General features: G+C 44.6%; 1 protein-coding gene across 1 annotated transcript; it reads left to right on the top strand.

Moving 5' to 3' along the window:
* Positions 1-44204: 44204 nt before the first annotated feature.
* Positions 44205-225891, top strand: CDH6 (cadherin 6). The gene is made up of 12 exons (XM_081206328.1): positions 44205-44702; positions 137777-138135; positions 175415-175709; positions 178657-178776; positions 182719-182886; positions 185592-185779; positions 189950-190203; positions 201575-201711; positions 207422-207543; positions 209177-209294; positions 209384-209635; positions 216937-225891. Exons 2-12 carry the CDS (start codon positions 137908-137910, stop codon positions 217425-217427), a joined length of 2373 nt encoding a protein of 790 aa, XP_081062454.1. The 5' UTR covers positions 44205-44702; positions 137777-137907; the 3' UTR covers positions 217428-225891.
* The last annotated feature ends 17902 nt before the right edge of the window (positions 225892-243793 follow it).

The following is a 243793-nucleotide window of genomic DNA, read 5'->3' on the forward strand; positions in this document are numbered from 1 at the left end:
TACTTGAGCTCCTCAGAGAAAAAGATGGAAAATAAATGCAATGCATAAACACATAAAAATGGGTTGTAATTCTGCTTCGCATGCAAGCGGCAAGACAGATTCCCTGTTCAGACAAAAATGGAAAGTTGGTTTGACACCCTGACTGCATATACAGTGGTCCCTCGGGTTAAGAACTTAATTCATTCTGGAGGTCCGTTCTTAACCTGAAATTGTTCTTAACCTGAGGTACTACTTTAGCTAATGGGGCTTCCCGCTGCTGTTGCGCCGCCACCACGCAATTTCTGTTCTCATCCTGAAGCAAAGTTATTAACCCAAGGTAATATTTCTGGGTTAGCGGAGTCTGTAACCTGAAGCATCTGTAACCCGAGGTACTACTGTACCTGCCAGTTTAAAGTGGATTTGATACATCCCATGTGCAAACGTTTTGTGTCATGCACACAATATTGCCCTCACCCAAGCCCACACTTCCCCTTATTTGATGTGGATTTGCTTAACCTGCAGATAATGTGCAAAGAATGTAACCCAACTGTGGACATACTGGGGGCAGCAGGTAAGGGTGTGTTTTTACATGTGTGGTGATGTTTTGCTGACTGCTGTCTATCACCGCACAACCCACTCCTCATTGGGATGCTGATGGGGCTGGATGTGACACGCTTAAAAACAAAAAAACAAAAACCCAACTCACTGTTGTGGGGGTCTGGTGTATCAGAAAACTGGAATCGTGGAACTACCGTTTTAAAAACTGGCTGCACACATGGTGAGCAATGCTTGCCCACAATCATCTCCAGGTTTCTGGGAGTTTGGGCCACTGGTGGTGGCACCACAGTTTTGTTCAAATCTGCTATATCGGAAAAGTGCAATCCAAAAGAAAAGGTTTGCGGGCATAGGTAAACAAAGACCTGCTCAAATGCCCAAATGGGCCTTGGCTTTCCAGAACTCAGGGAGGGTGGTGGAGCATTAACTTAGGGGAGCGGACGACACCACACAATCCAAATACATCCCATCAAACACTCTCTCACTCCAGCGACACTGATGTTGTCCATTGTTGCCATGTACATTCCCCCCTTCAAATATAGAGTTTCTCGATCCTTGGGAAGTCCAATAAGGCCAGGAGTGAATGCATATAACCCATTCAATGAGGGAAATGTGTGTGATAACACTGGGATGGGGGCCACATTTTGCTCTGGTGTGGGCAAACCCTAAGACCAGGGGCCCATTTATAAACTGTCAAGATCATCACCACATACACATTACAAAGAAGCACAGGCCACAGCCTCTTCTATCAGCTACAACAGAGTGCTTCTTTTAAGGCTAATTTTAGTGGGTGCAGGGAGGGACAATCTGGGTGCAGGGAAGGCCTCTGTGGGCTTATGTCTACCTGTGGGCCCAGTGTACCTGAAGGAGCATCTCCACCCCCATCGTTGTGCTGGGACGCTGAGGTCCAGCTCCGAGGGCCTTCTTGGTGGTTCCCTCACTGTGAGAAGTGAGGTTGCAGGGAACCAGGCAGAGGGCCTTCTCGGTAGTGGTGCCTGCCCTGTGGAACGCCCTCCCATCAGATGTCAAGGAAATAAACAACTATCTGACTTTTAGAAGACATCTGAAGGCAACCCTCTTTTGGGAAATTGTTAATGTCTAATGTTTTGCCATTTTTTATTGCTGTAAGCTGCCCAGAGTGGCTGGGGAAATCCAGCCAGATGGGCGGGACATAAATAATAAAATAATTTATTATTTGTTGTTGTTGTTTAGTCGTTTAGTCATGTCTGACTCTTCGTGACCCCATGGACCAGAGCACTCCAGGCACTCCTGTCTTCCACTGCCTCCCACAGTTTGGTCAAACTCATGCTGGTAGCTTCGAGAACACTGTCCAACCATCTCGTCCTCTGTCGTCCCCTTCTCCTTGTGCCCTCCATCTTTCCCAACATCAGGGTCTTTTCCAGGGAGTCTTCTCATGAGGTGGCCAAAGTATCATTATTATTATTGTTGCTATTGTTATTATTATTATTATTATTATTATCACCCGTAGGCACCATGTCAGCAACTCCTACCCTCGGAGAACATGCAGCTTTCCTATCCCGCAGCCTACAGACAGGTGTGACCTGTATTGCTAGCTCTAGAAGCATCAGCTAATCGTCTGTTACCATTAGAAGGCAAAGATGTATAAAAGATAATAATCTATGCACTTGATGCAGCACAGCAACATTCCCATAACAACAGGCTCAGTGGCAGGGACTGCTGCATCAGTACATTTGAAGCAGGACAATATTTCTTTCAAATGAGATTGCAAGAATTGCTAATATAGCATCGTAGGAAGCAACTTGCAACAATTGCTAATATGGGAGTGACAGTGGACTTGAAACAATTGCTAATATGGGAGGTAGGGTGGACTTGCAACAATGGGCAACATAGTATGTTAGGATAGACTTGCACATATCATTGACCTAAAGGTAAAGGTAAAGGGACCCCTGACCATTAGGTCCAGTCGCGGACGACTCTGGGGTTGCGGTGCTCATCTCGCTTTTCTAGCCAAGGGAGCTTCTGGGTCATGTGGCCAGCATGACTAAGCCGCTTCTGGTGAACCAGAGCAGTGCGCAGAAATGCCATTTACCTTCCCACTGGAGCAGTACCTATTTGTCTACTTGCACTTTGACGTGCTTTCGAACTGCTAGGTTGGCAGGAGCAGGGACTGAGCAATGGAAGCTCACCCCGTCACGGGGATTCGAACCGCCGATCTTCTGATCGGCAAGCCCTAGGCTCTGCGGTTTAACCCACAGTGCCACCCGCATCCTAGAGACACACAAATACAGAATACATGTAGCCATAGGGATGCATACAATACATCATTTCAAAACACAATGAGCATTTGTTCTGGATTCAAGTTCTTGACAGCAGAGCTAGAAATTATTCGTGGCACAATACTGAAAATCATGTTCCTGTGTTCAGTTACGTGAGCTGATGTGTTGCACCCCCGTGTGTGAGGGGCTGCTCACTTGTAGAGACTTCAGACAGCCACACCCAATTACCCAGATGCTACGATGAGCCTGGCCAGACTGGCCTCAGCCACTGCAGCCTCGTTCGCACGTTACGCCGAATGCAGCTACAAGTTGCATTTGCGCACGGGCATGTGTTTGTGCGCTTGCTGACTTGTACACCTCGGCTATCGTGGGAGCGGTCAGCAATGCTGGATCCGAGGCTGCTTGGAGGTTTGTAAAGACAAGCCATTATTTTCACTGAATTTTAAGGAAGATGCTCCAGCACAATCATTCCAGCTTCTTTGATAGAGTTGACTGGCCCCCCCAAAATTGCCACGATCCGGATTTCTCCCAACTGTCCAATTCTGTGAGAGGTATTTGAGAGGGAATGTGCACATCTATGGCTCCTTTGCACCCTCTTATCCCCACTTCTCTCTTTTAAGTTTTCTCTCCAGTTCTCTCAACATATGTAAATAAGAGTTAAAAACAAGGAAGGACGAGCCCTGGCTATCCTATTCAAAATTTATTGCTCTCCAGTTTCTTTTTCTTTTTGGAAAAAAAACCACACTCTTGCTTTTCTCCATCTTCCCCTTCCTTCGCATTTCAGCTGCCTGGAGCGAAGGACTTGATGCTTAAAAAAAAATGTTCAGAAAGCGCTGAGTCGTCATCCCTGGATGTTTGTTGTGTTTCAGTCATGCTACCCCTTTGATCTTCGCTGTGTTGCAGTGCTTCGCTCACTTACATCAATACTGATGGCTGTTGACAGCCAAATTGTTGCTTATGCTCCTATTAATTAAAAATTTATGCTGCTGATAATTTGGTAACCGGGACAATATTGCACATGTTATTAATTACATTTGCCTTCCCGTATTCTGCCCTGTCTGCCAGCATTAATATCTAAAACAGGGCACTGTTTCTTTTTTTAAAAAAAAGCAAACATACCCAAAGACATTGATGGCCCTGATCCTATGCATTGTTAAATGCACTCAATCCCATGGTATCCTTCTCTGAAGCGGACATTGCGGGGACACGAGTCGCAACCGACTTGATCCCTCGGCAAATGGAGAAGCTCTTACTCGGCACAATGGCCTTGTTACCCATTAACAATTACGCCCTCCAACAATGTCACCACCATGTCACCCATTCAATTCAATCCTTCGTTTTCTGAGAAAATCAAGCATGCTACCCGTGTCGCCAGGATCTGCCGGGGCTTCGAAACAGCCTGCCTTACAAAAGGCTTCATTCAACCAAAGTTTAGCTCTTTGTTTAACATGAATCACAATGGCATATGTCAGGGCCCACTGATGTCCTCCACACTTCCATTAACATTTATGGGAGTTACGCATATTAAGGCACAACAAACCAAAGGGGCTCTGTTCATGTTACAGCAAATTCTTTTCTCCCAGAGATGCTAACAGCTGTAATAAAAGTCCTGGGCAACTGGTTGGGCAAGGTCTTTCTTTGATTTAAGAAGGGATCTTTTTAAAGCCATGGTTTTTGAGTTTTGTTTCGGGCGACCTTCAAGACCTCACTTGGGGCTTCTTGATGAGATGTTGAGTAATGGTGGAGTCTGGATCAAGACTTATCTCAGCCCTGCATGTTTCCTCATGCAGACTGGAACAAGCCATTTCTCCACCTGAGTCAAAAGATACAATGGTACCTCTCCCTCCATGGACCTCCATTTATAAAAGCCGACAAGACTGACAGTTCTGTTGTACTTCAATACTGTAAATAGGGTAGTTACTGAAGGGAGCAAGCTGCCTGCCACACACAGCTCTGTCCCCCAACACCTCACATAGCTCCCTGCCCCTCAGCACCAACCACCTGAGGCAACTGACTGTGACGTTAACATATGAGAGTGCTGGAGGGGAAATAGTTAAACAGGTTACCCAATCAGAACCCAGGGGGTGAAGTCAGAGGGACTATAAAACCAGCTCAGGGGGGGGCAAAGGGGGGAGTTCATTGGAAGTTGGGTGGTTGGTTGGAGTGGGAGTGAATTGGGATAGAGTTTGTGGGTAGGTTGAGTTAGTGTAGCGAAATAAGCTGAGTCAGGAATAGTTAGGGGCTAGAAAGACAAGTAAATATCTGAGAGGTGGTTTAGTGAGTGAGAGCAGGTAGTGGAAGTTATAGGCACCCCATGATTGTAATTGACCGATACTGTTTATGAAACCACACGCTTGTTAAACTGCAATAAATAAACAAAAACTTATGTTCCAATTTAACCCTGACTGGACTCAGTATTGTACCAGGTAGGGCCTGGGTGGTGGCACAGGGATCAATAGATGGTGAAAGGTCCGGGCATACAATTTGGACAAGAAAATTGGCTTCCAGGTGGAAAAATCAAAGTTAGAAACAGAATTGTTAGAACCCAAAACTAAGACTTTGTCAAGGATGTATAACTTGCTGTTGAAATGGAATACACAGGATGAAACGGTGAAATCTGCTATGATTAAATGGGCACAAGATGCTGGACATAACATTATGTTTGCTGACTGGGAACAGTTGTGGACCACAGGTATGAAATTCACGGCATGTAATGCCTTAAGAGAGAATATTGTGGTTCGAGGACCCGACCCCCGTGTGGTGAAATAAAGACACAAGGACACGTGATATATGGTTAATGGGCAAGAAAAGGCCACAACTTTATTGGTTACAGCAATGGAAAAGGTATTGGCTTAGGCATTGGACGATGGGTTATTCAACCAGTAGGTGGAGCCTGTCGATGCTGATCCGACTCTAGGCTCACCCCTGTTGTCACCGAGGGTCGTGCCAAGGCCTCCCGCCAAGCAGGCATCGGACGGATACACGACCCCCAGATTCCTTTAACGGAATACCCCTAAAAAATTGAAGGCATAGGCGATGGCCACACCTAGCACTTCGACACACCACAACACATTATTCCAATGCCTAACCGCCACCCGAGCCAAAGGCTCGCCGCCAATACCCTCACTGCTGCAACCAATCCCAGATGCTTTTGCTGACACTAGCTAGCCAAATGTCGCTCCCCAAGTCCGATAAGTGGACACCATCATTCCGGTATAGCGCTTGGTCGCTAATACGAATATGATCATGCCGGATGACACGGCCAGACATAAAGCGCACCCAACGGGCTACCGCCCGATTTACGAGTTTCCTGGTTCTTTCAATGGCCAAACAATTTTGCGCTCCGCACCACTCGAGTCTTTTCATGCCGGATGACACGGCCAGACATAAAGCGCACCCAACGGGCTACCGCCCGATTTACGAGTTTCCTGGTTCTTTCAATGGCCAAACAATTTTGCGCTCCGCGCCACTCGAGTCTTTTCAGGAAGGAGGACCAGAACACCATCGTTCTGGGGCACAAGGCTGCCAAAGTATTCAAGTCTCTTTTAATGCTCCCCAATAAGTCCACACTCTTTCTGCTGGTTAGGTCATTACGATGGCGTCGGGAGGGCCACAATTGGCTACTTTCTCCCGGAGCAAGGGCATCAGCTCCTCCCATCGCATGCCTCTTCTCGCAAACCAGGAAACTCATTTGGGAGGCCAAGGTTAGGTGCCAGGCCGCAACTTGCTGCACGTACGCGGGCCCAATGAACAATACTGTGGCCGCAGATCCACACATTTCTTCTGAGCAACACTAGGAGTAAAGACAGAAAGACGGCAGGTGAGTGGGGCCCAGCGACTGGAGGCGTACTAGCGAATGTAAGACTTATAAGCATTTGATCTCCAACGGCCCATTTCTTTGATCCTATCCGCCGGTAGCCCTAAGTGCGCAGCCGTGGTTGCGGCACCAATCCTAAAAGAGTGAGCAGCGTACTCCTGGGCAGATAGCCCACAGGCCTCAATCGCCTTGCGCAGCACCCTGGTGAATTGGTATCTCGACATGGGCGACCCATCCTCATGAATCAAAAACGGACCTGGGCCAGGTGGCCTAAGGTCGAGATACCGCCTAGTGTCCTTTACCGGACATGGGCCCTGCTGTGTTGACGCTGAGAGTTTGACCAGGACACCCTTGCCAGCCTGATCGGTCTTGGACTGTCGTATGAGCACTGACACAGAAGAGCTAGACAGCTGCACATCCTCGCACTGGAGTCCGCGGTTTGAACCCCGTGCACTAACTTCAAACACAACCTCCCCAACCCTTAGTGCGCCGAAAAAGGCGATAGAATATGCCGCAGAAAAAAGGCGTGCTTTGAACCTGGACCAGCAAATCAACCTGAGTTTTTTGCGAATTTGGGACAACAACCCGTAGGAAATCGGCTTACGGCCTTCGTCCCTGGGAGGCTGTAACCTGCTCCAACCCTCGATAGCCCTACGTATCATGAAGTCGCTACACGGGTCATGAGAAAATGTAGCTTTTGAAAAGAAACTGATAGCTGCTACATGAATCTTTAAAGTTTTTGGGGCACGTCCCAAGTCGTCGAGATGCGAGAGATACTGTAAAACGTCGTCTGTGGTGGGAGGCACATTATATGAGAGCCCGGATAACCTAAACCTGAAACCCATGAAATCACTCCAGGCCTTCTTGTATGACCTGAGCGTAGAAGGTGCTACGGACGCTAATACTCCCTGTATCACTTCGCGTCTCCAACGTTCCACAGGTACTCCGGAAAGGGTTCGGGCAACCGTTGTGCTCCAGGTGCAAGCGACCGGAAGCGAGGAATCTGGAATCGAGACAAGGCATCGGCTATATCATTATTGGCTCCAGGTACAAATTTGGCTGAAAATATTATATTGTACTCAATGCAACGGAGGACGAAGGCCCGCAAAAGGGAGGAAACCCTCTCAGACCGAGATGACTGCCTGGCAAGAATGTTCACCACCGCCAGGTTGTCGGTCCTGAAGCACACACGGTGGTCCCGGAACTCCTCCGTCCAAATGTGAACGGCCACCACTATAGGAAAGAACTCAAGAAAGGTGAGATCCCGTGTGATGGCCTGGCCTAACCAAGCCGTCGGCCAACGCTGAGCACACCAACGCCCCTTGAAGTACAGGCCGAAGCCTATGGATCCGGCCGCGTCCGATTGTACCTGGAAGTCTGAGGACAGATTTAAAACGTCCTGCCATAGAGATACCCCATTGTAATTTTCTAGGAAGGCCAGGAAGTCACTGCATGGATCGGAGAACGTGACCGTAGCAAAGAAGCTAATGGCGGCTACATGTATTTTTAATGTTTTAGGTGTGCGCCCTAGGTCATCAAGGTGTGAAAGGTATTGCAAAAACGTCATTGGTGGTGGGAGGTGCGCTAGCAGAAAGCCCCGAAGATCCAAACCTGAAGCCCAAGAAATCGCACCAGGCCTTCTTGTAAGACCTGAGGGTGGAGGGTGCGACAGACGCTAATACTCCCTTAATCACCAGCGTCCCCTAAAGAATAAACTGAAGCCCAAGGACCCAGCGGCATCAGTGAACCTGGCAATTTGAGGACAGGTTGAGGATTTCCTGCCATAAGGAGACTACATTGAAGCGTTGCAGAAACGTGATCCAGATCTCAAGGTCTGTCTTAACTGATTTTGGGAGTCTTACCCTGTGGTGCGGTTTGTTTGTTTGTTTTTGTTATTTTATTTTATTTTTAAGGTTAGATATGCACATAGGCCCCAAGCCTCATTTTGTATCATGACTTTTAAACTTCTGATTTGTTTCTGAGTCACTTGGTGCTCTCTGTGCTGAATCTGAAGGGGGCTGACACACAGACTAGTTGAATGTGGATGTCCATTATGCACTGTATCATAGTATAGTACAGTGATTATAGAATATCTGCTTGAGTATATGTTTTCATCATGTGTAAAACTCATAATGAATAAACAAATAGTTCTATATTGTGATCAAGTAACTCCTAGAACAAAATTGTAAGTTTTAGCTTCAGAAAACCAGTTGCTTCTATCCAACATCCTGTTGCCAATGTAGCTAAAATTTTAGCACTTTTGATTGTTAGCTGATAACACGGTTGTTAGTATGACAAGAGATTGGTGGGATGCTCTCCTACAGATTTCCCAAAACTGTTGTACTACAGACACAGCCAGGACATTCCAGAACACTTCTATCTGGTACTGTAAATGTCAGGTTTGAGTTACACTCAAGCTAGAAAAAACTGCTACATATGCAACATGTTCTAGAAGATTGCCAAAGGTGAGCTCTTGGCCAAAGCGTTATCCACTTCAGTGAAGTGTTATTTCTCACCAAACTAGCAATTTGTTTACTAACTATACATGTTCCCTAATATAGTTAAAGCATTGAAATTATGTGATTTCGCCTGTTGGGCTTAAAGGCTTACTAGATTATAGGACTAAGGACTAAATCATTATTGTACTTCTTTGCAATTTTGCCCACAGCTGCCCTGCTAATTGGGAGAACAGGAAATGGATCTGGAACACTTCAAAGCAGTATCATTGCTCCCATGTGTCTTCCTGTTTGGGCTGTCATTTTGTTAAAGCTGTGGTCTTGCTCTTGTAGTTGATCTGGGAGAAAAAGGCAGGTTACCCAGGAAAATAAATAAATAAATAAATAAATAATTCCTGTATGAGGTGTTATGGAATGATACATTTTGTAGCCGCCCGTTGGGTGAGGCGAGCGTCCTTCCCCTTACTGACTTCTGATTAGGAGAGTCCTTCGCGGTTAAGGAGCCACTACTGGGATTCTGCAACCCTCTGAGAAACCCTTCCAAAGATAGGATGCTGCACTTCCGTCCGGATGGATAGACAAAAGGTTGAGGAGAGGAGAAAGCTGAATTGAAGAAAATGCTAGACCCAGAAGGACTTTATCGATGGTTCCCTGCTGTGGGGGCTCGTCTGGAACTAGAGTGGTGGAAGCCCTGACCTCCCCAAAAGGGCCGCTTCCCTTTGTAACACGCTGTGGCTGGGTGAGCCCCCACACATCTCTCACACTAATGCGGGTACTTACAAGACTGCCTTTGGCATTGCCCTTTATTGAATTACCAGCACACCTTACGTTTTAAATCCTTTCTAAGGCCCAGCTTTCCAGTGCGATACACCTCTGATGGCTTCTTCTCGACATACGGGCTAACTGCCAGATGCTAATAGCGGCGGCCTCCCCAGAAAGGGCGTAAGCCATTCTGACTCATCATCACTGGCTGATGAGGTGCCTGATTCTGGAAGCTGGACCCTGGGCTGCTTATTCTGCAAAGAACTAGAAGAACTGGAAGCAACCGGGTTATTGATACGGGCCGGCAGTCTCCATGCAGGCGCCCTGGTGCAGTTCTCAAAGTCGGCGAGCAAGCCTGAGACCTAGTTTGCACAGCCGCCGTTCCTGTCTGAGGGCTTGGGCCTGCACCTGGGTAGTTTAAAGGCTGGCCACTGGTTTGCAAAACAAGGAAGTAAGAAACGCAAGGCAAATTGAACTAAAGAATAGCTAAGAGAAAGCGCTATTCATAGTCAACAATGAATGATCTGAAGGCATTAAGGAACTGCGAAATGGGTTTGGGTTTATTATTATGACGGTTGACAACTGCAGTGTGTGCTGGTACTGCACCCGTGCCTGCTCTGTGCACTAGAAAAATGTGCCTACTATTTATTTTGTCACTTATTATTATTATTATTATTATTATTATTATTATTATTATTATTATTTTATTTAATTTTTTATTCATTTATTTATATTTTAATATTAATTATTATTATTTTATTTATTATTTATAATTATAATTATTTATTTATTGTTATTATTAATTATTAATTATTTATATTTTGAATTTATTTTATTTTATTACTTTATTTTATTATTGTTGTTATTTTTTAATTAGTATTAATATCATCACTCGATTAATAACTTAACTGTAATTAAATGCTAGTATACAATTATTGTGCATCAATAAAGTTCAGAGCACTGTTGAGGGATTAATTATTAATCGATAGTATCTCAATTAATAGCCAATGGATTTATAGCTATGAGTAGGAATTACTATTATCAGTTGCTCTGCGTAACTGCTGACAAAATGAACAAGCTATACGTCACTTAACTGCACTGCAGCAGCGCTCAACTACATATTAGCACCTGGCTCCAAGGAACAATACCATACACAGAGCAACCCCAACTCCAGTCAGCCAGAATTAGAAGATAGTTGCCTATAATAAGAGTTGCCCCTTTTAAATGATAGGCAAATCTAGGCACAAAGCATTGCCAAGTAATCAAACAGAATTGAAAATAACTGCTTACAAGGAGATGCTCAGAAGCTGCAGCCAAATTAAGAGAAAAGGAAATCAATAAGATTCCAGGCCCACACCAGCGGCCCTCAGAAAAGGAGGGGTGGGGTTGCTCTTAATATCCCACTGCTGGGGAAACTTCTTTGAAACAAAGGAAACTTTGCCAAACAAAGAAAAATAAATCTTTGCCCACAAGGTCGGCTCAATACCAGTTGATTGAAATAAGGGTACTTAAACAGACAAAAGACTGCAATTGGTCAAACTGCTGGATAGTTAAACTGACAATGCAACTAGAGCTGCTGAAAGAGCAGAGAGTTGAAAAACCTGTCTGGCAACTGTGATGACTCTGGCAAGAAGCAAAGGGAACTCCCAAGACCCCGATGTATCTCCTGAAAGGGTGGGGGGGAGGGAGGGAGGATGGGTGGAGGGAGGAGGAAAGCGTGGGGGGGGAGTTGGGAGGGGTGAGGGGTGGGGGGAGTAAAATGAACATGCTGGGCAAGGAAGTTTTTGAAGAAAAGGAAAATAGCTGTCCTTTACAGTGAGCCAAAAAGAAATGGAAATATAAACCGTGGGTTAACCTGGACTTTTCAGTAAGGTACTATAAGCCGAAAACTTTTGTTGTTGTTGTTGTTGTTGTGTAAAAGTGGTTTTCTTTAGGGAGCCTGTACTGGCAAGTGAAGCCAATGACAAGAACCAGGCAAAGGCACACCCTCAAAGGTTTTAAACGTATAGACATGGAGTGCTGAGGAATGGTTCCCTGATCAGAAACCCTGAGTTGTCTACCCCAAGCCCTGCCCTATTTCTTCCCCCAAACATCAAGCAAAGGGGGGGTGGCTTAGAGAAACCAAGACGGGTGAGGTTTAAGCGCACAGTCTATTCCAAGCCCCGGCAGCCTTTAAAATTTTACAGGGGGCTCCCGCTTCAAGTGCTACCAATGGAAGGGATGGCAGGGTAAATTAAACCCACACTAGAAGAGTAATAAATAAATAAACGGCAGGCACAATAAACAGCAAGCACAAACACACGCTGCAAGCACACACACACACACACACACACACACACAACTTAAAATTAGAGAGGAAGAGGAAAGGGAACCCTGAGGATCATCTAGTCCAACCCAAGCAATGCAGAAATATTCAGCTGTCCCAAACAGGGATCGAACTTGCAACCTAGGCATTGTCAGTGCCATGCTCTAACCAACTGAGCTATCCAGGCTCTCAAGGACAATGGAGAGGGAAAACGCGCCAGCACACTGGCCAACAAATTAAAATGTAAGGCAAACCCACTCAGTCACCCAGACCAGCCATGCAATTGGACAGGTAAGGGCAATAGAGGGGAAAACGTACAAGCACCCTGGCCAAAAATTAAATAAAAACGCACTGCCACCAAGGCAGAGGCAGGGTAAGGAAAGCGAGGAGACGAGGGAGAAAGAAAGATGGAGCCACACTCACACTCAGACCTCGCTGGGGGCATGTGCTGGGCAAGGGAACAAGCTGCAGCTTAAGAAAGGTTAATTCGCACTCAGGCTGCACAAACAAATCAGGCACCAGGAGTGGGGGGGGGAAATAGAAGGTTAAATGTAGGTTTTTACCCGGAAAAGAAGACACAGCAAGGCAAACCTGGCTGCCTGGGTTTTTAAAGTTAAAAGGCAAGCCAGGAACCAGGCAGCCTCCACACACACAGACCCCTCCCCCGACTCCAAACCTCATGGCTCTTCCCTGTGATAACTGAGATGACTCCTAGCTGATGACTTGCTGAGGGACTTCCCGAAGAGGCGACGACGGAGAATGAGGCCAGGGAAAGGCTGTCGCTGCAGCAAAAGCTGCTGAACACGCCCCCTCAGTGGCACCTGGTTGGGTGGCCCTCCGAGGGGGCGTGAGCGCCAGCCAGGTGAGCTGAAGGCAGGGGGCTACGCCCCCTGCTAGGCGGGGCTCAGGCTCCCGACCACAACCCCTCCCCTCTCTTTCAGGGAGGAGAGTCTTTATGAAAATGATATACAGGTGGTACATGACACCAGTCAAGCTTGCAAAAATCTATCATTTGCCCAACAATAAATGTTGGAAATGTAAAGAAACTGAAGGTACATTCTTTCACCTTTGGTGGACGTGCCCAAAGATTAAGGCTTTCTGGGAGATGATTTATAATGAAATGAAAAGGGTATTTAAATATACCTTTCTGAAGAAACCAGAGGCCTTTCTCCTGGGCATGGTCGGCCAAATTGTGCCAAAGAAGGACAGAACTTTCTTTATGTATGCCACAACAGCAGCAAGAATACTTATCGCAAAGTATTGGAAGACACAAGATCTACCCACTCTGGAATAATGGCAGATGAAGGTGATGGACTACATGGAATTGGCGGAAATGACTGGCAGAATCCGAGACCAGGGGGAAGAGTCGGTGGAAGAAGATTGGAAGAAATTTAAAGACTATTTAAGACAAAAACAAAGAGGGAAAGGAATTGCTGAATTAACCAATTGAACCAGAATACAAAAAAGGGAGGTGAGAGGAGGTCAGGAAAGTAAGGAAATGAAATGTAAGATATGGAAGGATAAATTTGTTTCTAAGTGTGTTTTCTATTTTTTTTTCTATACTTTGTATTTTGTATGTTTTTTTCCTTTTTTCTATATATTTTTCATTGTCTTTTATGTAATTTTTTGTTTTTGAAATCTCAATAAATATTATTTTAAAAAAAGAAAGAAAGGTCCGGGGACCCTGTGTGATCACCACACTGACCTCTCTACCTAATGTCAGAGTCGGGCAAGCTCTGGTGGATATTCTCTGAAACACATGGTGCCTACCATGCTATTTTCTGCAGCCACAGAGAGAGGGTTTTGTATCTTGGGGTACACTCTCTGTTCATTTGGAGCAGTGCCGAGGCTCAATTATTTATGCTGAAAGCACCCCCTCCCCAAAAGACAATTCTATGGCAAATGGACAGAGCTTCGTTCAGGAAACAAAGTACGTGAGAAAGTTTCCTTGAGTGCGGAAAGTTTGAAAACCACTATTTTTGCAAATTATTATTAGTCTGGAGCACAGGAGTGAACGCTAATTCCCCGTGAATATTAAGCTCTGTTTTGAGTTAGCAATTGTAACTGAGCCAAAATCACTTTCGGTGTAAAATCTTCCGTGACTCAATTGATTCCCTTTCCCCCTGCCACTTTAATTATTATTGTTGAATTTGATCCAAATTGCACCAGTTGGGAGTCTGGATCGAGACTTATCTCGGGCCTGCATGTTTTCTCGCGCAGACACGTGCTCTTTGGTGGGCGGTTTTAACTCGCCACACACCTAAATTCCGCACACAGTGACTTTAACCGAAAGTGCTGATAGAGGGTATTCCCAGACGAGGAGAGCAGATATCCATGCGAAAGGGGGAAAGGACTTCTGAGCTTGCCTTTATTCTTCAAAGCCTTTATTAGGCTGACGCACATTGTTTTGATTCATTTTTAAAGATATGCGCCTCTCTAGAGCCTGGAAAGCTGCAAATGCTCCTTATAGTGGTGTGCTGCTTCTTACCCACACCAAAGCAGAACAATCTGGGCGAGCAAACGCTGAGACGGTTCAACCCTTTGAAAAGGGGACCAACCCATACACTTTTAAGAACTGCATTAACACATAAGAAGAACCCTGCTGGATCAGACCAAAGGACGATCTAATCCTGTTTCCCACAGGAGCCAATCAAAGGCCCCCAGGGAAAGAGGCAAGCAGGGCATGAAGACACACCAAGCACAAGTCAAAGTGTTGGCGCAGACCTTTAAAGCCATAAATGGCCTCAGTCCAGTATACCTGAAGGAGCGTCTCCACCCCCATCATTCAACCCAGACACTGAGGTCCAGTTCTGAAGGCCTTCTGGCGATTCCCTCCCTGCGAGAAGTGAGGTGATAGGGAACCAGGCAGAGGGCCTTCTAGGTAGCGGCGCCCGCCCTGTGGAATGTCCTCCCATCAGATGTCAAGGAAATAAACAACTACAGTGGTACCTCGGGTTACATACGCTTCAGGTTACATACGCTTCAGGTTACAGACTCCGCTAACCCAGAAATAGTGCTTCAGGTTAAGAACTTTGCTTCAGGATGAGAACAGAAATCGTGCTCTGGTGGTGCAGCGGCAGCAGGAGGCCCCATTAGCTAAAGTGGTGCTTCAGGTTAGAACAGTTTCAGATTAAGAACGGACCTCTGGAACGAATTAAGTACTTAACCCGAGGTACCACTGTACCTAACTTTTAGAAGACATCTGAAGTCAGCCCTGTTTTTAATATTCTGTTGGGAGCCGCCCAGAGTGGCTGGGGAAACCCAACCAGATGGGTGTGGTATAAATAATAAATAAAATAAAATAATTATAATTATTACTAATTGTTCTGCCTTAGCAGTTGGTATCCAGTGGGATCACAGCTCCATACAACCATAATCACTTCCATGGATTTATCTAATCCTCTTCTAAAGACACCTGAAGTCCTATGCATTTAAGGCAGCATTATACCACTTCAATCCAAGGAACTGTCTCACAGCACCCTCAACAAGCTACACTTCCCAGGATTCTCCATGACTTGGTAAAGCTAGTAGTCATCACCGCATCACAGTGGTGATGACCTTGACCATTCATTATCTGCTACGTGGAATAGTTTTCTTTTTGTTCCAAACCTCCTGCCCACCAACTCCATTGGATGCTCTGACGTTTATCAGATACATCATTCCACAACATGAATCATTTCATACATACATTGTTCCAGAAAAGAAACTTATGAAAGCCACTCTGTGCTTCTGGAGATGAGTTAGGCACTTCTCTGATCTTGCTTAACATCTTGAGATTCAAGGCCAGTGTGGTGTACTGGTTAAGAGTGGTAGACTCGTAATCTGGTGAACCGGGTTCGCGTCTCCGCTCCTCCACATGCAGCTGCTGGGTGACCTTGGGCTAGTCACACTTCTTTGAAGTCTCTCAGCCCCACTCACCTCACAGAGTGTTTGTTGTGGGGGAGGAAGGGAAAGGAGAATGTTAGCCACTTTGAGACTCCTTCAGGTAGTGATAAAGTGGGACATCAAATCCAAACTCTTCTTCTTCTATCCGGCTGTGTAGCACCCAGGTCCATCTGATGTCTCCCCCATGAAGATCACACATCAGACTGAGATGTAACTATAAACAAGGCTTTATTTGGAGGTGGACTTTGGTCTTTCCAATTTCGGTGACGCCCTGTGCAAGGCCAAAATTTGGTGCCCCCACCTCTCGCCTTCCTTTCTGCTCAATTCACTATGTCATAGTTGTGATACCCACTGCTGTAGTCATGTTGCTCTAAATCTGCCTCGGCTTTATTTTCTGTATTTATTCTCTGTATTTGCTCTTGGAAAATCTGAGGGGGTTTTTTGCACCATAGAGGCTAAAATACTCTGCTGTGCCTCACTCTGGACACCTACTTGTCCCATATGCAAATGATAAACCTTATGCTGAGTGAATGTCACTGCCTTGCATATCTAGGATCCTGATCTCCGTAGCTCCATCCCTATTTGTAGTGACTATGGGAGTTAAGAATCTGTTCTTATGATGGGCTGGATCAAAACTCCTTTCTGAAATGCTGAACTGCCCTAAGGGATTTCACCGCCTGAGACAAAGAACAAGATTGTACCCCCTCTCAGTTGTGCGTTCAGAAGTCAGTTGGATTGGCAGCTGAAACTCATTTCAACACTGGGAGCTGAGAGTCCTCCTCCACAGAATCCAAGGGTGGCAGGTTAGCTTAGGTAGTGATGGGTGGCACACAGTGCTCTGTCCTCCAGAACTTGTCCTCCAACATCTCACCACCGCTCCTTGCCCACCTCCCAGAATCTGCTTCTACACTCTACCTAATGATAGAACTGTGGTAAATGCTAAAGCATGGGAGGCGCTGTGGTCTAAACCACTGAGCCCTTCGGGCTTCTCGATTGGAAGGTCAGCGGTTCAAATCCCCATGATGGGGTGAGCTCCCGTTGCTCTGTCCCAGCTTCAGCAAATCTAGCAGTTCAAAAGCATACCAGAGCAAGTAGATAAATAGGTACTGCTGCAGCAGGAAGGTAAACAGCATTTCCATGCGCTCTGGTTTCCATCACGGTGTCCTGTTGCACCAGAAGCAGTTTAGTCATGCTGGCCACATAACCCAGAAAGCTGTCTGTGGACAAATGCTGGCTTCCTTGGCCTGAAAAGCAAGATGAGCGATGCACCCCATGGTCGCCTTTGACTGGACTTAACCATCCAGGGGTCCTTTACCTTCTTTTTTAAAAAAAATAATATTTATTAGTTTTTCAACAAATTAAACACAACACTACAAAACACCAAAAAAGAAAAAAAATATAATACAATACAAAGAAAAAACAAACAAACAAAACAAAACAAGAACCATTTAAAACACAATCCAATTTCAACATCTTATCTTTCTTTCCCTTATTTCCTCGACCTCCTCACACCTCCCCTTTTATATTCCACTTCTGTTAATTGTTTCAGCAATTCCTTTCCATCTTCCTCTGTTTTCTATCCTATAATTGTCTTGCCACATCTAACCATGTTTTTCTCTTTAAAGCTCTATTAATCTATTTATACTTAATTCCTTGTAACATTTCTACTAAAGCCATATAGTTTCATTCCAACATTTTTCTAACATTCATTAATTTTACAGTATTTCTCTAAATAGTCTTTAAACTTTTTCCAGTCTTCTTCCACCGACTCTTCCCCCTGGTCTCGGATTCTGCCAGTCATTTCCGCCAATTCCATGTAGTCCATCAACTTCATCTGTCATTCATCCCTGGTGGGTAAATCTTGTGTCTTCCAATATTTCGCGATGAGTATTCTTGCTGCTGTTGCTGCATACATAAAGAAAGTTCTATCCTTCTTTAACACCAATTGGCCGACCATGCCCAGGAGAAAGGCCTCTGGTTTCTTAAGGAATGTATATTTAAATACCTTTTTCATTTCATTATATATCATCTCCCAGAATGTCTTAATCCTTGGGCACGTCCACCAAAGGTGAAAGAATGTACCTTCAGTCTCATTACATTTCCAACATTTATTGTCGGGCAAATGGTAAATTTTTGCAAGCTTGACTGGTGTCATGTACCACCTGTAAATCATTTTCATTAAATTTTCTCTTAGGGCATTACATGCCGTAAATTTCATACCTGTGGTCCATAACCGTTCCCAGTCAACCATCATTATGTTATGTCCAACATCTTGTGCCCATTTAATCATAGCTGATTTCACCGTTTCATCCTGAGTGTTCCATTTCAACAGCAAGTTATACATTCTTGACAAATTCTTGGTTTTTGGATGTAACAATTCTGTTTCCAATTTTGATTTTTCCACCTGGAAACCAACTTTTTTGTCCAATTTGTATGCCTCCATTATTTGATAATAATGGAGCCAATCTCGCACTTTGTTTTTCAACTTTTCAAAGCTCTGCAATTTTATTCTCTCTCAGGGGTCCTTTACCTTCTACACTCTACCTAATTGTAGGGCCAGTCATGCTTCGTCTTTCTTCTCCAATTCCTTTCCCTTTCCATGCAGAGTTATCCCAGCAAGGAACAGCTAGTTTTGTTAGCCTACAGGTAAACTAAGCAGAAATGTTCTTGCAAAGAATCCGTGTTCTGGTGTTGAGTGCGGTTGTTCATTGTTCATTGTCAAAACTTTTATTTGCAAGGGTGGGGTATGGAGGCTCCCCCAAACCTTCAAATGTTTACCCTTTTGTGTGTGCAGGACTCCATGGTGTGACAGACTCAGAGAATTATAGAGCTGTAGAGTTGGAAGGGACCCCCAGGGCCAGATAGTCATGGTGATATAATTCAAGGAGAACTTGTGCTGCAACCCTATGCATGCTTACCTGAGAGGAAGCCCTCTTGAATATTGCGGCACTCAGATTCCAAGCCAACATCTCAGGATTGTGCCATTAAACTCTCAGCGCTTCAGTATAGCTGAGCTCCAGCATGATCGTTCCCACCTGCACTGCTCTCTAATTAGAAGCCAGCTGGAACTCTGGTTTTGTAACGCTGTTTTCATGTCAACACTTTATTGCCCTTCATAACTGTGTTCCCATAAGTGCATTCTGGGAAGTTGCTGAATATTTTCCCTCAGCGGCATCTGCTGCTGCTTGCAAGGAGGACTATGCGTGCTGTCAAGTTCTCAAAAGCTCTCACAAATAGGGAGGGCTGAGGGGATGCTTTCTACCCAAGGTGGAATCTTCTATTGCAACAGTTTTGTGGCGTGTCTTTTCCTGCTCCTAAATAGGACGACTCAGGTACAGCAAGGAGATTGATAACCAGGTGAGCTAGAAGCAGTGGCGGACAAACATTTGGGGGGGGGGGCCCTGATGCTTGAACTGCCATGGTGGCCTATTTGCAACCAGCAACAAGGCCTGGGTAACCACTGTAATCTTCTTCAATGGGGTTGTTTACAACAACCTTTACAGTGGTACCTCGGGTTACATACACTTCAGGTTACATACGCTTCAGGTTACAGACTCCGCTAACCCAGAAATATTACCTCGGGTTAAGAACTTTGCTTCAGGATGAGAACAGAAATTGTGCTCCAGCGGCACGGCGGCAGCTGGAGGCCCCATTAGCTAAAGTGGTGCTTCAGGTTAAGAACAATTTCAGGTTAAGAACGGACCTCCAGAACGAATTAAGTACTTAACCTGAGGTATCACTGTACCATATCTGTGTTGTTGACCAAGGGTGCCAACTTGAATAAAATATTGGGGGGGGGGGTCCCAGGCGAGCTGATCATATGATGAGACACACATACACCCTTTGAATGGCAATGTCCTTCAACTTGGGGTGGCGTGCCCCTCCAACATTGGAGGAGCTAAAGGGACCTTGGCTCCAAGGAGTTGGCTAAACAACAAAAAATTAAGCAATTTGAGCCGTGCTGATGCTCACCATGAAGCTGTTACATTCAGTGCCACAGTTTTAACATGGGGGGAGGTAGTAGTACTGTGTACCTTTGAGTACTCCCAGAAAAAAAGCACTGGTTCTACTAGACCCATTTTTTTAAAAAAAATAACATTGTGGACTAAAGTTACTCCTGGCCCCCCTCTGGAATTAGGGGCTTAAGATTAAGCCTCATAGTAGATCTGCCCCTGGTTAGAAATGCCTGTGCAATGGTGAAAGTCCTTTAGACCCACCTGGAATTCTTCCAGGCCCAAATATTCCCACCTGGGATGTGTTTCCACTGGCTGTTTTCCAGTACATACCATTAATTGCCCTGGCTGCCATAATTAGCTTCTGTTGTTCATACAGTAACATGTTGCATGTTGTGTCTTGATTACCTGTTTCCAGTCCCCACCCCACCCCTGCCCTGTGATCTAAAGGATCTTCACTAGCTCCCAGTATGTTTCTGAGCACAATTCAAAGTGTTGGTGCCGACCTTTAAAACCCTAAATGGCCTCAGCCCAGTACAGTGGTACCTCGGGTTAAGTACTTAATTCGTTCCAGAGGTCCGTTCTTAACCTGAAACTGTTCTTAACCTGAAGTACTGCTTTAGCTAATGGGGCCTCCTGCTGCTGCTGCTGCGCCGCCGGAGCACGATTTCTGTTCTCATCCTGAAACAAAGTCCTTAACCTGAAGCACTATTTCTGGGTTAGCGGAGTCTGTAACCTGAAGTGTATGTAACCTGAAGCGTATGTAACCCGAAGTACCACTGTAAAGAAAGAGGGAGGAAGGGAAGGAGACTACACCTGCAAATTTTGAGAGGCATACACCTTTTTCTGATTAGTGAATGTCTCCTCCCTTCCCGTTGAAATTTTGTAACTCTTTGCGCCACAATTGTAGTGGGGGTGTTTGCCTTTTTGTCCCACTTTCGTTGTGCTATAGTACAAGAATGTCCCTCCAGATGGCCATAATGTGGCAACATTGGGAAGGCATTGCAGAACTACTAATATAGGGGAATGAGGTGTAGACGGACCAGTATAAATTCATCACTAATACTAATGACTATTGTTGCATCAATGATATGTAGCAGAATAATCCCACACAAATACACTGGTGTGTGTGGTGGGGGGGGGGGGAAGATATCTTAGCAATCACCTGGAGAGATACAGATGGAAACAAGGAAGAGTTAGGAGTATGAATGCACACACTACTTGTGGCCAAAGCCAATAATTGCTGCTTTCTTTTCAATGAACAGACTTCCTTCGCTTAAGTGGAATTAGAATCACAGCCTTAATTAGACCCAGAACAGAGAGGTAACATCAGAAGTGAATTACCTTCAAATAGATAGATGATCAACAGATAGTCTGCCCCTTTTGTTTTTATCATTATTGGCAGTGCATTTGAAATTAATCCATCAGTCTGTAAATCCTCTACATTTTCAGAGCCAGGAGCCTGTATCTCTAAAAGGCAAATTTCCCTTTGCTGAATTTCCCTTTTTTTTCTAAAAAAAAAAAAAAAAGGCAACCACCACAAACAGCCTCAGTATACCCTAAAAGTAACATCCGAGAGAGGCTGTGAAAAATCTAGTTCAGAATAAATTGGCTGTGCTGAAACATTTGTAATTAAGCATGATAACCAATTACAGAAATACCTGGCGAAGCTCAGCGATTCACTTCTCTCACATCAGAGGCTTCCTAATCAATTTGGAATAAACCAGGCGCTGCTCGAGAAAATAAGCAAGATCACAGCGTTTGCTAATGAGTCTCAAAAATGGATTTCACCGCATGAAAATGTTCATTGTCAGGTGAAAGGCAGCATTCCTGAAATCTTCAGGGTCATTTCCATTTGCATGCGACTGGAGCAAAGCGCCCTTTGTTCTTTTTGTTTCTTTTCTTTCTCCCCCACCTTCCCACATCCCCCTGCCACAAGGCTGCTTTTCCTCCAGTGATTTAACATTATGGAATCAATGTGGCCTACTAACTTCTAAAAATATACCCAAACAAGAGTGTTTTGTGCTGAAGCAGCAAGTATCCATTTTCAATTATTACTTAATTTGACTCCGCAGCACCGCGTTCCTCGAATTCAAATGTGCAGATGTATGACATTTGGGAGAATTGTTTGACAGAAGGCGCAGTGGCACAGCTCTGAAGCGCATGCCAGAGGAGTGTATTATGACATGAATGACACCAGTTAATACATTTGTAAAATGTAAAGCTCCTATGCACTGCTTCCCACAGGAACATGAGCTACGAGCAGGCTGTTCCGAGATCGCGCCTTTTGAAGGTAGCAAGAAATGTTTACAACCAACAAGGCCTCCAGGGGAGGTGGATCACTTGCTTGATTCCTTTTCACCATGAGAAGAGAGATTTCAAATTTAAGCATCTCGCCTTCCCTGTTTTATCCAGGACATGGGCCATGGGGAAATTTGTGCCTGCCTGCACATGCATCTGGTTATGTTTCACTTCAAGCACTGAGTGTGTTGGTCCATTAACACGTTACCAAACAAGATGGGGAAAATGAGCCCATTGTAATACAGTGGTACCTCGGCTAAAGAACTTAATTCGTTCTGGAGGTCTGTTCTTAACCTGAAACTGTTCTTAACCTGAGGTACCACTTTAGCTAATGGGGCCTCCCGCTGCTGCCACGTGATTTCTGTTCTCATCCTGAAGCAAAGTTCTTAACCCGAGGTACTACTTCTGGGTTAGAGGAGTCTGTAACCTGAAGCATCTGTAACCTGAAGTGTCTGTAACCCGAGGAACCACAGTAATGACATCCGGTAGCTGATTTACAAGACTAGCAGCAAAAACTTGAACCAAAGCTTTCCTATATCCCAAGCTTTTGAGTCATGGTCGTATTTTAGTGTACAGTCATATCTTGGATCCCGAACGCCTTGCGACTCGAACGTTTTGGCTCCTGAACACTGCAAACCCGGAAGTGAGTGTTCCGGTTTGTGAACGTTCTTTGGAACCCGAACATCTGACACGGCTTACACAGCTTCCAATGGAGTGCAGGAAGCTCCTGCAGCCAATCAGAAGCCACGCCTTGGTTGTTGAATGTTTTCGGAAGTTGAACGGACTTCCGGAATGGATTCTGTTCAACAACCAAGGTACAACTGTATGTTCATCATCTAAATGCACCTTGGGAAGAATGTATGCTTAGTGCAATGCTCTTTTTCTGCCCCTGCACATCAAGACATTAAGCATCAGGCTTAGAGGATTAAAGATGTGAAGTTATCATTTTTAAAAATTACTAATGGAATAACACATAACTGGCTATTTTTTTAAGCGTTTATTCAAAATTACAAATTACAATACAGCTTTGTCCGCTGCCATAAAATCACTGAGCGATCACTCCAGTCCTCAATCCCACAATTTGCTATTTTGTGCCCTCCTTGAACTGAGCAACACTGAGTAACATTCCGTGAGTACAATGCCCTGAACTGTATTGTTGTTGCAAAGAAAATTGAAAATCGTTTTCTAAGGCAACACTCCAATGAGTCATGTCACGTCCTTGTTACTCTAAATGTCCAAAATTTGGTGAATGTTGACATTCACTGGTAAGATTTTAAGTTGCTCAGCAGGAAATCTTGTTTTAGGGTGGCTTGTTTTTGACATTCACACCCATAAATGATTGAGATGAAGTGGATGCTGAAATCAACAGACCAAATTAGTTGCTTTAAATGGCACTTAGTCAAATTTAACTTTGACTGCATCAAGGCCAATATCTTTTAAACATTCATGGCTTTGCCCTATATACTATCAGGAAATATCTTAGTTTTAAAAAAGTGATTAGTTTTAAAAAAGTCATTAAAAAAAGTTTCCTTCACTTAGGTCGCTCATGAATTCATTAAGGGAACATGAGTCACACATAGCAGGTATGAAAGAGGTGCTCAAGGCTTTTCTCAGGCACTAAATATTATCAGGGTGAGCAAAGGCAGAAATGCCTTGAGAAAGGTTAACAGGCATTCTCCAGAAAGCAGAATACTGTACAAAAGATTCCCAGCTCACTGCAATCTGCCTTGAGAGTTGCCACAGATTTCTAAAAATATCTGGAATTTGGCAGCGAATTCTGAGATCTGCCCTTGTGGATATGGAGGAGGACTCTTGAGAGGAACTGGATTGGATTCATTTTAGGACTGGAGAAACACTGGAATGCTTATTTCCCATTCTGGGCTCTCAAACCTTGCACCAAGTTTTGGGGTTGATAACCCTGCAATAATACAACAGCCCTGGGCCTAATATGCCCCAATGTGCCAGACCGTTCAGTCTCTAGGATAACAGTTATCTAATGTACACGAGGAGGGGACCCAGCAAGTCAAAGCAATTTCTGCATCAAGTCTATTTTTATGGAGAACTTGATTCTTCAAGAATATTTCCTGCACCTTTTAGTTCCCCTATGAAGGAGGCTCTGCAGCTAAGAGGGTTTTGCATGCAGAAGGTCCTTGATACCCCTAGATAGGGCTGAGAATAACTCATCAGAGCCACAGTCAGTGTAATCAATGCTGAGCTACATAGACCACCTTTCCATCTAGAGCAGCTATCCCAGGTTCTTAAATGCATCCATTTGTGAATGAGAATTAGCACCCATTTCTAAACTGGTTTCACAATATAATAGGGCGAAGACCTACCATCTAATTCATGCAGTGCCATTTTCAATGGTCTTCATATTTGCAAACTGGGAAACGGTCAAGGAAGGGGAAAACTTTGCAGTTCTTTTTAAAGCAGATTAATCTCGATGAATTATCAAAGCAAATGTGTAGGGTTATTTAGCCCGATCACTAACCCGAACTTTTCTGTCAGGTAGAAAGTGAAGGCAAAACAAAGAATCCTGATGGCAATGAGGCAATGAGACTAATATTTTGAGATGTATAGCAAATTGTAATGATGTTCTATGCAGATGTTGGCATGTGTTTTAATCTGGTTTTAGCTTATCATCCATTCTGAATATTTTTAAAGTGTTTTAAATAGCTGTTTCCAACTGGTTTTACTGATAATCTTATTGTTTTATTCTTTTTGTTAACTGCTTTGAGGTTTGTATTTTTTACAACCAAGCAGCATATGAATTTTATGGGGGGGGGAAGGAAATAAAATGTTTTATTTGTTTCTCTCCCTAAACAAATGGATCCCCCATCTCTGCCCCTGCCAAATGGCATCCAAGGCAATGTGTAATGCAAAGCACACAGGGCACAATGCCATCCATATTTTATGTTTTGTAAATGTATACAGTGTAAACTTCTTTCTTCTGCCCCAGCTTTTGACTGGTTATAGCCTATGGAGGAAGGAAAAAAGAACATCCCCTTCAAAGGATATCCAACAATGGTGGGTGATCAGAGCAAGCAGAGACTGCTGCATTTTTATTTTTATTTTGTTATTACTTGCAGCTAGTGTCTTTCAGCTCTGAGCATCTGATTCGCAGACTGTCTGTCCCTAAGCCAGAGGCATGAGAGAAGGAATCCACAGCAGGGAGTAATGTAATGCCATCTTCACTATTTCTCCTCTAACAAAACACACAGAGAGATTACTTTGATGGTAGGAGATCTGCCTGCAAACATGCTCAGTTTAAATGGGTAGCCAGTAGGAATTTGGGACAGGCAGATTTGTATTGCTGGTATGGAACGGCTTCAAAGACATCAACACAGCTTTGTGTTGCGCCACCTTTCAGACCGGCACACTTCTTAATACAATAGTACCTTTGAATCAGTTTACAGATGCATTGTTCAGCACGTGGTAAATTCACTGTCAAGCATAGGAGGCAATTCCTAGGGGTCGAGGTCCCTTCAGCCCCTCAACAAAATATCTGAGAGGCCTGCCGCCCGCCAAGTTGTTGGGCATTGCCATTCCAGTGGTGTGCATGTGCCACATCATGTGATTATGTGGGGCAGGGCTTACCTTCCCCCCACCCCCATATTTTATTCACTCCTGACGTCAGGTGATCATCTGCATCTGCAAGTGAAAATTGTTGGGTTTTGTATTTTGGTTAAAGGGGAAATCGATACAGTAAAATAAAAGGAGACCTCCCAGGATGCCTAGGTTAAGCAAATCAGTCTCTTACGCTTAAGCCAAGAAAGAGTATTCTCTATAAGATTGAATATCAACTTTGTGATTAGACCACTGAAGAAGCCCAGAAAACTATCTTGGGAGTGTGCTACCTACAAGCCCCAGTTAAAGGGCCCCATAGGGGGTGAACAGTGGCCTTTTGATTACTTGGACTGCCAGAGCGGTGCAGAGCGGTGCAGAGCGGAAACAGGTGCAAAACGCCGGCATCCTGTCATCTACAACTTCGTTGTCAACAACTTTATTACCATCTATCTACAACTCTACTAGCATCTCTAGGTATTGTGAATATCACCAAACTTACCTTTTGTTGGTATCTTCATGAACTTATCTAAAAGACTGAGCTAAGCATTTGAAAAATCTATTGAAACTAGACATTGTAAGTTCATTTGAGGCTGGGTAGTTCGCAAGTCTTTGTGGCTTTGTTTAATGTTTTGTATTTTTCTCAGAAGGTTGATTAAGTATATATAATTATTGTTCTGTGTATATTAATTGCCAACGTGTTGCATGAGTCACACTACTTCTATCAGCCGCACAAGTTACATTTTTCTAGCATAGGTACAGGTTTCGGGCAAGTATTTTGTGTGTGAGTGTGTGAGAGAGTGCCCCAGTAGAGATTTAAAATCACAAAACATACAGCAAACTAAAGCAGGGAAATATAGGCTGCTAGACCTTTAACATACCCCCTTCTAAGTCACTTCCAAAATTTCCTACTTCCCCTTAGCATAGAAATAAACCACCCATTTCTTCAGTTAAAAATGGTTTACTTACAAACTCTTCAAAGGTCAGATTCATGTGTTTTCCCATACAGCAGCAAGAAAAGACAGGCAGTGTGGTTTCGTTTCAAAACTGGGGAAATGTTTCTAAATTATCTGTCTAGAAGAAGCACAAAAAACGGCTTGCTAAAGCCATGTGGTCTAAGCTTGAAGTCATTGAAGACCTTTCCCTTTCTTCCTTTTTTTTTTTTAATCCACAAGGTGCAAGAGTGAGGGCAAGAAGCTCTGCCCTGGCTCTGATTTGGCTTCAGATATCACCATGTAGTCAAATCACATTGGCTACATTGCTTTGCCATTAAGCCAAACCAGAGGGAAGACAACACCTCGTCCTCAGTCCGGTACCTAGTAGGTATAAAAATATGGCATCAAACAGGAGCAGGGAGCAATTGCCAGCGGTGGTGAATGGAGCCAACACCCCCTTAAAAATAAGTCACAAAATGGTGTTCTTGGTTCAGAACTTGAAAACAGGATGCCAAAGCAGAGGGGGCTATTCCACCTCAACCTTTCTTTTGATACCCATCTCTGGCAAAGGATTCACTGTGATTATTAACTGCAGATGCGACACATGTGTCTGCATGGAAACAGACTGAAAGAGCACACCAGAAAGATGAAAAAATCATAGTTGAAACCTGACCACTAGCAGGAGCTGATTATCATTGGCAATAGATGTGTTTCTCAGATTAGATGCTGTGATTTGGGAAATAAGTCCTGGCTGGGATGTCTTTTTGAGGATATCCCTGAGGAATATCCACATCGTTACTATTCCTCTGAAATCAAAGGAGGGGAACATCTTTTAAAAGGTGGGGGGAGAGTGAAGGCACAACTGTCCCAGATTTCTTTTCTTTCCCCACAAACTATAGCTGGGAGATCATGAGGTGGGGGAGAGGGGAAATGAAGTTGTGTGTGTGAACTTTTCATCAATTTGGCCTCTGTTTGCCTCCGAGCCCTGTATCTTCCAAGTTTACCCTTGTCAGAAGCTTCAGCCACTATAGTTTCGCAGCCTTTCAAGAAGGAGATAATTGCTTTCCTTGAGTCACATGCTTAGTTATGTGGAACTCCCTCCCCCTTCATTTTTTACCTTGTTCTCCCTCGCATGTGGCTGAAGAACCACCTCGCTCAAAATAATTTAAGATGCTGCACTGGAGATGCTAATGTGCCTTCGAAAGCTGATCGAACGCAGAAGCTCTGACAAGTTCACATTTTGAAGTCCTCTTTGAACTCTGAATCTCTCTCTCTCTCTCTCTCTCTCTGCATTACAAACAGCGGATGATTATAAAATAGAGCAATAGAGGAGTCTTTTGATACTCTTTCTCAGCAGTAACCATCAACGCACAACTTGCTAGGGAGTGAATTTCTGGGTTTTGCCAGGTTCCCTATCAGCAGATGTCTGAGTCAAAGACGGTGAGTGTTTTCTGTGGCATGCAGTTTATCAGAGACTGAGCTACCAGGCAGAGAAACCCCAAAGAGGGAGTGTTTATGATGAAAGCAAAGAAACGCGGCCTCCCAAATATTATTTTGTCAAAGTCAAAACAGTATGTGAAGGCTGCTTTTGCTTCAGGGTGCCAAGTGAAATAACATGCAGAGACTTAACAGTGCAGTCCTCAATGTTTCTTCTCAGAAGTAAGCATCTTTGAGTTCAGCGGGACTAACTTTTAGGCAAGTGAGTATAGGATTTCAGCAGAAGGCCTCATCCACACTGAAGTGAAATGTAGATTTGAAGATTCTTAACAGTTGTTCATATGGCATCCTTGTCACCCATGCTGCTGTCCCAAACTTGAAGCATTCTGTACTCTTCCAATCCCTGGATCGCCCAAAAAGATGGATTTCGAACTGCTTTTATGAAGAGGTTGCTGGTTCCGATGCTACTGTTTGGATCACATCGCTTGGTAGGACTGGTTCATCATGGAAGTACATACTAAATCCACTGTCTATGCCTCCCTGATCTATTATCTCCCCTTTTCATCTTGGGTTGGGGCACACACCATTCTACTTCCATTTGCTGGCGATTGCTGCTGCATTGTGGCTTAAAATTTTTAAAACCTGCCCTTACCTTGCAGAAGGGACACAGGTGGCGCTGTGGGTTAAACCACAGAGCCTAGGACTTGCCAATCAGAAGGTTGGCGGTTTGAATCCCCGCAACGGGGTGAGCTCCCATTGCTTAGTCCCAGCTCCTGCCAACCTAGCAGTTCGAAAGCACGTCAAAGTGCAAGTAGATAAATAGGTACCGATCTGGCGAGAAGGTAAACGCCGTTTCCGTGCACTGCTCTGGTTCGCCAGAAACAGCTTAGTCTTGCTGGCCACATAACCCGGAAGCTGTACGCCGGCTCCCTTGGCCAATAAAGCGAGATGAGCGCCGCAACCCCAGAGTCGGTCACGACTGGACCTAATGGTCAAGGGTCCCTTTACCTTGCAGAAACCAGGATTGAGCTCGGTGTTCCCTAGCTGCAGGCGTGCCAACTCTAGGGAGCAGAGAAGTCATCAGCCCCCTCAATATTCCTTAGCAGGGAGCTCAGCCTCCCCCCCCCCCATACTGAGGGGGCAGAGGAGGCTGAACTGCTGGGCCGAGCAGGGTGCAGAGTTAAAGGCAGGCTCCTTCTGAACACAAGAGAGGAGGAGCCAGAGCCATTGAAGCTGCAAGGTTCCGGGCAAGGCCTCCTCCTGACAACGCATGCACATTGCGCATTGTATGTGTGACGTCACAGGTGTTCAATGCCACCTGCAACACTCATTGCTCACCCCCCAATCTTTGGTCCATGGTGGCGCCGCTGCCTAGCTGATGGGCAGAGAGCTCAATTTTGCTTGATTTAGTTGTGCCACATCTTTCCCTGAGTTCAGCCCTGATGGGTCGGTATCCACACACAGATCTACTTTCACGGGTGGGCAGGATCACCCACCTGTCAATCACTGAACAAAAATGTCCACCACCCCTGCAGCACATGCTCAGTTTCTGTATTGTCATTCATTGTATATTATTGTTCTGCAGAAGCTGGCAAGGTATTTGTATGGCTATAATAATCACTTACACGCTTTGACATTTTTTGGGTGCACACTTAATACACATATCAAAATGATCAGACAACAGTAAAGGTTGCTAGATTTATAGAGGGTGCAATGAGATTAAGGGCCACTATCTGAACAATAATCTTGGTCATTTGATTGCCCTTTTTACCCATACAGTGGTACCTCGGGTTACATACACTTCAGGTTACATACGCTTCAGGTTACAGACTCCGCTAACCCAGAAATAGTACCTCGGGTTAAGAACTTTGCTTCAGGATGAGAACAGAAATCGTGCTCCGGCGGTGCGGCAGCAGCAGGAGGCCCCATTAGCTAAAGTGGTGCTTCAGGTTAAGAACAGTTTCAGGTGTAAGAACGGACCTCCGGAACGAATTAAGTATTTAACCTGAGGTACCACTGTAGTTGTCTTTTTATTTGTATATATTGCTTGTTTTATGTTGCCATGGCCGTTGGCTAATGTGAATAAAGTTTGTCTTATCTATCACCACTGGTGGAGGAAGAGGGGTGTGGGGGGAGCACACCGCCCCGGCAGCACAATCCCAGTGGGGTGCCATTGCGGATTCCCCCCCCCCTGCTGGGCACCACACACCTCAGGCAGCACACCACGCCCCCGGGACGCATGCCACACCCCTGTGGTTGGTGCGCCACACCCCCAGGACACGCACCACGCCCCCGGGGTGTGTGCCAGCCATGCCCCCGCCTGCTTTCCACCCCACCTCCCGCCAGAACTTGAAGCTCTGCCACTGTATATCACACATTTTATATTTCATTGGTTCAGATTTTTCCCTCTCTCCTTCTTTCTCCCCTGCCACCCCTCTGTGTGAGTTTAGGATTCTCTTCTGCATCGGTTTGGGGGGGGGGTTACCAAGTACAAGCTGCTCTTGCATGTCAGCCATCAAATAAATGCTAAATGCCATTGCATAACCGCCACCAAATGCTGCCAAACATATACCGTTGTCAGTGTCGTCTGAAATCAAGTATCAGATTGTGATGTTTAATGTAGAAAATTCAGGATGTTCTTGAATTATTCAACATTTAACATTTGCAGAGGACTGGGCTGAGGAAGGGCTTCCTGATTTTCACAATGAGCAGCTTCGAGTATTTAAACAGCTTTGTATTCATCACCAGGCTGCCCCCTTCTGCTCCCTGAATCATGTTCTGCTTACATGACCTGCAGCTTAAAACTTCGTGTTTCTGTTATTTGTACCAGCTTTCTCTGGAGTCCTAATGAGTGATCTACTGCTGCAATGATGAGTGAGTTAAGGCATGTCTAGAGACTGGTGTTTTTTGTAGTATGTTCCAGGGAACAGTAAGTCCCTTTCCCCGCAGGGTCACTGCCATGCTCATCATAGGAAGCAAGCTGCGAGGGCTCATCCTGCAGGAGTCCTTATCCGTTCAGATTGGTGGAGCTTCGGTGTGTGCCAAAGCACTTATGCATCTGAATTGCAGAAATCAGAAACACTATACCTCATCCATGAAATTACAGCTCTCTGAACATGGTGTTTTTTTGTTTGTTTGCTTGAAATGAGAAAGAGGGAGCCTGTCTGCCAAGGTGGTGATGGACAGAGTCGTGTTGATGAATTCGTAAGGCCAGACGAGAATAACTTATAAGCAGAGGCCCATCCAGACTTGGTTCCCCAAATGGCAGGCCTGTCGTGATGAAAAACAAAAGAGGTAGGCCAACTTGTGCCACTGTCCCATCGCTTATTTTTAGGAGTCCAGGTTCCCAACTTGATAACATAGTAAGCGTAGGTAATTAAAAGGGAGGATTTATTACAAAAACAAACAGATAGCTCCGGATGGCTCTGGCAAAGCCTCCAGCATCATTACTCAAGATGACCCTTCTGAAGATTCCTTCCTATGTTGACAGAACTTTTGCCCCTTACGTCTTTTGTTTTGCTTTCTATCTAGAAGCCCTCCCATTCGTCGACTCCTCCGACTGATTGGCTTAGCTCCCTCCTCTTCTTGCTCTGATAAACTGTCTCCTTTCCTGATTGCACCTGTCGGAAACTCCTGAAAGCTTTGGCTGGGTTCCATCCCACTCTCAGTTGTTCCCTCTGCAACCTGAATTCCAAGGGGCTGGGGAGTTGCATTGTGCACTGACCGCTGTTCAGCCTGTGTCAGACCTAACACTCTCTCTTCTGCAGAAGGCTGTAAAGTTACACTAGCAGCTGGCTCATTCCTGACACTCATTTTATAACTCTCTTTTTTTTTTCCTGACATGGGACACACTGTTTAGTCATGCAAACTTATAAAATTATTATTTTGTATGGCTTTATGGTTGTAGGCCTCTGATGGCAAGTGGCTACTCTAGAAGGATGGCATTGGGACGATGCACCCCAGCTGCTTAAATTAAACATGTTTTATAAGTGGAAGAGAGAAAAAGGAGGTTGGCTGAGCTTTTTGCAGCTGAGTTGCAAAAAGCTGCCGGGGGGGGGGGGATCTGTAAGGTCATGCTGTTCTTCTGCAGGGGCTAATGTTGTTTCAAGACTAGCAATGCTGCCTGCAAATTTTACATTTGTAGATCAACATGTATCTTATTTTCAGGCACTTTTAAATGCTGAGCTCTGAGGAAGTAACGGGGGGGGGGGACGTGATACAATAACCAAACATATATACTACACAGTGAAAAGTCAACGGTAGCTGCTTTTGGCAGAACTGTATCTTGTACTCAACAGACCTGAGGCCACCAATATGTTTTCGGCCAATTAATGAATGAAGTGATGGAGGATGGATTCCAGGAAGAAGTCCCTCCCCCAACTTCTTGCTCCACTCTCATTCCAGAAGATGAGGACAGCAAAAGGTCTTGTAGCTTTTGAGCTGGCTACAATTAAGATTGCACGGACAGTGAAATTTCAAATTTTAGAAAAACCCAAATTCAAAATTGGGCCATGGAGGTTTGAGGAAAACAACCACAGTTGTACAAGTGGCACGCCTATATCCAGCAAAATCCCTGCTTAACGTGAACGAGGTTTAATCCAGCTTCTTGCAGTTCTTAAAATAGACAGAGGGAGGAAAGGCAGTGAAATGACAGAAATATGAGTGCTAATTCTCCACGGAGTTAGCCTCATGCAGGTTGCTATTAATTATGAAAATAATTTTAAACGGGCTTCTAATAACCTTTATTGCTGTCCTGTGTGCCCCCCCCCCCGAAACACTTCTATTACTCAGATTGTGTGTGTGTGTTTCAGATTTCAAACAGCAAAACAACATTAGCCGCTGTCTCTGCTTTTATCTTTAGTGTGAACTGACGACTGTGGAAAACTGCCTGCCTCTCCCTTAGGACCGTTTCATGAGTCACATTGTGTCACACCATCTTTTATTTTCTCTAATACAGTAGGAAAGAGAATAATCACCAGTTTAGAGGGAATATAAATCTCGGTTGCTAAACACAAACTCTTTGAGGAAAAGGTGCTACAGACTATCCTACCAATGGTCCATATAAAGTTGAACACAGTTTATATTACCCCAGGATATTTTTGCAGGCCACCTGAAATCATTTGGCAAGGAGGGGGTCACAACAAGCAGTTCAGCATCAGAACTGATGGGAAGTTAGTTTGCTTATTTTAAAAAATAAATAAATAAATTCATTGCTTAAAAAAAATCTGTCAACTGATATTATTATTATTGTTGTTGTTGTTGTTGTTGTTGTTGTTGTTGTTGTTATTTATACCCCGCCCATCTGGCTGGGTTTCCCCAGCCACTCTGGGCGGCTTAAAACAAAATATTAAAAATACACTAAAACATCAGTCATTAAAAACTGCCGTAAACAGGGCTGCCTTCAGATGTCTTCTAAAAGTCAGATGGTTGTTTATTTCTTTGACAGCTGGTGGGAGGGTGTTCCACAGGACAGGGGCCAATACCGAGAAAGCCCTCTGCCTGGTTCCCTGTAACCTCACTTCTCGCAGTGACGGAACCGCCAGAAGGCCCTTGGCGTTGGACCTCAGTGTCTGGATTGAAAGATGAGGGTGGAGTTCTAAACTTTAGGTATACTGGGTCTTTGAGGCCGTTTAGGGCTTTCAAGGTCAGCACCAACACTTTGAATTGTGCTCGGAAACATACTGGGAGCCAGTGTAGGTCTTTTCAAGACTGGTGTTATGTGGTCTCGGCGGCTGCTCCCAGCCACATCTAGCTGCCGCGTTCTGGATTAGCTGTAGTTTCCAGGTCACCTTCAAAGGTAGCCCCATGTACAGCGTGTTGCAGTAGTCCAAACGGGAGATAACTAGAGCACACACCACTCTGGTAGTGCGCTGGTTGATTGTTTGGATACAAGTCCAATGTCATGCCAAACCTATTCTTCTGTAATCAACAGAGTTGTGGCCTCATTTCAATCATCAAAGGTTGTCTCATCTTTTTATTCGCTTCTGCTCCCTACCAGTGGCATGCAGTGATTTTGTTGTTGTTGTAGGGGAACAGTTAGGACCAGAGGTGCCAGCTGTGAGAGCCAGTGTGGTGTAGTGGTTAAGAGCGGTGGACTCGTAATCTGATGAACCAGGTTCACTTCCCTGCTCCTCTACATGCAGCTGCTGGGTGACCTTGGGCTAGTCACACTTCTCTGAAGTCTCTCAGCCTCACTCACCTCACAGAGTGTTCGTTGTTGGGGAGGAAGGGAAAGGAGATTGCTAGCCGCTTTGAGACTCCTTAGGGTAGTGATAAAGTGGGATGTCAAACCCAAACTCTTCTTCTGCTGCTGCTTGTGAAGAGCAATTGGGGGGCTGATATCGTGCATGTGACTTCGTAACATCCCGCTGTCACATGTGTGAGCATCATGCCTTCTTCTCTAAGCAGGGTAGAAGCTTCCTGGGTTTTGGGATGGAGGCACTAGGCCTCTGACAGAATGCTGAAGCCATGCTGCCTCCTTCTCAAAGCCCACCCGGCAGGAAGATATCACGCCTCCCTCCCTAAACCGGGCAGAAGTTTCCCGGGCTTTGGGAAGGAGGCGCCAGGGAAGGAGGCGTTTTAATACTTTAACACTCTAATTTACCGGGAACATTTAGGGGACTACGTAGCCTAGACCCGTCTACTGACTGCACACCACTGCTCCCTAACCAGTGGGAGCCATAATCAAATTAAACTCCTTATGTGGAACTAGAGGAGCTGCTTGATCTCTTCCCAGGATGCCACATAGAAATAACTGCCTTATAAAATATAGGCTTAGTTTTAAAAGGGAGCGAGATCAAACGAGAGGATCAAAATGCCCAGCAAAACTGGGTTAGAGCAGGTGGGCTTGCCATGAAAGTAAGGAAGGTGGAGTAGAATAGATTCACTGTTCAGGGGCAAGACCCTTTTTCCTTAGAAGCAAAGGAGATGCAAATGTTAACAGCTTTGTGGGAATCTGATTAAAGTCATTATAGTTTCATTGACCTGTGTTGGCAGTTTAAACAAACACACAAAAAACTCCTATGCTTTTGCACTCCTGGTTTTCTGCACTCCCGTTCACATGTGTGAAAGAGGAAAAACTTACCAATGCGCCATGGAAGGCTTTGAAGACGCATCAGTCGGGAAGTCATTACACTGCCGAAGTGGATCTTTACATTGCAATTTTCATATCATATAAAATATCAGAGAGGACTGGGTTCAAGAGGTTCTAATTAAAAGTTTCAGTCCAGGTGGATCAAAGCAGGCGGAAGCTCCCAACTTTATTAAATGCCATAGCTTAGTTGCAGAGAGCATGTTCAGAGTCTGGTTAAAATAAACTCCTGTACAACAGCAAGGTAAAATCTCCGCTGGCAGTCTTGCAGAGCTACTTCCAGTCAGAGCAAGCAGCAGTTGGTTATAGGTACAGTGGTACCTCAGGTTACAGACGCTTCAGGTTACAAACACTTCAGGTTACAGACTCCGCTAACCCAGAAATAGTACCTCGGGTTAAGAACTTTGCTTCAGGATGAGAACAGAAATCGCGCGGCGGCAGCGGGAGGCCCCATTAGCTAAAGTGGTGCTTCAGGTTAAGAACAATTTCATGTTAAGAACAGACCTCCAGAACGAATTAAGTTCTTAAACCGAGGTACCACTGTATAGGCCATTCTTTATCTCTTTAGTCTGGTGTCCTGTTGCTTGCATTTGACACTCTTTTCTATGAAATTTTGATGATATATATATATATTTCCAGAACAAAGGATTTTTTATCAGCCTGTGACCTTAACAATTCTCCAGTTGGCCTGTGCTTGGTCAGGTATTGCTAAAAGCGTCTTGGAAATCCAGAAGGCTGCATTCGGTATGACACACACAATACGGCAAATCTCTGCTTTCATTTTTAAAACTTATCCAGGGGCTGCAAAGAAAAGCCAGAAAATGTGGGCAGATACAAGAAAGCATAGTTCCTTACTGGTTAAGGAAGTGGGAAAGCGATCGCAGAAACAAATCTTGTGTTTTGGTGCAGAGCTAAAGCAATGGGTAGGGTTAATTCCAGGTGTGTTGATCATGCTGCTAGAAAAAGTATTAAAGAACAAATGGACTTACTTCAAAAATCTACTTTCAGAGTGTTTTTAATGAATTGTACTGAGAAAAATATGAGAGCCAACAACAATTAATTTTAGCAGTTTTCATGTGTCCAATGAGCCAGGGGCAAGAAAAAAGTAGCAGTCCACATGTGGTTGGACTACAAATTCCATCAACTGATTGTTGGCCATGCTGGCTGTGAAATTATGGTAGCTGGAATCCAGCAACATCTAGAGGGCTGGAGGGCACCACTTTGGCTAACCTACCTGCAATAGACAATTTGCCACTTAATGTCTTTTGGTCACAGCAGGCTTCCTGTATGGTCAGGATCTTGCAGAGTTGAATGCGTCTGCAGATGGCTCCTCCCTGGGAGACGGAACCTCACAAAGCAGTTCCCATCAGTCATTGATGATTCCCTGGAATCACACATGCATAAACTCCTGAATGGAGTTTAGGAGGGCTAAATGAAGATAGCCTGGCTAAGGTGGGATCTTTCTCTCCTACACTCCTGAAGAACTACAGGCTTCAAAAAAATTGATTTTTTTGTGCATTTGCATCTGTGTCTCATAAACACTCCAATTTTGCTTTTGCTTTTTTTCCAATATGCTCCCCAAAAGGGCAAGCTAACTTGCGATCAAATACTGAAGTAGTCCACTAACGTTACCACTATATGAGTGGAGAAAAATGGTAAGTCTAGTCCAATGCAGTATTGGGTCTCACTACTTACCACAAAATAAAATACCTCACAGCTGAACCTGTAATTCCTTGGAAAAAAACAATGCATTTGAGATGAGGTGATATGAAAGTTATAATGTGGTGTTGTTATCATCAAGGTATTAGCACGAATGTGCAAACTCACTTTGTCCAAAAGGCAGAAGGGAAAAATAGAGAACAACAACAGGAATTGTGAATTTTCTGAGTAGGTTTCACATGTAACCCAAACCATGATTATGCAAAGAATTTATTCCACATACAATACAAAGTGACTTCTCAAGAATACATGGACAAGTGCTGTTAGAATATTAAGCTTTAAAAGACCGTACAGCACTCTTCTGGGAAGAAGAAACCAAGAGAAGTTTTTGACCTGAGAATCTAAGAATATCCATGAAACCTAACAGAGGGAAGCTGGTCCTCCAAGTACTGTGACAGCCTGCCCCACAGAAGAGAAAGACCCTCTGATTGGCCTGACCCCACAAGGCGAGAACAACAAGGCACTCTTTGAATGTACAAGGCAGTACATGTAAAACAAAGCAAAGGGAAATATTTATGCTATGTATAACCCACCTGTGGAACTCATTACTGCAGAAGGTCAAGGAGTCAAACAGTGCATCTGGATTTTCAAAGATCTGGAGAGAGCTGTGGTCATCAATAACATCAGTAGCTATCCAGGCAAAGATAATATTATTCTAGCCTCATAATTCATGGTGTCAGTTGATCGTTCACAGAGGTTGGTCGGGAAACTTTTGCCTCTTCGGCATGGCATTGCACAAGCTGGCCTGATGTTTGCTGCCTCCTCTGAATAATTGGAGAAATTATTACCAGGAATGCAGCTTATTGGATCACCAAAGCTGCACAATCTCATTAAATGTAGTATGCATTAAGATACATTAGTCTGGGCTGTAAACTGTGTTCTTGTCAGTGCATCGAAGCAGTGGTGGACCTTGGCACCTCAAATTTCAGTGGCATCCTGTGTGATGCCAAAATCTGGCTTGGATGTCATAGCTGCGGTGCCCCCCCCCCCCCGGTGCCCCAGAAGCTCTGTGTCTGGTGCAACCACACCAGTCACACTCTTATAGATCTGCCTTTGCTTGAAGGTTCAAATCAAGAACCTCACAAGCCCATATGCTGCTGTGGACTGTGTTTGCTCAGAAGTTTGTTGAAGCAGGGAGCACCCACACACCTTATAGTAATTGGCAGTCAGCATCAAGTCTTTGGATTGGCCAAATTCAGGAGCTGAGTCTTTTGTTTTACTGCTAGCTGCTGGGAATGTTGTCCTTGTCTGGTCAACGCAATAATACATGCCTGCTTGCGACAACTCCAGCAACAAAGCTCAATTGCCCTACTCTAAACTTGGATTGAGTTTTTCCCATACCCAAGTGGCTCTGACAAATGTTTTCAGGTCTCTCAGTCACCATAAAAAAAGATTATCATTGCAGTTCCAGATTTTTAAAGATGCTCTTTAAATCATACTACCTGCAAAACTATTTCTCCAGCAACTGGTAACCGAAGATATCATGCACCCCATCATAATTTGTAGAAATTCATAGGTTTTCCTCCATGAACTTGACTAAACCCTGAATCGTCATTGCTAAGTTCTTATCTATTTAATATAAAGCAAGGTTACTCAGTTCGTAGGCGCAGAACACTAGGCTGCTTATGGATAAACAGTATCTGCAACATGAAAGTAACCACAAGAACAAGCTAAAGGGTGGAGAATTAGCTCTAGCTCATAATAACTAGATACAATATTATTCTCTATAATTCCAAACTACACTTCCGTTGTCTGGGTGCACTGGTATCTGCACTCCTACAAGTGTTAATCATGAGTGCTGAATCTGACCCAGTATTTGCTGCTTCCTTTTCCAGTTTATTCTCATTTCTGCTTCCCCCTTTCCAAATCCCAATGAAAATATTCCAAGCACCATCTTAACCCTCCTCCTCCCACCATTCCATTCCAAGCCAAGTACAGCACATTTGGTCATGCAAACCCCACTATGTCCTACAACAAACAGTTTTCATCTTCCCACTCAGGCTCACCACGGACTTTACCAGCTTTTAATTTAATATGTTGATCCGTGGAGGACTGTCAGCCATTGTTAGTTAGGCAAAAGGAAATGTCATCAATTCAACCAAAGCAATGGATTACAGCTTTGATTCTAAGTGGTGCTTAAGTCTTTGTAGTATCCGTGATTCAAGGAACCTTGGAATGATCAATTCCAAGGTTAAGTTGTTCTCTGGATTGTAACAAACCAGCCTCTCCAGCATTCCACATATGAAAATAGGAACATGCCAAGGCTAACCACTTGAAATCTCTACTCCTTTGCTTTTTCTGCCTATTGTACACTGCACTAATTTTCTCTGTATTTCCTGTTTTTTTCAGCTTTTGAGGCAACTGCATATGCAAACTTGTAGTACAGTGCTACCTTGGGTTAAGAACTTAATTCATTCTGGAGGTCCGTTCTTAACCTGAAACTGTTCTTAACCTGAGGTAATAGGGCCTTCCGCTGCCGCCACGCCAACACAGCGCAATTTCTGTTCTCATCCTGAAGCAAAGTTCTTAACCCGAGGTACTATTTCTGGGTTAGCGGAGTCTGTAACCTGAAGCGTCTGTAACCTGAAGCATCTGTAACCTGAGGTAGCACTGTAATTGGGAGTTATAGATCTAAATATTGTCTTCCAACTCACATTGTTTAACAGCTAAGAAAGAAAGTTCTGAACCAAGCTCAAATTGCATCTCTGCCCATCACTCACTAGGTAGCCTTAGGTCACCACAACTCCTGGGCAGGCCCTATCTGCAAACTCTGACTAATTGTGCTAGCCATTACAAATGTGTTTTAAGGATTCCTGCAATAATGCACGGAATGCTCTTGGAACACTCCAAAGCTGCAACCCTAAACATAGCTACTGGTTATGACATAGCATGGGGGGGGGGGGTGTACAGCCAACGGGACGGTTGCTCCGGGCACACAATTGTTAGGGGCGCAAAATGTCAACACCCGGTACTGCCTCCATACAGCTGTGCACTTCTGTCACTGGGCTCCATTGAAAATGGCTTCTCCATGCAAACCAGGAAGCAACCTCTCCAGACAACGAAATGACACTTCTTATCTCTGCGGCTGCAATCTCCTGGGAGACACGGACACTGTTAGGCAGCTGAATGTGCATGCATCTGTTTCCCGGGTGCTGGCAACCCATGCTACACCACTTGCTACTGTGGAATAAGCCCCAATGAGGCTTACTTCTGAGTAAAGATATATAGGATTGCAGTGTAAAGCACCATATATACACTATGCATTATGACTAACTGAATTAACAACACATAGTAACCTTGTTAGTCAAACTGCAACAGTACGAAAAAGAGTTATTGCTATACTAAAAGGAGCCAGCATGCTTACAGGGAAGGATGTGTTCGGGATGCCACCAATGCACCAGCGGAGTCAATCTGACACTCCTGTCAATGTGTTTGCACAGCGTTGCCTTCCCCAGCACATATCCCCTCTCCCGCCCGATATGGCAAGCAGTAACTCACCTGACAGAAGTTCAGGTGAGCGCCTCCACCCCGCTGTGGCACCCACTACAGCTTATAGGAAATATAACAACAGCCATCGTTGTTGCTGGAAATTACGGGAGCAATGGTCAAGAATTTGATTCATTCATTTATTCAAAGAAGTTATCATATGCTGCCTTTGAGAATAAACGCTTTCAAGGCTGCTTTCAAGAGAACACAAAAATACAATAGAAAAATACACACGGGGGGGGGGGCTGCCACTCATTCCCGCATTGCTAGCCAACCTCACTTACCTGTCAGACTTCCAGCTCGTTGCCAGCCCTGTTCCTTTACACCTCACCCAAATTCCCGTCCCCTCACAGCTCTTCCAAAGCCACCCACTCCCAGATCTTGCCCTCCCAAAAAACCTTACCCCATACCTTGCACACTTCCCTGTTATTGCTGCCACTGGTTGGGGGGGAGGCGGAGGGAAAAGCAGGAAAGAAAAGATGTATTTCTCTTCACACACACGCCCCTGCTGCCCGCATTTGCAGGCTTCCTGCCTGCAGCAGCAGGGTGAGGGAAGATTCCCCTCCATTCCCCTCACTCCTGCCAGTAGTGGTGAAAGAGGAAGCATAGCAAGACCTGCCTGGGCTGCACCAACTGCGCTCTCTGCCAGTCATATCGCCTGCCTGGACCAGAGGCCTGCTTTCGATGGCAGCAGCGAGAATGTGAGAATGCCTGCCTGGGGCTCCTGCCTGCCTGCTCACTTGCTTCACCGTGAACGTTCATCAGCATGACAACGGACAAGTGCAAATATAGTATAGAACAAAATAATATACTAGGAGACCAGCAACACAAACACAAACAAACATATGGCAGCCCACCTGAAAGGACTAAAATGCAATCGAAAAGCCAACAAACAAGCAAATAAACAAACAGGAACAAGAAGGCATGAATGCTGTCTTTTTCCTGGCTGCCAAATGCCTTCTAGTTTTCACCTTTAAAGTTGTTGTTGTTGTTTAGTCATTTAGTCGTGTCCGACTCTTCGTGACCCCATGGACCAGAGCACGCCAGGCACTCCTGTCTTCCACTGCCTCCCGCAGTTTGGTCAAACTCATGCTGGTAGCTTCGAGAACACTATCCAACCATCTCGTCCTCTGTCATCCCCTTCTCCTTGTGCCCTCCATCTTTCCCAACATCAAGGTCTTTTCCAGGGAGTCTGCTCTTCTCATGAGGTGGCCAAAGTACTGGAGCCTCAGCTTCACGATCTGTCCTTCCAGTGAGCACTCAGGGCTGATTTCCTTCAGAATGGATACGCTTGATCTTCTTGCAGTCCATAGACTCTCAAGGGTCTCCTCCAGCACCATAATTCAAAAGCATCAATTCTTCGGCGATCAGCCTTCTTTATGGTCCAGCTTTCACTTCCATACATCACTACTGGGAAAGCCATAGCTTTTACTATACAGACCTTTAAAGTACGGGACCACAATACCTAACAGACCATCTTTCCCTGCCCTGAGATCATTATCTGTGGTCTTCTGTGTGCCATCCACAGGACAGAAGCAAGGGAAGGGATCTTTTCTGTGGTAGTTCCCCTACCCCCAACATATGGAAGGCTCTCTCCAGGGAGGACTACCTGTCTCCAACCTTGTTATCATTTTGGTGCCAGGCAGACGTTCCTGTTTTCCTGGTCATTTGGGAGGCATCCTTTATAGCGTTAAATTTCTTTTTGATAATGCTTATGTGGTTTTATTATTGTTTTTTACTTGGTTGTAAATCACTTGGCGATTTATTTTTTTTAAAAAAAGTGGAAAGTGATGTAAAATTTAATAAACCATAAACCAAAACCAATAATAAGAACCTTTCAAGGAAAAGCCAATGGGGAAAATGTGAGTCATAAGGCCTTTCCAAAAGGTATACATTGTTGTGGTCTGGCACAACCCAAAGGGGAATGAAATCCCAAGCCTTGGAGAATGCCCTCTGCCTTGTTCCCAACGGCTGAACGGCTCCTGGCAGGAGGCAAATGAGAAAAGCCTCAGTTGTTGACATCAGATGGTGGGCAGCCTGGTGAAAGTGATCTGCTCTGTGAACTTTGGATAAAGGGCACTAGATAAACTTAATGATAAATAAGTGTAGCAGGCCTTCAAATAACCTGGATCCAAACTGCTTTGTGGCTTTAAAAGTCATAGCCAACACTTAAAATTGGGCTCAGAAGTGCTCCAGAAGCAGCTGATATGGGCATCACATGATATGGATAGCTCAGTTGGTTAGAGTGTGTTGCTGATATCTCCAAGGTCGCAGGTTCAATCCCCCTAAGGGACAGCTGCCTATTCCCTGCATTGCAGCGGGTGAGACTAGATGTTCCTCAGGGTCCCTTCCAACTCGACAGTTCTATGATATGACCACCTGGGTCCCATCATTGCTTGAGCAACAGCATTCTGAGTCCAAGGTTGGCCCAACACACATTACTTCCTGCAGCAGGGCAGCAAATGGCCCCATGCTCTCAGCCTCAAAGTTAAGTAGGTGCATGATATACAAGGCCAGCCAAGTTCTTTAGGCACCTGAGGCAGAAAATCCAAGGAACAGCTCCCTCCCTGACAGCAAAAAAACCATAACCACCTGCTGCCTTTTCCTGACACCCAAAATCTCCTGCTCGAAGCAGCAGCATCATGCCACCTAATGGTAGGGCCGGCCTTATCTGGACCAGCAGAACCATTTTGAAGCCGAGCACAGTCGATGAACAGAACAGAGGGAGCTGCTTTATACCAGGGGTGCCGACTTCAATAAAATATTTCTTGGGGGAAGGGACAAGCATGACGCCATGCACACTCACCATTAGAATGGCAATGCCCATCGACATGGGAGGGGCAGCTCCCTCAAAAATTTTATGGGGGGGTTCAAAGCCCCCCTCAGCCCCTAGGAGTTGGCTCCTATTCTTTATACTGAGCCACATTAGTCCCATGCTGATGGGCTTCTATTAAGCTACACCATTGGTCCACCTACGTCAGAACAGCCCGCAGCGATTGGCTTATACTGGGCCACACCATTGGTTCATCCGATGGGCTTCTAAAGAGCCATGCCATTGGTCCATCTGGTGGGCTTCTACTGAGCCATGCCATTGGTCCATCTGATGGGCTTCTACTGAGCCACGCCATTGGTCCATCTGATGGGCTTCTACAGAGCCATGCCATTGGTCCATCTGATGGGCTTCTACTGAGCCACGCCATTGGTCCATCTGATGGGCTTCTACTGAGCCACGCCATTGGTCCATCTGATGGGCTTCTACTGAGCCACACCCTTGGTCCATCTGATGGGCTTCTACTATGCCATGCCATTGGTCCATATGATGGGCTTCTACCAAGCCACACCACTGGTGCGTCTGCTTCAGCACAGCCAGCACTGACTGGGCAGCATCTGCTATCCTCGGTCTCAGGCAGGGCCCTTGTCCACCCCCTTTCACCTGGAGACCCCACCTTCTGCAAGAGTGGGGTCCCGCATTAGAGATTCACCCTCCCCCTTGCAGGTCATGAAACTACCTCACCCCACCGTCTCACCCCCTCACCGGCCTTTCAATCCTCAAACTCCTGAGGGCTTGGCCGCAAGACTTCCCAAGAAGAGCGCGCTTTTCTCTGCCACGCGAGGAGGCGGCGGCGGCGGCAAAGGAGGGGAGGCGGGCGTCTTCCAGAAAGGCCTCCTCCTTCTCCTCCTCGCACCTCCCACCCCATTCACTCGCGAATCGCTGGATGCCTGCAAGAGGCGCCTTCGCTGCTCCTCAGCCCTTCACCTCCCCGTCCGCAGAGCTGCGGCTCCGGCTCCCGAGGCGCCGCATTAAGAGCAGGGCGCACCGTTGGCGTGCGCGCGTGTGTGTTCTGTGAGGTTAAAAGAAAAAAAGCCGGCAGGGCTGTGTGTGTGTTTTTTTGTGTTGTGTGTGTTTCTGTTTTTACATCTTTCGTGGCGAGTTTCCATTCCCTCCAAGGACTCCGGGACGCTGCCTTAGGGACCGAGTCCGCCGAGGGAGAGCTGCCCTCCGGCTGCCTCGCCTTCCTCCACGCCGGAGTTTGGAAGTGATGAGAGGGAGCTTCGGTGCCGCGCAAGTAGCTTCGGCGGCGGAAGGCGGACGGAGAAGCGGCGCCGTGGCCCCCGAAGCCGCCCGCTGCGTCGCTTCCCGACTCGACTCGGCGCCGGCGAACAACTTGGCGCATCCCTTTCGCCTTCTCTACTGAGCCGGTAAGGTACCGATGGTTTCTTCTTCTGTCTTCTTCTTCCTCTTCTTCCGTCGCCGGTTCGGGAGAGCTCAGAGCGTGAGACTCTTCAGGGTCGAGGGTTCGAGTCCCGCGCGGGGGCCAAAGGTACTGCGGGGAGGGTTAGACTAGATGATCCTTCCGACTCTACGTTCTAGGCAAGCGGTGCCAACTTGAATAAAACATCGCGGGGGGGGGGGCGGGGAAGGTAAGCCCTTACTGCATAATCGATCACAAGATGGGGCAACCATCTTTTTGCCCAACTTTGGGGGGGCGGCTGGGGGGTCAAATATTTTATTGAAAGGACCTCGGCTCCTAGGAGTTGGCTTCTACGCTTCCCGTGTTTTTCTTGGTTCGGTGGGTCGGTTGGTTTGCCGCTTCTCTCCTCCCCCCCCCCCCCAAAATACCCCTCCACCTCTCTTCTTGTTTGGTCTGCTGCAAATGCTAATGAAACCCTGTTATTTGCACACACACACACACACACACAAACGAAAAGTTGGCAGGTCCGTTACTATGGGAGCACCATGCCAGTGTGGCGGCACATGGACGGCGATGCGCTCTTTTAAGCTGGGGATGGGAGTTCTTGTCATTTCTCTTCCTCTTTTTTGCGCATGGATGGGATGCTAAGTGGATGCGAGCAATTGAAGTGCTTGATAGGAGCAGCATCTTTGCTGCTCGTTTAGGCAAGGTAAAGAATGGGGCGCCTTCTGTTGATGCCACTAGGAAGCCCTTTGGACACCATGAAACACCTCCCCCCGACACACACAAAATCACACGCGAAGCAGAGAAATCCCAAGAATAATAATGATAGCCTTCTCTTTGGATTTGATATGGATCTCATAAGGCAGAAGGAAAGCCTCGAGGAGAGGGAGGGGGGTCGGAATACTGATCTAGAGAACGTACACAGTTGGAACGAGGTCTTTCCTTGAGGAAAAGTCGGGAGAGCAGGGAGAGTTGCTGGAGATGGCACAGAAACCTGGTAAAGCATGGAATGCTTTGCGCCTGAAGAAGAGGCAGTGTGCAAGGTGAATGAACGTGGGATGCTGAAGTTGAGCACCTATAGAAAATTCAATCACAGGGTGAAACACGTTTCTGGCAAAACTATATGTATTGAAACACGTTGCATGTATGCATTGTGCATGTGCGTGTGTGTGTGTGTGCATAACCTCACCCCAAGCATTCCTGCGTATAGCGTTTTTGATTTAAAGGTTTGCATCTGGGCATAGAGGTCAGCGGTTGTGGAATGAGGTCTTGACAGTGCTGCAATAAAATCCATATTTTATGGAGAGTTAAATGCAGTGCTTTGTAAGTGCAACTGGATGTTCATCTATATGGTCCCCCCTGGTGACATTCAGGGATCAAGAAGTTTAATGGCTTAAATTGCACTCATCCCAGCAGCACATCTGTTACTTTAACCAGAAAGGGAACAGGAGATGTCTCTTTATGACACCTATGATTTAAAGTTTTCTTATCACAAGATCTTAACGGAGCACGGGGCGGGGGGGGGGCGTGCTCTTCAGCCTGATCCAAGAGAGTAAGGGCATTTCATTTGTTTGAGGGGGGGAAGTCTTCGTGCAGTTCTTGTGCGAATAGCGCACCCTTAACAGAAACTGCTATGCGTGTGTGCTCCATTCACTGCGTACTCAGACGAAACTGTGCACATGAGTAACTATGGCGTTCATGATTACTGCTTTGGAAGTTGTGTGCAGAGCTGTGTGTTCAGCTTTTATACGGAGATCTTGTGTGCGCACAAGGGATGCCAGATGTTGATGCAGGACCACATTAGGGATACTCTCATAGTTAAGTATTTATGCGCTGTGTGTGTGTGTGTGTGTGTGTGTGTGTACATACGGAGTCTTGGCATTGCTTCTGCTTTTTTTTCTTAGAGGCATATGAGACAATGTGTACCGGGAAAGGATTGGCTGGAATGTACATTTCTGGGTTCACCAGAGACATATATGCATATTCTTCCTCCGGTCATGACAAAGGCTTGATTCGTGGGATAGAATTTCAACAGCGTACATGGTTTCTGCCAGAAAGTGTTTGCATGGAACTTTAAGGGCTCCATACATTCGACTAGCAGCCCCTCCCTAAAGAGTGATGTTTTACAGATCACTCTTTCTCTCCCCCCCCCCTTTCTTAAGGGGGGACGGGGTTGAATGAGTCGATAACGTTCAGTTGGGAAGGAGGGTGCGTCTGGTGGGATGAGATCAAACAGATTCCTTCACCCCGATACAAACATAGATTTCCATCGGGCTGCCACAGTGAGAGCATCTGATTGAATTGGCTCGTATAAGCAACTCCAGTCCAGTGTCCTAATAAATAACTGCAGGACCAAGTCTCTTTATTCTGATATCATCAGACAGGCTCTAGCACTTATCTGCTTCTTGGTTTTAAATTGCACTGAGAGTCTTTTGGCCCAAATTTCAAGTGATTTGCGACCCCAAACTAACTGGTTACTCAGAAATAACAGTCAGAGGCAGTGGGGAAAGAATGTCTTAAAGGCAAGTGGAAGTGATTCAGTCTGATGGTGGCTCCCTGCAGTTATCCTGTGCAGCCATTCGAGGCTCTTGAAAGCTGGTGCCCCCTCTAGGGACTTGCTAGTTTTTTTCGTTAAAGCGGTTTTCACACCAGTTTCCTGTTATCTCGTATCTCAAGGCTAGCCATCAAAGATTATATCTATAGCTTGCCATTAAAAAGTGAGAGCAATGGAGAAGTTTAAACCCGCATCATTCTCTGTTAAAAATCTGCACTTCTCAGCATCCACCTCCTCACTCCTATGTCAGATTCCCAGTGAAAGTCGTCACCAGTGAAAAAGATGTTTAGTATTTCTGCAGGCTTTGACAATAAAGCATAATGCATTTGGTAACTTGCATTGAATAAAATGGTTCTCTCTCTCTCCATCTCCCTCTGCTGAACATTAGTAAACTACTTTTCGAAACTTGCTGGAAGCTTTTCACAGACAAGTTCTGTTAACCAGATTGTATTTCTACTTCTCATAATGTCTCAGTGAGATTAGTGATTCCCCTTCAAAGTGTTTCCTTCTTTTGAGACATGTGTTTTGCTTCATCATATTCTTTTATATATATATATATTTGAGTGGAAACTGTTTTCAGGGAAGATTCTCTTCCTCGCCACCCGCACTCCAGTTAACTTGTTTGATCTGGGATTTGAAAAGATAATAAAGTCCAGCTCTCTATGTGGCATGATAAATGGGCCGCTTTTATGTGTGGAGAACTTGTACAGTTGTTACATTTAACTATTGTGATTCATCCTTTGCTGGAATATTTTACTCTTTTGCTATTTGAATGACCGTCTGACATTGATACATTGTGCTTTTTTTGGGGGGACCCAACTCCCAAATTAAAGATTATTATGAGTACAGCATTATTTCTGCATTTCAGCTAGAAATGTGTGAAATTAACAAAACTGAAAACATTTCTAATGCCCATGGCATCATGTTAACACTGCAAGCCCATTTGTAATACACAAATTTCATGCATTTTCATTCCACCTTCCAGTAAGTCTTTAGAGAGGGGCAGTATAAATCAAGTTGGTGCTATATAGAGAAATGGTATCAGGCCCAGCTATGGATCTTCTTCACATTGCATAAGGATTGCTGTAATTCCTATATTGATCTCCTGAAATTATATATAGTACAACAAGAGGGAAGCACTCAATAAACACAGGTCAAGAAGGAGTACCTCCAGGATGAAAGCATAAATTTATGAATTCATCCAAACTATGGGTTCAGTTGCTTAATTTATGTTTGCGTCAGTAATGCAGTTTACTCCTTGGCCTGCTCTGAAATTGTGCAAGAAGAAAAAATGCTAATTTTCTTTGCATGTTGTCTTATGGTTCCTGTTAGTTTACAGAAGTTTTCTCCATGTGCCTTTTTAAGCTGCTGTGCTTCTCCTGATGTTTCTAAACGATTTTGGTTTCAATAATCATTTGGTCAGAATGCTCCAGAATTGGACATACAGTTTTGGATGGGATTGTAATTCCTTTTGCTGTAGCTACCATTCCTATCGCTTATCCGTCACCATGTATACGTTGAGTGTGCATATCAATTCACCCGACTCATTTCATAAACTATGTCCTAGCAAATCAGTCTTTTCTGCTGAGTGAGTGTGGTAGTTGTCTTTCATGTTATAAACATTGGTTATCAACTTTGGATGGTATTTGGGGGGGCGGGGGGGAGAAGGAAAATTGGCATAAGCAATGTTCCTTGCATCATTGGTTTTGGCCCTGGTATCCCAATCTGAATGAAGTCGGGGTATGGTCCCGAAGGACAGAGAAGTGACTCACTCTGAAATGTATGGTTGTTTCAAAAATACAGTTTTTAATTCAGCGGCTGTCTACCTCATTTACCTAACAAATAGGTTTAAGCAGATTACCAGTGCATTTTAGAAACCCCTTCCCCTTTGAATACTGAATAGTACACTGGAAAGTATCATAATTGTGATTCAAATAAGCAGACTGGAGGGAAAGAAATGTACATTGTTATTTGGTAAATTACAGTAATGCTTGGTTTTTAAAAGCTTTTTTATCAAGGCATTCCCTCGCTCTCATTGTGTGTGTATTTCTGTACTGTACCTGTCAAGAAGGGAAGTAAAAGTTGGGCTTTTAATTTGAAACTGGACATCTGGGTGGCAATCATTTGATCTTGGCATAGTCTTCCTATATGGCTCTGGCCAAGGTATTTAGCCTCGCTTCCCTAAAAAACATTCGGACTTCCCCCTCCTCCATCACACACACACACACACACACACACACACGGGTATTCTTCAGAGAGAAAATGTTTATCAGGTCAGCTCCTGTAACGTCACATTTGATCGTATAGGACAGCAAGTTTCATAACTCCTAAAAAGGCTGCAATAAAATTGTAAGCATTGGTCATTTTGATTTGTTGTTGATTTAATCAAGCACAGTTCAGGAAATGTTAAGAATATAGTATTCAATGGAAAAATCGGTGAGACTTAACGGTGGTTTGAATTCTGCTGAATCATGGCCTTTTTCTAGTCTACATATTTCTGGCAACCCCCTCCCCCAATAACACCCCCACCCCCATGAATTTTTGACTGAAATACTACATATTAGCCAATCTGAAATCAGTTTTGTTTGCCAGTGTACTTTTTAAAATTGAGACACACAGAGAATGTGGGGAAAAACGTTGTGCACTGATAGACAATATTGAATGGTGTGACCATGAGGTCATGCTGGAGGTTGATAAAACTTCGCTTTCAATATAGCCGCCCCACCTACTCCTCAGGCACCATGCCTTGCTGTAGACAATGACAGCGTTCACAGATTCTTTTATATTTATTCGGTTCCCTAGAATAAGGGAACATTGAATCTATAGCATCACAACTCCTGGAAAGTAGCAAAAACTATTCCAGCAGTTTCTTAACACTCCATAGATAGTGATGCTGTCTTGCTATCGCTCCACCTGGCAAAATGAGGACACCCTGGGTCTTCCTTGCATCAGTAGAGCAAAACGATGAGGACACCAAAAGGACATTTATCATGACTTGTGGCAGCTACATAGTCACATCATCCTAGTTGTTCAATGCAGGTTTGGAAGATTAGTCAGCTCATCGTTTCCCTACACAGCAATTTTAGTTATTCAGAAATTATTATTTGTCTACGCAGCAATTTCAGTCTTCAGGAGTGCGTATAACATAATGCATTGCATTTCCACAAAACAACTTATCCTTATTAGGATAAAGAGTTTTCCCTCTGTCTCTCTTGTTTGGAGTTGACACTTGGTTAAAGAATGCGTAACTTTCCGATTATATGCATTTTTAGTTGATCAAATTTGCACGAATTTTCTGATGAGTAAGGTGCTTTTTAAAACAAAAAACGATGTTTCATGTTGTGCATCGACAACCAGCTTAGAGGAGACACATCCTCCTATGGGTGTTGCTTGCCTTCTGTAATGTTCATAAGTGTTGCTATTAAAAATAATAATTACTATTATTTTATAATGTTGCCGAATTAATCAGGGGCAACTTGTATGTCAAATAAAAGTTTTTTTAAAAAAAATTGATTGATCTAACCAATTAATTGACTAAGTATGGAAATGCAGTTTTAATATAAAGTATACTTGTTTGCAGAGGAAGACTTCCAAAACACAGTAATAAGCCACTGTCAGGGGTTTGTTTGTTGGTTGGTTGGTTTGATTGTTTTTGCAATCAAGTGCTGCAGAAATTTTAATTAAATAAATAAATAAAATAAGCATGACTGCTTGTTGATCCCAGAAGTGTTTTTTCTTCATCGAGCATAATAGGACAAGATTCTGCCAAAATTAAACTGCTTTATTATTTATTTTCAGCAAGCTTACCAGGCTGCATAATTCAGTTATCCAATATTTGTTTTTAAAGGTTTTACTGATTTTTATCTGCATTGATAATTATGCAGGTATATTTTAACAGTTTTGTGGATTTGAGCTGTGTTTTATTGGTGATTTTATTTCATATACGCCTTAGAGAGTCTTGTGATTAAGCAGTCCATTCATTTGTAAAATACAAATTACGGAGCTTTTCTCTGACCCAGGGGTTTCAGCAGCGAAAGTAAGCGAACACATCAGAGTAAAAACACTAGGAGTTAAAAGTAGCTGGATAGTGCACTTAAAAACAAACAAACTGGGTTGATAAAAGTTTGTCTGGACGATTTTATTTTTACAAATATATATGGACAAACTCAGTTCATAATTCCTCTACCTGAAATGTGAATAAAAATTACGAAGAGGTAGCAATCTAAGGTAGTACACAGTAGTCAGATTGTTCCATGTTTTTGAGCTTCCATATAGCAGCCCTTCCATTGTGACCCTATCAATTCCCACTCCAGAAAACTCTTTGAGTTCAGGTGACGGAATCTTAACATAGAGTGACATAACACAAAAGACAGGCACTTCCTGCTCACTTGACTACTGGTTATTAAAATCACCTATGTCCAGTAATGCATTGCTTTGACCTTTCTAAGCAGTAGGTATTAAAAACAAACAAAAAACACCTGCCCAAATGCTATTTTAGATAGCATTTTTGCTTCATGGCAAATAGATTAATACAGGTGTTCTTTCATATAGCCATACTGGCTGACTGCATCTCAGTGTGCTTTGCTGCAGATTCCTTTTTGTGCCTAAGATCATCCTACACAACTGATTTTCTCCTCCTCCAGAGAGCTTCCCTTGGAAACTATTTTTGTTTCCTGCCTGAAGAAGGAATCGTTTCCTTCTTCTCTTTCAGGAGATCCTCAGGCCCGCAGGAGCAAGAAGGAATTACCATGAAGTACAATTTGACCAGTACTTCTCTAGTCACAACTTCCCCCAACTTTGGAGCATGGCATACTATAGGGATGATGTTAAGTTGTGGGTGAACATATCAGACGACACAGCGATTCTCCAAACAGCTCTTGTTTATTCACAGGTCAGAACAGAACTGAACTGAAGGGTTCAGCCTACCACGGGAATGTCGTTTCCCTGGTAGTCTCTCAGGTGTACGCGGTGAGAGTCGAGTTGTCTTTTAGACACTCGGGGTACCAGTCTTTTGATGGTGCTCCAAGACACGATGGACAGGGCAGACCAGAACTGAACTGAAGGGTTCAGCCAGCCTGCTTATATAGAGCTCCAGTACAACGTAACTGTAACAACTTTCTGTAACTATCCAATCACTGAACGTCACGTTCGATCCCTTATTTGCATATGTGGACCTGAACTATCTACAGTGTCCCCCTGCTGGCCCAGGGTGAGAACTTCAGTACATAACAGATGATCTCTTAAGAATAAAATGAAAGGTATGAGTGTGTGGTGTATCGGGCCTTCACTGCAAACACTCCAATGTTCCTTCTACGGAATAATTAGTTGGATTTTCTGAGAGTTGAAGGTTGATTTGAAAGAGGCATGGTGTACCATAATGGTCCACATGGTGTGCACTCTCATCCCATTATCACCTCTGATTTTTCCCATAGGCTTTGTAGCACACAGTGATTGCAGCAGATATGGAGAATGATTTGTTCAGGATATCAACTTCCCAATCTGAAACCCCTACCCTCTGAAGCATTAAGCTAAGCATCCATCAAACCTCCTGATGTTGGCTCATAATGGCTCAGTGACAGCCCTCTGCACTGTCAGCACAGCCTGCTTTAAAAGTTCCCTTCTCAAGCCCCCAAACTAGCTGGCAAGACTGGGAATGGGTGGGAGAGAGCAAGCATCAGAGATGACCTCTGAAAGCCCAGGGTTCTTATCTGCAATGAAGACTTCTGCACCAGCTCAGAACCTGCAATGTCAAAGGGAGCCCCAGAGCTTTATTTCTTCCAAGAAATTTTCTCCTCGCGGTCTTGCCAATTACCATATTTAAATCAAAGTCCTTGGGAGGATTCCTCTGAATGATTAAAGCCTCCGTTGCTGATATGGACGGTGGGAATTTAAGATGAGACCTCAGCTCTCATGAGTCCTTTCTGCTGCCAATTTCCTCCCTCCACTTTCCCAAATGTACCAAGTTGCAAGGATCTGGAAATACACCCACAGTGTTCCCAGGAGGCCTAGCTGGGTCTTTCTAAGTTTAGGAGAAATCACAAATGTTCTCTAAAAGTTCTTCAAGGAAGCTTGGAAAGGATGATCCAGTTACGAATCAGAGTGGGGAATTTAACCTGTAACTGGTAGCCTTTTAAACCTCTGCCAAACTTGTTTGACTAAGGTGCCCATGGGACAACACACATGGATTTTACAAGTCCTTGTGGTCACTTAGAGACTTACACTTGGAGCCTGGAAGGACGAATGCTCAGCATCTAGTACACATCTGTTATTACATTTGAGCATACTTTAAAGGTACCCCTGCCTGTACGGGCCAGTCTTGACAGACTCTAGGGTTGTGCGCCCATCTCACTTAAGAGGCCAGGAGCCAGCGCTGTCCGCAGACACTTCTGGGTCACGTGGCCAGCGTGACAAGCTGCATTTGGCAAGCCAGCGCAGCACACAGAATGCCATTTACCTTCCCGCTGGTAAGCGGTCCCTATTTATCTACTTGCACCCGGGGGTGCTTTCGAACTGCTAGGTTGGCAGGTGCTGGGACCGAACGACGGGAGCGCACCCCGCCGCGGGGATTCGAACCGCCGACCATGCGATCAGCAAGTCCTAGGTGCTGAGGTTTTACCCACAGCGCCACCCGCGTCCCTTTATAAACACCAAATTAATTTGGATATCTCTTTGGACATTTGGATGGCATATATGAATCTGTATGTGTAAATTAAATGGATGTTTTGGTGTTGATTGTATTGTTAACGTGAGCCGATAGGTTTGTTGCTTCTTTTTTCTTTTCCTTTTTCCTTTTCTCTAATAAATTTGCAATGGGAAAAAAAAACATTTAAAAATCAAACAATAAGCACAGAACAAGAGAAATAAGTGTGTACATGATGGGGAATCAGATAACCTGTTTGAGAACTGTTGTCTGACTCCAGCTGTTCATAAATGAGAATGCTACCCCAAACATCAGTGTGAAAGATGCAACAATACCACACTGACTGTCTCATGCAGACTGCTGTCCGATCCCCAAAAACACTGATAGCATATACATCTTCCATCTGTTCAAGCTCAGAAGTTTGCCAGCCTTGCTATGTTTCAAAACAATCCATTTCATAATGTCTTTGCCTTGGCAATGCGGGGAGGAATTTTGTGGATTAATTAGACTTCATTGCCAGAATCTGTGTGTGCAAGAGAGAGAGAGAGATGAAGAAATATTTAATTATAGTCAGAAAGTGGCTATTAGATTTCATTTGCAATATAAAATATGTGCTGTATCTTTTCCAATGTTCCTTTATGCCGTGTAGTGCACGCGCGCGCACACACACACACACACACACATTCAGACTTTCTGAATAAGCTATCACTGCACCTGTTTTGATACCTTAAATTTCTCTCTGTTAAAACTGACTCCTTGTGTTGGAGGCTGCAAATTAAAACTCTCCACCCACTTTTTTTAATAGGTGCTATAGAATGAGTTGTGTCCAGTGGTAGCTTTTGCCTGGTGGAAAGGACTTGTAGGGGAGATGAACCTCAAAGTTGTTGAGCTTTGGGGGGGAATGAACCTGAAAGTTGTTCAGCTTCCTGGTCCTGTTGACAAAAACCCAGACATTTTGCCGATTTTGTCATTCGAATCCTGGACATGTCCTGGAAATTCCAGACTTATGCCAACCCTATCCACTTGCTCACTTGTGGCGCCTGCAAGTTGTGGAATCTGATTCCCCCCCCCCCATTCCTTTCAAGCTCTCGCACCTCTTAAGCTCCTCCCCTTTTTCCTTAAAAGCTGCTCCTGACCTTGGGGGAACAGAACGGGATATGCTATGAAGCAGAAAGGAGAATGAGTAAAAAACACGTTCTTTCCACTATGCTAAAGCCATCATTGGATACAATCATCCCACCCTTCTCCATCCCACATGTGTGAGAGGCCAAGTGAGGGCTGCTAACTCCCCTTGGCCCTCCAGGTGTTTTTGACCTACAACTCCCATGATCCCTAGCTAGCAGGACCAGTGGTCAATGATGATGGGAATTGTAGTCTGGAGGAGGGCCAAGGTTGAGGAAGCCTGGTATAATGGTTTGGGAAGGGAAACTCCAGGATACAGATTTGCTATTGACAAACAACAACAAAAGCACTGTCTTTCACTTGGCAATTCCAAGCACAGCCCGGAATAAAAATCTGCTTGGTATTAAAGCAAAAAGTTGGTGGTGGTTATGTTCCGCATGCTGCGCTCTGATCAAGATGATGCCAGCTGGGATTCATAGATGATCGCCCTGCACCGCAGAGCAGCAATACCCAGAGAAGGATATTCTGTTGTTGCTTAGCTCTTCAAAAGAATCAGGGCATCTTTCCATCATGTCTCAATGTCTTCTATGATGGAATGAGGAAGGCAATTTGCAGTTCTAGCCAAAGCAGTGGAAGAAAGTCGTACTGAGCCTGTAATTCGAAGCACCCTTACTGGGAAACAGACACCACTGAACTCAGTGGGACTTACTTTTTGAATAAACATGCGTATGTTTAGGCTTCAAGAAGTTATTTTTTTGCAAACTGCCATCGTACTTGTTACCCCTGATCCAAGCTGAAAATGAAAACAAAACAGCTAGGCTGGATATTTTCATGTTTACATGCAATTAAATCACAACTTTGCATGTTTCCTAAAGGTGAAAATAGTAGTGCTTCTTTTGTAACTTAATTTCCCCCACTAAGGTTTTGTTTTGTTTTTAATTAAAAAACCCTCTATACATTTTTATATATTTCAAGAAACAACAGCCCAGAATCATCAAGCAGCACAAATTGTAACCTCCAATTGTAAATGTCCAATCTAGAGAAAACTAATTTACAGCAAAACATAAAGCACGTGTTATACATGCTTACTCAGACGTAAATGCACTGTAATCAGGCCCCGATCCTTGATGGGAGAAAAGGTGGTGGTACAAAGTACACAACAGTGCCCCTGTTTTCATCTGAAACATGCCAACAGCTTTGCTTACTCAGAAGTAAATGGCACACAGTTCAACGGGATTCACTCTAAAGCAAGTGCACATGAGCTTGCAGCCTTAGCTACCAGAATTAAAACAGAAATCTCCATCTGGAATAAGCAGGTAAATCACTGCAATCCACTGTTTGATGTTAATTGGTAGATCCCGATCATCTAGCTAGCATCTGTAATGTGCACAAACTCAGAGTGGGAAATTTTTTTTGACACTCAAGGCTTACCTCCCTACTTGAATGCTGAATTGGGTGATGACTTGAGGAAGGCAATTTTTTACCTCACTTATCAATCCTAATCCTGGTTGAGCTCTTGCAAATCTTAGCTGATTACAATTAACTTGCGGGGAGATCGTCTTTGATGGCACAGCTCAGCTCTCTTGCAGAGTTGACCGTGCTCTTGTTTCCGACAGCATTGCAGAAGAAGACCCAGTGAAGAAGAAATAACACTTTATAATGCTTCCAATTAACCAGGTCAGGAACAAACTGCAAGGCTGCAGATAATGGTTAACAAGCTGTGTGGATGTCTTCCTACCAGTACTCTGCTTTTTAAGAGAAGAAACTTCAGTTGTGGCGTGAAAGTCGTATTCAACTGAAGCATTAACAAAAAGTTTTCAGAAATAAGAGGCAGCCCTTTGCTGAAACTGTTCACTAAAGGCAGAAGGGAATACAGGGGAGAGCTCAGTTGGTAGAGCATGAGACGCTTAACCTCAAGGTCGTGGGTACGAGCCCCACGTTGAGCAAAATATTCCTGCATTGCAGGGGGTTGGTCTAGATGACCCTTGTGGTCCCTTCCAATTGTACAATTCAGCAGATGTGAATTAGATTTTTGGAGACTCCTAATTCAAAGTATAGATGCATGCAGGGCAGGAGAAACGTCTTTGTGAACTTCTTTCCCATAGAGCCATTCAAAAGGCAAGAGTGAATGGTTGTTTTTACGGGTGGTTTGAGGCTACAATCCTGTGCATTTCTCACTTTCTTAGTGACCATGCACAGGATTGAACCATTTAAGTCCCAAAGTATAAATAGGGTGAAAGTGTACCAGCTTCAGGCACAACCAGGACGCAAGTGCAAAACGGACTGCAAACACTATATGTATTTATGATTACAATAATGTTAAATATGTTTGCTTTTTAGTTTGTAACTGTAATAATTAGGCACACCTTCAAGATAATTGCAACATAGAAAACCAGGCTTCTGGAAGACGTAACAGGGGCAGGAGTCCAGGCAAGGAGGCATATTTAGCATGTTACGTTTTGCGAGGAAAAAAGAATTAGAAATGCGGCTGGGATCAGGTACTGCTTTTTGAACATCAGCTGCCAGCTGGTTTTCCATACCACAGCCTTTGAGCTGATTTTCTATAAAGCATCAAGCAGCAAGAGTAGTTAACCTAAACTGTGTGACCTTGGGATTTTAACTGCAGTAGCATTGAAGTTCTGCAACCATCTTTTGAAACTCTGGATTTTACTACAGTGGTACCTCGGGTTAAGAACTTAATTTGTTCTGGAGGTCCGTTCTTAACCTGAAACTGTTCTTAACCTGAAGCACCACTTTAGCTAATGGAGCCTCCTGCTGCTGCCACGCCGCTGCTGCGCAATTTCTGTTCTCATCCTGAAGCAAAGTTCTTAATCCGAGGTACTATTTCTGGGTTAGTGGAGTCTGCAACCTGAAGCGTATGTAACCTGAAGCGTATGTAATCCGAGGTACCACTGTATTTGCTTCCAAACACAGCATCCATTTGTTCCAAGAACAGGCCTTCAAAATTTGCTGAAAATCTCTCTCTCTCTCTCTCTCTCTCTCTCTCTCTCTCTCTCTCTCTCTCTCTTCCTTTCCCAGAAATCTCTTCCTCCTTCCCCTTACTGAAATCTGAAATGCAACCCTGCCCCACAGGACTGGAAGCATTTTTTTTAATGCTGGCCTCATAACATGAGGTGTGCTGAATTGATAAATGCACTATCGTTTATTAATCTGTTCCAGATTATTGCAAGTTTCCAAACTTCACGAGGCCTACAGCGCAGGAACAAAATACAATAAGGCTTGCAGCAGATTGTAAGCAACTCTAGCTGATCCCTTGAAAGATATCTTTTTACCCACTCTTTCGGGGCCTTTCTCATTTTGCATCGTGACATTCTCTCCTTTCCGCTGCCCAGAGGAATACATTTCCAGTCGCGTTGTGCTCTGTTCCCCTGCAATGCTTCTCCTTGCAAGCAACTTGCTTTTCTCTGGTGCTTAATTTGTAAAAAAGAAAAGAAAAGCTAGAGAGATGCTGGAGCACAACCTTGCTTGGTAGCCACAGGCTCAGAAGCCCTTGCCTGCTGTATCCCACATCATATTTTCAGAATTCCAGCCTGTTTTCATGTAGAGATAAGCATGTCTCCCCTAAGCCCCATGAAATTGGTAGTGCATTTAATTTTCCACAGGATCTGTTATCTGAAGTCGCACGATATGGTTCCAGTATACGCTTAATTAATGTTTCACAAGCAGAAGACCATTTTGCAAACGACTCTCACCTCCCATCACTGTGCCGTTCTTTGATCAGAAAGTAAAACACTTGCTTTTGATTCCTGGAAGTGACCTGTATTATATAAAAGGTCCTATGTGGTGACGAGATTCTCAGCTGCTCCCTGTACATGCCATAACCACCCATTACCACACACTGACCCAACATTTGGAACGACACTGAAAAACCACACCAAAAAAATAAAATAAAAAAGCAACAATTAATAATAATGCAACCTGAATTTTCTCGTTTTTTAATTATTATTAAATTTATATTCCTCCTTTTATCCAAAGGGAGGAACACATATTTCTCTCCCTCCCTCCATTTTATCCTCACAATAACCCTGTGAGGTCGGTTAGGCAGGTCACCCAGTGAGCTCTGTGGTCAAGTGGGAACTAGAACCCTCTATCTCCCAGTTATTAGTCTAGCAGTCTAACCGCTATACTGGCTCTCCAGCAAGAGATACAACTGAGTAAAAGTGAGGTGTGGGTAACAAGGGATGGAATGTGAGTCTGTAGTTTCCAGGGGACCTTTAGGTGCTTCCCTCACTGCAAGAAGTGAAGTTACAGGGAACAAGGCAGATGGCCTTCTTGGTAGTGGCACCCTCCCTGTGGAACGCCCTCCCATCAGATGTCAAGGAGAGAAAGACAACTTTTCAAAGACATCTGAAGGCAGCCCTGTTATTGGGAAGTTTTTATTGCTTGATGTTATACAGTGGTACCTCGGGTTAAGTACTTAATTCGTTCTGGAGGTCCGTACTTAACCTGAAACTGTTCTTAACCTGAAGCACCACTTTAGCTAATGGGGCCTCCTGCTGCTGCCGCGCCACTGGAGCACGGTTTCTGTTCTCATCCTGAAGCAAACTTCTTAACCTGAAGCACTATTTCTGGGTTAGCGGAGTCTGTAACCTGAAGCGTATGTAACCTGAAGCGTATGTAACCTGAGGTACCACTGTATTATGTTTTTGTATGTGTTAGAAGCAATCCAACCAGATGGGTGGGGTATATAAAAGTTGTTGTTGTTGTTGTTATACAAAAACCTAGTTTATACATCACAAGGGCATACTATCTGCATGCAATGTAAGCAGTGACAAAAGCAAGGAATAGGAACAGCAGTCTCTGCTCAACTTATCTTCTTGTGGATTGGGCCCAGAGGGAGAGGTTGAGTCAACTGGCAAGCAGTGATAGAGAGGGTCTCACCTTCACCCCTGCCCAAGAGCTCCACAAAAGCTTGAGCTGGCACTGCCAAATTTGTTAGAAATGTTTGCCATGTTGCATACACTTTAAGGATATCAAAGATTCTCACACACACCCTGCCTGCCTCCCCCTGGTTGTAATTTCATCAGTCTGGTTACCACGAGGTCACTGTTGGTGTGCCGACTGTCACAAACAAGTAGAGTTAAAGTACAGCCTTCACCCTAATTTCCTGGTGATCTATTACCCTGAACTTTTCACCAAACGCATTTAATACACAACGGGTGTTATTCATAATGACAGCTCATTTATTGTTGACAACTCAGGGAAGCGTGTAGGTTGTAGCGAATTTATATTTAACAGGACTGCTGGGGGAGTATTCAGATTTAGCAAGGCAAACTTGGGCGCGTTTGGTATTTCAAGCTATGTGTCGTCTTTCCTACCCTCATCTCCAACCCCACCTGCAAAGGCTTTAGCGCACCTCCTTTTTGGCCAGAACAGAAATGATCCACTTAATCTGTGGTGCCACCTAGGGAGCAGAAACAGCTAACAGGCTGCAGGTTGCATGAAGGGATTTCTGTGCCGCAATATTATTTCAAAACAGCCTCCCCTGAGTTTCAGCTCATAAATGTAGAGCACTTAATGTACATCCCTGTCAGGAGCCGCTGCTTCAGAAAGGGCAGCAGGAAACACGGCGTAGCTGGGAGTCTGGCCATTATGGTTCAACAGACTATTTGGAATTGATGACCTAGTGGGACTTTTACATCTCAGGCGTCTCTGAATGGAGCACAGCATTTCTCCTGAGCTAACGAAGGTGGTATAAAAAGAAACGCAGGCTACTAACTCAGAGAGCAGTGTTTCAGACTTCTTCCTAGATTTTCAGTGACTGTATTTCTTCATATACTGCCTTGGTAGCTTCACCTCCATGCATATCTTCCTTTTGTATAAGTTAGGGGTTCTTTATACTTGCCCCAGAAGGTGCTTCTGTGCCTTTGGGTATCTTCAAGTTTGGCACATAGAAAAATGCAGGAAGAGGGTCTGCTCTCCTCACTGTTGCCCTATGACTGAAGGCACCATACTCAGCAAATTCCTCTCTGCTAGGCACATAGGCCTTGGCACACCTTTTGGCTGTGTTCAGGTGTTAGGACTAAGCTATAGTTTAGCCAAATGGGCAGGAGCCTAGCCTCCAGAAGGCAAGACTCAAAATCACAAGAAAGAAGATTCCAACTAAACACCAGGAAGAACTTTCTGTTTGGCAGCGGAATTGATTACTTTGGAAGATGATGGACTCTCCTTCAATGGAGGTTTTTAATCAGAGGTCAGGAATTATTTTGCTGTGATCCCTACATTACAGGTTGTTGGGACTAGATGACCTCTGTGGTGCCTTCCAACTGTAAAATTCTATAATATAAACCACAGTTGCTTGGTGCAGATGACACGACAAACCGTGGTTAACCAAATGTCTCCACATTCCTTGTGGCTGTGGGGGGGGGAGCATGTGAGCTAAGAAGGTGGCTATGCTCATTCATGTCTCACTAAGTCACAGTATATATATATATATGTGTATATGCAGGTTTTGGTGTCTTCGGGTATCTTCCCGTGTAAGAGTTGGGGTGTCTAGGCGACGTTTCGACGAGGTCTCACTCGTCATCTTCAGGCTGGTGCTTTCGGCTTCTTGTTACTAGAACAGAGCAGGATCTCAGTGTTTGAGTTCCTATAAATACTGTTGAGGGGGTGTGGTGTATAGCCTCCAACGTTCTGGGCAGAGAGGAAGTTCCCAGGTTATTGTGCCTTTTCTTCTTTTGTTCATTAATTACTTGAGGGATATCTTGAGTGATTTCTTGAGTGATATTCTGAGTACCACTTAGGAGGGTCATTAGGTGTGGATTAGTTGCTAAAGCTTTCGTGTCTTGACCTCTTGAGCTTGTGAAAAGTTTTTCTGAGAAGATGGCTGTACTGCACTTAGTTGTGCTCTGGCTTGGCTTCGTGTATAGGGGCGAGCTGTGGTTTTGTGCCCTGTGCCAGCCAGATCTGTGTAGGGATTGCAGGGGGGTGCAGCATCCGGAGGTGCCACTATGGTTTGGCTACTGGATGGTGTCTGTAATTTATCTGTGGAGAGGGTCTGGGTTTGGGTCTGGTGTGGTTGATTGGAGATGGCGTTCTGTGTGCCTCTGGTTCTGGTGTCGGTTTTTGTGGGGAGGGCTAATTTCCAGATGTCTGGCAGGCGGGACGTGTCGTCACGCTTGTTCATGTTGTGAGGGTGTTTCTCTATCTCGATGGCTTCCATGATTATTCTCTTGTGGTGATGTTCCATGTTAAAGAGCAATTTGGAATCTGCAAAATTAATTTCGTGTCCTGTTTCTTTCATGTGTTGGTAAAGAGAGGAAGTTTTTTCTTCTTTTTTGACGGCATTCTTGTGTTCTGCGATACGTGCATTTATTCGTCTGTTTGTTTGTCCAATGTACGTGGCTGGGCAGACTTTGCAGGGTATTTCATAGACCCCTTGGTTTTCTAACTGGATTTTATCTTTTGGGTTTCTGAGGATATTGGCTATTTTTTGGTTGGTGCAAAAGGCTGTTTTGATATTGTGTTTATGGAGGATTTTGCTAATTTTATCTGTAGTGCCCTTGATATAAGGAAGGAGGGCCATGCCATTGTTTTCTTCTGTGTCTTGGTTTTTGGGGGGTGTTTCTTTTTGGATTAGCTTCGTAACCCTGTTTTGCTGGTATCCGTTGGCGATTAACACATTTGAGAGATTCTGTAACTCAGTTGTTAAGTGGTCTTTGTCAGCCAGGCGTTTGGTTCTGGAGATGAGAGTCTTGGCTACGGAGTTTATTTGTGCAGGGTGGTGGTGTGATTGTGCATGTAAGTAGCGGTTGGTGTGTGTTTTTTTCCGGTAGATAGTGTGTCCTAGGGAGCCATCAGGTTTTTTGTAGATTAGGACGTCAAGGAAGGGAAGTTGGTTGTTGGCTTCTATTTCCATAGTGAATTGTATTTTGGGGTGTAGGCTGTTGAGATGTGTGAGGAAGCTATCTAGTTTTTCCTTCCCGTGTGGCCAAATTACAAAGGTGTCGTCAACATATCTGAGCCAAAGTTTGGGTTTGTGTTCTGACTTGTCTAAAGCATTGGTTTCAAAGTGTTCCATGTACAGATTTGCGATGACCGGTGAGAGGGGTGATCCCATAGGTGCTCCTTCTATCTGTTTGTATCTTTGTCCATTGTGGATGAAGTACGTGTTGGTTAGGCAGTGGTTGGTCAGGTCCAGGATGTATTCGGGGGGATTGTATTTGTTTTGAATGGCTGTCAAGGCTTCATTAATGGGCACTTGTGTGAAGAGAGATACAACATCGAAGCTCACAAGTAGGTCATCGGGATGTAGGTTTTGCTTCTTTATTGTTTCTATGAACTGGAAGGAGTTTGTAACGTGTGAAGCGATAGATTCTGCATAGGGCTGAAGTTGCTTAGCGAGAAATTTAGCGAGATTTTGTAGAGGTGAGCCTATGGAGCTGACTATTGGTCTGAGTGGTGTTCCTTCTTTGTGTATCTTGGGGAGACCGTAGAGTTTGGGGCATCTGGATGATTTTTCTCTGGGGATGATTCTTAGCTGGATTTCTTCACTGATAGGAGAGGCTTTTATTTTGGATTTGGTGGTTTTTTCCAGATAGGTGGTGGGATCTGTTTTTATAGGTTGGTAGGTAGGGTCTTGGAGTAGATTTGATAGTTTTGCTTGGTAGTCCGATGTGTTCATCACAACAGTGGCATTACCTTTGTCTGCTGGGAGAATGATTATGTTGTTGTCTTTCCTCAGGTTGGTGAGTGCTTTCTGTTCTTCTTTGTGTAAATTGCTTCTGGGTGGTTTGCTGGAGCAGAGGATGTTGGTGACTTCGAGTCTGATTTTATTGGCTTCATCTGGGTTGATTTTGGTTAGGCTAGCTTCGACTCCGCATATGATGTTTTCCGTGGGGATGCGTCTCGGGGCGACTGCAAAGTTGAAACCTTTGGAGAGTACTTTGGTTTCAGTTGAGGTGAGGATCCTGTCTGATATGTTATGTACTGTTTGTTTCATGGGTTGTTGTGGAGGGTGGCTGGGCTTCTGGCGTTTCTCTAGTTTGTGGAGTTTGTTGGTGTGTGTGTCTGTCTTATGTGAGGACTCTGTTTCAGCTCTCCAAACGGCTAGTTGTTTGCATTTGTCCCAGAGTGCAGGGTGGATTTTGTTGCAGAGTTTGAGGTGAAGAGTGAGCAGATCTTTGTTGGTTTGGTTTAGTAGGTATCTTTTCTTATGTAGTTCGTTTCTGATTAGGGATAGTTCAGTTCGTTTCAGGATCCTTTCGGTAGCTGGGGTTTTAGAGTGGAATTTAAGTTGGAAGCATGTGGGAATTAAGTTGTTGTCTCGGCAGTTGCGTAGGAACAAGAGATCACATAAGATGGTGGCTCTTCGGATTTCTAGTTTCTCGTAGGTTCTTGTCAGCTGGAAGGTTTCCTCCCCGTAGAGGTGAGATATTTGCTTTCGTAGATTTTCACGGGTACAGGAATGCAGGTTTTGGTGTCTTCGGGTATCTTCCCGTGTAAGAGTTGGGGTGTCTAGGCGACGTTTCGACGAGGTCTCACTCGTCATCTTCAGGCTGGTGCTATGATCACCCCTCTCACCGGTCATCGCAAATCTGTACATGGAACACTTTGAAACCAATGCTTTAGACAAGTCAGAACACAAACCCAAACTTTGGCTCAGATATGTTGACGACACCTTTGTAATTTGGCCACACGGGAAGGAAAAACTAGATAGCTTCCTCACACATCTCAACAGCCTACACCCCAAAATACAATTCACTATGGAAATAGAAGCCAACAACCAACTTCCCTTCCTTGACGTCCTAATCTACAAAAAACCTGATGGCTCCCTAGGACACACTATCTACCGGAAAAAAACACACACCAACCGCTACTTACATGCACAATCACACCACCACCCTGCACAAATAAACTCCGTAGCCAAGACTCTCATCTCCAGAACCAAACGCCTGGCTGACAAAGACCACTTAACAACTGAGTTACAGAATCTCTCAAATGTGTTAATCGCCAACGGATACCAGCAAAACAGGGTTACGAAGCTAATCCAAAAAGAAACACCCCCCAAAAACCAAGACACAGAAGAAAACAATGGCATGGCCCTCCTTCCTTATATCAAGGGCACTACAGATAAAATTAGCAAAATCCTCCATAAACACAATATCAAAACAGCCTTTTGCACCAACCAAAAAATAGCCAATATCCTCAGAAACCCAAAAGATAAAATCCAGTTAGAAAACCAAGGGGTCTATGAAATACCCTGCAAAGTCTGCCCAGCCACGTACATTGGACAAACAAACAGACGAATAAATGCACGTATCGCAGAACACAAGAATGCCGTCAAAAAAGAAGAAAAAACTTCCTCTCTTTACCAACACATGAAAGAAACAGGACACGAAATTAATTTTGCAGATTCCAAATTGCTCTTTAACATGGAACATCACCACAAGAGAATAATCATGGAAGCCATCGAGATAGAGAAACACCCTCACAACATGAACAAGCGTGATGACACGTCCCGCCTGCCAGACATCTGGAAATTAGCCCTCCCCACAAAAACCGACACCAGAACCAGAGGCACACAGAACGCCATCTCCAATCAACCACACCAGACCCAAACCCAGACCCTCTCCACAGATAAATTACAGACACCATCCAGTAGCCAAACCATAGTGGCACCTCCGGATGCTGCACCCCCCTGCAATCCCTACACAGATCTGGCTGGCACAGGGCACAAAACCACAGCTCGCCCCTATACACGAAGCCAAGCCAGAGCACAACTAAGTGCAGTACAGCCATCTTCTCAGAAAAACTTTTCACAAGCTCAAGAGGTCAAGACACGAAAGCTTTAGCAACTAATCCACACCTAATGACCCTCCTAAGTGGTACTCAGAATATCACTCAAGAAATCACTCAAGATATCCCTCAAGTAATTAATGAACAAAAGAAGAAAAGGCACAATAACCTGGGAACTTCCTCTCTGCCCAGAACGTTGGAGGCTATACACCACACCCCCTCAACAGTATTTATAGGAACTCAAACACTGAGATCCTGCTCTGTTCTAGTAACAAGAAGCCGAAAGCACCAGCCTGAAGATGACGAGTGAGACCTCGTCGAAACGTCGCCTAGACACCCCAACTCTTACACGGGAAGATACCCGAAGACACCAAAACCTGCATTCCTGTACCCGTGAAAATCTACGAAAGCAAATATGTGTATATATATATATATATAAAGGTAAAGGGACCCCTGACCATTAGGTCCAGTCATGACCGAATCTGGGGTTACGGCGCTCATCTCGCTTTATTGGCCGAGGGACCCGGCGTACAGCTTCCGGGTCATGTGGCCAGCATGACTAAGCACACTGTTTGCCTTCCCGCCAGAGCGGTACCTATTTATATACTTGCACTTTGACGTGCTTTCGAACTGCTAGGTTGGCAGGAGTAGGGACCGAGCAATGGGAGCTCACCCCGTGGCAGGGATTTGAACTGCCAACCTGCTGATCGGCAAGCCCTAGGCTTTATGGTTTAACCCACAGCGCCACCCGCGTCCCCGGCATACATATTATGATGCCCCTAATAACTGAGTGTGCAGGTGCATGCATGTTGTTGTTGTTGTTGTTGATAACAATAATAATAGCAATATCAGTGTGCATGGCTCTTAACAGAATATAAGAGGCCAGGACTCTGCTCTAAGGAGTTTATAGAGTGTTTGTAGAGATTTCCATATGATATAGTGAAAGTAGAGCACTAGAGTAGGTCTGGGGGAGAGAAGCAATAAGAAGCAGGGAACATGCAAGACATGAGGGAGAAAGAACAGGAAGATAAGGGATGTAACCTCTTTAGCTAAGCAAAAATTATCCATTTGATCCTAGCTCCTCAGCCTAACATTTTCCATTTTCCCCTGGAAAACTTGGTTTGGTTCCAAAGGTGTCCTTCAGTGAACAGAAAGGGTCCTTCCATTCATGAAAGGGTGATTTTGATCCAGCAATCTTTCATCTGAGAGATTTCTCTCAATACCGACTCCCCCCCCCCACCCTGGAGCTCGCCATATCACCTCCCACACTGTTGCAGAAAGGCCCCTAACCCTCTGAATCTGTTTGCCACCCACCAGTCTGTTTGCAAAAGCTAAGAGCAAGAACTTCACCCATAGATTTCTTCAATCCAGCCTATGAGAAGACATTTCAGGTTCAGCTTTTAAGTCCTGGGAAATGGCTATATAAATTACCCCCCCTTACTCTCTGCTCCCCACCACAAAAGTGCAATGAGTCAGTTTCTGCCGCCTATTAATATTTAAATCCAGTGCTCCCCCCCCCTAAAAAAATGTTTAGGGTTACTCTCATTTCCCTACTCATATTGAAATACTGCCCTTCAGTGAGGCCAAACTTAGATTCACAAAATATTTAGGGGTATACGTACCTCTGCACCACTCCAGAAAAAAAACCCAGCAATGGTTAAACCTATTTAGTTGTTTGCTAATCCACATATCCCTGAGGTTTGTGGCCGTTACCATGGGCTCCTTCTTCCCAACCACTAAAAGAGGGGGAAGGGGAAGGAGAGAAAGAGAAAACTAATGAAACGAGCAGAATATAAAATACTCTTACTGTATCAAAGTGACCTCATGCAAGCTTTCTCGTAATCACTGAATAGCAGGTCAAAGAAGGAAGGCTTCCATCACTGTAGGTCAATTGACTGAAGGCGCTGCTGCTCCCAGACAGCAACACAAATGGAAAGCGTTTCTGACAATGTTAGACTCGTGCTAACCCTGATTTGCACACATGGATAGCATACAATCAGGGGAGTGGGGGTGGAATAGATGCTGATGCTGCCTCTGTCCACGCAAGAGCCCCAAAGCAATGGGGCAGAATATTTCTAGGGAAGCTGTTGGTTTGCTTGCCCTTTGTAGCTAAAGGCAGATTCTCCTCCCCACCACCACAAAAAAGGGCACACATTTCTGCACTGAAGCAAGGTGAAAGAACAGTATCTGTATTATATTTCAAAGGAAAACAACATAAAAACTAGGGGTGTTGCGGGTGATGGATATGCAGCTCATCATTAGTAACATTGCAAAGGTAAAGGGACCCCTGACCATTAGGTCCAGTCGTGGCTGACTCTGGGGTTGCGGCGCTCATCTCGCTTTATTGGCCGAGGGAGCCAGTGTACAGCTTCCAAGTCATGTGGCCAGCATGACTAAGCCACTTCTGGTTAACCAGAGCAACACACAGAAATGCCGTTTACCTTCCCACCAGAGCGGTACCTATTTATCTACTTGCACTTTGACGTGCTTTCGAACTGCTAGGTTGGCAGGAGCAGGGACCGAGCAGTGGGAGCTCACCCCATCACGGGATTCAAATCGCCGACCTTCTGATCAGCAAGTCCTAGGCTCTGTAGTTTAACCCACAGTGCCACCCGCGTCCCAGTGACATTGTAAGGATCAGCTTAAAAGATGCCCTTGCTCTTACTGAAGAAGGCAGGATCTGCCCTGCCTGAAACATAAGCACAACTGCAGGGAGAAAGTCGCATTTCCCAAGCAACTAAATACTGCAGCTTTCTGCTTGCAAAAACAAGCCCTCTGCAAGAACAGAGGCACTCTTATTTAAACTGTCTGGACTCCTCGTAATAACTTAGCGACAACCGTGCTTGCCAACATATGCTCATCTGGAAGGTAGCCCGAGTGAATGAATGAATGAGTCACGACTTGACTCCGAAGCCAGGGCTCGATGAGTTATAACAAACAGCAGAGCCCCAGCCCGACATCAGTTTCCGAAGCAAGCTAGATTAACTCGGTGCGGAGCTTGTGGCGAGATATTACAGGAGATAAGCGAGTGATTGAAAACTTTTTTCCCCGTTTTCACGGGAAACATGACTGATTAATTAGGCGGAAGCAAAATAGCTTTGCCTCACACTGACTTGCCTTGCTATTTTAACACAAACTGGAGCTCCCATTTGTTATTAAATGTAAAACAAAAAACCTTAAAAATGTCCATTCTCTCTCCCCCCCTTCCCCCCCTCTTCTTTTTTAAAAAAGCTTATCTGCTTCTGTGCGGCAAAATGATTATCTTGACTGGCTTGAGAAAGCCCCATCACAGCCACTGTAAGAAGAGCTGGTGGAAGGGGTGGGGGTGGGGAAAAAGGAGATTGTTCTGTTTTAGAATTAAGGAAAATATGCTAATACCCATGACATCATGAATAAGTACTTCAAAGCAAATGAGCAGGCTTTGTCTTGCATATTAAACTGCACAATTAACACGCTAACTAGCCGTTCTAGGCAGACAGCAATAAGACATTGTACTTGAGAGAAATTGTATCCCTTCAGTTTTTTTAAAAAAATAAGAATAATAAGAATAAGAATAATACAAAGATCACCTGACTGACAAGTATTATTAAGGAATAAAAGAGAAGTGACACCCTACCCCCCTTCAATATTCAGAAGAGCTCTCTTCTTCCCACCCCTCCATAAATAATGCACATGATTTTTGTCACATGATGAAACTTCCCTTTTGTCCCCACTGAAATATCTGATAGAACTGAGAGAGTGTGTTTGCATGATAGGGGAGTCACATGCAACAATGGGAGGGTAACCTTGTAGTGGCATTGCTTTTTGAAGTTTCAATGATGACAGGAATGATTCTGTGTAATTTATTGCTGGATAGTTCGACAGTAGCAATTTGTCACACATTGTGATGTAATACAGTGGGTTCATTTCTTAAAATGAATTATGGATTATGGATTACCACTTTTATATCAACAGTGCAGCTGTAGCTTTTCATATCAATAATTTCCCTTCCGTTCTCCCCCTTATTGTTCCCATCATTTTTTTCCTTTGTCTAAATACAACTCAATCTCTCTCTCTCTCTCTCTCTCTCTCTCTCTCTCTCTCTCTCTCTCTTTACTCCCCCAAGCTAATCTTTTCCCTAATAAGGTGTTTAATAATTTAAGAATAGCTTCAAAATGAGCACATTTCAAAGGGGTGGATATCAATGGCAGCCCAAGAGCCCCCCGGCTATGAAGATGTGAATGGGGCAACCAAACTTTTAAGAGACAGAATCCCAACTGTCTTTTGGCTCTAGGCAACAATTTTTATTAAAGTTGGTATTAAACCACAGCGCATGGGATGTGATTAACAATTTATGGCTGCATAAGAAGGAAGATTAGCAGAAGTCTATCATTTTGATATTCAAATCTTAATTTGCATTTGGGAGGGTGCTCTTAAAAGAAACCCGAGGTCTTAATCAAAGATTATCGTTGTTTTATTTTTTTAGGGGAGGGCTTTTTGAAATAGTGAGCTGTATGGATATTTCAAGCACAGGTCAAACAAAGGCCATGGCAGCCAAATGAAACCTCCATCCTGTGAAGCACTATATCTCTGCTTACCAGGTGTTGGGGGAAATCAACAGGGGATAGACCTTTCAAGTTCAGAGCAGCATGGCACAACACAAGCAAGAGCAATTAAACATTAATCCCCATCGAAGATACTTGGATACACAGTAGACTGTAAAATAGGTAGTTGGCTTTTCATTTTTGATGTTTTATTATGTTCGTTATTGTTAGTCCTATTGTTTAAATAACATTTTCTTGATATCAGGGTTTGGGATGTAACCCACTGGAGCACTCAAATGCAACATTCCTTATTTCCCTAGAGTGGACACAGGCAGGGGGACATCCAGTCAGTGTAACTTCCTGTTCCACGGGTCTGGAGCTTCCTGTCCTTGCATGTGACCTGAGAGATGGGCATGGTTCTGGCTGATTCCATAAAAGAGCCGAGTCATACAGCCATTTTCTCAGTCTAGTTTTGACTTCTCGTTGTCTTGTCTTGTTGTTCTTTTGCTGCCATGCTGCTCTCCTGCAGCCATTTTGTTCTATTAATGTAATTTTGCTGTCTGCTGGCTCTCAGCCAGCAGCACAGGAGTTCAGTCTCCGTGTGAGATTAACTCACACTTTGTTTAGGTAACTACCAAGCAAAGTCTGCCTTTCAGGGATCATATTGTGAACTGAAATGTGAGTAAACTTTTTGTTACTTAGAAAGACTCTTGTGTCTTTATTCTTCATTTAAGAGGGATTAAAGGGGACACCAGGAAATAATCTTAACTAAGAGATTCAGACGAATCTGCAAACTAGCTTCTAAGGAAATCTGCTCTGCTACATCACTTGTTAGCATGGGTGAAGGAAGGATAATACTTACTCAATACAGTGGTACCTCGGGTTACATACGCTTCAGGTTACAGACTCCGCTAACCCAGAAATAGTACCTCGGGTTAAGAACTTTGCTTCAGGATGAGAACAGAAATCGTGCTCCGGCGGCACAGTGGCAGCAGGAGGCCCCATTAGCTAAAGTGGTGCTTCAGGTTAAGAACAGTTTCAGGTTAAGAACGAACCTCCGGAACGAATTAAGTACTTAACCCGAGGTACCTCTGTATATCCTTTCCTACTATCCTTAACATTCCCACACAGTGGTAGGCAATGCTATCTTTCTAGAAAAAGAGATGTTGGAACTCACCATGAATGCAGCCCTCATTCTCTTGGAATGGTGCCCACTTGAGAGGTGCCCAAACTGAGTTTCAGTGAGTTCTGGCTGAAAAAAAGCCCTGGGGGTGGAGAGCTTGTACACCCCAGTGTGACATTCCTGTCTGCACAACCTCCCAAGGGCCACACGGCCACAGTGACAAAACTGGGCGGAGCCAATGAATGTAAATTTTCACCTTTGTACAGTAGGGTGGTTTCTGCGCATGAACATACCCTGCTGACATCTCTCCTTCTTTCATCTAGAGGCATGATCAGTGTTCAAGGACACATTTCAGTGAGGCAAAGCCACTTGGGGTGTAAATCAGGGCCAGTGACTGATGTGGTCCAGCATCTCTTCATTAAAGTGAGCCTTTAGGTTTTTCCTATTTTCCTTTCCCCCCTTATTTGAATGAGGCTAATAAAACTGGAATGAATTAACCTTGTTTCTAATTCCCGCAATGCCCACTGGAACCAATAGGTTTTAATGTTTCCTGTTGTTTTAGTATTATTCAGTAAAGGGTAAAAGACCCCTGGATGGTTAAGTCCAGTCAAAGGCAACTATGTGGTGTGGAGCTCATCTTGTTTTCAGGCCAAGGGAGCCAGTGTTTGTCCACAGACAGCTTTCTGGGTCATGTGGCCAGAATGACTAAACCGCTTCTGGTGCAACAAAACACTGTGATGAATGCTAGAGCACACCGAAACACAGTTTACCTTCCTGCTGCAGTGGTACCTGTTTACCTACTTGCACTGGTGTGCTTTCTAACTGCTAGGTTGACAGAAGCTGGGACAGAGCAATGGGAACGCACCCCGTCAAGTGGATTTAAATCGCCTTCCAATCAGCAAGCCCAAGAGGCTCAGTGGTTTAGACGACGGTGTCACCTGCTCCTTTTTAGTAGTAGTAGTAGTAGTAGTAGTAGTAGTAGTAGTAGTAGTAGTAATTTATTATTATTTATATGCCACCCATCTGACTAGGTTGCCCCAGCCGCTCTGGGTGGCTTCCAAAACATTAAAAGAGGAAGACATCAAGCATGAAAAACTTTCCTATACAGAGCTGTCTTCAGATGTCTTCTAAAAGTCAGATAATTCTTTATTTCCTTGACATCTGATGGGAGGGCATTGCACAGGGCGGGCGCCACTACCAAGAAGGCCCTCTGCCTGGTTCCCTGTAACCTCGCAGTGAGGGAGCTTCCAGAAGGCCCTCAGAGCTGAATATCAGTGTCCGGACTGAATAATGGGGGTGGAGATGCTCTTTCAGGTACGCAGGTCCAAAGCTGTTTAGGGCTTTAAAGGTCAACACCAAAACTTTGAAACACCCTGGGAGTCAGTGTAGATCCTTTAGTGTTATATGGTCCTGTCACTGGCAGAGGAAGGCAGGTGCGGGGGGTGCCATGTGCAATGTGTGTCAGCCGTGAGGGTGGGTGACATCACCATGCCAGCCCCCCGCTCGCTGCGTGGGTGGCGCCCCCAGACACCGGCTGCGCTGGCAGCGGGCCGCTAGGGATAATGCTGCCACGGGCAGCTAGCAACACCCCCCAACACTCGTCACGCGGGTGGCTAGCGGCACCCCTCCCGATGCTCGCTCAGCGGGCAGCTAGGCACGCTCGCCACACGGGAGGCTACCCCCACCCCCGCTCCGGGTGCCGGGGCAGGTAGCTCCTCCCCTGGGTCCTGGTGGCCACTCCCAGTCAGCAGTCTGGCAGCAACCATGAGCAAGCTAGCCCATCAATAAGGATTTATGTCCATCACACCACTGCGCCTCTTACTCACCAATGTAACTTTAGATGAAGAAGAAACAGGACTCAGAGAACGATCTCCATGTATGGGAGTCCTGGGAAGGGGCCATGTGGGAGGAAATGCTCCATAATGCCTCCAGGGCCAAATGCATTTTAGGGTTTTGAGAACAAAACCTTGAATTGTGCATGGAAATGAAGCGGGGTCTGCTGTAAGATTTTTAAATATATGCTATATACAATGGTGTTGTATGTAGTCCCATCACTTCAACCTCCAATAAACAGGCTGCGGCACTTCAGATGAATAGAACTTCCCCAACAATCTTGAAAGGTAGCCCCGGTGCATTGCAATACAGTGGTACCTTGGGTTAAGAACTTAATTCGTTCTGGAGGTCTGTTCTTAACCTGAAACTGTTCTTAACCCGAGGTATCACTTTAGCTAATGGGGCCTCCTGCTGCCGCCGCACGATTTCTGTTCTCATTCTGAAGCAAAGTTTGTAACCCGAGGTACTGTGTCTGTAACCTGAAGCATCTGTAACCTGAACCATCTGTAACCCGAGGTACCACTGTAGTCCACTTTGGAGGCTACCAACCCATGGCGATCAACACGGGAAACTAGTTCAAACTTTCAAAGATATTTCCAGGTTTGCATTCATTGCAAAAGGCAATTCTTTCCCCAGATATGAAATTACTTGTTAAATATCAGCCGATATATGCATCCTGCACTTTTCTCACATTTTAATATAATATTCAGAGGATCCAGTGTTTATTTTAAGGGTTACAATGGATGGCTATACCCTAAAGTGATAAGGGGACGTGCTTTCTAGCTAGGGTTGGTTTTCAGTTCAAAATATTTCTTTCTTTTCCTTTTTGTCCTCTGGGGTCTCACTATCTTTAGTAAGTAAAACACACACGTCGGAAAAAAATATCAAAGGATATGCCGATATTTAAGTGCTGGCATTTCTTTCTGTGGCCCTGCTTGAACTCTTAACTTTTTGATTTCACTCCGTGGCTTCCCTTTTAATCAACAGCTTACCATTGTCATGAGCTTGAGGGCTTTACATTTTAAACGCTAGATCCATGCCCTATGAGTGGCTGAGCTGTCTTCAAAGCAGGAAGGAAGAAACACACATCTAGAAGTGTGTGTGTGAGAATCTCATAATTTAAAGTTGGGCATGTTTTAGCTCCTTCTCCTGCTTTGGGGTTAGCCTCTTCCCTCACCTGAAGAGGTTATCAGAATCACCTCTGTCCCTTTTTAGTGACCAGTTTTACAGGACGGCCAATACAGGAACAGATGGAGGACCAAACCATTGTGGTTTTCTGAATGGCACTATGCTAGAGTTAACTATTCTCCAGCAAGCATTTCCAGTGTGCGAAAAGGGTGCAGAGACGAGAGGTGGGGGGTATCCCTAAATAGCTCCCAAAATGCTTACCCTTTTCACCAGTTTAATGCTGAACTTTCATGGAGCTCTGCATGGAAGTTGGGTGGGATTGAATAAGGGAGGGCTGAATTTAGTTGCCCCAAACCATGCAGTATTTTGCTGTCTCAGGTACCCACAACACCCTAGGGCAGGGGTCAGGATCCCAATGCGCTTGCATAGCCTGCCAATGCTGAAGTCTGCCGAAGGCCTCCTGTGTCAGCAGCAGAGCCATGGCATACCATTCCTGGAGGACTGTGGGGAAATCTAAAGGGAATTTTCCCAGCTGAAGCCATGAGGGCCACTGGCATATGGAGGGGGGCGGGTATCAGGCAGGACTTTGCTGAGGACCTGTTCAAACCTAGGACCAACTCTTTATCCAACTCTTCTGGGTAAACATATGACTGGTGCTGACTACCTGACTTGGGTATAGTGATGGTTTGTGTGTGTGTCTTTAATGTTATACCTGAAGGAGTGCCTCCACCCCCATCGTTTTTCCTGGATACTGAGGTCCAGCTCTGAGGGTCTTCTGGCGGTTCCCTCACTGCGAAAAGTGAGGTTATAGGGAAGCAGGCAGAGGGCCTTCTCAGTAGTGGTGCCCACCCTGTGGAACACCCTCCCTGGATCAGATGTCACGGAAATAAACAACTGTCTGACTTTTAGAAGACAGCTGAAGGCAGCTGTGTTTTTAATATTCTGTTGGAAGCCGCCCAGAGTGGCTGGGAAACCCAGACAGATGGGCGGGTAATATTATTATTATTATTATTATTATTATTATTATTATTATTATTATTACTGCTCATAGTTGAAAAAAGGAAAGGCATCATCAGAAAAGTGAACAGAAGAGTTGCATAGAATATACATATGCTACTATATGTAAATTTAGAAACAGTAGTTACTTATTAGTAATTTACATGTATAGATGCAGATTTAGAAATAATAGCAATAATTTAAAGAGAAACACTATACAACCTCACCACACTGGAGGATAGGACTGTAAGCAGGTTCCTGCTGTAACCTAGATCTCCCCTGCTCTCCCTTCTTAGAGTTACTGTATTTATCTTTAAGCCAAACTTAAACCGTACACCCTTTTCAAAAAGAGGGTTGCTCCCCACATGGCTGCTCTAAGGGCACAGTCCACTTTTCTTTTGCACCCACCCAAGGGCTGTACAAGGGCTGCCCAAGGAAGAAAGGCAGTTTCCTGCCATTTCCGTCTCACAAAAATGCATCCCGGTTTGGCTCGTGGAATGAAAGCCAAACCCCGAATTTGCAAAGAGAAGCAAACGGAATTAGAGAGAGCAAGAGCAAAGCAGCCACATAAAAAGAGCCTTGGGGAAAGAGTGTGGAGGTCAAGAATTGTGCCTGAAGGTGTCTTCGGGCTAAATTCTGCCCTCAGCTGCACATGTACGATCCCATTTTCTTCATAGGATTGCATGGATGGAACGGAGGGCAGAAACTGGGTCGTTGTCTCCAAATCCACAAGGCTCCAGAGCGTTTGGTGCTGCGCTGCAATTTTCTCTCACTGCAGTACATTCTGAACTGGACAGTAAGCTGCACAAATTCAGCTCCCTTGGCATTCCACCACTCTCGCCGTACAGTCTGCAGCAAGGCTAAAGACAATTTGGGGACCATTTTCCCCCTACCCTGCATTTGACATATCCCCCCCCCCCGCCACAGTTGAGTCCCATCATCTCTCCCTTGCAGAATCAAAACCAGCTAGTTTGAGAAATGAGAAGAGTTTTGCTTTTGTCAGACCTTTTATGCCCTGGGATTTGAAATATACCATGCGACTGAATCTGTCCAAATTCTCTAGCCATGGTTTTATAAACAAGGTATAAAGGTAAAGGGTCATGTGGCCAGCTTTACCTTCCGCTTCTGGCAAACCAGAGCAGCGCACGGAAACGCTGTTTACCTTCCCACAGGAGCGGTACCTATTTATCTACTTGCACTTTGATGTGCTTTCGAACTGCTAGGTTGGTAGGAGCAGGGACTGAGCAACGGGAGCTCACCCCGTCGCAGGGATTCGAACCGCCGACCTTCTGATCCGCAAGCCCTAGGCTCTGTGGTTTAACCCACAGCGCCACCCACGTCCCAAACAAGGTATGTGCCATTTTAAATCCAGTTTTAAGTGAAATAATGCATTCAAGGAATCTTAGAATTCCCCACATGCATAAAAGGTAAAGGACCCCTGACAGTTAAGTCCAGCCGCAAATGATTCGGGTTGCGGAGCTCATCTCGCTTTACAGGCCGAGTGTTTGTCTACTCCGCAGACAGTTTTTCCAGGTAACGTGGCCAGCATGACTAAGCCGCTTCTTGTGCAATGGAACACAGACACCAGAGCAGCACACGGAAACTCCATTTACCTTCCCGCCAGAGCAGTACTTATTAATCTACTTGCACTTTTTTTTTGGCGTGCTTTCAAACTGCTAGGTTGGCAGGAGCTGGGACTGAGCAACGGGAGCTCACCCGATCGCAGGGATTTGAACAACCGACCTTTTGATCGGCAAGCCCAAGAGGCCCAGTGCTTTAGACCACAGCGACACCTGCGTCCCCTCCAGCATTTCTCAGATGAAAGTAGGGATTCCCCATTCCTTTTGGAATTTTTGGTTAGGTTGTCTCATAAATGCATCTGTCATTTTTGCCAACTCAAGATATTCAAATAGCTTATCCTGCTATTCCTTTTTTGTTGGTACTATTTCACTTTTCCACTTCTTAGCTATTCATATTCTAGCTCCCGTTGGGGTGTATAAAAATATGCACTTTTTCCGTTAGGTATATCCAAGTCTAAGATCCCAACAATAAAGTTTCTGGGTTTTGGGGTATTTTTAACAAACATTTTCTTCAACTGCTCGTATATAATATCCCAAAAATTCTTAATTTTTTTGCAACCCCACCACATGTGAAACACTGTCCTTTCTGCCTGTTTACACCTCCAGCAAGTGTTAGATCTCAATTTATACATTTTAGATAATTTGCTGGGAGTTATATACCACCTATATAACCCATGCACACATTTAAGTTTGCTTGGCTAGGCTGCAATCCTGCAAATAAGCTTAGTGTTTAGGTTGGCACTTTAAGATAGCCTTTCTGTTGTTCCAATAATTTTAATGCATATATATATATATATATATATATATATATATATATATATATATGCAGGTTTTGGTGTCTTCGGGTGTCTTCCCGTGTAAGAGTTGGGGTGTCTAGGCGACGTTTCGACGAGGTCTCACTCGTCATCTTCAGGCTGGTGCTTTCGGCTTCTTGTTACTAGAACAGAGCAGGGTCTCAGTGTTTGAGTTCCTATAAATACTGTTGAGGGGGTGTGGTGTATAGCCTCCAACGTTCTGGGCAGAGAGGAAGTTCCCAGGTTAATGTGCCTTTTCTTCTTTTGTTCATTAATTACTTGAGGGATATCTTGAGTGATTACTTGAGTGATATTCTGAGTACCACTTAGGAGGGTCATTAGGTGTGGATTAGTTGCTAAAGCTTTCGTGTCTTGACCTCTTGAGCTTGTGAAAAGTTTTTCTGAGAAGATGGCTGTACTGCACTTAGTTGTGCTCTGGCTTGGCTTCGTGTATAGGGGCGAGCTGTGGTTTTGTGTCCTGTGCCAGCCAGATCTGTGTAGGGATTGCAGGGGGGTGCAGCATCCGGAGGTGCCACTATGGTTTGGCTACTGGATGGTGTCTGTAATTTATCTGTGGAGAGGGTCTGGGTTTGGTTCTGGTGTGGTTGATTGGAGATGGCGTTCTGTGTGCCTCTGGTTCTGGTGTCGGTTTTTGTGGGGAGGGCTAATTTCCAGATGTCTGGCAGGCGGGACGTGTCGTCACGCTTGTTCATGTTGTGAGGGTGTTTCTCTATCTCGATGGCTTCCATGATTATTCTCTTGTGGTGATGTTCCATGTTAAAGAGCAATTTGGAATCTGCAAAATTAATTTCGTGTCCTGTTTCTTTCATGTGTTGGTAAAGAGAGGAAGTTTTTTCTTCTTTTTTGACGGCATTCTTGTGTTCTGCGATACGTGCATTTATTCGTCTGTTTGTTTGTCCAATGTACGTGGCTGGGCAGACTTTGCAGGGTCAAATGCAAACAACTAGCCGTTTGGAGAGCTGAAACAGAGTCCTCACATAAGACAGACATACACACCAACAAACTCCACAAACTAGAGAAACGCCAGAAGCCCAGCCACCCTCCACAACAACCCATGAAACAAACAGTACATAACATATCAGACAGGATCCTCACCTCAACTGAAACCAAAGTACTCTCCAAAGGTTTCAACTTTACAGTCGCCCCGAGACGCATCCCCACGGAAAACATCATATGCGGAGTCGAAGCTAGCCTAATCAAAATCAACCCAGATGAAGCCAATAAAATCAGACTTGAAGTCACCAACATCCTCTGCTCCAGCAAACCACCCAGAAGCAATTTACACAAAGAAGAACAGAAAGCACTCACCAACCTGAGGAAAGACAACAACATAATCATTCTCCCAGCAGACAAAGGTAATGCCACTGTTGTGATGAACACATCGGACTACCAAGCAAAACTATCAAATCTACTCCAAGACCCTACCTACCAACCTATAAAAACAGATCCCACCACCTATCTGGAAAAAACCACCAAATCCAAAATAAAAGCCTCTCCTATCAGTGAAGAAATCCAGCTAAGAATCATCCCCAGAGAAAAATCATCCAGATGCCCCAAACTCTACGGTCTCCCCAAGATACACAAAGAAGGAACACCACTCAGACCAATAGTCAGCTCCATAGGCTCACCTCTACAAAATCTCGCTAAATTTCTCGCTAAGCAACTTCAGCCCTATGCAGAATCTATTGCTTCACACGTTACAAACTCCTTCCAGTTCATAGAAACAATAAAGAAGCAAAACCTACATCCCGATGACCTACTTGTGAGCTTCGATGTTGTATCTCTCTTCACACAAGTGCCCATTAATGAAGCCTTGACAGCCATTCAAAACAAATACAATCCCCCCGAATACATCCTGGACCTGACCAACCACTGCCTAACCAACACGTACTTCATCCACAATGGACAAAGATACAAACAGATAGAAGGAGCACCTATGGGATCACCCCTCTCACCGGTCATCGCAAATCTGTACATGGAACACTTTGAAACCAATGCTTTAGACAAGTCAGAACACAAACCCAAACTTTGGCTCAGATATGTTGACGACACCTTTGTAATTTGGCCACACGGGAAGGAAAAACTAGATAGCTTCCTCACACATCTCAACAGCCTACACCCCAAAATACAATTCACTATGGAAATAGAAGCCAACAACCAACTTCCCTTCCTTGACGTCCTAATCTACAAAAAACCTGATGGCTCCCTAGGACACACTATCTACCGGAAAAAAACACACACCAACCGCTACTTACATGCACAATCACACCACCACCCTGCACAAATAAACTCCGTAGCCAAGACTCTCATCTCCAGAACCAAACGCCTGGCTGACAAAGACCACTTGACAACTGAGTTACAGAATCTCTCAAATGTGTTAATCGCCAACGGATACCAGCAAAACAGGGTTACGAAGCTAATCCAAAAAGAAACACCCCCCAAAAACCAAGACACAGAAGAAAACAATGGCATGGCCCTCCTTCCTTATATCAAGGGCACTACAGATAAAATTAGCAAAATCCTCCATAAACACAATATCAAAACAGCCTTTTGCACCAACCAAAAAATAGCCAATATCCTCAGAAACCCAAAAGATAAAATCCAGTTAGAAAACCAAGGGGTCTATGAAATACCCTGCAAAGTCTGCCCAGCCACGTACATTGGACAAACAAACAGACGAATAAATGCACGTATCGCAGAACACAAGAATGCCGTCAAAAAAGAAGAAAAAACTTCCTCTCTTTACCAACACATGAAAGAAACAGGACACGAAATTAATTTTGCAGATTCCAAATTGCTCTTTAACATGGAACATCACCACAAGAGAATAATCATGGAAGCCATCGAGATAGAGAAACACCCTCACAACATGAACAAGCGTGACGACACGTCCCGCCTGCCAGACATCTGGAAATTAGCCCTCCCCACAAAAACCGACACCAGAACCAGAGGCACACAGAACGCCATCTCCAATCAACCACACCAGAACCAAACCCAGACCCTCTCCACAGATAAATTACAGACACCATCCAGTAGCCAAACCATAGTGGCACCTCCGGATGCTGCACCCCCCTGCAATCCCTACACAGATCTGGCTGGCACAGGACACAAAACCACAGCTCGCCCCTATACACGAAGCCAAGCCAGAGCACAACTAAGTGCAGTACAGCCATCTTCTCAGAAAAACTTTTCACAAGCTCAAGAGGTCAAGACACGAAAGCTTTAGCAACTAATCCACACCTAATGACCCTCCTAAGTGGTACTCAGAATATCACTCAAGTAATCACTCAAGATATCCCTCAAGTAATTAATGAACAAAAGAAGAAAAGGCACATTAACCTGGGAACTTCCTCTCTGCCCAGAACGTTGGAGGCTATACACCACACCCCCTCAACAGTATTTATAGGAACTCAAACACTGAGACCCTGCTCTGTTCTAGTAACAAGAAGCCGAAAGCACCAGCCTGAAGATGACGAGTGAGACCTCGTCGAAACGTCGCCTAGACACCCCAACTCTTACACGGGAAGACACCCGAAGACACCAAAACCTGCATTCCTGTACCCGTGAAAATCTACGAAAGCAAATATATATATATATATATATATATATATATATATATATATATATATATATATATATATATATATAACGTGACTTCAATTTGACCAGTATTTGACCAGTCACCCCCACAAAAAGACAATTTGGTCAGTTGACATGTCAAATCCCCAATCAACCCTACATCATTCTGAGCCCTTTGAGGGAAAGGTGGGAGGCAAATATGTCAAGGTAAAAATGCTATTCTTCTTAACTTTATAGCCTAGGCGGAGGCTAGCTGAGGAGTAAACTGCTCAGCCAAGGAGTAAACTGTTTAAGATGGTTTATGAAGAATGTTATATATCTTTTTTAATAGCCTCTAAAATCTTCTTTTGAAAGGTTTTTAGAAAGCGCCTCCTGCATTCCCCACAGAGCTGTCAGTTGGAAGCTGCCTCTGGTAGAGGGAAAGAAGGACTATTACTTTTTAAAAGTCTCTTTAACAACGCTGTTAAGAATTACAGCAGCGTTTTTTAAAATGCCGTTTAAATAGTATTTCTTGGGGGACTTACCCCATACTGTTCTCCTCGCTCACATATGCAACTGTGCCCATCTCCCCCTCCCCACCTTTTTGTACCCTTCTGCAGCTGAAAACACCTGCTAAGTTGGCTGGCATTTACAACATTAAAAGCAACTGAGGCCACCTTGGCTCGTGTAGCTAAAGGGGCTGGTTGCAGCATACCCAGTTTTATTTATTTATCCCCACCCCCACCCTCCACTTTCAAGTGAGTGTTTCCATCCACTGGTGTAGAGCCAGCTTTGCTTTGCTTCACTTTGTTTCTAAAATGCCACAGTATTTTCATGGAAACACAGACCACTGGGTTCACGCCAAGCTGAAACGGTCTTGGATTTTTACATAGCATCATTTTGTTACTGCTGGGAAATGAAGGCCTGCTAATTATGTGAGTGCTCCAGCCTAGGTGTGAAACCACATTGCATGATTTAATCATATAACCGTATTTTTCGCTCTATAAGACGCACCAGACCACAAGACTCACCTAGTTTTTGGAGGAGGAAAACAAGAAAAAAAATATTCTGAATATCAGAAGCCAGAACAAAAAGAGGGATTGCTGCGCAGCGAAAGCAGCGATCCCTCTTGCTGTTCTGGCTTCTGAGATAGCTGCGCAGCCTGCATTCGCTCCATAAGACGCACACACATTTCCCCTTACTTTTTAGGAGGGAAAAAGTGAATCTTATAGAGCAAAAAATACGGTGTATATATGATTCTTCCACAGTTGCAGCAGGAGTGGCAGGCTGTTGCAAGTCCAGTTTCTGCGCACCTGGGTAGCTCAGTTAGAGCTTGGTGCTGATAATACCAAGGTTCGGTCCTTGTATGGGACAGCTGCCTATTCCTGCACTGCAGGGGGTTGGACTAAGATCACCCTCAGGGTCCCTTCCAACGCTACAGTTCTTTGATTTTGTGACTTGGCTGTGTGGAGCTGCCTCTGAGGATGCTGAACGAGACACCTCTCTGGGATCAAATGCAGAGAATTCTCTCGGGGATAGTTCCAGGGGGAAGAAGGTAGAAAGGTTACATCAACCACCTCTTTGAAATCTTCACTAGGTACACAGAGTCTTCCTCTGGTGTTTGATTCATAGGAGGAAGAAAGGAGACTCCGAGGGAATCAAAGCAAAATCTTGATACTAAAACATAGTGCTTGTCCCGAGTTCTCAGAATGTCATCATATCCATTGTCTTACCTCAGTTCTACAAGGTGTACCAATAATGATGATCATGATGATGATCATTTTTACCTTGCCACTCTGGGCAGCTTACAGCATTATCTAGAAACATAATAAAAACGTCAAGTGTTTTAAAACCTCCCGATACAGGGCTGCCTTCAGATGACTTCTAAACATTATATACCGTATTTTTTGCTCTATAAAACTCACTTTTTCCCTCCTAAAAAGTAAGGGGAAATGTGTGTGCGTCATATGGAGCGAATGCAGGCTGCACAGCTATCCCAGTAGCCAGAACAGCAAGAGGGATTGCTGCTTTCACTGCACAGCGATCCCTCTTGCTGTTCTGGCTTCTGAGATTCAGAATATTTTTTTTCTTGTTTTCCTCCTCCAAAAACTAGTCTTGTGGTCTGGTGTGTCTTATAGAGCGAAAAATACGGTAGTTCTTTATTGCCTTGACATCTGAAGGGAGGGTTTCCTCAGGGAGGGCGCCACTACCGAGAAGTCCCTCTGCCTGGTTCCGGGAGCATTTCTTTACAGTGGTACCTCGGGTTAAGTACTTAACTCGTTCCGGAGGTCCGTTCTTAACCTGAAACTGTTCTTAACCTGAAGCACCACTTTAGCTAATGGGACCTCCTGCTGCTGCCACGCCGCCGGAGCACGATTTCTGTTCTCTCCCTGAAGCAAAGTTCTTAACCCAAGGTACTATTTCTGGGTTAGCAGAGTCTGTAACCTGAAGCGTATGTAACCTGAAGCATGTGTAACCCAAGGTACCACTGTATTATATTTCTGTCCCCTGTGTCTGTGATCTTTTGCTAGCTGCCTGACTCTTCTTTGACACCAGAAGCAGGTCTGGTTGTATCTAAATTCATAAAAGCAATTTAGGCTGTGATCCCAATATCCGACTTGATAGCCAAAGAAGAAAAGCGGAGGTGCGACTGATATTGTATCCAGCCAAGTCTCTGATCGCAGGACACAGCCAGAGCAAAGCTGGCAGTTCACCCAATCATTCGGTGAAGTTACTCCCTGCCAACGTCTGGCAATCACAGGTTAGGGACACCTTGATAAACAAGAATGCATTTACAGACCAAGTAACTTAATAGACCTTCATGGGCCAATCCTTCTTTAATCTGTTTTTAACGTTCAGTCTGGTGTGCTGGCAAGAGTCCTCATTCACATATAAACGATGGCATTTTGAGGGTCAGACTGCACTTAATATTGTGCGAAATATGTGTAGCTGTAATTCACAGAGCAAAGTGACATAACATTAATTAACATCTTCCAGTTATGGGTGAATAGACTGAGTATTACAAGCGGGATATTAGTTTTTTGATACTAAAAGCAGGATGACACCCTTCCTTCCTTCCTTCCTTCCTTCCTTCCTTGGGATCAGTGTTGAAAGGACCTTCTTCTGAGCTGACTCTACTACTTTTGAAAGTGCTCAAGGTGGCATCCACAAATACTTAAGAGCCTTCCGTGTTCGGATTCCTTTTAAAATTATTTTGTTTTGAATGTATTAGAATACATAGGATGCCACATGATCCTGGCTGTTAAGAGCAGAAAGGAAAGCCCTCTGTTAAAGTGATGGGGTCATTTGGTGAGGGTTAGGAGCCAGATCTTTTGCATTACTGCCCTAGCTTAAAGAATTCTCATTGCCACCAGTGCATTGTCCCAATAGGATTAAAGAAGACAAGTTCTTTCTGTTTCATGTTTAAACTGGTGATGGACATTTAAAAAACAAAGGGTATGATTCTTCCCCTTCCATCCTGCTAGTGGGACATCCTGTAACTGTGCGTTAGAACACCTTGCCTGCCAAGCCACCTAGGTGTTCATGGCTCGCTGTACTGCCAGGTGATTTGCCATGTGCCAAGAACTCTAGTGGGCCACTCTACAGCTAGTGGGCCACTCATTTGTAAGCCGCTGCATGGACTGCTTACAACAGGAAAATGAAGTACTTGTGAGCTGAGGACCTGGAGATGAGCAAACACTGCATGCAGTGAGCAAGGCGCAGGGGGAACGTCCCTCCTTTGTGAACGGCCTGGGATCACAGTAGTGATGTGTGCAATTGTCATGCATACGATAGGACAATATGAATAGTGAATAATATAAAATAACAAAGCATCAGTAACATTAATCATAACAATTACCGTATTTTTTGCACCATAACACTCACTTTTTTCCTCCTAGAAAGTAAGGGGAAATGTCTGTGCGTGTTATGGAGCTAATGCCTGCGGGTGGCGGGGGGGGGGGATCTGCTGTAGTCGTGAGCAGAGGATCCATGGTTCCCCTTCCTTACCTCCTCCGTGGTTACAAAGCATGGATCCACATGGATCCTCAGGATTTTTGCATTGGGCTACTCCAAACTCACTGTCAGATCACATGTCTGTGGCCATAGCATGAACCACAAAAATCATATATCCACTATTTCGTTTAGAATATTTTTTTTCTTGTTTTCCTCCTCTAAAAACTATGTGCGTGTTATGGTCTGGTGCGTGTTATAGAGCGAAAAATACGGTAATTTGTTAGCACAAAATGCAAAGAGAGGAGCAAGGGTCATCAGCTGATCCTTGTCTTTTTGACCTTGGGAGGTTTGGAGGTTGTATTGTTCTAGCCCTGGAAAGATGTGCAATGAAAAGTGCTTGAACACCTCCTTTGTAGCATGTGTTCTCCTCTCTCTCTCCCCCCCCCTCTCTCTCTTCCCCTCCCTCTTCTGCAACACTAGAAAAATGAGAAGAAGCAGGAGGTGTTTACGTCCACAATGCAGAACTGTGGCAATACACTGAATCCAAAATAGAAAACCCAAAGATAAAGGAAACGGAAGAACAAAATATGCTGTTCGACATGGGAAGGATGAAAAAAAAAATCTGTGATCAAAAAACCATCTGCATGCTAATATGAACATTTTCAAGTAGAACAAGTGTAAGGGAAGGGAAGGAGAGGGTGGAAACCTGCGCTGAAAAGAAAACACAAGCTGAGAACCAAAATAATTACGAGCAGAAAAACACTGACAAGTTAGAAATGAGTAAGGAACAGATTGGACTGACGTGCTTTTCTTCACAACACTGGAAGTATATATTCAGCAGTGTGACTACTATAATTGGGACATATACCAAATCAAGCCAAATTTTTGAACCTGCCTTTTAACAAGCAGATAAACTGTTAAAGTTCTGACAGTATAACGGGGGTGTAAGGTAGCAGGGAACACACGCGTGGCTTCTTTTCCCAACCTTTTCAATTGTGTTAGACCTTTACTCTTGGATGTCAGTAGACTACTGGCACAAGGGACTCACAAGGAGAGCAGGCTAGCTTTGTGATCCACCATGCACTGTGTGGGCTTAGGCCTCAGACTCAATTTAAATGGGATTCAGACGTTCAAGATGCATTTACTTGGTGTCTTGCTTAAATTGCATCCTCAAGCACTCTGCACTCTGCACGCTACACTTTTCAGCACGTCAAGAATCATTAGCGTGGACAGACATTGTACTACTGTATTTATTTATTTCATAAAATAAATAAAAACATTTGCTTGATTATAAAAAAGAAAAGAAAAGAAAACAAGCTCAGAGCAGTTGACAAAGATGTTAGCACTAGTGTGCTCACATGGTGCGCATTGTAGCAGCTGAGGGACAAAGTTAAACAAAATACTGGGGCTGGATCTACACTGATCTGGAAAACACTGTTTTTTAATTTAAAAATCTCTCTCTCTCTCTCTCTCTCTCTCTCTCTCTCGATATATATATCTAGCTCCCAATGCAATTTCCCATTGCCGCTCTACAGTGCCCTCTGATGTCACATTTTTATAATGCATTTTTAATGTTATAACTCACCGGTGTAGATTAATCCTGGGTGCATGCAGACCATAGCTGTCAACCGTCCCTTATTTGGCAGGAAACTCCCTTATCCCAGTGCTGTGTCCTGCTGCTGTCCTTATTGATGATGTCCCTTAAATTTCCCGGGTTTCATGCTCGCCCGGCTTGGGAGGGAAGCAGCGGCTCAGGGTCCTCCGCCGCGAGAGCGCGCGCTGGCGCCGTCGTCCTGGCGCGAGGAGTTCCATCGGCCCTTCCTCACCCAAGAGGGGGGGAGGGAGAGAGACTCTTACCCACGCCGCCCTCGAGCCCGGAGGCGGCAGCGGTAGTGGCAGCTAGGGAGGCAGCCTTAGGGAGGAGGAAGAGGAGGGGATGGGGAGGGACGCAGAAGAGCGGCGCTTCAGCAGCCGCCACGGCGCCACAACCACCTCATGCCGGATTGACAGCATCTGTCAATCCTACCAATGTGTGTAACTCTTTGCAATAGCAAAATCCCTTATTTTGGCTGCTGATCCCTAATTTTCGAGGCTCCTGGTCCCTTATTTTCAAATCTGTAAGTTGACAGCTAAGATGCAGACCTGTGTAGTTAAGTTCTTCTTGCCTGTCCAAACCATGCTTTAGCCTGAAAGCCCTCTTCAGGCATAGAAGGGAAGAGGGACTCAGTAGCTGGCAAGGATCATGACTCCTCTGGATTGGCCAGATCTCATATAAACATCAAGAGACTTGCTGTTTGCTTTTGCCTGGTCAACAGAGTAATGCCTCCAGCTTCCTATGCATTTTAATTCCCCCCCCCAGCATTTTGTCTACCCCTCAATTACAGTTGCCTCTAAGGAGACCCAATGATATAAGACGGAACATGACTTAAAACTGTAAACTGAGTTAAGAAGCCCACTGGAGGTTTATATATAGTTCAACAGGAAGGGGTTCTGTCTAACTGGCAGGGACTGCATCAACTGGCAGGGAGTTCTGCAAAATTGGACTGTAGTACTGAACTCATGGTTCCTTGTGGATATGAGTCATGCATCTGAGCAAGGCGGACCACTAACAGTGACTCCCCCATCAACTTCAGTCATATAAGGGTGGTCCCTGATGTATAATGGACCCAAGTTGCTAAGGGACTTGTAAATTAATTCAAGAACCTTGGATCTGGCCGAATAGTGCATGAGCAGCCTGTGAAAGTTTTTGAGCACCTGAAACATGTCCCTGTCCCCATCAATAGTCTAACCACAGTGCTTAGCACAAGCTGAATTTCTGGAAGCTCTACATCAAGTGCATGGCAATAATCAAGACTTGAGGTTACCAATGCAGGAATCACCATGGCCAGACTATCCTTGTTGAAGAACAGCTGTAGTTGATGTACCAGCTGTAGCTGGTAAAAAGGCACTCCTAGCCACTGAGGCTGCCTGAGCGGCAAAGATGGATCCAGCATAACCCACATACTCTGAGCCTGTTCTTTCAGAAGGAATGCAACTCCATCCAGAACACAGGCAACTGGCCTTTCTCCCAGGCACAGGAACCACTAATCCAAAGTACCTTTTTTCCTTTTCTAAATGTGCAAGCACAGCTTATTAGCCCTCATCCACACCACTTGTGCTCCCAGGCAGCAGTTCCTATCATGCACAGCCTCAGTGCTGGATTTACGGATAAACTAAACAAGCTATAGCTTGGGGCCCCACCGAAAAAAATTAAACAAAAAACCACCTGAATGTACATTTCCAAAATATAAGATAAAAACTAATAAAATAAAACCTACATAGAGCAACAGTGTTTTGTGTTGTGTAGGCTCCTATGATGTAAGTAATGGACCCCGCCTGCTCCCTAAAATATCACTGGTTTGCTCATTTCTATATATAGGGGGTGTTATGTACTGAGTTGAATAGGATCCAAAATGCAGCAGTCTGATTGGTCCTAGAACAATAGGATCCAAAATGCAGCAGTCTGATCGGTCCTAGAACAATAGGATTCAGAATGCAGCAGTCTGATTGGTCCTAGAACAATGCAGCAGTATGATTGGTCCGCAGGAGCCACCCAATCCAGCTCCAGGTGGAAGTGAATCCGCAACCTGATTGGCCTACAGGAGAATCCCGGAATTAGCCAATCACGTGCAGCCCATTGTGTAAATAATGTATATAAAGCAGATATTGTGGGGGAACTTCCATTCCTCCTCACCACTATGAGCTGAATAAAGAGCATGAAATCCACTCTCGACTCTGAGTATATTTCAGGGTGCCTACATTCTGCATGTGCAAATGGCTTCAGATACCTATTAGGTCCATAAATTACTATATAGCATATATGCAACACAAAAAACAGTGACAATTTGTTGCTGACAAAGGACAGCTGGACATATAAAGGGCCCCATCAGTAGCTTAGGGCCTCATCAAACCTAAATCCAGCCCTGCACAGCCTCTCCTGACTCAGATGTTGTAGAGAGAGCTACATGTCATCAGTATCCTTTGACCCAAACGCCAAAAGACCAAGACTTTAAACAGCATTGGGGACAAGCCTCCAGCTCAAGCCACTCATACACCTCCCAGGCTTGGAGTTGGACATGGCTGTCCAAGGAACCGGTTTCTTTGTATAGTGGTACCTTGGGTTACATATGCTTCAGGTTACATACACTTCAGGTTACATACACTTCAGGTTACAGACTCCGCTAACCCAGAAATAGTACCTCGGGTTAAGAACTTTGCTTCAGGATGAGAACAGAAATCGTGCTCCACCGGTGCGGCAGCATTAGCTAAAGTGGTGCGGCAGCATTAGCTAAAGTGGTGCTTCAGGTTAAGAACAGTTTCAGGTTAAGAACTGACCTCCAGAACGAATTAAGTTCTTAACCCGAGGTACCACTGTATAGCAGTGTAACAAGGGGCAACGTTGGATTTCAGCAACAGATACCGGGTTCTTGTTTTGCAGCCCAGCGAAAAAGGACGTGTTTTTGTTGTTGCCCTTTCATTCTCACCTTGTTAGTTCCTGTGTGTATGTGATATATAATCTCACAGTTACTTCATGCACTTTATGATGAAGTGAGCTCATCGCACACGCTTGATTTCTAAGGTGTTATAGCAGTCCGTCCTTGTTGCTCCTGCAGCCTTAGGAATGGTATACACATTCCAGCAACCGTGTGAGAACCATTTTTTCCATACCTCTTCCTACACAGCACCAGTAATGTGCTGTGAAGAAACCACATCGGTATAACCGATTATTTGGAAGGGTCATGCGTAAAGAAACCATATCATTGAGCCTATCCATGTGTGATCTGTGACATGCATATGGTACTAGAATGTAATAATAATAATAATAATAATAATAATAATAATAATAATAATTATTATTATTATTATTATTATTATTATTATTATTTATTTGTACCCTGCCCAGCTGGCTCTGGGCGGCTTCCAACAAAATATTAAAATACAGTAATGCATCAAACATTAAAAGCTTCCCTAAACAGGGCTGCCTTCTAATAATAATAATTTCTTCTAGACAGCATGTAGTTGTGGGTTAGCTGTAGCTGCTTTTCCAGAATATAGAGTAATTTCATATCTAAATTTCAGGGGGTTTTTTTTAATTGAATAATGAATAATAATCCACTGATCCTTTTCCAGAGTTTACTTATGCAGCTACACTGATGTCAGAAGTTCTGTGGATATATATGTTAACTACTGAAATGTCCACATTCCTGAGGAATATGTTGACTTTAGAGCTTTCGGAGCTACTGTTGAAAGTCTTATGCAAATGATTTGGACACTGTTAGTCATGAAATCAGTACAGTGGTATCTCAGTTTACAAACACCTCGAGTTACAAACACTTCTGGTTACAGACTCCGCTAACCCGGATATAGTACCTCGGGTTAAGAACTTTGCCCCAGGATGAGAAAAGAAATTGTGCGGTGGCGGCAGGAGGCCCCATTAGCTAAAATGGTACCTCAGGTTAAGAACAGTTTCAGGTTAAGAACGGACCTCTGAACGAATTAAGTTCATAACCAGAGGTACCACTGTACCAGAAAGCACTTTATTTTCTCCAGCTTGACTTGAGAGTTGTTTGATCAGCTGAGACAGGTGATTGCCATTCTGGCAATAATTCTTTTAACGGGGATTCAGCGAATGCAGCATTTTTGACCTCTGAGGAAAGGTTAAGCAGGGTATGCTTTCAAATTGGATGGGGGACCATGTGTTGAGATTCCTACTTTGCAGGAGGGTAGGCTAGATGCCCCCCAGGATCCCTTCCAACGCTACAATTCTATGAAAGCAACATTTTGGAAATCCTTTGTGAAACTTTTCTGACTACTGCACCCTGTGGTGAGCCAGTGTGGTGTAGTGGTTAAGAGTGGTAGGCTTGTAATCTGGTGAACCGGGTTCGCTTCCCTGCTCCTCCACATGCAGCTGCTGGGTGACCTTGGGCTAGTCATACTTCTCTGAAGTCTCTCAGCTCCACTCACCTCACAGAATGTTTGTTGTGGGGGAGGAAGGGAAAGGAGAATGTTAGCCACTTTGAGACTCCTTAGGGTAGTGATAAAGTGGAATATCAAATCCAAACTCTCTTCTATGAAACATGGCTTATTATTCACACCTTGGGAGCTCCCACCCCATAATGAAAAGCTACAAAACACCTGTTTTCTTGTGAAAAATGTTCAAGGGTGTATTTATCCCACCTTCAGAATGGACTGGGTACATATGCCTAGAGATTTATTCAAACTTGCCCATTGGTCCTTAATGCTGAACACCTGGTGAGAAAGCTAAGGCAGGTACAGCTAATACAGCTGTGTTGTATTTTGCATGACCTTAAGTTTGATCAGGCTGCGATATTGCAGGCTCGTTTGTTAACAGATGTGTTTCCAGAGCGTGAAATAAACATATGCAGCCACTGATTCACCTTGTCCACTACTGTCTCCTCTAACTGCTAGCAGCTTTCCAGGGTCTCAAGCAAAGATCTCTTCTAGCCCTGCTACCTGAAATCTCCTTTAACCGGGGATGTTGAGGAATGAACCTTGAGGTCTTCTGCTCACAAAGCGTATTCTCTAACACTGAACCTTGGCCGTTCCCTGGGGCTATGTCTAAAACAGGAGGGAAATGTGCAGCAGAGAAGGCATCTGCTGCACACCGTTTATATAAATGGATTGTGCTCGTAGGATTTCCGGCAAATATAATCAACTCGAGTTAGAGTTTACAGGTCAACATTTCATAACAGAGGAACACAAGAGGACAACCCAATTGAGTTCTGGAGTCAGTAATGATGTTAAACCATATCATTATTATTGACCTGTGTGTCCAATTAAACCCAAAGTTCTTAAACTATGAGGCATGCAGCCTCTGTAAATTAAAGAGCAAAGATCAAAACCATTCAAGCCTAAATATAACCAAGGGCTTTTCTGGCTGATTGATTCCTTTTTTTTCTTTTTCATGCAATAAATGTGCAATTGCTGCTTATTTATTCTGGGAGATGCAGCCGTGGCTTTGCATGTTACATAGCGATGGTGAGAGAGGAAATGTGAGAGATTCTCACTTCGCTTTCCACTTCACGAAATGGATGGGTTGTTGAAGTGGGGAATGTGCATTCTCCTGATGCAGAGACAGGACAATCTTCCCCCTATAAAATAAATTCATATTCCCACACCAACTCCCCACTTCAGTCAAATCTCTTAATTCCTCTGTGGGGCAAAGCTCCCCAACCTACTCCACTCCAGGAAGTTGATGGCTCCTGCGTCAAGGATATCCCTCTGAACAAAGACTATCCCCTTCCATTACAAGCGTTGGAACCCATTTTGTGCTTGCCTGTTTGTTATTATTATCTGGAAAAACCTTGAGCCCAAACAAAAGGAGTTCATAGAATCACAGAACTGTTCTATGGGATCATCTACTTCAACCCCTGCAATGCCAGCCAAAGCATCCATGACAGATGACCATCCATCCTCAGTGACGCCAGGCCAGAGCTGGTGTGGTATTTTGACACCTGTTTTTGTTAACAGTCTGGCTGCTGTGCTCTGCGCTAACTGAAGTTTCTGCCTTCAAAGACAGCCCTTGGCGGGAAAAAAAACATTGCAGCAATCCACCCAAGAGGTCATTTCAACCTGTAGATGACTGAATGAAAGCCTAGCCCTGTCCAGATAAGGTTGAAGTTGGTGGAAAGTTTATCTTCTTTGTTGATCACTCGTAGCCGAGTAAGATTATCTTCCATGAACATGGTCTTAACAGTGAGTCCGTAAGTGAGTGTGGAGGCCAATTCTGGATCCACACGTCCTTCCACAGTGGGGACATTGGTTTCTGGGTGGGTTCTGATCATGGTGAGGATTTGCCAAATGTGCCTTCCTCTTAGCACGTTTCTTCCTTTCGTGCTGAGTTCGAGCATCTTCAAAGTCCACGACGCCAAAGGAAAGTTTATCACAACACAACATAATGCAATATACTCTGTTACATAAATATATACACTGAGACTTTCCTAAAACCTGGAGAAATTTCCATCTTTCAAGGACATTTGAATTAGTCCCCCTTTCTCCTGCGAGAAGTGCAAACTCCAATTTCTCCCTTAACCAACTATCACAAAAAGGTGCCAAAGTCAAAGCTTTTTATTTAAAAAACCAACACAGAGACAAAACCAAGACTAAGCAAACAGGGAACTGTATTAATCCAGTCTTACGACTGCATTGTAAAATCTTATGAACATTGACAAACTGCAAAACAGACTGCTTTTGATTTCCCTGTTTCCCTGTGTCTTATAACTGAAGCTGACAATTTCAGCACTCTCTGGTTAGCACATGCCTTTTGAGGGCACGGTAGCGTTAGTCGTGTTTTTCTCTTGAAATTACCTGCCTCTTTACGAAAAGGCCAACCTTTCTGCATTCAGAAAGCAGACATTATGATTCAACAGCTATTTCTAGATGCGTGAGATTGGTTTTGAGCTTGTTTAATTGGAAATGGTTAATTGGCCTTGGTGTCCTATGGCAGGAAAATGACGCAAACTTAAGCGGGATGAAACTCCATAAATATTTCATTCCGTACTAATTTTCACGCTTCCAGCTGAGTTGTCTGAAGTCTTTTTTTAAAATAAAAAAGCACTTTCGTATGCCATTAAATATCTAATCAGAAACCACAAAAGTGCTATCCATTTGCATTAGATGTCACAGTTTGTGGGGGCACGTGGGAGGGGGGCGCTGCCGACAAATAAAAACCAAACAGCAATAATCAAATGGGATTCCTGACTGTTAAGGCTGGCTCTTGTTTCACTTTCACCGTGAAATTATTTGTGAAACCAAAGTGTATCTTTTAGTCCCTGGATTTTGAAAAGCCAATAGACAGATTGCCGGCGGTTTATCTTAAGTATATAAAACAGCTTGGAAAGTCTGGAGCTCCCTCAAGTGGATACTTTTCCCTGCTAGTGGAAAGTGGCATGTATCCCCTTTACTGTAAGTCGAGTCACTTATTTACTCTGCAAGTAAATCTGCAGCGTAGAAGACTTGGAGAACTATGGCATATAGCTTAAAAACCTGCACTATCACTTTATTTTTAAAAGTATCCTATGATATAAAGCACCTTCATTTCCCTCTTCCTCGACATTTGCATGCCGTTTTTGGTTGAATGAAGCAAAACCAGTGCGGAACTGTTTCCTTTGCCTGTGGAATGCCCTTGAATGTTAAACAGCTGTTTACTGTTGATTTTTACATATTTCATGTCTAACGGCTTATGCGTCTAATAAAGTAAAGATAAACGTACCCCTGACCGTAAGGTCCAGTCTCGGACAACTCTGGGGTTGTGAGGCTCATCTCACTCTATAGGCCGAGGGAGCCGGCGTTTGTCCACAGACAGCTTCCGGGTCATGTGGCCAGCATGACTAAGCCGCTTCTGGCGAAACCAGAGCAGCACATGGAAATGCCATTTGCCTTCCCGCTGGAGTGGTACCTATTTATCTACTTGCACTTTTGGGCTTGCTTTTGAACTACTAGGTGGGCAGGAGCTGGGAGCTCACCCCGTCATGGAGATTTGAACCGCCAACCTTCCGATCGGCAAGCCCTAGGCTCTGTGGTTTAGACCACAGCGCCACCTGAGTCCCATGGGGACTGGGAAAGAAAGTGTTAAAGCTCCTCTCCCAGACCTAATGGAAATTCACCCTGCCCAGAAACTGATGAACTATGCTGAGATGGCAAGACTAACAGGCAAAATTCGGAACCAACAGGACCAGACTTTCCTAAAGGAATGGAAGAAGTTTTCGATATATCTGGAAAGCAATAGCAATCAATTGACATCACTTGTAGGGTTAAAATAAGTTTTGTAAGGAGTAATTTATAAATTATTGTGAAAAGAATTAATAATAGATGTACTGGAAATTTGAGTTTATAGCAATAATAGTAACAAAGCACATAATTAGAAAGACTTTAGAAAACCATCAGTCGAGGTTAAAGGAAGTCCTAGGCTGTGATAGCCAAAAATTTCAAAATGATGTTTAAAAGGATGTTATGCTGAAAAATATGTGTAAAAACTAATTTAAAAATTTTTTATTTTTAAAAAAAGGAAATTTACCCTGCCCACCTAGGATTACATTAAAAAAAATGCATGGCGTAAAGGCATATTATTGTGTCATGTAGTTAGTTCCTCAGATTTAAGGTACCCAGTGTGGTGGTGTTAACTAGGACAGGGGAGACTTGGGTTCACATTCCAACTCAATTTGCCATAAAACTCAGTGAATGGCTTTCAGCCAGTCACTAACTCTCAGCCTAACTGTACTTACAGCTCACAGAGACTGTCAGCTAACAGGAGTCTGTGACAGTAGCTCTGGTTTTAGGGCTGTGTGGGTGGTTCCTCTGCAAAGAGTGCTAAGCCGAAGGAGTGAATCACCATCACCATCATCATCATCACCATCACCATCCCATATTTGTATGGGTACCTGCTGAGAAGATCCATAAACAGCAACCGCACCAAAAGGAATTATTGTGAAAAGAATAAATACTGGGGTTGCGGGGGGAATTTTCCTCACACAGGGTGCCATGTTACCAAAGTCCACCCCTGGTGATGATGATGGTGATGATAGGGAATAGCTCAGATGGTAGAGCAGAAGATGTTTAATCTCAAGGTCGTGGTTTGGGGTCCCAAGTTGGGCTAAATGTTTCCTGCATTGCAGGGGATTGGACTTTCAGGGGTGCCAACTTCAATAAAATATTTGGGGTGCTTAGGTAAGCCTGCCCTGCATCATCAACCACAAAACGCAATGTGTGCACACCATTTAAATGACAATGCCCGTCAACTCAATTTTTTTATTGGGCGGACGAAGGGACCTCATCCCCTAGGAGTTGGCTCCCCTGTTTGTGGTCCATTCCAGCTCTACAATTCTGTGATTCTGTGAAGGCTCGTGGCACCTACTGAATATGAGAGATGAGCAACAGGGGCAAGCCCTCTCTCCCATGGTGAATTAGACAGCACCTTCACTAGGGGAGCACTTTTCTAAATACAGTGGTACTTCAGGTTAAGTACTTAATTCGTTCCGGAGGTCCGTACTTAACCTGAAACTGTTCTTAACCTGAAGCACCACTTTAGCTAATTGGTCCTCCTGCTGCTGCCGCGCCGCTGGAGCATGATTTCTGTTCTCAACCTGAAGCAAAGTACTTAACCTGAGGTAATATTTCTGGGTTAGCGGAGTCTGTAACCTGAAGTGTATGTAACCTGAAGCTTATGTAACCTATGGTACCACTGTAATAAAACTGTGTGGCCAGGGACTGTATTCACCAAAGAATGACTTGCAGCCAAGAAAACTTCTAATGGCCGAATGCAGTGTCGGAGTCCCAGCCTCATGGAACCAAACGTGTTTCAATGGGATTGTACTCCCCACTAAGAGGGCAGCACATTCTTTGATTTTAAAAATTAAGTGTCCTTTGAAACATAAGGACCTAAGGATTTCATGTTCCTTAACTCCCAATTTTATTAAGTGCCTAAAGGAAAACTGTTTTTTCCTGAAGGTGTTATGAAGATAGTTCAGGCAGTGTAACACATGGAAGTATTGTTCATGGTACATTCTTGTACATGCCTACTCAACAGTAAGCCCCACTGAGTTCAACAGGATTTACTCCCAGATAAGCAAGTTTAGGATCTTCATCATAGCAGCAGCAAGTTTCTCCCCAGTCTGCATCTGTATTGGAATTTTAAAATGTTTGCATTTTTCTATCACATGCTGGGATCCTTAGAGAGGATGGGAGAGATGGAAATTTAATCATTCAATCTCATTCTTCTCTCAATAATTAACTGATGCAAATATTAAAACTGCAGCATTTCCCCCCTTGCAATTGCTGTGCTGTTCCTTTATTCCAGGAGCTGCATTCTTTTAGGGATCTGTATTTGAATCCTAATATAGCTTTATACCTTTTTAATTAAGAACACATTTACTGATTTTTCAGAACCTGCCTGCCAATCTTGCTGACCTTAATGATAGCAAAACTGTGTAGAACCTCTCTGTGTGTAAACTGCAGGGCACGCTCTAAGGTTCCCTCAAATCAGGTTTATTGATTTAAAGCTATAAAACCAACTGGCACCCTGGACAAGTGTGATTCTTCTTGCATTGTAGACATAATTCAGCTGACAATTGCCCCTTACACTGTGGCTAAGTGGACAGAGATGGTCTCACTGGCTGTAGTCCAGAAAGGAAAGCATTATAAGAGGCACACAGAATCATAGAATCATGAGCATCTGTAGGAAATTGGATAGAGAATCTTTGTTGGCACCAGCCTTGCTATGTTGCAGGCAGTCTGGACTCCCTCGCTTAATAACAAAAGCAATTTCTTCTTGGCTGCCCATAGAGTAGGTGTGGTTGATTCCTTGATATCCTGCTGGCACCATTTCAAAGCCATTTTTTTTCGTAAGTTGAAACATTACCATGTTTCCTTTATGCTCTTTCTTTTGAAGAAAGCAACCACCCCTCTGTAGTTGAGGTTTAGGTATTTTTATTCACTTGATTCCCATAGTTCTGTGCAGTCAACTATGCATCCATACTCTCCAACGTTTCTCCAGTGGAAATAAGGGCATCCTAAGGAAAAGTGAAGAGGACATGGGTGGCGCTGTGGATTAAACCACAGAGCCTAGGACTTGCCCATCAGAAGGTCGGCGGTTCGAATCCCTGCGACGGGGTGAGCTCCCGTTGCTCGGTCCCACCTCCTGCCAACCTAGCAGTTTGAAAGCACGTCAAAGTGCAAGTAGATAAATAGGTACCGCTCTGGCAGGAAGGTAAACGGCGTTTCCATGTGCTGCTCTGGTTCGCCAGAAGTGGCTTAGTCATGCTGGCCACATGACCCAGAAGCTGTATGCCGGCTCCCTTGGCCAATAAAGCGAGATGAGCGCTGCAACCCCAGAGTTGGTCATGACTGGACCTAATGGTCAGGGGTCCCTTTACCTTTAAGGAAAAGTCGGACATTCAGAAACCAGGACATCTTCTGTAAATCCAGGACTGCCCCTGGAAAATAGGGACACTTGGAGGGTCTGTGTACCTTGTATAAATGGTGTACACACAAGTGGGCAGGGACCATGTGTATGCATGTTGGGTGGGGAACACAGCAGTTTGTGGATCAAAAGATTGGAGCCCATGCATCAGAGTATACAGCATATGCCTTATGGATCCTGGAATCTGTGGAGGTTGGTCACTGTGGAAATTGTGTGGCATGGTCAAAACGTCCCATATATGCACATGCATCCTTTCCGTGCGCACAAAACAGGACTTGTGATGCATCAAAATTGACAAAATGCTTAACCCCAATTGCTTATAAACACTCTACATATTAATCCAGACTGTGCATTTCAACAGATGCAGTTCAAACATTCAACTAGCAGCCATCAAATGTGTAAGGAAGCAAGGGTGGTGCTGTGGTCTAAACCACTGAGGCTCTTCAGCTTGCAGATCGGAATGTCAGCGGTTCGAATACCCACGGCGGGGTGAGCTCCTGTTGCTCTGTCCCACCTCCTGCCAACCTAGCAGTTCGAAAGCACGCCAGTGCAAGTAGATAAATAGGTACCGCTGTGGTGGGAAGGTAAACGGTGTTTCTGTGTGCTTTGGCGCTCATCACAGTCCTCTGTGCGCCAGTAGCAGTTTAGTCCTGCTGGCCACATGACCTGGAAAGCTGTCTGTGGACAAACCCTGACTCCCTTGGCCTGAAAGCAAGACCCCATAGTCGCCTTTGACTGGACTTAACCATCCAGGGCTCCTTTACCTTTACCTACCTTTTAATGCTATTGCTCGCTGTGCTGATACTATATTTTGCCTATTGTAAAAACACATATTGCATTCAAATAGTGTAAGCACCACACTTTGTAAGGAAGTGTATCTGAGCTGCTCCTTGCCATGTGAAGTTTCCGTTAGGATTGGTCCGTGTGCATTTGCTGCCCTGATTAAGTTGTCATCCCCTCTTGTGTCTTATCCTAGGCATAAACAGCGTTAACAAGAGCAGTTGATTAGAGTACTGCTTGCATTGTCTTACTTTCATTTTTAATATAAATCACTTTACTTTCTCCCCTTTAAAACTGGGTCTATGCGCTGCAGAGTTGATGAAGATCCATCTTTATCATATCCCCTGGAAGTGGGAGGTATTAATCCAGTCAATGAGCTGTTAAGCTGTCTCTGTTTACTTCCTCTGCAAAGGGCCAAGCAGTAGTGCTTTCTCCAAGATATTTACATAGCTGAGTCAGGAGCCTTGAGACATTTGACATCCCAGACAGTTGCCTAAAGCTAGGATTGCCATATTTCAAAAAGTAAAATTCCTGACAGTAAAATTGTTGAGATTCTTTTTTGGAGCTGTTTCTGCTGCTTTTCCCATCACGTTGCCATGCATCTGTCTTTTCCCTGACATTTTGCCGATTCAGCAAAATTCTCTCCCCCCCCCCCCGGACGCCATTTTTACATCCGAAAATCGGGACATGTCAGGAGTTTTCCTGATGTATGGCAAGCCTACCTAAAGCCAATACTGGTTTTAGGCTGGGAAGCATAGCTTCATCCTTCGGTTTCAGTAGGTCTAGGGCAACTTGGTCCAGAAGTGGAATGTGTTTGGGAGCTTCTTCCACAGATAACTTAAAATGATGTACTTTGTCCTCAACTGAGAATTGCTTCTGTTCTACTTAGATGTAGATGGCAGTAATGCTAGCTGGAGCCTTTACTCCCTTTTACTTTCCACCCCTTCATGCTAGGGTGTGCTTTTGCACATTTGTGAACATTATACAGGTGACATAAAAGTGTGTGTGTTTGTGTGTGAAGCCAAAAGGTCAAACTTCCACAAAACTCATGGTCAGTTTTCTTTTCGACACATCTCCTTGACAGCAGATGTGTAGCTGCCTTTGTGGAACTAAATGTATCGACTAGAAATCGGGATCGTACAGCTCAAATCACTCTTCCGGACCTCTTTTCCATTGTTTTTAACTCAAGGAAGCCACAAAGCTGCATTAGTCAAAGAAAAGCTTCGCCCCACCCCTTCTCAGTGTTTTCTTTTTAACCCATTCCCTGGTGGCCTCGTTTTCTGTTGGTGTCCTATTATAGTGGTACCTCTGGATGCGAACGGGATTCGCTGCTTCTGCACATGCGTGTAAGCTCATTTTGAGCATCTGCACATGCATGAGCGGCAAAACCCGGAAGTAATGCGTTCCATTACTTCCAGGTCGCCACGGAGCGCAACCTGAAAACGCTCAACCAGAATCAACTTTAACCCAAGGTATGACTGTATAGAGGGACGTGGGTAGTGCTGTGGGTTAAACCACAGAGCCTAGGGCTTGCCGATCAGAAAGTCGGCGGTTTGAATCCCCACAACGGGGTGAGCTCCTGTTGCTCGGTCCCTGCTCCTGCCAACCTAGCAGTTCGAAAGCACGCCAAAGTGCAAGTAGATAAATAGGTACCACTCCGGTGGGAAGGTAAACGGCGTTTCCACACACTGCTCTGGTTTGCCAGAAGCGGCTTAGTCATGCTGGCCACATGACCCAGAAGCTGTACACCGGCTCCCTCGGCCAATAAAGCGAGATGAGCGCTGCAACCCCAGAGTTGGCCACGACTGGATCTAATGGTCAGGGGTACCTCTACCTGTACCTGTATGAATGTATATGCAATCTCATTTGTGTGTCTTCAAGTCTTTCTGGACTTCTCTTTGTTAACCCTCCCCCCAAGAGTGCCTTCTCTTTTGCTTAGCAGGGGTACCAGCTGAGCTCAGTACACTGTATGCGGATTTGGCCTTCTGCTGCATGTGCAAAAGACACACAGATGTAATCATGCACAAACTTATAACTTCTTTTGGAAGTGCAGGTGAAAGACCCCTCCCTTCCAAAAAAATGCAGGACCACACACAAGTAGTAAGATGCTGTACAGACAGAAGGTCAACAGGCCAGTTCCCCTTTTCTGTTTCCCTACCTGGAGTCTCTCCTATCCATATCAGGAATTCCCTGATTTCTGGAAAGGGTGATGTGGACACATTAAAAGCATCTCAGTCTCAGCTAACCTAAAGCAGACATAGCCTAAGTGCTACACCTCAGTGGCTCACTCCCCAGCTTAACACAACAAGAAGGTCTTAGACAATCTTATGAAAGAGTAGGAAAGGACCCAAACTGGGCATTTGAAATTTCAGTACATAGTCAGGGCAGGGACTTCATTGAGTAGACTTGCTCTAAACAAATGCCACTCCATAAACCTAGGGAGAATACATAACTGATGAACTAATAAGCCTGGGTAGAACACTTACATAATGTTCTATATTCTGTGCCACATTATGTTGCATAATCCATGCTTTAGCGCAACATTACTAAGTGGCTATTAGCTCCTCATTTTGGTTGACCGGGAGACATTTACCAAAGTGTAACTGGGGCTTTCTTGCAAGTTCATACGGTGAGAGAACACAAGTTTTTAATACCTAAATCATTATTACAGTAAAATACATGCATTCTTTACAGTGTTTAAGCGTGCTCTCTAGTGAATGTCTCAAAGTGCAGCAAATTGACTTTTTTTTCTAAAAGGAAGGGAATGGCAGCCATTTAGCTAGAGGAAAGGAAGTATTGTTTGTTATTATTATACATTTATTTATAACCTGCTTTTTGCCTTATTATTATTATTGTTGTTGTTGTTGTTTTTATTATTCCCACTGAAAACACAGAACCCCCCCCCCCATCATTAAGAAACATTAAATGCCCACCTCCAAATTTCAGTTCTGCAATTTCTTAGTCCAGGGCCTCTTTGGGTAGGTCATAGATAGAGCATCCAGCATTAATGACCAGATCAAGCTACTTCTACTGTGTTGTTGTTGTTTAGTCAGTTAGTCATGTCCGACTCTTCGTGACCCCATGGACCAGAGCACGCCAGGCACTCCTGTCTTCCACTGCCTCTTGCAGTTTGGTCAGACTCATGTTGGTAGCTTCGAGAACACTGTCCAACCATCTCATCCTCTGTTGTCCCCTTCTTCTTGTGCCCTCCATCTTTCCCAACATCAGGTTCTTTTCCAGGGAGTCTTCTCTTCTCATGCGGCAGCCAAAGTATTGGAGCCTCAGCTTCAGGATCTGTCCTTCCAGTGAGCACTCAGGGCTGATTTCCTTAAGAATGGATCGGTTTGATCTTCTTGCAGTCCATGGAATTCTCAAGAGTCTCCTCCAGCACTATAATTCAAAGGATCAATTCTTTGGCAATCAGCCTTCTTTATGGTCCAGCTCTCACTTCCATACATCACTACTGGGAGAAACACAGCTTTAACTATGCGGGCCTTTGTCAGCAAGGTGATGTCTCTCCTTTTTAAGATGCTGTCTAGGTTTGTCATTGCTTTTCTCCCAAGAAGCAGGCATCTTTTAATTTCGTGACCTCTGTCACGATCTGCAGTGATCATGGAGCCCAAAAAAGTAAAATCTCTCACTGCCTCCATTTCTTCCCCTTCTATTTGCCAGGAGGTGATGGGACCAGTGGCCATGATCTTAGTGATTGAAATAGTTGTCTGAGCCCAGACAACTATTTGACAGTCAAAAGGAACTATTACACAGTGGATTCACTACCCACAAGATGTCATGATTGCCACCAGCTTAGGTGGTGTAGAAAGGAAGATTCATGGAGGAAAGGTCTATTAGTTGGTGGTTGGCCACTGTTGGAAATGGAATGGCAGGCAAGATGGACTCTTGGCCTATTCCACAAGGTGTCTCCTTAAGCCCTGAACCCATCATGCCATGTCATAAAGCTTAAAAGAGATCATTTGAAGAGGGTGACTTTTGCAAAGCTACAAAGGGCAATTTCAAGTGCCATTCCCTGTTCTCAGACATCCAGCGTTTGCCCTGAGGGTGTTAGTGTAATGCTCCTATGCACTTGAAGAATGCAATTCCTCCTCATCCAAGCACATCTCTGTCTCTTGTGCTGCATAATTGCACCCTTCCTCACTTCTGGATTTAAAAAAAATAAAAATAGCCTGTTTTTGAGACTTGAACAAATAGGAAAATTAGCAGCAGAACAGGAGCACGCCACACATGCAAACATACACTGCAAAATAGCCTTCCTAAGTATTTATGCCCCCTTGGCTCCAATTAACCTAAGTATTCTTTATAGGCTGCAGCCAGCTGCAATCAGTCATGTTTTCCTTGGTTAGAATAATAATAATAAAAATCCACCGTTATTGCAACTTCACACAGACATATACATTATTCCCCCGCCCCCTTCCTCTTGAAGTATCATAATCCTTCATTTACCAAAGAGGAGTTGTGAAGAGATGCAGCTCAATTTTTCTCCACATCTACTTGATTCTTTGGTATAATCAGCACTGTGTGCGCCAGGCAAGGTCGCGAACTGCAGCAATGTTCATCGCCGCATGCCGTCTCCTAGTTCTAGTGCCATTAAGTACTCAGCAACTTCTCTCCTCTCCATCCCACTGTTTTTAATCTGCTGGAGCACTTAAAAAAAAGGGAAGGGAGATCACTGCTTGCGGACATCCTTCGGAGATTACTGTCACAGTAGACCATACTTCCTGAGAGGCAGCCGGCCGAAAGCCATCATTCCGTTTGTTTCAGTGGAATAAAGTATTGTTGTTTTTATTTTATTTTATTTTTTTCAATTTTTTTTTTTGGGGGGGGGAGAGGAATGCACAGCAGGATTTAATTTCAGGTTTATTGCCCAAACACCTGCATCAAAGAAGAAGCCAGGATGCAATCTAGGAAACAGCATTGCCTTTGGTAAACTTTCTTGTTGTAGCTCTATGGGGTTTCTCATAGCCTGAAGGGTAGTATAAATCAAGCATGAAAAGGGGCTAAAAGAGTGGGTTACACTCTCTTCCCCAAAGAACTGTGAAATGGCTTATTGTTGCAGGTATAGCATATAAATATGCATCCTAGAAGTACACAAGGCCAGTTGCTCTTCCTGAGCCCCCAGCTAGTACCCTCTGAAGGAAGATAGAACTGTATACGCCATACACAGCCTGCCTTGCTGTGCCCTCTAAGCTAGTTGGCTGCCCTGGTGGGCAGTTGCTATCCTGTTACCAGCCTCAAAGTAAGATTCAGCTTCCAGTTCAGTTGGCTTCTGTATGAGGAATGAGAGGGGAGCACAATCTTGTCCTACAACTTAAAAATAAAATAAAAATCCTGCATGCTGTCTTTTGCCTTTGGTCCGTGCCCCTCAGAACAATTGGCGAGGACAAGCCTAATGCTGAAAGCTGGTTCTCACCCGTCCGTAGTGCTCTCAGCGGCTTGCAGCTGAACAGGTGAACTACCTGAATTGAAAGGCTATTGTCTGCAATGTGATGGGAGGTGAAATGTGAGTTATGAATGCCTCCATCATACCTCTTCTGGTCTGGGAGACCAGGGGTGGGGAGGGAAGCTGGTCACAGCAGGAGAGGAAGACCTCCTGGCTTCTTCAGCAGCCTGCTTCAGCTCTGCCTCTCGGGGCCCCTCCTCTCTAGTCCCTTCTTCTGCCTCCAATTCTGGACTGCTCTCTGCCACAGACTGTTCCTGCTCACAAAAACCTGTTGCCTCTTCAGCTTCTGGTACCTCCTCCTCTTTTCAGTCTGCTCCATCTTCTCCTTCTGACTACTCATTGTCATCCCACCTCCAAACCCCTGGCTCTGAGCCTTCCTCCCTTGGGAGTTCCCCAGCTGGTGCCTCCCATCACTCCTTTGCATCCAGCCAGTCCATGGCCCCCACCCTGGGATCTTAGGGTGAAGGATTGGTTATTATTATTACTTAATATGAATATTAGTGACATGCCAAAGAGCAGAGTGGCAAGGGTGCCCTGCTGGTGGTGGCACTGCACTTTATCTGGTGGACTACTGCAGTGCACTCTACGTGGGGCTACCTTTGAAGGTGACTCGGAAACTACAACTAATCCAGAATGTGGCAGCTAGATTGGTGACTGGGGGCGGCCGCCGAGACCATATAACACCGGTCTTGAAAGACCTACATTGGCTCCCAGTACGTTTTCGAGCACAATTCAAAGTGTTGGTGCTGACCTTTAAAGCCCTAAACGGCCTCGGTCCAGTATACCTGAAGGAGCGTCTCCTCCCCCATCATTCTGCCCGGACGCTGAGGTCCAGCGCCGAGGGCCTTCTGGCGGTTCCCTCATTGCGAGAAGCAAAGCTACAGGGAACCAGGCAGAGGGCCTTCTCGGTAGTGGCACCCACCCTGTGGAACGCCCTTCCAGCAGATGTCAAAGTGATAAACAACTACCTGACATTCAGAAGACATCTTAAGGCAGCCCTGTTCAGGGAAGTTTTTAATGTGTGATATTTTACTGTATTTTTGGTTTCTATGGAAGCCGCCCAGAGTGGCTGGGGGGACCCAGCCAGATGGGCGGGGTATAAATAATAAATTATTATTATTATTATTATTATTATTATTATTATTATTATTATTATTATTATCAGGATGGATATGGACAAAGTCAGAGGAGCTCTGGGCTGGCAGAGTTAGCATCCTGCAGGTGGGCACACACCTTTCGGTTGATGCCAATAACAGCCTGGCATTCCCTTGCCCTTGCCATCGTCTTACCCTCATGCCTGTCCTGTCCTCGTGCATTGCTGCTATGGAATAGGATTTTTAAAGCATTTTGGAAACGATTATGTTTGTTAATGGTGTGGTATGGTCTTGTTAGTTCGAACTAACAAGACCATAGCACACCATTCACAAACATAAATAAGAGTTTATAAGAGTAAGGAATGACCAAATGATTTTTAAATGGCTCATCTCTTTTTGAAACAAGAGCATGTGCTGTGCAAGGTTTTGAGTTCCTCGGGGATTATTATCTGGCAGAAGGAGAGGGGAAAAACCCAGAGAAATGCAACTAGCAGTGCTTTTTGGCTCAGGCACTGGCGAAAACAAGGAGGTGCAAAAGGTGCATTGGGAAAGGGGATCACAGCCATGTCTGCAATATCCTGTGTCAGTCAGTATTCTACCACCTGACTATGCCTTTGGTTTTGTGTCAATGCACCGAGCAAGTAGACGAGTGTCTTTCAGAGCCGTTGACTCCGGTATTGAATGATTTCTCTCCCCGCCTTTGCTGCTATAGAAGTGCCTGAGTGAAACAAGCAGCTTTATTCTAATTGTACGCTGCAGAGAGCCATGGCACACTCAATAGCTCTCAATGTGTAATCTCTAGTCACAGAGTGCAGAAGCTGTGCTTTGGGCGGCAATAGAAACACACAAAGCAAGCGATTCGCCGCCTCGGAAGAAAGGTTATTCAGCGCTGCCTGCAGGTTCAGGATTTTTCACCTCCAAGCCTCATCGTTGGCTGGGCTGTTTGGATTTAAAAGAGTGGGCACTTCATGGCCAGATCGAGCGCTGCTGCAGCTAAAGGGCAGTTATGGGTACAAATAAATATTGATACCTGCGGGATGCTGGAGTGAGTTAATATATGCACAGGGAGTCAATGTGGTATGGTGTTTAGAATGTCAGACTGGAACCAGGAAGGCTCCCAGCTTGCCATGAACCTGACTGGGTGACCATATTTATGACTTTACAGAGGACAGTCTACTTTCTGAAGGGCTTACACAGGCTAAGTCCAGTCCTGGACAATCACTTAATAAACTTTTTTTGTCACTGCAAATCAAAGTGCAAACATGACTCATCTTTTAATAACCACAGACTTACCTTACTTCATGCAACGGGTTCACCTGTGAAGGACGCTCTGTGAAGTTCGGAGTCACATTTATCAGCTTTTGACTCTGGTCACATACAGCATTCATCCTGCTTCTGCTTTTAGACTTGAGGGCCCTGGTCAAAATGGCCTTGCTTTCCATCTTCAAGGAGGGAAGAATCAAGTGCAGAATCAAGCATAGATATTCTTGATAGGTTGCACGATATTATGTAGACTACTTGAATGGAGTAGTCCACAGCCACTCTGGGCGGCTCCCAATTGAGTGTTAAAAACAATACAGCATTAAATATTTAAAACTGCCCTAAACAGGGCTGCCTTCAGATGTCTTTTAAAAATAGGATAGGTGCTTATTTCCTTGACATCTGATGGGAGGGCGTTCCACAGGGCAGGTGCCACTACTGAGAAGGCCCTCTGTGTGGTTCCCTGGAACCGCCAGAAGGCCCTCAGGGCTGAATCTCAGTGTCCGGGTAGAATGATGGGGATGGAGTGCTCGCATCACTGAAATTTCCCTGTTGCAAAACTGAAAGCCTATCCTAGGCATCCACTTATTGAGGAGGGGAATCTCTCCACCTTCATGAGACTTAATCCCCAGATTCTGAGCTTTCATTTCATACACACAAATAGGAAGTCTCTTGAACTTATTACTGGTATATAACCTGCACACACAGACACTGAAGATTGCCTGTGAGGTTATGCGGCCTTCACATCGAAAAATTCCTGCTTTAGAATTACATAGAGAACCCACAACAGAAAAGAGCAGGTTAAAAGAAAAGTGAAGTGTCTGAGGAATTTACAGTACGTAAAAGAACGCCTCCATCTTGCATTAACTGTAAACAGATTAAGAATAGGTTGGTCAATTAAGTGACTTTTAAAAATAGATTAATCAAACAGTGAACTGAGAAAAATAAATATTATAGCTTCTTAATGCATGATGCATTATGAGGTAACACTTAGTCTTAATTAATATATGCAACAAATCATTTCTGCAGAAAACCTCTGTGAAAACATTATCTCGGAGCCTTGTATCTTCGACAAACAATATGAACATAATGTGTAATGGATGCAGGCCAACTTGTTTGCTGTAATGTCTCTGTGTTAGTGGATATTGTTCGGAAGGCGTTTATGGACCTATAGACAGTGTTAGAAACTGAGATACGAAAGCTAGGCGCTAAATGCACCTGAAACCTAGTTTATGGACGCAAACAATGGAATGTCTAGGCACACTTTTTTAGAACAAGAATACAAAGCTGAAAATGAATGAACTGCAGCTAAAATATTATGTTCATTTTTCACATGGTTTGGTCTTTCCGCTGCCCACCCCCCTAATATTCTTAAGAGGGTCTCTTCTCCCATCTTCAAAAAGTAGCTGGAAGTGGGGAGGCAGAAAAAGGTACGACTTTATATATTTTTATTTGACTTTCTTCAGTAATATTTTATTCTTGATTGTTGATTTGATGTCTTAATGTGTTGCAAACAGCCTTGGAATAATTTTTTTTCTTAAAAACAGAAAGCAGTACAGAAATGAAACGAAAAGCAATCTGTGTTTAAATTCTCTTTCAGGGTTATCTTGTAGAATTGAGAAGCCCTCTTGCTGCCTGCAATTCTTCTTTCTTTTACTATTCATTTGGAATGAAATCTGCCTCCCACTGCATTACATAATTGTATCAGATACATAATGCAATACATAATACAAATACATTACATAATTGTATCAAATGCTGTCGATAACAATAGTGAGTTTGAGGTTAATATCTATTCCGAGCTGAAATGTCTGTCTTTTATCTAGTCACGTGAAATACAGTTAATTGAATGAGAATCCATGAGTCACCTTTTCACATTCCTGTAGTCCATAAAGTGGAGCCTAATATGTGGTGCCCTCCAGATGCTATAGACTACAACTCCCATTAGCTCTAGCCAAGAACACTCATGGGGCCGATAGGAGTTGTAGTCCAAAATGAGTTGTAGTCTGGAGGGCATCAGGGTTATCACTTTTATTTTTGATTTATTTAAACCAAACTTCAACACAAAGGTCTCCAGAATGGTGTACAAAATAATATTCGAATAGTCGATACTCAGCGCAACAAAGCTGCAGCAAATTACAGCAGAACACAATTGCTACAATAGACAGCTGAGCTCTAAGCTTATCTCCTGTGAATGACAGAAGGAGCAGCTATGCCTTCCCCTGGTGTCAGAAGGCTGAGGAAGACTGTACAATAATGTTAAGTTGTATCGCACTAGAGTTCTGCTATGTCTTAGCTCATTTCCTACGTAACTCAGGATAACTCATGTCTTTGCACACAGCTGGCTACATCATAAGCATGTTCTCAAGGCATCTTTTCCTCCAGAGCTTGGATTGATTTCTGGGTGTTTTCGAGATTTGTTTCCATGTATTTGCCTTTTTCTTTTTTACAATGATTGCAATGGTGGGAAAAACATCACACCAGACAGCTGCTGTGTATATAATTTTTTTAAAAAATTATTTTGTTACTACATCTGTTGAAACTTCATAGTTTGATTCAATTTATTATAAATAGTCAGCAAGTTTGATCTGTTATGCGATTTGATTGGTTATTAATTTATCCTTGAGTTGTTTTATTTATTTTAATGGCTGTATTTTATTTGATTGTTGTGTTGACGTGCAAACAGTGTATTTAACCATATGGTTGATATGCAATGCTTTCATAGGGGAAAGGAATAAATAAAATGTTAAACAAAATCCTTTGGATTATTCAGTGCAGGCCTAACTGCTGGCCTTTCCCATTGGCTAAATTGGCATGAGTATGACTCGCAAGAGTGCGTCTGTGGTGTCAGACTGCAAGCCACTCTGAGATGGTTGGTTTGTAACGCTCACCATGCAAAAGTGAGCTTTGGTCTAGTTAATACAGTCTTAAAAGGTAAAGGGCCCCTGACAGTTAAGTCCAGTCGCAAATGACTCTGGGGTTGCAGCGCTCATCTCACTTTACTGGCTGAGGGAGCTGACGTTTGTCTGCAGACAGTTTTTTCAGGTCATGTGGCCAGCATGACTAAGCCACTTCTGGCAAACCAGAGCAGCGCACGGAAATGCCATTTACCTTCCCGCCGGAGCGGTACCTATTTATCTACTTGCACTCTGATGTGCTTTCAAACTGCTAGGTTGGCAGGAGTTGGGACCAAGCAACGGGAGCTCACCCCCTCACGGGGATTCGAACTACCAACCTCCCGTAGGCAAGCCCAAGGCTCAGTGGTTTACACCACAGGGCCGACTGCATCCCTCTTACCTGCTACTAAATTAGGAATTTGCAGGTCAGGGTTTCCCACGCTGGACGGTATGCTGCTGTTTCTGCACCTCTGCAGAATCCACTTCTCAGCATGAACAGCCACAGAGACTCTCTTGGTTTCTCCCTTATACACCTCAATTTGTCACAACTCTTTGTGACCCAAGACATCCAGTGTAAGAGTGGGATGCAACCAAGTTGTTAGATTTTCAATTTGGATGTAAATACTGGAAAGTCCACACACATCACAAATAACGTAAAAATGCAAAGAATGTATTTGAAACCTCTAGGAAGGTGTGATGTGTCCCCGCCCCCCCAAAAAAATGCAGCCACAAAGATGTTGCTGCTCTTATTTTAAAATGAACCTGTATACGGTGCCTAAAGAAAATTCAGTCTCTTTGCTATCAGCATGGCTAGCTCTGAGGCAAATGCAGGCACTTCACAAATCACATTCTCCTGTCAGCTTCTGAAACAGATTTCAGTGTTTATCTTCCACCTAGCAATATTGATGCAATGCAATCAGTCTCTCCGGTTGTTATCAAAAACCACAGCATAATATGCATCCAGTGCAAGCAGACCTCTTGTCCGGGGCCTCTCACCTGTAGGTCCACGGCATCTTAAATACCACCAGGTGAATCTGCGAAAGAACCTGTTGCAGCATGGCTTCTCAGTGGGCACTTCAAAACCACAAGTTGGGTTGTGTTCTGACCCCAAATGGGTTGGACAATAAACACAACCATATTGTAAAAGAAGATGAGAAGGAGGGAAAAGAGAAACACATATATGGTAAAGCCCTGAAGAGTGGGTTCCATTTTGTGGGATGGGCATTAGCAATGAGTTATGTGTTTGAAAAGCTTGAAGGAGCTGAGCTCTTAGCGTGGCAGGCCCTGCCCTTGTGTAACTCCTTACCTGTGGTGACTCTGAAAGCAGTATTGTTTAGACAGGCCTTCACGATATGAATTTCTCCTTTTTAACCAACCAATAACTGCTGGTATTTTCAGTTTTATTCAGTGGCGTAGCATGGGTTGCCAGCATGACTAAGCCACTTCTGGTGAACCAGAGCAGCACACGGAAACTCAGTTTACCTTCCCGCCGGAGTGGTACCTATTTATCTACTTGCACTTTGACATGCTTTCGAACTGCTAGGTTGGCAGGAACAGGGACCGAGCAACGGGAGCTCACCCCGTCATACGGATTCGAACCGCCAACTTTCTGATCGGCAAGTCCTAGGCTCTGTGGTTTAACCCACAGCGCCACCCACCAGCTCCCTCGGCCAATAAAGTGAGATGAGCACTGCAACCCCAGAGTCGGCCATGACTGGACCTAATGGTCAGGGGTACCTTTACCTTTTATCATGGGTTGCTGCGCGGAGGGGTGGGTGGATGTTGTAGTGCAGCAATGTCCAAGCGGTCGACCACGATCGCCAGGTAGATCGCCAGGGTTCTCCAGGTTGATCGTGGGAGTTAAAAAAGAGATCTACCGGTTGCATCCTGCCCCCTCCGCTATGTCCCATCGGCACCGCTTGTATTTCTTTAGTCTGCAGCAGAGTGTGGGAAGGAGGGATAGTTGCGAACTCCTTTGGTGAGCGATGTTATGCAACTCTTCCCAAAAAAAGCTCAACAACTCTGGTCTCTCCACCTAGAAAATACTCAACAACTCATGGGAGTAGATCGCAGTCTCTATAGAGTTGGACGTGCCTGTTGTAGTTTAAGCCAGTGCTGTTGTGTAAGCCAGAACCTAGCCAGAATTAGACTTTAAAAAAAAACATGGGGGGAAGGGTTACCACCCTAAACTGCAGCCTTGTGTTAAGTTCTCCCTCCCTCCTTATAATAAGCAGCATTGCTGCCACAGCTTGTGGTCATTATGCTGAGTGTTTCTCCGAACCCAGCAATAGCAGCTGTCAATAATATAGAGTGGAAATGTGGAAGCTCACATCCTAATGACCCAGGACCTTTTGCATACAAAGCATGGGCTCGATAACTACCCCCTGGGTGATAGTTCCTCCCCGAAGGAACAAAGCAAATGGTATTCAAAAAGTCTGGCTTATCCAACTGGCTTGCATTTGGGTAGGGTACAGAATTAAGTTAAGAGTATTTATTTAGATTTATAGCCTGCCCTACCCCCGAGGCTCAGAGCAGGTTATTATTACTAGCATCTATCATAGGGAGAGTAAATTTCACAGCTTACAAAGCTGTTACAATTCTCATTTCATCTGCCTTTTCCCTGTCAAAAGATTTTTGACAGATTTCATATTGGGGGTGGGAAAGGGGGGTGGAGGAAGATCCCTTCCAGAGGAAAGTTTAAATCACTATAAAGAAATGCTAATTAAAATGTCTAGTTTTTCCCATTGATTCTGTTTCACTACTTGTTTACTGCAGGCAGCTGTAATCATTGGCACCACCACCCTAGTCTAAACTAGACTAGACCAGATTAGACTAGACTAGACTATCTTCTTAGCTCTCTATAAGATGTGGTTCTCTGCCCCTTCTTTCCTACAAGAAGTTTCCTAAACATACCTTTAAAAGAGAGAGGGAATAGTGGACACACAAATAACAATCCAAAATAGCCAGCAGTATATGTTTCTTGGTTGGGAGGGAGGTCAGAATAAAGGTTAAATATTAGACCATCCAAAGATAAGCATGAGTATTCTTGCTCTACCTATTTCTGCTGCTGTTTTCTGCATTTTTACCTCAACTTTTTTGTCCATTGGTTCCACAAGACTTCTTACAAGAATAAAAACAAGCATTTTAATAAGTTTCATTTAAAAGAAGAACAGGCAAAAAAAAAAAACTAGTACGTCTAAAACCTCATCAATCATTTAAAAGCCACATGGGGAAAATAGCAAACCTTTTTTTCCCCTCCTCCATAATGTCAAGTCTTGAAAAGCATGTTCAGAGAAAAATGTCCCTGTGCAGCTTCTGGAAAGCAAACGAAGTTTTCAGAGCAGGGGAGAGTATTCTGCAATTGCAGGTGCAACGAAGGAAGAAGTGGGTTACAAAGGCTTGAAGTCAAGACAATGCTATCTTGACGGGAACCTGGGGTGGTGCCCTCTGGGTCGAGGGATGAAGCCCAAAACAGTCCCATTGGTAGAACCAGTGTTGTTGTCTTCATGGGCCTGAAATCAGGAAGTATCACAGCTTTTTTAAACAAAAAACAAAAAAACCAGCTCAGTAAGAAACAGCAACACCCCCTTACTATCTCCGACCCTCATTTTCTGACAGCAGGCCTGAAAAGAAAAAGAATCAATTAGCAGTCCTAAGGAGAAAAGGCCTGCACTAGGTAGAAACTTAGAAACCTGCTTCATATCAAGTCACATCATCAGTCTTCACTGACCTGCAGAGATTCTCCAAGGTTTCAGAGAGAGGGTTCTTCCTCGGACCCACCTGGAGAATCCAAGAATTGGGTGGAATTGCCCATCAGGCCATAACATTCTTCCCTAAAGAGATACCACCTCTTCTCTTCTTCCAGGGCAGGAGAGGTGTGGTAAATTCACCCCCTCCAAAAATGGGAATGACATTCTCCATGAAAGCAAACCCCCTTTAAGCGAGAAGGCAGAAAACAGGTGTTCATCTCAAGATCTATCCCACAACTACAGAACTATTGGTACCCGAGCGGATATGCTGGTTTACTGTTAGGTATAACAGCAAAGGCCAGAATTGACATGTGGATTCCACAGAGAGTTCCTACATCAAAAACTGAAAAGCTGGGATTTGGGCTCGGGGAGTTCAGAACAAGCTTGAAATATTTATTCTGGCTCGCCACAGAAGAAGATCACTTAGCTAGTAATGTTTTCTTTTACCAAGGACTCCACTTTGATGTTTCTTTTATTTCTCCTTAACATCTCCCCACCCACCACCTCATTTTGTCCACATTTCGGTTCCTGCATTGAATTTCACGTGCCATTGGGTTTGAAAAATCTGCATATATAGCATGAGTCTAATTACAGGAATACAAAAACCTGAGCAATGTAGATGAAATCAATTCTGTGCCAGAAAGCAACCATCCTCGAGAAGGAGGGAGGGGGGAGGCAGGCAGGCAGGCATTGCAATTGCTGAGAGTAATATACAGGCAGATACATATTTGCTCCAACCTTTCTCCTAAAGCTTTTCTCATTACACTTTAATGTGGCTTGGTAGAGGAAACAAAAGATCAATTCTATAAATTAAAGGTTTAAAAGCTAGTTGAGGAGGAAGAAGGAGAAAACCAGATTTATTCCACTGCAATTCCTTTATTTATTTTGACGCTCCTTCCATGCCATTGTTGACCTGCCCTTGAAAAGTGAACCGGGGGGGGGGGTGGAGGGGTTCCTTTACAGTGATGTAACTTAATGTAGACGATGCACCACTTCTGCAACTGAGGTGACGAAACAGCCTTGGAATCTAAGCCCTTCTTTCAGTACAACTGAAACCGAAGCGTTACCTCAAGAATTAAGGTTATTGCCTGTTCTGTGTAACTCCTCTAACAAATCTTCAAATTTTCCCTAAGCAGGATCTCCCTGCCACACTCGGCTGCAACACATAGGTGATCACATTCACTCTCCTTCAGGCCTAACCCCTTCTCCTATTTTATTTCTTCAACCATTTATATATATTGCCGTTCAGCCCTGTAACATTCAACTGGCCATATAATTAAACCAGGTAGCATTAAAACAAACCGATAAAAGGTGAATCCAAAATCAGATAAGAATTTTAAGGAAGGCAGAACAAGAAGCACTTGCCCACCAGAAGAAAAGAAGGAGGGAGTTCTACAGTTGGGGTGCCGCTGCTGTCTCATATCCCAGCTAACTATTCTCTCTCTTGGTGGATTGCAAAGCAGAGCCTATTGAAGACAAACACTGTTGTTGTTTTATTTCCCACCCTTCACTACAATGCCCCAGGAAAGATTGCAACAATTTAAAATACAAGACTGGGGGGGAAAGGGTTTAAACAACTAAAGTCACAAGTATAGGATGGGTATTACTCTATCACTCAAAAGTCAGATGCCTCAGTAAGGAGGTGCACTTCACCTCTTTGAAGGAGTAGGTTCATGAAGAAGAAGCTGGCCCTACAAATATCATTTTCCCCTAGTTGCTTAGGGTTTCATAGGTCATAATGGTTTCTTCTTCTTCTTTGGTGATCACTTGTAGCTGAGTAAAATTGTCTTCCATCAACACGGTTTTAACAATGAGCCCGTAAGTGACTGTGGAGGCTAGTTCTGGAGCCACACGTCCTTCCACAGTGGAGACACTGGTTTTCGGGGAGGAGTTGATTACGGTGTAGATTTGCCAAGCGTGCCTTCCTCTTAGCATGTTTCTCCCTTGCATCCTGAGTTTGAGTGTCTTCAAAGCCCATGACACCTTTGGTAAAGGCTGTTCTCCAATTGGAGCACTTGCAGGCAAGTGTTTCCCAATTGTTGGTGTTTATACTTCATTTTTTAAAAAATGTGCCTTTAAAGACAGTCTTTAAACCTCTTTTGTTGACCACCAGCATTACGCTTTCCATTTTTAAGTTCAGAATAGAGTAGTTGCTTTGGAAGACAATGATCAGGCTTCCACGCAACATGACCAGCCCAATGAACTTGATGTTGAAGAATAATTGCTTCAACATTGGTGATCTTTGCTTCTTCCAGTATACTGGTATTAGTTCGCATGTCTTCCAGGTGATGTATAAAAATTTCCAGACACACGGTTGACGGAATCTTTCGAGGAGTTGGAGGTGTTTACAGTTTAGTAGGGTATGCATTGGTTGACAATGTATGCTTGCCTTGGAGAAGACAAGACTTTGATGTGATGTGATAATCATCTTCAAATACCTAAAGGTATAGAAGATGGAGCAAGCTTGTTTTCTGCTGCTCCAGAGGTAAGGACCCAAACCAACGGCTTCAATTTACAACAAGGGAGATTCCAACTAACCATTAGGAAGAACCTTCTGACAGTAAGAGCTGATGGGCAGTAGAATGGACTATCTTAGAATGTTGTGGACTCACCTTCATTGGGGGTTATTAAATAGAGGTTGGATGGTTTTCTATCAGGGATCCTTTATCTGTGATTCCTGCATTGCAGGGCTTTGGATTAGATGACACTTCTAGTCCTTTGCAACTCTACAAATCCATGATTCTGTAACCAGCACCTTGAACAACTAATGTTGCTGTATGCTGCTCTTCCCTCTGGAGGCCATGGTAGCCATTTTGGGATTGTGAGGTAAGGTAAAATAGAAGGGGTCTTTGAATGACCCCATCACACAGTGTTCGAAACTCCCATAGTTCTGGGCACCTTTTGCAACAAGGAATTTAATGAGCATGAGCAGTTTCTGAGCTCTGGGCACAGTACTGCACCTTAGATTTCCAATTAAAACTGCAGAGTGGGAGGAAAGGAGACCTTTTTCTGCCTCCCCGCTTTCAGCTACTTTTTGAAGACTGTTGAAGAGACCCTCTTAAGAATATTAGAGGAGTGGGCAGTGGAAGGACTAGACTATGTGAAAAATGAACGTAATATTTTAGCTGCAGTTCATTCATTTTCAGCTTTGTATTCTTGTTCTAAAAAAGTGTGCCTAGACATTCCATTGTTGTGCCTATAACCTTGGTTTCGGGTGCCATTTAGTTTTCATATCACCGTTTCTAACACTGCCGTCACATGATCGCTAGAATGCAACAGCCATTCCATGTTATTAAGGCTATCATACTGTCAACATGGTCTTGGTGTTGTGATCCCCTAATAGTATGGAATGGCTGTTGGGTTCTAGTGGTCACTCGAGGGAGTCATCCAACCTTTGGTCAATCTTTGACTTTAGCATCTCCATAGACAGAGGCGCATTACTTCTCAGCATGAATGTTCTCTTTAACCATTGTGATTTAGAGTAGGGATAGTTAACCTGTGTTCTTCCTGATGTTATTGGACTGCAATTCCCACCACCCCTGACCATTGGTCACACTGTTTGGGAATGATGGGAGCTGAAGTACACATGTCCTGTTTTCGTCACACAACCATCAGTTCCTAATAACGATGAAACAATAAGTGCATTGTTGCTCTCTTTGGAGGCTCTCTTAATTAGTCAGTTTCTTTTGATAAGTTAATTGAATAAGAAAATTGGATGATTTACTGGAGGGAGGAAAGATATGCTTAATGCTTAATACATATGAATTATGCTTCTGAACTATTCTAATTATTTAGATAACTGATTACCTAGTTTAGAGTGGCCTTCTAATGAGTCCATAATTCGGGGGGGGGGGGTTAGCTCTTTGAAGGTATGGTGAAGCATTATTTAATGTGGAAAAAATATGTACTAATTTTTCAAACTCTTCATGACAAATTTGACTTCAGGGGGAAAAGAGAACATTATCTTACTTTTGTTTTACTAGGGCCTACTCAATAACATGCTTACATTATAATTTTTTCTTAACTTTCTAAACTACTGTGTTCTGGAGGGAATTAGAAGGGCACTTTTTATTACCAAGTCATACCTGAAGTGAGAAAATGGGCAATTTAAAATCTTTGTTTCTTAGGAAGTTCTCAAGAAGTCACTATAGGAGGAAGAGTGCGAGTTTGCACTATGGATGATATTAGGGAACAAAGCTTAAATTAAGCCAACTAATTTTACATGTTTTCCACTTGAGACAGCTCAGTCCCCTGTATTCAACTTCTACACTATTCTGCATCTTTATATAATTGCTTAGTTACCTTAAACTGGTCTTGCAGTATGACAGCCATTAGTGTTTATTCGGCTCTTTGATAATATGTAAGAAACTTAATTTACTTTCTTTCAGTTATACATCAGTCTCTAGTTCCAAGACAGGGTTTCTTTTGCCTCTATCAAAGTGCATGTGTGTATCACTGAATTCAGGTGGCCCTCCAAACTTGGCTTGAGAATGTTCCTTATACTCTCGAACCCTCTTCTTCCCCTTCCTTCCTCCATTCCCACACATGGCTCAGTCACTTACTTTCCTATCCGATCAAACCACAGTTTTCCATTTTATCTAAACCAGTAAACTCTAGCTTGAGCAAGCTCTCCATAAAGAGGATAATAAACCCCAGCTGGATCCTGGTTTAGAATTCTGGTGAGACTTTGCCATCCACTAATGGGTAGACACAGTCATGACTGACAGCCTGGTTGTCAGTAAAGCATCGTCACATGAAAGCCGATGTGTTCCACAGAAAGGTTGCACAGGCCGTTTGTGGGCCTGATGACCTCTCCTGCGCCATCAGCTGTAAAGGTGGCCTCTAGCTGAGAAGAATTAAGCACCCATTCCAATTGCTTCCCCAAACTGGGATTTCTTCTTCTTTTTGACTCCTATTTTATCCATATATCTCACTTGTCCATTTTTGTTTCTCACGCTTGTTGCTAGCTCTGCTCCTCCAAATACTGCATTGTCACTTAGAAGGGTAACAGTAATTGTGCTGATTGTGGCCGTCATCTCTGTACATCCACGTTCATCCTTGACTAGGCTGGGCATGTGTCCTGCGTTAACAGATGGCAGACCACTATTTGAAAGGCTGTCAGTCCTCTATCTGGAAGTGTCCTCTGCCTGAAGGACTATTTAATCCAAGTCTGGTTTAAAGATAAAGAACCACAAGAACGAAGGGGCTTTAGAGTTGTCCTTCAACAGTTAGTGTTGGGAAACTGCCAGGGAGATAACGTCCATCATGGCCCCCAAGCCGGAGTTCTGGACATCCATCGGCCTCCCGTAGTCACGCAGATCCAACAGTTAGGGGCACAAAGCCTTTGGAAATTCCTAGCCACATTCCAGGGCTTGGTGCACCCTCTTTATCAGCAGAAACACAGCCGAAAGCTTGCATCACAGAAGAGCATAATTTACAGACTTTATTTAGCGTAGAACAGAACAAAAGAAAACACATCCATTCTGTCAGCGTCTCTGAGCCGACTGGCAAAACCGAAAGGAATATCAGAAAGCATAAACATCCTGTCAACAGGACATGCGCAGACTCTGTTACTCCCCAAAGCCTGCTCCCTTTTAAGGTGGAACGGAAATATCCTAACATCCTCCCCCTTTCCGTGTAACCTGTTGTACCTGTGGTTCACCCAATTGCAACCTTTGTACATAAACCTTAAGTTGTTCTCTGTTAACAACCTTAGACAACAGATCAGCAGGAATTTCATTTCCTGCCATGTAGGACACCTGAATCAGTCCTTTCTGAATACACTCTCTTGCACGATGTAGCTTAATCTGCAAGTACTTGGTTCTCTGCTTGCAACTCTCGGAGTTCAGCAAAGCCAAACAAGATCTATTGTCTTGATACACTAGTATAGGACATTTCACAGAAACCCTGATGTCCTTAAACAGTTGCATCAACCATTCACAATCCATGAGTGAAAATGACAGAGCATTGAGTTCTGCTTCACAGGAACTTAGGCTCACTGTTGTTTGCTTTTTGCACAACCAGTCAAATAGGCAGTGGTTGTACATGTAGCATACTCCAGAAGTGCTTGTACCATCCGTGGTGTCACTTCCAAAACTTGCATCTGCAAAGATTTCAAGACCTCCAGTCTTCTGACTGGTGAACCTCATCCTGTAGTGCATAGTCCCTTTCAAATAGCGGGCTATGCGCTTCAGAGCTTTCCAATCCTGAACCGTAGGATTGTTGGAATGTCTGCTAAGCAGATTACAGCTTACAGCTATGTCAGGTCTTGAACATCTGGCAATGAAATTCAGCTTGCCTAGAATACATCTGTACAGCGTTGTGTCAGAAAACGCTTCAGCAGTACTGTCTACCTGGTAACCTGTCACCATCGGTGTGTCTGCTGGGTTTGCATCAACCAAATTCAACCTGGTTAATACATCAGCAATTTTCTGTGTTTGGTGTACCAGAAAATTACCTGCTTGGTCCCTCTCCACCTGCAGAGAAAGATAGTTGGATACCTCACCAAGATCCTTCATGTCAAAGTGCTCCTTCAGCTGAGCTAGGGTGCTTTGGTAAAAAGCCTGATTCTTCCAAAACATCAGAAGATCATCAACAAAACATAAACAATACAGTTTGTTTTGCCCCTCCTCCTTGACAAACACACATGGATCAGCTTTGCCCTGGTGAAAACCTAGAGAAAGCAATGTCTCAGTGAGTTTTGTGTTCCAACACCTGGCACTCTGCTTGAGACCATATAAGGATTTCCGCAGTTTACAGACCATTCCCTTCTGTATCTGCATCCCATCAGGTGGAAGCATGAACAGCTCCTCCCCCAAAACCCCGTACAAAAAAGCTGTATTAATGTCATGATGGGTAACATGCAGTTTCTCCTCCGCAGCGACCTTGAGCATCAGCCGAATGCTCTCATATTTGACTGTGGGAGAGTAGGTCTCGTGGTAATCCTGTCCTGGTACCTGTGAAAAACCTCTGGCAACCAATCTGGCTTTGTGTCTGACTACCTTGCCATTCTGGTCTGTCTTGGCCTTGAAGACCCATTTGCTGCCAACCAGTCTCATTCCTGGGACTACCGGTACCAGTTCCCAAGTTTGGTTCCTGTTCAAGGAATCAACTTCAGCCTTCATGGCATTAAGCCAAGGCTCAGCATCTTTAGAGGTTAACTCCTGAACCTCTTTGAAGCTTGAAGGTTCCCACACCTTCTCTGAGCTACTAAGAACAGCAGTTGCTGTCTTAGCAAACTCATCAGCATACCTCTTTGGAGGTCTGCCCTTGGTCGCCCTTTCAGATCTGCGTACTAGACGCAAGTCTTCTGGACTCATCTCCTCTTTCTTAGGAGAAAAATGACCAATGGTGAACAGTGGTTCTTCCAGTTCATTGTCAGACGCATCAGATGGTCTGACTGAGGCCTGTGCGCTCTTGTAGTCTGCTGTGTCATCACTGTCACTGACACCAGCAGCAGCAGCGCCGCCCACTGAACTGGAATCCGAACTCTGATCATCATCATCATCATCATCATCATCCTCATCCTCATCATCTTCAGCAGCAGCAGCAGCTTTCTCATCTTTAGCTGCTTGCTTGACATCACCTTCATCCTCCTCTGGGTAACTCTGGAAAATTCCCACATTTTCCCCCCACTTAGGATTGTACTCAACACTCCTTGTGAACTTAATGGACTTAGAGTCAGTCATCCATACCCTGTATGCACCTTTTTCGTACCCCATGAACAAACCATGTGCCCCACGCTTCCCAAGCTTGTTGGTTTGTTGTGTGCGTACCCACATGTCCGAACCAAAAATTCTCATGTGTTTGGTGTTGGGTTTCTTGCCAAACATCTTCTCATAGGGGGTACAACCAATGGGTGATGACAATCTGCGATTAACGGTATAAACCAAATTCCCCAGAGCCTCCCCCCAAAACTTATCAGGGAGATTGGCATCATGCAACAAGGTTTTGATTCCTTGCAGCAATGTTTGATTTGCTCTCTCCGCAAGTCCATTCATCCATGGCGATCTGGGCGTTGACATATCATGCTGGATTCCCTTCTCAGTCAGGAAAGCTTCAAACTGCTGAGAAGTAAACTCCCCGCCCCGATCAGTAAAAAAACAAGAAATACGTTTACCGTGCACATTCTCCAACCAAGCACAGAATTCCCTAAACTTCGGAAACGCTTGCGATTTCTGTTCGAGCAAATACACATGAATGTACCTGGAAAAAGAATCAATCAGAATCATGAAGTACCTTGCTCCTCCTATAGAGGGTGCAAGTGGACCAACCAGGTCCGCATGCACTAGCTGGTAGGGTTTGGAAGCCTGCCTGCTAGACTCCTTGCCTTTTGGAGCAACCTTCACCTTGTTCTCTGCACAAGATACACATTTCATGTGAAATTTACAGGGTTTGATGTTCAAACCCTCAACCACCTCTGGCATCTTGGCCAGTGCCTTCCAAGAGAGGTGACAAAACCTTCGATGCGCATCATGAATGCAACCTGCATGAAGAACTTTGTTAGTTTGTGCAACACAACAAGAATCAGCATTATTCACAACAGCAGTGTCATCATAAGTTATATGGAACAAACCATCCATAAACTTTGCATGCAAATAGTCCTCTTTGCCTTTACTGATGACACAGACGCTCCTCTTGAAGGAAATCTGAAAACCACGCCCAGTAAGCTGTGGGACGCTCAGCAAGTTGCTCGCCGCTCCTGGAACATAAAGTACATTACTGATGGTAGTGTGCAGACTTGCAAGTTTCACAGTCCCTTCTCCTGCAATTTGCAACGTCCTTCCATCAGCCAGGTGGATCTCACCTTCCTGAGGCTTGAAGGAGATAAAGAGATGCCTGTCCTTCGAAATATGGCGCGTACAGCCTGAATCAACAACAAAGCTGCCTTTGGCTGTTGGAGCAGTCCTCACAGCAAGCAAACCCTTGTTTTGCAGCTTGCCCCCCTGCTGCTCCTGGCCAGCAGACGTGCCTTTAGCCTTTGGTGAAGCAGTGCCAGCAAACATCGCTTTGTTTGGCGCGGGCTCTTCACCCTCCCTCTGCTCCTGGCCATCTGCAGGAGTCTGCCTGTGGCTCTGTTTACCTTTGCCTTTCCGGCCTCTGCAAAGGCGATGGCCTTGGTTCCCATGAGAAACAGAGCTCTCAGCTGCCGACTCCTTGGCTCCCCCTGGAGGCTGGAATGCTGCCTGGGATGACGTGACGGTCAGCTCCCCCTGCAGCTTGCAACCGGTGCCCTCAGCATCCCTGCAATCACCCGCATTCTGGGAAACAGCTAGGACCTCCAATGCAGTCAAACTCTGGGCTGGGATTTTTGGCTTGTGAGCTTTCAGCAAAGCAGTCCACATTGCACGTGCAGTGGTGTTGCCAGCCAGCGTCTTAATTTCCTCAAGAGATACAGATAGGACTATTACGTCTATCGCTTTCGAATTTTGCGATTTCCATCTCTCTGTCAGAGGAACTGGGGGGGCTTCAGAAACAACATGCCACACCCCAAACTGACGCAACAAAGATTCACACCATTTTGCCCAGGTTTCATAATTCTGCCCATCCAACTTAGGACATTCAGCATTTCCAGAAGCTTGGAAAAACTCCATTCCAGCTTTTGGCATTAGCTGTGAGTCTTATGCCTTCAAAGACTCGTTATCTTGGCAGCCATTAATCACGAAGCCTTTCTGGCTCGGCTCCCAGGCCAATTAATCTGCCGGAGATCAAAGACTCCTTGCCGAGGTAAAAACAGGAAAACGTCCCTTCCTTTCGCTTTCCCCACATACCTCAAACGCAGTCTGTTGCAGCTTTACTCTCCTGTAGGTGCCGTGAATCTGGGCCCGAAACCTTGTTGTTGGGAAACTGCCAGGGAGATAACGTCCATCATGGCCCCCAAGCCGGAGTTCTGGACATCCATCGGCCTCCCGTAGTCACGCAGATCCAACAGTTAGGGGCACAAAGCCTTTGGAAATTCCTAGCCACATTCCAGGGCTTGGTGCACCCTCTTTATCAGCAGAAACACAGCCGAAAGCTTGCATCACAGAAGAGCATAATTTACAGACTTTATTTAGCGTAGAACAGAACAAAAGAAAACACATCCATTCTGTCAGCGTCTCTGAGCCGACTGGCAAAACCGAAAGGAATATCAGAAAGCATAAACATCCTGTCAACAGGACATGCGCAGACTCTGTTACTCCCCAAAGCCTGCTCCCTTTTAAGGTGGAACGGAAATATCCTAACAGTTAGCACCTTGACAGCAGACTAAGGAGGCAGGCACACAGCTCATCTGATCATAGGCTCCCTCGCCCTATGGTGAAGTGAATTGTACTTCTATTTAAATTATGGCAATTAGTTCTAAATTTGTATCTATGCATATGCAAATTGTATGTAGATCTATGCCCTCTTTTGCCCCTCTTTTTAGTGACGTCTTTCCTCTCTTTCTTTCTTTCTTTCTTTCTTTCTTTCTTTCCTTTTTTTCTTTCCTTTTTTTTTTTTTTTTTTTTTGCTGATGTCCACATGACCACCCTGTTTTTGCCTCTTTGCTTCCAGGCCTCTTAAATATGGCTGCCTTTTGCCCCTTTCCTTGGTGTGAATTAAGTCTGAGATGAGGACTGCTTTGTCAGTGGGGACTGGAGTATTGACTGCTTGTTATGCAGGCACCAATGCACACCTGAAACAGCCCAGTAGCACAGTTTTACATGCATACAGTGGCATAGCGTGGGGGGTGCAGGGGGGGCCTGCCGCACCGGGCACAACATCGGGGGGGGGGTGCGCGGAAGAGACTTGAGTGCTAAAATCCACGGGTTAGGGGGCGCAAATTACTTGCCTTGCCCCGGGTGCTGACAACCCACGCTACGCCACTGCATGCATAAAATACCAAATGCAGTTATTGGGTATCTTCGATACAAAGGAGCTGGTGACAGGTGATAGGAAAGGCCCAAGACCCTGGAGCGAAGCTGGTAGCCAGAATAGACAATAGTCAGACCCAATGTTCTATTTTGCCATTCTTATGAGGTGAAAGGAATTTAAGATGCACGGGTGTTTTTCCATGGATGAAAGTCTACAGCTTCTTACTCGAACAGAGATTCTTACTTGCTCTTGCCGCCCAGTTTCTGGAAAGCAAAGACTCCCATTCAGACCAAAAAAAGCAATTCAGATGAGAAGAAGGAAAGACAGGCAACCAGTCCCAGAGATGTGAAACAACATTACAGGATATGCATATTGCATCTGTAAATAATATTAGGTCAGGTGTGTGTGCACATTCCTTGCTGTAGTCTTGCAGTAACCATGGAACTGCCAAAGCATGCCCTGGCCAAGTCTCTTCACTGCCACAAGTAAGAGAATGTGATCTGAACTTTCATAGTATTAAAACCTCCTCAAGAATAACACAGCTGGGAAGACATCCAATTTGAACAGGAAGATCAATGGAATATAGCAGCATAATTTACTGCTGTTTTTATACCGGATAGATGTGATGTTTGCACACATTTCCAAGGAACAGAGATGGGGTTAGTAAAACATAGCAGCTGCAGGATTTGCACAAGTTCCATGAAGGTAGATCATTTCATTTTTTGTCGATCCCAGTCAAATCCAGTACGTTGTTGGGGATTCATAAACGTGCCATTTGAGTGGAGTTTGTTGCAGGAAGCATAACCTCATTCTTCCTGACTCGTCCAGAAATATACTTTTAAATTGCCCCTTCTGTCCAAACTCACATTCCACAGTTAATGTCCAAGAAATTCTACTTTATAAACCATGATTCCACCACCTGCTGTGCAGATAATGGGTGTTTTAAACTGTGCTTACTGGCAGTTTTATATGTGTGTGTGTGTGTGTGTGTGTGTGTGTGTGTGTGTGTGTGCACGTGCTTGTGTATAAAAAAAAGAATCAAACAGTGCACTGATAGCTGTAGGAATCAACAAGGGAAAAGAGTGTTGCTGCATGCTACCAAAATCTCCAAGTGGTGCAGGATTCCCAGGGTCCCAAGCACTTAGCTAGGGTTTGTGGTTTCTGTTGGAAATGAGGTGCAGCAGAGACAGTGGTGTCTGTATGATATGAGTTATTTACACGTACAGTGGTACCTTGGGTTACATATGCTTCAGGTTCCAGACTCCGCTAACCCAGAAATAATGCTTCGGGTTAAGAACTTTGCTTCAGGGTGAGAACAGAAATCGTGCCTCAGCGGCGCAGCAGCAGGAGGAGGCCCCATTAGCTAAAGTGGTGCTTCAGGTTAAGAACAGTTTCAGGTTAAGAACGGACCTCCAGAACGAATTAAGTACTTAACCCGAGGTACCACTGTATATACAACCTGAGCCTATGATGGAGGGGTTCACAGCATTAACACCCCAAAAGGGTCTTGTTTCTCCCATAGCCTCAGCCTTGAATTCAAACAGACGTCAAACATTGTTCTCTTATTGTCTCTCTCCAGCTTGCTGCTTTACTTCTAGGTCATGTCACCGCTGACTCTCAACTCTAAATTAAGCTTTCTCCTTCCAACTATCTCTCGCCGCTTTTTTGTCTCACGCAGAGCCCCCTTTCCTTTGTTCTCTTAGTAGCCAACTACACAGGTGATCACCTCGTCAGGAAGTGAGCCTGGCTTATATTTTTGCACTTGCTAGATGCAAGCGTTATAAGGGTCTCAACTCCCCTGCCCCCAAACTCATAATGGTATAGTGAATTTTAAACCTGTCTTTGGCAACTCCAATTCAGCAGTAAAGAGCAGGTTTTTCCCAGGGAAAGCGGTAGGGGAAATGGAAAACCACTCGGTCACATGGCTGAAAAACACAGGACAAGCAGAAAACCTCTTAGACCCCTGCTCTCTAGGTACAGGATGAGCTTATGAGATATCTCTCATGGGTCTTCATATCTGTTAGTCTTTAAGGTTCACAGAAGAAAAGTTAAACAGTCCACTGGAAAGCTGTCAGGAATGAGCCAGCTCCAAGTGAAGGTTTGCAGCCAACGGCAGAAAGCAGCCAGGAACAGAGAGGCTTTGATGTTAGTCAGGCAGGGGAGAGCCCACAGCTACAGACTTTGGCTCTTCCTGACCTTGACAGAAAGGCTGATAAGGCAGGAGAGCAGGCTAGAACATAGCCAAAGCTTGCCGGAAGCACAATCAGGCGCGAATAAACTCAGAGACAGCCCCTCAGAGTTGGAAGCTGTTGGAGCTGATCCAATAAATCCGAGGAGCCGGCGAATGGGAGGGTTGTTAGACAGGAAGCAAAACAAGACACGTAAGAAGTGTGCATGCAAAACAAGACACGTAAGAAGTGTGCATGCACACGAAAGCTCATACCAAGAACTAACTTAGTTGGTCTTTAAGGTGCTACTGGAAGGAATTTTTTTATTAAGACACGTAAGGGTCGTAAATTCAATATCTGCTGGAGATGCCGGAAGGAGTCTTCAGAAGGGTCATCTTGACTAATGATGCCGGAGGCTTTGTTAGAGCTGTCTGGAGCTATCTGTTTTTGCAATAATTTTTCCTTTTTAATTAGCTACGCTTACTGTGTTATCAAGCTGGGAACCTGGACTCCTGACGAACGCATGTCCAAAGGAGTGCTCTCTCTCTCTCTCTCCCTCCCTCCCTCTTAATGGATCCTGAGATTGTCCAACTTATAAAGATGTCAGCAAACATGATATGAAGGCTAGCAACATTAACCCCAGCATGTGGGAATCCCTTGCAGATGACCACAGTGCCTGGAAACAGAGAGTCAGGTCATATATCTACAGCAGTGACCAGAGAAGAAATGACTGCTGGAGCAGTGCAGAGAGAAAAAACGCCATGGTGCAACTGCAGCAATGAAACCAAATGTCTTCATCTGCCCCTGCTGCAACAAAACATATCTCTCCCTTATTGGTCTCTACAGCCACACCAGGCACTGTAACACTCCAGTGTCTTGACTTTACCCCCAATGGCACACCCTTCCTTTGTCTCTCAAGACAGATGGAGGACAACATATTAAGAAGAACCTATGGGCCAAAGTGCCTCAGTCATCGCATAGCGCCCATTTTTCTTTCAAAATATTGTTGCACTTGGCAGGGAGGTGGAATCCAGATGTTAAATAGGTAAAGGTAAAGGGACCCCTGACCATTAGGTCCAGTCGTGACCTACTCTGGGGTTGCAGCGCTGATCTCGCTTTATTGGCCGAGGGAGCCGGCATACAGCTTCCAGGTCATGTGGCCATGACTAAGCCACTTCTGGTGAACCAGAGCAGCACACGGAAACGCCGTTTACCTTCCCGCCGGAGCAGTACCTATTTATCTACTTGCACTTTGACGTGCTTTCAAACTTCTAGGTTGGCAGGAGCAGGGACCGAGCAACGGGAGCTCACCCTGTCATGGGGATTCGAACCGCTGACCTTCTGATCAGCAAGTCCTAGGCTCTGTGGTTTAACCCACAGCGCCACCCGCGTATTTAGATGTTAAATACTTCGTATCTAAGTAGCGCTCTTCGTTTTCTCTCTATTTCTCTCTCTCTCTTATAAGGTGGGCCAATTCATGTTAGAGAAACGTTGAAGCTCATTAATGCTGCCTTTTACAATTTCAGGGGCTTCAGGATTTATTGAATGAGCTCATAGTAATGCGAAAAAGGAGCTGCAGCAGAAACTCCCAGGCTAAAGTAAGCTTGAGAGGTTGAGGCTGGCGTCAAGTTTAAGAACAGCAAATCTACTTAAATGTAGCAGTGTTATTATCAAATGTGAAGAGATTTGCAGTCGCTGCCAGTGTGTAACTTACAAGAGAAATCTTATTAGTTTTGTTTGGTGAGTGGGATGAAAATGAGACAGATAACTGACGTATGCGTTTCCCCCTCCGTAAGAATGGATTTTATGGAAGGGGGAAGATCTGAACGACGAGTTGTCAACCTATTTATTGTTCCAGATCTCATCAGGCTTTTTAATCATTCTTTTTTTCCCCCTGCTTTGCTATTGCTGGAAATCCTTGTCTAAAAATGGTACCTGGCATTTTAAAAGAATGTGCCTTTTGTTAAACTGAAGAATTCGAAATTAAATCCTGGAATGCACCACCAGGGTGATAAAGAAGGAGTTGGTGGTCGTACTCTGCACTACGCTCAATCTGTCATTTTTGTGGGTTGTGGGGAGAAAGTCTTAAGTTTGCATACATAGAAGAAGAAGAGGAGGAGGAGGAGTTTGAATTTGATATCCCGCTTTATCAGTACCCTAAGGAGTCTCAATGGGACGTGGGTGGCGCTGTGGGTTAAACCACAGAGCCTAGGACTTGCCAGTCAGAAGGTCTGTGGTTCGAACCCACCGACGGGGTGAGCTCCCGTTGCTCGGTCCCTGCTCCTGCCAACCTAGCAGTTTGAAAGCACATCAAAGTGCAAGTAGATAAATAGGTACCGCTCTGACAGGAAGGTAAACGGCGCTTCCGTGCGCTGCTCTGGTTCCCCAGAAGCAGTTTAATCATGCTGGCCACATGACCCCAGAAGCTGTATGCCAGCTCCCTCGGCCAATAAAGCGAGATGAGCGCTGCAACCCCAGAGTTGGCCACGACTGGACCTAATGGTCAGGGGTCCCTTTACCTTTACCTTTAAGGAGTCTCAAAGCGGCTAACAATTTCCTTTCCCTCCCTCCCCCACAACAAAACTCTGTGAGGTGAGTGAGGCTGAGAGACTTCAGAGAAGTGTGACTAGCCCAAGATCACCCAGCAGCTGCATGTGGAGGAACGGGGATGTGAACCCAGTTCACCAGATTACAAGTCTACTGCTCTTAACCACTACACTACAGTGGTGTATGCATCAAGGCCATGCATGCCTTGATGTTAGTACCCATGTGTCCTGTTAGTGGCAGTCCTCTATATGTTGCTGTAAAATGATTTTCTAGTTGAAAGACGTCTCCATTTGAAGGCAGAAGTCATTCACCTAATATGGTTGAACTGCAATGCTGTTTGCCCAGGGTAGTGAATCTTTTGCCTGGTATAAAATATGCCTGAAGCATATCTTCACCTTTTTCTTATTAACATCCAAGAAAGGTACAGCAGTGGTTTTCAAACTGTGGCCTGTGGTCCATGAGGTTAATTCAGGTGGTCCATGGCACGCCTATGGATTTGTGTTCGAGGAAGAGAGGTGAATATTACGTTGAATATTCTTTTTCATTTCAATTGAATTTTGTTGCTTCTTTTATTTATTTTTTACCTTATATATTGTTGTGTTGCGATTTGAATTCTGTGGAATTGCAGTTGGTACAAAAGTCTGAAAAACCAATAAGTGGTCCACCAAGACCATTAGCAATATTCAAGTGATCCTTTGCAGGGAATGGTGTTTGGGAACTGCTGTGCAATATAGCTTCCACAGGCAGCTTCCCGATTTCTCTTTGTTAAATTAAAAAAACAACAACCCACAACTGCTATTTGCTTGAGATAATTTTTTCTTTTTGTCACTGTTGGTTGACCCTTACTGAGTGAAGAAAGATGTTTGAAAAGAATAATAAAATGCCTCTTTATTTTTCTTTTTTTGAAGTAATTGCATTCAATTTAGATGATATACCTGCCTTTTTTCCCCAAACAGGTTAACTTCCCTTGCTAATGTTGAAAATGACTGAACACCAATTCACTGTTTCGCTCCCACCCTTTCCTTTGTATGTGTGGCTATTATTTAAGAAGGGGTGTTCCACAGGAGGGGGGGCAGTTTAAGATCTAATTCACAGCCCAGAAAATAGAGAAAGGCTTCTATGTATCTGCTTGTGGGAGACATAATTTGAAAAGCCGGCTCGGAGCTTCTCGTTTACTATTTTAAACCTAGTTCATTATGGATGGCTCTGCAGTGCTATGTATCACCAGCAAGTGAAACATAAAAATTACTCAAATTGTCCTCCATAGCGCATATGAAAACAGTATTTGGGAACTCATTTGTACTCGTTGGCTATGTAGCTAGTAGCCTTCACCCCATCTCCATTTTCTCTTTGAGTGATATGGAACGCTTCCAAGAAATTGGGCCCCTCATCTAGAACTCCTATGGGAGTTCATATCTTACATTTAGGGACGCGGGTAGCACTGTGGTTTAAACCACAGAGCCTAGCACTTGCCGATCAGAAGGTCGGCGGTTCAAATCCCTGCGACGGGGTGAGCTCCCGTTGCTCGGTCCCTGCTCCTGCCAACCTAGCAGTTTAAAAGCACGTCAAAGTGCTAGTAGATAAATAGGTACCACTCCGGTGGGAAGGTAAACGGCGTTTCCGTGCACTGCTGTGGTTCGCCAGAAGTGGCTTAGTCATGCTGGCCACATGACCCAGAAGCTGTACGCCGGCTCCCTTGGCCTGTAAAGCGAGATGAGCGCTGCAACTCCATAGTTGGCCATGACTGGACCTAATGGTCAGGGCTCCCTTTACCTTTACCTTTATGTTACATTTAGGTCGTCCCAAGAGAGGCAGTTCAGTATCTGTGGCTTGAACTAAGACATCCAAATGGGCAATGTGTTGTTGCCAAGGGGTGGCCCATTTATTTATTTATTTAAAACATTATTATTATACCACCTGCCGTTAAAAATCCCAAGGCACTTTACAATGCACCAGTGCCAAGATGACAAAAACAGCAAATTGAAAACCGAACGAATTCAGTAAGTACCATTAACAAACCGATAGGAACTCAACACTTCTCGGCAACTTGGGATCCATGACTTTCAGGAGGAAACAAGAACCCTGCAGGGTATCTCAGTTAGTTTGAGTGTGATTCTGATAAATGCCAATATTCCAGGTTCAATCCCCATATGGATGGGACAGCTGCATATTTCTGCAGGACTAGATGATCGTCGGGTTTCCTTCCAACATACAATGGTATGATTCTATGACACCTGCCTTGCCTTGGGTGGAAAATTACTCCACCATCTAGGCACCAATTTGGAATCCCCCTGTCCAGTTCCCTCCCTAAGGCAACCAGGCTCCAAGGAAATCAAGGTATCATGCAAAATAGGGAACTTTGGCAAATGTAGCTTGTCATGTAGGGGTGAGAAGAGTTGAAAAAGTGCCTTCTTTTGAATCACCCCATTCCAAATATATTACATGTCACCCTCCCATAGCTGTCAACTTTCAGATTTGAAAATAATGAATCAGCAGCCTCGAAAATAAGGGATCAGCAGCCTCACCTGTCCCAGGGACTGTCTACGGGATATCTAACAATCCGGGATAGCAGCGGGAAGCAGTGGGAAACAGTGCTGGAATAAGGGGATTTCCCACCAAAAAAAGGGAAGGTTGACAGCTATGCACCCTCCAGTGCTCCATTTTCCTTCTCACCTGAGAAACAAAATGGCCAGGAATTATGAAGTTGTTCCATTATATTGTACTTTCCAGAACCAACTACAAAAAAACCCCCACTCCATTTGGTGTTGACCTATGGAAGAATGAAAGTAGAATCAAATGGATGTGCGCTATTCCACACATAAGGCCTCGTTTATATAGATGCTTGGATGTGCGGAACTCGTGGTGTGCAAACCACAGAGAGCCGAGTTAGGTAACATCTTTCAGGATTAGGTCCCCCGCTATGGTTATCTGCAGCACATTACAGCTGGGGAGACATTAAAAAGCTGTGTTTAACAGCTGCGATATCATCCTCGCAAGCAATATTTCAACCAGAGCTGCTATAAAAACCTCCCTTGTGACATCAAAGCTGTGAAAAATAGCAAATTTGAAGTGCAGGGGGAAAAAGCCCCTCCTCAACCGCCTGCCGCAGGAGTAATTGTTTCCTGGCAATTGACATTTCAAGAGCTGTTTCTTTAAATGCCCAGCCTCTCCATCTTACTTGGTTTCCCCCCACCCCAGCATGACTGAAGGAATCTAGAGCAGGGATAATGACTCGCCGCAGGTTTCATCCGAGGGGGTAATGAAAAGAAAAGGAATGATGGAGATAGTCGGGACGGAGCGATTTCCACTATCTGATGCCTCCCCCCTCCCCTCTCCCCGCCACCATGCTCCAGTGATACAACCAGCCTGTACTAACGACGGAATAATAGGTCGGCTCATATGCTCTGCTCCATACCAACAAACCCATCCTCCCCAATAAGAAGGAGCCGGGAGCACGGGAGCGAGAACTATCCCGTCATCAGTCACTTTACATCTGCACTCCGAGCAAACAGAATGGCAGGCACACTGTTCCCTGGCAGCTCGCCAGGGCTGCAAACGATCGTGGCACTAATTAACTCACCTGTGGAATTCACGCTCCGCAGCCGGGCTCTTTATGCAGTTCACCAAAGCGTGCTGCCAAAAGAGGAGGTTATATTTTGAGAGAGAGAGAGAATAGAACCTGCTGGTAAAATGTTTTGAACATCCTGCGAGGCCGACAGGTCTGTTCCCGTAACAACTGCACCATGCAGCTTTAAGTGGAGCATATCAAAAAACCATCCCACGGGATAGCAGAAGTTACCTGGCGACAGGTGCATGACCCCAGAATGTGTCAGTTATACATTGCCCACCCCTCCATTCATCCCACCTTGTTCAGCTCCGCCTGCTTAATAGTGTAGTGCTTATTTTCTCAGTTTACGTGCCCAATGACTGGTGTGGGCCAGTTCAGTTCTCAGCATTGGGGAATTGTCCCTGCAATCCCCATCCGTCTAATAAATAGCCACATTGCAGGTAATTTTTGACATTCTGAACATTCGCGGGTATTTGTACAATTCCCTGACTTGGAAATATACAACATCAATTTTTAAAAATATTTGTTTTTCATTCCTCCATTTGGTCTGAAGAAAAATGCAAAGGAGCACCGTATGTTTAACATTGCTACCAAGTTGCAATAACGATGCTAAAGCATCCACATTAATTGGTTATACAGCATCAAGAACCCTTTCAGTCTCTCATTGTCCTCTGGTTTATTCCTGTTCCGGTATGGATGACACATTTTGGGAGAAATGTCTATAGAATAGATTCTGGCATCTCATAAATAGACGAAAAGTTCGTTTGCTTTCAACTTCGTTATCTGTCAAACTTTTCTTAACTTTCCTTCAAGATATAAAAGGATATTATTTCTTCACGTAAAATGGTAAAGGGACCCCTGACCGTTAGGTCTAGTCGCGGATGACTCTGGGGTTGTGGCACTCATCTTGCTTTATTGGTCGAGGGAGCTGGCGAACAGCTTCTGGGTCATGTGGCCAGCATGACTAAGCCGCTTCTGGCGAACCAGAGCAGTGCACAGAAATGCCATTTACCTTCCTGCCAGAGTGGTACCTATTTATCTACTTGTACTTTGACGTGCTTTCAAACTGCTAGGTTGGTAGGAGCAGGGACTGAGCAATGGGAGCTCACCCCGTTGTGGGGATTCGAACCGCCGACCTTCTGATCGGCAAGCCCTAGGCTCTGTGGTTGAGACCACAGCACCACCCGTGTCCCTCATTTCCTCAAGTAGCCATAAGCAATACATTTTGGACCAGTCCCCTTCATCAACTTAGCTTAGAAACATCCATGCTGTCCCCCATAGAGGCAACAGCAGGACAGGCAAGGTCTAGTAGCTGCTAGGAGGGGTGTGGCAGGCTGCCACAAACTGCGTAGCCTCCAAGCCCAATGGGCATGTGTTGAGCGCAAGGGACTCACAGTCCCACATGCTGCTTTTTTAAAGTAAGTTATTGAGTAATATTTTGTGGTTGTTGTTTTGGCATCCGTCTGCCTCAAGGGACAATGGAGTGCACCTCCAGGGCTAAAGTCAAACCATGGGAGAATCAAAGAACCAGCAGTGATTCTCCAGAGGTAACTGTTGCCTCCTATGTTGTTTTTGCTGTGTTAGCAGCACTGAAGTGACCACCCGGGGGCCCAAGCCTGGGCAGTATGTATGGAGGTCCTGGGCTACCCATATGACAAGACACACACCCTCTAGCCCTCACTGATGTGGTCCAAAGGACAATAGAGCAATGCTTTTCGCCCCAGCTGGGCTGCAGGACTTGCCAGAAAGAAGTGTACAAGTCGCCATCCAACAGTCTTAGGGACTCCAGATTTGTGTTGGGTTTACTCCTTAGCCTTTTGCTCTCCTAAAGATGGCAAGGTAGCAGGTGTGGGTTTTTCCTCGGGGTTTGCTCCCGAACCCTTTCTCATGGGTGAGCAGAGCCGCAAGGCAGCAGAGGTTTAGGATCAGTTTTCCTTCTCCTAGATGGGCTACCTTCTCAGGTTGACAAGCCCCATCTGCCCCTCATTTCCCTCTACAGCTCGTACCTTCTTCTGTTCTATTACAGTCATACCTTGGAAGTAGAACAGAATCCGTTCCAGAAGTCCGTTCGGCTTCCAAAAGGTTCAGAAACCAAAGTGTGGCTTCCCGATTGGCTGTAGGAAGCTCCTGCAGCCAATCGGGAGCCACGGAAGTCACGTCGGACATTCGGGTTCCAAAGAACGTTTGCAAACCAGAAGACTCACTTCCAGGTTTGCAGTGTTTGGGAGCCAAAACGTTTGACTCGCAAGGCGTTCGGGATCCAAGGTACGACTGTACTTATCTTTAAATATTAAGAGTATATTTAGTTGAATACCAAATTAATACTCCTAAACAAGCAATAAAAAAGTTCTCGGTACTTTACGCTATGCATAGTAGCAAATGGAGATCTTCATATCAAATTTTGCAGGAAGAGGAGGGAAACACTTCCTCCTGGATCCACAGCTTCCTGCTTTGATAATTTTCTTTAGTAAGGGGATAACAACACTGCCTACCTTCCATGGCTGTTCTAAGTTTGCAGCCTGATAAAAATATATATTAAGCTCTTTGTGCATGCAAGGGTCCTTTGTAAACACTCCATATTACTAGTGATAATTTCTGCTCATTTCCTTATGTTAATGGAATTAGGGGAACTAGAAAGGAGGAAAATGCCGAGTTGGCTTGAGGGTGTTGTTGTCCCATGTCTTTCTCTGGACCAGCATAATTTGGTAGCAACCATGTTTATGTGCACGTATCTGGTCAGTTCCCCTGACCCAGCAGATAATAAGATTTATGGATTCATTATATCCTTACTTGCCAGTCCCCACAATTAAAGCAGCATTTCATTTTTCTTTTCTGTGAAAGTCTCATCCATGTGCTTCAGGATGAGGGATAGTCCGAGCATGTTGGAATTAAAGAGCATCCGTTGCCTTTCTTCAACAAGTTCAACATAACAAAACCAACAAGAAAATATTAGGATTTTTCTCTTTTTAAACAACTGCCCCCCGCCCCCCAAATCTGATAGCTAGACCTCAAGTGTGGTTTGTTTTGGTTTTGGAGGAATTTCCTTCTCATAAAACAAAGAAATATAGCTGGTAACTTGTGAAATGTTTTGTTAAGGGTGAAGACAAATGTGATATTAAACAAGGGCTCACAGCTAGTTTCTTCTAATGCAGCGTGAGCTCAGCTTCCTCCTAGCTTTATGATTTGAGGCATGGACGTACATGTCAGCACATTGAAATCTCCATTGGCTATCAGTTTGCCCTCCCTCCTGCCCTATTCTTCAGGCAGGCTGCTTAGCTTATTGTTGTTTAAAGCACCACATGAATGTTTATTAATTTATCTTTCCATCATCACCTTATTTTTGCCTCCTCCAAAAAGTTTTAAAAGAAAAGAAAAACCAATACTGTGATGGGCTTAGGTGGTTTTGTCCACAGCTGGTTTCTAACTTGCAGAATTATTTTGTTGAAGGGCCTTTTGTGGAGCTCAATACTAGAGAGGAACAAGATCATTTGAGCAGAAAGGGAAGGTCATTTCCATACATGCTCATCAGGGTATGCATGCTTTGTCTCTCCTCCCCAACCACCCACAGTTCAAAGAAGAAGCATTACTGTTATTACTACTATCATTGTGATTATCATCAGTACACACTTTTCTCCTATACAGCAGAGGTACTAAACCTAAGGCAAGACTTACTTGGGCTGCCCCTGTGCTTCATGTAGAAGAAGCTGTTCATCTCCTTCCCAGTGGAGGATTTTGGGATACAGAACATGCAGCAGCTTGACTGTTCACTGGAACAGAAAATCAGCATCATGTTATGCTGCTGCTGAAATAATTGTACTGGGATTCATATGTATGGTCCTGGTTCACACATCTTGATAAGCTGTGGCAAGCAATAAATTTCTCCTCCTTTGCTCTCCAATGCCTGGAGTGGAGAGAAACATACCATGAGGTTTGGCTTAGCATTACGTGTGAGCCTGCATTTGTTTCGTGAGAGCCAGTGTGGTGTAGTGGTTAAGAGCAGTAGTCTCGTAATCTGGGGAACCGGGTTCACGTCTCCGCTCCTCCACATGCAGCTGCTGGGTGACCTTGGGCCAGTCACACTTCTTTGAAGTCTCTCAGTCCCACTCACCTCACAGAGTGTTTGTTGTGGGGGAGGAAGGGAAAGGAGAATGTTAGCCGCTTTGAGACTCCTTAAAGGGAGTGAAAGGCGGGATATCAAATCCAAACTCTTCTTCTTCTTCTTTCTGTCTCCAACAAATGGTGCGTTCTAAGCCAAGAACAAACTTTGGCATATGCACATACTTTGTTTGGAGGAACAAGCCCTGTTCACCCATAATGCTAAGCCAAGACCCACAGTTTGTTTTGCCAGCCAGGATCAACTGAGCAGCATGCACTAGCACACTGATTCTTAAGCCGGCATAAACCAAAGCTAACCTTAATGAGCAATATACCATTTTTGACATTGCACCTATATCCCAAATCCTTAAAAAAACAAAAACAAAACAGTCTGCTCTATCTAGAATGGATTAAAGATGCATAGAAGATGGGCCTTTGCTGACCCAAAATACTTTTGTCACCATCCAAAACCATGATATATGAACATGTAAAATACACTACAATCTCACAGCATATTTGATAAACTCAATGAAATGCACAAGGTAATAACCCAAGCTAAATCCCCATGACCTGGAGGTTGCAATGTATCTAGGTTTAAATCTTTGACCCATAGGTTGAGAGCAGGGTTCATATTCTTCTGTCTTCCCCAACTGAGGGGGCAGGATGGGGGGCAGAGTGTTGGCAGATGGGAGGGTAGACAGAGTTGGCAAGCAATGTGATCAGGGTTCATAGCCCTTAGCGTATCCTTTACTACCAGCTAAAAACATCTTTCCTTGCTATTCTACAAATGGAATCACCACAAAGTCAAACAAAGCTGTCCAAACTAGGGTTTATTTTTTTAAGTTAAGTGGAATAAGGAGCAAAATTAAATGTGTTTTATTCCTCCCACTCAACAGAGATATTGCCTTCAGTTTATGTAAAAGGCTACTTGTAACATTTAAGAACGGAGGAGAGCCTCACAGGATTCTTTTTGTGGCAATTACGTCCTCGTTTTTTGTCGTATTTGCTGTCACATAGAATGCTAAGTAGCCCTGCAAATGCTTGATAAATTGTCATTTCTTTTTCATTTCAGAGCTCCACAGAGACCCAAGCAAAGAGCATTAAGAAGCAAAGGGGGAATGAGACTGTCTTCAGCACAGGAAACTAGTTTGCATTAAGGTGAAGAGACAAATCACCACCTCAGTCTTGCTTTGTACTGCCACAATGAGAACTTATCATTGCTTCTGGCTCCTCTTCTGGGTTGGTCATCCCCACCAAAGTTCTTCCACCCCCTTATCCAAAAGGACTAGTGGCTTTCCAGAAAACCCAAAGATTTTGGATCTATCTAGAAACAACAGGAAAGAACTTAATCGCTCCAAAAGAAGCTGGATGTGGAATCAGTTCTTTCTTCTAGAGGAGTATACGGGCTCTGACTATCAATACGTTGGCAAGGTAAGTTGTTTTTCAGCACCTTGTACTCTACAGTTTTCAGAAGTCTCTCTGAATTGACGAGGCAAAAGGGGATGCCAATTCCATTCCAAAGACTGCTGCTTTATGGTCATGGCAGGAGAATGCCAGGGGGTGTGTAGTTCAGTACCTGAGCTACCAGCACAGGAAATGGAAGCGGAAAGTGGCCTTACTTTTGTAACCAAATATGTTCAGGGTAACAGCCACAGTTAGATCTTTTGTATATCTTTAACAAGGGAAACCATTTTGCTGCATAAAGAAAACCAATGGCAATTAAGTACAAAATCACCATTTGACCCTTAATTACAACAGAGATACCATTAATTTAGGCAATTCTCAGGATCTGGCTTCGAGAAAGCATTTTAATAGATACTGTTTAGAGATTTGGAGATTTAATATTTGATGTTTCGTTTTTCCCTCACTCCAAGGTGCATCAGCAAATGTATTTTAGGTTGTAAATATTAAGAAGCTTTGTTGAAAAGCCAGCAAATGCTGAGGTGTATACTTAGTCACAAAATGTCACAGATTACAGGAGGGTTGCATATATACTGACATGGTTTCCTATTAAGAGCTTCTGTATTGGTATTGGGAAGTATTTGTGTTCTGTTAAAATATTGAGTAACACAATGTTGTGCGTGATTGATTATCCCTTCTTGTCAGACTATGTTGTGTCACATGTTTCAGACTGTTCCTCAGTTTAAAAGTGGTAAGTCCTAGAAGGGCAGGGGCAGCAACAAAGGACTCTGGGAATTGCTCCCTGAGACTGACTGGAAGACTGACCACAAGGTTTTCTGTTGAAACTCATGTCTCTGTTCTATGCTATGTGTATGTAGCCTACAGCAATCATGATCATGCATTCTTCACATGCAATGATGAACTGGGGACTGTATAAATATGTGTTGTGCGCTCCTCAGAGTTGTGCAGAATCTTTGGGTGTTAATCAAGCTGCTCCTTCTGCCATGAATCAGCTGTTTGGTCTTCTGGGTGTGATCATTGGCTAAGTTCACCCCAGTTCTATTGGACTCCCATCCACAACCCTAAAACATTACCCCAAAATACCCATTTTTCCATGAAGCTGTATATGTATGCTTTTATAATAACATTATTATTGTTTTTTTAAAAAAATAGAACTGTACAACTGATATCCCTCTAGTTGCTTGTGCTAAGCTCACCTGAGGTGAGTACAAATTGTCCCCAGGCAACCAAGCATATTATTACAAGGTGGGGAGGTTACATTTTTTTTTTTTTTTTTGTGAGCCACCTCAAACAGTTCTGTTCAAAGTTGAGGAAAACATGCAAACTGCTTGTATTTGTTACGTTGGGTGTGCAGGCTTGTATTATTTCTTAGATATACACCCTGCTCTTCTATGTAAAAACTTTTACAAGGAAGGTTTCAAAATGTGTGATGTGCAAAGTATCACAAAGCACACGTTCCTTCTGTTTCTTTCTCTGCTCTTTAAAGACGCCTGGCCACCCTTTACGCTCCTCAGAGTGGCAAGTAAGGTGAACAAAACTCAGATTTTTTTGGTAGGTGAATAACTTTGTGTGAACTTAGTCTCAGTTTATCATGGCACACCTGCAGCAGTCCAGTAATCCTCAGCTCTTTACACAGAGCCATGTGTGTGTGTGTTTGTTTGTTTGTTTGTTTGTTTGTTTGTTTGTGTCCTAGATCTTTACTAAGTCTCTTCATTTAATGATTAACTATGGATAAAGGAGGGACGTGGGTGGCGCTGTGCATTAAACCACAGAGGCTAGGCTTGATGATCAGAAGGTCGGCGGTTCAAATCCCCGCAATGGGGTGAGCTCCCGTTGCTCGGTCCCTGCTCCTGCCAACCTAGCAGTTCGAAAGCACGTCAAAGTGCAAGTAGATAAATAGGTACCATTCCAGCGGGAAGGTAAACGGCGTTTCCATGCGCTGCTCTGGTTCACCAGAAGTGGCTTTGTCATGCTGGCCATATGACCCAGAAGCTGTACGCCGGCTCCCTCGGCCAATTAAGCGAGATGAGCGCCATAACCCCAGAGTTGTCCGCGACTGGACCTAATGGTCAGGGGTCCCTTTACCCTTTACCTATGGATAAAGGGGGTGGGGGCTCTATTGCAGAAGTAAATCTGTTCTCTCAGTAGGAATGAATGGAGAAGCACGTGGAGACAGCAACCCAATGTGCACATTGCAATACACGTTAGGCCAGAGCTTTCCAAGCTGTGTGTTGCGACACGTTAGTCAGTATGTTGGCTGCAGTGTGTAGTGCGAACACTGGAAAGGAGATAGTTTAACCTCTGGTTTGCTAGTAAACCTGAATGACTGTGTCACAAAATGATGCTTGTCTAAAAAGTATGCCACCAACATGAAAAGTTTGGAAAGTTCTGTGTTAGGCTTTGGACTGGGGTGATCATGCTTAGCTTAAGATATTGCAAAGTCCTTAACAGCAAAAAGAATGCCATGTTACACTGATTCTTAAATCGGGGCGTGTTAGTTTGATATATCACAGCTTTCATTTCAGTTTGGGAACATCATATAGCAGAATCCAATTCAGTGCGCAAGTTTGGAACAAATAGATCAGGGGAATGTAATTTGATTCCATGAAATTAGAATTAGAGTTTCTATGCTGTCATACTTTATAGTGCAGCCTAGGGGCTTCTTGGCTCCTGGATCCAAAGTGTCCCCCACCCCCATTCAAAAAAAGTACAGTTGTAAGGAACTTTGCATACTCTGGCAATGGTAGCAGCTTACCAGCTTACTGATCTAAGATGTTTTCCCCAAATCTAACCAACATTATTTTAGGGAGTTTAACCTAGTTCTGTATCTGTTGCTCCTAATACTGAATAAAAGTGGAGTGCTGGATTGTTGTCTTTCTACTAGTATTTTTTATAAATGCATGTTTACAAATGCATTATACAGAATAGAGAAAAGGCCTTAGATATAACAGAGAGGAGAGGGTGAGAGAGGAACCTAGATCTACCATTTTTTGTTTCATGCCATACCTGTAAAAGATTAAGAAGGGTGGGGGCTCACTTTCAGAGAGGACTCCTTACACAGCTCCACTACAGCAATTGTGGATTCTAACAAAAGGCCATTTTAGTTCTGGTTCTGTAACTATCAGGGAGGACATCTACAAGCAGAAAGAACACAGTGTCCTTTTTCAGATCAAACACCGCTTGTTTGATCTGAACAGTTTTTGATTCAACCTGACCTCTTAGACTTTGTGGACGAAACATCTTCAATCTCTGGGGCTGCTTCTTGACCTGCGGTGCATAGAGTGTGATCTTTCTCCACTGGGGCTATGACTCTTTCCCTCAGAGTAGATGGCCTCTTCCTATGCTTGCCAATCAGCTGCTTGGCCATGGATGGATTTGACACAGAGATGAGCTGGTTGAGAAAGTAAGAGTCAAGCGCTGGAACTGCTACCTAACTCCTGCAGTCTGAAACAGTACTTCATTCTGGAATTTGCAACCATATTTCCCAGAATGACTCACAGACTCAGAAATGGAAGCTGGAAGCAGATCAGCTTGGGACAGTCACATATATTGCCACTAAGCTGAAACATCCACCCAAATGTGGTAGCGCTTCTCACAAACTGTGAAGAGGGACTGCCTTTTTGCCGATTCTGTCCAAGGGAAGATAGGACAGGCTTGCATTGCCGCAGAGCCTAGCTTCTTGCTCAGTGCTGTGAGCTGCTGGGAAGACAGGGGGTGGCTCCCCATCGCAGAGGCAATGCCACACCGTCTTTTTTTCCCAGTGTTGATGTCGCAGGGCCTGTCAGGTCGCCCACAGGCCGGAGAGAGCGAGAAACATGAAGCTAGCAAGCAGTTTGTTGTTGTTTAGTCGTTTAGTCGAGTCCGACTCTTCGTGACCCCATGGACCAGAGCACGCCAGGCACTACTGTCTTCCACTGCCTCCCACAGTTTGGTCAAACTCATGCTGGTAGCTTCGAGAACACTGTCCAACCATCTCGTCCTCTGTCGTCCCCTTCTCCTTGTGCCCTCAATCTTTCCCAGCATCAGGGTCTTTTCCAGGGAGTCTTCTCTTCCCATGAGGTGGCCAAAGTATTGGAGCCCCAGCTTCAGGATCTGTCCTACTAGTGAGCACTCAGGGCTGATTTCCTTAAGAATGGATAGGTTTGATCTTCTTGCAGTCCATGGGACTCTCAAGAGTCTCCTCCAGCACCGTAATTCAAAAGCATCGATTCTTCGGCGATCAGCCTTCTTTATGGTCCAGCTCTCACTTCCATACATCACTAAGCGAGCAGTTAGTTTCTTTATTAAGGAAGGAAGGGAAAACAAAACAAGGAGGCTCGGCAAGGCAAATCCCTCTGAATAGAGAAGTTGCTTGACTGACGAGCGGCCCCTCCTTTTTTGCCTTCTCCATCAGAACTCCACCCCTGTAGTCGCTTGTTATGGGAAGCTGCAGGCATTCCCTCTCTGCCTGCCGGGTGTGTCATTCGGCAACATGCAGCGGTCTCCGTGATCTGGGAATGAGTGGAGCCTGCGAGCTGCTGGCAGAGAAGCGTTCAGGAAGACAAGGAGAAGCCCTGCCTGGCTCCCCTCTGTCTTCTCTGTTGGAGCCTGCATCCAAACTGGACACTTCATCATCCCTCATGCTCCCTGTTTCCAGTCTTTCCCAGCTTGTACCGTCCTCTGAGGTGTGGCCAGAATCCGACCACCACTGTCCTGGGTCCAAGTGTCCTGCTTCTGTGCCATCCCTGATGGGGGGGGTCCTGGGATGGAGACACCCACCCCCACTCTTCATCCATCCAGTCCCTGATAGTTGAGTGTTCACAGCACAGTGTTGGATGGGGAGCCAGCCCAGTTAACAATCAAGAGGCAACGCATTGAAACCTTGCCCAAAATGTACCTCTTGTTTGCTTATTCCATGTTGGTTTGCTTGTTCCTTCCATGGCTGCAAATAGCCATGGAATAAGCAAACAAGGGGTACATTTTGGGCAGGGTTTCAATGCTTGCCTCTTGATTGTTAACTGGGCTGGCTCCAGGTTCGAGTGGGCCATCCACAGAATCCCCCCTCCACTCAGTGGACGCCCTGATGCAATTGTCTGTTAGTAGTAAGCAGCTCTGATGACTGTCTTTGCAGGCATGGTGGGAAATTAAAATTCCCAGCCCTTTCTCTCATCCCAGATAAAGTGACAGAATGATTGTAAGAAATTTAGATGGATGCTCTGAGCCAACCAGCGCCTATTGGAGAACCAGAAAGGAGACTTTTGGGTAGGTACCTGAATGCCTACAGAGCATCAGAGCTGTGGGATATGCTGCACCCTGCAGCTGCCTGAGGATGTCAGGTGCTGACGCCTGCCTTGATTGTTAGTAACAGTGCATCACTAAAATGCAGAATATTGAAATAATGACAGTTCTGTTGCACGGCAGGAATTGTTTGCTTCATGCTCTGATGTTCCTGCAGACATTCAGATTATGCATCACACCTGTGCTTCCTCCATCAGCTAATAGGATAGGTCTGTACAGTCCTGTTATCTTACATTTGTACCTTGTCAACTTGGCTTATCTTCCACTTTATCTCAGCCCATGCATATCACCATGCGTGTGATTTATGTGGTGTTCCTGTAATATTTGGGTTTGTTTACAAATATAGAAGTTGAGCATAGGTGGAGAGGCGCACAGTTAACACCCCTTCCAAGAAAATCTTCTGCCTCCTATCAGATCCCCAGAGACACACCAGCACCCAAAAAAGGTAAACACCACCGTTCAGCTAGCTGCTTCTCTCTATCTCAATTTCTTTTGAAATTTTTTTCTACCTTGCTATTCCACCGCCTGTTTCTGTTCTTTTCTCTTTTTTTACACAGAGAGAATCATCCTTAGTGGGCACAGGGGAGGTATTCTGTCCCCCCACAAACCCTGGCTCTGATGAGATTCACATTTGTGGGAAATTCCACTCTTTCTTGGTCATTACTTCCCATTAAGAGCCATTTTCTTGGTCACTTCAGCCATTAGCTTTGCAATCTACACAAGCAAAGGTACTGCCAGCCTATTGTTCATAACTGTGTGTGTGTGTGTGTGTGTGTGTGTGTGTGTGTGTTTGCATTGTTCATTCTGCAATGGAGCATACTCACATTTGAATAATGTGATGTAGCCATCATCATGATGGACATGCCAGTGTGATGTTTCCCATTTGTGACTTGGATCTATGGAGGTAGGACCTGCAAAATCAGAAAGCAGTGTTCTAACTGTGTACACTGTTCTTCCCAATGCGCCGTTGCCTGTCCCTTGGAAGACCTAAAGTATGTACTTAGGTCTTCATTCCATAAACTGTAGAGGAAGTCTCTTAGCTCAAATGTGGATACTAGGATCTGAGTCTAATCAAAGAAATGTGATAGGCCCTGAAGTTATTTTTTTTGAAGTTATTTATTTAAGTGTGAATGGCACTCTGTTTTGCAAAGTATGGAATGGACACATGGTATATAAATGTCATTGATTCCATGGCCACGAGCACTTCACAACTAGCCTTCTTGGGTGTCAGAGCAACTCACATCCTTGTAATTGAACAATGAGCCATGGGGCATGAAAGACAAGCACATGCGTTATTGGAAGTGGCTGAAGTGTTAGAATAGGGGTGCCGTATGCAAATGTCTCATTGATTATAGCAGAGTCAACACAAATAAGTTTTTAATGCATCACTAAATGGTGGGAGCTATGAGTGACAATGGGTTTGTGTAGATAGATAATGCTGATTTATATAATGCTGGTATTTGATCTTTGTCTAAGAGGCATATTTCATGCAGAGATGAATCCAGGTTTGTGTGGCAATATGCAATATGCCCTCTGGTGCCACCTTCCAGTTTGTGCCCACCACCCCGCCACGGTTGGATTGCCTGTCAATGGCAGGCAGCTCTGATGAGTATTTCTTCAGGCCTAGTGAAAATTAAAATGTCAGTCCCCACTGGGATGCAGTGACAGGGCAACACCACTGTCAGAGACAAATAGCAAATTTAAATAGTGCCAGAAAGTCACCCAGCTCTCACTGGAGCACAAGGAGAAAAATGCAGCCTGGGTAGCTCAGTTTGATTCGAATGTAGTGCTGATGACACCGTGGTTTCGCAGGGGGTTGGACTAGATGATCCTCATTATCCCTTCCAACTCCACAATTCTGGCAGCTGCCCAAGTTGATGCTGGTTTTACCCCATAGTGGATTATAGAATGTGGTATCCCCAACCAACCTCACGTACTCTCGAGTTGACAGCTCAGGGTTAGTGAAGAGGGTCTAGGTTCTGATGAGCCAAACTGACCAGTGAGAAGCCAAGCAGATACAAACTTATCTCTGAGAGCCCACAGTTTCACACCATCCCAGTAAGCCACAGTTTACCGTGATGTGCAAACTGGGCCAAACGATGAACAATCAGGTGTCATTCTTTGTTGTATCCCAACGAACCTAGTGAGACATCAGCCAGTGAAATCTTAACTAGTATCTACAAAAGTAGGAACCCACAATCTTTTATCAGCTAGAAGCTGAGCTGGAATTATTTATAGCAGCTTGTGTGCTGTAGCCGCTCACCAGAGTGATTGATGGGCATGGTAGCATTTTAACCTGAAGGTATCTTTTCTTCTGATTCAAAGAATATGACATTTGGCAGGATCTCTAGAACAGAAAATAAAATGTAAATACTTGAATCAGGCTCTCTCCCCCCCCCCCTTTAAAGGGATAATTTTTTCCAGTATTATTGTACGTCATAAATCTTGAACGAAGATGCACTGAAATGTGAAAAAAGGAGGCGGAAGTTTATATGCTGGCTATAAAACGCTGTCAGATGGAAACAAGAATTAGAAGTCAAGACTCTCCTGTAGTAGGGCCAAGGAAGTTCATGAGCACACACGCAATTAAATGTGCTTTGACTCCTGTTCGATTCTCACTGTCTGAGAAGCTGAAGTGGCGAAGGAACAATGTGCAAACATCTCTTTAAAATAGTACTACATAGTCCTTTTCTCAGCTGATTTGTTTGGTGTTAGCAGCATTTCCGAATAGTGCCTTCATAAACCCTGGCAATGATGACTTTTGCTGAGAAATATACTGTATTTTTCGCTCCATAAGACGCACTTTTTTCCTCCTAAAAAGTAAGGGGAAATGTATGTGCATCTTATGGAGTGAATGTGCTGTCCCTGGCAGCAGCGGAGCTGGGGACTGGTTCCCGGAGCAGCGAGGGCATAGCATCCTAATGGCGGTGCCCTCACGAGCATCCCCTACCTGAGTGAGGGGGTGAGGAGAGGCGAGGTGGGAGAAGAGGGCTTTAGAGCACTCTTTAGAGTTCCCTCCATCCAAGGGGCTCTGTGACTTGCATGAGAGCAGCCAAGAGCCAGCGCGGAGGGGGATCTTTCTCCCTCACGCACTCTGTATTTTCCCCCCTTGCTTTCCTTCTCTAAAAACTAGGTGTGTCTTATGGTTAGGTGCATCTTATGGAGTGAAAAATACGGTAATAATAACTTATTATTTATACACCGCCCATCTGGCTGGGTTTCCCCAGCCATTCTGGGCGGCTTCTAACAAAAGATTAAAAATACATTAAAACAAAAATACATTAAAACACCAGTCATTAAAAACTTCCCAAAACAGGGCTGCCTTCAGATGTCTTCTAAATGTCAGATAGTTGCTTATTTCTTTGACATCTGATGGGAGGGCATTCCACAGGGCGGGAGCCACTACCAAGAAGGCCCTCTGCCTGGTTCCCTGTAACTTTGCTTCTCACAGTGAGGGAACTGCCAGAAGGCCCTCAGTGCTGAACGATGGGGGTGGAGATGCTCCTTCAGGAAGAAGGGAAGGAGGGAAGGAAGGAAGGAAGGAAGGAAGGAAGGAAGGAAGGAAGGAAGGAAGGAAGGAAGGAAAGCTCTCATGCCACCTCTCCCTCTCTCTCACATGCACAGAAAACAACTGGGAAAAGAATAAATAAATAGTCTGTAAACTGCTATCATGTTTTTATTATAAAAGAACTAGACCCTTATTTTCCTCTAGTCCAGGGGTCAGCAACCTTTTTCAGCCATGGGCCAGTCCACCATCCCTCAGACCATGTGGGCGGCTGGACTATATTTTTTTTTTGGGGGGGGGGGAATTGAATGAATTCCTATGCCCCACAAATAACCCAAAGATGCATTTTAAATAAAAGCACACATTCTACTCATGTAAAAACACCAGGCAGGCCCCACAAATAACCCAGAGATGCATTTTAAAGAAAAGCACACATTCTAATGTAAAAACATGCTGATTCCCAGGCTGTCCGCGGGCCAGATTGAGAAGGCGATTGGCTGCGTCCGGCCCCCGGGCCTTAGGTTGCCTACCCCTGCTCTAGTCCACACATCATTATACTATATTAGTTGATCTGCAATGCTTCCCCAATCTTACTGCATTCCTGTCACCTGGGGCACATTCAGCAGGAAGTTACAGGGCGTGCACTGCTTGTAAATAAAGCATGTGTCCACCCCAAATCAGTAATGAAGTCATGAGCGAGAAGGGGGAGGAGGAGAAGAAGAAGTCGTCCCCCATCTGACTGAATAATCACAAATGCACAAAAGAATGTGCAAATATTTAAAGTAGAGTAAAACACTCACAAGAAGTTCTTCTCAAAAGAAAATCCCTCCACCCACTATATGTGGAAGTACTGATACTGAGGGCAGCCTGGGCACACACTGAGACCACCCCCCCCCCCAAGTTGAGGGTAGAATCCTGGCAGTGCCGATGGAGGTTCAAAGGTGAGATTTGACACTATTTTAGCCCCATTCTGTCATGGATCTGTTTATCTCTAAACCGAATTGTTTGAAAGCAAAATGTGGTACATTATTGGTAGAATAATACAGGCCCTCTGTGCATGTTCTGAGGCATTCTCTTTCACCCCCTCTTTGTGACAGCGCTTCAGAGAGACTTAACTTTAGAAAACTCAGGTGCTAAATGCATTGGGGTGAGAAGAGATCTCAGCTGGTTGTACTTAGCTGCTTTGAAACTAAGCCTTACAGCAAGTTCCTAGAACCTCAAAAACCTAGACTGGGGGGGAGGCAACTATTCTGATTAGCGGATTGAATAGTCAGTTAAAGAAATGAGGCATGTGGCAGGATCTCTCCCCTGGATTGGGCTGTCCTCACAGCTGTCTTGGGATTATGAATCGCAAAAGGAAAGGCTGTATCAGGTTGGCATCTGCGCAGTGAAGCCGGTGGTTCAGTGAAGTGGCATGGAAACCATTGTGGAACGCCCTCCCACCAGATGTCAAAGAGAAAAACAACTACCAGACTTTTAGAAGACATCAGAAGGCAGCCCTGTTTAGGGAAGCTTTTAATGTTTAATAGATTATTGTATTTTAATATTCTGTTGGAAGCCGCCCAGAGTGTCTGGAGAAACCCAGCCAGATGGGCAGGGTATAAATAAATTATGATGATGATGATGATGAACTGCCCTGAGATCAGTGGCGGAGCTTCATGCTCCGGCATCGGGGGCGGAGAGCAGGCAGGGTGGGGCTGGCGCGCGTCCCAGGGGCGGGGCGTGCCGCCCACAGGGTCGTGGTGCCCAGTGCGGGGGGGGGCAGCTGTGATGGCACCCCACTGGGATCACGCTGTCGGGGGCAGTGCGCTCCCCACACACTCCTCTTCCTCCATCAGTGCCTAAGATCTGCAGATGAAGAGTGGTATACGTATAAAATAATGGAATTCCACTTGTTGGAGGAGGACAGGGTGGAGAACCAGGGTGGGGGCAGCATCTGATTTATTTATTTTTTATGGAAAGTGTCTTAAGTATGTGCAAATTGATCGAGACTCTAAAAACCTGCGGTAAAGGGATGAGAATTTGTATTCTGCATGGGCTTTGATGCATGGATTGTGCTTTGCAGTTGGGATACAGATTATAACAATGTATAGCTGAGTTTGGGAAATCATTTTCAGATGAATGGGAAAGGTTCGAATGATTTCTTCTTATTCCCTGAGGTAGCTTGGCTCACGTCGAGAGCCATATGCTTTGTTTCACCGGAGTCTTTCATATATTCAAGGTGGATCCCCTTCCCCTTTGCAGATGGCATTCTGTTTTCTGCCTGGATGGTAGCATCTGTTCAATGTGGAGTAGGAATTTTCGCCTGGATTCAACAACTGTGGAGTACAAGGATACATTTTGTGTATGTGGATTCCCTTCCAGATCTTGCGTGCTTTTGTCTTTTTACATGGCCTTGGGCATGTAGCTCTTTCACAAAAAGATGATCCCCCCCTTTCTTTTTTTAAAAATGGGCAGCATTCCTCACTTGCTCTAGTCACCTAGAGTTATCTCTTCATACACTTTATTTCCCATATTCTGCTTGCGGTACACTTTTAGCCTGGATTGTGTTGGGCCAACCCCATAGCTCCACATTCGCAGGAGTGTCCTTACTTTCATCTCTGAAATGCTGAAGGGATTGCAACTACCCTCCTTTATCAAAGAAACGCTTTGGAAAAGGGCTTCAGGTAAATATATATATATATATATGCTTTGTTGTTTCATTGAAAACAAATTTCCCTGGACAGTAAAATAAAGGCCTACTGCAGTGTAGGAATCACAATAATAAAGACAAGGTGCCAAAATAGACAGGATTTATCTCATTAATACTGTAGCCCCATTGCCTCGATACTGTTCACTGAACCAATCATTCAGACTGCAGAAGTGTAGAACTGTGTAACTGGGAGGACTAAGGTCATGCACCCAGACTCTTGCACTCAGATGCGATGCTCTCTGTCCAGACTCCCAATAACTGATTGGTTCAGGTCCACCCAGCGCATTGCAAGGTGAAAACATGTCTTTCTCTGGATGAGGAAATGCCACAGGGAGTCTCAGCCCAGTCAAACTCAAATGAAACAAGTTTTAAACATGTGCTATGAAGCACATGTTGTCGGCATGCAGCTGGGCCATCTCCTTCCAGTCTTTCCGCTGCAAAGACCATCGGCCTCTGCTCTGACGTATATCAGTGACCTGGGCTTCAAAGCTAGGGCACACTATCAGCAGAGCGAACTGCGCACACAGAATAGGCGTGAGGCTTGTGGAAGCATACTACAACTGCAGATTTATTAATCATAAATCAGGACAAAGAAACATGTCGTCTCTCTCTATCGTCGTCTCAGAGAGAACAGGGAAAAGCAAAAGCAATACACAATGGAAGTTCCCAGAAAGCTGTGCTGGAATGTAAACAGACGTGTGACTCGGAACAGTTCCACACGTCTGCTCCTTAAGGTGGAATGGAAATGTCAACATGTTATTCAGTAATGTTTAGTGTGGAGGAAAGAGGTCCATGCTGAAAACATAACACGTAAGTGGCTTTTGGATTGCCAGATTTGCAGTTAGGCACACAATCAGCATTGGGATGTATGTGTTGTATACATGAACCCAGGGGCGGAGGAAGGGGGTGCAGTGGGTGCGGTCCGCCCCAGGTGTCACCACTGAGGGGGGGTGGCAAAATGCCAGGCAGCACTCACCGCGGGGCTTGCAGCGTGCCTAAACCACACGTCTCTCCTGCCCAAATGGTCCATACGCTGCCTCCCCCCCCCAGTTGTAGGGCGGCTGAGTGGGAGGAGGCAGGCAGACTCCGGAAGCCCCATGGTGTACCACACCCCTATAGGTAGCTCTCCTCACCCCGCCCCTATGGGTGGCTTGCCCCGTTCCTGGGCGCGCCACTCCAGGTGCCCGAGCAGCTTCCTCCGCCGCTGCATGAACCCCAATATTGTACCTAAGTACCCCCTTCCTTTTCTTCAATATGAATGAAAGGCTGCCATTTACTTCTGGAGAGAAGAACCCCAGAGCTACACAAAATGTGTCAGTTGCCCCTGGACACTACTGAGAGGGGCCACCATAGAAGCAGAGCACAACTGCACAATGGAAATTTTGTTTCAGCAGCGTATTTGTCAGCAAAAGTTAAGAACAGGAGAGCAAGGATTAGCAAGGTTGTTCCTCTCTCCTGGGTCCCTTTCCTCCCTTCCCCTACCCGTGAACACACACAACTCCTTCCTGTTTCACAGACTGTATTCCTTTTTGCTTTGGCACACTGAGTCTCTTAGCCTTCTTTCCCGGGTGGCAAGGAGGGGGAAGACATGGCATTCTGTTTCTTTTTATTTCTATCATTAATATTCTACACTCTGTCACTTGCCTTTCCTGACCGCCCTTTCTTCCATCCTGGAACGTATGCACTCACTAGACTTCCTGTATCCTTTTCTTCCCTCCTCAGATCACTGACATTGATGGAAGCTCACTGCACTGTCAATCCATCATAACAATGCAGAGGTAACTTTTGAAATGACAGGCAGCTGATGTGTTAGTGGCTATGAAGAGAGGGGAGGGGGCTGGTGGAAGCTGAAAAGGCAACCTGAACTTTTCATGCTCATCCGGTTGTACTGCCGAAATCAAATGTGGAGATGAGGGATATAGAAACCAGAAGTTGTAAGATGCATCAAACTCAACCCTTCAAATTAGTTACATGCCTCCTTATTATTGATCCGTTTCTTTGGGTCCCCCAAGGCAGCCTAGGAGGGTTCATTAAACCAACTATCATCCAGTTACAAGCATCTTGTTACAACAATCTCTCTCCATCATCTTATCTCAGGCCTTCATCTAAAGTCCCTGGCAAGTGTAGTCAGGAATGAGAGCATTCCAAGGTAAACATTTGCAAAAGAAAAGAGCAGCAGTCCCCATTTTTGCACCAAGGTACCTCAAATTCAGCACATGTAATGAAATGCACGAAATATAATACATAGTTTCTATTAAGCTCCAGACACAGTATGTTAATAACTCACATTTATCAACATCAAATGTATGTTGGATTCTAGTCACCCTGAATTATTCACATTTTGAGCATTGTTCTGCCCTTTAAAAGCAGCCAAAGAAAATATATAAGTCATGCAGTATTTATTATCGATCCATATTAAGAAACTTACATAGCAGTGCAGGAACAAACCAAGCAAATATAGAGGAAGTCATCCCCCAAGAACCAGATAAAGAAAATGAAACCCTAGAGAAGTCAGCAATGAGCTCTGATCTGGCTACATGCTTGCAACAACTACACAAGTACAAACTTTTCATAGATGAAACTGGTAATACTATTGTGTGATTGTTTTATTTCTATTGTCTGCCTGAGCCCGGTCCCCCTTCATGCATTGCCGAAGGCACTTCTCTGCTTCCTGTAAACTATATTCATTTCCTCTGCAATTGTCTGCCCTGCTGTACTGGCTTCTGAAGTATGAAGTGTCAGCAAACAGATCACAACGCTTCCCTTTTTTTATTAGAAAAAAGAAAAAGAACATTTAATAGAATGCTTAATCTCATAATGGATCTGGCTGTGTGTATCACAGAACAGCTGGGATTCAAAACACATTCAGCACCAGTTGCTGTCTGAATAAGGGATGGGAGATATTAAATAATTGGGGCATTTTTTTGCTCATGCATGTGCATTTGTGTGCTAGCATAAATCCTCCTCCGTCCCCCTCTTCCACCGCTAGCACCACATGCACGGTGAGTTTTAATTTCTAGGGATCTGGGTTAGAGGATAAGAAAGGTAATAATGGGACACACAAATAGGGGCAGTTATTCGTCAGGGACGAGTATCAGAAAATTTGCAGTGTCCCTGATAAACAGGGAGAAATGGAGGGGAACAGGTAAAAACATTTGCCTGAGGTTGCTTTTTAACTTTCTTCCTTCCAGTGTCTCTTCTCTCCTTGTGTTAGATAAGGATAGTGAACTTCTGGTCCTCCAGATGTTTTTGGATTCGAATTTGCATCACCCCTGACTGTGTGCCATGCTGGCTGGAGCTGATGTGTGTTGTCATCCAGCAACATCCCTGTTTTAGTTTGTATGCTTATTTCTGAAGTGTATGGTTGCTTTTGAATTATGGCGCTGGAGGAGACTCTTGAGAGTCCCATGGACTGCAAGAAGACCAAACCTCTCCATTCTTAAGGAAATCAGCCCTGAGTGCTCACTGGAAGGACAGATCCTGAAGCTGAGACTCCAATACTTTGGCCACCTCATGAGAAGAGAAGACTCCCTACAAAAGACCCTGATGTTGGGAAAAATGGAGGGCACGAGGAGAGGGGGACGACAGAGGATGAGATGGTTTGACAGTGTTCTTGAAGCTACCAGCATGAGTTTGACCAAACTGCGGGAGGCAGTGGAAGACAGGAGTGCCTGGCGTGCTCTGGTCCATGGGGTCACGAAGAGTCGGACACGACTAAATGACTAAACAACAACATGGTTGAAATGCTTTAAATAAAATTAAAGAATGGCCCTATGCATATTCCTATATGACTTAAAAGATACATCTAGCCAGTTCAATGGAACCTCAATATGTTGCAGATGGGGATGAATGTTGTTTTTGCCATAGACTTCTTACAGAGCTGTTCATACTCTTCTGTGGACCTTCAAAGACATAGAGCAGTTCATGGTTCAACCACTTGCTCACCTCTGTACAAGGTGGGCTTTTAAAATCCCCCAAAGTTATTCTCTGGGCCCCAGTTTACAGATGTTCATTGGTCTCTCTGTTACTATAGTCTATGCATGTGTTTCATATGCACCCTTTGATATGGCCAACTATTGCCCAGTCCCAAATCTACCATTCTTGGGCAAGGTGATTGAGCTGGTGGTTGCTGAACAACTCCAAGCACACCCAGAGGATGTGGACCATTTGGATCCCTTCCAATCAGGATTCAGGCCTCACCATGGGACTGAAACTGCCTTGGTCACACTGGTTGATGATCTCCAGTGGTCTAGGGACAAAGATGAGAGCTGTTTCCTAGTTCTGCTGGATCTCTCAGCGGTCTTTGACACCATTGATCATAATATAATTCTGGACCTTCTAGAGGGGCTGGGAGCTGGGGGCACTGCTATACAGTGGTTTCGCTCCTTTCTCCTGAGCCACGTCCAGAAAGTGGTGTTGGCGGATGAGTGTTCAGACCCCTGGGCTCTCATTTGTGGGGTGCCTCAGGGTTCTGTCCTCTCCCCCATGCTTTTTAATATCTATATGAACCTGCTGGGAGAGATCATCAGAGGGTTTGGGCTGGGTGTTCATCAGTATGCGGATGACACCCAGCTCTACCTCTCTTTTAAATCGGAACCAGTAAAGGCGGTGAATGTCCTGTGTGAGTGCCTGGAGGTGGTTGGAGGATGGATGGTGGTTAACAGATTGAGGTTGAATCCTGACAAAACAGAAGTACTGTTTTGGGGGGACGGGGTGAGCGGGGGTGGGGGACTCTCTGGTCCTGAATGGGGTAACTGTGCCCCTAAAGGAGCAGGTGCGCAGCCTGGGAGTTATTTTGGACTCACAGCTGTCTATGGAGGTGCAGGTTAATTCTGTGTCCAGGGCAGCTGTTTATCAGCTCCACCTGGTACTCAGGCTAAGACCCTACCTGCCCGCAGACTGTCTTGCCAGAGTGGTGCATGCTCTAGTTATCTCCAGCTTGGACTACTGCAATGCGCTCTACGTAGTGCTACCTTTGAAGGTGACCTGGAAACTGCAATTAATCCAGAATGCGGCAGTTAGACTGGTGACTGGGAGTGGCCACCAGGACCACATAACACCAGTCCTAAGAGATCTGCATTGGCTCCCAGTAAATTTCTGAGCACAATTCAAAGTGTTGGTGCTGACCTTTAAAGCCCTAAACGGCCTCGGTCCTGTATACCTGAAGGAGCGTCTCCACCCCCATCGTTCAGCCCGGACACTGAGATCCAGGAGATCCAGCGTCAAGGGCCTTCTGGCGGTTACCTCATTGTAAGAAGTGAGGTTACAGGGAACCAGACAGAGGGACTTCTTGGTAGTGGCGCCCACCCTGTGGAATGCACTCCCATCAGATGTGAAGGAAATAAGCAGCTATCCTATTTTTAAAAGACATCTGAAGGCAGTCCTGTTTAGGGCAGTTTTTAATATTTAATGCTGCATGGTTTTTAACACTTGATTGGGAGCAGCCCAAAGTGGCTGGGAAAACTCAGCCAGATCGGCGGGGTATAAATAATAAATTGTTGTTGTTGTTGTTGTTGCTGTTGTTATTTAGAATATAGTGGTAGAATTCCTGATCGTAGCACACCAGAATGCAAGAGGTCCTCTATTTTTCAGTGCTCCCTGCCATGTAAACAGATTTCTGCTTGTAGTAAACCAGCTCAGCAGAAGGAGACGCATCACATAAAACCTTTCTCCCTGAAAGGTTAGTCCAACATTCTTCCATCTCATCTTGCGCAGAGCATATTTCACCTCTTGTCCCTGACACATTTTTGTATGGCAGGCTGGAGCTGCTCATTATGTAAAAACTGCATTCATAAAATGCAGCCCGAGCAACAACAGCAAAAAGTGATGTGTTTGGGCATTTATGGTGGGGTGGGGTGGTGGTGTCAGGCATGAAACCCCCTCGCATCGCCATGAGTTTCTGAACACAACGAGCATAACACCAAGAATTCAGATTTGGACTTGAAAAGTACCGTAGTTCTTCTCAGTTGCCTGGGACTTGAGACTACGTCGTCTCCCTCTGTTCTTCTCTACTCACCTCCTCCTTTCTCCTCCATATATGAGAGTAACATATACGTCGACATGATTGCCCACATCAAGCGTTCAGCCTTCCTCTGGGTCACCTTTGTCAATAAGAAAAAGATGAGAGTTTGCTTTCAAGTGCATCCATCAGGGAGCGGTAAGAGTCTGTTACCTGCTGCTGAAAGGACATGATGTTTTATTCAACCACATCCTAGTGAAGACACTTGTGGATTTTAGACCAAAGGTTGCTTTTTATTTATAGTCCTTCCTTAAGAGTGCTCTCCCCGCTCGAGACTTCAAATGCTCACTGGGGTCAATCTGCTGTAGCGTAGAGAACACGAGTAGTCTCTTTTTATGTCTGGATCCACTCTCCATAGATCAGTGCTCCTTCGGCTATCAAGAGAGTGCTGTGCTGTTCTTTTCAGCCATTCCACCTCACCCCCCACTCAGCTATTTGTGGGGAGGGGGTGAAAAAAGAAATCACCATGAAAATGGGAGAAGGGCTGGGGAAATATCAGTGAAAAATTAAATGAGGGTTTGTGGGGGCTTGTCCAGGTTCCCAACTTGATAACACAGTAAGCGTAGGACGTAGGTAATTAAAAAGGAGGATTTATTGCAAAAACAAACAGATAGCTCTGGATGGCTCTAACAAAGCCTCCGGTACCATTACTCAATATGACCCTTCTGAAGACTCCTTCCGGCGTTGACAGAATATATTGAACTTACGACCCTTATGTCTCTTGTTTTGCTTTTCACAACATTTTTTTTATATGTGTCTAGATTCCACCCAGGTCTGGCTCTATAGCAAACATAGTTCATTCTTCCTCATCTACACATATTTGTATGCACCACTTATATACTTTGCAAACAAATGAGCAGGCTGGTGTGCATGAAGACACCTTACAGATGTACATTCATGCAATCTGGGATTTTTTTAAAATGCCAAAGACCTTCAATCCATATTTAATTCAAATTCCATCCCTTTGAATTAAAGTTAATCTGAATTAATGAATTCTCAATTGAAAATTCATTCTTGGATTTCTCTTGATGGTTAGGCTTGAATTGAGTGCTTAGTACTGCATTGCTTAGCAGTTGAACAAAAGTTCAAAGCGTGTGTGGGAGCCACATGGAAGTTTGTCTCAATTGTACCCCCAGCTGCTTAGTGTTCTCTTGAATCACCCCGCCACAAAATGGATTCCCCTTGGCTTGTGCCAAAAACACATGCTAGTTAAAAAAGGCATGTAGTTAGAAGACAGACATTTCAGAAACAAAAGGACATTTTGAGGAAAAAGACAAAGGAGTAAAGGACAGAATTATAGTGTGTGTGTGCACTGCAGTAAGAGTAGCATGTTGATGTTTTTGAGATATCGCATCCCCCTCCAAAAAATTTATGTTACGTGTAAGAACAAACTGAACTGTAGAGGGACATTACTGAAATATTACACTTGAACATTCTTATTAATCATAAACTAATATAAACTATGAATCGCAAAACCGGCAGTTTGCAGGTCAGCAAGTAATACAAAAACAGACTCCTTGAATGCAGCTCGTAGAGGTTAGCAATAGCATTATTCAATTACTTTTATTTTATACTCTGTCAAACAGGAAAGCCAAAATATCTTTGAACTCTCTGTGAGTTGGTTGTAAATGGACAAATAATCAGTGATAATTTGAGATGGAGCAGGATATAAGCAAAATAATAATAATAATGTGTGCCCCTCCCCGCCCCTCTAGTCCTTAATCTTGCTTGCACACACTGTAAGATTGTTCTGTTGTGATGCTAATTTTTCAATAATGGGAACATTTTTCTGTTTCCTAGAAGAAAATGACTTTTGTGCTTTTTATGGCTTTTCAAGTCTGCAGAGGTTTGGATTTTTATTCCTGATCACTGAAGTGTATATGCTGGGTAATAAAATAATTTGTAAACTCTCCTCTCCCTCCTCCCCACTTTCTCAGATATATGTAGAATGCAGAACATTCATAATGCCCAGCATCTGAGAGTTATTTTTTGTTGTTATTGCGTTAGCAAATTCCACCAGGGCAGTAAAGTATTGCCTTGGAAATTGGTGTGTGAATTTCAAATGGCAGCGATCCACATTTGTTCTATGGGGAATCCAGCAAGTGGAAGAGAGAACATGTGGCTATATATTTCTTAGCCTGTTTCTATGCAAGAAGACAACATGGGAGGTGACCGTGTGGAATTTATTTTCGCACAACAGTGTCCATCAGAATCATTTTCGTATTAATCCCAGCTTGCCATCTTTTCTCAGAAATGAGAGTTGCCTAGCTTGCAATTCCAACTTTCCTCACAGCTGCAGCTGGAATGTACGGTACTATAGACTTTTTAGCACATTTGTGCCTTCTGCACAGGGCACCATGGGATATTTCATTCCCCAACTTTTCCCCCTTACAATGGGCTTACTTTCTAAGGAAATTATGAAGCAAGTGGGGTTCCTTTCGAGGTTTTTGAGGGGCAGATATAAAGGGATGGAGGGCAAGGGAGGTGTATTGCCTTACTGTTGGATATATTCAAGATCGAATTGCAAAAACAAAGCTGTACAGTGGTACCTCAGTTTTTGAATGTCTCTGTTGATTAATATTTCAGTTTTCGAACACTGTAAACCTGGAAGTAAATGCTTCCATTTTCGAATGTGCCTTGGAAGTTGAACAGCTTCTGCTGAGTGTATATTAGGGCGGTTCATAAAAAACTTTTTTTTAAAAAAAATGCCTGCTCCAAAGGTCTTATCTTAGTACACTAGGGATTATATAGCTATATCTTAAATTTCATGCATATCAGTTAATATCTTGTACCTGCTGCACAAAAATAGCTGTTTACTTGGCCATTTTCCTATGTGGTGAAGGCTAAAATTTCAATTCAGTGGAGCAGGGTCAAGATATTAACTGATATGCATGAAATTTCAGATATAGCTATATAATCCCTAGTGCAGTAAGATAAGACCTTTGGAGCAGGTTTTCTAAAAAAGTTTTCTATGAACTGCCCTAGTGTATATGTTATTTTTCTCAATTTTCTCTATTAAATTTGCAGGACCCCCCCCCCTTTGGGTCTCGGTTTGCAAACATTTCGGAACTCTAGCGGTCTTCCAGAATGGATTACGTTCGAAAACTGAGGTGCCACTGTATTTAAGAACGCTTGCAGTGCTTTTTATTCCACATAATAACCACGAAGATGTTGTAAGTCCAAGTCAAATGGTTATTCCTTTTCAAAAGGGAAAAGGGTTGTGTGTATGGCATGCATAGCTGGTGCATTGGCCCATGTCATCTTATGCATGTTTTTTGTGGAAGCAAGTCCATTGAGCTTAGTGAGACTTATTCTCTAATAAGTGTAGATTCAGGTAGGTAGCCATGTTGGTCTGACGCAGTCGAAATATATTTTAATTTTTTTTTAAAAAAAATTGTCCAGTAGCACCTTAGAGACCAACTAAGTTTGTTCTTGGTATAAGCTTTTGTGTGCATGCACACTTCTTCAGATATACTGAAACAGAAGTCACCAACCCTTATATATAGTGAGAGGGTTGGATTTTTCTCAGAAGGGTAGTAGGAGATGGGTGGTTGACTCAATGGATATGGTAAACCTGTTAACGACTGTTAACGACTGCAATTAGTCCTACAGGAAAAAGTAAAGGATAGTATGCAGATGATTAGCATATGTAATGAGACAGGAATCCAATATCTCTATTAAGACCAGGTATCTCCATAGTTTTCAGTTTAGTGATAAGTTGTAATTCAGCAACTTCTCTTTCAACCCTCCTACTACCCTTCTGAGAAAAACCGCACCCTCCCACTAATTTTGGGTTTGGTGACTTCTGTTTCAGTGTATCTGAAAAAGTGTGCATGTACACGAAAGCTTATACCAAGAACAAACTTAGTTGGTCTCTAAGGTGCTACTGGACATTTTTTAAAAATATATATATTTCTAATAAGTGTATTTAGGGTTGCAGCTTTACAGCACAATCCTATTCTCGTTTACTCAGAAAAATGCCCCACTGTGATCAAAAGGTCTTACTCACATTTAAGTGGGTAGAGGATTTCAGCCATAATTATTTATAAGGTTATCTAATCAGTGATTGTGTACATCCAGGAAGCTGGCTGAAATGTAGCCTGACTAGGGGATAATTGTATCAAGAACCCCTGAAAGCAAGCGTTTCATTTTTGTGTCAAGTTCTTTCTCTTGACATCACAGTGACATTCCTTAAAAGTAATCTAAATGGGTACACAGGTTTTAAAAATAAGTGAACTACTTACTTTAAACATAGTTTTAAAATGGTCCCATTATTATTATTATTATTATTATTATTATTATTATTATTATTATTATCTTTTTTTGTTAGTTGGAAGGTCTTGGTTAAGTCTTAGGCTAGACTAAGTGCTATTCAACTGTTTCTGTACTCGCAGCCCACATACAAATTAGACTGAAATCGGTACTCTACAGTAGACTTATTTTTTCTTTTTAACTAAAACCTGTTTAATGGGTAGGAGCGAAACCTGTGCCTGGAGTGAAAGCCCATACCTTATCCTCTTAATCATTACATCTTGACTATGTAGGCGCCTGGTTTGCTATGCAATATGTCTAGAGATGACTTATTTCCCTCCTCCAGCAGCCTTCCTTTTCCAGCGAGTGAATTAGTAAGGCCTATTTAGTAAAGCTTTGCAGATGGTCTGTGGATTGCTTCCCAATTGTTTCATACTATGTGGGAAAGCACCCTTATAGAGAGAGGTGTTTGGTCTTCCTCCCTTTAACTTGGCTTCATAAATTAGAAGATGAGCATTGATTTCTGGCTAGGGAGATTAATGGAAGGAAAGTCATGCTGCTAGCTACACAGTCCTGTTGAGAAACATTTAAAAATGGTATATTAATTTGTAAGAAAAACTAGATATAGATTGGCAGTGGAATTCTGTCTGTCTGTTTGTTTTAGTTTGTGAGATTTTCTGAATATTGTTGTGTAGAGCTGAACATGATATACCTGGTTGAATTGTTTCCTAGCTTAAGCAATAGGCTGTATGTTGCTCTATAAATCTCTGATTCAAAATGAGCTTATTACTTGGAAAAAGTAACAGTGCAAACGATGCCAGCATCTGCCTTGTGTAAACCAGTATTTTAACCTGACAGCTACTCGCCCACTTTCTATTCAGTATTTCAAGCAGTTTGCCTTATGTTCTGTATCTTGTTAGTGGTGAATCACAAATCTGTTCACCGCAGAAACAAGAAAACAGCTGCACCGAATCTCCTCAGCACAAATAAGTTATGAAACGTAACAGACACTGTATAGGTTCATGACAATTTCAAGATGCTTGCAGACACCTGAGTTAGTGCCTCCCCTTATAATTTTCCAGGCTGCAGTCACCCATGGATAGCTGAATGACACTAGATTTTCCTTCTCCAGATTGAACTGTACATAACATATTGCATTAGTTTTAAAGCCTTGACAACGTCCTGTTTCCCCCTTTGCCTCACATGCCCAATTTCAACCATAACTCCCAACTTTCTATTGACTGAACTTTGCTAACATTACCCTTGCTTCCCCTTGCTACCCTGTTACAAAGTTCACACCTAGAAGCTGTCACTATTCAGATTTTCAGGAGAGGTGACTTTGGCCATTCTTGGTCACCATGAACAGAATGTGGTGGTGACCAGCTTGCGGTGGCCCTCATTGACTGCAAGCTCAAATTTCAGGAACATTGGCCCTTGCTGGATCCAATACGTTGGACTCGCTCACAAGACCTTTGAGGGCATGTTTAGGGCCCAGTTTGATATCTGCCCATGGCGAATGGGTTCTATATAAGTTCTGCAATGACAGAAGAAACCAAAATGTGCTGTCAGTGAGTACATGAGGTAGGCACAACAGCCGTTTTGAGTTTATTTGTTGTAATGCACAGTGTTAGGTAACATTTGTTTGTTCCACTCTTCTGCAAGAAGTTGCATTACAAGAACAAGTTTGCTGCAGCAAATATTACAGGTTTCACCAGGGTCCCAGATAACAATCTGGGCACATAGCTGCTGATTCTTTGGGGAAGGTTTCCAATGGCCTGTGGACAGGCTGCTTGGACGAGTGAAACCAACCACCTGTCTCCTTGATCCTTGCCCATCCTGGCTTATAAAAGCTAGCCGGGAAGGGCTGGGCGATGGGCTTCATGGGGTGGTGAATGCTTCCCTCCAGACCCGCTGAAAGAAGCAGTTATTAAACTGCTTCTTAAAAAACCATCTTTAGATGCGGCCACGATGGCCAACTACCGCCCAGTCTCAAATCTTCCATTCTTGGGCAAGGTGATTGAGCAAGTGGTTGCTGAACAACTCCAGGCACGCCTGGAAGAAGCGGACCATTTGGATCCCTTCCAATCGGGATTCAGGCCTCATCACGGGACTGAAACTGCCTTGGTCGCACTGGTTGATGATCTCCGGCGGGCTAGGGACAAAGGTGAGAGCTGTTTCCTAGTTCTGCTGGATCTCTCAGCGGCGTTTGATACCATCGACCATAACATCCTTCTGGACCGTCTTGAGGGGCTGGGAGCTGGGGGCACTGTCATACAGTGGTTCCGCTCCTTCCTCCTGGGCCGTGTTCAGAAAGTGGTGGTGGGGGATGAGTGTTCAGACCCCTGGGCTCTCACTTGTGGGGTGCCTCAGGGTTCTGTCCTCTCCCCCATGCTTTTCAACATCTATATGCAGCCGCTGGGAGAGATCATCAGAGGGTTTGGGCTGGGTGTTCATCAGTATGCAGATGATACCCAGCTCTACCTTTCTTTCAAATCAGAACCAGTGAAGGTGGTGACAGTCCTGTGTGAGTGTCTGGAGGCGGTTGGAGGATGGATGGCGGCAAACAGATTGAGATTGAATCCTGACAAGACAGAAGTACTGTTTCTGGGGGACAGGAGGCGGGCAGGTGTGGGGGATTCCCTGGTCCTGAATGGGGTAACCGTGCCCCTGAAGGACCAGGTGCGCAGCCTGGGAGTCATTTTGGACTCACAGATGTCCATGGAGGCACAGGTTAAATCCGTGTCCAGGGCAGCTGTGTACCAGCTCCATCTGGTATGTAGGCTGAGACCCTATCTGCCCGCAGACTGCCTCGCCAGAGTGGTGCATGCTCTGGTTATCTCCCGCTTGGACTACTGCAATGCGCTCTACGTGGGGCTACCTTTGAAGGTGACCCAGAAACTACAACTAATCCAGAATGCAGCAGCCAGACTGGTGACTGGGAACGGCCGCCGAGACCATATAACACCGGTCTTGAAAGACCTACATTGGCTCCCAGTACGTTTCCGAGCACAATTCAAAGTGTTGGTGCTGACCTTTAAAGCCCTAAACGGCCTCGGTCCAGTATACCTGAAGGAGCGTCTCCACCTCCATCGTTCTACCCGGACACTGAGGTCCAGCACCGAGGGCCTTCTGGCGGTTCCCTCACTGCGAGAAGCCAAGTTACAGGGAACCAGGCAGAGGGCCTTCTCGGTAGTGGCGCCCTCCCTGTGGAACGCCCTCCCACCAGATGTCAAAGAGAACAACAACTACCAGACTTTTAGAAGACATCTGAAGGCAGCCCTGTTTAGGGAAGCTTTTAATGTTTGATGTATCATAGTATTTTAATATTCTTTTGGAAGCTGCCCAGAGTGGCTGGGGAAACCCAGCCAGATGGGCGGGTTATAAATAATAAATTATTATTATTATTATAACTCCTAGATGAGTGCAGAAGCTGATAAAACATGTTTGCCCCTGCAATCTGTAAGGTAAAGGTAAAGGGACCCCTGACCACTAGGTCCAGCCGTGGCCGACTCTGGGGTTGCGGCGCTCATCTTGCTTTATTGGCCGAAGGAGCCAGCATACAGCTTCTGAGTCATGTGGCCAGCATGACTAAGCCACTTATGGCAAACCAGAGCAGCACACGGAAACGCCGTTTACCTTCCCGCTGGAGCGGTACCTATTTATCTACTTGCAGTTTGACATGCTTTTGAACTGCTAGGTTGGCAGGAGCAGGGACCAAGCAACAGGAGCTCACCCCGTCACGGGGATTCGAACCGCCAACCTTCTGATCGGCAAGTCCTAGGCTGTGTAGTTTAACCCACAGCGCCACCCGTGTCCCTGCCCGCAATCTGTATCATACACCAAAAGAAAGAAAATGCAGCCTCCCGTGCTCTCAGGCAGCTAGTGAGGAAATGCCAAAAAAGAACATTCTTAATTCTGGACCAAAGTAAATGAAATCAGAGGTGCAGAATTCCCAGAGATGGGAGGCAGGAGAGGGAAGATGGTGATGCGAAGTGTCAACATCACATTGTGTATTTCTGATAGATGGTAAGAAGAAAAGAGAGGATATAGGCACAGGGCGGACAACTCTTTGTCTTTTACACCTTCTAGTATAATCCTGTGACAAAAGTGTTACCGTGGCAATAGATGAAAGCTAATTTATAAAATACAATAATAAATCATTCTGTTCATATGATATACTCCCATGATGCTATTAGACCTAAGTGCTGTCAATGTTAGACCAAAAGAAGAAAAGAGTTGTTTATCAAATCCTATTTTGCTTTAAGGAGGGGAAAATAAAGAAAAATGAAGGGAGAAAGGGAGAAAACATATATCATCAAATCAAACCTTTATTGTTGCAATTGGTGGCAAGCATTGTTGGGCATATATATAGTAAATAAAATAAAATTAGACTGCACATTGCCAGTTGCAGTTAAAGGTAATCCTGCACATTCTTAGGTTCCTAAAATCCCTCGGAAGCCAACGGGATTTAAACCACCTAACTGTATCCAGGATCACACCTCAGTTCTGAAACTACAGAATCTATAGGGCACAATAGTGCTTGCTCCATATAGAGAAAACAGGGTGTGGTGCAGTTCTGCTGGGTGGTAATAAAGCTTACGGTTGCTGAATGCTTTCAAGTGAGCAGAGCAAGAATATGCCGGGACGAGCTTATCCATCTTGGGATACTGCTCACGATCTCTTCAGGAGCTGAACGAATAGTGTAGATGTTTCATGGTCACTTGAGCTGCATCACCAGCATTGTGTTAAGGTCCACAGCTTGCAATTGTGTGGGAAACTTTGCTGCTTTAGTGCCCATTGTCTGTGAGTGGTTGTGAGACTACCATAAAAAGAAGCTCTCCACTGAAAGTCTTCTGTTGTTGGGTGCTTTCTAGTTCTGGATTTCCTGCATCATGCAGCGAATTGAAATAATGTATAATTACAACAGTTCGTATATAAGAGGGTTTTTTAAAAAAAATAAAAAGGAATGAACAAAGTAGGTGCATTTTAAGTACACTAAATTATGTTATTCATTATTTTTCAAAAAACACACAAAATAATTGCTAATATATATTATGGCTCATTGCCAGTACTCTATTAACTTCCTTTAATTACTATTGTGTCTCTGATAAGCTGTCAGTTTTAAACCATAAAAATAAACCAGCAAAATGAGATTAGCAATTATCAAACTCACACTAACACAATGTTCAGTTTGCTGGTTTTGTTGTCACTGAGCAAAAGGGAAAATGGACTTTTTGAAGTAAAATGTTTCAGGTATTCTGTACATGGATTCATTTGTTGCTAACCTCCTAGATTTTCCTGGACCTTTGCGAAACCTCCTTAGAACTCCATTTTCCTCTCCCTTTCAAGAATGTTTTGTTGTGTCCTTGTGTGTGTGTACTTGTGTCATTCTTAGCAAGCAAAGCGGGATGCCAAAGATGTGTCTCATCTGGGGCTCTTTTTAGACTGGAGAGAGTTCCAAATGTAAGGTTGGCATGGAGGGGGAGTGGATTGTTATGGTGGTGTATGGAAGAGTTATTGTTTGAGCTGCATCTTGTCCTGATCACACACAACAATAGGATTGTTCCCTGTGCTGGCTCAAGACGTTTTGCCTGAGCAAGCCCAAATAATTTGTTTGAGATGAAACCCACATATTCCTTCCCTCTCAGAGCCAACACTGAAAAGTATTGTTGCCCCATTCTGACTGCTAATCCTGCCTCCATCTATTCATTTTTTCTTCCTTTCTAAGACCTCAACCTTGTGCATATTGTCTTGTGAGTAATTCCCACTGAACTCAGTGGAACTTACGGTAATTCCAAGTATACCTACATAGCATTATTCTGTTTATTTCACCCGATTTCTCTCTCTCTCTCTCTCTGTTTTTCACACACACACAAATACATGTCTTGTTTCCGCCTTTCTTAGGAGAATTTCATACCCACTAGGCTATCTGCTAACTAGGCAATAGAAAATATCTCACAGAGAAAGGGAACCTGTCTGTCTTTCCCTGTGGCTTCTAACAGGTGTTAACACTGGCAAAAAAAAAAAACAAAAAACCTTAAGGAAAGCAAACATGAGTAACAGGCTTTGTAAAAACAAGTTTACTTCAAAATATCAACAGTATTTGCATAACAGCATTTTGGCAGCATTGAATGCATGCACTTAAAAGTGTGATATTGGTAGCTGTAACAGACAAGATCATAATATTGCCAATCTATTTTTCTCAAACATCCATGACATACACAAACAGCTATACTGGCTTTGCGGTGTGGCTTAGAGCTGGGATGGTGAAGAAAAAAATGGAAGGAAGGGAAGGAGAAAAAGAAAGACCAGAAGCAAGAGAAGGGGAAAGGGAGAGAAAATGGAGGTGAAATAACAGGAGGGACTACAAAGAGGTAAATAGGTAGAAAGCAAATCAGAGAGAAAGGTTTAAGGAAAGTCTGACCTGAGTAGGTCTCAAACACTAGACGAAAAATTTCCTCTATAACTTGGCCTTTGGCCGGTTAGCATTCTATGGCCTTTTAAATGTGTTTCTGTTTTACTATGCATTTTGTGTTCTCCTTCTGTATTTTTATGTTGTGAACGGCCCCATGATCTTTGGATGAAGGATGGTATACAGATTTAATAAATAAAATAAAATAGCAGATAAAGCAAAGCATAGGAAGGGGAGGCACACGAAACAAAGGATTTCTACTTAGCAGCTGGTATCCCACTAGCAAAGGGCTGACTTCTAGTTCTGCCTTTAATTATGGCCAGTTGAAGATGCTCTATGAGTACACATGCTGCCCTTTCTGAAGGGAGCAGCGACAGCCAGCTGTTGGCCCACCAATCAAAGGAAAGAGTTTTTCCCAGGTGACAAGAAGCACCCCAAAAGAGTGGTCTCCTCACTGCACCAACAACCTAGATCACAGAGATGAGGAAATGTGGAGGCTGTCAGGAGCTTGTCCTACACTCGAGTAGGACCCTGGCAGAGACACATGCCCAACTGGCATGTTCTCTCCCTCCTGGTTGATCGTTCGGGAGCTTCAAAAGCTTTCTTCAGCCTGAACATCACAGCGACCCATGCCAACAGACACCGGCACACTTAGGGATCCGCAGAGTCTTCGCAGTTTGCTTAACAGACCTCAGTAACGCAGCATTTTGGCTAATCTACTTTATTCACAGATAAACACACATGGAGCACTGCAACATGGCTCCCTCTCTCTCTAGCATCAGATAGCAAAGAGAAAAAGAACAAAGGACAATAGTCCCACTTCATGGAATACAGTAACACAAACATCCTGTCTCCGTCACTTCCCACTCTGTGTAGTCAAAACATACAGTGTCATGTGATAGACAAAAATCATAGAATCATAGAATCATAGAGTTGGAAGAGACCACAAGGGCCATCGAGTCCAACCCCCCCCCCTGCCAAGCAGGAAACACCATCAGAGCACTCCTGACATATGGTTGTCAAGCCTCTGCTTAAAGACCTCCAAAGTAGGAGACTCCACCACACTCCTTGGCAGCAAATTCCACTGTCGAACAGCTCTTACTGTCAGGAAGTTCTTCCGAATGTTTAGGTGGAATCTTCTTTCTTGTAGTTTGGATCCATTGCTCCGTGTCTGCTTCTCTGGAGCAGCAGAAAACAACCTTTCTCCCTCCTCTATGTGACATCCTTTTATATATTTGAACATGGCTATCATATCGCCCCTTAACCTCCTCTTCTCCAGGCTAAACATGCCCAGCTCCCTTAGCCGTTCCTCATAAGGCATCGTTTCCAGGCCTTTGACCATTTTGGTTGCCCTCCTCTGGACACGTTCCAGTTTGTCAGTGTCCTTCTTGAATTGTGGTGCCCAGAACTGGACACAGTACTCCAGGTGAGGTCTGACCAGAGCAGAATACAGTGGCACTATTACTTCCCTTGATCTAGATGCTATACTCCTATTGATGCGGCCCAGAATTGCATTGGCTTTTTTAGCTGCTGCGTCACACATGACTGCAATCATGGAGCAGGAATTCTAACAGAGGCATGGGAGTGGAAGTGAAGGTGTTCCCATTGCTGCCATAATGCACCATCTGAGCAAATGTTTTCCTAACGATGGAGCTGTCCTTGGTTCCCTCCCAGCTCAGCTACTGTAGCTTTCTGATTTGATTTACAGAGCTGCAGAAATGCAAAAGAACAAACATGCAACAAGAACAAAAATCAATTTGTGAAAGATATAATTCCACTCCTCAATAAAGCTTCCAGAGCAGCTTACAAATTGCAGCCTGATATTTTTCCTTCATATAAGTTAGGAGAAAAAGATACAGGGGCAAAAGGAAAGGCAAAAGTAGGCTCCGAAATCTCTTTTTGTGTGTGTGTGACTCGTGCAACTTTAGCAGTGCTTAAAACTCGATTTACAATTTTGTCATTGAATACTTGCATTTGCAAACAGTTGCCTGGAACACTGAAGGAAAACAAGTATGGAAAGATAATCTTTATCTAAGCAGAGAATCATTACAAGTGAGTCAGATGATTAAACTTTACAATGGTATTCAAGTGAAATTAGTAAAACTGTGTCTACTGCAACACTTAACCTGTTTTTATTTGTGGTTCATCTTCTGTCTTGCTTTCCCTCTTAAGTGTATTATTTCACAAGGGACTCCTCATTAAACTCAGGGAGTTAAGCAAATTAATTTACTGTAAAGACTACACCATTTCGTTCTCTCTTTTTTTATTAACAAACATTAGACACAGCACTTTCTGTCTTTCCCCCCTATCAAGTTGCAATTCACATGATATTCAGATTTGGGAATACAGTAATAATCCATAGTCTAAAGATGCTTACTTCACTGAATGAAGGCTTGAAATATTTCCCCTCCCATACATAAGAAAGAATAGTAAAATGCAGGCTCATAATAAGGAACTGAATCTTAACTTGTTTAAAAATATGTATTATTTGCCACTGCGGTCGGTGGAAGCTTCTCAACACCTCTGCACACTTCAAGAAGGGCCAAGAGGACTCCTTCTTCAGAGCGCCACTGCCAGTGTTTGCTATGGCAACTAGAAGTACTGTTTTAACTTACAGTGTTTTAAATCTATATTTTTAAAACTTAGTTTAAAAGGCTTTTCTGGCTGCAGCAGTAAACTGCAGCTGCAATGCAGGCATTTTTCTGACCCAATATGAAAAGAAGGATCTCTATTGGCCTTTTATCAGAGCTCAGTGGAGCAAACAGGCAGGGGAGACCCAGTCATTGTCCACACACCTCCAGCCATGTCTGGTGGTAAGGAAGGTCGGACCAGTGCGCAGTGCTAGAAACTGAGATACGAAAGCTAGGAGCTAAATGGCACCTTAAACCTTGGTTAGAGGTGCAACAACGGAATGTCCAGGCACACTTTTTGTAGCAAGAATACAAAGCTGAAAATGAATGAACTGCAGCTAAAATGTTATGTTCATTTTTCACATGGTCTAGTCCAGGGGTAGGCAACCTAAGGCCCATGGGCCACAAGCAGCTCACGGGGGTCGTTTAACCGGCCCACAAGCCACCCCTGAACCGAGCCACCTGCTCGATGAGTCCCCGCGCACTGCACTGAACTGGCACAGTGTGCTGCAGGGACTTGCTTCCATGGTGCTGGAAATCACACCTGCGTAGACGCCGGAAATTGCATCTGCACAGGTGCAGATCCCGGAAATTGCAGGCATGCATGCTCACACACACACGCTATCTGTCCCACAGAGGGATCTCCGCTGGAGTGAACCAGCCCAGGCGATGTAAACCTTGCCAGCCTCTGGTCTAGTCCTTCCCCTGCCCACCCCACCCCCCCTGATATTCTTAAGAGGGTCTCTTTTCCAGTCTTCAGAGAGTAGCTGGAAGTGAGGAGGCAGAAAAAGGTCTTCCTTTCCATTCACTTTGCAGTTTTAATTGGAAATCTTAGGTGCAGTACTGCATCCAGAGCTCAGAAGCTGCTCACGCTCATGAAATTCCATGTCACAAAATGTCCCTGGAACAATGGGAGTTTTGAACACTGCCATTGAGAGGCCCCTTTCAGGCCTGGGACACTCAGCTAATGCCCAAACTGCTTTACCTCTGGTCTGGCCCTGCATAGGATCCAGATGATGAGCAATATCAACACAGTAGATATTAGGCTGCTGAGTCAACAACAGACTGTGTTGTCCTTTCTGGGAAAACAAGGTGGATCTTCAAATTCTGCAAGTTAGGTATGACAAGAATAGATGCCGATGGAGTGTAGCACTGTTGCTTTGAGTTAGCTGTGGATTTATTTTAATTAAATTCTAAGCCTCCCTTAAAGGGTTAAAATTGAACATTGTGGCTGTTGAGGTCCTTCCCTGACCCCCACCCCCACCCCACCCCCCACTCCATCTCTTGCTGGTTTTAATGGAACAGAACGAATTGAAGAAGACCGAATGAGTGTTCAAATGACAACTGAGCATGTTTTCCTCCTCAATCTTTTCATCTTTTGTTTCAGAAGTTCTTTTATGCTATTATGTTAACACGTCAAATAGGTCAAGGTGCATCCTGTACTGGAATGAAAAGGGAGGGGGGTTAAAATAGTCTTTGTTTGAACAACAGCAGAAGCAGCAACAATACAGCACAGATTCAAGGACAAATGCAAGCAGAGAAATAAATCCTTTTGGTGACCCCCACAACCTAAAGTTGCAAACATCCTTGACAAGAGGCATACATATTATTTTTGTTTTTAATCCTTCTGGGGGTTTACTCTAAATTACTGACTTGATGCTTAAAATGGAATGTGTTAAGGGGGAAAAGAGATTTATAACAGAAGAACCACCCTTTTGTGTGCAAAGTTGCCGTTCACATAGATACCTGAATCATTTTTAATTACTTCAACTTGAGGGTGAGGAGAAGCTGCGTCCTACCACACGCCTTCTTGACCCTTGACCCTCAATTTGGAGGGAATGGCCAAGTGGATCCAGAGATTAGTTGATGCCTCACTTTAGGAGAAAGTGCTTCAGCTGTCCTTGAAAGAGGAGGTGGTGCGTTCTCTTCTTAAGATGACTTCCCTGGGCCTGAAAAAAACGTTGTTCTTGTCATGGTACGGCCCACGGCAGCCATTATGTGTTGGCACCCACAACACTTTTATTGAGATATAAGTACTGTCGCCTCATGTTTACCCCCCCCTTAAAAAAAAAGCACTAGAATGACAGTGGTACCTCAGGTTACATACACTTCAGGTTACATATGCTTCAGGTTACAGACTCCACTAACCCAGAAATAGTGCTTCAGGTTAAGAACTTTGCTTCAGGATGAGAACAGAAATTGTGCTCTGGCGGTGCAGCAGCAGCAGGAGGCCCCAATAGCTAAAGTGGTGCTTCAGGTTAAGAACAGTTTCAGGTTAAGAACAGTCCTCCGGAACGAATTAACTACTTAACCCGAGGTACCACTGTATTGGATACTATTGTCCAATCACTAGTGCAAGATGCTTAAGAAGGTGGTTGTGGGGCCACTTCAAGCATGCTCAGATGAATGTCCATTTAAATCCAGCTTCCGTCCAGTTTTGGGAGCAGAAACAGCATTGGCTGTCCTGACTAATGACCACTCCATTGTCAGGAGAGGGACAGGGAGAATGTTTTAACTGACCATGGTATTTTCCTGACTGAGTTAGGACTTGGAGGCATTGATTTGCGGTAGTTCTGCTCCTATCTCCAGGGATGGAGCCAGAGAGTAGCATTGGGTGACCTCTGCTCAGCCCTGCGGGAGGTGTCCAACACGGTCCCACAGGGTTTGATCTGGTAGCCCAAGCTATTGGTCACGTGCACGAAGCCTCTGGTATCAGCCATCAGGGGATTTGGAGAGAAATGTCATTAGCACCCTGATGGAACTGAGCTCTGTTCCTTTGATACCAAGAGGGCCTGGAGATGTCTCTACTGTCTAGAGGTGGTAATGGACTGGATGTAGGACAATACATTAAAGTTAAATCCAGTCAAAACAGAGGTGTTGTGGGCAGGCCATCCCCATGTCCTGGAATTGGGAGAACATCCAATTCTTGACAGAGCTCCCAGGAGCAGGTGTGTGGTTTTGGGGTGCTGCTGGAACCATCTTTCTCACTCGAGGTTCAGGTGGCCTCAGTGAGTAGGACCACCTATGCCTGGCTTTGTCAGGGATGCCAACTATAGCCATTTCTGGGAAAGGATTAGAATAGCTATGGTTATTCATGCTCCTCCAGTGTGGTGTAGTGGTTAAGAGCGGTAGATTCATAATCTGGGGAACCGGGTTCGCGTCTCCGCTCCTCCACATGCAGCTGCTGGGTGACTTTGGGATAGTCACACTTCTCTGAAGTCTCTCAAGCACACTCACTTCTCAGAGTGTTTGTTGTGGGGGAAGGGAAAGGAGAATGTTAGCCGAATGTTAGAGAATGTTAGAGAATGAGACTCCTTCGGGTAGTGATAAAGCAGGATATCAAATCCAAACTACTACTACTACTATTCTTCTTCTTCTTCTTCTTCTTCTTCTTCTTCTTCTTCTTCTTCTTCTCCTCCTCCTCCTCCTCCTCCTCCTCCTCCTCCTCCTCCTCCTCTTCTCCTCTTCTTCTCCTCCTCCTCCTCCTCCTCCAAGTTGGACTAAGGTAATGCCCTCTTTGTGGAGTACTGTAATGCCCTTTTGAAGAGAGACTGTAAATATAAACTAGTGCAAAATGCAGAAGTCAGGGTGCCAATAGGGTCATCAGGCTGCAAACATATTGCTCCTATTTTTAAAAAAGCTGTACTAGTTGTTGATTGTTCTCCAGGCCTAATTGAAGCTTCTTTCTTTGGTATCTAAAGCCCTTAATGGCCTGAGACTCAAATATCTGCAGTCTTCCATACTGGCCTGCCTGTGACTTAAGATCAGTGAATGAAAGCCAGCTTGGTGGTCCCTACATAGGATGAAGTGTGGATGCCTAGAGAAGGGCCTTTTCAGTGGTGGCTCTTCGTATGTGGAGCTCCCTCCCTACTGAGTTACATCTGTTTTTTATAATTTTTTATTGAATTTTCACAGTTTATATTAACACAAACAATACACAATACAAACATACAAACACAAAAAACAAACATGTATAATTTCATATCCAGTTTTCTTAAAACTTATTTCACTGACTTCCCCATACCTCCCCTTTCTGCATTCCAATTTCCAAATTTGTTTCAGCAAATCCTTCCCCTTAATTTCATCTAATTGTTTCCTTTTCTTTTCTTTTACTTAAACTTTTTCAGTTGTAATCCCTTACTTTCTATAACCACAACATTTTAACACTCATTAATTTTACAATATTTCTTAAGATAAATTTTAAATTTCTTCCAATCTTCTTCCGCCGTCTCTTTCCCCTGGTCTCGGATTCTGCTAGTCATTTCCGCCACCTACTGAGTTACATCTGGCCTCACGTCTGTGTAATTTTAGGTGATTGGTTAAATCAGATCTTTTTTAAGCAGGTGTTTGGAGGAGAACCCCAACTGGACACACTGTTTAGTTTGTTGCTGCTGCCACTAGTTACTGTGTTATGTATTTAGAAGTTGTGTTATTTTATTGATTTTATGCTCTGTTTTTCTCTTGTTTGATTTGGCTATAAACTGCCTGTGGCTTCTGCAAAAAGGCAGCACGGTATATCAATTAATCAGTCTTTATTACGGTCAAAGAGCGGGCAGCAGTACAGTACATAAATCTAAATAAATAGATAAATACAATACGAAAATCAACTGTGTATAGCCACATGCACACATATTACTGTTAGAATTCCTGCTCCATGATTGCAGTCATGGGATTGTTGTCTATCACATGACTGTATATGTTTTGACTCCACAGAGTGGGAAGTGACGGAGACAGGATGTTTGTGTTACTGTGTTCCGTGAAGTGGGACTATTGTCCTTTGTTCTTTTTCTCTTTGCTGTCTGATGCTAGAGAGAGAGGGAGCCATGTTGCAGTGCTCCATGTGTAAATAAAGTAGATTAGCCAAAATGCTGCGTTACTGAGGTCTGTTAAGCAAACTGCAAACACTATGCGGATCCCTAAGTGTGCCGGTGTTTGTTGTCATCGGTCGCTGTGATGTTCAGGCTGAAGAAAGCTTTTGAAGCTCCCGAACGATTGACCAGGAGGGAGAGAACATGCCAGTTGGGCATGTGTCTCTGCCAGGGTCCTACTCAAGTGTAGGACAAGCTCCTGACAATTACTACAATTTCCATATATATATTCATCACTTTAGGATCGTATGTCAGACACACATCCCAGTAAGGACCCTATTGCTCCCACAGCCTTTGGTGAGAGTGGGGCTTCTCTTGCTCACCAACCATATGAGGGTTTCCAACCTTTCTCCATATCCTAAGTGTTAGGATCACCCTCTCAACTTGCATTAACTCTCTCAGCAGATAGTTGGGCTTGGGAGAGAAGTGTCCTTTCAGATACAGCACACTTCTTGCTTTGCATGATTACAAAAAACAAAACAAAAAAGCAATACAGTGCATGATCTTTGAGACTCTCACTTTTTATTGAAATTCACTGTGTCATATAGCACAGAATGGTGTTATGCAAACACAAGAGAGATGCAAACGTTGTGTTCTGTACAGTGTCCCCCATGAGAAACATATGCATTTGGGGAAAAGACCATTAACAGAAAAGAAAAGAAAATGATTTTAATAATATAAGTAAGTGCCTTTTTATATTTCACAAGTTGGGCTTTTTGAAAATGCAAAGCTAGGGGATCTGATAAATAACTATATTGGTATAGGCATGGAGGAGGAATTTAACCCTTTCTTCCCTTCCTGTGGGCCTAAGAAGACTTTTTTTATTTTAGCTAATGCTTGTATTAGGAGGAAATCTTTCCTCTGGCACTGATTGCAAATATCAGCTTCAGAGGAGGGATTTTTCCTCAGGACAACAGCAAGGGAGGAAAGGGTTACTTCTTCATGCCTGCAGTGATCCTGGTTATCACTCACACAAAGACACCGACACCCACCCCTCACTGTTATTTGCATTTTTGAAAGCCTGTATGCAAGGATTCAACTACCAGCTTTTGATCTTCCTCCCCTCCCCTTTCGTGCTGTTCTGGGAATTCTCCTGACCATCACTCCTGATTCCATTGTGCAAGTGGAAGTCCTTGCACTGGTCTTCTGCCAACAGGGCTCATTAAATGAATCCTGCCGTTTATGTCACATCTAGTTTGGCCTTTACTTGGTTCTGTGCACAGGTCACCTAGACAACAAATGAAAAGCTACATTTAAGGTCACATCTGGTTTGCCCCAATGACAGGCTAGGTTTGCTTGCTTCCAGAATGGAGGTTTGCCCTTTTTTAAAATGGATGCTAGCAAAAACAAGGCGGCCAGACCTTAGCAAGCAGGGTTAATAATATAGTCAAGCTTCATCACAATGTGCTACATTCTCTTTTTAAAACAGTATCCTTAAAAGCAGCAGCAGCAGCAACTTGCCATTTGGCTAGCTGGAAATAGCTTTTGATGGGACAGGATTGAGGAGAACAATGCAGTAAACAAACTCACTGAGATGTTCTAGCCAGCAAAGATTCACGCTGACAGAGATTCAGCCTCGGAAATGGATTCCCCATTATTTGCCCCTTTGCTTAAAATTTCTATTTCTGTTGCAGCTTCATTCTGACCAGGATAAAGGAGACTCTACACTTAAATACATCCTTTCAGGAGATGGCGCCGGAGACCTCTTCATTATCAATGAGAAGACTGGAGATATACAGGCCACAAGGAGACTGGACAGGGAAGAGAAGCCTGTCTACATTCTCCGTGCTCAAGCTATCAACAAAAATACTGGAAAGCCAGTGGAGCCAGAGTCAGAGTTCATCATTAAGATCCATGACATCAACGACAACGAGCCACTGTTTACAAAGGACACTTACAATGCCAGCGTCCCAGAAATGTCTGATGTAGGTAGGTGTCATATCAGTCTATTATTATAACTATTGCTATTAGTATTAACATTATCATTTGTTCAGCACTTTTATACCAGGAAAGTCTCAGGGCAGCATATAGGAAAAAGGAAAAGAAATTGCACACAGTTAAAACAATTAAAAAACCAAGAAACAGCAAGCAAGAACGTAATCATATACGCTTCTCGAAACCCCACTACACCCTAACGACATTGGCCTGATCACTGTTACATTAACCAACAAAAGTACAGTAACCAGAGAAAATTAAGACTCAAATGCCTGAGAGAAGAGGAAAGTTCTCGTCTGGGATTTTTGTTTGTTTCCTTTTGAGCATAAAGGAGGGAGGGAGAACCACTAAAAATATCCTTCCTCTTGTTGAGTGCCCCCCCCCCCAGGACTTCCAGCACCAGAGCACTTGGAGGAGGACCTGCAATGATGACTTCAGGGTCTGTGTAGGCTCACAAGGGAGGAGATAATTCCATGTGGCACTGGGCTCCTGAGGTGTGTAAGCCTTTACAGTGGACCCAAAGGTAATGTAACTTTCGGGTTGCAAACATGGCAAACCTGGAAGTGCATACTTCCGGGTTTCACCACATGAACAGAAGTGCTCTGTGCGCCATGTACATGCGCAGAAGCACTTTATCGCACTGTGCATGTGTGCAGAAGCGGCGTCTCATGTTGACCTTTTGGGGTACATACAGACCCCCAGAATGAATTAAGTTCATATCCGGAAGGTCTACTGTATATATAAAGCCAACACTTTGAATTGTGCCCAACAATGCAGAGATCAGTTTTCACCTACTGCTCAAGGAACAAATCCAGACTTGTGAATTCTGCACTAAAGTATGGTCAGGTATAGTCTATTTCTAGTCCATGCCTGTTAAGCATATGTTCATTCAGAGGTCCATTTCTGCATTAGGCTATGGGTTCTATTTTCAATCCACCAAAGCACTGCATTTCAATATGTATCTTGCTATAATGTTATCTCCATGTACACATTTCTAAGTGTATTTTATCCTAAAATGTGCCTATTAATGCCTTTTGGTATCGGTATTGCAAAACTTGGAGGTGTGTGATATCCAAAACAATTATGTTCTAATCAGCACATTTATCTGTGAGGTGTGGATCAACTAATATCACATTCACAGAAATCCAAACCCCAAAGCATCCCTACCTAGGCTCAATCCATATGACCGCTTCCTCCTTTGTCAAAATGGGCACACACCTATTTATTCTATATTCCTGATAGACCATGTGAATTACGCCATCACTGGTATGGAAAGTGTGAGAAAGGAGAGATGACGGGTAAAAACAAGTGATAATTTGCCAAGTGATAACTAGTGCAACCATGTGAGAAACTGGTTGGTTGTTATATCTCTCCTAAGTGGTGCCAATCCATAGCCCATGGGCAGCCTTGCCAAATATTTTTTTTTGTGCTCCCCAAGACTCCTTCCCAAATTTGCCTTTAAAAAAAAAGCATTTGACTGCTCTTGTTGGAAGTGTGCTGTGATGCATAAGGTTTTTGTGATCCCTCTAAAAAAAATCATCTTTTAAAAAATGTTTTAATGAAATTTAATAATGAATGGTAAATGTTGTAGAACAGCTGGAGGACTATTCTTTGGCTAGGCAGCTCTCCTCACGCCCACTTTTGTGCTTTGGAGATATCCACTGTGACAGTGTTAGCCATCCCTGATATGTAGTGAAAAGGATTGTTCCCTGGATGTATACGCAATCCAAACAATTGGGGAATGAGAAGTCTATCACAAATTGCTACCTCCCCTCTTGCATGCATGCCACAGTAAATTGCCAGGTTCAATATCTACCAAGTATTCACCCCATTTACAGATATGCACACTTCTGGCCTAGGTTGGCAGGAGCAGGGACCGAGCAATGGGAGCTCACTCCGTGGCTGGGATTCGAACCGCCGACCTTCTGATCGGCAAGTCCTAGGCTCTGTGGTTTAACTCACAGCGGCACCCGTGTCCCTAGCCACCCGTGCCAACCTAGCAGTTCGAAAGCAAATCAAAATGCAAGTAGATAAATAGGTACCGCTCCGGCGGGAAGGTAAACGGCATTTCCGTGCGCTGCTCTGGTTCGCCAGAAGCGGCTTAGCCATGCTGGCCACATGACCCGGAAGCTGTACACCGGCTCCCTTGGCCAATAAAGCGAGATGAGCACCGCAACCCCAGAGTCGGTCACGACTGGACCTAATGGTCAGGGATCCCTTTACCCCTTTACCTTTACCTTTACTTCTGGCCTGAAACATGGATGTGAGAACCGTCCCTCCCTTCCCTAGCTGGCGCCCCGGGGTCAAATTGAATTAGCTGTTTGCCCCATATTGTCCTTGCATAATTGAACATTCCTTTACAAATAGACGCTGTCAACACTCATTGCCAAACCAGGACAGTGATGTGGGAGGAAATGATGCAAGTATTTGCCCCCACCATGATCCCTAGCAGAACCTCCCACCACATCAGACACACTCACCTGCTATTTGCAACGGGAGGACATTTTGATCAGGACCATGCTGGAGGCAGTAGCAGCCACAACTACAATGAGCTCCTAGCTGTGTTGCCTCTCCCCATCTCCTTCTTGGCAACCAGCAGTGACAACCAGCATTGGGAAGCCAGCTGGGCAATGCCATCCAACAGCACATCTCTCAAGAACACCTGTATCTCTGGTTACTGTACAAGGTATGCAAAAAAGGTAGCCGCAACAAATGATATTGCATTCAAGAGCAGTCCTTCAAAACTCACTGTGAATCTCAAACACCCACATATCCACCATCGTGAGTCCCATTTCCACCTCTGGAGAAAACTCCTGAAATGGCACCTCTGAGGGAATCTGCAGGTACAGAAGCAAAAGCTGTATAGAAGCAAAAGTGCCAATTTAAAGTGATGTCCTTTGGCAGAACAGCAAATATTTTTCTATTTTTTTTATCATTGCAGGTACATTTGTCGTGCAAGTCACAGCAACTGATGCCGACGACCCTACGTATGGGAACAGCGCTAGAGTTGTCTACAGCATTCTCCAGGGGCAGCCATATTTTTCCGTCGAGTCTGAGTCAGGTCAGGAGACCTTAATCTGTCATTATCTGACAACCTCCATAATTTAAAACGATGCGTTAAGTCAAGCTAGGACCTATTTGGTAAATTCTTCAAGGAAATTCTATTTGACTCAGTGCAGACTTCAAGAGGCTCGGTAGAGTGATAGATCTGTAAATATGACACATTATTTTAATATCTTAACCTAACAAAAACAGAACGGAGCCTGGATGGAAAGTCCTTTCCCCCCAGTCCATTTAAAACAAACAAATACTGGGAATGTTTAGGATGCCTGCATCAAAAGCAGTGCTCAGCTCAGTCATTGTGGTGTAGTGGTTAAGAGCGGTGGACTCGTAATCTGGTGAACCGGGTTTGATTCCCTGCTCCTCCACATGCAGCTGCTGGGTAACCTTGGGCCAGTCACACTTCTCTGAAGTCTCTCAGCCTCACTCACCTCACAAAGTGTTTGTTGTGGGGGAGGAAGGGAAAGGAGAATGTTAGCCACTTTGAGACTTCTTTGAGGAGTGATAAAGCGGGATATCAAATCCAAACTCCTCTTCTTCTTCTTCTTCTTCTTCTTCTTCTTCTTCTTCTTCTTCATGAATAAAAATGGAGAGTGGACAATCTTTTTGTCTCTCAAGGGCAACCATCCATCAGGGGTAATGTGCTAGGGGCTGCAGGAAAGCAATTGGCAGAGCCATAGACGAAAGTGTTCTGGATTAACTAATCCAGAATAAAGATCACCCTGCTTCAATTTTCGTCATGGAGACTACCATGGGGGGGGGGTTGTCCATCTGTCAGCAGAAAGGAAAATAAGACTATGAAGGAGATGAAAGCTGCTTAATCACAAGTCCTTCACAAAAAAATTGGAGGTATTGTTTTTATAACTCTGTGGCTCATACAGGAAACTTACGTGAAAGCCAGCTCAGTTTTGAAGTGGAAGGAGAAAGTGTGGTAGACAGAGAGATGATGCTGACTTGTGCTTAATAATAATAATAATAAGATCTGAAATCTGGACAGGGAATTTTCTCTCTCTTATTTTATGCAAGCTTTCATTTTTGTACACTTTATAACTACAAAGTTAGTAGTAAACTTACTTGTCTGTAATAAAAATTTGTGGGAAGCTGCTCAAGTAGGCTTTGACAAAGCACCCAACAACCAGCTGTTTGTGGGGAGATTTTAAAGTGCTACTCAAAGTCAGTTTGCCCTGGCTGATGTGAAGGCACATCAATCCTGCTTGGTCCAGGTGTTCTGTTTCAACATCTGAAAGGAAATGGAGGGGGAGCTTGCTTCCATCGGCACCTTGCCCCTGCTACATGCTTTGAAACCTCAATGTTGGGACTTCAAAGCACCCATCTGTTCATGCACCCATTTTAACATATGGCTCGATCTGCATAGTCCCATCGTTCCTTGGCCACTGTCAGAAAACTGCCATCGGTTCAGGAGGGAGAGAGGAAAAGCCAAATGGATTACAGAGAGCCTCCAAGGATCGTGGGAAGCAGCTCCTTCTCAGTGGAGGAGAGTAACCATGCCTCCAGTGGAGAGGAGCTGCAGGGCTTGGAGGAAGCGAGGCGGTGCCAGGACACCTTGCCTGGGCAAAGCGGGGAGGAGAGGGGTCCTCGTTTACCCACGCGCTCCTTGCGCAGTAAGCTTCCGTGCAGAGAAGGGAGGTGCAGACTGGGCGTCAAGAAATTACTTTGCTGGGGAAAGTACTGCCCACTCACGGATTCTGCCAGTGAATGAGCCAGCCACAGGAGAGTGGCGCTCTGGACAGATAAAGTTTATTTTTGCAACTAAAGCAAGGCTTTACAGCCAAGCAGGCAGGTATTTGCCTGCTTGCTCTCGAGCAACCACTTGGAATCTTTACAGCCACACTAGAGCATACAGATATTTTTTTAGGAGCCCAACTTTTATAAACAGATGGGCAGTTTGCGAAGGCACCCTACATTTTAGAAAGCCAAATAGAATGACACTGATATTTTACCCCTCTGTTCAACTTCTTTCTTTCCACCCCCCTCCCAATACTGTTTCTACCTCTAAATATATAGAAAGAATGCTTGGGGACTTGCTATTTTCCCCATGGATTTCCTTTCAATTTAATGTTGTAGTACTATGTATTTAATGAAGGCTTGCTTTCACCCCGTTTGTCAAAATAAAAATTTCAAATAAGAAATGGGTGGAAGAAAACACACGCACATAAAGATGCAGGAGAAAAAGCAATGGAGGAAAAAAAAGTTATGCTCCCTTTTAGCTTCATGAAATGCTTTAGCATGGGGTTAATAGGTTGATGAAAGAACTGCATCAAACAGCAGTATATGCAAATAGCTTGAAGCTCTTTTCTATATTGTGCAAGTCACACAAGCAACAGAACCAGATACAATTTGACAAGGCTATAATTGAGTGCAGCAACTTGACAACACTTAAATATTTACATCGGGGTAAGTGCAACCGTTACTAGTGACTGTTGCCAAGAGGACAGAGTGGAGGTTTAGATTTATTACTTATTTTTTGCAATTGTTCTAGGCAGCTTTTCTGTTCAATGCACACATAGACACAAAACTACAAATAAAACATAACTCGCCTTTAAAATGTGGTGCACTACCCAAACGAGTTAAAATAACACTAAGGATCACTTGCCATTCTTGACAGCAGCGGCAGTTGCAACCTGGTCCAGTCGTGGGTAAGCTGGGAATCGGGGAGGGGGGGTGGACACAAAAACCTCCCACTCAGTTGGCTAGTATCATAAGCTCCAGCCAGCAGCAGGGAGTGACAGGACTCCCCTACCTCTTTTGAACTTAAATTGGCCAAGCAGGAATTTGGAGACGGACCTGGCTAAGCCTGTTTCCGCTAGGGTCCCTCCCCAAATCATCAAAGCTGGTTGCACCATCTTCCAGCAGCACAGTCAGCATTGGACATCCCACCCTGAATAAATTTGGCCCCATCTGAAGTTGAGCAGATGGTGCATGTGGATGACCTTATGGTGGAGTGTCTTGGTCACCAAAGAGGAATTTGCAATACCCCACTCTCTTCCAGATCAAAGTATCGAGGTACCCCAGTAAAGGGGTTCAAGGGGAAGGATTCTGTCTGTATGCCTGGACGGAGACTAACAAGCCATGGAATGCCCCAGTTGGCCTGGAGGGAGTCCTTTGTATTTGATAATAATAATAATAATTTTTTATTTATACCCCGCCCTCCCTGGCCAGAGCCAGGCTCAGGGTAGCTAGCGCCAGTAAAATTACAATAAAAACATAATGGGGGGGACCAATTTACAAGACAAGTTAAAATAAAATTTTAATAGTAGCCCATAGATCAAAACTGTAAGGGGAGGGAAACATAAGGGTCAGACTGAGTCCAAACCAAAGGCCAGGAGGAACAGTTCTGTTTTGCAGGCCCTGTGGAAAGATGTCCCTCAGGGCCCTAGTCTCTTGTGACAGAGCGTTGCACCAAGTCGGGGCCAGTACTGTGCATCATATCCTTAACCCAGGATTGACCCTGATGAAGTTATCAGACAGCAGTTGGGTTGGTTGATCCAGGATACATACCTAGTGCCTAAGCCAAAACCTTCTTGCACCTGTAATCAATAAAGTTGTGGTCATTTGGATTTCAAAAAGGTTGTCACAACAGTGACCTCAGGCTTACTACAACATAATATGGAAGCTGAGCAGATGCCAGAAATGGGAAGCAGTGGGCTTGGAGCCACACATACAAATAAACCTATGGACTGAAAAGGCTTGTGTAAAGGATTATTTTAACTTCATGAAGAGAGTGCATGGCGGCCTTCATTGAGCATGAGGTTCCTCCCTGCAGCACTATTTCATCATTACAATGGGCTTTTGCAAAGAAAGCCCTCCCCATTGATATCACGTCCATACAGGAAGAGACGTGCAGCACGCTGGCCATTTAACTTAAGCTATTACAAGAATAGTCAGTGACCTTCAATGGTGTCCTTAATTTTCTCATTCCCAGGCATCATCAAAACAGCTTTGCTGAACATGGATCGAGAAAACCGAGAGCAGTACCAAGTGGTCATCCAGGCAAAAGACATGGGAGGCCAGATGGGCGGACTGTCAGGAACCACCACGGTGAACATCACATTGACGGATGTCAATGACAACCCACCTCGTTTCCCCCAGAGTATGGAAGATTTAATCATTCTGCTTTATCTAGCTCAGTTCTGCAGTCCAGTGATGGGGATGCAGAGATACACAGCAAGCCTGGAATCTTTAAAATTAGAAGAGATGGGTGTTATTGAGGGGAGGGGGTTATACCTTTTGGTCGCAAATCTGTGAAAGCTTTTGGAAAGCACCCAGCCTCACTACTGTTGACTATTGACAATTATCTCTCGGATTCATCTTCAGCTCTGTCTATGGTATTGTAATGTCCTATTTCAAAGAGTCAAAAGAAAGTACAGTGGTACCTTGGTTCTCGAACTTAATCTATTCCGGGAGTCCATTCGACTCCCGAAACGGTTCAAAAACCAAGGTGCGGCTTCCGATTGGCTGCACTCAAGCAGAAGCCACGGCGGACCTTCGGCTTCTGAAAAATATTCACAAACCGGAACACTTACCTCTGGGTTTGCGGCATTCGGGAGCCAATTTGTTCAGAAGCCAAGCTGTTCGAGTACCAAGGTACCACTATACACCGAAATCAATTGAATTAGGGGAATTTAGCCCAGTTCTTACACTGAGTACATTATAGTACATAGCTACTAGTTGTTTTTGGCTACATTCTTTCATTGGTTAAGCAGCCTTTGTGATATTTAGTATGATTCAGTGCTTGTCAGTTTGTCTAATCCTGGGCTCAAAGGCTACTGTTTTGCCAAGTACCATGGAAACCACCAATCATTTCAGAAAACTTCCCTGCCTGGGCAAACCCTGCACATTAGAAATAAGGCTAGGCTACTGACATATGGGATGTGGGTGGCGCTGTGGGTTAAACCACTATGCCGTTTGGCTTGCCGATTGAAAGTTCACAGTTCGAATCCCCGCGACAGGGTGAGCTCCCATTGTTCGGTCCCAGCTCCTTCCAACCTAGCAGTTCGAAAGCACTCAGTGCAAGTAGATAAATAGGTACCACTCCAAAGGTAAACGGTGTTTACGTGTGCTGCTCTGGTTTGCCAGAAATGGCTTAGTCATGCTGGCCACATGACCCAGAAGCTGTCTGCGGATAAACGCCGGCTCCCTCGGCCAGTAAAGCGAGATGAGCGCCACAACCCCAGAGTCATTTGCGACTGGACTTAATTGTCAGTGGTCCCTTTACCTTTACTGACATACTAGCTTTCAACTAGCCACAAGATTTTGATGCATTCTGAAATGGCATTAGCAAAGAGAACTGCACCAAATACTTTTCTCTCCAAGGAAAATAATTCTAGATTAAAAAGTATGCCAGGTTTATATATTTGAAGATGTTGAGGGAGGCATTCCCCCAACTGAAGAATAACTCATAATATAGGGCAAACGTCAGCCTGCGGGTATGGACAGTAGGAAACTTCTGTTGACACGAGTAGGCCATAATTTGAGACTCGGCTCCATGGCCCAAAGAGAATTACACATCTCTGGCCAAGGGCGTCTCACATGCTCTGAGACAATGATGCAGAAGCACAATAGCCAAAAGGTCCCCGAGACAATATATTTGGGTCATTTGCAGTGCAGCAAGTTAACATGAAGGGCTTTGGCTGTGCGTCGTCTTGTGTCGCTATGTCACATTGCACAATGGTGGTTTGCTGTTTCCTTATTCACTGTATCTGACGTATGGATGCTTTTGGTTTGCCATAATCCATCTGGCGAAAACAGCCCTGCGTGCATTGTGAAGGGGGGGCTTGTTGAAATCAGTTCAAGGGGCAGGGAAAGAGAAAAATGCCTTGTAGGGGTTTGCGGTAGAATAAAGCAGACCTGATTTAAACAAGATACTGGCTCTTTAAAGCACTTATCCCTGCTAGGTTCCACACAGTTCTCAGCCTGTCAGGCAAGTGAATGGTTTGGCAGGTAGGCCTGCAGGGTTCGATATTCCACAGACAGAGCAACCTGTTGTTACTGTGAGCTATCTGAGGAGCCATGGTCAGAGTCAGTCACTTCATGGGCCAGATAAGATACTATTGGCTCCCTGCATCACCTGCTCTGTGCTGAGTTGATAGCTGCAGTTGTTGTTTGACATCCATCTGTCTCGAGAGACAATGGAGTGCACCTCCAGGGGTCAAGTCAAACTGCTGCATTAGCAACACCAAAGCAACCTACCTGGAATGCAAACCAGGACAGTGTGTATGGAGGTCCCAGACAGCAAGACCCCCTCTCAGCCTTATGGATATGATTGCAGTTCTGTACTCTAATCATGTGTGGGACTGTCATGCAAGCTAGCCATTCCCTTCACCTGCAGGCTGCCGTACAGGTGCAGGGAAATGGATTCCTCTTCCCTACCATCATTTCCCCCCATTTGACAAAGTGCCACGGCACCAGCGCCTTTAAATCAGCACAAGGAAAGAGGAACCTTGAGCCATAAGGTGTTTACATGGCAAAAGCCAGAGGGAAACCGTTCCGGTGTGCAGACTTTGCAGCTGAAGGGTGCATAGGTTAAGTCTGATGCCAGAACAAATAGAATGGTTAAGGACTTGCCTTTTGTATCACTTAGAATCTCCTTTGAATCAGGAATACAACAGGATGGCTCTATGAGAAAGTAGAAAGTCCTGCAAGCAACTTGGAGTGGCAGCAACCTAGGAGTCAATTTACTGGTGTGGATGCTGGTAGAGAATAGATGTAGGAAGAAAACCTCCATGTGACTGGAGATTTTGGGGGAAATGCCCCAATAGCTGTGATTGTCTGGCTAAAGTTTCCCTTTATCTCTAGGTGCCTACCAGTTCAAAATCCATGAGTCTGCACCTCTCGATTCGCCGGTTGGCAGGATAAAGGCTACTGACGCTGATGTGGGTCAAAATGCAGAAATGGAATACAGCATCATCGAAGGGGACGGCTTAGAAATGTTTGGCGTCGTCACAGACAAGGCGACGCAGGAAGGCATCGTAACAGTGAAAAAGGTGCATGTTCTCAGATGTTTCCTTCTGGCTTTCAGCATGCTGTTGTCACATGTGTTTTGTCTCCCACACATAGTTGTTAACACCCTTGTCAGTGCTCTGCAAAGGGTGGGGAAATAGCTTCAGAGGAAATATCTCACACTTTCGCATGACTGTCCAGATCGGATCAAGTGGCCCTGGGCAGCCCAGGCACACAGGCTGCCCTCCCCCCCTCGACACCTCCCTTCTCAACTCTGACTCATCACAAGCTATAGATCCTGCAGACTTCTTTCAGCCTGTGTCTAGAAGCTTCTTAAGCTTAAGTTTGGGTTTGATATCCCGCTTTATCACTACCCAAAGGAGTCTCAAAGCTGCTAACATTCTCCTTTCCCTTTCTCCCCCACAACAAACACTCTGTGAGGTGAGTGGGGCTGAGAGACTTTCAAAGAAGTGTGACTGGCCCAAGGTCACCCAGCAGCTGCATGTGGAGGAGCGGGGAATCAAACTCAGTTCACCAGATTACGAGTCCACCGCTCTTAACCACTACACCATACTGGCTCTTCTTCTTCATGCTGCAGCCCAGTGTTTATCACCACTATGAGATAATGCAAAATATAACTCTATTTAGATGCTAAACATGGTTGGGTGGGCTAGCAAAATGCCATTCACTTATATGAGAAGAAATAAAGGGGTGCATCCTTTGAGTGTGAGCAGAACCTGCTTCTTGCCCTGTATAGCACCAGCTAATAAGGACCACGTTTGCTCCTGTCTGAGTCAACCCATCCTATGTCTTGTTTCTTGGTCACACTAGAGCATGAGGGATATTGTGACTGGGCATTTGATTAATTATGTGTTGGTTGCGGGCTTTTAAAAAATGGTGCCAATCGTGGTCACTAGATTGATGCTAGTTGTATTTGCTGGGTTGATTTCTGTTCTGGACCTGGGATAAAAATGTGAACAGTGGCCATTTCTGTTACCGACAGAATTCTTTGACATCCCTAGGTGCAGCAGATCTGTTATGTTAAATGGCAATCTGGCCTCTTTTACAGATCAGTTCTTTTCTACATGTTACAAGGAGGGGATACATTTTAGAGACGCTGGCTAGGAATCTGCTCCGCTAGCCCCCACAAATTCTCAAAAACTGTGCCGTGTTGCATATGAAACATTTTGAAATTAAACACTCTGAAAAGCTGGGTAAAGTTAATATCACATCTACTGCAAAAGCATATTAGAGCTCTGTGTTCCTATGTATTTCCCCTCTACAATGCAATTAATAATTCTATTCGGGTACATTCTGACTTTCTCTTTTGTTGTGTCTCTGTTTTTTTAAAGAGCAGAGCCTTATAAGATCCTGAGTGGGAACTACTAATATGACACCTTCGTTGTCAGAAAGCATTTCACTAATCTCATTTACGAGCAACTTATCTGGCAAGCTTGATAAGGTTACAGATATCAGCCCGCATCAATTCAAACTTAGCCAACACGAAAAAGACATTGTGTAGAGTCTCAAACACGGACTTTTGCCTGTAGATCTCTGCACAACACCCGTCATTACTTGTTCATACAGAAATGCCTCATAGGACTTGATCCTGATATCACTCAATTTTCTGTTTGTGTCTGGTTCTGAAAAATAATGCTTTGGCCAGGTTTCATACAGTACAGGGGATAAAAAATGAAGAGGCATGGTTTGTCTCCTTTCCACTAAAATTGCTTGTGATGTTTCTTCTGTACCCTCAGGATTTCACAATGTAGTCAAATCTAATTGCAACTACATCACGCACAATTCCCCCCACTTCCTCGAGCAATAGGAAATTCTAGGGGCAGCCTCTGTGGGGCCTGATTACATGTGAGGAGCGAGCACTGGAAGCTTGTGGCATTTTTGCAGTATCTGTTTATGCATTGAACATAGTGGGGGGAAGAAAAGCCCCATAGTCAGAAAGAGCCGGCCTATAAAGCAACATCAGTTCCCCCAAAAGCAAACAGCTTCTGTTTGAAACTAAGGGTGGGAGAGAAATTCAACTCAGTTTGCATTTAAAGGCGAACTTACCAAATCTGCAGTTCCCAAAACAATATGGAAACCAAACACGGTCATCCATCAAAAGTTGTGCTTCGCTGTGTGCTTTTGCAATGCCAGGGAGCGTGTACAGATATACAGTAGTACCTTGGGTTAAGAACTTAATTCGTTCTGGAGGTCTGTTCTTAACCTGAAACTGTTCTTAACCTGAAGCACCACTTTAGCTAATGAGGCCTCCCGCTGCCGCCGCACCACCGGAGCATGATTTCTGTTCTCATCCTGAAGCAAAGTTCTTAACCTGAGGTACTATTTCTGGGTTAGTGGAGTCTGTAACCTGAAGCGTATGTAACCTGAAGCGTATGTAACTCGAGGTACCACTGTACATATATAAAAGTGCGCATAAAAATGCACACATTTGTGAAACTAACATACGAAAATATAACGCATTAGGGAAATTTGCTTTGAAAAACGGTGCCTCTTAAGCAAACATGCGTACTGTGAGAAACTCACACGAAAGTGGTGATGAATTTTCATGACAACTTTTTTTTTTTTTAGAAATCCCAAAGTGATGTTGAAATGTGGGGAACAGAAATTAAGATTGGAAAAATGAGAAACGGGGATAATTGGAAATTGAAGGATACATCCACTCCTACCTGGAGTGTTTCCTTCTTTCCCCCAAGACTCCTTCATCCTCTCAGCTACAAAACTCATATTATTTCCTGCAACAGAGCATCAGGACTGTCTGTGCTGTTAGGCAGAGTGAGGAAGCCATCTAAAAAAACAACAACAACCCTGATTTGGGGGTATAATGAAAGGGCAGCAAATTGTCAGTTGTTTCATTTGTTACTACTGTATTTTTTACTGCCAGGACATGAGAGAAGTACCTGAGGGGTTGTTGCCTCAGGTGCCAAAATAACTTAGCCAGGTTTTGTACACTATATACACTGAATGGTGAGGCATAGGTAGGGAAGCAGGGACACCAGTTGCTGTTCTTCCTGAGGCAGCAAAATATCTTGAGGTAGCCCTGCCAACCACATGGGCTGTGTCTGAGTTCGGTAGACACTGTCAAAGCTCACGAAGAAAAGTCTGGCAGACGTCAAGCGCTATTGAGCAAGCATCTACAGCTAGTTCCAGAAACATCAACTGACCTGTCGGCGCTCATTAACAAGCAATGAAGTAAAACAAATGGCGGTTTTCTCTTCCCTTGACACAGCACAACAGCATCCTCGCTACGCTCTTTTACCGAACGCCACGCTACATTGGTTTTGACTTCACATAACATAGTTGCATTTCCAGTGAGGAACGGCTTTCAAAACACAACTTCCCTCCAAATTGTGTCCCCTTTTCAGGTAGGGGCTTTGAGGGAAACGAACGTCAGTTCAGAGTGGGTGATTTATTTTCTCATTTGCAAGGAAGTGTGGGAAGGCAACGTCGTTGGGCAAACACATCTGGGAAGTGTCAGAGTAGGAAAGGCAGGAATGTTCCAACAAAAATGAAGTCATTAATGGCTTCTAAAAAGTGCAGGATCGGAGGACAAACCTCTTGTCTCACAGCCGCATATTATCTCTGGACATGACAGAGATTTCTGAAGTTGCCATTGTATATTTTCTTCTTCCCAAGGCATAAATGGGGCAATTGTTTGAAGTGGGAGTGCTTGAATACGGAAACGCCTCTGCCCAACTTTGAGCAGTCCCAATTCAAGCAAACACACCTTCCTTCTGGAGCAGGCCCTTCTTTGAGCTGGGGCTCAAAGACCCTGCATTCCTTGGTCTTCTCCAAGAAGCAACAAGAAGTGTTGTCCTTTGAAGAAGAGAAAGAAGGTTGTAGATGGAGGAGGACTCTCTGCTAAAGGTTGATGAGCAACTTCATTGCCCCTTCTGCTCTCCCGCCTTGTGGTTCTTTATATTTACACCAGACACCCTCTCTCCTCTTTAAAATAGGGCACATAACCACCCTAACTCTGAGGCTGAAATCCTGGATACACTTACTCAGGCGTATGTACCGTTGAAAACAGTAGGGCTCCCTTCTGAGCAAACATGCATTGAATTGCAGTGCAAATGTTTGTTTTGAAGTGCATAACGCGCTCATTCCACGCATTTCAGTCTGCCTCTTTGAATGTCAGGTCTCCCAGGAAAGCTGTTATCAGCTTTCTATTTAACATGTGCATTTTCTGCTCCTAGGCTTTGGATTTTGAAAAGAAGAGACAGTTCACTCTGAAAGTGGAGGCAAGCAATCCTCACGTGGACCCCAGATTCCTCTATCTGGGACCCTTCAAAGACGTTACGACTGTCAGAATTGTGGTGGAGGATGTAGACGAACCTCCAGTGTTCAGCAGGCCAGCCTACGTATTTGAAGTGAAGGAAGATGTCCAGATAAACACTGTCATAGGAACCGTGACTGCCCGAGACCCTGACGTTGCAAAGAATCCCATCAAGTAAGCATAGACTTATTTAGGTTTTTGTTTTATCTCTGAACTTAGCATGTTGGGGTTTTTTTTTAAATGCCAATATCTTTCTACTGTTGAGAATGACATAGTTGGGATAGCTAGGTGTTGTTTCTGCTGTTGTTTTTTTAAAGGTAACTTTTATTTGGTTTTACAAAATCAATCACACAATTAACACTCTTGAAAAAATTAAAAATAAAACAAGATTCTTTTGGATCTTAGGATTTCCCTCCTCCCCTCCGTAGATTCTTTAAATACATTTGTCAACTGCATATAATAGTTCATCCAAATTACAGTCCTCCATTGTTTATAAGTCTTTGTAACATTGCAAGAGTTATTTAGAGCCTGCCAAAGAGTTCAAGTGTTTACAGTGTTCTTTTAAATGCAATCTGTATTCATCCCGATCTTCTGTTCTTCCTGATTTTCCCTGTCAATCTCGCCATCTCTGAGTAATCTAGCCGTTTCATCTGCCAGTCCGCCTTCATGGGCATCTTGTCATCTTTCCATTTCTGGGCGAGCAGCATCCTTGCAGCTGTAGTAGCATACATGAACAGTCTTTTCGAGTCCTTCCGGTTTATCTGCGCCTACAATTCCTAATAGAAAGGCTTCTGGTCTAGCTAGGTGTTATTTCTGGGTCTGCCCTGTGAAACTTCTTCCAATTCTTTCCTCACAGAATACCTAAGAGCCGCTCCGGGTATTCTTAGCTCCGGGGAAGTGCTGTTCGCAGCTCAGCTCGGCCACAGCAGGCAGGGCTAACTTCTGCGATGTAGGCAGGCAGGGGGATCAGCCAATTGCGGAGGAGTCTGTGGGCATGGCTCAGGGAGCAGACCAGGGGGGATTGCTTTGCCTCACCGTCTTCCCTCTGGTCTGCTCCCTGGAAATATAAGTGTGCCACTCCCGTGCCTCGGCCGCAATTCCCTTCGAGATTTCAGAAGAGAAGGGCACCAGGCTCAGCCGAGAAGGAGGAGAATTTATTTTTTACATGGGCAGTGGTGGAGGCTTGCTGGACCTCTGAAGCAGCTGAAGAAAGTGGAAGAAAGATGAGAGAGAGAGAGAGAGAGAGAGAGAGAGAGAGAGAGAGAGAAGGCACCAAGAGCTTCACTAAATAGGGAGCAGCTGGGGCATGGCTAGATGTGGTGTGGCTTGCTATGGAAGTGCTTTGGTCGCCATTGGAGGGGCAGGGAGGAATGTTCCCTTCAGGACAGTTGGCCAATCTGGAGATACTGCCTGTCTCAAAGCAACTGTCACAACTTGATGGTGGACAAGGTGTTGAGAATGGATCCTTAGACTAAGTGAGCACCACAAAAGCAGGGCAATACAAAGGGAGCTTGGGGGAAGAGCTTCTTGTCCAGACACCCAGCTCAGGGGTTGATGGGCCATAGAACCCCCAAAATGGTGGTCACGGGGGTTGATGCACATCATAGGGCAACCTGTAACCTCGGCCGACCGTGCCAATCGACAAACAGCAGGCGGACAGTTTGCTTTCAGGATATAAATATCATGGCAACCATTAAGGAGATGTTTCCATTATTTTTGTTAGAACGTAAATACAGAAGCAGCTTTTTGGAGCGTTCATTGGCAACTCTTAGCGAGGTGTTATTTGTTTAAAAATCGAACGACGGAAAGCAAGAAGTGAGTGAGGAGTGGCAGCCAGGGAGAGCTTGGCAATGCTTATGTTCTGTTGAAGTAAATGGAGTTGAAGCAGAAGGTTAAGTGTTGAACAAAATGCTGTTGAACACAATGGCACACTTCCAGAGGTACAATTTCCTGTACTCTCGGTCTGGTGCAGAAAGACAGGAAGCCATCAAAGCAGGTACAATGCAGGGAGCCAACAAAGTAGATACCTTTGGAATATATAGCATTATCATTATTATCATTCTATCTATTACTAACCTTTTACTGGAAGGTCTCAGGGGCCCCCTACCTGCTTTGTGGGAAAAACCACTTGAGGATATGTCCGGCCAAATGTGTTGGGCCACTGAGAAGGGAGCGGGTGGTGCTGTGGTCTAAACCACTGAGCCTCTTGGACTTGCTGAACATAAGGTTGGCGGTTCGAATCTGCACGACAGGGCAAGCTCTCATTGTTCTATCCCAGCTTCTGCCAACCAAGCATTTTGAAAGCACATCAGTGCAAGTAGATAAATAGGTACCACTGCAGTGGGAAGGTAAATGGCATTCCTGTGTGCTCTGGCTTCCATCACGCTGTCCCATTGCACCAGAAGCAGTTTAGTCATGCTGGCCACACGACCCGGAAAGCTGTCTGTGGACAAATGCCAACTCCCTCGGTAAAGTGAGATGAACACCACACTCCATGGTCGCCTTTCATTGCACTTAACAGTCCAGGGGTCCTTTACCTTTTTTACACTGAGATGGTCCAATGATTGTCCTGGAGGGCATGAACTCCCAAGCCAGCCCATTTGAGGCAGCCTCAGCATATTGGAAGTTCCCCAACACCACCATGAAAGGGTTCTCTAAAACCACATCCTATATTACCTTCGCTTCACCAATAATTCCTCTAGTGCAGACACAGGATGGATTGTTCCCCTCGAGACAATCTCCACTCCCATCCCACCCCAAACGTCAAAGGTGCTATGCCAAGTACCAGGCCTCAGCTCATCTGCTCAGGTCTTAGTTATGCACACAGGTACTATTTTTTTGGTGGGGGGGCAGAGGGAGGTCCCATCACACTGTGAACCAAACTGCAGTGGTACCTCTGGTTAAGAACTTAATTCGTTCCGGAGGTCCGTTCTTAACCTGAAACTGTTCTTAACCTGAAGCACCACTTTAGCTAATGGGGCCTCCTGCTGTCGCAGCGCGGCCAGAACACAATTTCTGTTCTCATCCTGAAGCAAATTTCTTAACCCGAGGTACTATTTTTGGGTTAGCAGAGTCTGTAACCTGAAGCGTCTGTAACCTGAAGCATCTGTACCTCGAGGTACCACTGTATACTGATCTCACAGCCTACATCAGCAGTGACGACAGGTGAGAACAGACTGGAAGGCCAGATCAGGCTTTGGCAAACACAAATGTGTTCCTGGCATGTGCCTGCTTTCCCCACTCATCCATTCACTTAGGTATGCCCTACACCAGGGCTCCTCAACCTGTTGCCCTGCAGATGATTGGGGCTAGAGCTCCCACAAGCACCATGTTTCCTGAGGCTGATGGGAGCTGTAGTCCAAGACATCATCTGGGCACCTGAAGTAAAGGGCATGAGGGAGGAGTTGGTAATGCAGGTGAGCTGTGCATAAGCAAGCTGCCAGCTAGCTCTGCCGAGGCTCTTTTTATTAGCACAATATGCAAAAGCAGTCAGATACATTTTGGACTGTGCCCTTTACATCTTCCAATCACATGATCGTGGTGTGGTACAAAGTTATTTTGGCACCTGTTTCCACCGCGTCACTTTCCCCTTGAACAATGTATGACGAAGGAGACAAAGGTCACAGACAGGGCACGGCAGACCACTGAGAAAGCCAAAGGTTAGATAGAGGGCATGATGTTCAGACAGCTGTGGCTTGTCTGCGGGTGGAAGTATGCTCCACACCCAGTGGTCATTCCTTCAGCACCAAGCCCTGTTCTGTCTTGGTGTGGCTAGAAACCTCACTCCGTTTTTGTTGTGTCCATACTCCTTTGTTCTTTTGTTGCCTCTGAGCTGTTCTTCCTGCATCCGTGGTATGTACACTCAGGTTGCTTTCTCACCTTGTGAAGGTGCTCTCCAACACCTCTCCCTCCATCTTTCTACTCAGTCATGGGTGGGAGCTGATAGAAGAAAGATACAGGAGAGAGGCAGGCAATGGGGAACTTTCAAAATGAGGCCAAGGAGCGTGTGCTTGGATGGAGATGCACAACAACAGAAAGCGTGAAAGGTAGCCTCTCCAGACATGCCCCTGGAACCTAAATGCTGTGCAGGAGTAGAGAGAAAGTGAGCAGAACCGTGCTACCACCCAAACTGCTTGCCTATGTGATCCTGAAGGGGTTTTCTGGTGCCCCCTCTCCTAGCATCTTCCAAGATCCGCAAGCCTAGATTAGGGCTGCCTCGTCTTGACAGTGATTTCCCCCCCACACACCATCATGAGTGTAAATGCTAACTCTAACTTTCCCTCGCAGCTTGGGGGAGGATGCAATTAGACCGTTATATGTTCTACTTGTCACTTACTTGTCAGGTTCCCCTGACAGTTAGAAATAAAGCCTTCAGACACTTGATGTTACATTGAAAACCCTCAATTTTTTCCACTTGACTGTAGCTTTAAAAAGAAAAACCTTAGCACAGAGCACTGTCAGCTTGAAAGCCCTTTGATCTCCCATTAAAGAATGCTTCATAATGTCATTATGAAGATGCTTAGCATGTGTGTGAGAGGAAATTCACACATGCATTCCTCAGTGGCCCACAAATTTTCTTGGCTTGCACTTGCATTAAATACAGGGACGCTGCACTGAAGAAAGCAATTAGGGGAAGATCTCCGAGGAGCAGATTTTGTAAAAAGTCTGCCTTTGGCACTAGCAGATTGAGTGACACTTAAATTTGTCAATAGAGTAACATTTTAGTCACTGATTCCCCTCGCCTGCCTGGATGCTGAGTGACATTCCAGATGAATAAATGCATTCAGATGTACAACTATCACAATATTAGAGATGACAGTTTTCAGTCTTGACTCCAACAAGGCTCTAGTCCCACTAAGACCTCATGGAGACTGTGGCCCAAGAGACGCTGGCACATACCAGCAACTGCAGTCTCCACACCATCCTCCCTCCCTTCAACGTTTGCCATACAGAAGATCTGCCATCTCCCATGTCAACCAGGCATTGCAAAGGAGCTGAGATTAGTCGCAATCATTCCTGCCTACGCCTGAACGAACTTGGATATGCCAACACTTCAACCAAATGCTGCAGCTGTTTCACTTAACAGCCACTTGATGTGCATACAGTAGCAGGGGGTTGTGTTTACCTGCAGAAAACTTTGCTTGTTGATCTCTGCATGTCAATAAAGCATCAGAACAGACCATACTGTTTTCGTCCGGTTGGTTTGCAACCATCCTTATCTGTCAGGCTACACAGAAAGGGACCGTCGCCTTGTCTGCCGCTGTGAGGAATCGAAAAGGGATTTGGCAAAGAGAGTGGATGGGCAGTTCTCTGCTGAGTGGGGCTCTGAGAGAATTCCAGGACAACAAGGACCCCTGTCCAGCAAATTCAAAATACTGCAGCGTATATAACAAAACAGTTGATCCAGCTCGGGCAGCCTGTTAACACGTCATCTAATCTAAGGTAGCACTTTTGTCTTTGAGAGCAGTTCAGCCCATGAACTCTGCACGTTTAAAGGATGCTACGTTGTCATTCAATCAGTATCACAAGAGGTACCTGCAAGAAAATATTGCAGTGTGGGGTATTGGTGCTCAGTATGCCAATCAGCTATGCCTTCTTTCAGGATATGATATTCTGTTTTCCCCGCCTCTCCGCCTCATGTTTTCCTGATCCAATATGCTGCATTCTGTGCCCAATCATTGGACCATTTGTGGTGGAATGGGGTGGGAGGTCCACATACAACTCCTGGCCTAATGGTTTGTTCTGCTTCTGCAAACCTCAGATTCTCCGAGTCTGCAGATATCTCCCTCTTGATACCAGGAGCCATGTTCTTGCTACATAGCTGTCATAATTCAGTACTTGAGTTTGCTGTTGCAAACCTCAAAATTTTGCAGTGCATACTGTGTACGAAACAGCATGTGTATGTACCTTGGGACTGGAAAATAGCTGATGTAACAAAAAAAATTAAACGGCAATCCTGGAAATTGCAGGCTGGTTAGCACCATAATCTCTAAGCAATGTTCCTGGAACGTAACTGATGTGAACATTGCACGACCTTGCCTTATGACACCCCTGCATTTCCTTATGTATACGTATTAAGGGCTTAGTGACAGCATCTTCATATATTTGTTAACATTCTAGCTTATCAATTTCCCCAAGTTTGAAGGGAATAAAGCCCCGAAATCTGACATACACGCACCAGTAATTTCATTAAAGAAATGTAAAAAATGAGTTTGATGTTGTCGACTTAATTTTTAATAGGCTATGATCCGCAAGTCAAAGTCACCACCAATTCAACATAATTAGCAGCCCTTGATCAAAAGAGACCTGGGATTATTTAAATAGAATGAAAGCAATGAGAAGGGTAGCCTATTAAAAGCATTCTTCTAGGTCAGGGTTAACAATGTAATTAGGATATACTTTTAACTACTACAACCTTGTCTTGTATTCTTTCTGAATGAGAAAAATAATTTAGAACTAGTGTTTTGCCAAACCACGGTGTTACCTATTAGTACTGTGTCGCATTAGTGTTCTGCTTGCAGATGATTCTGTATGCAGAGCCGGCCCATCCATGAGACAGTGTGAAGCATCCACTTCAGGTGGCGGAAGCGCAAGAGGCGGCACCCTGCCTGCCCCACTGCTTCTGCCACTGCCAGAATGCCCCCTCTCGACAGCAAAATGGAGGCGGTGGTGTTGCTGCTCATTTTCCCTGCCCTTGGAGTGGAGAAGACAAGTGGCAACGCTCTGAGGAGCATGCTGGCATTCACTGAATTGGCAATAGCCAGGGCATTCCCGAGTGCAGTGTTGTCACTTGTGTCCCCCCTCCCCAAGGTAGGGGAATACAAATGTCAATGGCAGAATTAGGGGGTGGGGCATATTCCTCAGGTGGCAAAATGGGATGAGCCACCCCTGCCTGTGCATGTAGCGATTTCTGGGAAACCATTCATTCTCATAATATTCAGGTACAAATCTATGTTGTGGGAGGAAGGAAACGGTTAGCCATTTATGATAAAGAATATGCGTCTTACACAAATAGTTGAAGATAAATCTTTACTTGTTAGGTTGGCGGCAGTTGAACAACCGGTATTATCATTAAAGATTGTTTCTCCCTTGAGCCCAAGAGAGGGTTTAATTCTTTTTTTCAAAACTCCTTTGTAGCAGTGCATAAGTTACTAATCCATAGCTTGCCTGTCCTCATAGCATCCTCCAGAAAGCGTCTTCATGAAGCCCCCACCCTGTCACATTCACAGCCAAAGATCAAACCAGCACAATAACCAAGCCACTGCCTTCTGCCACCTCCTTTCCCCAATACCATTTATCCTTTGTGAAATACATTCACATTACAATACAAACACTAACAGAAACGCCAGGGCAAACAGGTTGAAACTTGTAGTTCGGTAGGTTCTCTGCAGAGTTTGAATGAGTGACTGAGCTCGAGCCCCTACTGCAGCCCTAGAGGATTGACAGCCCAGCATTAGCCTCCCCGCCCCCCATTTCTTCTAGAGTAGGACTGAGAGACCCATGAGCCTCCAATGCCATTGGACTCCAACCCCCATCAGCCCTAACCAACACTGCAGTTGGTCAAGGATGATGGGAGTGGTAATCCAGCAGCCGCTGTAGTCCTACAGGTAGACCCATCTTGGTAGTGGCATGTTGGCAGGAGAGACAGCTATGAGTCCCTTGTTCTTCTAGAGATGAACCAGCTGTTTGATCACCAGGGGTATACCACACAGCCCTACAGTGATGATCAGCTCTGTGATAGTGGCTGCCACTAGGAAGTTGAACTTAACCATGTAGCATGGTGCAAACTAAGGCTCCGTCCATTATTCATCTTTTGCCAAGAAGCTGGAAGAACAGAGGCTTAGCTCCCTCCTGTCTGACTTGAGATGAAGGTACATGCACCACTTCCCACCCATTGGGTGTAAACTGCCCAAAGAACCTCTTTTCTCCTGGGCATCCCTTTCCCCTTGCTAGGGCTTTGCTAGGGCATTCTCTTCTCTCCACTTACAGCCTAACATGATCAATTGCATAGCCGTGCTTCCTAAGGGCGGCTGCAGCTAAAACAAATGGTTAGCATCAGGCTGCAAATTAAGAATCGAACATAAACAGGTTTTCTCCATTGCTTCTGAGAACTATGTCACATACACTGTGCTAAATCTGTGATGTTCGGATTTCTGGATATTAGGCTTCCATTTGAAAAACTTACACCGCTAATCCCCAGTTCGCTGAATATGTGAAAGATGCTTGCTTAAAGCTTGTTAAATAACTTGGGAAATCCAAACTGTGGCACTACTGCCAACTTTCAGTATATGTCTGAGATATTAATTGTTGCCCCAGCTTGAGGTCCTGGTTTCTGCAACTCATATAATTCCAGGAGAATTTCTGCTGGCATGCAGCCTTTGAAGTCGACAGACACGAAAACTCTTCCAGCCCCAGACTTTTAAAAGGTATCAGGGAGATGTTCTTTCCTTTCACTTGAAAAGAAGCAGCAGCAGCAGAAAGTCTCATGATCTTTAATTCACTTTAATCCGTTCATCAGGAAGGCTTGACTGCTGACCTTTCAACAGATGGAATTAGAAACGGTAACCTAACACCATGGCCCTGTGATTTTGTTACGTTGAGAGCGGATGCTAAATTCACAGTGACTACATACAACACCACTTAAAAACCCTTGCATTGAAGGAGCTCCTCCATGTAGCCAACTTCAGGTCCCATCTTATTCCCCATCCAACCCTCTCTCTCTGTGATGGCCTGGGATTCGGACTCGGGTGCTGAACCTGAGGGAACCCCTCACAGGAGTCCCCGCCTCCAGAACCAGCTGAGCCGGGCTGGGGCCTGAGCCTGAAGGGTCCTCACCTGTGCTGGATCCTCAGGTGCAGGCACCAGCTGAGTCTGCTCTGGCTCCTGAGGTGATGGAGGACCCATTGCCTCCAGGTGCTCCACTCTCAGCCCCATCAGAGGAAGCTGAGGTTGCCTCTGGGTCTGGTAACCCTCCAGCCTCTCCTGAGCTACAGAGGCTCAGGGCAGAGAGGCGGAGGGAACTAAGTTCCTGCAGGAGGAGTGCTCGCCTCCAGGCCAGGAGAGGTGAGTCACCAGAGGATCGGGGCCGGCCTATGCCTCAGGGCAGATAAAAGCCGGCCAGCCCCAGTCCCAAGTTGCGGGAGCAACAGTTGGTTGCTAGTTCCTGCCTGAGCTCCTGACCCGCCCTGGCTCCCTGCTTGCTTGCCTGTTCCTGACTTCACCTGACACCCTGCTTTGCACCCAGCTTCAGCTACTACGGACTGCCTCCACATTGCACCTTTGACCATGGACCGGACTTGGACCTCACCTCTGGGGTAACCCATGGGACCAGCACACTCTCCCTCACCAATCCTTGGGAGCAGGGAAACAGTTGGCTGAATTCCAACTCTCCCACTTGGCAACCTCAGCCAGTCTCCCCTGCTGCTTTCCTAGGCATTACAGCAACCATAGCTTGGTTGAAACAGGTAAAGCGATATGGGAGGGCAACTCGCAATCCCTTGCCTAAGTAGACACTGTCAGGAGCTTGTCCTACACTTAGGTAGGACCCTGGCAGAGACACATCCCCAACTGGCATGTTCCCTCCCTCCTGGTCGATCGTTCAGGAGTTTCAAAAGCTTTCTTCAGCCCGAACATCACAGCGACCGATGCCAACAGACATCGGCACACTTAGGGATCCGCAGAGTCTTCGCAGCTTACGTGACAGACCTCAGCAACTCAGCATTTTGGCTAATCTACTTTATTTACATATAAACACACACGGAGCACTGCAACATGGCTCCCTCTCTCTCTCTCTAGCATCAGACAGCAAAGAGAATGAACAAAGGACAACAGTCCCACTTCACAGAACACAGTAACACAAACATCCTGTCTCCGTCACTTCCCACTCTGTGGAGTCAAAACATACCACGTCATGTGAAAGACAACAATCCCATGACTGCAATCACGAAGCAGGAATTCTAACAGACACTACAGTGAACACTTATCGGAGAGCATTTGGAGGAAGAACCACTTCAACTGTTGCCCTCCTATATCCTGCAGTTTATTGCCAGCCTGGCCAAAATATTATAAATCCTGCCCCCAAAAAAACCAAACTTTTAAAGAATTGCATTGCTGACATTTCCATTTTAAGTGGGTCGGTGATTTTCAGCAAGTTCTGCTCTTGGGTACATTTGGTATTGAATTATTAAGAAGCAGTGATTGGTCATCCTGTTCAACTGGGAAGTGCAGGAAAACAACAGCCTGTTCCTTCCCTTGCATGAGTAAATCTGTGCCCTACAGTTATTTTATTATTATTTTGTTTATTGAATTTATATACCGCCCTATACCCGGAGGTTTACGGTTTATAGAGAAGGCTACAGAGCTCACTAAATTTTCACTAATGCACGAAACCATTCTTGAGGCAGAAAAGTGCAATGAAACACCTTTTGGTTCAGTTTTCTTGTGACAGGCAGTGCAATCGTAGACATGACTACTCAGGAGTAAGGCCTTGTGATGCCTTGGGTGAAGTTACTTAGGTTGCAAATAATGTTACGCTTACCTGGAAATAAATGTGCAAGAGAGTTGCAGGCTGAATAAGCCAGAGCATCGCTATGTTCATGCCACATTAGCTTTCAACATGATCATTAGCAGGAAATTTTCACAAAATTATATTATACTACAGAAACCCTGAGCTGGGAGGAAATGATCTTGTGACAGGTTTCCTACCATATCACGCTTTGAAATTTTTATTTTCTGCACAAGAAGCTTCACAGGTTGCATTTGTTTTTTGAAGAATGCAAGTTGTTCACCTGTTGAATCTTGATGTCTGTACCAAGGAGACAAAGAGAGAGATAGCCAAATATTTTTTTAAAAAATCCATGCTCAGGTAAAGAACTCCAGAATGCCAGTTGTAGCACTTAACATGGAAATTATGAATTGGCCTAATGTGTTTGGGTTGTGTCTCAATGGGTGGTGTTGTGAATAAAATAGGATTTTGGCAAATATATGGTGAGGAATTACAAATGTTCCATCTGCTGAAGCAGGGTTTCTACCGACTGGGATCCTTAGATAAATCCTGCCCAAATCACAGAAGGTATCAAGAAGTTGTTGTTGTTGTTTAGTTGTTTAGTCGTGTCCAACTCTTCGTGACCCCATGGACCAGAGCACGCCAGGCACTCCTGTCTTCCACTGCCTCCCGCAGTTTGGTCACACTCATGCTGGTAGCTTCGAGAACACTGTCCAGCCATCTCATCCTCTGTCGTCCCCTTCTCCTTGTGCCCTCCATCTTTCCCAACATCAGGGTCTTTTCCAGGGAGTCTTCTCTTCTTATGAGGTGGCCAAAGTATTGGAGCCTCAGCTTCAGGATCTGTCCTTCCAGTGAGCACTCAGGGCTGATTTCCTTAAGAATGGATAGGTTTGATCTTCTTGCAGTTCACAATATCAGTACAACAAAATTGGTTTGGTGGGATTTGTTGTTGTTGTTTGCAATATAGCTGTAGAGTGCACCATAAAATTATTTAAAAGCATTTTTGGAGCAATCTCTAAATGACTTTGTTTCTATTTTCAGGTATTCTGTAGATCGGCATACTGACATGGACAGAATATTCAACATTGATTCTGGAAACGGTTCAATATTTACTTCCAAACTTCTTGACCGGGAAACATTATTGTGGCATAACATTACAGTAGTAGCTTCCGAGATCAGTAAGTTCTGCATAAAAACCATTGCCGTAACGAATGCAGCCTTCCAGCTGCGAATGGCTGAAAGGAAGTCAATCTCCATGCTTTGGTTGTTTTGCTGTTATTCATGGAAGTAAACTTTTAAAAAGCTTCTGTATTTTCCCCTCTTTCTTTCCCAAGGCTACAGCTTATGAAGAGGCAACTTTGTGCCTGAATGGAAAGGAAATTAGCATGCCCCTCATTTCAGATCAAATAGACTAAAGAAATCCTCCTGGCCATTGGTTAATTAGGATGGCAATTGCTGCTTGTGAACAGCTGCATAGATTGTACCCCCTCCTCACAGAAAGGGGTACATAATATTGAGGAAGGAGAGGAAAATATGCTGTTTTTTATGTCCCAACCAAATTCAGCCCTGTAGCATTGACCAAGATACTTAAAAGGCCATCATTTCAAGTCACTTACTTCTTTCTGTGTTCCCCTATTAATTTCATTAGGGCCAGATTTAATTAGAAGCCCGGAGCCCAGTACATCACTCCTAAATCCACTTACATGAAAGCTATTGTAGATGGGACTTGCTTCCAAGTAGGCAGGCTTAGAGGACTAGCAGAAGGCGTTTAGATTGCATTCAAACCAAAGGCCAATTTGTCAACTTCAGAAACATCAACCGCATTTGCAACCCTTCTCCGTTTCTTGTTTGGTCTGAACGGGGACTCTGGGTTGGGAGAAAGGGGAACACTTCACAATTAGGCGAGTCTAGATAATCAAGTAACTGTAGGTTGCACACAACTAATTAATGAATCATCTCTATTAATGCCAATGGGTCTATTCCAAGTAGAGCTAGCACAGAAGATCACTCCGTTGAGCTCAATATTCATGCAGGGAGTCTGTGCAAATTAGGCAGCCTTGTTTAAGCACCTGTTTTCTATGTAAACCTGCCACCGAACACTTTTTTAATCATCTCCAATATTTTAGGTCACATTCAGGTAACTAGATGTCTCGCTAATGGGAGACATCAAAACTTCTTCTAGGAAACCATGGTAACTGCAGTTCTGAGAGGAAGGGGGGAAATGGCGGACAGCTAACTTGGGTGGCCAGATAAAAAAAAGAGGACAGGCTCATACACCTTTAATGGTGAGCAGAAGATAAATAATCTCTCAAAATTGCCTCTGTAGTGTAGTGGTTCGGAGCGGTGGACTTGTAATCTGGTGAACCGGGTTCGATTCCCCGCTCCTCCACATGCAGCTGCTGGGTGACCTTGGGCTAGTCACACTTCTTTGAAGTCTCTCAGCCCCACTCACCTCACAGAGTGTTTGTTGTGGGGGAGGAAGGGAAAGGAGAATGTTAGCCGCTTTGAGACTCCTTTGGGTAGTGATAAAGTGGGATATCAAATCCAAACTCCTCCTCCTCCTCCTCCTCCTCCTCCTCCTCCTCCTCCTCTTCTTCTTCTTCTTCTTCTTCTTCTTCTTCTCCTCCTCCTCCTCCTCCTCCTCCTCCTCCTCCTCCTCCTTCTTCTTCTTCTTCTTCTGCACAACAGTTGGAAGGTTCAGGAGCTCTGTGTTCTTCTGCATTTGGCTACCCTATCGCTTACCAATGATTCTCACTGGACTACAATGACCAGAATTCTTTAACCATCACATTTAAAGGGATATAGACGCGATCGCTATCTAACAAAGAGAGAGCCTAGGAGCACCTACATGTGCAAATGTAATTCAGTCAACACTGAGAAGAATCTGTTTTGTTGCATTTGACTGTGAAGCACAGCAGAATAACAATTATTTAATGCCTTCCATGGCATTAGATAGCTAGATTCTACAGGAAATCTCAAGGCTCTTCTTTGCAGCTCAGCAGGAGGAACAGAGCTATGTATATCCCATACTTGGGGAAGGGGGGAATTTTTTAAAAAAAAAATGCTCCCAGGCCCTCTCAATTATGTGCCAAGAGAAACGCTGAATTCTGCACTTGGAATAAATTATTCAAATTTCTCTAGTTTTTGACATTTAAGCGGGTGTTGCTAATTTAAGGTAGGCTTGAAAGTCTAATCTGAAAACTTGCTCTTTTTAAAAAAGAAAGAAAGAAAGCAAACTGAGATTCATAGGAAGCCAATTTGTGCATCCAATACCACATTCTGTGATTATTATTATTATTTCCCTTGGCTCTTGTAAAATTGCTGCGTACACATGGATCTGCTTGATCCTTCCTTTTTCTCATGCATTATGTGTAGCTGTAAAATGGGTCACTGAACTCTCTCTGAAAACACCGCTCAAGTAGTTTAGAGAGCAGTAGGGCAAGGTCTGAGCTAGCGAGCCTCAAGTGAATGATCTTTGGTTAGCCTCTCAGAAGGGAAGGGAAGGAAGAATGCTTTGCTCCTCTCCCCACAATCTCTACTCAAAAACATTTTATGGAATCTTAAATAACATGTCGACAAGCAAGTGTGGTGTAGTGGTTAAGAGCGGTAGACTTGTAATCTGGTGAACCGGGTTCGCGTCTCCGCTCCTCCACATGCAGCTGCTGGGTGACCTTGGGCTAGTCACACTTCTCTGAAGTCTCTCAGCCCCACTCACCTCACAGAGTGTTTGTTGTGGGGAGGAAGGGAAAGGAGAATGTTAGCCGCTTTGAGACTCCTTCGGGTAGTGATAAAGTGGGATATCAAATCCAAACTCTTCTTCTCTTCTTCTTCTTCAAGTAGCTTTTTCTTGTTTTCTAGCAGCCACAATGCCACTTTTTCATCTCTTAAGACCACCATGTTGACTGCGCAGAAAACAGGGGTGAAGAACCCTTGTCATGCTGAAGGCCACATTTCTTTCTGGGCAATGTTTTGAGGGCCACCTGCTAGCAGTGAGCAGGGCCAGAGTAAAAATGGGGAGATCAAGGAATGTAAATTTCTCATTGTGTAGTAGGCTTGTTTCCACACACAAACACACACAAACACCAGACAAGCAAGAGGTATTATCTGAAGTCAAGGGCACATTCCAACCAGAGGAAAAACTCCCCTGGCATAAAGGAGGCCCAGTGAGGGGTGTGGCTTGGAGAAAGTTCAAAGGGCCACATGGGGAGATATGGAGGGCCGCATTCACCCTTCAGGCCTGAAGTTCCCAACCCCTGACCAAGAACAATTGCTAAGTTTGGGGCATTTTATTGCTTTCTGTCCAGTTGTGCATATGCTTGCCCTGCACTGAGTGCAACTTTCAAACAGAGCATTCTCTGTTTCTGAAGCCACAAGGGCACACCGTTGTCATGCGCTTCCATGCAATGAGAAGAAAATTGCCCCACGTCTCAGCGTGATCATCATTTATCATCGATAAAGGCACCAGCAGGCACTATGCAAACAGTGAAACTAGCAGGTCCTTGCCTTCCAACTCATGATTTTGTTTGACATTTTTTAGATGCTAAAGAATGTGAAACAAAGGGACAGAGGACTAAAGGGGAGGAGAAAAACTGTGCATTAGCTAAGTGAAACAAACAATGAGTAAAACACAGACTATAATTAGCCGACAAGTAAGGAAAGGAAGAGAGAGAGCAAGTGAGTTTTTAGTAGTTTCTTAAAATGGCAAAGAGGTCAGTCAGACATCTCTTTTTTTATTTTTATCAATGCTTCCTCCAGGATAGTAAGTCCCTAATCTTCAGCTATGTACTGCTATTTTGTAAGATGGTCCAAAAGATGTTAATGATGTCATTGTTCTCTGAAATTGTCATACCCTGGTGCTTCCTATGCGTTGGAACTTCTTTTCTCCTCATGGACCCAACATATGGCATGGATCTTTCTCATGGTGCTGGGGTGACATGTAAAGAGCACCTATGTTTATGTCCAATTACACAGCCAGCCAGTGTGGTATAATAGCTAAGAACAAGTATGCTGAGGACTACATCCTTGGGAGACAGCTGGAGTTTTTTGCAGATGTTGAATGCCCCTTGTCCAAACAAGACATCTGTGGATGTTACAGGTGCCACAGGAATATGATCATAACCTGCTAGGCCAATAAAATATAGAATGTGGAGCTCCACCATTAGATGATGAGGCCCCATACTTCCTCTAGTGATTTGAAATATGAAGGTTAAGTGAGTCATGGGCAATTTGCAAACGCCTCAATGCCTTCCACCAGGAAGATTTTGGGCACCACATGGCAGGACAGAGTTCTGAACAAAGATGTCCTCTCCTAAGCCCACATTCCCAGACGTCCTGTCTCAGCGACATCTACACTGGCTTGTTCATGTCCACAGAATGGAAGATGGCGGGAGCTGGCTTCAGGCACCAGGCCCATTGGCAGACCAGCTCTGTGCTACAAAGATGTCTGCAAATGTGACAACGTGTGGCAATCCCTTTCAGATGACTGCAGTGCCTAGAGACAGGTTGTGCTCACGAGCCCAAGGAAATCAGTGACGGACGCAGAAGTGGGATTCAAGTTGTTCAGTATGCAGCTGCCTTGCAGATGAGAGTTCTGAAGTTGTTTTGAATGATGAATTTTCCACACCTGAAAGCTATGAAAGGTGAAACAGCAAGTGCACCACAGAAAGCACTTCAAAAGCCAAGATCAAGAGAAATTTAGGATTTCAGTCTTTGGTTTGATAGATGCTACATGAATAACTAAGGAATGTGTGTGTTTGCATAATGCAGCGAGAGGAAGGGAGCTGCCTGCTCCACATAGTAACACTTCCCACTCCTTCCACAAGAAAAAGAAAGAACCAGGTGACAATTCGGTTAGACTGAAGAGAACAAAGTTAAGCAATTTATTCATTGAAGAAAAAGAACTCGGGAGGGATGAGGAAGAGATAAAGAGCAGCGAAGCTTAAAGTTTGCGTAAGCATATTGGAAAGTGGTGTTCCTGATAGTTATCGCCCGAGAACAGATTGCTTGCTTGTGGGAGAGAATATTGATTTTGCATTTCTAAGCAAGTTTCTCCTATTGACTTCAACTCTATGTTTTAAAATGTTGCAGCTTTCAGATTCGCAGCCGTTAAGGCTATAACAAAGAAAAACCTTCACTTGACATGTTTATCCTGCAATTCCGTTGTCCCTGGGAAGCCATGGGGGGGGGGGCTTAGGAAGCATCATATTACCCTCTCCCAGGGCAGAGAGAAAGAACTCTGAGGTTCAAAGAGGGAATTCAATGCTGAATGCCCCATCCTTTCTGTAAAGGAAGGGGGAAGATAGAAGAAGCCACTTATGCTCTTCCTTGCACAACCGTCTTGTAAGGCTGTGGCCCAAACGATTCAATAATGCTGTCACCAATACTTGCTTAGTTATTTTACATATTTCCCGTATGGCTGTTGTCCAGAATAGTCGGATTTTAGACATCACCCCAGAATTGGCCCTACTAAACATCTTCCAAGACAATTCACAGCTGAAGGGCTTTTTCCATGCAGTAATATTTGATGGTCAGCCACACAAGAGTGGCAGATCAAATTTCAAATGTAAAGACCTCCGTAGGGGTTTCTGGTGGTCTGCTTGGCGGAATTTTATGAAGTCGGGTGGATATGAAAGCGGGAGAGGATCGAAGGAGATAAAAACGAGCATAGAATTCCTACCTTTGGTTTAGGAGGCAGTTAGAGATGTATTCTGATTGTACCTGCAAATTCCCCTTAACTCTCACAAATAAATTGTGCACGCAAAAAAAGTCACTCATTGCTTGCATTAGCCTTGTGAATGTATTGTTCCAAACAAGGCAGTGTGGGGGGGGGGCAGGAGTCAAACTCATTACTAAAATGTTTTCACCGGCTTTCTCTTTGTGTCACTACAGACAACCCAAAGGAAAGCAGCCGCATCCCAGTGTTTATTAAAGTCCTGGACGTGAATGACAACGCCCCGGAGTTTGCCATGTTTTACGAAACCTTCGTCTGCGAAAACGCAAAGGCCGAGCAGGTGGTGTGCGGTTTGCGCTTCGTAACGAATAAATATGAGATTTATAAACGTGGTCTGTGTTATAGTGGCAACAGCACTGTTCCTGTGAGCTGGCACTATGCATTGCAAAGGAACTGACAGTGATGCTAAGTGAAATGAGACCATGACTATCTTGCATCGGCTTGCGACTGGCATTCCCTTAGGAGCTGATGTGATGCGGCATTGCATATCACAGAGTTCAGCGTGGCTCCTTCTTGAACTTCAGTTTGCCGGCCCCATATTTTCCCTTAATTTGCTCTGTTTAATGCTTCTCTTGATGAATCCGTTGCAGGTTTGATATGAAAGGCACATATTTGAAATTAGTTCTGTTGCCACCTAGGTATTTGCAAGATCTGGGTGGGGAATGAGACAAAAGATTGGGGTCTTCTTTTTTTAAATGGACTGAAAAGAACTACTCAACATACTCTGATGTTTGGGGAGGCAAAGCCCTTTGTGGTTACCCCAGTTCACCATGGCCTACAGCCCAGGAGACAATTCACTAGTTGGGTGTGTGGCGGATTGCCTGGGCATTCTGTGCCCCAGAAGAAAGGCAAAGTCTGAAGGGGGCATCTAAATGTGTTCCACAGAGTGCATTTAGAAACCTACCAGGTTTCCCAGTCATGAGGTGGCTTGCAAGCGCATTCAGCTGAGCACAGAAACCCCCTTTAGCCCATCTCTCTCAACATGAGATGGTTGGGGAGGAACAGGTATAATAAGGTTGCCCTATGTCCGGAATTTTCCAGACATAGCTGGGATTTGGGCATCAAGAACTTATACCCCACCCATCTGGCTAGGTTTCCCCAGCCACCCTGGGTGGCTCCCAACAGAACACTAAAAACAGAATAATACTTTAAACATCAAAAACTTTCCTAAACAGGGCTGCCTTCAGGTGTCTTCTAAAAGTCAGATAGTTGTTTATTTCCTTGGTATCTTATGGGAGGGTGTTCCACAGGGTAGGCGCCACTACCAAGTAGCTCTACCTGCTTCCCTGTAACCTCACTTCTCACAGTGAGGGAACTACCAGAAGGCCATTGGAGCTGGACCTCAGTGTCCGGGCTGAACAATGGGGGTGGAGACATTCCTTCAGGCATACTGGGCCTTTGAAGCCATTTAGGGCTTTAAAGGTCAGCACCAACACTTTGAATTCTGTTTGAAAACATACTGGGAGCCAATGTAGGTCTTTCAGGACTGCTGTTATGGGTCTCGGCAGCCACTCCCACTCACCAGTCTAGTTGCCGCATTCTGGATTAGTTGTAGTTTCTGGGTCACCTTCAAAGGTAGCCCCACGTAGAGCACATTGCAGTAGTCCAAGCGGGAGATAACTAGAGCATGCACCACTCTGGTGAGACAGTCCGCAGGCAGGTAGGGTCTCAGCCTGCGTACCAGATGGAACTAGTAGAAAATCTCAGTATGAAACATGTATTCCAAAGCAACTCTTAGAGAACAACATTTCTTTGCTGGAAATCTCAACCACTGCTATCCGCTTGGCACACTGCTTTGAACTCATTGCTCTAAGGTTATTTGTGAAATAATACAGTGTGAACAAGGTCTTGGTCTCAAAGAGCCTGGCTGTCACAGCAATGGTAATACAATAATGCCATTGTCCATTTTTTAGCTCATACAGACCTTAAGTGCCGTTGACAAAGATGACTCTTTCGGCGGACACAAATTTTCCTTCTCGCTGGCTCCCGAAGTAGCCAGCAGCTCCAATTTCACCCTTCAGGACAACAGAGGTAATTCTTGTCTATCTGCTTCATTCTGTTTGGGGTTGGGGAACTTTCAGAATGAACATGCTGCTTACAATGCTCATGGTTCTCTCCAGATAACACAGCTGCGATCTACACAAGGAGAACCCGGTATAACAGACACGAGATGAATATCTACCTCCTGCCCGTGGTAATATCGGACAACGACTACCCGATTCAGAGCAGCACGGAAACCGTGACCATCCGAGTGTGCGCCTGCGACCAGAGAGGGAAAATGCTCTCCTGTAACGCCGAAGCGCTGATCCATCCAACCGGCCTCAGCACAGGCGCTCTGATCGCGATTCTCCTCTGCATCATTATACTGCTAGGTAAAGGAGTCGCTTGAATTGTGGGAGGTGGGAAGAGAAGCTCACCATGTCCATGGATGGAGAATGCATGTGTGCTACACGTTAACAAAGCCATAGGGATTTAAGACTGTAGTCATGGGCAGCAGCCAGGATTTAGGTTAGGAGGGCAGGACACCCCACCTGTCATCATCCTCTGCCTGGGTCTGCCTAGCAGATTCAGAAGGAGATGCCTCAGAATTGCTTTCTTTTCAGCCCAAGTCCTCAGTCTAAATCTTCAGTCATTTGAAAACTAGGAAGTTAAATAACAAAATCAGAGGCCGCCTTTTGTGTGGTTAACGAGTCTCTTTTGCGAAACTACAAAGAACACGCCTTTTTTCATCTATTTTTTTTAAAAAAATCAAAACTAAAACAAGTTTCCTCAGATTTGCTGACAACATTTTCAGCACTTCCTTCTCAAATTCCTCCTATTTTCTGATGAAGTTTTTTTTTTCTCCTGTGAATGCTCAGTAAGCATTGCCCATTTCTACTTTTAGTTAATTATTTTTATTTATTTACTTGATGGAAGAAGCAGCCTCCCCCTTCTCCTGGCTACACCCATGACCGTAGTTATCCAGTGTCATTGGAGAAGTGATCTCATTTGAATTACACAGGGTTTTTGTACTTCCTTCCAGGATCCTCCCTGGATGCCTATGAGAATTTAATCTGTGGTGACCCCAAATATACAGATAACACAACCACCTCCACTGTACACTTCTGCCTCAGTCATACATAGGCCAACCACAATCAGAAACCACTGCAAGCACCTGAGCTGTCATGCCACGGCCTAAGCCACCATACACACGTGTCCACTAAACTTTAGCTTTTACATGAGCACATTCACCTGCTGATCATAACCACAAAGTGCAGCAGGTACACACTGACCCAAACGTACACAGTCCCAAAGTTCACTAGTGAAGGAAGCTGTGATCGTATCAACTCCTTGACTCCAGTAACACAATATCTCAGTTTACCCAAGTTACACTACCAACTCTTGGCGCCTACCATAAAAATCCTATTTTGTGTTTTAATTGTTGTTGTTTTTTTACTGATTTTCCAATATTGTTCCAATAACAGCCTCATTATAACCATGCCAATTTCATCCAGTTAATACAATTATCAAAACCAATTATTTATATACCAAATTATACAATTTAGTTAAAGTGGCCTCCTTACCTGCTAGATTTGATGGCTTCCTCTTTGCTTTTGCTTTTCCAAAATCTTAAGAATTTCAATTACATTCCCTTCAAGATAACGATCCCCTTAAACGGATTGCAATCTTATGGTTTCAATTCATATTAATATATTAAGTGATTTATAAAGTCTCAAGCGAGGTGCTCGGTCTGTAATTGTCAGGGAACTGCCATCGGAGCCAGAGGGAGAGGGAGGGCTCCAGAGGGATTCCGGAGAGCATCCCGGGAGGGAGAGAAGCAGCACATCTTCTGGGGAAGGAAATCAGCATAACACTAGTGGAGAAGGGGGGCAGATGGGGGAATCGGCGAGGTGGCTCCAAGACTCCTCGCCGGGGACCAGCGGGGAGAGCACGGGTCCAGACAGAAAGGGTTCACTCAGGCAACCCAACCAGGTGTGGCGCCGATTTACGCACGAGCAACCCCTAGAACCATTACAGTAATCATAGTTCTTTCCTGCGTGTGGTAACCCCCCCCCCAATGATGTTGTCCCAACCATAGGATGCACCAAGGATTCCCTGCCCGAGCTGCTTCAGGTCGTGGCGGATGTTCTCCTGGAGACACCTAGCCTGGTCGTCCTAGGGGATTTTAACATCCATGCCGACACGACCTTACAAGGGGCCGCTCGGGACTTCGTGGAAAGCATGGCCTCCATGGGGCTGTCCCTGAATAAGTCTGGCCCAACCCATAGTCGTGGACATGCCTTGGACCTGGTGTTTACCTCTATGGATGTTGGTGATCTGACACTAAGTAAAAGCGAAATGAAAGAAGTGCCATGGTCAGATCACTTCCTGGTGCAACTGGACTTCTCTGCGACCCATCCCCTCTGCAGGGAGGTGGGACCAATTCGGATGGTCCGCCCCCGCCACTTAATGGATCCAAATGGTTTCCAGAGAGTGGTAGGGGATGCTTTATCCCATGTTGATGGCCTTTCAGCCGATTCCCTGGTGGCCCGCTGGAATGTGGAGTTAACCAGGGCTATTGACTGTTTGGCTCCGAAGCGCCCTCTCCGATTGCATGGAGCCCGGACAGCCCCGTGGTTTTCCACGGATCTGAGGGCAATGAAACAATCGTTGAGACGGCTAGAGCGCCGGTGGCGGATAACTCATTCCGAATCTGACCGGACACAGGTTAGAGCTCAACGTCGAGCCTACCAAGTGGCGATAGCGACGGCGAAGAAGAATTTCTTCACCGCCTCTATTGCATCTGCAGAAAACAGCAGCAGGAGACTTTTTCAGGTGGTTCACAATTTAGCGGAACCACCTGCAACATCGGGGCCCAGTACGGGCCACATGTTCTCCTGCAATGATTTTGCAAAGTTTTTTGCAGATAAAATCGCCCAGATTCGGGAAGAAGTAGACTCCACCGTGGGAGCAGGGCCGGGGCGGGAGAGTGCTAGAGTTCTGTCTAGTCAAGTTGAGTGGGATCAGTTTCAATCTGTTACCTCCGAGGATGTGGACAGGCTGCTTGGACGAGTGAAACCAACCACCTGTCTCCTGGATCCTTGCCCATCCTGGCTTATAAAAGCTAGCCGGGAAGGACTGGGCGATGGGCTTCGTGGGGTGGTGAATGCTTCCCTCCGTGAGGGAGCCTTCCCAGACCCGCTGAAAGAGGCGGTTATTAAACCGCTTCTTAAAAAACCATCTTTAGATGCGGCCACGATGGCCAACTATCGCCCAGTCTCAAATCTTCCATTCTTGGGCAAGGTGATTGAGCGAGTGGTTGCTGAACAACTCCAGGCACGCCTGGAAGAAGCGGACCATTTGGATCCCTTCCAGTCGGGATTCAGGCCTCATCATGGGACTGAAACTGCCTTGGTCGCACTGGTTGATGATCTCCGGCGGGCTAGGGACAAAGGTGAGAGCTGTTTCCTAGTTCTGCTGGATCTCTCAGCGGCGTTTGATACCATCGACCATAGCATCCTTCTGGACCGTCTTGAGGGGCTGGGAGCTGGGGGCACTGTTATACAGTGGTTCCGCTCCTTCCTCCTGGGCCGTGTTCAGAAAGTGGTGGTGGGGGATGAGTGTTCAGACCCTTGGGCCCTCACTTGTGGGGTGCCTCAGGGTTCTGTCCTCTCCCCCATGCTTTTTAACATCTATATGAAGCCGCTGGGAGAGATCATCAGGAGGTTTGGGCTGGGTGTTCATCAGTATGCGGATGACACCCAGCTCTACCTCTCTTTTAAATCAGAACCAGTGAAGGCGGTGAAGGTCCTGTGTGAGTGTCTGGAGGCGGTTGGAGGATGGATGGCGGCTAACAGATTGAGGTTGAATCCTGACAAGACAGAAGTACTGTTTTTGGGGGACAGGAGGCGGGCAGGTGTGGAGGATTCCCTGGTCCTGAATGGGGTAACTGTGCCCCTGAAGGACCAGGTGCGCAGCCTGGGAGTCATTTTGGACTCACAGCTGTCCATGGAGGCACAGGTCAAATCTGTGTCCAGGGCAGCTGTTTACCAGCTCCATCTGGTACGTAGGCTGAGACCCTATCTGCCTGCGGACTGTCTCGCCAGAGTGGTGCATGCTCTGGTTATCTCCCGCTTGGACTACTGCAATGCGCTCTACGTGGGGCTACCTTTGAAGGTGACGCGGAAACTACAACTAATCCAGAATGCGGCAGCTAGACTGGTGACTGGGAGCGGCCGCCGAGACCATATAACACCGGTCTTGAAAGACCTGCATTGGCTCCCAGTACGTTTCCGAGCACAATTCAAAGTGTTGGTGCTGACCTTTAAAGCCCTAAACGGCCTCGGTCCAGTATACCTGAAGGAGCGTCTCCACCCCCATCAGTCTGCCCGGACGCTGAGGTCCAGCGCCGAGGGCCTTCTGGCGGTTCCCTCACTGCGAGAAGCAAAGCTACAGGGAACCAGGCAGAGGGCCTTCTCGGTAGTGGCGCCCGCCCTGTGGAACGCCCTTCCAGCAGATGTCAAAGCGATAAACAACTATCTGACATTCAGGAGACATCTTAAGGCAGCCCTGTTCAGGGAAGTTTTTAACGTGTGACATTTTACTGTATTTTTGGTTTTTATGGAAGCCGCCCAGAGTGGCTGGGGAGGCCCAGCCAGATGGGCGGGGTATAAATAATAAATTATTATTATTATTATTATTATTATTATTATTATTATTATTATTATTATTATTATTATATAGTGTTGTGTCCTTCGTTCTTCCAACTGTTGATATTTCCCATCATGACTCGGGGGAAGCGGTTGTCTCACAGTTTTCCAAAAGCCTCTACGTCGCTTTGCCCTGTGATTCGGGAGTTCGTTGGAGACCCCTCCGTTCCAACAAATAAATTGTCCTCGCCATTTTTTTTTCCAACCTAGGAAGAGCAGTCTGATTCCAAACTGCCAGGGATTAATAGGAAAACCTATTGCAGCTGGCAGATTCTTCCCCGCTTTCCGCTAAAAATTTATAATCGGTTACCTTTCCCATTTGATTACAGTGGTACCTCAGGTTAAGTACTTAATTCGTTCTGGAGGTCCGTTCTTAACCTGAAACTGTTCTTAACCTGAAGCACCACTTTAGCTAATGGGGCCTCCCGCTGCTGCCGCACGATTTCTGTTCTCATCCTGAAGCAAAGTTCTTAACCCGAGGTAATATTTCTGAGTCTGTAACCTGAAGCGTATGTAACCTGAAGCGTATGTAACCCAAGGTACCACTGTATGTTCCAAATTGTCTCAGTTTCCGCATTCCTTTGAAAATAACGGAGAACAAGGGTGGTTTTGTTCTGTATTCCAGCGTAGTCCTTTCAAAGGGTGAAACATCCACCACACCCCTTTATCAGCATCCTATTTCTAATCCATGGGTGGGCAAACTAAGGCCTGGGGGCTGGATCTGGCCCAATCGCCTTTTAAATCCGGCCCACGGACGGTCCGGGAATCAGCGTGTTTTTACATGAGTAGAATGTGTCCTTTTATTTAAAATGCATCTCTGAGCTATTTGTGGGGCATAGGAATTCGTTCATTTTTTTCTTCAGAATATAGTCCGGCCCCCCACAAGGTCTGAGGGACAGTGGACTGGCCCCCTGCTGAAAAAGTTTGCTGACCCCTGTAAAGCAGACTCATCATTGGCCAGAGAAATGAGACTCCACAGTTCTTCCAAAGACTTTGCTGGCTGTGGTGGGAGCTTCTCATTCCATCCACAAGCCCATCCCTCAAAGAGAACCTCTTTGGGCTCCATCAGAGGGCATTAGGGAAGACAGGTCAGGTTTGGGGAATCACCTTGTTGAGCTGTGCAGGAAGTAACTTGTCAGTAGTGTTTGGATTGGAAACAACAATTGTTTGGGTCCCAGGCCTACCATTCACTGGCTTTCAATTAAACAGCTGCTTTAGCATTGTATCTTTCTCAATCCGCTTTTATGCTTTATTTAGGCAATCTCAACTATGTGAAACAAAGGCACGGAAAGAATGGAACTACAATTTCCATTTTTAGCAGCGACAAAAGGCAGATTTATTTTTATTTTTTATTTTTGCTGTTCACCCCACCCCACCCCCTCGGCTGCATGGCGGATTTCACTTTCAGCCCGAGAAAGCCTAGCCTATTTATTGCAAAATCCCAGATAATGCTAAGAACTGCTGAGGGTAGCGGGGAGAAAAAACAGCGCAGCTTTACATTTATTTTAACGTTTTGTTGAGCATTAGGAGGGCTTATTTTACAAGTTCACTTCAGACGAGAAACTGAGCATCAAGAACAGGGTTATATTTGGAGCTGAGTCAGTGGTTTGCACAAATCCAATTTGAATATTCATTTCTTTTTAGTGAAATCTGATTCATAATGACATTAGCGAGGCAGAATAAAAAAACAAAAACAAATCAGCTCTGGGATTTTGAGCTGTTGTGTACTGGATAACACAGAGCACAATGTTTAGCAAAGGCATTTTGGGGGGTGGTTTAGAATTTATAGTTGATGAATGATAGCAGCTGTGGTCTCAGGGCACTTCAGCCCTCTGTCCGCATCTTATGCAACCCTCAACACATTTGGAAGTTCCTTCCTTCCTTCCTTCCTTCCTTCACTTCCTTTCCTTTTTGTTTGTTTCCTCATTATTCCTGGCTCTTAAAAAACGTCCCCCTTTCTTTCTGTGTGATTTTCAAACATTTAGAAAGGACAGTACAGTGGTACCTCGGTTTAAGAACAGCCCTGTTTACGAACAATTCGGTTTACAGACTCTGCAAAACCGGAAGTAGTGTCCCGGTTTGAGAACTTTAGCTCGGTCTGAGAACAGAATCTGAATGGTGGAAGGGCACCGGCGGCGGGAGGCCTCATTAGGGAAAGCGCGCCTCAGTTTAAGAATGGTTTCAGTTTAAGAATGGACTTCCGGAACGGATTAAGTTCATAAACCGATGTACCACTGTATTTTTATTTAATAAAAATAACTTGATGCCTTTTTAAAAGAACTTTATTTACTGGTCATATTTATTTATCTATCTATATCCTTGTACGCTGTATAAAGAGGTGAATTAAAATTAGGAACTGCAACACATGTTCCTTATTGTTTTATCAAGGAAAGGGGGGACACCCAATTTTTACTTTTCTCACCTATAATACAGCTAATGTGGCATTTCACCTGGAAAGGTGCACTCTCTGGCTCTCTGTGTGTGAATAATAACAATAATAATATACCACCATATACCCAGAGGTCTCAGGGTGTTCCCTTAAATACATTCCAAAGCATTTCTAGCATTCAGCATTAGTCATTTTAAGAGACAACTTTTTCCTTTCCTTTCCTTTCCATGTGCCTTGAAATTGTACTTGTGATTTCATAAGGATCATTTCCACGCTGCACAAAGTAAAACAAAAACCAAAACCCCAAAGCAACATCTACCGCTGACAAAAAATAACTGCTCTTCATCTTACTTCAAGCTTGAAATCTGGTTTCCTGCTAATGTTTACCCTCCCTGCAACCCCCAGTGCTCACAGTAGGATTGGCTGCAGTGTGAGAGACTATGGATTTGTAATGGGCAGTTTAACAGAGTTTCTTATAAAAGACAACGTTCGAGCAACACATATATTGCCCATTCTATTTTTGTTCTTAATTGGGCGGCAAATGAACTCCTCCTCCTCAGCATTCACCGACACTGCTTCTTGTTTTTCTTTCCAGTTACAGTGGTGCTGTTTGCAGCCTTGAGACGGCAACGGAAGAAAGAGCCTTTGATCATTTCCAAAGAGGACATCCGAGACAACATTGTCAGTTACAATGACGAAGGTGGCGGAGAGGAAGACACCCAAGCGTTTGATATTGGCACGCTGCGGAACCCTGAAGCCATAGAAGACAATAAACTGCGACGAGACATTGTGCCAGAAGCACTTTTCGTGCCGCGCCGGACTCCAGTGGCGCGGGATAACACCGACGTCAGAGATTTCATTAGCCAAAGGTTAAAGGAGAATGATTCGGATCCAACAGCGCCCCCTTATGACTCATTAGCAACCTACGCATATGAAGGCAATGGCTCTGTGGCAGATTCCCTCAGCTCCTTGGAGTCGGTGACCACGGATGGAGACCAGGACTACGATTACCTCAGTGACTGGGGTCCGCGGTTTAAAAAGTTGGCCGACATGTACGGTGGAGCGGACAGCGACAAAGACTCTTAATATGTTGCCTTTTTTTCCATTTTCAAGAAACAGCATTGAAATGTGTGGCATTGCTACGTCTTTCTATTTATCCACAGTTATTTGAAAGGGTCCTCTACCAGTTCGAATAGTTTCCGTGACTGCAGTCTTTGTGGATCCAATGTCATCCCCTCCAACCCCCAAATATAATTTGACCGTTCAAGAGGCAAATAATGTGGTGGGTGGAGGTGGGTGGGGAAGAAAACTCCCTTATTTTCTGTGCACCCTGTATACCAAAACAGTCAAAGAGGCACAATGGCAGGGAGATGGAGGGACAATGGAAACGGAATAACGGTTTTAACTTGTTCTACTTTATCTTCTAAATTGGATTATCTTACTGTTATATTTCACCAAATAATCTCACTGTATTTTAATTACGCAGCTCAGACATGTTTTCCGCAGATTATGTCTTGAAACACCCCATGGTAAGGAAGCATTGTGGCTTAGCTTAAACATTATAGCAAAAGGAGGGGTGTGTGTAGCTCTTTTAAAAGCCACAATCTGCCGGCAAGGAATATTTAAAAGGATCTAGTGGCCATTCAAGCACCAGTGTCAGTTTTGAACTGGTCACTTGGTTCAAAGTATTAAAGTGGTGGTGGACAATCAAGAGATGGGGAAGAAGGGGGGGGGGGACTTACTAGGTTCGTTGTGTGTGACCATAACAGTGCACCAGAAATGACACAATATTTGAAATATTGTGTTCCTGGAAACCGACCAACCAAATAGCGTGTGTTCAGTAATACATATCAGGGATAGCCAAAAGTGGTGGCTTCTAGATTTTAGACTCCAACTCACATCAACTCCAGACAACATAACCAAGGGTAATGAGATTTGTAGTCCATCAAAATCTGGAGGACACCACGTTGATTACTTCTGACATGTATCAAGGAAGGAAGAGGCATAAGGTTGAAAATGCACATGGAGTTGGATTCAGACGTGTTAATCTGCACCCAACCCATAACACATAACGAGAGCTCCCTGTGTACATTCGGTGAGTTCCATTTCATATTGCTCCGTTCCTAAGCATACCAGCAGATTGAAATCTAACTGTCTTACCCCTCTCCCTGCTTCCTTGCTTGCCTGGCCACTGCTATTCCCTCCTCCTATTGAAGCAAAGGATTCTGCTCCTGAGTGCTTGGGAAGGATGTGACAGCCAGGGATGTTGTATTACATCCAGCTAAGTCATACTCAAGAGTAGACCCATGGAAATCAACAGGCTTAAGTTAGAACTTAAGGTAATGGGGTTATACCCTGTGCTAGCCTTACTCAGAGTTAAGCCCATTGAAGCTAACCTTAGGTTCATTTATTCCAATGGATCTACTCCATTGCATACAACCCACAGATTTCAATGGGCCTACTCTGAGTATGACTTACTAGAATACAATCCTTTGTTTCCCAACAAGAGGTGGTGGTGGAGGAGAAAGAGGTAGCAGCAATGATGACAGGGGCAAGCCAGCAAGCAGAAAGGTCACTTCTGGTACAATCTCCACCTTGCCAAAATCAGTGAGAGCCTGGTCATTCGTTTCAGCATGGACCAGTGTTGGCGCATGGAAGGGGAGGATTGAATGCATGACTCAGCTACCGCTGTTAAGCCAGACAGCAGCCTTGGTGGGTGTGCACATTGATTGTGAGGAGCATCAAAGGTGGGTTTTCATGGAGGTGGTGTCCAGGACAGTGCCAAACATTTTGAAGGATGGAGATCTCTCTGTTTACTTTTGTCAGCTGAGGTGGGACCCAAGATAACCACGTCAGCTTTAAAAGCCAATCAGAAAAGCAAGAGAGAGCAAGGACCGGGAGCTGACACTATAGTTGGTTGAAGCTCATTAAGCAGAAAGATATTTCTGAGATAAATAGGAGAGCTTTGGCTGATGTCAAATACTCGAAGATCCTTTGTAGAACTCTGGAAGAATGGCTTGGTCATTCACTTGGTGTGGACAACATGACCAACATAGCTAACAGCACTCGAGCTGACCTCAAGAGCTCTTTGCTTTAGCTAATGGCAGCATTTTAAAAATAATTTTAATAATTTGTCCTTTTTTGCATTATAGTAGACGCGCTCTTAATTAATTAACGACAATAATTACGTAGTTTCACATGATTTTATGACTTGCGCTTTTTGTTTAGATAGTTAACGTTAGAGTGCTTAGAGTACAGCCGATGTATATAGGCAGGGGGAGATTCAAAATTCTTTGGGTAAAGGGTGCCACTAATTTTTCATCTCTGTAGATCCTGGCTAAAGTATCTGTCATAGCCACAGTAGTACCTGCCAGATTGGGAGGCAGGTGGAGTGTGGAAAGAGAGAGATGGGGAATAGCACAGCTCTCACCCGTATGCGGTTTGTAAAAGGCATCCAGAAAAGGCCTTATCTATCACTAGAACTGCCGGCGGGAACTTTTCAAGGGACCTCAGACAGATGTAAGAACAGGTCTGTCTTGTTATGCTGCACCGAAGGTACTAAACCATTATCACAGAAAGTCAGCTTAACAGTATAGCCCTCTGCATGTCTACTCAGAAGTAACTGAGTTCAAGTCAGTCTTACCTCAATCCCGGATAAGTGTGTATAGGATTGCACTCTACATGTACCTAAGAATTTAAGCCATGGACGCAAGATAGGTATGGTTAGATTTCTCCAATTACAGCTACATCTGGAGGATGGTAATCCTAAAATTTTGTGCTTACAATGCTACCAATCCCCCGCAACCCAATATTTATTTGCCAAAGGACAGAGGTACGGTTCTGAGGTTACATTTATTTACAGTGGTACCTCATAAACAGAACAGCCCTGTTTATGAACTATTCGGTTTATGAACTCCGCAAAACTGGAAGTAGTGTCCCGTTTTGTGAACTTTACCTCAGTTTAAGAACGGAATCTGAATGGTGGAAGGGCACCGGTGGTGGGAGGCCTCATTAGGGAAAGCGCACCTCGGTTTAAGAACAGTTTTGGTTTAAGATTAAGTTCGTAAACTGAGGTACCACTGTACTAGCATCCTAAAAGAATATGGTGCAAGAACTGCCATAGATGCAATTCTTTACTATGACAAAGCTCCCAGAGGAAACATTTTCTCTTGGTTCCCAAACAGATTCACTAGACTTATGTTGTCACAGTCATAGCTAACCATTTGAATTTGTTTTAGACTTGTTTCTTTTTATTACCCACCAATGCACCTAATTTTCCATTTGTGTCTTTGGCTGGAGATGGACAATAGTGAGTTTCTCCTACGGAGATTTGAGAGTGTTTAGAAAGAGGGTTCATGTACATTTCACATTCATGCCACTTGGCAATTTTTATTTGCGGGGGGGGGGGTTGTTTCAAAAAACCCACTAAGCCAGTTTCAGCAAAGACAACAATACGACAAAAGAAATGCTTATACACTAGAAGTGAAACCTCTCTTAAACCACATCCAGGTCTCTTGAAAGCTATTGTCAATCTTCTGACTTTAAGATGCAAGTATAAGAATCATAGATTAGCAGGTTCCGTCCACAATCAGGCCTGAAGCTGCCTCTTTACATTGTACAGCATACAAGATGCAGAAGGAATCCGCTAGATGCCATTACAGATTTATTTTACTTTGTAATATCTTAAAAGTTTGTGTGCATAACATACACAGCTGTGAATAAGTTGACCAAACGAGACATTTCGCGATTACTGCTCTCAATGCAGTAGTTTTAAAATGCAAAGTGCTTCGTTATGGATTGAAATGAAACAGCAAATATTAGGAGTAAAAGTAAGCGAGGTTGCTTTGAAGACCAGTCCAAAGGTTTGCCCTATTCTATGCGGAAGAGCAGATCAGTGCTGAAAATGATAGAAGGGCTTTGCGTTTTGCAATTCAGAAAGACCCATCCAAATTCCCAATGCCTTCTCAAATAAAAGCTCCATTTATCTCAACTTGGGAGAATTCGGCAATTCATTTTCTCTCCTTCATTGGAGGTTTTTAAGCAGAGGTTGGGTGGCCATGGATCCTTTGGCTGAGATTCTCGCCTTGTAGGGGGCTGGATTAGATGACTCTCAAGATGTAAAATCTGGACATCAGGACTAGCAGTACGATGAGAAACTAGCAAGCAGAGGTCAGGGTGAGGCTTGTGAAAGGAGCTGAAAGAAATTACAAGCAATCAAATGGGTGAAACAGAAGACACAAACCAAGTGTTTTCTGGGAGACTGAACTCCAACCGCTATCTGCTAACCATCTTGCTGGGACCTCTTCCTGCTTCCTTTTACAGGAAATGATGAAAAGCCAATGGCGCCAGACCTGGCAAACATTACCCTATGTCAGGAAGTGCGAAACCTGCAACTCTCTAGATGACATGGGACTCCCAGTGGTCAGCCCTGATGGGAGTTGTAGTTCAGCAACATTTCCCACCCCTGCCATATGTGATGTTCCCCAAAAGCAAGTAGGGCAGGAGACAGGAATGATTGCTGATAGTTTCTGGAGTGAGAACACCAACGGGAACATTTGAAATCTCTTTTGGAATTGAGAGCGGCTAGATGTGGTAGTTGGCCAAAACTCACCATCTTGAGTATTGAACAGGCCATAGGAACTGGTTTTGCCTTAAAAACGGCACTGTGTCAAATGCGCCACCGAGGCTTAAGAGGTTGAGTGGATTGTATGAACAAGTGTTGATTGTACTTTTTCTCCTGATGTAGCAAATTCTCTTTGATGGCTTAAGTTGATTTAGCCAGGATTAGCAACACTAATACTGTGGCACTTTGATGGCTTAAGTAGCGTGCGACCCTCATCCCGGGAATCAGTGACACTAAGTAGCAGGCGATTCGCGCCAGAACTTTGCATTTTATTGACAAAGTGTTTTGCCTCGTCAATAAAATGACAGTAAGTCACCCACAGCTTGTGCATAGATATTCTATAAACTATTTAACATACTGGCATCAAAATTAAGATGCCGAACTGAATTTTAAAAATGAATTACAGCGTTCTCTGAAGGCTGACATATTATGCATTAATCACCTAAGGTTTTCTCCTATCCGTGCAATTTACAAGCATGGAATTTTATTTTATTTTATTTTAATAAATAGCATTAATTTGGCATCAGTTCACACTTCGTTGATATATGACTAAGGCTTTATATTTCCCCCCAAAGTGCAATGGAAAGCAACATTCTGTGAGCAAAGATTTTTATGTCTCGAGTGCCAGGATGGAGTGATAAGAACAGAAATTGCAACAGTATATTCTCGCGCTATATTTGATGAAGTATCTGAAGAAACAGTGATTGGCAGAAACTGGGAGTTGACGCCCAAGTAAAGGGGGTTAGGACTGCAGACTAAGGAGGCAATTCTATACATGCCTATCTGGACAGCAAGCCTCCATGAATGCAATAAAACGTCTGAGTAGACATACATAGGGGTTGCATGGTAGCCCATGGAGAGGAAATAAAGAGTGGCTATATAATCAATACCTGCAGCATTTCAGCCTGCTCATCTTAATGTCTTGTCTGGCCAACTCAGAATGAATTGGGTTAATTCACTCTGCTCATGCGATGATATGACCCAGGAGCCATATCTGGAATGGCAGACATTTTAGACTGTGATCTTAAGCATCTTTCCTTGGAGTGAGTGGAGTGGAGCCAGTGTGGTGTAGTGGTTAAGAGCAGTGGACTCGTAATCTGGTGAACTGGGTTCGCTTCCCCGCTCCTCCACATGCAGCTGCTGGGTGACCTTGGGCTAGTCACACTTCTCTGAAGTCTCTCAGCCCCACTCACCTCACAGAGTGTTTGTTGTGGAGGAGGAAGGGAAAGGAGAATGTTAGCCGCTTTGAGACTCCTTAGGGTAGTGATAAAGCGGGATATCAAATCCAAACGCCTCTTCTTTTTCTACTTCTGCTGAGGTTAGGACTGGGGTGAGGTTAGGACTGGGGTGTTTGCGTACTTTTTGAGAAGAGATCAGCCTTCTTGAGCATGGATACATAAATGAGCCATCGTATGCATGCTAAAATGTCTTCTCTAAAAACTCAACTGCTTATTTTGTGGGGTTGACCCTCATTCTAGATCATAATATTTATTTCCGGGTCATGTCACCACCCGCTAAGAGATAAATAATGGTTCTCCAGAGAGTCCCTTATTTTGAATTTTTAAAATGTGATTACCCATCACTTGCTCAGCGACTGCCGAGATCTCAAGACGCAGAGGGGAGAAAAACACATATTGATTAAAAAGAGTTGCTAATGATAAGCATTATGGAAATAGCCAAGTAGCTATTATGAGATTTGTGTGTAAATGAATTAAGGGGGAAAGGAGAAAGCAGTGTCTGAAATCATACGTGATGCTGTTAGCAGCTTGAAGGCTTTCTAAAGAGGAAAATGCAGTAGCTGGCGTAATTATTAGCAGTGAATGAAGCAAGTTGTTATTTTTATGTCATTGATTTCTTACATTCCCTACGCTGGCAGATTAATTTAGGCACCGCTGAGACAATCTTTGACACACCAACACTTTGCAAAAGTATGCTGAAGGTCTCATCCAACAACTGTCTATCCAAAACTCTCCTTAAAGCAAAAGAGGTCATAATTATCCATTGATGTTTAACACACACACACACAAACACTTTTTGTCGGGGAGGTGAAGGCAGAAGTTTGAGGGCATATATGGGAAAGATAACAGAAAATAAATTGTAAGAAAAGATCTCATGGAAGGCAGACTGAGCATCGATGAAGGTTGCCAACTTTTTTATTGACTCTTGCTCTTGTGTCTTTAAGACTAGCCTGAATTGCACAGGCATTAGGTGACAATGTTCTTCTGTATGCCATGATAATCTTCACCTACCAATTTCTCAAGGTCAAGCTGCTGTTTCACAGGTCCAGATCAATTTCCCCTCCTGGCCATTTGGTAATCCTAGCGTTGGCCAGGAAAGCAGATGTGCCACGGAATTTCACATGGAATTGGAATTTGGCGAGGTTTTAAATCTTGTGTGCTTCAGAGAGGTTTCAGAAATATGTCTTCTAACTTCCCAGATATATTGGAGGCCAAAAAACGGGGGGGGGGCAGTGTCATATATAGCAAGAGAACCCTTTCGCCTCCCTGGGCACTTGGTCTTTCCTACAAGACTGCACTATTTATGTAAATACATCCGGATACACTTTCTATTATAAGCTTTTAGTTTTCTAAAATCTTTTAGTTTAGTGTTTATTAAAAATGTATAGGATTCTTAGGCATTCAGGTACAAACAATTAAAGGGGGAGGGAAACCACACAGCAAACATGAAGGTATTTTGATTCCAACAAAACTTTGAGAGAGAGAGAAAACTTCTTCAAAACACTGTATATTCTGTGATTTGAATTACGATGGGATTTGCTTTTTTCTGCTTTCATGGCCTTATAATAGCTGCAACGTGCATCTCAACCACATTCTGCGGGGGCTACACGAATTGGGCAAATGCCTATTGTGATCTGCGCATATAAAACCCTTCAAAATAAATGGCCTTTTCCGTATGGATTTCTTTTAATTGAAACCAATAGGCCCAAGGATAAAATAGGGCAGATGCTGTTCCTTCTATGTGACCATTTTTGTTTGCACTTCTTTCCTTTTTTTTTAAGGGGGATGGGGAGGAGATGGAAACCAGAATGGGAACCCTGGCTAGATAGCGCAGGGGAACAGTTGGTTTTAGCTGTATCCCAGCCAGGGAGACATACTGCTGCCCTCATGGTGTAGACAAAGGATTATTACTGGGATTTATGGGCCTCAATCTTTGATGGCACGAAATGACAATAGATTGCAGTGCCTCTGAGCATGTGCAGAATGCATTTCCTGCCACCGTTGCTGTGCATCTGTGGAGAAGAGGAAGGGGATGTTTTCTAGACAGATTGGACCCCTGACACGCACCTCTAGATCTTTCAGTTCAATGGAGAATGGGCTGATCAGCTTGATTTCAACCCATATGCTGGCCATCCTCCAGCCATTGAAGCTGTTTTAAGACCCATCCAGCCTCAATGGCTGCTGCACATGGGCACTGCAGCAAAATAAGATAAAAATGGAGGATGCTCGCCTCTCAAAGCGGAATTGCGAACATTTTATCAGCCTAGCCTTGGCCACTGCTTTGGATCGTAAGTCAACACAGTTTCCTTTCCACTGATTAAATCAAGAGGGATCAGACAGCAAGTTGGAATAATGATCCTTGCAATCCTGTGCACACTTACCCCTGAGTAAGCTCCTCTGGAGATGGTGAGACTTGCTTCCGACGCAGAGAGGATTGTGCCCGAAGATTCCCTTCTGCTTCTGGTGTGATTCTCTTTATTTCACCTTTTCCCCATGATGTGGATTTCCCTTTCCCAGACCTACTTGCCTGTTATATTTCTCGTTCAATGTAATGTTTTCCCCGCTTCATTTGTTTGAGCAGTAATTTCTCACACATACACAACAAGAAGTGAATTTACCTTTTTTGAAAATCAATTTTTGTAACAAGTTATTTATATGATACTACTAAATAAACTGGTTTTTTTTCTAACCTGCTTTTTTAAAATAACTTATTTCAACAGAGGGGTTTGGATATAAACAATTAACGTTAACCAAGGATAAAGGACCAAGCAAGACCAATACAAAAACCCAAATGCAAGAAAAGACAGGCTGATACCTATGCACATTTACCTAAGGTTAAGTCCTACTGAACGCAACTGAATTTACATCTGAGCAGATAAGTACAGGCTGGACATATTCAGTTTCTTTTGATACTGGACCTTGATACCAGACCTTGTGGTGTAGGTCAAGCAATAAACAAGTCCTCTTCTACGTTTCCGAGCACAATTCAAAGTGTTGGTGTTGACCTTTAAAGCCCTAAACGGCCTTGGCCCAGTATACCTGAAGGAGCGTCTCCACCCCCATCATTCTGCCCGGACGCTGAGGTCCAGCGCCGAGGGCCTTCTGGTGGTTCCCTCATTGCAAGAAGCAAAGCTACAGGGAACCAGGCAGAGGGCTTTCTCGGTAGTGGTGCCCGCCCTGTGGAATGCCCTCCCATCAGATGTCAAAGAGATAAACAACTACCTGACATTCAGAAGACATCTTAAGGCAGCCCTGTTCAGGGAAGTTTTTAATGTATGATAGATTAGTGCATTTTTGCTCTTTGTGGAAGCCGCCCCGAGTGGCTGGGGAAACCCAGCCAGATGGGCGGGGTACAAATAAATTATTATTATTATTATTATTATTATTATTATTATTATTATTATTATTATTATTAACTCACAAACCCTCATAGAATCATAGGGACCACTAAGATCATCTAGTCCAACCCCCTGCAATACAGGAAAGTGGGTCTTGAACCCACAACCCTGGGATTAAGAGTCTCAAATGCTCTACCATCTGAGCTAGCCCAGAGCTTAAACTAATGTCACAATAGGCATTTAGCTATTTTTCAGAAGAACCTGAAAGACCTGTTGGGTTAATAGTATGAGATGCCATACTTGTCAAGTAGAAGGTACTCTTGAGTCTTTATACAACTCTGAGACTTGAGACAACTTATTTATTCACTCCATGTACAAGCAATATCTCAAACATAATTTTGCTTGCATCCCAAGCTAAAACCACTTACAGGTCAGGGCTCAGACAGGCTGTTTCCATATGTATGCTTCCTAATTAACCAATGAATTATTATTGTTTTCCGATTGCTTTCTTCTTAAGCATCTGTTTTTCCTTATATCACTCAACAAGATTGCTCTCTTGTACAGGGTCAGCAAGTAGCACAGTTGTGTCTCTCAGGACGCAATTCAAGGTTTTGTTTTGTTCCAAAGGCTTGACTGGCTCCCACTTATTCCTTGTTTTCGCTGCTGGAATCAACATTTGGCTTCCTTTCTGAAGTTATTAGCAGCTACAAATTGCTAGGACCAGAGCCCTCCAGATGTTGATAGACTCCTGCTCTCATCGGTCTTCCCCTGACAAGAAGATGCCACAGTGTGAAGAGTGCGCAAGCAGACTATCTGTTGCACAACCGATAGACAGAAGAAGCTGACAGCCCTATTTAGAAACCTTGAACTGCCTCTCCAGGCATTAGTCTCACGTTTTTTTAAAATGTCCATCACACATTGCAGTACATAGGCATAATAGCCAAAGTGCAACAGATGTGCAAAACATTTGAACAACATTTAACAACGAACTAAACCTCTGACTGCTGATCTTTACATAGCCAAAACACCACCCCTATACAGTGGTACCTCGGGTTAAGAACTTAATTCATTCTGGAGGTCTGTTCTTAACCTGAAACTGTTCTTAACCTAAGGTATCACTTTAGCTAATGGGGCCTCCCGCTGCCGCTGCGCCATTTCTGTTCTCATCCTGAAGCAAAGTTCTTAACCCGAGGTAATATTTATGGGATTAGCGGAGCCTGTAACCTGAAGCGTCTGTAACCTGAAGCATCTGTAACCCGAGGTATCACTGTATAAGAAGGAGGGATTAGTAGACTCAGGGAAATTCAATGTTTGCAGAAGTATGAAAACAATTTCAGGGAAACAATTGTGGGTGGGTGGATAGGAGCTGAGCATGCTTAGCATGGAATGGTGGAGGTCAGGAAACAAAGGGGATGCAGTAGAAATATAGGAATATCCTGGAAAAGGACTGGCTGGCATCCTTAATGGGAAAACTCCACTCTGCAATGTTTTGTCATGGGTCCAGCTTGTCCTTTCTGTTACTCTTCCTTTCGTCACACTTATACTTGCTCTCTCAGATCAGAAAGAGGCGAACAACATATTAATATTCTCTGTGAAACTGCGGAAATATTTCCCTAAATATTCACTTCGTTGAAAAAATAATTTAAAAAGTCTCTATCTGGAACTCCCAAATGGTGAAGAAGGTGCGATAAATGCAGAGGTGTCCACAGAAACGTGGTCGCAGGCTATAATAATAGCTGTGAAATGTATTCCATTTCCCATAAGAACTGCTTTGAGTTGGCAAGGCTCCTGGCCTTGAAGAACTGCGAGGCGTACGAAATTCAACAGGGGAGCCACTTCCTGGCACTCAGAGGCAGTGACAGAGCAAGCTCCATAGGCCTGCTATGCATCCATTAAAAGAAACAGGATCCGAGCCAGAAAAATAAGTCCACAACCTTAACCAGGATGGCATACATTTCTTGAGCCATCAATACACTGCTGATATTCCGGAGAACGCAGCTTCTTCTCGTTCCCTCTTTCCCTAATATCAGTGGATGGTGTTCTCCCTGCTACCCAGACACTGAAAGATGACGGCCGCAAATTTCATGTGAGGGAATGAATACCTTTCACACACACACCCCAGTTATTTCTCCAGCTACTTTGTGAAAGAAAAGCAGCTGCGGGGGGGGGGGGGCAGGAAGCATTATTTTGAACAGAAAACAACCGGTGACAACGTGCGATACCTCACTCGAATGTGGCTGGTTTGGATTTATTTATTATCTTAAAATGCAACCAAAGAAAGTGAAGCTTCACCCTAAGCTGCATTAATACATTTCTGAAATACAAAACATGACCTATGCTGAATGTTCAAGACACAATACATGTATTTTTCCCCTTCTCCCGAGTGAAAGGCTGTCCAGAATGCTTCCTATTTGTACCTTTCAAATTTTATCTGTATAAAAGGACAGGAGCTCTTTTGTATTGCAGCATAAATGCATACACACAGCTCTCTACACATAGAAGGTTAATGATAATAAAGCCGGTGGATTTTGTGTGTGTGTGTGTTTTGTCCAGGCTGAGTAAGTGGGTATTTTTTTGGTAGCATTCCAAACATTAAAATGTGCACACATTCAGAGGAAGTGGTTGAGATGCCCACTCTGCCTGAAAACATTGAGAAAAGAATTCTTGTTTCCTTTTCCTCGCAAAGGGAAGAAACAATGGCCTTGCAGAGCCCAATCTTTAAAGATTTCTGATGAGATTTATATGGCAGAAAGAGCTCTCAGAGGCAAATCAATATAACTAAGTACAGTGCTCGGTTACAATCATAGACACTGATCAAGAAAAGTGGCTGCGTCTTAACGGGCCTGTCATTTTCTTTTATCGTTGCGCAGGGTTGCCAGGGCATTGAACGTGACATTGAAAACGATACAGACCAAGCAGCAGAAGGCAAGAAGGAATGGGCCACCGGCTAGGAAAAGGAGAGTTTTCTAATTGGACTAAGGTCCAGAGATTGGGCAACTCCAGATGAGATGAACAAGGAATCCTGATATGCACCGTGCATTACGGGCAAAACACAAAATCCCCAATCCCAGATTTTTCTCCCAACACAGATGCACATGTTTTGAATTATGCTCCCAAGGGAGAATCTGCCAGTGGAAGAGGGTGCTTAATCTGACCCTCACCCAGCAATTGTTCCTTGCAAATTGCTCTCCCCAGAAAATTGATTGATTGATTGATTGAATTTATATACCACCCTATACCCAGAGGTCTCAGGGTGGTTCACAGAAAAGATCAACATAAAAACCACAATATATATAATCAGAATAAAAACAACAACCCAATAACACACACCCCAAAGAGCCACATTTTGGAAGGATATAGGATGTCAATCAGATCAACCAAAGGCCTGGTTAGAAAGGAACGTTTTTGCATGGCGCCTAAAGGTGTATAATGAAGGTGCCCGGCAAACTTCCCTGGGGAGAGCATTCCACAGACAGGGAGCCACTTCAGAGAAGTCCCTGTCTCATGTTGCCACCCTCCTCTGGTCCTCTCAAGGAGGAGGCACACGAAGAATTGCCTCAGAAGATGATCTCAGGGTCCGGGTTGATTCATATGCAAAGAGGCGGTCCTTGAGGTATTGCGGTCCTGAGCCGTTTAAAGCTTGATAGGTAAAATCAGTACATTGAATTGGGCCCAGAAACTAATGGGTAGCCAGTGCAATTGGACCAAATTTTAATTGCTTTTCCTCCCTTCAGCTGGTCTCTGAACCAAGAAGCAAGCCTGGATGAGAGGGGAGGTGGAACAAAGAAGAAAAGAGCAATGGAGGAACCCTTTCTGCCAACTCTCCTCCTTTCTTGTCTCTGCATTTGTTTTGCTTTCATCTGCAAACGTGGCCTTAGACTCGTGTTTGCTAAGAAAAACATGTAGTTCTGCCTTAGACTACTGCCCTTTGTGCTTGTTTCACAGAATGGATCCATATTTAGTAAAAACCAAATTGCAGTACAGGTAGCTCTCCTCTTACACAGGGGTTACCAGTGATGGACCTTCAGGTCTCAAATTTGAGCAGTACCCTCTTGCCTTCCATTCTACATCATACTTGCAGCATCCAAAGGCTCCGCGCCAAAAAACCACCTCAAAAACTCTTGGCAACCTCCTCCACTCTCTTGCCACGTTCCACCAACTCTCCAACCACACCCAAACACTCTCCCAATGGCTAATAGGATTGTCAACCTTTTCTCTCCCATCTGCTTCCCCTTACCTCCCACTCTCTGCATTTATTAACTTATTTTTCAACAATCCACATAAATATTCAATGGCATGTGAAGTCCGCATAAGATGAGATCTACCTGTTGTATGGGACTGGGCAGAGGAGGAATGGTGGAGACCGCCTCCCCATCCTGACCCTTCCAGGGAGGAGGAAGGGGAAGACAGTATAGATTTACAACAGGGGTTTGAGGGAGGTCGCAGCTCAGAGGCAGATGAACGGAAAAGTTGGGAAATCATGGATGAGCCAGAACACCACCCGGCTGACACGTTGTCATTAGAAAGCATTCCAGACCCTCCATTTCCCAGAACCTGGCGAGCCTTAAAAGTAGGACAGCAAAGAACTCAAAGACAGAGGGCATGTAGCAGCACCTGTGGAGGAGATGATGATGATGATGATGATGACGACGACGACGACAATGACGAATGAGGAAGTGGGAGAGACGGGGGGTGAAGATTCACTTGGGACAATGCCATTATCCAAGAGGCTGGGTTCTATAGCCTCTGTCTGTAAAGATTGAAACACAAAATGGCGGTAAGAAACTTTCCCTTGTCTTAATAATTTCTTGGGCAACCAGCTGGGAGGCGCTGACAGCATCCTAACACCTGTAAATGGAAGCACACCTTGTAACAATAAGCAGCAGGTCACAAGCCTACCGGCTTCCTGTGTGTTTCCTATGTCAGGCCATTGGTCTAACCAGCTCAGTATTGTCTAGGTTGACTGGCTGGCAATGACTTTCCAGGGTTTCAATTGGGGGACATTCCAAGGCTCACCAGGAGATTTGGAACAATTGATCAGGGATTTGGAACAATTGATCTCTTATCATGCAGAACTATTCCTTGTCCAACAGAGTCTGTTCCTTAACCAATGTTAAGAATGGGTAACATGAAACTACTCTCCAATTCTGACCAGGTATACAAATCCCCCACAATCCACCAGAGGGAGTAGAGAAGGGGGTGGCTGGGAGAAATACAACAACTATCGTGAAATAAGCTAATATGTCAAAGCTGCCATCCGGGTCCTAGGGTACATGTTCATGGGAATATTATGCATGGATAGAAATAATGTATCACAAGAGGGAAAAGTCGGAGAGCTAAAAAGTTTTGTAATATGAAAAAGGGAAGAGTCACGAGGGATATGATCATAGCTCGGAAACATCTTCAAGGTAACATTATAAAGGAAGGAAGGGAAATTATTCAAAATCTCAGAGCAGGAAGCAACAAGGAGCAAAGGCTTTGAAGCGAAGGAAGGAAAGGTTTAGGCTAAACAGAAGCATAAAGCTAAGAATAATTAGAGGACTGGAACAGATTCAGAGGCAGCAGAGGCACAATTAAATCAAATATCAACAAATGCAGGCTCATTAGTTGGATGCTCATGGGAAAGATGGAATGAATAGATCTATAAAATTCAGATGTTCTGACAGCTCTCCAGTGGCTGACTTATCCATAAGTCTTGTTTCACCTGAGACATTTCAGGGGGAAGGCATCTAGTGTGTTTCCAAGCTAGTAGTGCTAGTATTGGGATAAGCAACTGTGAGCTGAACCCAGCCTTCAGCATTTCCTCCCTTCTGCCAGCATAACTCATGGTCCCCCAAACCTCTCCATCCTTCAGCGATCACCAACCCAGTGCCTACTGGTGTTGTGATGCCCATAAAGGACTTCAGTGACAGCCCTGAGCAGAATCTGAGCTTTCATTTTCAAAAAAGGTAAGTCTCCAGCCCTCCTAGAAAGAAAGTTATTAAGCAAAATGTGCAGGTATCTTTTGAAGCGATTTATGAGAAATGAGCCAGTCTGGATGCTGCTGTCTCTCAGTGGATGTAGCCAATGAGTGAAGTCAGAGCTGTGACTGATGAGTTGTTTGGACACCAGGCAATAGGAATCCCTGGGGTCTTAAAGAGCTACTGTTTCCCCTTCCCTGTTAGTGCATTTTCCCTGCTTCTATCTTATTTTCTAATCCTTACAATCTCCTTAATTTGCTCTTCCTTTCCTCCTAGCAACCAGCATGCATTTTTCCTGTGGTGAATTCATTTGAGATCAGGTAGTCCCTAGAAGTTGTTTTCATAAATACTACTACACCCATGTATGAGTGTAGCTAGGCATATGGGGCCGTGACCCAGGCATATGGGATCAAGCAATGGAGGTTCCTGAGGAAAGAATTCTGCCTAAGCCCCAGCTGCTGCTCATGCTGTGGAGACAAAGGGTTCAAGAGCATATGCCCTGCTTTTCAACTCATAAGCCTGTTGGCAGAACCACCAATAAAGCCACTGGTCTTTCAAGCCTTTGTTTAATTCAAAATATGTCCCCTGCCAACCAGGGTCTTTGCATAAGGCCTCTCTCTCCCCCAGTGGCTTCACCCAGATTTAATAGATGAGATGGCCAGTGCCAGTCCAAAATATTTTGCTGCCTGAGGCAGACCAGCTGTCTCCCACAGTTCCACATATGGATGGCAACTTGGCTGGGAATTTCAACACTTGTGAGGGGACAGCAGGGGTGTGGTCACAAACTCCCCCACCCCATTATATCTGGTTACATCATATAAGGGGAGCCACACCCTCCTGGTGTTGCTTTATACCTCCCTGTATAAGTGGGTGGTGCTGTGGGTTAAACCACAGAGCCTAGGACTTCCCAATCAGAAGGTCGGCAGTTCGAATCCCCGCGATGGGGTGAGTTTCCGTTGCTTGGTCCCTGCTCCTGCCAACCTAGCAGTTTGAAAGCATGTCAAGTGCAAGTAGATAAATAGGTGCCACTACGGAGGGAAGGTAAACAGCGTTTCCGTGCACTGCTCTGGTTTTCCAGAGGAGGCTTAGTCATGCTGGCCACATGACCCAGAAGCTGTACGCCAGCCAATAAAGCGAGATGAGCGCCGCAACCCCAGAGTTGGCCACGACTGGACCTAACGGTCAGGGGTCCCTTTACCTTTTTATACATTATCAACAAGAACCAGCACTCAGGTTGATAATATTTGGTTAAGCAGCAACTAAACTTCAACCTCGGATGCCATTATTTGGGGGCCCAACTTTTCTCCTTTTACTACCATTGGAAAACAAGCTCTTTATCTTCTGGGCAGGAATCTCTCTTGAGTTTTGTGCGTTTTGTGTGCCAAGTTGAAACCAGTAGCTCCAGAGACTTATACATATATAGGTAAGCTGTTTATAGAGTCTATTTTTGGGTTGCTAATCCCGTCAGAGTTTTACTGACCAGACTAGAATTTGATCCTTCTAGAAAACTGCCAGAGGAGGCACATGTGAGCCAGAAAAAGATGGTATTCTGTTTTCAATAAGATGCATTAAAAAGCCTGGCCCTGTTTAGAGAAGAAATGCTGTGTGCCTTTCACACTCTCCCTCCCTCTATATTTAAGATACTCCCTGTCAGAAGGGAATGATGCTGGATAAACAGAATTAGGTTGCCCTTTGGTGGGGATGGGCCACACTTTAATGTAGAGAGCAGCAGGTTCCAAATTCAGTCCTCAGCATCTCCAGGTAAGGCCTGCCTGAAACCTTGGAGAGCTTCTTCCAGCCAGTGGGTCTGATTCTGTATAAGGTAGCTTCTTATATCATCAAACAACAAAAAATCACATTTAGCTCAGGGGAAAGGCCTTTGCACATTTTCAGAAGCATTCGTCCTGGGGCCTTCTTAGTCCGCTTCCTCACAGTTTGTTATCACGAGTGGCATCTTGTTTGAAGCTTTTAGAAGGCAGAAACTGAGCCCCACCAGGTATTGTTGGAGTTCAGCTCCGATCAGCTCCAGCCAGCACCGTGAGTGCTCAGGGATGATGGGAGTTCTGGTTCATCGACATTTAGATGAATGCAGGATCCCATCCCGGGTTTACATCCCACAAAGAGAAAACAATCGAAACTCAATTGCAAGTCCGAGAAATGAGACTTTCAAACAAAGTTTCTACATTGTTTTCTAACCTACCACTGAATGGCGGGAAGCCTTTGGACTCTCCATAACACACCTTGTCAATCAAGCGATAAAGGGCAGTTGGGTAAATGAGATAAAGGGCAGTTTGGCCATCAAAGGCTTCTCTCTCCAGATCTGAACCCGAGGAAAAAATTCTGCTCAACTTGCTAAGCAGCACATCCCCAAAGACCAAAGATCCTAGCCTTACCACAAGCCAGCATATTTGCTACAAAGGTCAGCATCATTAAATAAAATACACAAAGCAATCACGAAAGACAAGGTTACCCAGGAGGTGAAGAATGCTTGTAAATGCCTGTTTGGACCTTTCTCTGCCCTCCTCCCCTCCACCTTCAGGTATATCTGCGTTTTGTATCTAACAAACAAACACACAAAAACAAATAGGTAGGAATATTACAACCAAGCGATAGATTTTTTTCTTTAAGGGGTAGCATATACTGATAATATATTCTTCAGTTAATGCATGGAGGAGGCAGGTCTTATTACTGCAGTGGTTCATTACCATGAACTTAGATCAGGGTTTCTCAAACGTGGGTCTCCATCTGTTTTGGGACTACAACTCCCATCAGCCTTAGCAAGCAGGACCAGTGGTCAGAGTCGGTAATAGTATCTGCCTCCTCCATGCATTAAAGTGTGGGTGACAGATGTGCCCTGTTTATAAAGCATGTCAAACCATAATTGCTCTGAATTTTGTATATGAGGCAAGATGTGTTTGCTTTAAAGGTCAAAAATGATTTTACAATAATTGAATATATTAGCTTTACACATTGACTCCCAATATAACAAGCTGTTAAGTTTCATCATCTTTTACTAATGACCAGCAAAAAAAATAAATTGGTTTTATTTAGCTTATCGCTTATTTTTCCCTGTTTTACCTAATATTCAATCCCAGTGTGTTTTACAACAAGCCATAATTATATGGAGCAAATGGGCTATAACGGCATTTACAGCAGACCAAAAAAAAAAAAGTATTTTCTTTTTTATTACTAATGAGAAACTAGTTTTATATGCCACATCTATCGACAAATGAGTGGCCTCACTTCGATAGTTCCAGTAACATTGTTGACTTTTCCCTCACCCTGTTTTTCTGGAAACAATGAACTTTCACAAAACCATATTTTTTAAAAAAAAAAACACACACACACAAAAAAAACCAAGCAGGATACAAACATTCCACCCAAAATATCCCCAACAGAACTGTCCTCTGTGATTCCACAGCCACCATAGACTATGTATTATATATATTATAATATATTATAAAACCCCATATATTAGGGGGTTTTTTTAAATCATCATCATCACCATCACCATCTTAGAACCACCAGAGTCCTCTGGCTATAGTTTACAATCCACATACACTTTAAAAACAGATAGTAATCAAATCTTGAAGGAGGGAGGAGAAGCAGTAATGCAGGAGATAATAAAAATCCCAAACTCTTACGTCTCCAAGGCAGACTTCCCCAACCAGGTACCCTCCAGATATTGTTTGACTACAGCACCTCTCATTTGTAGCCATTGGCCACGCTGTTTGGGGCTGATGGGATCTGGAGTGTGATGTATGGAAGTGAGAGTTGGACCATAAAGAAGGCTGATCGCCGAAGAATTGATGCTTTTGAATTATGGTGCTGGAGGAGACTCTTGAGAGTCCCATGGACTGCAAGAACATCAAACCTATCCATTCTGAAGGAAATCAGCCCTGAGTGCTCACTGGAAGGACAGATCGTGAAGCTGAGACTCCAATATTTTGGCCACCTCATGAGAAGAGAAGACTCCCTGGAAAAGACCCTGATGTTGGGAAAGAGAAGGGGACAACAGAGGACGAAATGGTTGGACAGTGTTCTCGAAGCTACCAGCATGAGTTTGACCAAGCTGCGGGAGGCAGTGGAAGACAGGAGGGCCTGGCGTGCTCTGGTCCATGGGGTCACAAAGAGTCGGACACGACTAAACGACTAAACAACAACTACTACTACTACTACTACTAATAATAATAATAATAATAATAATTTATTTGTACCCCGTCCATCTGACTGGGTTGCCCCAGCCACTCTGGGCGGCTTCCAACATATATAAAAACATAATAAAACATTAAACCTTAAAAAGCTTCCCTTGCCTACAGAGTGCATCCTGTCTACTATTGCTGCCTGAGGGACACTTCACAAGACCTTTGGACTGGATGACTGTTGGGGTGACGAAGGGACAAGGTCAACACATTATTATTCTTCCACTCCAACAATGGCAGAGCAAACACACACACACACACACACACACACACACACACACACACACGGCATTCCTTACTCCCAGGTATGTGTATATACCAGTGGTTTTCAACCAGTGTGCTGTGGCACACTGGGGTGCCCTGAAGGATGGTCTGGGGTGCTGCAGTCAACACTGGCCTGTGTCCTTCTTTCCTTCCCTCCTTCCTCTGATGCCCTCTCATGTTTCTGCCTCCCAAAGGCTTGCACAGCTGTTTATTGCAGCAGCCCTGAGTACAAGCTCCCCAGGCAAATTGTGCCTTTGGGACTGGCCAGGGGGTCCTGGTTGCCAGGAATTGAGGCGGCCTCAAAGTAAGTAAGAAAGCGGGCGAGGGAGCCCAGCCAACCAGTTTGCCAGCCCTTGATAATGGACCAGCCCCAAGCCCCTGTGGGGCAGTGCGAGGAGGCACCTCTCTTTGGGGCGGGGGGGTGGGCAGCTCAGAGACCAGGGGCAGCAGCAGAGGCTGCCCAGATGACTCCCAAGGAGAGGAGAGGAGACTGAGGGAACAGTCCACAAGGGAGGGTGTTTAAAAATGGATAAGGGACTGCCAGTTCTGCAGGCAAGGGATAACATAACTGGACTTCTGAGCCCCACAGGGGTGCCACAGAAAGAATGTAGTTAGTTAAGGGAGCCGAGGACTCAGAAAGGATGAAAACCTCTAGTATGTAGGATGGTATTAGTTTACATTAATACAGAATTAAAATACACCCCCCCCCCATAATTATGACAAAGCCCAAGGTTCACGATAAAAATTGAAAATCTTTATCAGCCCAAATACAGATGGCTGATAAGGCATTTTTGGCTGACCTGTCCAATGGAATCACCGAGACTCCTTATCTTCCAGAATTTTAATTGGCTTTTCCAGAAACTCTGTAATTGGATATTGAATAACATTAGCATTTTTAATATCCGTTGACTTCGAAATGGCTTTTTGTGTGCAGTGCGGCTGGCTTATATTCCTATACAAACTTTGTTATGACAAGCCGAGTTATAGTTGTGGCTGATGTAATCAATGGAGCACTGGCATTGGAGAATTTATTTTCTGTCCCACCTGGAGCCAAGGACTGGCACACATTATTCCCACTCCGGAAGCGTAGAGAGATGACATTGCTAATCTTCTAACAACTACACCAAGATGTATTCTCCCTCCTCCTTGCTGCAGAATTTGAAGCTTAACCCTTAAGTGTCTTCCTCCTTGTAAACAGCAATGAATGGCAATTTCAACGAACAAACCAAAGATCACAGGGAGACGGCATCTGAAAATATATGAGCTTATTTTAACTCGCATACAGAGAAGCCTTCAGACATCGGAGAGATGGTTTAATGAGCAGTTCAGCTGAGGGATAAAGGATACTGGGATGAATCTGTGACAAGAGGAGAGAGATCTCATTCCCCTTGCCATCTACCATATTGTTATGGTAATTTCTCCCTTTTTTAATGGTAACAAAGTCACAGCCTTACCTTGCAGACAGCCACAGTGCAAATCAAAGGGGGAAAGATCCACCTGTGTAGCAGCAGCAACAAAGCGTAAGACATTCAGATTGGTTTGATGCCTTCTCAAAGAGAGAGAAAAGGGATATGGGACTAAATAAGAATGGTAATCTCATCCTAGGGTGTGAATAATCAAATTGAAGCCAGCTGATGCCCTGGGATGGGGTCATGGGTGGCAGTGCAGACTGACACAATAGGGTGAATGGAGTTGTTGCCATCAGTCTCGGGAAGCAATGGAGGAATGAGCCTTTTGGGGGGAGAAGTCAAACTGCTGTCTTAGCAGCACCAAAGTGATCTCCCCGGGACACAAGCCTGGGCAGAGTGTATGGAGGCCCTGGGCTGCCCAGATGACAATACCCTTCTCTTGGCCTCGCTGACGTGGTCCAAAGTAAATCAGAGCAGTATGTTTCTTCTTCTTCTTGGCATAGCCAAGTAAGATTGACTTCCATGAACACGGTCTTAACAGTGAGTCCGTAAGTGACAGTGGAGGCCAATTCTGGATCCACATGTCCTTCCACTGTGGGGACATCAGTTTCCGGACGGGAATTGATCACTGTGAGGGTTTGCCAAGCGTGCCTTTCTCTTAGCATGTTTCTCCCTTTCGTCCTGAGTTCAAGCATCTTCAGAGCCCATGACACCTTTGGTAAAGGCTGTTCTCCAATTGGAGCGCTCGCAGGCCAGTGTCTCCCAGTTGTCAGTGTTTATACAGTCGTACCTTGGATCCCGAATGCCTTGGTACTTGGATGTTTTGACTCCCGAACGCCGCAAACCTGGAAGTGAGTGTTCCAGTTTGCGAACATTCTTTGGAATCTGAACATCTGATGAGGCTTCCGCAGCTTCTGATTGGCTGCCGGAACTTCCTGTAGCCAATCAGAAGCTACGCTTTGGTTTCCGAACGTTTTGGAAGTTGAACAGACTTCTGGAACAGATTCCATTTGACTGCCAAGGTACGACTGGGCCACATTTTTTTTTAAGATTTGCCTTTAAACCTCTTTTGTTGACCGCCAGCATTATGCTTTCCATTTTTAAGTTCGGAATAGAGTGGTTGCTTTGGAAGACAATCAGGCTTCTGAACAACATGACCAGTCCAACAAAGTTGATGTTGAAGAATCAATTCTTTTATACTGGTGATCTTTGCTTCTTCCAGTACACTGGCATTAGTTTGCCTGTCTTCCCAAGTGATCAATTCCGTTGATGGAATCTTTTGAGGAGTTGGAGATGGCGTTTATAAGTGGATCAGAGTAATACATTTGGCACCAGCTGCAGGAGTTGCCGGAAGGAGACATACAAGTTGCCTTCCAACCATTTAAAGGACTCCACTCTGGGTTTGTGTAGGGTTTACTCCTTAGCCTGTTCTTCTACTGAAGATGTCCCACAAGGGCCTGGAGGTTTAGGAACAGAGATGTCCTTCTCCTAGGTGGGCTACCTTCCCAGACTGATGAGCCCCATCTGCTTATGAATGGAGTACCGCCCCATCAACCTCATTTTCCCCCAGGCAACCTCTACCTGTGTCTTCTTACAACTTCTTCCTCCCCAGCCAGGATTGGACAAAACTAGAATCAGTTGCCTCTGCGTGTCATGGGCTTCACCTACTGTTGGTCTCTTGGCATTCTGCACTACTAGTCCCAAAAGGTACCACCTACCACTGCCTCTCTGACAATAGAGGGACAGGAAGATTGGGTGCAGAGGGAAGTAGAAGCTAAAGCAATGGGGCTTGCCAGATGGCTAGGAGGTGACAACCTGAACCTACCCTCCCAAAGGAGCCCTTCAGAAACCTGGCAGCTGATCCGGGTTCTACAGGGCAAGTCAGCCTCCCTTTCCACATCAGAACAAACGACAACAATTCAAGCAAGAATTATTTGCAGCATCTGGAAAACAATGTTTTGACATTTGAATACAGCATGCAAATTTAGCTAGTAAGGCGGCAAAAAACGTTCATGGCATTTGTATTAGCCTATGTAAGTTCGGGTGGGACGCGGGTGGCGCTGTGGGTAAAACCTCAGTGCCTAGGACTTGCCGATCGTAGGGTCGGCGGTTCAAATCCCCGCGGCGGGGTGAGCTCCCATCGTTCGGTCCCAGCTCCTGCCCACCTAGCAGTTCGAAAGCACCCCTAAGTGCAAGTAGATAAATAGGTACCGCTTTATAGCGGGAAGGTAACGGCGTTTCCGTGTGCTGCGCTGGTGCTGGCTCACCAGAGCAGCTTCGTCACACTGGCCACGTGACCTGGAAGTGTCTGTGGACAGCGCTGGCTCCTGGCCTCTTAAGCGAGATGAGCACGCAACCCCAGAGTCAGACACGACTGGCCCGTACGGGCAGGGGTACCTTTACCTTTACGTAAGTTTGGCTAGGCACATCGATTTGCTAAATCTTGCCTTTTCTCTGGATAGATATAGCTTAGCCATGGTGAGCCACGTTCTAGTAACATGGACTACTGTATTTTGTTGGACATGGGGCTGCCTTGGGAGACTGTCTGGAAATGGTTAAGGTAAAGGTAAAGGTACCCCTGACTGTTAGGTCCAGTCATAGACGACTCTGGGGTTGCGGCACTCATCTCACTCTATAGGCCAAGGGAGCTGGTGTTTGTCCTCAGACAGTTTCCAGGTCATGTGGCCAGCATGACTAAGCTGCTTCTGGAGAACCAGAGCAGCGCACAGAAACACCATTTACCTTCCCACAACAGTGGTACCTATTTATCTACTTGCACTGGCATGCTTTCGAACTGCTAGGCTGGCAGGAGTTGTGACAGAGCAACGGGAGCTCACCCCATGGTGGGGATTCAATTCTGATCGGCAAGCCCTAGGCTTTGTGGTTTAGACCACAGCACCACCTGCTTCCCACCTGGAAATGGTAGTTAGTACCAAATGTAAACTGCAGAGATACGGAGGCCGGATGCTAGGATCATACTTTGCCGGTCCTTTAAGAGTTGCACCAGCTTCCAATCTGTTTCTGCACCTAGAATCATAGAATTGCATAATCGGAAGGGATCCAGAGGGTCTAGTCCAACCCCCTGTAATGCAGCAATCTCAACACCCAGTCCCCCATCCAATCTGAAACCATACTGGACCCTGCTTAACTTTGCAAATGTGATGGCAGCACTTCAGAGTACAGTGGTACCTCGGGTTACATACGCTTCAGGTTACAGACTCCGCTAACCCAGAAATAGTAGCTCGGGTTAAGAACTTTGCTTCAGGATGAGAACAGAAATTGTGCAGCGGCGGCGCAGCAGCAGCAGGAGGCCCCATTAGCTAAAGTGGTGCTTCAGGTTAAGAACAGTTTCAGGTTAAGAACGGACCTCCGGAACAAATTAAGTACTTAACCTGAGGTACCACTGTACTGGGGTTTACCATTTGAGACCTACACAGTTTAGGACCTAGGGACCTACAGGAACACTTGCCTTAGCAACAACCAGCCTGTCCATTGAGATAATCGTTGGAGGTCTTCCTTCAAGCACTGCTTATTATGAAACAGGGACAATTAAAAGATAAATGCGGACAAATGTCACTTACGATGTAGATTAAACATATACCAACAGTGTCTCTTTCCTTAATAGGATGCTAAAAAGGAATTTTATGACTTTATCAGTGGCGTTTTGTGATAAATATTGAGATATTTCCCCAGTAATAATGGTGTTATTAATGAGATTTATATGGAAGACAGACTTCTTTGATGTAATTATGAAAAGTCATCTTTTGCATTTGAATTATTCATTGAAATCAGATAAGTGGCTTAACTACACATATTATTTCTAATAAATCTTCAGGTTGTGACCAATACTGGGGCACTTTGCTTATGGAAATGTCTTCTTAGGAAACTCACCCAGTGCCTATATCAATGTCTTTTCAGCGCAAGGTAAAGACTTAAAAAAAACAAAAAGACTTTTACCAGCTTAAAGGTTTTATCACCCAATTTTTATCGCTGCTTTTATCCTGCTGTTTTAAATTTAATTTGCTTATGCTTTATTGTATTTTTATTGTTTTCGTTTTTATCAACACCCCATATAACGCGATACTCAAGGGTAGAATAAAAATCTGATAATTTAATAAGCAAAACACATATTTGGCTGGTACAACTTGAAACTGCAGGGAAATGCTCCTGAATGAAAGCACATTAGACAGCAGCGCTTAGCTGAGTAATTGTTAAGATTAACCAATTAAAAAATGCTCAATGAATGAAAAAAGGGCCCCTGATTAATCAGGCAGATTATTGCGGGGTGCTTTTTTAAAAAAAAGGGGGGGGAGAAACAGGTACTTTCAAGTCATACAATTAACATTTCTTTAACTGGATTGCAGTATGAATTAAAAACAAAACAAAACAAAACCCTTACCTGTTTTGTTTGTGGTGTTGTTTCTGTGCACACGCCTAAGAGCAGTCAACCACGTGAGCTGCCACCTAGAATCAGGAGTGATTCTGCCCATTTTCCATCTACCATTTGAGCACCGCATCTGGTTCTCAATCTCCATTTTAAGTTCAGTTAAAAGTTCAGAGTGCGTACTGAACAAGTGGATTTCGCTGTACTTGATACAGCAGTAAAGAAGTGAGGCAAAAGACCCTGGGCCTAAGCATATATGCATATTGTAAAAAGGTGCAAAGCCCTTCTTTCGCACCCTGCGAAACATAAATGCAATTTTTAAAAACTGGGCAACGGCGCGCTACCCGCCCGTGACTCCCGAGCCTTCCCCGATCTCCTTCTCCCTTTCCCCTTTGTTTTGACAGATCAGGGGAGGCTCGGGAGTCACGGGCGGGCAGCCGTTGCCCAGGAGGGGAGAGCCTGGTAGTGCAGTTGGCTCTGGCTGGCTTCAGGAGCTGCTCACTGCTTGCTGCCGTGGTGCAGGAAAAATGGTGGGCGTCATGGCAGCTGCCACGTCTGGCTCTGGGTTGCTGAGGTTGCCGCTGCCACATTTCCCGGGGACAGATTTGCAAATCTGGGGACGTTCCGGGGACGGAATTTGTCTGGGGACAGATTGGCAAATCCGGGGACTGTCCCCAGGAACCGGGGACATCTGGTAACCCTATGCCAGAGCCCTCACCCCTCCTTCCCCAAACCCAGTGAATACCTGGCTTTGGGAAGGCAGTGTGAGGGCTGGGGGGGGGTTGCCAAGGGCCACTGGAAAAGCCCTTAAGGGCCACATGCAGCCCTTGGACTGAGCATTGGACCACTCTGGTTTGAACTATGGAAAGACGGCATACAAATAAAATTATAGTCGTACCTTGGATCCTGAATGCCTTGGTACTTGGACGTTTTGGCTCCCGAACGCCGCAAACCTGGAAGTGAAGTGTTCCAGTTTGGGAACTATTTTTGGAACCTGAACATCCGATGGGGCTTCCGATTGGCTGAGGAGCCTC

This window comes from Podarcis bocagei (assembly GCF_964188305.1).
Source record: "Podarcis bocagei genome assembly, chromosome: 8".
NCBI lineage: Eukaryota > Metazoa > Chordata > Lepidosauria > Squamata > Lacertidae > Podarcis > Podarcis bocagei.

What these genes read in the sequence shown, in the direction of transcription:
- CDH6 (XM_081206328.1), top strand. Translation starts at nt 137,908, where the DNA reads ATGAGAACTTATCATTGCTTCTGGCTCCTCTTCTGGGTTGGTCATCCC. An exon ending in ACTATCAATACGTTGGCAAG is followed by an intron (nt 138,136 to 175,414) that starts GTAAGTTGTTTT and finishes TTTCTGTTGCAG; the next exon opens with CTTCATTCTGACCAGGATAA. An exon ending in CCCACCTCGTTTCCCCCAGA is followed by an intron (nt 182,887 to 185,591) that starts GTATGGAAGATT and finishes CTTTATCTCTAG; the next exon opens with GTGCCTACCAGTTCAAAATC.